Below are 288,358 nucleotides of genomic sequence, written 5' to 3'. Positions count from 1 at the left end.
CAAAATAGCCTAAGTGCTAACGCACCGCAAAATTTTAATTTCAAATAAAAATAATTCAAGAGTACACCAAAGGAGACCTTAAAACTGATGCAGCGTCATGATTTTGCACCAAATATGAGTGTTCCACTTCGAATTTTATTAACTTTGCCGGTAACCGTGGCAAGTAGCGAACGCAGGTTTTTTTTTTAAACTAAAGCTAATAAAAAAAACTGTCTTCGGTCAACCATACGTGAATCACTCTTTCACGTTACGTGGAATTCGCTCGTGCCAAAACAAGAAAAGTTTCCTTCAAATAATTAAGTTATGCGTAACAACTATAGTTATTTATTGTATAAATTGGAAGAGTGTACGTATATTGTTACGCTTTAGTTACACTTAAAACCTATGTTTTGTAGTTTTATTACTTTAAGGACTGTATTAACAATCAACATTGTTTCCATTTTATGCCAGATAGCATTATACGAAAATGAACATTGCATGCAAATTTTTAAAAATAAGATATATCATACACCTACAACGGTAAAATTATGAAGTCAAATCTTCAAAGCATTTATTTCCTAATACTTGTTATATTCAAGATAGGGCAGTGGCGTCGATTAGGGGGGCATGGGGCAATTGAGATACTAAGCGCCAGGGGCAAGAACTGCCAAAAAGGGAACTACCCTCCATAATCGCCTCCACTGTCCCAGCACTATAGCCTCTTAATCCTAAGCCGTGTCTACAAGGGGTGTAAGGGGTGCTGCTTCCACGTAGTACACCCAAATGTCAACCTCACTTCCACGTAGTGCACCCTGGACAAGAGACTAACGAGGCTCTGGCGACTGGCGCTATGGCCAGTATAATTTTGTGTGTGTTGTCCTGTTTTATGTCCTTGTGTGTGCTGAGTGCGCGTTTACAGCCTCAGCTTTTAACAGAAGTCAGAACATTTTAAGGTTTTAAAGTTTTTAGTTATGCAACGTTTGAGTTGTAATTTGTAATGGTAAGGGGCTAGACCCCGTATAATGTGACGGGAGCAAATTAGCCTAAGTGCTGACGCTCCCAAAATTTTAAATTCAAATTCAAATTCAAATTCAAGCCGTGTCTACAAGAGAAATTAAACTGTAGGGGTGTGAGGGGTTATCTTCCACGTAGTACACCCAACTGTCAACCTCACTTCCACGTAGTACACCCTGGACTGCATTTTGCAGACGAACGAGGCTCTGGCGACTGGCCCTGGCCAGTATAATTCTGTGTCTTGTTCTTATGTGTGATGAGTACCTCTTTACAGCCTCAGCTTTTAACCGAAGTCAGAATATTTTAATATTTTTAGTTACAACACGACATTACAGTTATGTTATTTTAGTTCTGGTGGCTGGACCCCGTATCATGTGACGGGTGAAAATAGCGTAAGTGCTCACACACCCAGAATTTTGAAAGATTAAAATGGAATAAAATAAAAATTAAACTGTACTTCCCCTGTACTTTGCCGCTACATTTTAATGTTATAAAATGTAATTTAGTGTCTAATTTTTTAGAGCTTTGCTGTGGTCGAGACAACAATTTGTTCTTAATAATATTGCAATAGCGTGACAGGTCCCATTATTTAATTTATAGTTTGATGTTTTACTTGGGAATATATTGATATTCAATTTCCCGTTGCTGCGTAATGCCGAGGATAAGAGGGGGGCCGTTCGAATGGGAGCGTCATCTGCCACAATTGCCAAGAGCTGCAAAATGGCTAGCGCCGGCCCTGGATTCGTCCGAGAGTTGAGCATGTGACATTTTTCTATTATTGCTCCGCCGGCTCGTAATCAGTGCTCCGACATAAGCGAAAGTAAGGGTGTAAGGGGTGATCTTCCACTTAGAACACCCAATTATCAACCTCACTTCCACATTGTGGGGTGTAAGGGGTACCTTCCACGTAGCACACCCTGGACTGAAGACTAATGAGACTCTGGCGACTGGCACTATGGCCAGTATAATTTTGTTTGTGTTGTCCTATGTTTTGTCCTTATTTGTGCTGAGTGCTCCTTTACAGCCTCAGCTTTTAACGAAAGTCAGAAGATTTTAATATTTTATGCTTTTAGTTATGCAACGTTAGAGTTGTTATTTTTAATGATAAGGGGCTGGCCCCCGTATAATGTGACGGGATGAAAATAGCCTAAGTGCTGACGCTCCCACAATTTTAAATTCAAATTCAAATTCAAAAGTTGTTATGTGTAACGATAAGGGGCTGGACCCCGTCTAATGTGACGGGTGCAAAATAGCCTTAGTGCTGACGCACTCAACATTTTAAATTCAAATCAAATCAAACCAGTATAATTTTGTTCGTGTTCTGTGTTTTGTCCTTATTTACGCTGAGTGCTCCTTTACAGCCTCAGATTTTAACGAAAGTTAGAAAATTTTATTATTTTATGCTTTTAGTTATGCAACGTTAGAGTTGTTATTTTTAATGATAAGGGGCTGGACCCCGTCTAATGTGACGGGTGCAAAATAGCCTTAGTGCTGATGCACCCAAAGTTTTAAATTCAAGTATTAAAAAAAGACTTCCACATTGTATACCCTGCACTGCATTTTGCAGTCTAACGAGGCTCTGGCGACTGTGTTTTGTCATGTGTGCTGAGTGCCTTTTTACAGCCTCAACTTTTAACCGGTCAAATTGTTTCAATATTTCAATTAACGACATTACAGTTATTTTAGTTATGGCAAGGGGCTAGACGTCGTATACGTGTGTAAAATAACCTTTAAGTGCTGACGCACCCAAAATTTCAAATTCAAATTCAACAAGCGAAGAGTAGTGGTATGCACTGTGTTGATCAGCACTATCATGTTGAAGTTCTGCATTAGCTGGGGCAAGTCCAATTTTATTTTGACTGCCGATTAAAAGAAAACGGGACGCCTAAAAGTCATTTTTTTCGACGACTTTTCGGCATGGTATTGTATTACTGCACCTTCCATACAATATTACTATGAACATTGTAATGGTGAGGTCCTGGCCCCCGTATATTGTGACGGGTGCAAAATAGCCAAAGTACTGACGCACCCAAAATGTTAAATTCGATCAAATCAAATTAATTAGTTTTTTTAAAAAGACAATGTCCCTGACGTCGTCAGAAAAATAAGTCCGCACTTCAAAGAATAACTCCTAACGCACTAGCGAAACACAATAATACTAATGATGTTCATACTAAAAATAATTGACATTAGCCCTTGCAGTTAGCGGAAATGAGCTGCGTTGATTCAATGTTGAACAAATTTAAATACCAATGTTCTGTAAGATAACGAATAAAGATACATATTGTATAACACACATAAAATAAATTACGTGACCCCTCACACTCATAGTGCAGGGGTTATAATACCTCATGTTAAATACATTAGAAAGGGGTGTAAAGGGCGATCCTTCCACGTAGTACGCCCAATTGTCAACCTCACTTCCACGTAGTACACTCTGGACTACATTTTGCAGAGGAACGAGGCTCTGGCGACTGGCCCTATGGGTAGTAGTATAAAACTGTGTGTTGGGGTGTAAGGGGTGACCTTCCACGTACTACACCCAAATGTCAACCTCACTTCCACGTTAGTACACCCTGGACTGAAGATTAACGAGGCTCTGGCGACTGGCCCCATTGCCAGTATAATTTTGTTTGTATTGTCCTGTTCTTTTGTCCGGGGTGTAAGGGGTGACCTTCCACGTACTACACCCAAATGTCAACCTCACTTCCACGTTAGTGCACCCTGGACTGAAGACTAACGAGGCTCTGGCGACTGGCCCCATGGCCAGTATAATTTTGTTTGTATTGTCCTGTTCTTTTGTCCTTATGTGTGCTGAGTGCCCGTTTACAGCCTCAGCTTTTAACAGAAGTCAGAACATTTTAATTTTTTAGTTATGCAACGCTAGAGTTGTTCTTTGTAACGATAAGGGGCTGGCCCCCGTATAATGTGACGGGAGCAAAATAGCCTAAGTGCTGACGCTCCCAAAATTTTAAATTCAAATCAAATGTTCTTTTGTCCTTATGTGTGCTGAGTTCCCCTTTACAGCCTCAGCTTTTAACGAAAGTCAGACCATTTTAATATTTAATGATTTTAGTTCTGCAACGTTAGAGTTGTGATTTGTAACGATAAGGGGCTGGACCCCGTATAATGTAACGGGTGGAAAATAGCCTTAGTGCTGACGCACCCAAAATTTTAAATTCAAATTCAATACTGTGTGTTGCCCTGTGTCTTGTCCTTATGTGTGCAGAGTGCCTCTTTACAGCCTCAGCTTTTGACCGAAGTCAGAATATTTTAGTTACAACACGATATTACAGTTATGTTTATTTTAGTTCTATTAACCTAGGTCAGAATATTTTAGTCTTCCCACGTTGGTTATGTTATTAGTTACATTTTAGTTCAGGTAAGGGGCTGGACCCCGTGTAAAGTGACGGGTGCAAAATAGCTGACGGACCCAAAGTTTTTTTTTAAAAAACAAAATACTGAATTACAGTTATGCTACTTTTGTTATGGAAAGGGGCTGGACCCCGTATAGTGTGACGGGTGCAAAATAGCCTAAGTGCTGAGGCACCCAAAATTTTAAAATCAAATTCAATAATTCAACATAAACCAAATCCCACAATCAAAATAAGGCACATAAGACACTATTGTGACGTATTCCACACACGTAAATTAACAAGTCTTATCTTCTTATCCATCGAGCAGTTGAACGCCATGCATGGCTCACAGCTCGGATTCTGATATCGGTTTTTCTCATCACACAACATGGTGATGTCTTCGTCCAGAGCGGCACATATGCCGTCAGATCGAAGGAAGCATATATTATTCGGTGGGCCCTCTTCCAAACCACGTTGCCTACCAGTATCTGCATGGCAACTCGTAAATTTGGCGACAGAGTCTCTATCCAGATATACCGGTCTAACGCCGGTTCGATATCTGCGATTCCACGAAGAATATGCAGCCACATTTCGATAGGTAACATAGAGACGCTCAAGGCTGAGAATGGATTAATAGTACTATAAACGGCACTTATACTTCCTTTATATATCTCAATAAGAACTGCCGAAGTTTCAGTTTTGAAGTTCAGTTATCTGCGGAGTTCGAAGAGCGAACAATGTTTATAAAACTTACAATCTTAGCGAATTCAGAATACAGAAAAATTATAAGGAATCCCTTTACTATTAAATTATGCTCACGCGCGTAATTTCTCCATTTATATATTATATTTCAGATTTAGTTTAAATCATTTATTCACGCTTGTTATTAATATCGACAGTACGTTGCAAAGAGTCACTCGCAAAAGGAATATAAAAGCAGTAATAAATTAGACTCAACCAATCGAATTAGGACACATATCATTGGCAGTTGAGAGGGATAAATGATATTAAAATCCGATTGCTTTATTGTTTCTTCCTTCTTCCCTTATTTTATTATTTTAGTATTTAATTACCGGGATCTAAGGATATGGTGAAGAAAAGAGACTAGCGAGAGGTTGTGTAAATAGGCTCAGACCTTTATAAGTTCGGAGTGACGCCTCCATCCTCCAGGTACATACCTGTGCTCTTTCTTCCACGATATAATTTTGTTTGTGTTTTTTGTCCTTATTTGTGCCCAGTGCTTCTTTACAGTCTCAGCTTTTAACGAAAGTTAGAAGATTTTAATATTTTATGATTTTAGTTATGCAACGTTAGAGTTATGTGTAACGATAAGGGGCTGGACCCCGTCTAAAGTGACGGGTGCAAAGTAGCCTTAGTGCTGACGCACCCAAAATTTTAAATTCAAATTCAAATTAGTTACGATTCCGGTTTCCTTGGTAACCATAACGTTAAGTCGTTTACCATTTGCACTCTGACTGGAGCCTGGATTCTCTCATGCCTCTGCAGTACCAATACGTGCACCTTCCTTGATAATTCCTTCATAAGAATTAGGGTTAGTATATCAAACTAATGATGACTTAGCATTTACAATGGCTCGGAGCACCATTAAGCCCATGTCCATTTGAAACTGTAAATCTGGTTCAAAATAATTCAACATTTGATTCTTAGAATTTGCCAATTTGATCGGAATACACAGATGAGATCTAGATTTAATTCTAATTCTTTTAGGCGCTACAAATTCTGGCACGAATAAGTCCCTGATCAGATTTGCAAATTTTACTGCCTCGTCGAAGGTTTTCCTGTTTTCCGTCCTAATCTGATATCTAGGGGGAGTCCTGAACCTCCTAAAAGGGAGTCTATTCTCTTCAAAATGTAAAATTGCTTTATGACCTGTTAAAAATCATTACCGAGGATTGTCCCATGTTCAAAATTGGGATTTACTTGAAAGGGGTGCTTAAAGTTTTGGCCGTTTACAGAAAAAGTTAAAAAGACAATCTGTTTAATTTCAATTTGGTCTTTTGATACCACTCTTATGGCCGTGTTAATTTTGAAACGTTTAGCAGTCGAGGGGATACCTCGATCGCTAGTTACTGACACTTGACTTCCGGAATCAACAAGAAACCTTTGACGTTGTCCCTCCATTGTTACATTAATATATGAGTTCCTCGTAGTGGAATGTAGAGACTGAAATTTACTTGCCTACAAAATCTGCACATACGTCTCTCTTATGTGCAGTTACCGCTCCTTTAAACCCCCTTGTTCTGAACAGAGGTGGCCGCTGAGTGGTTGCGAAAATCAAAAATTGTGCAGCGCGAACTTTCACGTTGGTCATCCATACCTTCCTGGCCTCGCCCTGCTGAGGATGAAAACCCCCCGCGAGATCTGTCCGCGAAAGTTTCCACGTCCTCGCCACTTTTGGGCGTTACCATATCGCCTATTGCGATCTGAGTTGCTAGGGCGTGAATTTCTGTAATCTCTATTGTACTGGGGTTTTCTGAAATTTCCCCTGTATGTGCCTCTATGATTCCCTGTCTGAGAATTATTTCTATAATAAGGTTCTCTATGTTGATTTTGTCCAGATAAGTCGGTGCTAGAGTTTGCTTTTTGATTGGGCATGTCATCTACTCTTAGAGCGAGGCTAGCCAATCTGTCTTCCAATGGAGTGTCCTGAAACTGGTTACTTTGATTATTTTTAGCCGACTTTAATTCTTCGACCTCTTTCTGTAAGGGGTGCTCCTTCCACGTAGTGCACCCAAATAGTCAACCTCACTTCCACGTAGTACACCCTGGACTGCAGACTAACGAGGCTCTGGCGACTGGCCCCATAGCCAGTATAATTTTGTTTGTGTTGTCCTGTGTTTTGTCCTTATTTGTACTGAGTGCTCCTTTACAGCCTCAGCTTTTAAGGAGCTGGACCCCGTATAATGTGACGGGTGCAAAATAGCCTTAGTGGTGACGCACTCAAAATTTTAAATTCAAATCAAATCAAACCAGTATAATTTTGTTCGTGTTCTGTGTTTTGTCCTTATTTATGCTGAGTGCTCCTTTACAGCCTCAGATTTTAACGAAAGTCAGAAAATTTTAATATTTTATGATTTTATTTATGCAACGTTAGAGTTATGTGTAACGATAAGGATCTGGACCCGGTATAATGTGACAGGTGCAAAATAGCCTTAGTGCTGACGCACCCAAAATTTTAAATTCAAATTCAAAAATTCAATTTCTTTCTGCAAGGCGTAAATCTTGCATCGATCTCTAGAGTGGGTCGAAGCTGTATCGACTCAGCAATACCCAGATTCTGATTATGTGATATATTTTCCTGTTGCGAGAGTGTAGTTGCTCCGTTCAAAGGGAGGAATAGTCTTTCCTTTTGAACTTCGCACCTTAGCTCTTACAATTTACGCTTCCTCATCAAAAACTGAAGTTCTTCAAATTACTTCAGATCCTTAAGCAACCCAATCACTGACTCAAAATGCTTATTGTAGATCTCTCTCATGTATTCTACCTGTGATCCCTGAATAATTTGCTTGATCTGTTGTTGTACCCCCATCTTTGGATCTGCTTTAATAAGTAACAATTGCTTATCCCTAACATAGTTTGAAACTGGCTCACTTTCCTGATGCAGTCGATATCGAATGTGTTCCTCGATCTCAAGTTGATCCAGTGACCCTGTGAATTCTTCCATGATTTTAGTTTTCAAGTTCTCCTAAGCCTGTCTCGATTTTCTGGTGTCCCTATCCAAGCTTCATACCAACGCAAGACTAAACCTCCTAAAAGAGCTGGCAGCATTGGGGTACTTTTTGATATTGTCCCAGTCATTCAGGATGGCTAAACTTTCTACTGTCCAAAAACTTTGTAACGTCTTCCCCGGCTATCCCTTGAAATGGGATACCCTCTAATATCGTAGGTGGGACAAACTGAGAGAGAGCCATAGTTTCAATCTGTGTTGGGCCTGAATCACTAAAACTTTGAGTTGTTCCTCTAATTGTTTTTTCCTGACGTTGTTTCTCTGATTGCTGCTGACGGAGGCTAGTTAGAATTGGGCTACGCTTGAACTTGGAGGTTGAACTTGCACTGGGACGGGTAACCTCTTAATACTTACAGACCCATGAACTAGTTCTAATAATTGATCAAGAGTTTCGTCAAGTTCATCTGAAAGGTCAAAGCTCTATATTTATTTTGGCTTATTAAAGAAATTTTTTCCCCCACAGAAATGAACATGAATACCGCGCTCAAAACCCTATGAATTCTCAAAATAATTACCTTAATGATATACTAGTAAAAAATAAGATAACGTAGCAAACTTTGGGGGTTGGGTTGTTAGTGTTTGATGATTAATTCAAAAAATATTTCATTTCATATTGAAATAAGTGAAAACTCCGCATCTCCATCACGTAACATTCCAGTGAATGATGGGATCGAACCTGCTACTCCAAATAGATTTATGGGTGATTTAGCTAATCATCATTCATCCGCATTAATGATGAGAGCACTTGTCATGACGACAAGTGGGGTGCTTGGCAGCAAGAGGCACAACGGAAATAGAATACCTTATTAAAAAACTAGGAATGGCAAATAGTCACTCGTTGGATTTTATAACTTTCGAACCTGAATCATACATAGTAAGGTTTAGGATAAATACCTGTCTAGACTTACAATAGATGATCAAATCAGTAGCGAGATGTAAAATGAAAATGTCCTTTTTCCAGGCTTCTTAGCTAGTTGACCTCACTCAGGGAGACTACACTCCTTCCCTACTCTCCAAAGTCCTTTTCCATGTATTGAATCAATTCGAAAAGTGAGTCCTCTCCCTGCCTGTCTGCTCCTCTAAAACCCCTGTCAATCGAGACCTCCTCCACGCTGATTCGTGAGTTTTAAACTTCCTATACTTGTAAACAGATTGCTACCTGTTTACTGGATGAAACTCTGTAACCTCAATACCTGCACACACTTGACTGTGCATAATTAAAATGCCTCAGAGGAGAAGACAGCTAGTGTAAACAAGTAAACGACCCTTTGGTGAATTGAAGCTTCTAGAGAAAGTTTAAATAAAATAAAGAATAATCCTATGGATTGATACGATATATCATTGTTTACTGCAATATTTCTCCCCCCAATGATACCTAAAATAAATTCGCGCAGAATTTTCCAGATTCTGTACTTCAAATGCATGATTTTTTTTTTGCCTCAAGCACACGATATCTGAATTCTTAATTTTCATTTGCTAAAGAGTGAAAGGAAACCGCATCTCGATGCACGTTACAATCTATTTTCTCATTGCATTTGCAAAAAATGGATGAGAAGCCCAAGCATTCAACCCGGTATCAGTGCTGTCCTTTTAATTTGCATTTACTTTGTAGTGAAATAAATGAAAATCCCTCATCATCACCACGTAATATACCCCTCTGTATGCGTGATCAAACTGGCTTGATGTAACTCACTGATCATTCATCCTTGATTAAAGAGCAACTCGCTGATCATGGTGAGCTTGATGGGAAGGCGCGAAGGGAAATAACTATACACTTGATGGCAAAACACAACACTTGAGTTTAAACCCCTTCAGACTGGATCAGCATGGTGAATGGAAATTCCTGTCTTTCACTGTGTGGAAGTTCTCCCTCGCGATGTCGAATCACGGACTGGATATAATAAGGAGCCCGTTTGTAGTGCCCCCCTCCATGTAGGACTGCCTTGACGGGGCGAGGGGGCTTAGTAGGGAGGCCAATTTCATCTAATCATTTCACCCATTCTTCACATCCATATCTCACGTTTTCACCATCCCATCACGTCATTCATCTCCATATCTTTGACCTCCCTCTAAGAAACTAAGATAGGGAGGTCATTTTCATCTCATCATTTCACTCATTCTTCACATCCCTATCTCAAGTTTTCACCATTTCATCACGTCATTCATCTCCATATCTTTGACCTCCCTATAACTAAGGGTCCTGCTAGAGGAGACAACCTCGATAAAAAACCGCTATCCCAAGGTGTGAGTTGCACGTGCCGATGGGACAGTGTTGGCTGCAGGGGTAGGTGCAGTCGCGAACGTGGCCTCGGGGATTTCGGTTTGGTCCTCGAGTAGCCTCCATTTTTGGGGGTAGGCCTTCCTCGGCATAGAGGGCATGTCGAGGCGACATTTTATGGACCCTCCACTTAAAATATTCTTTGTATATGGGTACAAAAAACAACTCAAACGGGGGGAAACCCCCAAAACGAGCGCGGCCTTCGAGCCCGCTTCAGGTAATGGAAAAGACAAGTAACGTGCCACGTTATCTTGTAATTAGTATAGTGCAGAAGACCGATAGTAACGATGAATCTGCAAGAACCAAGAAACATCCAGCAGCTACATTAAAGGACTTGTCACCATTTCTGATCAAGAAGCAGCTAGACTACGCCGCTGGTTCAGATGTACCAGAAATAAAAAAGCTGCGAAACGGGAGTCTACTGATTAAGACCAGCACAGATCGCCAGACAAACAACCTTTTAAAGCTAAGATCTTTGGGCGAATTCCCTGTTAATGTTGAACCTCACCGTCAACTTAACAGTAGTAGAGGTGTGATTCGCCACTGGGATCTGCTAAATGCTGAGGAGGAAGAGATTCTTGAAGCACTCTCAGACCAACATGTCACCGCAGTGCAGCGAATAAAGACGCGTAAGTCCGGAGAACTAGTACCAACTGCTTCACTCATAGTGACGTTTCAAACGACCACTCTCCCAGATATTGTACGGGCAGGATATTTGAGACTCAAAGTCCGTCCGTACATCCCTAACCCGATGCGGTGTTTCAAATGCCAGCACTTTGGGCACACTCAGCCTTCCTGCAAGGCCCCTACCGCCCTTTGTGGTAAGTGTAGTCTGCCTGATCATGGGACCGAACCTTGTTCTTCAGGTCCCAAATGCATTAACTGCCAAGGCGAACACCCAGTCTGGCATCGTGACTGCCCCTCTTTCCAACAAGAGAAGAAAATCAGAGAGTTGGTCGTCACAGAGAAAATCTCTGCTGGTGAAGCAAAACAACGTCTCCGTGACAGCATACGCACTAGTTTACCTGTGCCATTCGCTACAGTTGCTGCAGCTGCTCTTAGCCGTCGCAGTGTAGGTGTACAAACCAGCGACGTGTCCACTCAAACAACAACGCTTCCTGTAGTAGCTCGTCCTGCTTCGAGGAAATCAGCAACCACTCCTCGCTCCACGGAGAAAAAGTTCAAGCAGGTACATAGTAAAGAATACTTCCTCAAGACCAGTAGCTCTCCAGTCAGGGTGGCAGCCACCACCCTGAAACTTAAGGCGCAGCTCAAAGCTGCCCGGCGGGCGCTCAAAGCACCCGCCCCCACTCCCCCTTCTTCATTCCCTTCGCCCTCTGTGTCCTTACCTGAGGACATGATACAAGACGAAGCCGCGGATGAAGAATTTATCAAGGTGACAGGGCCTAGAAACAGAGTACGCCTCAAAAGGTAACTATAATACCTCCAGCTATGGCTTATTGTCTCCAATGGAACCTTAACGGTTTCCGTATGCATCTCGAGGAACTGCAAATCTTAATATCTGAATTTGACCCTGCCATCATATGTCTCCAAGAGACACATTTTCGTCCAAATGAATCAGTGATTCTCAACGGATACACACTTTACCGCACCGACAAGCTTCCTGAGGGTCGTCGTGCACACGGTGGTGTTGCAATCGGTGTTCGAGATAACATCCACTCAACGCCAATCTTTCTCACCACCCCCCTCCAAGAGGTCGCTGTGCGGCTCCATCTACCACAGCCAATATCTGTGTGCTGTGTCTACATCACAAGGGAGGAGCGATTCTCTCTTGACGACCTCCTTTCTATTTTCGACCAACTTCCGTCTCCTGTAGTTCTTTTGGGCGATTTTAATTCCTACAATCGTTTGTGGGGCTCCGTTCGTACAGAGCCCCGGGGTCAAATTGTAGATCAATTCCGTGAGGCATCAGCTTTAACGTTGCTGAATGATGGGACTCCCACATATTTCAGTCCTTCCTCAGGCACACACTCTGCGTTGGACTTGTCCTTCTGCAGTCCCAGCCTTGCTCCTACCACATCTTGGAGCGTTCACCCTGATCTCTGTGGGAGTGATCACTTCCCTCTCATTCTTACCTTCGAACATCTTCAGCACTCACGTGAACAACACCCTCACTGGCATCTCAGTCGGGCCGACTGGGATGCCTTCGAGCGTGCAGTGGACCTTGAAATCGATCTTGCGTCGACTCTACCACCAATCGACGCCTTAGATGTCTTTGTGTCACGAGTGCATGATGCTGCACGCGCCTCCATTCCACATCCCCCCCTCCATGTAGGACTGCCTTGACGGGGCGAGGGGGCTTAGTAGGGAGGTCAATTTCATCTCATCATTTCACCCATTCTTCATATCCATATCTCACGTTTTTCACCATTCCATCACGTCATTCATCTCCATATCTTTGACCTCCCTCTAAGAAACTAAGGTAGGGAGGTCATTTTCATCTCATCATTTCACTCATTCTTCACATCCATATCTCACGTTTTCACCATTTCATCACGTCATTCATCTCCATATCTTTGACCTCCCTATAACTAAGGGTCCTGCTAGAGGAGACAACCTCGATAAAAAACCCCTATCCCAAGGTGTGAGTTGCACGTGCCGATGGGACAGTGTTGGCTGCAGGGGTAGGTGCAGTCGCGAACGTGGCCTCGGGGATTTCGGTTTGGTCCTCGAGTAGCCTCCATTTTTGGGGGTAGGCCTTCCTCGGCATAGAGGGCATGTCGAGGCGACAATTTATGGACCCTCCACCATAAAATAATTTTGTATATGGGTACAAAAAACAACTCAAACGGGGGGAAACCCCCAAAAAGAGCGCGGCCTTCGAGCCCGCTCCAATTTGTGGAAAAGACAAGTAACGTGCCACGTTACCTTGTTATCAGTATTGTTGAGAAGACCGATAGTAACGATGTTTCTACAACACCAAAGAAACACGGAGCTGCTACATTGAAGGACTTGTCACCATTCCTTATCAAGAAACAGCTAGACTACGCCGCTGGTTCCGATGTTCCAGAAATAAAGAAGCTGAGAAACGGGAGTCTACTGATCCAGACCAGCACAGATCGCCAGACCAACAACCTTTTAAAGTTACGATCTTTGGGCCATTTCACTGTTAATGTTGAACCCCATCGTCAACTTAACAGTAGTAAAGGTGTAATTCGCCACTGGGATCTGCTAAATGCTGAGGAGGACGAGATTCTTGAAGCACTCTCAGACCAACATGTCACCGCAGTGCAGCGAATCAAGACGCGAAAATCCGGAGAACTTGTGCCAACTGCTTCTATTATATTAACGTTCCAAACGACCACTCTCCCAGATATTGTACGGGCTGGATATTTGAGACTAAAAGTCCGACCTTACATCCCTAACCCGATGCGATGTTTCAAATGCCAGCACTTTGGGCACACTCAGCCTTCCTGCAAGGCCACTACCGCCCTTTGTGGTAAGTGTAGTCTGCCTGATCATGGGACCGAACCTTGTTCTTCTGGTCCCAAATGCATTAATTGCCAAGGCGAGCACCCAGTCTGGCATCGTGACTGCCCCTCCTTCCAACAAGAGAAGAAAATCAGAGAGTTGGTCGTCACAGAGAAAATCTCTGCTGGCGAAGCAAAACAACGTCTCCGGGAAAGTATACGCACGACTTTACCTGTGCCATTCGCTACAGTTGCTGCAGCTGCTCTTACCCGCCGCAGTGTGGGTGTACAAACCAGCGACGTGTCAACTCAAACACCAACGATTCCCGTAGTAGCCCGCCCTGCTTCGAGGAAACCAGCAACCACTCCTCGCTCCACAGAGAGGAAGTTCAAACAGGTGCATACAAGGGAATATTTTCTGAAGTCTACTAGCTCTCCAGTCAGGGTGGCAGCCACCACCCTGAAACTTAAGGCGCAGCTGAAGGCTGCCCGGCGGGCGCTCAAAGCACCCGCCCCCACTCCCCCTTCTTCATCCCCTTCGCCCTCTGTGTCCTTACCCGAGGACATGATACAGGACGAAGCCGCGGATGAAGAATTTATCAAGGTGACAGGGCCTAGAAATAAAGTACGCCTTAAAAGGTAACACCCATACCTCCAGCTATGGCTTATTGTCTCCAATGGAACCTTAACGGTTTCCGTACACATCTCGAGGAACTGCAAATTCTAATATCTGAATTTGACCCTGCCATCATATGTCTCCAAGAGACACATTTTCGTCCAAATGAATCAGTGATTCTAAACGGATACACGCTTTACCGCACCGACAAGCTTCCTGAGGGTCGTCGTGCACACGGTGGTGTTGCAATCGGTGTTCGAGATACCATCCACTCAACACCAATCTTTCTCACCACCCCCCTCCAAGCTGTCGCCGTGCGGCTCCAGCTACCACAGCCAATATCTGTGTGCTGTATCTACATCACAAGGGAGGAGCGATTCTCTCTTGAGGACCTCCTTTCTATATTCGAGCAACTTCCGTCTCCTGTAGTTCTTTTGGGCGATTTTAATTCCTACCATAGTTTGTGGGGCTCCGTTCGTACAGAGCCCCGGGGTCAAATTATAGATCAATTCCGTGAGGCATCAGGTTTAACGTTGCTGAATGATGGGACTCCCACATATTTCAGTCCTTCCTCAGGCACACACTCTGCGTTGGACTTGTCCTTCTGCAGTCCCAGCCTTGCTCCTACCACATCTTGGAGCGTTCACCCTGATCTCTGTGGGAGTGATCACTTCCCACTGCTTCTAACTTTCGAACATCTTCAGCACTCACGTGACCAACACCCTCACTGGCATCTCAGTCGGGCCGACTGGGGTGCCTTCGAGCGTGCAGTGGACATTGAAGTCGATCTAGCGTCGACTTTGCCAGCCATCGACGCCTTAGATATATTTGTGTCAAGAGTGCATGATGCTGCACGCACCTCCATTCCACATCCCAGTGGACCTGCGAGGCGACGCCCAGTCCCCTGGTGGACTGCGGAGATCAGTGCAGCCATCAAGGACCGCAATCATGCCCTAGATCGATTCAATAGGAACCACACTGCCGAAAACCTCGAGCAGTTCCGCATTAAGCGTGCCCGTGCCCGTCGGCTTATTCGAGCCAGTAAGAAGGCGTGCTGGGTCCAATACGTGTCTTCTCTGACGAAGCAGGCTTCGTCGAAAGCCGTTTGGACCAAAGTACGTCGCATCCAGGGGGGTGCATCTACTCCTCTGAGCGCTCTGGAGCACGATGGGACGTTGTACACTGATTCCGGAGACATAGCTAATATCTTGGCCACGCAGTTTTCTGATGCGTCTAGCTCTGAAAATTATGAACCACGTTTCCGCCGTGAGAAGGACCGTCAGGAACGACGCCCTCTAATTTTTCGAAGTCATAACACCGAGCCATACAACTCTCCATTCACTGAACGGGAGTTCGATCAGGCGCTTCGAGATTCTAAGAATACAGCTCCTGGAGTGGACAAGATCCACTATGAGATGCTTCGTCATCTGCCCATTGGAGCCAAACATTTCCTTTTGGAGGTATTCAACAGACTTTGGTTGGAGGACTCTTTCCCCACTTCCTGGAAAGAAGCTATTATTGTTCCCATCCTGAAACCAGGTAAACAACGCACCGCAGCTTCGAGTTACAGGCCTATTGCCTTAACTAGCTGTGTGTGCAAGTTGATGGAACGCATGATCAACAAGCGTCTCACCTGGTTTTTGGAGGAAAACTGCTTGATAAGTAATTTTCAATGTGGTTTTCGCTCCAACCGTTCCACACTGGACCATCTGGTTCAGCTGGAAACACAGATTCAGGATGCATTCCTCAACAAGGAACATTTAGTTGCAGTTTTCTTTGACCTCCAAAAGGCATATGACACAACGTGGCGCTTTGGCATCATAAAACAGCTCCATTCTTGGGGCGTGCGTGGCCATATGGCGTACTTTATTGAAAATTTTTTATCAGATCGCTTTTTCCGCGTACGTGTTGGGAACTCCTTTTCGGATCTTCACGAACAAGAGAACGGTGTCCCGCAGGGCAGCGTACTTAGTGTGACCCTGTTTGCCATAGCAGTAAACAGTGTTATGGCAAACATTCTTTCCCCTGTACATGGCCTCCTCTATGTCGACGACCTCACGATCTTTTGTCGCTCACGGAATCTCGCGTCAGCTTCTCGTCAACTCCAACTGACGATAAACCGTTTGGTTGAGTGGTCCTCCCAAACAGGTTTCACCTTCTCATCCGAGAAATCCGTGTGTGTTCACTTTTGTCGTCAGCGTACATGTCATTTAGATCCTGACCTGTACATGGGGAAGTCTCCCCTGTGCTTCGTGAATGAGGTCCGCTTCCTGGGCCTCATTTTCGATAAGAAATTAACATGGCTACCTCACCTTCGCCAGTTAAAGTTCTCTTGTCTTCGAGTTCTCAACCTTTTACGCGTTTTATCTCATACTTCTTGGGGTGCTGATAGGACGGTATTGCTTCGCCTATACCGTGCACTCATCAGGTCGAAGCTAGATTATGGATGTGTTGTGTATTCTTCTGCTCGCCCATCTAGACTTCGCATCCTAGACACTGTCCACCATGCTGGTATACGTGTGTGCACTGGTGCCTTTCGGACCAGTCCAGTCGCAAGTTTGTATGTAGAGGCATCTGAGCCGTCGCTGTCTCTGCGAAGACAGCGGCTGGTAGTTAACTACTTCCTCCATCTTCGCTCGATGCCTTCACATCCTTCATTCCACACCATCTCAGACGAGGGTAGGCTGGCAAGGTATCGGCTCCACCCTAGTGTCACTAGACCATTTGGTGTTCGTGCAGACGAGATCCTGTCAGCACTTGGTGTTGACAGTGATCTTCCTGGCGTCTCTCCACTCATTTCGCCTCTCCCTACCTGGGAGTTTCCTGCACCTTCTATCGATTTTTCTCTGACTGCTCTTCCAAAGTCAGAGACACCAATGGTTGTATACCAGCAACGGTTTTTAGAACTTCGTGCGAAGCACCCCAATTTTAATGTGTTTTACACGGATGGGTCCAAGACATTGGAATCAGTTGGTTGCGCCTTCGTCCTAGACTCTCAAAGTTCCAGTTTCTCGCTACATCCTGCCTGTTCCATCTTTACGGCAGAGTTGTACGCCATTCTAAAGGCACTGGACTTTGCAGACGTCAATGGGCTGAAGAAAGTCCTTGTGTGCTGTGATTCGACCAGCGTGTTGCAGACCCTGAATTTGCCGTATTCCCGGCATCCAGTAGCGCAACGCATATTCAGACGGCTTGTGTCCTTATCTGCCAGCACAGATGTACACTTCTGTTGGGTCCCTAGCCACGTGGGCATCCAGGGGAACGAAGCAGCTGATGCTGCCGCCAAGTCTGCTGATGCAGATGGCGACGTTCTCGTCCACCTTTTGCCTGCTAGCGACCTGCAGAATGTGTTCCGTTCTCGCCTTCTTGACACTTGGCAGACCGAGTGGGATGTGGAAACGGGGAACAAGCTTCACTCTGTTAAGCCCACCATAGGTGTTTGGCGTTCCTCGTCTCGTCCCTCTCGGCGAGAAGACGTTATTCTTACCCGCCTGCGTATAGGACACAGCCGTCTCACGCATGGTCACCTACTGCAAGGGCTGGACCCTCCGTTGTGTCGTACTTGTAATGTTTTATTAAGCATTCGACACATTCTCGTTGAATGTGTCGATCTTGCTTACCTCCGGCAGACTTTTAACCTTTCCGGCTGTTTGTCATCCCTCTTGGGTGATGACAGCAGTATTTTATCACGTGTTTTTAGTTTTTTGCGAAGAGCTGGACTCTTCCACCGTCTGTAAGGAGGTTTTTAGTTTATTCTGACTTTTTAATGTGTCGTGTTTGTCTCGTGCTGGTCTCTCTAAAACCTTGCACTTTTAGTTTTTTTCCCAAGGGGCTCTCTACACCCCTTTTTTAAATCTGTCAGAATTTTAGATAAGGGGACATTTCCCCGTATATACAGAAGGGTGCGAAATGGCCTTAAGTGCCGACGCACCCATAAATTTTAACTCAATCAATCAATCAATCCATTCCACATCCCTGTGGACCTGCGAGGCGACGACCAGTCCCATGGTGGACTGCGGAGATCAGTGCAGCCATCAAGGACCGCAATCATGCTCTCGATCGATTTAATAGAAACCACACTGCCGCAAACCTAGAGCAGTTCCGCATTAAGCGTGCCCGTCGGCTCATTCGAGCCAGTAAGAAGGCGTGCTGGGTACAATACGTGTCTTCCCTGACGAAGCAGGCTTCGTCGAAAGCCGTTTGGACCAAAGTACGTCGCATCCAGGGGGGTGCATCTACTCCTCTGAGCGCTCTGGAGCACGACGGGACGTTGCACACCGATTCTGGAGACATAGCTAATATCTTGGCCACGCAGTTTTCTGATGCGTCTAGCTCTGAAAATTGTGAACCACGTTTCCGCCGTGAGAAGGACCGTAAAGAACGACGCCCTCTAGTTTTTCGAAGTCATAACAACGAGCCATACAACTCTCGATTCACTGAACGGGAGTTCGATCAGGCGCTTCGAGATTCAAAAAATACAGCTCCTGAAGTGGACAAGATCCACTATGAGATGCTTCGTCATCTGCCCATTGGAGCAAGAAATTTCCTTCTGGCGGTATTCAACAGGCTTTGGTTGGAGGACTCTTTCCCCACTTCCTGGAAAGAAGCTATTATTGTTCCCATCCTGAAACCAGGTAAACAACGCACCGCAGCCTCGAGTTACAGGCCTATTGCTTTAACTAGCTGTGTGTGCAAGTTGATGGAACGCATGATCAACAAGCGTCTCACCTGGTTTTTGGAGGAAAACTCATTGATAAGTACTTTTCAATGTGGTTTTCGCTCCAACCGTTCCACACTGGAACATCTGGTTCAGCTGGAAACACACATTCAGGATGCATTTCTCAACAAGGAACATTTAGTTGCAGTTTTCTTTGACCTCCAAAAAGCATATGATACAACGTGGCGCTTTGGCATCATAAAACAGCTCCATTCTTGGGGCGTGCGTGGCCATATGGCGTACTTTATTAAAAACTTTTTATCCGATCGTTTTTTCCGCGTACGTGTTGGGAACTCCTTTTCGGATCTTCACGAACAAGAGAACGGTGTTCCGCAGGGAAGCGTATTAAGTGTGACTCTGTTTGCCATAGCAGTGAACAGCGTTATGGCAAGCATTGTTGCCCCTGTACATGGTCTACTGTATGTAGATGACCTCACGATCTTTTGTCGCTCACGGAATCTCGCGTCAGCTTCTCGTCAACTCCAACTGACGATAAACCGTTTGGTTGAGTGGTCCTCCCAAACAGGTTTCACCTTCTCATCCGAGAAATCCGTGTGTGTTCACTTTTGTCGTCAGCGTACATGTCATTTCGATCCTGACCTGTACATGGGGAAATCTCCCCTGTGCTTCGTGAATGAGGTCCGCTTCCTGGGCCTCATTTTCGATAAGAAATTAACATGGCTCCCTCACCTTCGCCAGTTAAAATTCTCTTGTCTTCGAGTTCTCAACCTTCTACGCGTTTTATCTCATACTTCTTGGGGTGCTGATAGGACGCTATTGCTTCGCCTATACCGTGCACTCATCAGGTCGAAGCTAGATTATGGATGTGTTGTGTATTCTTCTGCCCGCCCATCTAGACTTCGCATCCTAGACACCGTCCACCATGCTGGTATACGTGTGTGCACTGGTGCCTTTCGGACCAGTCCAGTCGCCAGTTTGTATGTAGAGGCATCTGAGCCGTCGCTGTCTCTGCGAAGACAGCGGCTGGTAGTTAACTACTTCCTCCATCTTCGCTCGATGCCTTCAAATCCTTCATTCCACACCATCTCAGACGAGGGTAGGCTGGCAAGGTATCGGCTCCACCCTAGTGTCACTAGACCATTTGGTGTTCGTGCAGACGAGATCCTGTCAGCACTTGGTGTTGACAGTGATCTTCCTGGCGTCTCTCCACTCATTCCGCCTCTTCCTACCTGGGAGTTTCCTGCACCTTCTATCGATTTTTCCCTGACTGCCCTTCCAAAGGCAGAAACACCAATGGTTGTATACCAGCAACGGTTTTTAGAGCTTCGTGCGAAGCACCCCAATTTTAATGTGTTTTACACGGATGGGTCCAAGACAGTCGAATCAGTTGGTTGCGCTTTCGTCCTAGACTCTCAAAGTTTCAGTTTCTCGCTACATCCTGCCTGTTCCATCTTGACGGCAGAGTTGTACGCCATTCTAAAGGCACTGGACTTTGCAGACGTCAATGGGCTGAAGAAAGTCCTTGTGTGCTGCGATTCGACCAGCGTGTTGCAGTCTCTGGATTCGCCGTATTCCCGGCATCCGGTAGCGCAACGCATATTCAGACGGCTTGTGTCCTTATCTGCCAGTGCGGATGTACACTTCTGTTGGGTCCCTAGCCACGTGGGCATCCAGGGGAACGAAGCAGCTGATGCTGCCGCCAAGTTTGCTCATGCAGATGGCGACGTTCTCGTCCACCTTTTGCCAGCTAGCGACCTGCAGAACGTGTTCCGTTGTCGCCTTCTTGACACTTGGCAGGCCGAGTGGGATACGGAAACGGGGAACAAGCTTCACGCTGTTTGGCCCACCATAGGTGCTTGGCGTTCCTCGTCTCGTCCCTCTCGGCGAGAAGAAGTTATTCTTACCCGCATGCGTATAGGACACAGCCGTCTCACGCATGGTCACCTACTGCAAGGGCTGGACCCACCGTTGTGTCGTGCTTGTAATGTTTTATTAAGCATTCGACACATTCTCGTTGAATGTGTCGATCTTGCTTACCTCCGGCAGACTTTTAACCTTTCCGGCTGTTTGTCATCCCTCTTGGGTGATGACAGCAGTATTTTATCACGTGTTTGTAGTTTTTTGCGAAGAGCTGGACTCTTCCACCGTCTGTAAGGAGGTTTTTAGTTTGTTCTGACTTTTTAATGTGTCGTGTTTGTCTCGTGCAGGTCTCTTTACAACCTTGCACTTTTAGTTCTTTCCCAAGGGGCTATCTACACCCCCTTTTTTAAATCTCAGTCAGAATTTTAGATAAGGGGACATTTCCCCGTATATACAGAAGGGTGCGAAATGGCCTTAAGTGCCGACGCACCCATAAATTTTAACTCAATCAATCAATCAATCAATCTCAGACCAACATGTGACCGCAGTGCAGCGAATAAAGACTCGAAAATCCGGAGAACTTCTACCAACTGCTTCAATTATACTGACCTTTGGAACGACCACTCTCCCAGATAGGGTACGGGCTGGATATTTGAGACTCAAAGTCCGGCCATACATCCCTAACCCGATGCGATGTTTCAAATGCCAGCACTTTGGGCACACTCAACCTTCCTGCAAGGCCACTACCGCCCTTTGTGGTAAGTGTAGTCTGCCTGATCATGGGACTGAACCTTGTTCTTCTGGTCCCAAATGCATTAATTGCACAGGCGAGCACCCAGTCTGGCATCGTGACTGCCCCTCTTTCCAACAAGAGAAGAAAATCAGAGAGTTGGTCGTCACAGAGAAAATCTCTGCGGGTGAAGCCAAACAACGTCTCCGCGAAAGTCTGAATATGCTTTGCGCTACTGGATGCCGGGAGGGCCTCCCCGATGGCGCAGTGGTAGCTTCATCGCCTTATAATCAAGGGGTCCCGGGTTCGATACCCGGTGGAGGCGCAAGTGGTTCGGATCCCACTTTAAACTGTAGGTCCAGTCCCAATTAGCCTTACTGTGCATAAAGTGGACTTAAAACACCAAATCAACAACTGGATGCCGGGAATACGGCGAATCCAGAGACTGCAACACGCTGGTCGAATCACAGCACACAAGGACTTTCTTCAGCCCATTCACGTCTGCAAAGTCCAGTGCTTTTAGAATGGCGTACAACTCTGCCGTATAGATGGAACAGGCAGGATGTAGCAAGTAACTGGAACTTTGAGAGTCTAGGACGAAGGCGCAACCAACTGATTCGAATGTCTTGGACCCATCCGTGTAAAACACATTAAAATTGGGGTGCTTCGCACGAAGTTCTAAAAACCGTTGCTGGTATACAACTATTGGTGTCTCTGACTTTGGAAGAGCAGTCAGAGAAAAATCGATAGAAGGTGCAGGAATGAATGATGGAACTCCCACATATTTCAGTCCTTCCTCTGGCACATACCCTGCTTTGGACTTGTCCTTTTGCAGTCCCAGCCTTACTCCTACCACATCTTGGAGCGTTCATCCTGATCTCTGTGGGAGTGATCACTTCCCTCTCATTTTTACCTTCGAACATCTTCAGCAATCACGTGAACAACACCCTCACTGGAATCTCAGTCGGGCCGACTGGGAAGCCTTCTCGGAACTATCTATGCCAGATAGAGCCATAGACATTACATTGTTCATGACCTGACTACTTGTATTCAATCCCATTGGCAATACTTCATACTCGTAATTGCCACAATTACTAATTGCAAATGAGGTCATTTTCTTTGACCTTTCTGTTAGTTTTACCTGAAAAAAGCCGACTTAAGGTCAAGGGTTGTGTAATATTTCTTTCCTGCCATGTCTTCTAAAATGTTATCAATGTTAGGTGTGGGGAGAGAAGAGGGCTGAATAATTTTATTCAGCGCCCGAAGGTCAGACACCACGCGGAACGAATTGTCTCGCTTGCGGACTAAGAGAACTGGGTGTCGGAATGGACTACCTTCTGACCTGCGAATGATGCCATCTTGTAAGAGCTTGTTAGGCTCAATTTTCATTTGCTCTCTAAGATTCAAAGGGATGGCGTATTGTCTCATATAAGGAGGTTGATTGTTTCCAATGCCAATGTCATACTCATAAATTGGGGTTGTGGTGAGTTTATCGCCTTTCCAAGCTAAAACATCAGCATAATCAAATACTAACTTTATGATTTTTTGCTTGTCTGCCTCTGATAAGTCAGGGTTAATACTGATGCAAGATGAGTCAATTTTTTTCTGACTTTCCTTCAGTCTTGTGTTTTCTGTATTATCTTCCGTGCATGCGTATGTGGTGGTAGTCATATCAGTGTTGGATGCGTCTGTCATGTCTACTATTATGTCACAGGGGGTTGCTTGGCCAAGTGGGGCGTTGGATTTGAGAGTGACTGGTTTTTCGGAGGGGTTATGAATTAGTAACAGAGGGGAAAAAGTGTTAAGGAGAGCATGGGGTATGAGGATATTGTATGTAAGGAGTGTTTCCTGAGAAGGTGTGAGTAGGATATTGTGAGGGAGGGGGGAGTGATGGAAACTGAAACATGTTCGGGTTCTAGGTTTTAGGGTTACATTTTCTGGGATTGTTACTAAACTGTGTTGGTTGCTAGTAGGGTGTAGTTTAGAAAAAAATACATCAGGGATGGTGTAGGTGTGTGATTTTGTGGGAAGGTTATAGTTCGGAATATGGCCTAAGCGTCTAAGAGTTAACAGGTTAGTACTAAGTGAAATGTCACAATTTTGTGTCTTCAAGAAGTCATTGCCAAGGAGAGGAGGTAATTCTTTGGATTGCACAACTCTAAAAGGGTGGGAGTACCTATATCTTCCTATGTGAAGGGGGAGTATTACAATTTCTGAGATAGGAAGTCTGTTACCAGAGACGCCTTTAATAATGTTGTGCATTTGAATTTTCTTTGCATTGGATGAAATTAAATGCTGAGGACAAATACTAATCTGGCGTGCGTTGTCAATCATAATTTCTAGGGAGTTATTATTTACATGAGCTTGAATGAAGAATATATTGTTTTTTTTTCAAGGATAGGAACTGTGTCAAATTTTGTCTTGCGTGTGGATCCGTCCCATCGATTCACACGGTTTTTCAGTTTAAATCGTCCTTGTTTTCATTGTTTGGGTTATAAAAACAGTCCCTGGTAGAGTGATTTGAACGGAAACAAATCTGGCATTGCGAAAACTGTGAATTTTGTCGCCCCCCGACTGAATTATTATTTCCACCTCGAGATCTGAAATTACGTCTCATGCCGCGAGTAGAACCTCAGCGATTGCCATTCCCCTGGCCGTAAAAAGTAGGCCGGGTCTGAAATTGATTACTGTTATTTGATTGTATTTGGTCCGCCAGGTTCTGTACAGTGTGACACAACGCTTCAACTTTATTTTCTAATGTTAAGGTTTGCAATTGATTTGTGACTGAATCTAGTTGGTTCGCTGTTGAACCGCCAGATGGCAAAATTGCGTTGCAAGACTGGGAAACGGCAGCGCTGGGAGAACTAGCGATCTGCGTGTTTGGAGCTTGACTGGAGGGGAGGGAAGGAGGGGCTGTGGGCGTGGTTTGGACCTGCCATGAGTTGGTCGGGAGAGCTGGTGTTGCTTGATAAGATTGCTGCGGAAGAAAGTTGTATGGAGCTTGAGAGATTTGCGGGTGGGGTGAGGGGGGAATACGTCACGAATGACGAAGCAGGCTGAGGTGTGGGAAAAGGATGCGTGTTGTTGACCTGTGGTTGCGTACACCTGGGGAACTGAGGGGAGGCTGTTGCGTAAATGGAGTGCATGTACTTAGCGGCATCTATCAGTTTCATCGCTTCACTTTCTTCCTCATTGCGTCTAGCTTGAATCAGCATGTCTTGCCTTTCTTGATTCTGCAGATGTGCAATAAGAGAACTTGTGTCGGTGAACTCTTTGTCTCCTATCGCAGCGATGTGTTTAGATCGAAGTCCCGACACAACATAGGAAAGGATTTGAGGGTTCGTCGCTTGCGGGAAGAATTGAAGGACGAGATTTTTCTTACGAATTACGTAATCATGAATGGGTTGGATAATTTCCTGCTTTGTCTCTAATAAAATTTGGATAGGCATGCTGACTAAGTGACTGACTTTAAATAATGAAATTAGTTCTTTCTTGATTTGCGGAAAGGTGAGGGTGTTGAAGTTTGGCTGCTTCTTGAGATCGTTCAAAAATGTGAGCGCTATGTCTGCGAGGAACAATGGCAACATTTCGCGTTTTTTATTTTCCTCCCACGCCAAAGCGCCCGCAATACTATCGAACTTTACAAAAAACTGCTCAACTTCTTGAGGGTTTTTTTCCTGTGAAGGGGGCGGGGTATAAGCCATGGGGTATATTTACTGACATTCTTGACGGGGATGGATTGATGGTGGTAGGGGTAGGATTGATGGTGGTAGGGGTGTTAGTTTTGGGTGTACTGGTTTGGGGTTCTGGGTGTTTCTTTTTTCGTTTAGGTGTTTCTAGACCACCTAGAAACTGGGGATAATCGGGATGTTGAGCCTTGGATCTGGTTATTCGGGGGGAAGGAGCGGGGGAATTAATAGCAGAGGCTAAGGATTGAATCTGGTCAAGAGAACGGTCGAGCTCTTCGTGAAGAATAAGTTGGGATTCGTTCATGCGAATTTAGGGAGGGGGGAATTTTTATGCACTTATTCACAAGAAATGAAAGATAGTGAGCGGAATAGAGAATTTACGAGTGGGGAGTTTATAATACAAAGTGTATTATCGAAAAAGAAGAATTTCTAGGGTTGCTGCTATGTGCGGCGGGGATTTTAAATTATGGGGTTCTGAGTGACGTAAAAAAATAGAATTTTATGCAATTCCACGGAGTGGAGCCGGCTATCTCCACCATGTAGCGTGACGTCGGGTAAGGTACGGGATCGAGTCACGCCGGGACGTAGCTCAGATAAATATGATAGGTCTTAAGTTTGACTTGGCTAACCACCTCTACCCTTAAGGAGGCTGATGAAGGATTGTTGGGAACCTGTGTTGTTGAACGCTACTCACCCCTTGCTGTAGGTCTGGCCCTCGGCTTCTGGCGTCGGCGACGGTGACAGGTGCCCGCTGGAGAGATCGAAGATGACGATAAGAGACGGCAGGCAATTCGGCGACTTGTCTTATGGCTTGCAGATTCTTCGGCTGGCTTAATCCGGACTGCTTATGGACTTCTCGCTTGTTGCCGCCTCGTAGTGTCGCGATCTCTCAGCAGGCCGTCGTCCTCTTCTCGTCCATCAGTTTGGTGGTGATATTGGAGCGAAGTGAGAGATCGAGTTACCGTCTCCAGGGGTTTTATACATTGGATTTGAGTCATATCTTGGTGGACTTTACACCTCTAATGTGCACCTGGGGTATCCCTGGATGCAGATGGAAATTTACAGTGGAGGTGCACTCACCGCTGGCGAGGGCCGTTGCCTTGCTGACTGTGCAGAAACCAAGTGGAAAATTCTTGTTGCTCGGCTCTGCATCCGGTGGAATGTGGGGTGAATGAGCGTTCAACTTGCGAGCTTCAGAGCGATGTTTGAGGCAAATTAATGTTTCTACCTTTATGCTCCCAATTCCTTCATCAATATACATATATTACTTTTGATGAAGTCATATTTTCATTTTAATGGTGTTCCAGTGTTAAGGCGTCAAAGTACATTTTCCGCCTTTTATTTTATTTAGCCGTCGTTCCAATTTTGTTTTATACTTTATATCACTTATTGGGCAGTTTATTTTATTTTTCGTTTATTTATTTTTACTCATGATTTTCACTTGTCTATAAAATGACGATTATTTTCCACATTTTTATATATTTTAAATATTCACTGACTGAGGGCAATGTAGTCTTTCCCATGTCCTACCCGTTTCCTACCCTGTTCGGAAATTCCACGAGTTCAAGGAATTTAAAAAATAGTCCAGCGATTTTTTTGAGGACCGAAGAAGAACGCATTCCTGAAGGCTTTGGAGCTCCTCAGCCTCCTTTGGATTCCAGCAGTGTATGTCACCGGTGTGAGAGCTGAAATCGCCAGGGATGCTGCTGTTATGCATCTTCGATAATCACGGCAATCAGAACGACCTATCCCCTTTTGGTCGTCTCCGCCCCGGTTCCTATTATCTTCCAACAATTGGGACCAGCGTAGCTGCAACGAAAATCCTATCCCACGTGACATCCCAGGATCGGAACATCGTCAAAAACATCAGAAGACATTTCATCTTACAGAGCAACCCCCCCCCACGACTTTAACCCCCTTAAGAAGAAGCATGAGGGGTGTAAGGGGTACCTTCCACGTAGGCGCCCAAACGTCAACCTCACTTCCACGTAGTACACCCTGGACTAAAGACTAACGAGGCTCTGGCGACTGCCACTATGGCCAGTATAATTTTGTGTGTGTTGTCCTGTCTTTTGTCCTTGTATGTGTTGAGTGCCCGTATTGCCTCAGCTTTTAATAGAAGTCAGAACATTTTAAGATTTTTAGTACTGCAACGTTAGAGTTATTATTTGTAAAGGTAAGGGGCTGGTCCCCATATAGTTTGACGGGAGCAAAATAGCCTAAGTGCTGACGCTCCCAAAATTTTAAATTCAAATCAAATCAAGAAGAAGCATGAGCATCTTTCATGTACATCGTCCCTTTTGCTCTGTAAGGCCAGGCAGTGTACTTCACGAGCATATTATTTATTTCTGCATCTAGGCTCAATTTATCTGCTTAATTTATTTACCTGATGTAATTTATTTATTTTCTAAATTTTTAGGCACGGTTTATTATCCTATTTTATTTTAAAATACTTTAACAACTGATTCATTCTTGACTACCTGAACTAAAATAATAAATTATTATTTATGCGATATTTAAATGCATTTAAATACTAACATCACTAAAAATTGCCCACTCCATGTAGGACTGCCTTGACGGGGCGAGGGGGCTTAGTACGGAGGCCAATTTCATCTCATCATTTAACCCATTCTTCATATCTATATCTCACGTTTTTCACCATTCCATCACGTCATTCATCTCCTTATCTTTGACCTCCCTCTAAGAAACTAAGGTAGGGAGGTCATTTTCATCTCATCATTTCACTCATTCTTCACATCCATATCACGTTTTCACCATTCCATCACGTCATTCATCTCCATATCTTTGACCTCCCTATAACTAAGGGTCCTGCTAGAGGAGACAACCTCGATAAAAAAAAAAACTATCCCAAGGTGTGAGTTGCACGTGCCGATGGGACAGTGTTGGCTGCAGGGGTAGGTGCAGTCGCGAACGTGGCTTCGGGGATTTCGGTTTGGTCCTCGAGTAGCCTCCATTTTTGGGGGTAGGCCTTCCTCGGCATAGAGGGCATGTCGAGGCGACAATTTATGGACCCTCCACACTAAATATTATTTGTATATGGGTACAAAAAACAACTCAAACAGGGGGAAACCCCCAAAACGAGTGCGGCCTTCGAGCCCGCTTCAATTATTGGAAAAGACAAGTAACGTGCCACGTTATCTTGTGATTAGTATTGTGCAGAAGACCGACAGTAACGACGAATCTGCAACAACCAAGAAATATGGAGCTGCTACATTAAAGGACCTGTCACCATTTCTGATAAAGAAACAGCTAGACTACGCCGCTGGTTCAGACGTACCAGAAATAAAAAAGCTGAGAAACGGGAGTCTACTTATCCAGACCAGCACAGATCGCCAGACCAACAACCTTTTAAAGCTAAGATCTTTGGGCGACTTCCCTGTTAATGTTGAACCTCACCGTCAGCTTAACAGTAGTAGAGGTGTGATTCGCCACTGGGATATGTTAAATGCTGAGAAGGAAGAGATTCTTGAAGAACTCTCAGACCAACATGTGACTGCAGTGCAGCGAATAAAGACGCGTAAGTCCGGAGAATTAGTACCAACTGCTTCACTTATACTGACGTTTAAAGCGACCACTCTCCCAGACAGGGTACGGGCTGGTTATTTGAGACTCAAAGTCCGTCCGTACATCCCTAACCCGATGCGGTAAGTGTAGTCTGCCTGAGCATTGGACCGAACCTTGTTCTTCTGGTCCCAAATGCATTAACTGCCAAGGCGAGCACCCAGTCTGGGATCGTGACTGCCCCTCTTTCCAACAAGAGAAGAAAATCAGAGAGTTGGTCGTCACAGAGAAAATCTCTGCTGGTGAAGCAAAACAACGTCTCCGTGAAAGTATACGCACCAGTTTACCTGTGCCAATCGCTACAGTTGCTGCAGCTGCTCTTACCCGTCGCAGTGTAGGGGTACAAACCAGCGACGTGTCCACCCAAACGACAACGCTTCCCGTAATAGCTCGCCCTGCTTCGAGGAAACCAGCAACCACTCCTCGCTCCACAGAAAAAAGTTCAAGCAGGTACACACGAAAGAATACTTTCTGAAGTCCATTAGCTCTCCATTCAGGGTGGCAGCCACCACCCTGAAACTTAAAGCGCAGCTGAAAGCTGCCCGGCGGGCGCTCAAAGCACCCACCCCCACTCCCCCTTCTTCATCCCCTTCGCCCTCTGTGTCCTTACCCGAGGACATGATACAGGACGAAGCCGCGGATGAAGAATTTATCAAGGTGACAAGGCCTAGAAACAGAGTTCGCCTTAAAAGGTAACTATAATACCTCTATGGCTTATTGTCTGCAATGGAACCTTAACGGTTTCCGTACACATCTCGATGAACTGCAAATCTTAATATCTGAATTTGACCCTGCAATTATATGTCTCCAAGAGACACATTTTCGTCCAAATGAATCAGTGATTCTAAACGGATACACGCTTTACCGCAACGGCAAGCTTCCTGAGGGTCGTCGTGCACACGGTGGTGTTGCAATGGGTGTTCGAGATACCATCCACTCAACACCAATCTTTCTCACCACCCACCTCCAAGCTGTCGCCGTGCGGGTCCATCTACCACAGCCAATATCTGTGTGCTGTGTCTACATCACAAGGGAGGAGCGATTCTCTGTTGAGGAACTTCTTTCTATATTCGAACAACTTCCGTCTCCTGTAGTTCTTTTGGTCGATTTTAATTCCTACCATTGTTTGTGGTGCTCCGTTCGTACAGAGCCCCGGGGTCAAATTGTAGATCAATTCCGTGAGGCATCAGCTTTTACGTTGCTGAATGATGGAACTCCCACATATTTCAGTCCTTCCTCTGGCACATACTCTGCGTTAGACTTGTCCTTCTGCAGTCCCAGCCTTGCTCATACCCATCTTGGAGCGGGGTGTAAGGGGTACCTTCCACGTAGGCGCCCAAACGTCAACCTCACTTCCACGTAGTGCACCCTGGACAAGAGACTAACGAGGCTCTGGCGACTGGCACTATGACCAGTATAATTTTGTGTGTGTTGTCCTGTTTTATGTCCTTGTGTGTGCTGAGTGCGCATTTACAGCCTCAGGTTTTAACAGAAGTCAGAACATTTTAAGGTTTTAAAATTTTTAGTTATGCAACGTTAGAGTTGATATTTGTAATGGTAAGGGGCTGGACCCTGTATAATGTGACGGGAGCAAAATAGCCTAAGTGCTGACGCTCCCAAAATTTTAAATTCAAATTCAAATTCAAAACCCATCTTGGAGCGTTCACCCTGATCTCTGTGGGAGTGATCACTTCCCTCTCATTCTTACCATCGAACATCTTCAGCACTCACGTGAACAACACCCTCACTGGAATCTCAGTCGGGCCGACTGGGATGCCTTCGAGCGTGCAGTGGACCTTGAAGTCGATCTTGCGTCGACTTTACCACCAATCGACGCCTTAGATGTATTTGTGTCAGGAGTGCATGATGCTGCACGCACCTCCATTCCACATCCCAGTGGACCTGCGAGGCGACGCCCAGTCCCCTGGTGGAGATCAGTGCAGCCATCAAGGACCGCAATCATGCCCTAGATCGATTTAATAAGAACCACACTGCCGCAAACCTCGAGCAGTTCCGCATTAAGCGTGCCCGTGCCCGTCAACTCATTCGAGCCAGTAAGAAGGCGTGCTGGGTCCAATACGTGTCTTCTCTGACGAAGCAACCTTCGTCGAAAGCCGTTTGGACCAAAGTACGTCGCATCCAGGGGGGGTGCATCTACTCCTCTGAGCGCTCTGGAGCACGATGGGACGTTGTACACAGATTCCGGAGACATAGCTAATATCTTGGCCACGGAGTTTTCTGATGCGTCTAGCTCTGAAAATTATGAACAACGTTTCCGCCGTGAGAAGAACCGTCAGGAACGATGCCCTCTAGTTTTTCGAAGTCATAACACCGAGCCATACAACTCTCCATTCACTGAACGGGAGTTCGATCAGGTACTTCGAGATTCTAAGAATACATCTCCTGGAGTGGACAAGATCCTCTATGAGATGCTTCGTCATCTACCCATTGGAGCAAGAAATTTCCTTCTGGCGGTATTCAACAGGCTTTGGTTGGAGGACTCTTTCCCCACTTCCTGGAAAGAAGCTATTATTGTTCCCATCCTGAAACCAGGTAAACAACGCACCGCAGCCTCGAGTTATAGATCTATTGCCTTAACTAGCTGTGTGTGCAAGTTGATGGAACGCATGATCAATAAACGTCTCACCTGGTTTTTAGAGGAAAACTCATTGATAAGTAATTTTCAATGTGGTTTTCGCTCCAACCGTTCCACACTGAACCATCTGGTTCAGCTGGAAACACACATTCAGGATGCATTCCTTAACAAGGAACATTTAGTTGCAGTTTTCTTTGACCTCCAAAAGGCATATGACACAACGTGGCGCTTTGGCATCCTAAAGCAACTCCACTCTTGGGGCGTGCGTGGCCATATGGCGTACTTCATTAAGACCTTTTTATCTGATCGTTTTTTCCGCGTACGTGTTGGGAACTCCTTTTCGGATCTTCACGAACAAGAGAACGGTGTCCCGCAGGGCAGCGTATTAAGTGTGACTATGTTTGCCATAGCAGTGAACAGTGTTATGGGAAACATTCTTTCCCCTGTGCATGGCCTCCTCTATGTAGACGACCTCACGATCTTTTGTCGCTCACGGAATCTCGCGTCAGCTTCTCGTCAACTCCAACTGACGATAAACCGTTTGGTTGAGTGGTCCTCCCAAACAGGTTTCACCTCATCCGAGAAATCCGTGTGTGTGCACTTTTGTCGTCAGCGTGCATGTCATTTCGATCCTGACCTGTACATGGGGAAATCTCCCCTGTGCTTCGTGAATGAGGTCCGCTTCCTGGGCCTCATTTTCGATAAGAAATTAACATGGCTACCTCACCTTCGCCAGTTAAAGTTCTCTTGTCTTCGAGTTCTCAACCTTCTACGTGTTTTATCTCATACTTCCTGGGGTGCTGATAGGACGGTACTGCTTCGCTTGTATCGTGCACTCATCAGGTCGAAGCTTGATTATGGATGTGTTGTGTATTCTTCTGCCCGCACATCTAGACGTCGCATCCTAGACACCGTCCACCATGCTGGTATACATGTGTGCTCAGGTGCTTTTCGGACGAGCCCTATGGCCAGTTTGTACGTAGAGGCATCTGAGCCGTCGCTGTCTCTGCGAGGACAGCGGCTGGTAGTGAACTACTTCCTCCATCTTCGCTCGATGCCTTCACATCCCTCATTTCACACCATCTCAGACGAGAATAGGCTGGCAAGGTATCGGCTCCACCCTAGTGCCACTAGACCATTTGGTGTTCGTGCAGACGAGATCCTGTCAGCACTTTGTGTTGACAGTGATCTTCCTGGCGTCTCTCCACTCATTCCGCCTCTCCCTACCTGGGAGTTTCCTGCTCCTTCTATCGATTTTTCTCTAACTGCCCTTCCAAAGTCAGAGACACCAATGGTTGAATACCAGCAAGGGTTTTTAGAACTTCGTGCGAAGCACCCCAATTTTAATGTGTTTTACACGGATGGGTCCAAGACATTCGAATCAGTTGGTTGTGCCTTCGTCCTAGACTCTTAAAGTTCCAGTTTCTCGCTACTTCCTGCCTGTTCCATCTATACGACAGAGTTGTACGCCATTCTAAAGGCACTGGACTTTGCAGACGTGAATGGGCTGAAGAAAGTCCTTGTGTGCTGTGATTCGACCAGCGTGTTGCAGACTCTGGATTCGCCGTATTCCCGGCATCCGGTAGTGCAACGCATATTTACACGGCTTGTGTCCCTATCTGCCCGTGCCGATGTACACTTCTGTTGGGTCCCTAGCCACGTAGGCATTCAGGGGAACGAAGCAGCTGATGCTGCCGCCAAGTCTGCTGATGCGGATGGGGATGTTCTCGTCCACCTTTTGCCAGCTAGCGACCTGCAGAACATGTTCCGCTGTCGCCTTCTTGAAATTTGGCAGGCCGAGTGGGATACGGAAACGGGGAACAAGCTTCACCCCCCTCCATGTAGGACTGCCTTGACGGGGCGAGGGGGCTTAGTAGGGAGGCCAATTTCATCTAATCATTTCACCCATTCTTCACATCCATATCTCACGTTTTCACCATCCCATCACGTCATTCATCTCCATATCTTTGACCTCCCTCTAAGAAACTAAGATAGGGAGGTCATTTTCATCTCATCATTTCACTCATTCTTCACATCCATATCTCACGTTTTCACCATTTCATCACGTCATTCATCTCCATATCTTTGACCTCCCTATAACTAAGGGTCCTGCTAGAGGAGACAACCTCGATAAAAAACCCCTATCCCAAGGTGTGAGTTGCACGTGCCGATGGGACAGTGTTGGCTGCAGGGGTAGGTGCAGTCGCGAACGTGGCCTCGGGGATTTCGGTTTGGTCCTCGAGTAGCCTCCATTTTTGGGGGTAGGCCTTCCTCGGCATAGAGGGCATGTCGAGGCGACAATTTATGGACCCTCCACCATAAAATAATTTTGTATATGGGTACAAAAAACAACTCAAACGGGGGGAAACCCCCAAAAAGAGCGCGGCCTTCGAGCCCGCTCCAATTTGTGGAAAAGACAAGTAACGTGCCACGTTACCTTGTTATCAGTATTGTTGAGAAGACCGATAGTAACGATGTTTCTACAACACCAAAGAAACACGGAGCTGCTACATTGAAGGACTTGTCACCATTCCTTATCAAGAAACAGCTAGACTACGCCGCTGGTTCCGATGTTCCAGAAATAAAGAAGCTGAGAAACGGGAGTCTACTGATCCAGACCAGCACAGATCGCCAGACCAACAACCTTTTAAAGTTACGATCTTTGGGCCATTTCACTGTTAATGTTGAACCCCATCGTCAACTTAACAGTAGTAAAGGTGTAATTCGCCACTGGGATCTGCTAAATGCTGAGGAGGAAGAGATTCTTGAATCACTCTCAGACCAACATGTCACCGCAGTGCAGCGAATCAAGACGCGAAAATCCGGAGAACTTGTGCCAACTGCTTCTATTATATTAACGTTCCAAACGACCACTCTCCCAGATATTGTACGGGCTGGATATTTGAGACTAAAAGTCCGACCTTACATCCCTAACCCGATGCGATGTTTCAAATGCCAGCACTTTGGGCACACTCAGCCTTCCTGCAAGGCCACTACCGCCCTTTGTGGTAAGTGTAGTCTGCCTGATCATGGGACCGAACCTTGTTCTTCTGGTCCCAAATGCATTAATTGCCAAGGCGAGCACCCAGTCTGGCATCGTGACTGCCCCTCCTTCCAACAAGAGAAGAAAATCAGAGAGTTGGTCGTCACAGAGAAAATCTCTGCTGGCGAAGCAAAACAACGTCTCCGGGAAAGTATACGCACCACTTTACCTGTGCCATTCGCTACAGTTGCTGCAGCTGCTCTTACCCGCCGCAGTGTGGGTGTACAAACCAGCGACGTGTCAACTCAAACACCAACGATTCCCGTAGTAGCCCGCCCTGCTTCGAGGAAACCAGCAACCACTCCTCGCTCCACAGAGAGGAAGTTCAAGCAGGTGCATACAAGGGAATATTTTCTGAAGTCTACTAGCTCTCCAGTCAGGGTGGCAGCCACCACCCTGAAACTTAAGGCGCAGCTGAAGGCTGCCCGGCGGGCGCTCAAAGCACCCGCCCCCACTCCCCCTTCTTCATCCCCTTCGCCCTCTGTGTCCTTACCCGAGGACATGATACAGGACGAAGCCGCGGATGAAGAATTTATCAAGGTGACAGGGCCTAGAAATAAAGTACGCCTTAAAAGGTAACACCCATACCTCCAGCTATGGCTTATTGTCTCCAATGGAACCTTAACGGTTTCCGTACCCATCTCGAGGAACTGCAAATTCTAATATCTGAATTTGACCCTGCCATCATATGTCTCCAAGAGACACATTTTCGTCCAAATGAATCAGTGATTCTAAACGGATACACGCTTTACCGCACCGACAAGCTTCCTGAGGGTCGTCGTGCACACGGTGGTGTTGCAATCGGTGTTCGAGATACCATCCACTCAACACCAATCTTTCTCACCACCCCCCTCCAAGCTGTCGCCGTGCGGGTCCAGCTACCACAGCCAATATCTGTGTGCTGTATCTACATCACAAGGGAGGAGCGATTCTCTCTTGAGGACCTCCTTTCTATATTCGAGCAACTTCCGTCTCCTGTAGTTCTTTTGGGCGATTTTAATTCCTACCATAGTTTGTGGGGCTCCGTTCGTACAGAGCCCCGGGGTCAAATTATAGATCAATTCCGTGAGGCATCAGGTTTAACGTTGCTGAATGATGGGACTCCCACATATTTCAGTCCTTCCTCAGGCACACACTCTGCGTTGGACTTGTCCTTCTGCAGTCCCAGCCTTGCTCCTACCACATCTTGGAGCGTTCACCCTGATCTCTGTGGGAGTGATCACTTCCCACTGCTTCTAACTTTCGAACATCTTCAGCACTCACGTGAACAACACCCTCACTGGCATCTCAGTCGGGCCGACTGGGGTGCCTTCGAGCGTGCAGTGGACATTGAAGTCGATCTAGCGTCGACTTTGCCAGCCATCGACGCCTTAGATATATTTGTGTCAAGAGTGCATGATGCTGCACGCACCTCCATTCCACATCCCAGTGGACCTGCGAGGCGACGCCCAGTCCCCTGGTGGACTGCGGAGATCAGTGCAGCCATCAAGGACCGCAATCATGCCCTAGATCGATTCAATAGGAACCACACTGCCGAAAACCTCGAGCAGTTCCGCATTAAGCGTGCCCGTGCCCGTCGGCTTATTCGAGCCAGTAAGAAGGCGTGCTGGGTCCAATACGTGTCTTCTCTGACGAAGCAGGCTTCGTCGAAAGCCGTTTGGACCAAAGTACGTCGCATCCAGGGGGGTGCATCTACTCCTCTGAGCGCTCTGGAGCACGATGGGACGTTGTACACTGATTCCGGAGACATAGCTAATATCTTGGCCACGCAGTTTTCTGATGCGTCTAGCTCTGAAAATTATGAACCACGTTTCCGCCGTGAGAAGGACCGTCAGGAACGACGCCCTCTAATTTTTCGAAGTCATAACACCGAGCCATACAACTCTCCATTCACTGAACGGGAGTTCGATCAGGCGCTTCGAGATTCTAAGAATACAGCTCCTGGAGTGGACAAGATCCACTATGAGATGCTTCGTCATCTGCCCATTGGAGCCAAACATTTCCTTTTGGAGGTATTCAACAGGCTTTGGTTGGAGGACTCTTTCCCCACTTCCTGGAAAGAAGCTATTATTGTTCCCATCCTGAAACCAGGTAAACAACGCACCGCAGCCTCGAGTTACAGGCCTATTGCCTTAACTAGCTGTGTGTGCAAGTTGATGGAACGCATGATCAACAAGCGTCTCACCTGGTTTTTGGAGGAAAACTGCTTGATAAGTAATTTTCAATGTGGTTTTCGCTCCAACCGTTCCACACTGGACCATCTGGTTCAGCTGGAAACACAGATTCAGGATGCATTCCTCAACAAGGAACATTTAGTTGCAGTTTTCTTTGACCTAAAAAAGGCATATGACACAACGTGGCGCTTTGGCATCATAAAACAGCTCCATTCTTGGGGCGTGCGTGGCCATATGGCGTACTTTATTGAAAATTTTTTATCAGATCGCTTTTTCCGCGTACGTGTTGGGAACTCCTTTTCGGATCTTCACGAACAAGAGAACGGTGTCCCGCAGGGCAGCGTACTTAGTGTGACTCTGTTTGCCATAGCAGTAAACAGTGTTATGGCAAACATTCTTTCCCCTGTACATGGCCTCCTCTATGTCGACGACCTCACGATCTTTTGTCGCTCACGGAATCTCGCGTCAGCTTCTCGTCAACTCCAACTGACGATAAACCGTTTGGTTGAGTGGTCCTCCCAAACAGGTTTCACCTTCTCATCCGAGAAATCCGTGTGTGTTCACTTTTGTCGTCAGCGTACATGTCATTTAGATCCTGACCTGTACATGGGGAAGTCTCCCCTGTGCTTCGTGAATGAGGTCCGCTTCCTGGGCCTCATTTTCGATAAGAAATTAACATGGCTACCTCACCTTCGCCAGTTAAAGTTCTCTTGTCTTCGAGTTCTCAACCTTCTACGCGTTTTATCTCATACTTCTTGGGGTGCTGATAGGACGGTATTGCTTCGCCTATACCGTGCACTCATCAGGTCGAAGCTAGATTATGGATGTGTTGTGTATTCTTCTGCTCGCCCATCTAGACTTCGCATCCTAGACACTGTCCACCATGCTGGTATACGTGTGTGCACTGGTGCCTTTCGGACCAGTCCAGTCGCAAGTTTGTATGTAGAGGCATCTGAGCCGTCGCTGTCTCTGCGAAGACAGCGGCTGGTAGTTAACTACTTCCTCCATCTTCGCTCGATGCCTTCACATCCTTCATTCCACACCATCTCAGACGAGGGTAGGCTGGCAAGGTATCGGCTCCACCCTAGTGTCACTAGACCATTTGGTGTTCGTGCAGACGAGATCCTGTCAGCACTTGGTGTTGACAGTGATCTTCCTGGCGTCTCTCCACTCATTTCGCCTCTCCCTACCTGGGAGTTTCCTGCACCTTCTATCGATTTTTCTCTGACTGCTCTTCCAAAGTCAGAGACACCAATGGTTGTATACCAGCAACGGTTTTTAGAACTTCGTGCGAAGCACCCCAATTTTAATGTGTTTTACACGGATGGGTCCAAGACATTGGAATCAGTTGGTTGCGCCTTCGTCCTAGACTCTCAAAGTTCCAGTTACTTGCTACATCCTGCCTGTTCCATCTATACGGCAGAGTTGTACGCCATTCTAAAGGCACTGGACTTTGCAGACGTCAATGGTCTGAAGAAAGTCCTTGTGTGCTGTGATTCGACCAGCGTGTTGCAGTCTCTGGATTCGCCGTATTCCCGGCATCCAGTAGCGCAACGCATATTCAGACGGCTTGTGTCCTTATCTGCCAGCACAGATGTACACTTCTGTTGGGTCCCTAGCCACGTGGGCATCCAGGGGAACGAAGCAGCTGATGCTGCCGCCAAGTCTGCTGATGCAGATGGCGACGTTCTCGTCCACCTTTTGCCTGCTAGCGACCTGCAGAATGTGTTCCGTTCTCGCCTTCTTGACACTTGGCAGACCGAGTGGGATGTGGAAACGGGGAACAAGCTTAACTCTGTTAAGCCCACCATAGGTGTTTGGCGTTCCTCGTCTCGTCCCTCTCGGCGAGAAGACGTTATTCTTACCCGCCTGCGTATAGGACACAGCCGTCTCACGCATGGTCACCTACTGCAAGGGCTGGACCCTCCGTTGTGTCGTACTTGTAATGTTTTATTAAGCATTCGACACATTCTCGTTGAATGTGTCGATCTTGCTTACCTCCGGCAGACTTTTAACCTTTCCGGCTGTTTGTCATCCCTCTTGGGTGATGACAGCAGTATTTTATCACGTGTTTTTAGTTTTTTGCGAAGAGCTGGACTCTTCCACCGTCTGTAAGGAGGTTTTTAGTTTATTCTGACTTTTTAATGTGTCGTGTTTGTCTCGTGCTGGTCTCTTTACAACCTTGCACTTTTAGTTTTTTTCCCAAGGGGCTATCTACACCCCTTTTTTAAATCTGTCAGAATTTTAGATAAGGGGACATTTCCCCGTATATACAGAAGGGTGCGAAATGGCCTTAAGTGCCGACGCACCCATAAATTTTAACTCAATCAATCAATCAACAAGCTTCACGCTATTAAGCCCACCATAGGTGCTTGGCGTTCCTCGTCCCGTCCCTCTCGGCGAGAAGATGTCACTCTAACTCGCTTGCGTCTAGGACACAGCCGTCTTACGCATAGTCACTTGCTGCAAGGGCTGGACCCTCCGTTGTGTCGTGTTTGTAATGTTTTATTAAGCATTCGACACATTCTCGTTGAATGTGTCGATCTTGCTTACCTCCGGCAGACTTTTAACATTTCCGGCTGTTTGTCATCCCTCTTGGGTGATGACAGCAGCATTTTATCAAATGTTTTTAGTTTTTTACGAAGAGCTGGACTCTTCCACCCTCTGTAAGGAGGTTTTTAGTTTGGTTGTTCTGACTTTTTAATGTGTTTTGTTTGTCTCGTGCAGGTCTTTTTACAACCTTGCACTTTTAATGTTTTCCCAAGGGGCTATTTACACCCCTTTTTATGATTTTAGTCAGAATTTTAGATAAGGGGCTACTTCCCCGTATACATTGAAGGGTGCAAAATGTCCTTTAGTGCCGACGCACCCAAACAATTTTTTAAATCAATGAATCAATCAAACCTTCACCCTCTGTGTCCTTACCCGAGGACATGATACAGGCCGAAGGCGCGGATGAAGAATTTATCAAGGTGACAGGGCCTAGAAATAGAGTACGCCTCAAAAGGTAACTATAATACCTCCAGCTATGGCTTATTGTCTCCAATGGAACCTTAACGGTTTCCGTTCACATCTCGAGGAACTCCAAATTCTAATATCTGAATTTGACCCTGCCATCATATGTCTCCAAGAGACACATCTTCGTCCAAATGAATCAGTGATTCTAAACGGATACACGCTTTACCGCACCGACAAGCTTCCTGAGGGTCGTCGTGCACACGGTGGTGTTGCAATCGGTGTTCGACATAACATCCACTCAACGCCAATCTTTCTCACCACCCCCCTCCAAGCTGTCGCCGTGCGGGTCCATCTACCACAGCCAATATCTGTGTGCTGTGTCTACATCACAAGGGAGGAGCGATTCTCCCTTGAGGACCTCCTTTCTATATTCGAACAACTTCCGTCTCCTGTAGTTCTTTTGGGCGATTTTAATTCCTACCATTGTTTGTGGAGCTCCGTTCGTACAGTTGCAGTTTTCTTTGACCTCCAAAAAGCATATGACACATCGTGGCGTTTTGGCATCCTAAAGCAGCTCCATTCTTGGGGCGTCCGTGGCCATATGGCGTACTTTATTCAAAACTTTTTATCTGATCGTTTTTTCCGTGTACGTGTTGGGAACTACTTTTCGGATCTTCAAGAACAACAGAACGGTGTCCCGCAGGGCAGCGTATTAAGTGTGACTCTGTTTGCCATAGCAGTGAACAGTGTTATGGCGAGCATTGTTGCCCCCTGTACATGGTCTTCTGTATGTAGACGACCTCACGATCTTTTGTCGCTCACGGAATCTCGCGTCAGCTTCTCGTCAACTCCAACTGACGATAAACCGTTTGGTTGAGTGGTCCTCCCAAACAGGTTTCACCTTCTCATCCGAGAAATCCGTGTGTGTTCACTTTTGTCGTCAACGTACATGTCATTTCGATCCTGACCTGTACATGGGGAAATCTCCCCTGTGCTTCGTGAATGAGGTCCGCTTCCTGGGCCTCATTTTCGATAAGAAATTAACATGGCTACCTCACCTTAGCCAGTTAAAGTTATCTTGTCTTCGAGTTCTCAACCTTCTACGTGTTTTATCCCATACTTCCTGGGGTGCTGATAGGACGGTACTGCTTCGATTGTATCGTGCACTCATCAGGTCGAAGCTTGATTATGGATGTGTTGTTTATTCTTCTGCCCGCCCATCTAGACTTCGCATCCTAGACACCGTCCACCATGCTGGTATACGTGTGTGCTCTGGTGCTTTTCGGACCAGCCCTATCGCCAGTTTGTACGTAGAGGCATCTGAGCCGTCGCTGTCTCTGCGAAGACAGCGGCTGGTAGTTAACTACTTCCTCCATCTTCGCTCGATGCCTTCTCGTATAACTATAGTGATACGTGCTACGATTATATTTATGTGCGATAAACTCAGTTCGCAATATTCGGCATACGTGTTGGCCTTAGTAACCAAAAATTACTAGCAACACAGGTGCAAAGAATTATGTATTTATACAATTGCTTCGATTTTTTTCTTATTCAGTGTTCCACATTATTTACGGTGAAGGAAGACTATTAGCTATTCAATCTTAACACAAATTTAAAATTTTAAAATATCATTTCTATTATTTAAAATCAAAACAAACAATTTTATAAACACTTGTAAAACCTTTTAATTCTATATTATATCAACAATATTTTACAAAACTATAATACAATGTATATAGCAATACAAAAAAGAATTAAATATTATTTTGATTTTCTGCTTTACATACCAATAGCAGTTCAATATTACAATGCAAAATAATTTTTTGCATCAAATAAACCTCCGATTCACACAAATAAATAACAAAATAACCAATAATTAAAAATTTTATATACATAGTATACATATACCCTTCCCAATAAAAATTTACTTTCATTCATAATATAATTCCATAAACTTATTTGGCTTTTCAACAAAAAATAATTTAAACAATACATAACAACATCTTTCCTTTCGTCTTATAACAATTAAAGTAGCTATACAAATAATCACAACAAACAATACATCAATATAACCAACTTTCTCTACATATACACACAATAATACATATATTCGTATTTAATTTTACAATAAAATCTAATTACAATAATCATACAATCAATCCTATATGCTACATATATTTTTTATACAATGCATACTTTTATTTATATACTACTTACATATTTAAAAAAACACTATCGTAAACTTAATTATATACATTTTTGTTCGCAATATCTACTTAATAAATCCAACTCAAACTCAGTAATATAATAAACATTCGTAAACTTTTAAATCCACATCAACACAGCAGCCATTTCCATATATTACATTTATTTACATCCATGCTAAAATCGCTTTGCACTTAATCAACTCGAGCGCTGTGGCGAAGAAACATAAACCAAAAGAAACAGCAACCGCTCGCGGTTCAACTATTGTAATTATATATTCCATAAAATAAACAATAATACATAAAATACATACGTAAACAGCTTATTATTAACATTGACATCAAAAATTATATTCAACATTTTCATAACATAATAACATAAAGTTTTATAAATACAAATCATATAATAATGTACTTGATATTTTTTTATTTCACGTCTCACCCTTAGGTATGGGGGATCCTTTGGGAATGTAGCTCACTAATCATCATTCATCCTTTATGGTAAATCATTCTCTCCTTGTGGTGAGCTTGGTGGTAAGGCGCTAGAGGTACTAAATTTACACACTTGAATGGCAACACATGACACTTGAGCTTCACAGCCCTAAAGACTGGATCAGCATGGGTAATGTAATTATATACCTGTCTGTACTCCAACTGAAGATCTGCTGGGAAAGGTTATGCTTGTGACTGTACGTAGAGTCTGACTTGCGACTTGCGTTAACTCACACTCCCTAGAACCTCCTCCTCTCTCTCTCCATTCAATCGTAACTTGCTCCTCAACAACTGAATTAGAACTGACCGTAAGAGAAACAAATAACAAACTCGCATCTTTTCTGAGTAAGACACAAATATGTAGCACAGTTATTAACTTGCACTTTGATACTCGCTCATATAATTATGCATGAGATAAGAGTACCGCCCCTTTCGCAATGGCCGCTGATGAGTGACATACGAAAACACTGACTTAATTGACATAATATGTCAAGGGTGTGGCCAAGCAACAATGATGGCTGCTTAATACCTCAGTTCACTGATCATGTGTGTATTCCCTTTGTCAACATAAAATAGACTCATACGTTGTGCATGGTCACTTGAGTTATGTACAGTAATATCGTGGATGGGCTACGTAACATTGAAGTATGTGGATAATAAATATACTTCCACTATTGTTTTTCTTGTGTTATAGTAATGCACACACGTTCACTGAGTGATAAATATTAATCACTGGCGTAATTACAGAGAAGGTATTCGTTGAACAGGATAAATTTTGGAACACTGCGATGTTCAATACTGCATGTGAGTATTGTTTCTTTTCCAATATCTCTTTGTAAACACACACACATATTTATTTATTTTATTTATTAACGTCTTGTTTTAAATGGCGGAGTTAAGGCCGTACAAAGCCTTTTCTTCCACTCAACCATACACATAAAATTATACGTTATTATATTATACACAAAGTACATTAAGTCGTTTCGCTATAGTCCACACACACACATTATACTCATACACACAAGTCCTAACGCCCGGAATATAACACACAAAATACAAAATATATAATACACAAAATACCATATTGTAATGAAAAAAATTAAAATTGTATAGAAGTAATTACAAAGTATTTTAAGAATTAATGCACTTGCATATGCCCTTTGGTCTGCTTGACAGGGGAAGAACTAACGAGAATTCTGAAGAGAGTGGTGAACACGTCTGCTAAAGGAAGCGACGGAGCTTACTGTTCTAGTGCTTTCTTACAACTGATCCCATAGTCTTACAGCCGATACAGAGAAAGAGTTGGAGAAGAAGTTTGATCTGTGGACGGGGATAGAGAGAAAAGAGGAGCTGCGTGATCTGGTGTCGCGATCGTGAAATTCGTGAAGAAATTGGAAGCGAGAGAGGAGGTAGGAAGGTGACTTGAGGTTGAGAACTTTGTATAGTAAAATCAGTGTGTGCAGCGTTCGTCTTTCTTGCATACGTAGCCACCCCAATTTGTGGCTGTGGATGATAATTCCGGTGAAACACCTCGTGGTAGAAGTGCTGGGATTTTTATTTATTTCACTAGGGAGTCAATGAAAATTGAAAGGATAGCTTCAATGACCAATTTTAAATTAACCCCACCCCAAAATTTTTGCTAACTTGTCTAGTTCTTTTACAATGTCATTGCAACAATTATTTTGAGAATACAGAATGTTTAAAGGTTTTTTCTTTCTCTTTTAATATTAATGCGGGGAATTTATTTTACATGATCTTAAACAAGAGTTTTTCCAGATTCCTCTAGCGGAAGAAAAAAATATACACTGCATTCACTATACAAGCTAAGGGACAATTAGCTATGAATTTTACACCCATGGGACATGTGACATCTCCCGCGGCAATGATCCGGTGTGTCCAACTCCCTACAGCGTGCATGAACGCTAACAATTTTTCCTTCTATATTGACGACATGTTTGTATTTGCTAATACATTTATGGATATGCTAGTGAATTTAGAAAAAATGTTCCAACGTCTACGGTCTGCCGGGTTAAAATTAGCTGTGCCTAAATGTTCGTTTGGATACTACAAGACAATTGCTTTAGGACACAATGTGGGCAAGTGTGGCTATCGCATCAGCGACAGATTACTATAATCCATTAGGAATTATAAAATTCCTTCCACCACAAAAAAGGTTAGAATGTTTTAGGTCTTTGCAGCTATGTGAGGAGGTACGTGAAAACTTTTTCTGACATAGCATCCCCATTAATCCGTAAAGGTAAGAAATTTACATGGGGTCCTGAACACCAGTCAGCACTCGAGAAATAATAGAAGCTTTAATCACTGAACCTGTTTTGATACCTTATGATCCAGCGAAAAACACCAAGGTTTTTTTTACACGGATGGGTCCAAGACAGTGGAATCAGTTGGTTGCGCCTTCGTCCTAGACTCTCAAAGTTCCAGTTACTCGCTTCATCCTGCGTGTTCCATCTATACGGCAGAGTTGTACGCCATTCTAAAGCACTGGACTTTTCAGACGTCAATGGTCTGATTGGTTTTATTATATAATCGCACTCAGAAGGCAAATACGGCTAAGTGCTTTTCAGGTGTTTATTCTGGGCCCGCGGTAATAGTAATAGTAGTTTAAAGTGGGATCTGAACCGAGTGCATAAAATAACGTGAACCGTGGGGTGTAGGGGGATCGTTTGCTTATGGAATGGAAGGTCATGGGTTCAAACCTACTTCTTTGAAAAATCTTTTTCGGGAAGTAAACGGTTTTGGACGAGAATGCTTATCTACGTTTCTTGGATATTTCCGTTGATATTTATGTGATTTATGTCCTGCATTTCCGGATGGAGAAAGTTGACATGTAAGTTCTTAATATGTGTTAACGTATAGCAGCTGAATGAAAGGAAAAGTATTTCCTAAAATCCTGCCAATCACTGAAAGATTAAAAACATTTCCTAAAATCCTGCCAATCACTGAAAGATTAAAAACATTAGTAGAAGCATTATTTGAGGCATGCACAGTGGCGACGATTATGGAGTGTGGAGGGGCAGATGACCTAGCACTATGCTAAATATTATCTATCAAGGGAAAGAAACTGTCCTTGCCCTCCCCCACCTTGCCCCATCAGTTTTGAAACCCAATCGCCGCCACTGAGCATGCATCGCATAAATATTTACAGTAGTATCATATAATATTATATCACGTTATTAGAACACTTCGTACTCGGTAAATAAAAAGAAAAAATAATAAGGAAGGGTGGGATTTGAACCTACGATGTTTCGATCTTGACGAAAAGAGTAAAAAAACGAAATTCCTGTCATCTAACCAACTACTCCAGGAGATTGCTAACAGAAAGCTCAGTAAAGCACGTTAATCTCAGTTGAATCAGAGAGTAAGTAATTTTATTACTTACTCTGTGGTTGAAACAACATTGTGCCGGAGTTTCGAACCATTTTTCGCCAAAAACCAAGGAAAAGACACACTTTGCAGAATCGTTTGGTGTTGTGCAAGGTATCTTTACTAAACATTTCGCATAAAATCATCATAAATTTGCCTTCTTGCATTCAAATGTGACCGCAATTCTTTTCAGGTGGATGAGAACCTGTTCAGTGTTTCACAATGCACATAAATTTTCCTATTTTCAAATTGAGAACGAAGAATCTTGAAATATTTTCAACATTCGTATTTCTACTTAACATTTTTTTGTCTACTCATATATTTTATTACTGCTTTAGGGTATCTTTCTTTATGAAATGTGAAAGAATAAAAAGAAATCACGAGGGTTTTCATTCAGGAAGAAGAAATGTTGCAAAGTTGGCTACTCTTAGTTGGCTCTGAAGCGCTATGCTGCCAAATTTACGAATTCCGGACTTTGAAATTTTTCAGGGCGGTCAAATAGATGTTGCGAAGTGTACGTACCGAGGAGGCTAAAGAGAGTGATAACGGAGTGGAGTGTTAATATATGTTAGTGTATATGTTAGTGGGGGGTTTTATGGCACTTGTCGTAGCAGGCTTTGAGCCTAGAAGCCGTAATCGTGTCGGTTTTTTCTTTGTTCCCGCCGTCAATGAAAGTAACTTCATAAGAATTCTCGTTAACCTTTCGAAGAATAGTTCCTTTGTACTTATAGGAGGACGCAAAAGCTTTTGACACGCCGGGAATCGGAGTGGCATCTAGGATCCACACATGTTGGCCTGGTGAGTACTGTATTTGTCTAGAAGTGCGGTCTGTGTACTGTTTCTGTTGTTCGAAACGCTTGTGTAATTTGTCGTGAGCGGTCTTACGTATGGATATCAGGAGTTCAAGTGTTTGTGCGTTTGTCTGGGAAATATTGTCAGGGTTCGAAGGGAGGACTGCGTCTGCTAGGATCCTTGGGTTGTAGTCAAACAAAGTAAAATATGCACTTTGGAGTAACCCAGAATGGATTGTAATATTACGGTTAAACGTGGCACTAGCTAAATAGTCACACCACGAATCCTTTTTCTCCGACACAAAAACTCTCATCACTTTCTTTAAATAGCTAAATGAACTCTCAACTAGCCCGTTCGTGAAATGTGCACAAGTGTCTACATATTTGAGCTGTACGCCGGTAATATTGGCTAACTCCCGTAAAAGTAAGCTTGAATTGGGTGTTGAGCGATCTAAATAAATAGTTTCCGGGAGACCATGGACTAGAAAAACTTTCTCAACAAGAGCTGTTGCTATGTTTTGTGCATCATGATTAGCCAAAAGAGCTGTAATGACGTATCTAGTACAACTATTAACTATCGAAAGAAAATATTTGTATTTGTGCGTCTTAGTAGCGACTAGAGGTCCACAGACGTCAAGATGAATTCGTTGAAAAGGAAGGGGGCAGGAGGAAATGTCTGGAGGGTATGGGGGTAGAACCTTGTGGTTTCTTTGAGATTTGGCAAGGGATGCAATGTCGAACCTTATCATACACAAATGTCTTCATGTTACGGAAAAACTTGCGCATAAGCATTAATATATATGATTTTTGTGCGCCTTGGTGACTTCCATTCATTTTATGTGCATGAGTAAGATCGAAAATTTGATTTCTTAACGCGTGGGGGTCACAAAGTCTATCCCGACAACCTGTTGTGATTTTATTTGTCCTGTATAAGACGACATTTTTTAGTACATAAGAGTAGGAAAGTTTTTCTAGCTTACGATTACTAGCTCGATCTTTGTTTTCTAAAATGTCAATAATGTCTCTTAAATAGGGGTCTTTACGGGGTGTAAGGGGTGATTTTCCACGTAGTACACCCAACTGTCAACCTCACTTCCACGTTAGTACACCCTGGACTGCGTTTTGCAGACGAACGAGGCTCTGGCGACTGGCACTCTGGCCAGTATAATTTTGTGTGTTTTGTCCTGTTTTTTGTCCTTGTGTGTGCTGAGGGCCCTTTCCAGCCTCAGCTTTTAACGGAAGTCAGAACATTTTAAGCATTTAAGATTTTACTTATGCAACGTTAGAGTTGTTCTTTGGAAAGATAAGGGGCTGGACCCCGTGTAATGTGACGGGTGCAAAATAGCCTAAGTGCTGACGCACCCAAAATTAAAAAAAAAAATAGGGGTCTTTACGTTGTTCTGTGCTAATATCAAAATCTTCTGCTTGCGTATGAAATACTTGATGAAAGAACAGAGCATCATCATCATCGTCATTCTTCTTGTCAGGATTAGTCTCTTCAAGCGATAAGCTTGCACGGGAAAGTGCATCCGCAAGTTCATTTTTACTGGCGCTGACATGCCTTATTTCCAAATCAAAAATTTGAAAATAAAGTGCTCTTCTTCCCAAAATGGAACGAGGCTGTTTTGTTGAACGAAGATAGGATAATCCTTTGTTGTCTGTGAGGACCACAAATTGTTGATTCATAAGAAAGTTTTCAAAACATAATATGCACTTCCAATTTCATGGAAAATGTGTCAGCTTTTTTCTCTGTTGGTGTTAAGGTCCGCGAACAATAAGCACATGGATGTAAATTTCCTTCTTCGTCAGACTGTAACAGCGCTCCGCCAATGCCTTCTCCGCTCGCATCTATGAACACATATGAGGGGCGCTTAGGGTCATAAGGGCGGAGGATAGGGGCTGAAGTTGTCATTTACTTTAGTGTTTCGAAACTTTTCTGGTGTTCATCAGTCCATTCAAACTTGACATTCTTTTTGAGAAGCTTGAATAAACATTCTGTCGGTCCTGCAAATCCTTGCACATATCGCCGAATGAAATTTACAAGTCCTAGAAAACTACGAAGCTTGCGTTTAGTGTTAGGGGTGGGATATTCCAAAATAGCTTTAAGAATATGTTCAGAAATCTTAATTCCCTTTTGAGATACCAGGTTACCGAGGACTTTTACTTCAGTAAAGGCTAGCCTACACTTAGGTTGTGACAATTTAAATGATGCTTTTCTTAACTTTTGAAATACTCTGTCCAGTATGTTAATCATGTGTGGGAGATTTGAGCTGTAAATAATGATGTCGTCCATGTATATAGAAAGTTCTGAGCTGTCTATTCCACTAAGGGCGAGCTCGCTTACGCGGTTCATTACACCGGGGGATGTTTTCAATCCCTGGCATAACCGAGCATATCTAAAACTACCAAGATTGTTAATGGAGAAGGCGGTAATGTCCTTAGAACGCTCTGTTAATGAAACGTGAAAAATGCACTGGACATATCCAAAATGGAGTAGAATTTCTTACTAGCCATCTCTGCCATAATAGTGGGGATATCGGGTTTTGTAGAGGTATCGGAGCTATGATTTCATTTAGCGCGCGGAGGTCAGAAATAAAAACGATAAGCCCCATTGGGTTTCTTAATTAATAGGACTGGGTGTCGATAGGAACTCCCTTCACAGCGTTCTATAACACCTTGGTCTAATAATTTCTGAATTTCCTGTTTCATGGGTTCTCTGTAATGAAAGGGTATAGGGTAGGTCTTGGTATACACTGGGGTGTCATCTGTCAGCTTGATTTCATATTCCAAAACGTTAGTTTTAGTTCATTTATCTCCTAGCCAGAGAAATATATCTGCATACGTGTATGCGAGCTTTCGGATTTTTTCTCTTTCTTGGGGAATATCAGGGTTAACTTTGAGGAGGGAGGGGTCAAATTTATGTTGACTTTCACTGATATGTTGTTTTACTGTGTTATTTTCATTACAAGCGAATGCAAATGCGACATCTTCGCTTTTATTTTCCCAAATGGAAGTAACGTCACTTAAAATTTCACATGTCGATATTTCGCCTAATATCGTGTCAGTTTCCAAAGTGATTGTGCTTTCAGTAGGGTTGTGTATGTGAATGACAGGTGATTGAGGGTTTACTGTAGCATTGGGAAGGACTACTGCATGCTGAGTCATAAGGGAAGCATATGAGGTAAAAAGTACAGGCTTAGGAGTGTTAGCTGTCGTAGTGAGTAGTGCTATTGGGGCGCTTCAAAATAGTACTTAGTAGGTATCCTCTTTTTTTATCAATCGAATATCACTTTTTGACATATTTTGACAATTTTTTGTCGATGTTTTAGCGTTTAGCGATGTTTTAGTACAAATTTTCACCATACTCATTTTTTTTCCACTCGTACTTGGTAGGTATATCATGATGTTACGTGATACAACTTAACCTATCCTTTTTTTACGATTATTTAATTTTTTTACGATCCTAAGTGATATAACTTAACCTATCATTTTTTTTTATTTAGGTACTGTTTGAACGTCATTATTTGAGGATCATATTTTGTAGGTATTTTTCTTTTATCAATCGAATATAAGTTTTTGACATATTTTGACAATTTTTTGTCGATGTTATAGCGTTTAGCGATGTTTTAGTACAAATTTTCACTGCACTAATTTTTTCCCCACTCGTACTTGGTAGTTATATCACGATCTTACGTGATACAACTTAACCTATCTTTTTTTTTACGATTTTTTAATTTTTTTTACGATCCTAAGTGATATAACTTAACCTATCGTGGAACTCGCAAACACCCACTCTACAAAAATTCTACTATATGATCTTTCACTGGCTAAGCTAACCTACAAATAGGAATTGGCAGCACTGACTTATAAACCCACTGGGTCTTCTTGGCATGTTTTTTCATGATGTGTTGCCAGGCTATTGGACATCTTGGCGTATACAATGTATATATTTTTGAGGGGGAGGGGTTATAGCTTTTTATGCTGTACGAATACTAAAAACTTGACAGTGACAACCAACAGAGTAGGTAAACCTACATCCAGGAACTGGCAACACTAGTTTCTGACAGTGAATTTGAAATAAAATATTAAACAAAATACATGAGTAAGCACTGTGATTACAAATAGTACCAGTGTTATGCCCCCCCAACTCCAACTGGGCAACTGGGGGAAATAATTGTACAACAATTTGTACCTAATTGTACAACAACTTGTACCTAACATATATAAAAGAGAGAGCCTTCCCGTAACTTACTTCATGCACAATTTATATGATTTTACAACTGTGAAAAGAAAACATATGTGTTCTGTATGCACATATTTATTCTTATTTTTCGAAGTTGAATGAAAGCATATGTTTTTACGCTCTCGTAATACTGACCTTGCCCCAGTGATTTTAAATTGCTTCCATCCGGTTTTTTTTTCTGTGTTATTTCCGCATGCACGCAACATTCGCTTTCAATAGACAGAAGGAGTTTTAGTATAGCAGGCTCCGAGTTTTACAATTTATTAAATTAAACAATAATTTATGTAAGAATATACTTGTACTTACCGAACACAAAATAATAAAAAGCACATATGAATCTTTGCGTGCGTTCATGTTATATGACGGCTGAGTAAAAAATAATGTTGACTCCCCGAAAGATAAAAGTTCCTGGTTCGACATCAGATGCATGCAAATTTTATGTTTTGCTCTCCAAAATCTTGATTTTTATGTTTATGCTATTTGTCATACAGCAGAGGAGAAGAGGGGAGAGGGGAGGGGAGGGGGTACTATTAGCGCCATCTATTAGCAAACAATAGAAATAAAAAAGTAGGGTCAAACTTTTTCAACACCCAAAAATTTTAAACGTCCTCGTTTAGTAATACGATCAGCAGAAGACGTTTGAAAGAGTACTCTTAGTCGAGAAAGCTAATTGCTAGGGCCCATATATTGCTAAAATGTTCTTTGATTTGCATATTTCTCATACCGCCATATGTTGTTCTAGTTGACTTCTTCCAAAAAAATGCTAATTAGCGAGAGTTAATTAAGCCAGGCAAGTAAAAGAAGCAAATAGGGCAACATGTGGCGGCGTGGAAATATGTAAAAATTCGATGAAATTCGAATTAAAATTGGAGGATATTTTGCATTTTTTTCCTATAATGTACAAAACATTTACCGTACATAATCTTTTCTATTTACAACAGTATAAAATAAGAGGAATGTGCGACAATATCCATATTAATTAGGAAGGTGTGTTGTATGCTAGGTTAGCTAATTGTGTCTTCACTGTATAGAGGAAAGATGGAAAAAGAGAGCTCTACAAAAACTAACGCTCTTAACAATATTGAACGCCCCGTGAAAATTACATATAAATAAGGCATAAGCGTATTATCTGCTTTCATGTCAGATTTTGCCGACCGGTGAGCTGTAGTGTTTAGGCGACAAGCGACGCGCTTAAATATGATACCGTCGACAATATTGAACGCCCCGTGAAAATTATATATAAATAAGGCATAAGCGTATTATCTGCTTTCATGTCAGATTTTGCCGACCTGTGAGCTGTAGTGTTTAGGCGACAAGCGACGCGCTCAAATATAATACCGTCGACAATATTGAACGCCCCGTGAAAATTATATATAAATAAGGCATAAGCGTATTATCTGCTTTCATGTCAGATTTTCCCGACCTGTGAGCTGTAGTGTTTAGGCGACAAGCGGCCCACTCAAATATAATACCGTTGACAATATTGTACGCCCCGTGAAAATTATATATAAATAAGGCATAAGCGTATTATCTGCTTTCATGTCAGATTTTCCCGACCTGTGAGCTGTAGTGTTTAGACGACAAGCGGCCCGCTCAAATATAATACCGTTGACAATATTGTACGCCTCGTGAAAATTATATATAAATAAGGCATAAGCGTATTATCTGCTTTCATGTCAGATTTTCCCGACCTGTGAGCTGTAGTGTTTAGACGACAAGCGGCCCGCTCAAATATAATACCGTTGACAATATTGTACGCCTCGTGAAAATTATATATAAATAAGGCATAAGCGTATTATCTACTTTCATGTCAGATTTTCCCGACCTGTGAGCTGTAGTGTTTAGGCGACAAGCGGCTCGCTCAAATATAATACCGTTGACAATATTGTACGCCCCGTGAAAATTATATATAAATAAGGCATAAGCGTATTATCTACTTTCATGTCAGATTTTCCCGACCTGTGAGCTGTAGTGTTTAGACGACAAGCGGCTCGCTCAAATATAATACCGTTGACAATATTGTACGCCCCGTGAAAATTATATATAAATAAGGCATAAGCGTATTATCTACTTTCATGTCAGATTTTCCCGACCTGTGAGCTGTAGTGTTTAGACGACAAGCGGCTCGCTCAAATATAATACCGTTGACAATATTGAACGCCCCGTGAAAATTATATATAAATAAGGCATAAGCGTATTATCTACTTTCATGTCAGATTTTCCCGACCTGTGAGCTGTAGTGTTTAGGTGACAAGCGGCTCGCTCAAATATAATACCGTTGACAATATTGAACGCCCCGTGAAAATTATATATAAATAAGGCATAAGCGTATTATCTGCTTTCATGTCAGATTTTACCGACCTGTGAGCTGTAGTGTTTAGACGACAAGCGACGCACTCAAATATAATACCGTTGACAATATTGTACGCCCCGTGAAAATTATATATAAAATAACATACCTGAAAATTATATTCACAGTAGATTTATTTTTTGAGTTTTGTAATTACCCCAAGAAATTCTATATAAAATAACATACCTGAAAATTGTATTTACAGTAGATTGAATTCTTGAGTTTTTGTATTCGCACACAAGAAATTCTATATAAATAACATACCTGAAATTCTATTTACAGTAGATTGAATTTTTGAGTTTTGTAATCACTCCAAGAAATTCTATATAAAATAACATACCTGAAAATTGTGTCGCTATATACTAGACTTTTTGATTTCTGTGATTTTGGAGAAAGCAATGGCATCCACCACCAGTTTCAATCGTAAAAATGATAAAACTGAATGTGTTACTTGTGGGAAGCTAATCTCAAGGAACAATTTATCGGTACACAGGGCAAGATGTAGCGAAACAGGTTCGAGAATTAATCGTTCGTTACCTTCTAAGCCCTGTGCTCGATGCGGAAAAATAATCAGCATTACAAATTTAAGTAAACATCTCAAAATTTGCAAACCATCGACCGAACAAGGAACATCGAAAAGGAAAATTGATAATTCAGAAACGGAAGCTTCCACTTCCAAGCAAATTAAATTATCTAATGAACGCAAACCAATTAGATCTGCATTTAACGACCAACTCCAGGATTTTTCAATTAAGTCAGAACCAGGTCGTGACATCCTTAGTTTCTTGGATGAAACGAAAACATCTGTACTAAATATTTTAAAAGATAAACTTGAAAACAACTCTATAAAAGTATACGTTGTTCTGTTTTCTGAATACAAGAAAGTTGATGGCACAACAAGTATTTTTTATCATCGTACAAAAAACCAGACTCTTTATTTGGCGGACGTCGAAAATTTGGACAACTTCTATTATAAAGTTTCCAACGAGCTGGTTAAGAAACATGACGATTTCGAGGCTAAAGGGTCGGGATGGTCTCTATGTGGAAGTCCTCACACGTTAACTGTTTACGTGAATCAATTCTCGCCTCTTCGCGCCTCCAGCTACGTTCCTCTTCCACCGAACATTCAACACAAGAGGGCTGTGTTAAATATACAGAACAGCGATAACAAGTGTTTTCTCTGGTGTGTGTTGGCTGCACTGCATCCTGTTCATTGCAAAAATAATCCACAGTGGGTTGGACATTACAAACAATACGAGACCGACTTTCAAAGTGTAATGTCTGACATCGAATACCCGGTGACATTGTCGGATATAACAAAGTTCGAAAATTGTACAGGAAAACGCATCGCTATTAATGTGTATTCCTTCACGTCAGATAAATATCTCGTGCACCCTGTCAGGATAAGCGATATCGACGATGACGATGCCTGTGTAATAAATCTCCTTCTAATTTCAAACGAGGATGTTCATCACTACACGCTAATTCGTTCACTATCACGTTTGGTCAGAAGTCAATCAACCAAGCATAAACATTGCATCGAAGTTTGCCCGAGATGCCTAACCACGTTCGACGATCGTGACCGACGTGATCATCAAAATCTTCATAGTCGTCAAATTGCTATCGAGAAACTTGCTGAACATAAAATTTATTGCGGCGACAACAGACCGGCTAGAATGTTGATGCCCGAAACGAACGAAGTCGAAGAATTCAAAATGCACAAGGCATTGTTGGAACATCCCGCAATCATCGTCGCAGATTTCGAGGCGTTCCTCAAACCACTCTCCTACTGCGAACCGGATCCTGAAATTTCGTCCACAACGCCGTACCAGCTTCATCAACCTAATAGTTTCGGCTATGTTGTTGTGCGACGTGATAAAATAAATGAAGCATATATATACCGCGGGCCAAATGTAATCGAACACTTCCTGGAAAAAATGGTGGAGGAGGTTGAGGTAATTGGTAGCGTACTGCTTACATCAAAACCGATGGCACCTTTAACTGAAAATGAACTTCAAAATTACAATTCTACTGAGGTGTGTCCGGTATGTGATCAAAGTTTCACTGATGAGAACAAAAAAATATTCCACCACGATCATTTCAGCGGAAACTACATAGGTGGAATTTGCAACACATGCAATCTTAAAATCCAGAAACCTAAATTCATCCCCATATTCTTTCACAACGGAAGCGGATATGATTTTCACCACCTGGTGAGACATCTTGGCTACGATCCGAAACGTATAGGTGTCTTGGCCGAGAATGAAGAACGCTACATTAGTCTCAGCAAGCAAGTGTCGATTCCGGGAACGAAAAATACAATCGAGATGCGCTTCCTGGATTCGTATAGATTTCTCTCTGCAAGTCTGGATGCTTTAGCGAACAAACTCACCGACGATCAATTTAAAATAACTAGAGCTAGTTTTCCCAACGTAGACGTAGAACTCGTTAGACGTAAAGGGATTTATCCTTACGAATATGTCAGTGATGGTTCTAAATTTAACGACGATGCTCTTCCACTTCCAAGAGAATTTTACAGCAGACTCGGAGAGAAAGGAATCACGGACGAAGAATACCAACACGCGCAACTCATGTGGGAGAAATTAGAATGTAGGACACTCGGAGACTACCACGATGCCTACTTAAAATTAGACGTGACGATACTCGCGGATGTTTTTCAAGCGTTCAGGAAAACGGCAACGAATATTTATAAATTAGATCCAGCGTATTTCTACAGTCTACCGGGATTAGCGTGGTCGGCAATGTTATTCCAGACAAAGGTCAAGCTGGAACTGATATCGGACGTTGACATGTTGCTATTTATCGAAAGAGGGATACGAGGTGGAATGGTGCAATGCGTACAGAAACATGCAAAAGCTAATAACGTACACATGAAAGAAGATTACGATTCAAATCGAGCATCGAATTACATCTTCTACGCCGACGTTAATAATCTCTACGGACATGCCATGGTTCAGAAACTTCCTTACGGGGGATTCGAATGGTTAGATCCCACTTCGATAGACATTATTCATTTCGACGATAGCGAGTGTGGTTTCTTCGCAGAGGTAGATCTCCAATTCTCCGACCACCTGCACGACACGTTTTCGGATTTGCCTCCGACTCCCGAAATCAAATGTCCACCCGACTCGGTTCAAGACAAGCTTTTGTTAACATTGGACCCTAAACAGAGATACGTTGTCCACTACAAGAATCTCCGGTTTTTGATTGCGAAGGGTGTTCAGATAGTGAATGTTAGACGAATACTAAAGTTTAAACATTCCACGTGGTTAAGACCTTACATAGAAACTAACACACAACATAGAACAGCTGCCACTTCCGATTTAGACAAGGATTTTTTTAAATTAATGAACAATGCGGTGTACGGAAAGACCATGGAGAATGTTAGAAAGCACGTAGACGTGAAATTAATTTCCGATAAGAATAAATGTCGGAAGTGGATAGCCGATCCTAGATTCAAGTCGAGAAAAATTTACAACGAGAATTTAGCACTTTTCAATCTACATATAAAATTGATGAAATTCAGAAAACCAATTTACGTTGGCGCAACGGTTCTCGACTTGTCGAAACTTTACATGTTCGAATTTCATTACGACGTGATGAAACCCTTCTACAATGATAAAATATCACTTTTGTACACGGACACCGACAGCTTCATTTACAGCATACAAACACCTAACCTATACGTAGACATAAAAAATCCTTCCATGCTTGAGTATTTCGATACTTCTGCGTACCCTCAACCTAACAGATTTGGAATTCCATCCCTCAACAAAAAAGTCCTAGGTAAACTGAAAGATGAATGTAACGGTGACATTATTGTCGAGTTCGCGGGTTTGCGTTCGAAGATGTATGCCATAAAAACAGAGAGTAGCGTCACGAAGAAAGCAAAAGGTGTGGGCAAGAATACGGTGGAGAACAAACTCACCTTCCACAATTACATCGATTGCCTTTACTCACAATCGACGATACTAAGCATAGAACAAAGAATCCAGAGCATCAACCATATCATCACAACAAACAAAATTAGAAAAATTGCGCTGGATCCCGATGACGACAAGAGGTGTGTTCTCGAGTGTGGTATTCACACATTGCCGTGGGGACATCGTCGTTTAGAAATAAATAAGAATTGCGCACAATGCAAATAATTAACACTCACCACCACACACAACAATTTTCACTAACTCAAGAAAAAAAACATTTTGTTACTCAGTAAAAAAAACACTTTGACTGTCATTACAAAATAAAACTTTGACCGTATCCTTAAATAACCAGCATGCCTATGAACTTGTTCGGTTTCAAAAAACAGATCATCATGGAAAGCATACCAGATCATGAAGTCTTACCTTCCGTGTTACCTAAACTCAACGGTCTGTTGATCATTCACCTCAACAGCATTTGGACGAAACTGAATGACGATGTGGGCAAGATGTTTTACGTTTTTAATAACAATTTACATTTCTACGAAATTCCGATCGACGGGAAACTTCAAATCACCGTGAATCCGGAAAACGCAGGCGAAATCAAAATTTCTACCGGCAAGAACATTTTTCGAATCAAGCACGACAAGATGCTTTCTAACATTACGTACGATGTGTCTGCAGGAGATTATTTTTACATAGAACTCCTCGGAGATTACGACAAACTTATTCCTCTTTTTGTAGAATTACGAATCGCCTATCCTATTATAAATAACCGTTAACCAAAAATGCCTAACGACATTTTCGGCAACACCAAGCGTGTAGACCACGCAGAAGAGATTCTCATGTTGGACATTCGAGTTAAGAAGTTGAGGACCGATTTGATCGCTTTGCAGGAGACCTTAAACAAAAGTTTAGAGTCGGAAATCGCTACGCTCCAAACGCAATGTCTCGACCCCATTCTGAAAATCGATTCCGAACTGAAAACGCTCATAAAAAATTATGTCGACGTACCTTCTTACGACAACGTTCAAAATATACAGTTGAGCGTGGATTCGCTTCAAAATGATTTGGCCAAATTACAGCAATTTCAAGCGAAAAATGAAGATTTGGAAAAATTGAAACTCGAAATCGAAGAACGAACTTCCGCAATAGAAAAGAATTTCTCTGAACTTCAAACCGTCGTGAACGATATTGATGTAGAACGCTTGCATGTCGTCGTTTCCAAATTACAAGAAGAAAACACCAGCACGTTGGAAGAAATTAAATCCAAGTTGCAGATTTTGGAAGATACAATGACGAACCTACCATCGTCGGACGAACTGCAGGTCATCGGTAAAAGCGTCGCGAACATAAAAATTCAATTGGAGGCCTATCGAGATTTCGAACACATTCAAACCACCATCGCTACGCTTCAGGCGTCCTTGGAATTGATCAACGAAGAAATTAAAAATATTCACGCTGAAGCGAGAGCGTTGACGAGCATTCAAGACACGTTGGGCACGGTTCAGCAGAAGATCGAATATTTAGAAAATTTGAACGTCGAAACGAATCTCGCTCATTTTCATCACGTACTCGACAACATACAGGGTGACTTGGAATCGTTACGGACGAGCGTGCCTTCGAGCGAAGATTTGGAAAAATTGAAAACGGCGGTGACGGCACTATCTGATTCGAGCGACATCAAAAGTTCTTTGAGCGATCTCGAGAGTAGGGTGGCCAATCTCCCCACCTCCAAAGAATTGCACGCTTTGAAAAGAAACATATCTCGAATGCTGAAACGACTAGAAACGGAAACGGCGAACGTGGAAGAGATTCGAGACGAAATTACTTCGTTGGTGTCGACGCTGCCCACTTCGCAGAGCGTCGCCGACCTTCACACGCAGTTTACAGAGATGCGAAGCATCGTGAACGATCTTACCGAGAAGAGCTCGAAATTGAATCAAGTCGAGAACCTTCAGAACATTGTCGTCAACATCAGAGATCAAGTCGGAGTGCTGGAATCCACGCAGGAATCGACGCTGGCCTCTTTCGGTGCCAAGTTGCAAGAACTCAACGAAAACTACAAGCAGTTGAACGTGGAAGTGAAAATCAAACCGTCGTTTTCTGCCGTAACGGATACCATAGTCGAGCATTTGCTGCCCATCGAAAATAAACTCGGACAAGTTCACAGCAATCTGCTCGGCGTCGACACTAAATTCGCTAAACTGCATTCTCTGCAAGCCATCGAAATCAACAGCGTACCCAATCAACAGAGAATCTCCACGTTCGTTGAAGGTAACAAACTGTACATGTTGCATCCTTATCATCCGTACTACAAGTTTCTCCTCGATGGCACGATTCAGATAAACGAATTTTCGTACTGGTCTCACGGTAGAAAAGCTAGCGTTCCCACCATGACTTTGATATCGAATCGTGGTGTCCAGAAAGCAGGAAACATTCCTCTGGCACGTTGGAACGAAACGCGCAACATATATGAAATACACGAAGACGAAGATCTCACCGTTTTCGACGTGAGTGCCGGCGATAAGCTGATCATTCAAAACACGAGCGAAGTGCCACCTTCTTTGAATCCCATCACGCTTGTGCTTCTCTTGAAACGTAATCTCTAAGAAAATGTCTAGGCAAGCCATCGTCGAAGAATTGCATAAACCTGCACGCCGCAACTACGAACGTTTGGCTGTGGTAACCAAGAGCATCGACGACCTCTGGCAAAGCGACCTCGTGGAGATGAGTAGCGGCAATTTGAAAAACGTACATAAATTGAACAAGGGCAACAAGTACCTCCTCACCGTCATAGACACGTTTTCGAAATTCGCATGGGCTCTACCTTTGAAAGCCAAAACAGGAACGTGCGTCACGGAAGCATTCAAATTAATTTTTCGCGAAAGCGGCGGCAGACGACCACGGTTTCTGCAAACAGACAACGGTAAAGAATTTTACAACGCCGTATTCCAAAAGTTTATTCAAAAACATGGCATTCGACATTATTCGACCTTCAGTCACATCAAAGCCAGCATCGTGGAAAGATTCAATCGAACCTTGAAAACACACATGTGGAAACGATTCACGCTTCGGGGAAATTACAAATGGGTCGACATCCTGCCGGAACTCGTCGACACCTATAATAATACGGTACACAGAACGATAGGTATGAAGCCAGCCGACGTTACCAAGTCCGACGAGCAGCGTTTAATTTCTACTGTTTACTGCCCAAAGTACACGCCCACGACAAAAAAAGCTAAATACAAAATTGGAGACCGGGTGAGGATCAGCAAATTCAAACGCACCTTCGAGAAGGGATTCACAAAAAATTGGAGCACGGAACTCTTTACGGTGGTTCGAGTTTTACCTGGAAACCGACACACGTATATAATAAAAGATAGTAGCGACGAGATTTTGAAAGGAAGATTTTACGAAGAGGAACTCTCTAAAACAAAACACCCCGACACGTACCTCATCGAGAAAGTATTGCGTAGGAAAGGTGACAAACTGTTTGTCAAATGGTTGGGACTTCCGGAAAAGAGTTGGATCGACGCGGACGAAGTGATCTTGTGAGTACGTGGAACGTGGTGAAGCGTCTACCGGATCCGGAAAGTCAAACGAAGAAAAAGAACGGCAAGTTGCTTCCCGACAGCATCCGCTGTCTGATCGTAGGTCCATCGGGGTGTGGGAAAACGACACTGCTCGTGGACAATTTTCTCCTCGCACCGAATTGGTTAGATTGGAAGAACAGGCACCTGTACGTGTTCTCGAAAAGTTTAGAGCAATCCAAATACCAGCAACTGATGAAACTGTACGATGGTCTGGACATTGCAACGTTTGCCTCGGAAATAAAACCACTCGACGATTGTCGTGAAAATTCAGTCGTTGTGTTCGACGACGCCATCCTGGAAAATCAAAATGAAATTCGCAACTTTTTCACGCAAGGTCGTCACAAAGGAATGGATTGCTTCTACCTAGCTCAAACGTTTTCCAAAATTCCAAAACAGTTAGTACGAGACAACGCTAATTTCATATGTTTGTTTCGTTAAGATCACACCAACCTCAAGCATGCGTACGATGACTACGTAGGCGGAGACATGAACTACAATCAATTTTCGGAAGGCTGCTCTACTTGCTGGAACGGTGACGATTTCGGATTTGTGACGATCGACATGACGAGGAAACCCAACGACGGAAAATACAGAAACAAAATCAACGACTTTCTAAACGTTGCAACGTTGTGAGAAACGACGTATATAAATAACGTCATGACGAAACGAAAAATCGAAGACGAAAATCTCAAGCTTGGCGATTACCTCGCGAAACGCTTCAAAGGTTGGAAATCCGAGAATCGCGGATTCTACGAAGAGAAGAAACGTCAGGATCAACCCGTGATCGATGCCATCAGCGGTCTAGGTAAAGAAATTAAAAGTGTCACGGAACAAAATAAAAATTTGATTAATGAACTCGTACCGCTCGCAGCTAAAAGTTACACCGTACCCACGCCCATTTCGAGCATTCCTTCGACGCCGTTCGAACTGAAGGATGCACCTGCACGACGTCGAGCCATAGGCAGCACGTCGTCGTCTTCGGATAAGATCGAGTTGGGACCTTTGGCACGAGACTACCTGAGCACGGGGAAATTCGACAAGGATGAAGTGTTCGGATTGTATCCCAGCATGGAAACCAGCGAAGGCGGCGGTGTGGTGTGGAAGATTGGGAAATCGAAGGTGACCTTCGAAGGCAACGACATTAAAGTCAATTTAGGCGACAAGGATAGTTGGAACAGGTATCCGGGTACGGTTGGACTGTGGGAACTCGTCGCCAAAAAGCAGCCGAAAGATTACACCGACGAAGATTACCAGAGTTACAAGGAAATTCTGATCATGACAGATGCCTTGTACCAGAACAACGACGCCTCGCAGAATAGGGTGAAATCGAGCAGCGGCGAGAAGTACAGGAATCTCATCAAACCGATTTGGAACCAGGTCAAAACAGGCAGCGGCGTCAAACGCTACAACACGTTACCCAAAGAATTCGTTTGGGTGGACGACGTTAGGAAACTCGTGGACCGATTGTTGGTGATAGCCGGCGAAGAGAATGCAGGCAACCGTAATTTCTACAACGAGAAGGTTGGCATCGTGGACATGATCAGCACGAAACTTTCCAACTTCATCGTGAACGACGACAAGGGCATAGGTTACCTGATCAAAATCATCAACACGCTGCCTCCGAAATTCTGGAACGTTGCCGAAGGAAAGGGACTCGTGAACGACATCATCAACAAGTTACCTTTCGAGATGCATTTACCTGGCTACCAGTACTGCGGACCGGGTACCAAACTCGAGAAAAGATTGGAGAGAGGAGACAAGGGTGTGAATCCGTTGGACGCCGCATGCAAAGATCACGACATCGCCTACAACACCACGCAGACGGATCTGGATGCACGTCACGAAGCAGACAGAAAGTTAGAGCACGCAGCTTTCGAAAGATTCGTGAGTAGAGACGCATCGTTGGGTGAACGGGTCGCCGCACTAGGCACCACCATCGCCATGAACACGAAACAAAAATTGGGGTGGGGTATATAAATAACATACAGTAAAAAAACAACATGGATTGCATAACTAATTTGCCACCCGAGCTACTATCTAAAATATTCAAAAAGGTAGTTAACGGAGATGTTAATAAACTTGTAAACATAGCAAGAACAATGCCGGAATTTCGCATCCCTTGTGAAATGGTTCTCAAGGACCTTCTTCGGGAGATCAGCGGCCTGAGGTGCGGTGATCTCAACATTCTGCTTTTGGCTGCAGGGCAAAAATTGGACGATAGGTCGGACGAACTGTACGAGGCGATGCAGGGAAGAAGACAGTATACTGATGATTGGTACAAGTCTATGCAGGAGAGGAAAGATATCACTACGCACATCCTCGCGTTTTCCGAAGCACGAACTTTCTTCCTCTGTTAAAAAATAATAATGTATATACGTGTCAAAAAAAAACTTGATATATAAATAACACACATCGTGAAAAAAAATAATCTTCGGTATATATAAATAACACACATCGTGAAAAACAATTAAATTTCTCTCTAACACTTTGAAATTTTTCTTTGATATGACGACCGAAAAAATAAGTGATCTCCAAGCATTAAAACAAATGCTAAATTTGTCAGTCGAGTATGTAAAAATTCAGGAATTGGAAGTCGACAAACCTTACACGATAACTTCCGGTTCAATTGTTTCTACCCAGTATGGTCCCAAGGTACGCCTGTTGCTCAACGCACAATACAGTCTATTTTTACCAGATCGATACGCTAACATGTTATCCGACGAGAAGCTATCTATTTTAATCGAGAACAAAACTCGAATCGTGTACAAGGGGACAAAGGAACTTCTTGGCAAGAAAACAAAGCACGTAATAGAATTTGTGTAACGACAGCGAGGCCTTGAAAATATATAAATAACATACCGTAAAAAACTACACAAGAAAAAATCTCAGAATATATATATAAATAACATACCGTGAAAATAACACATAGAGCATCAACATGAAGCCCAAGGGTGTCGTGTACCAGATACCATACTCCAATCTAAAAAATCTAGGTGCTCTCGATGGGTTACTCACCAAGAAACAACGCGAGAAGAAACGTTCTTGCTTGTCGAAAGGACACGGAATGAAATTGCTGCTCAGCACACCTCAATTGAAAAGATTGCAGCGTTCGCGGAAACAGCAAAAGGTCGGAGGTTTCATATTCAGCATCCCGGCCATCCTGGCAGCATTGGGGGCCGTTGGAAGTTTAGCCGGCGGAAGTGCCGCCATCGCAAAAACCGTCATCGACTCGAAGAAGAACAAGGCGGAATTGGAAGAACAGAAACGTCACAATCTGGCCATGGAGAAGAAGGGGAAGGGCGTGATGAAAAAGTTTAAAAAAAAGAAACAGAAGCACTCACCAACCGAGACATTGAATCTCTGATCGAACCGTTACAAATCAAACACTTCAGAGGAGTTTTCATGTCCGACTCGTTACCTTCAACCGTGAAAAAAAAAGAATGCGGAGTAGTCAACTTGGACGGTCAAGAAAATCCAGGCACGCATTGGATATGTTACCGCAAAAACGACAATGATAAAGCAGTCGTTTTCGATTCTTTCGGAGGTGTTCCACCAGCAAATTTAATTCATTATCTGAAAACGAACAAAACCTCCATATACTACAACGACGAACGCATTCAAAATTTCGGAGACGTGAACTGCGGCCATCTCTGCCTCTCCGTGCTCGCGTTTCTCTCTAAAATAAATAACCCTACGATCGAGGATTTCCAGAAAGCATTGTGGAACCTCAAACAGCATCACTAGGATGGGCGTGTTCCATCTCACGAGCGAATCTTCAATCTTGAAACTCACGCTGCACGACGACATCGTCTATCCTAAATCCGTGGCTCTGCGTGCATTCTACAGCATGTACCTCATACCCAACGTCACGCAGCACAACAACAAAATTAGCGTCGGAAGCGAACACATCGTCGTCACGCCAGGACAATACAATCTTTCCACTTTGCAAGCTCAATTACCCAAAGGCACATACTTTTCTCAAAATTCGGTCACGCACAGAGTGGAAATCCTATCCGCGACGGAGACCGTGGACCTGGGCACCATGGGAGAACTTTTAGGTTTCGAGAACAACACCAAACTCGAAGCTGGCATCAAGCACGTAGCAACCAACATTCCTAAATTCTTGGCCATAGAGACTCTGAACGTACACTGTAACGTAGCCGAAGGTATGATCACGAAATCTTCGGACGGATTGTTAGGAAGTCACAAGCAGACGGGAATCATAGCCACGTTCAAACCAAGTTCCGAGTTCATGGAACCGATCATCTACACGCCCTCTTCGCCGATCTATTTTCCAGTATGTCGCAACCGCATAGACGACATAGAGTTGGTGGTGACGAACGAGAAAGGAGACGTGGTGGATTTCGCAGGTGCCACTACGACGGCCATCGTGGAGATCAACGTATAATAAATAACCATACATGTAAAATGGAGCAAATCGAAAGTTACGAATTGCAATCTTTCCCTCCCAACCGTCGCACGTTCGCCAATCTGAACGAGGCGAACAGGGAGATCGAATACGACGTGGACGTAGGCGACGGGTTCGTTCATCCTCACAGAGCAGACCTCTACCTTCAATTCGACGTGGTGAAGAAGGAAAGCGGAGACGCGTTTCCTGCAGCAGCAAACTTAATACTCGTGGACAACTTCGTGCCTCACCTGTTCTCGCAGGTGGAGGTGAGGAAACACAACACCGTCATCGACAGAATAGATTATCCAGGCATCACGTCGACGGCGGTGGGAACTTTGAAATTATCCAAAACGGACGCAGCGTACTACCAGGCCGGGGGATTCGAAGCCGGGGCCAAAATATCGACGAGAAGTCACACGGTGCTCTTTCCCATGCGTCTGCTGCCTGGTTTCTTCTCGGACTACAAGGAGATCATGTGGAAGGGGGGACTGAGGGTCACGTTTCGAAGAGCGGCCAACGACAACGACGCACTGATGCGATACGCTACTTTGGGTCCGGACGGCACCACGCCGATAGCCAATACTTTACCCGAAGCAGCAAAATGCATCATCCGGAGCATGGAATTGAGAATGCCGGTGGTGGAATACGAAACAAACTACGCCCTCAAGTACAAAGCGGAGATCTTAAAAAGTCCGCAGGTGTTGATTCACTTTCACGGTTACCAGTGCGTGCAGAAGATGGCGTCGGGAAGTCACATGGAATTCGACGTGACGACGCAGTTCAACAACATACAGTTCGACATGCCAGATTTCGTCGTAGTGCTTTTTCAGACCGGGCGCAATAACAATCAGGAAAAAGATTCCAGCAAGTTCGACGACTGCAAGATCAAGAACGTTTATCTGAAGAACGGACGCAACGAAGTGTTCCCGCGCGAGAATTACAACCTCGACGTGACCAAAAACGATTACCTCAAACTTTACGAAGCGTTCTCGGCTTACAAACGCGTGACCGAGGGAAGCGTGGACATGTACTACACGCCCAGCGAGTTCAAAGCACGGAGACCCATGACCGTCATCAACACATCTAAGAGAAAGAAGGTTGTGGTCAACGATCGAACCAACATCAAGGTCGTCTGCGAGTTCCACGATGCCTTGCCCGAGGATACCCTATGCAGTGTCATCCTGATTGCAGAGAAGTCCTTCGCCTACGACGTGAAGAACGAGAGGGTCACAGAGCAGTTTTAAATTCATAAAAAATTGCCACATACTAAAAATCAACATCCAACACATTTTAGGTTATATAAAATTTGTGAAAACCTTATAATACTGAAATATTAAAACAAACGGAGTCCCCCTTGTAGGTTAGTTCGGTGCGTAAATAAAAAAAATGATAGGTTAAGTTATATCACTTAGGATCGTAAGAAAATTAAATAATCGTAAAAAAAAAGATAGGTTAAGTTATATCACGTAACATCGTGATATACCTACCAAGTATAAATGGAAAAAATGAGTGCAGTGAAAATTTGTACTAAAACATCGCTAAACGCTATAACATCGACAAAAAATTGTCAAAATATGTCAAAAACTTATATTCGATTGATGAAAAAAATACCTACAAAATATGATCCTCAAATAATAACGTTCAAACAGTACCTAAATAAAAAAAATAATAGGTTAAGTTATATCACTTAGGATCGTAAAAAAATTAAATAATCGTAAAAAAAGGATAGGTTAAGTTGTATCACGTAACATCATGATATACCTACCAAGTACGAGTGGGGGAAAAATGAGTATAGTGAAAATTTGTACTAAAACATCGCTAAACGCTAAAACATCGACAAAAAATTGTCAAAGTATGTCAAAAAGTGATATTCAATTGGTAAAAAAAGACCATACCTACTAAGTACTATTTTGAAACAACCAATATACACTACTGTAGTGGTAATTTTCAAATTGATATAAGGTTTGGACCGTGGATTTAACTGAATTGTGTTTGAAAGGGTAGCTTTCCCCGTCTACACATTTGCATTTTCAATTTGGTTAAATATGTCATGCGACACCTGGTGAGTTTTGTACTTTGTCCTCCAAATACTGTAATTTGGAGTATGTCCGAAATGATGAAGAGGTATTGTATTTTCTTTTAACGACATCTCGCACCTCTGTGTTCGCAAAAAGTCATTTCCTAAAAGTGGAGGGACAGTTGTAGAATCTATAATTCTAAACGGATGGGAATATTTATACTTTCCAATTGTGATAGGAAGTACTACAATTTCAGACACACTCAGTTTTGTTCCAGACACACCTTGGATTGTGGACTTTATATTGTAGATTTTTCTTTCAGAAGGGAGGACGTGGGTGGGTAAATTGATATTTGGGAACCCACGTCAATAAGTAAGTCTATTTCTTTCCCTTGTATGCTACTGTTGATGTAACACAAACCATTTTTCTCAATGATAGGAACTTTGTCTATTCTACCGTTATATTCGATTTAGTTCCTGCAAGTCGAAGATGATTCTAGTTTAAACTATTATCTCTTTGTGGTTTGTAATAGCAGTTATCGCTCAAGTGATTATAGCGACCACAGAACGTACAGGCCGATGGATTTGTATCATCACGATTACCCATATTTCGATTCTGATCTCTACGTTGAAACCTATAATTTCCCCTAAATTGGCCTCGAGAGTTCGACCTATAGTTTCCTCTTTGATTAGCCCTATAAATACCTCTGTAGGAAGGGGAGTTATTGTTCTCCTTGTTTTGAACTCTATCACCTCTATGATGTGTGCTCTGATTAGCATTTTTCGCTAATTCCAGAACATTTGAGCAGAAAGTAAGCAGAGAGGACGAATTTAGTGCTTCTTCACGAGAATGCAACGATATATTTGCAAGCTGCTACGAAAGCTTATATACATCGTCACTAGAGGCAGTGTTATGAGTGGGTTCCGCGCTGGCCACAGCTGGTGGCGCCACCTAGTGGGGAATTTGGGAAATTGGTTGGGAAGCCGCACCAGGCTGTGGAGCGGATAACTGAGAGGAGAAATTGTGTCCTTGATAAACTGTCTGGGAGGGAATGACGGGAGTTGACTGCAGACTTTGGACCGGGGTGTGGGGGGAAAGGTTGGATTCTGGTTATATGATACAAATTGCTGAGGCGGATTCGGCGTATTACTTGGGAGGGGGAGTAAACCTGTGCATGAGAACAGCTGTGAAGTGGCGTCTGGGTCAATGTCTGATGCAAACTTGCTTGCGCTATAGCATGATCAATTTCATACTTCTCCTCCATCATGCGGGAATTAATCAATAACTGTTGGCGTTCGAAATTTTGTAGGTGGGCTATTAATTCATCTGTTTTGGCAAAGTGCTTATTAGTTAAACAACCAATGTATTTAGCTCGCAGTCCCGTGATTATATAGGATAGAGTCTGTTCTTCAGTGGTGTTCGGGAAATACTGCTGGACTAATGCCTTCTTAGCAATAACATAGGCGTGAATTGGTTCTGTAATTAATTGCTTCCTTGCTAAGACTATTTGAACGAGTTCAGCAGGGAGATAAGAGCCGTTGAACAAAGCACTTAGTTCGTTTTTGATGTGGGTATATGTCAGGTCTGTGAAGTTTGGTCTTTTCCGTATATCGTGAAAGTAAGTCATAGCTGTGTCAGTTAAAAATAAAGGCAACATCTCTTTTCTCTTTGCTTCCGTCCATCCCGCGGCGTGCGCTATATTTGCTATCTTCAGGAAAAAGGGTTCGACTTCTTTGGGGTCGTTTCCGCTGAAAGGCGTCGGATATCACGCGGTTAGGATTGGAGTGGCCATGTTAGTGGTGGTAATTTCTACAATAACGTTATCAGGGCTATTAGTATTGTTAGAGGTAGTAGGAACGTTAGTTGGGGTGCTTGCTAAGGGTTGGTGTCGGGTTCTGGTGGGTGTTTCTAATCCTAGTAAAAATTGAGGGTAGTTTCTGTTAGCAGATCTTAGCCGTGTTAATGGAGGGGAGGGGGCTGGTGATAAAGGTTGTGATTGTACTGGGTTCGTCCCAATTGCAGTAGCTAACTCTATGATTTGGTCGAGGGAGGCATCTAGGTGTTGGTGCAATGCTATCTGTGACGTATTCATAGACTAAAGTTCGTCGTGCTGACCAAAGAACAAATGAAAGTAGGGATATGCAGTTATTTATTTCATTAATATGTCGTTTTTCAAATAAATATAAGCAATTGTTCTCATTCCCGTGTGAATGATGCTTAAATACGTACAGACTGAATATTATGCAAATGAACTAGATTTTGTGTGGGGGGACTCGGCACAAAAGAAAAGATGGGTTGTATTCCATATGGTAATATACAAAATTGTCACTGGGCCTGACGCATCTTAAGCGTACTGTGGGAGTATTAAGTTGCAACTACTAAAAATTTATTTTCAAAAATGATCCCAAATTGGGAGGGGGAAGACTAATTTGCAATTGCAAAAAGGGCATATAGCACCTCCACCATGTTGTAATCCCGTCTTAGCTGGGATCTGAGGTCACAGGGATGCTTCAATAATATATTTTAGGTAGAGCTTAATTATACTTGTCAGTTGAACCTGCTCCGATTAAGAGGAATGAGATATGAAAGGTTGAATTTAAAGGTTATTTACGCTTGTTCATACCTGGTAGGCGAATGATGTTCTTGTCCAGATGCTTCTTGCAGACCGAATTGTGACTGATGCCAAGGTTCGATACGGTGACCCTTGGCTCACTGATCCGAGCAATCCCGCGCGACTGGCTGCATGCTTATGCAGCCGTAACTTCGTGTACCGTCGTCGTAGTTCAGTAAGTTCTAATGTGTCGTACAGTAATCCAAGAGTAATGAGAGACTAATGAGAGTTCGAAGAGACAATTGAGAGCGAGCTTCCTTTTATAATCTTTGGCTTCGAACACGCTAGATCATGTTAAATCCACGCATTTGCCTTTCAATCATTGCTTCACGGAAGTTACAAAGTTTGCGCATTCTTGGGTTCGCTCGTTGGTCGGACTATTCCAGGAAATAAACAAGCGTAAATATTCTCTTGACAAGGTTTTCTCATATTTGTAATCTCCATATCTCTACACTATATATATTAATGGCACCTTCTACTTCGCTTACGCTGATGTTGCGCAAAGTGAAAATACCAAGTTGTTCGTTAGAAATTGCTATTTTCAGATTATTTACGTCATATTTAGCACTTTCGGCTGCGTACACAGAATGAAAGTAATTTGCAAAGGCATTCGCGATATCATTTTCGTCTGCCAATATGTCTGCGCCGACTTTAATAGCTTAGCAGTTTTGATGGGACTTTTTACTTTTGATATAGGACCAGAATCGCAAGGGGTCGGCACTTATCTTATCTTCAGACTGTTTTATGTAATTAGTGTGAGCAAGAATTATGTCTTTCTTAACCTGTGCGCGGAGCAGAAGGAATTTTTCCCTATGGTATTCTCTGTTTGTAATACTTTTCTTCCATTTTAACCTGTGGTAAGATTTAGCATTAATTTTTTTCACTATAGCAGGCGTAAACCAGCAAGGATATGTTGAGGTCTATAATTTTTTAAGCGGAACGCACTCATGAAATATGTCATAAATTAATTCGTAGAAAATATCAACAGCTTCATTTACGTTAGGGGCGCTATTTATTAGCGTCCAATCCGTTTGAGATACCAAACTGTAGAGTTTTGAATAGTCGGCTTTCTTAAAGTTGTAGGTTTAAAAGTTTTGTTTTGACTTTTTATTTGATTTTACGGAAAGGCATTGGATCTCAGTTATTATTGAGGGTGATGTGTGTTTTCCGGTAGGAGAGGGTGCAACTCTCTACTTACATCTACATTACTAACATTCGTTAATATAAGGTCAAGTAACCTCTTCTTATATTTTGTATATTTTTGCGTTCCTGAGAGCATGGTAAAACATAAAAAGTTGTAGATTTTGACACACTGGCGTAAGACGTAATAAATCTGCGTCTACACTTGTAATCTCTGGTAAATTAAAGTCACCACAGAAGAGTATTTTGTCTCCTGGTTTAGTATGGGTTTCAACAAAGTCGTAAAATTTGTCATATAATGCCTTAGTTGATTTGGGGGTTTTTAAGCACACAACACCAATATAGATAAGCAATACTTAACTAAGATGGAGTCAGGCTGTTGCATCGGTTCTCCTACCAAAAAGGACGAATGGTCGCTTTTTACAGCCACAAGTGCACCACCTCCACTCACTTTGCCATTAAGGTCACGGCTTCGATCACATCTGTACACAGTGTACCGGGAATCAAAGTATTCGGAACTCAGGTGAGACGATGTTAACCACGTTTCATTAACACACACTACGTAAAGATTGCGGCTCAGTACGTTCTCATAAAAAGGTGGGGTGTAAGGGGTGACCTTCCACGTAGTACACCCAAATGTCAACCTCACTTCCACGTTAGTACACCCTGGACAGCAGACTAACGAGGCTCTGGCGACTGGCCTCATTGCCAGTATAATTTTGTTTGTGTTGTCCTGTTATTTTGTGCTTATGTGTGCTGAGTGCCCCTTTACAGCCTCAGCTTTTAACGAAAGTCAGAATATTTTATGATATTAGTTATACAACGTTAGAGTTGTTATTTGTAATTGTAAGGGGCTGGACCCCGTATAATGTGACGGGTGCAAAATAGCTTTAGTGCTGACGCACCCAAAATTTCAAATTCATAAAAAGGCCTACTCTTGTTTCTCAAACTGCGAACATTTTGATAATAGAACGTCAAATAGTTATGAGCATTACTTCCTTGGGAGTGTGTAGAGATGACGTCACTTTCGAATCTTACCTCACTACGTAGCTGCGCGACGTCTTCCTTCTCCGGATTCCACAGATCCTACCCGCTTTCCTGGTTCCTTGCAGTCGGGGTCGCTTGGGAGCGCTTCGGGGGTTGGTGACCGTTTAGATTTCTGGGAGGGGGCTTCGATGTGCTGCTCGTTGTCGCCGTCCTGGGCTTCGAACTTCCTTTCCGCATTGATGATCTTGTTTTGGGGTCGTTGGTCACCTCGCTGTAGGATTTTCTATTTCTGTACCCTGGTTCTTGAGGGAGTCGGGAGGAGAAGACTGGGAGTTCAGAGCCGGTCGGGGCCTTCGACGTCGACGGTTCCTTGGGCGATCGAGGGGTGTGGGTGGATGGATGATCGGAGCGTAGAGGTTCCTTCGCTCGACTCGAAGAAAAAGGCACTTCGCTACACTCCACAGTAGGTGAAGCGTTAGAATTCACTTCTGTGTTTTCGTGCACATCTTCCGTGGTCACAGGCGGCAGTCCGTTAGCATTCAGATCGCTCAACGTATATATTTTACCCTCGATGTGTAGTATGTTGTACCTCAGTGTTGCATGGAGATTGTTTTCTCTGGCTTCTTCCATGTATTTCCACAACTCGCTGCGGATATCGCGAACACGTCTCGAGTGGTCGCCGGAGACGCGGATACCAGTTCCACGAAAGAAGCGCGCACGAGCAAGAACAGTTTGTTTTAATTCGTAATTTGAAAATTTTACAATGATGGGTCTGTTATGTCCCGATCCCAGGGGTGTAAAGGGTACCTTCCACATAAGCGCCGAAACGTCAACCCCACTTCCACGTAGTGCACCCTGGGCTAAAGACTAGCGAGGCTCTGGCGACTGGCACTATGGTCAGTATAATTTTGTGAGTGTTTTTTTTGCTTTTTCCTTGTGTGTGCCGAGTGTCCGTTTACAGCCTCAGCTTTTAACAGAAGTAAGAAGATTTTAAGTTATACAACGTTAGAGTTTGCTCCTTCCACGTAGTGCACCCAATAGTCAACCTCACTTCCACGTAGTACATCCTGGACTGCAGACTAACGAGGCTCTGGCGACTGGCCCCATAGCCAGTATAATTTTGTTTGTGTTGTCCTGTATTTTGTGCTGTGCTCCTTTGCAGCCTCAGCTTTTAACGAAAGTCAGAAGATTTGAATATTTTATGATTTTAATTAAGCAATGTTAGAGTTGTTATGTATAACGATAAGTGGATGGACCCCGTATAATGTGACGGGTGCAAAATAGCCTTAGTGCTGACGCACCCAAATTTTTAAAATCAAACTCAAACAACGTTAGAGTTGTTATTTGTAATGGTAGGGAGCTGGCCCCCGTATAATGTGACGGGAGCAAAATAGCCTAGGTGCTGACGCTCCCAAAATTTTAAATTCAAATTCTAATGTCCCGATCCCAGTCTTTGCGCATTCGCTATGTCGTAGTCAGATGTGTCGATCTCCAGAATGTTCCACAAAGCGTATCTCACGAGTCGCTCAGTACGGTTCCAAGATTCTCCGGACGTTTCACTAAAACCGCGGAAAATTAAATTGTCCCTTCTTTACCGGTTTTCCAAGTCATCCAATTTAAGTTCGCAGAACTGGAGTTTAGATTTCAATTCCTTATTTTCATTTTTCAGGCCATTTATTTCTGTCATTAGCCGCTTAATATCGATGATGGCCATTGCTGTTGTTTCAGTCACCTTGTGAAGCTTGTTGTCAATACAATCCAATTTTTTCGCAATGTCCTCCATTCTGTAAGGTCCAGGATTTTGCTCGACACCAGAGATAATTAAGGCAATCGCAACGACAGTGCCCACGAAATACATGCTGGTTGCATTTGAGCTGTTCTGCACGTTCATCACTAACACCGACCACTTCTTACCTCCTACATTCCACAATCCTATGGCACAACGCCACTGCACAAGAGAATTCCCCATATTGTCTCGCTTCACTGCACTTCGGAGCTCGCTGACACACGTGTGCCTTCCCCCCTCCATGTAGAACTGCCTTGACGGGGCGAGGGGGCTTAGTAGGGAGGCCATTTTCATCTCATCATTTCACCCATTCTTCACATCCATATCTCATGTTTTCACCATTCCATCACGTCATTCATCTCCATATCTTTGACCTCCCTATAACTAAGGGTCCCGCTAGAGGAGACAAGCTCGATAAAAAAAAACCTATCCCAAGGTGTGAGTTGCACGTGCCGATGGGACAGTGTGGGCTGCAGGGGTAGGTCGCGAACGTGGCCTCGGGGATTTCTGTTTGGTCGTCGAGTAGCCTCCATTTTTGGGGGTAGGCCTTCCTCGGCATAGAGGGACAATAAATGATTTTTGTATATGGGTACAAAAAACAACTAAAACGGGGGGAAACCCCCAAAATGAGCGCGGCCTTCGAGCCCGCTTCAATTGTTGGAAAAGACAAGTAACGTGCCACGTTATCTTGTAATTAGTATTGTGCAGAATAGCGATAGTAACGATGAATCTGCAACAACCAAGAAACATGGAGCTGCTACATTAAAGGACCTGTCACCATTTCTGATAAAGAAACAGCTAGACTACGCCGCTGGTTCAGACGTACCAGAAATACAAAAGCTGAGAAACGGGAGTCTACTTATCCAGACCAGCACAGATTGCCAGACCAACAACCTTTTAAAGTTAAGATCTTTGGGCGACTTCCCTGTTAATGTTGAACCGCATCGTCAACTTAACAGTAGTAAAGGTGTGATTCGCCACTGGGATCTGTTAAATGCTGAGGAGGAAGAGATTCTTGAAGCACTCTCAGACCAACATGTGACCGCAGTGCAGCGAATCAAGACACGAAAGTCGGGAGAACTTGTTCCAACTGCTTCCTTTATTTTGACCTTCCAAACGACCACTCTCCCAGAAAGGGTACGGGCTGGAAATTTGAGACTGAAAGTCCGGCCGTACATCCCTAATCCGATGCGGTGTTTCAAATACCAGCACACCCCCTCCATGTAGGACTGCCTTGACGGGGCGAGGGGGCTTAGTAGGGAGGCCAATTTGATCTCATCATTTCACCCATTCTTGGCATCCATATCTCACGTTTTTCACCATTCCATCACGTCATTCATCTCCATATCTTTGACCTCCCTCTAAGAAACTAAGGTAGGGAGGTCAATTTCATCTCATCATTTCACTCATTCTTCACATCCATATCTCACGTTTTCACCATTCCATCACGTCATTCATCTCCATATCTTTGACCTCCCTATAACTAAGGGTCCTGCTAGAGGAGACAACCTCGATAAAAAAACCCCTATCCCAAGGTGTGAGTTGCACGTGCCGATGGGACAGTGTTGGCTGCAGGGGTAGGTGCAGTCGCGAACGTGGCCTCGGGGATTTCGGTTTGGTCGTCGAGTAGCCTCCATTTTTGGGGGTAGGCCTTCCTCGGCATAGAGGGCATGTCAAGGCGACAATTTATGGACCCTCCACAATAATAAAATTTTGTATATGGGTACAAAAAAAAACTCAAACGGGGGGAAACCCCCAAAACGAGCGCGGCCTTCGAGCCCGCTTCAATTATTGGAAAAGACAAGTAACGTGCCACGTTATCTTGTGATTAGTATAGTGCACAAGACCGAGAGTAACGATGAATCTGCAACAACCAAGAAACATGGAGCTGCTACATTAAAGGACTTGTCACCATTTCTGATCAAGAAACAGCTAGACTACGCCGCTGGTTCAGATGTACCAGAAATAAAAAAGCTGCGAAACGGGAGTCTACTCATCCAGACCAGCACAGATCGCCAGACCAACAACCTTTTAAAGCTAAGATCTCTGGGCAACTTCCCTGTTAATGTTGAACCTCACCGTTAACTTAACAGTAGTAAAGGTGTGATTCGCCACTGGGATCTGCTAAATGCTGAGGAGGAAGAGATTCTTGAAGCACTCTCAGACCAACATGTGACCGCAGTGCAGCGAATAAAGACTCGTAAGTCCGGAGAACTAGTACCAACTGCTTCACTCATAGTGACGTTTCAAACGACCACTCTCCCAGCTATTGTACGGGCTGGATATTTGAGACTCAAAGTCCGTCCGTACATCCCTAACCCGATGAGTTGTTTCAAATGCCAGCACTTTGGGCACACTCAGCCTTCCTGCAAGGCCACTACCGCCCTTTGTGGTAAGTGTAGTAAGCCTGATCATGGGACCGAACCTTTTTCTTCAGGTCCCAAATGCATTAACTGCCAAGGCGAGCACCCAGTCTGGCATCGTGACTGCCCCTCTTTCCAACAAGAGAAGAAAATCAGAGAGTTGGTCGTCACAGAGAAAATCTCTGCTGGTGAAGCAAAACAACGTCTCCGTGACAGCATACGCACCAGTTTACCTGTGCCATTCGCTACAGTTGCTGCAGCTGCTCTTAGCCGTCGCGGTGTAGGTGTACAAACCAGCGACGTGTCCACGCAAACAACAACGCTTCCCGTAGTAGCTCGTCCTGCTTCGAGGAAACCAGCAACCACTCCTCGCTCCACAGAGAAGAAGTTGAAGCAGGTTCACACAAAAGAATACTTCCTGAAGACCAGTAGCTCTCCAGTCAGGGTGGCAGCGACCACCCTGAAACTTAAGGCGCAGCTGAAAGCTGCGCGGCGGGTGCTCAAAGCACCCGCCCCCGCTCCTCCTCCTTCATCCCCTTCGCCCTCTGTGTCCTTACCCGAGGACATGATACAGGACGAAGCCGCTGATGAAGAATTTATCAAGGTGACAGGGCCTAGAAATAGAGTACGCCTTAAAAGGTAACTATACTACCTCCAGCTATGGCTTATTGTCTCCAATGGAACCTTAACGGTTTCCGTACACATCTCGGGGAACTGCAAATTCTAATATCTGAATTTGACCCTGCCATTATATGTCTCCAAGAGACACATTTTCGTCCAAATGAATCAGTGATTCTGAACAGATACACGCTTTACCGCACCGACAAGCTTCCTGAGGGTCGTCGTGCACACGGTGGTGTTGCAATCGGTGTTCGAGATAACATCCACTCAACGCCAATCTTTCTCGCCACCCCCCTCCAAGCTGTCGCCGTGCGGATCCATCTACCACAGCCAATATCTGTGTGCTGTGTCTACATCACAAGGGAGGAGCGATTCTCTCTTGAGGACCTCCTTTCTATATTCGAACAACTTCCGTCTCCTGTAGTTCTTTTGGGCGATTTTAATTCGTACCATTGCTTGTGGGGCTCCGTTCGTACAGAGCCCCGGGGTCAAATTGTAGATCAATTCCGTGAGGCATCAGGTTTAACGTTGCTGAATGATGGAACTCCCACATATTTCAGTCCTTCCTCTGGCACATATTCTGCGTTGGACTTGTCCTTTTGCAGTCCCAGCCTTGCTCCTACCACATCTTGGAGCGTTCATCCTGATCTCTGTGGGAGTGATCACTTCCCTCTCATTCTTACCTTCGAACATCTTCAGCAATCACGTGAACAACACCCTCACTGGAATCTCAGTCGGGCCGACTGGGAAGCCTTCGAGCGTGCAGTGGACCTTGAAGTCGACCTTGCGTGGACTTTACCACCAATCGACGCCTTAGATGTCTTTGTGTCAGGAGTGCATGATGCTGCACGCACCACCATTCCACATCCCAGTGGACCTGCGAGGCGACGCCCAGTCCCCTGGTGGACTGCGGAGATCGGTGCAGCCATCAAGGACCGCAATGATGCTCTCGATCGATTTAATAGGAACCACACTGCCGCAAACCTCGAGCAGTTCCGCATTAAACGTGCCCGTGCCCGTCAGCTCATTCGAGCCAGTAAGAAGGCGTGCTGGGTCCAATACGTGTCTTCTCTGACGAAGCAGGCTTCGTCGAATGCCGTTTGGACCAAAGTACGTCGCATCCAGGGGGTGCATCTACTCCTCTGAGCGCTCTGGAGCACGATGGGACGTTGTACACAGATTCCGGAGACATAGCTAATATCTTGGCCACGCAGTTTTCTGGTGCGTCTAGCTCTGTAAATTATGAACCACGTTTCCGCCGTGAGAAGGAACGTCAGGAACGACGCCCTCTCGTTTTTCGAAGTCATAACACCGAGCCATACAACTCTCCATTCACTGAACGGGAGTTCGATCAGGCACTTCGAGATTCTAAGAACACAGCTCCTGGAGTGGACAAGATCCACTATGAGATGCTTCGTCATCTGCCCATTGGAGCCAAAAATTTCCTTTTGGCGGTATTCAACAGGCTTTGGTTGGAGGACTCTTTCCCCACTTCCTGGAAAGAAGCTATTTTTGTTCCCATCCTGAAACCAGGTAAACAACGCACCGCAGCCTCGAGTTACAGGCCTATTGCCTTAACTAGCTGTGTGTGCAAGTTGATGGAACGCATGATCAACAAGCGTCTCACCTGGTTTTTGGAGGAAAACTGCTTGATAAGTAATTTTCAATGTGGTTTTCGCTCCAACCGTTCCACACTGGACCATCTGGTTCAGCTGGAAACACACATTCAGGATGCATTCCTCAACAAGGAACATTTAGTTGCAGTTTTCTTTGACCTCCAAAAAGCATATGACACAACGTGGCGTTTTGGCATCCTAAAGCAGCTCCATTCTTGGGGCGTGCGTGGCCATATGGCGTACTTTATTCAAAACTTTTTATCTGATCGTTTTTTCCGCGTACGTGTTGGGAACTTTTTTTCGGATCTTCACGAACAAGAGAACGGTGTCCCGCAGGGCAGCGTATTAAGTGTGACTCTGTTTGCCATAGCAGTGAACAGTGTTATGGCGAGCATTGTTGCCCCTGTACATGGTCTTCTGTATGTAGACGACCTCGCGATCTTTTGTCGCTAACGGAATCTCGCGTCAGCTTCTCGTCAACTCCAACTGACGATAAACCGTTTGGTTGAGTGGTCCTCCCAAACAGGTTTCACCTTCTCATCCGAGAAATCCGTGTGTGTTCACTTTTGTCGTCAACGTACATGTCATTTCGATCCTGACCTGTACATGGGGAAATCTCCCCTGTGCTTCGTGAATGAGGTCCGCTTCCTGGGCCTCATTTTCGATAAGAAATTAACATGGCTACCTCACCTTCGCCAGTTAAAGTTCTCTTGTCTTCGATTTCTCAACCTTTTACGTGTTTTATCCCATACTTCCTGGGGTGCTGATAGGACGGTACTTCTTCGATTGTATCGTGCACTCATCAGGTCGAAGCTTGATTATGGATGTGTTGTGTATTCTTTTGCCCGCCCATCTAGACTTCGCATCCTAGACACCGTCCACCATGCTGGTATACGTGTGTGCTCTGGTGCTTTTAAGACCAGCCCTATCGCCAGTTTGTACGTAGAGGCATCTGAGCTGTGGCTGTCTCTGCGAAGACAGCGGCTGATATTGAACTACTTCCTCCATCTTCGATCGATGCCTTCACATCCCTCATTTCACACCATCTCAGACGTGAATAGGCTGGCAAGGTATCGGCTCCGCCCTAGTGCCACAAGACCATTTGGTGTTCGTGCAGACGAGATCCTGTCAGCACTTGGTGTTGACAGTGATCTTCCTGGCGTCTATCCACTCATTCCTCCCCTCCCTATCTGGGAGTTTCGACCAGCGTGTTGCAGTCTCTGGATTCTCCGTATTCCCGGCATCCAGTAGCGCAACGCATATTCAGACGGCTTGTGTCCTTAACTGCCAGCACAGGTGTACACTTCGGTTGGGTCCCTAGCCACGTGGGCATCCAGGGGAACGAAGCAGTTGATGCTGCCGCCAAGTCTGCTGATGCAGATATCGACGTTCTCGTCCACCTTTTGCCAGCAAGCGACCTGCAGAATGTGTTCCGTTCTCGCCTTCTTGACAGTTGGCAGACCGAGTGGGATGTGGAAACGGGGAACAAGCTTCACGCTGTTAAGCCCACCATAGGTGTTTGGCGTTCCTCGTCTCGTCCCTCTCGGCGAGAAGACGTTATTCTTACCCGCCTGCGTATAGGACACAGCCGTCTCACGCATGGTCACCTACTGCAAGGGCTGGACCCTCCGTTGTGTCGTACTTGTAATGTTATTTTAAGCATCCGACACATTCTCGTTGAATGTGTCGATCTTGCTTACCTCCGGCAGACTTTTAACCTTTCCGGCTGTTTGTCATCCCTCTTGGGTGATGACAGCAGTATTTTAACACACGTTTTTAGTTTTTTGCGAAGAGCTGGACTCTTCCACCGTCTGTAAGGAGGTTTTTAGTTTATTCTGACTTTTAATGTGTTGTGTTTGTCTCGTGCAGGTCTTTTTACAACCTTGCACTTTTAGTTTTTCCCAAGGGGCTATCTACACCCCTTTTTTAAAATTAAGTCAGAATTTTAGATAAGGGGACATTTCCCCGTATACATAGAAGGGTGCGAAATGGCCTTAAGTGCCGACGCACCCAGAAATTTTAACTCAATTCAATTCATCCCCTTCGCCCTCTGTGTCCTTACCCGATGACATGATACAGGACGAAGCCACGGATGAAGAATTTATCAAGGTGAAAGGGCCTAGAAATAGAGTACGCCTTAAAATTTAACAATCTTACCTACAGATATGGCTTTTTGTCTCCAATGGAACCTTAACGGTTTCCGTACACATCTCGAGGAACTGCAAATTCTAATATCTGAATTTGACCCTGCCATTATATGTCTCCAAGAGACACATTTTCGTCCAAATGAATCAGTGATTCTGAACGGATACACGCTTTACCGCACCGACAAGCTTCCTGAGGGTCGTCGTGCACACGGTGGTGTTGCAATCGGTGTTCGACATAACATCCACTCAACGCCAATCTTTCTCACCACCCCCCTCCAAGCTGTCGCCGTGCGGATCCATCTACCACAGCCAATATCTGAGTGCTGTGTCTACATCACAAGGGAGGAGCGATTCTCTCTTGAGGATAATAACGTAAGAAATGTTAATTTCCCCGTGACATTTAGCCTTAAATAAAGAAAGATGTCTGCGTAAGACGACTAAAATGAAGCAGAGAACCAAGTTCTCATTTAAAACATGTAATTTGTGCTAGTAATAAACAAGGTGCGAAGTTTCATACATCTGACGAGATATTTTTTTTTATCTATTTTCACTATTTTCAGTTAAAATTATTCCTGGCTGACAGTTTGACTATTATCTTCTTGACCCCTCCTTGAATAATTCCTATTTGCATTGCACTATTTTCGTTGTTTCTAAAACTAACTAAAATTTCCGAGAAAATTTAAATTTAAATTTATTCTGTGTAAAAATGTGTGATTTATCAAATTGGGGTGTAAGGGGTGACCTTCCACATAGCACACCCAAATGTCAACCTCACTTCCACGTTAGTACACCCTGGACTGAAGACTAACGAGGCTCTGGCGACTGGTACCATGGCCAGTATAATTTTGTTTGTATTGTCCTGTTGTCCTTATGTGTGCTGAGTGCCCCTTTACTGCCTCAGCTTTTAACGAAAGTCAGAACATTTTAATATTTTATGATTTTAGTTCTGGAACGATAGAGTTGCTATTTGTACCGATAAGGGGCTGGACCCCGTATAATGTGACGGGTGCAATATAGCCTTAGTGCTGACGCACCTACAATTTTAAATTCAAATCAAATTCAAAATGATTTATCAAATTTATTGATTTGACATTTAGTGCCCGAAAAGAAATTCATTTTTTTTCAATAAGAACTAAGAATAACAGTTCTGATAATTTAAGCACGTTTAGGTTCAATAATTGCTACCTAATTACGCAAGCTGCAGTTCTTCCGATATTTATTACTTTTACTTGATGGGTCCAAAACAGTCGAATCTGTTGGTTGCGCCTTCGTCCTAGACTCTCAAAGTTCCAGTTACTCGCTACATCCTGCGTGTTCCATCTATACGGCAGAGTTGTACGCCATTCTAAAGGCACTGGACTTCGCAGACTTCAATGGTCTGTGAAAGTCCTTGTGTGCTGTGATTCGACCAGCGTGTTGCAGACCCTGGATTCGCCGTATTCCCGGCATCCGGTAGTGCAACGCATATTAAGACGGCTAGTGTCCTTATCTGCCAACGCGGATGTACACTTCTGTTGGGTGCCTAGCCACGTGGGCATTCACCAGAACGAAGCAGCTGATGCTGCCGCCAAGTCTGCTGATGCAGAAGTCGATGTTCTCGTCCACCTTTTGCCAGCTAGCGACCTGCAGAATGTGTTCCGTTGTTCCCTTCTGAACACTTGGCAGGCCGAATGGGATGCGGAAACGGGGAACAAGCTTCACGCTGTTAAGCCCACCATAGGTGCTTGGCGTTCCTCGTCCCGTCCCTCTCGGCGAGAATACTTTATTCTTACCCGCATGCGTCTAGGACACTGCCGTCCAACGCACGGTCACCTGCTCCAAGGGCTGGACCCTCCGTTGTATCGTGTTTGCAATGTTTTTTTAAGCATTCGACACATTCTCGTTGAATGTGTCGATCTTGCTTCCCTCCGGCAGACTTTTAACCTTTCCGGCTGTTTGTCATCCCTCTTGAGTGATGACAGCAGTATTTTAACAAATGTTTTTAGTTTTTTGCGATGAGCTGGACTCTTCCACCGTGTGTAAGGAGGTTTTTAGTTTGTTTCTTCTGACTTTTTAATGTGTCGTGTTTGTCTCGTGCAGGACTCTTTACGACCTTGGACTTTTAGTTTTTCCCAAGGGGCTATCTACAACCCCTTTTTTTAAATTTTCAGTCAGAATTTTAGATAAGGGGACGGTGCAAAATGGCCTTAAGTGCCGACGCACCCAAACAATTTTAAATCAATCAATCAATCGATTATGGTGAAATACTTTCCGATTCTCATCCGTGAAATATTGGTTACACACCGGACACGTTTCAATGTTATTGTAAGATTCAAGTTCATCACTGGATAATGGAAGCATTGATTTCGATTTGCATAAGAGACTGCCAATTTTCTCAACCTCCTCCACCATCTTTTTAAAAAAGAGTTCAATTCGGTCCGCGATATATATATGGTTTATCTATCCTATCCTGCCAAACAACAACATATCCAAAACTACTCGTGCGTATTAAGACACACTTTTACTAAGCGTGTGAACCTCGAAAGGTTCGGCGATCTAACCTGGAACTCTTTAGATGAATGTAATTCTCACCATTGGGGGTTAGCGGTAGCCCCTAAGCTCTCGCTTGTCTGCATCTGCTAACTGCGGGAGGTACCTAAATAAACTTAAATTTACAGAACCCTTTGGGGTGTAAGGGGTGCTCCTTCCACGTAGTGCACCCAGTAGTCAACCTCACTTCCACGTAGTACACCCTGGACTGCAGACTAACGAGGCTCTGGCGACTGGCCCCATGGCCAGTATAATTTTGTTTGTGTTGTCCTGTGTTTTGTCCTTATTTGTGCTGAGTGCTCCTTTACAGCCTCAGCTTTTAATGAGAGTCAGAATTTTTTATGATTTTATTTATGCGACGGTAGAGTTGTTATGTGTAACGATAAGGGGCTGGACCCCGTATAATGTGGCGGGTACAAAATAGCCTTAGTGCTGACGCACCCAAAATTTTAAATTCAATTCAATTAGAGAACCCTTTAAAGAATGGCAACTCTCTTGTATTTGGGCTATAATGACCTAAAGACTGCAAAGGCAAGGATGCAATTAGAAAAGCATATTACCTGTCTCGCTCTTGAAGCGTGGATCGAAGAGTTTCTAAATTAACTCTCACTCGCTTGCTGAAGTTCGTCTCTTAAATTGTCTCTGAGCTTCGCAGCACTCCACTCCCAAACAAGTTTCTAAAACTTTCGTTCACTGTTCATAAGCCAGCTGAATCTCCTTCAAAATCAAACTCTCTCTCCTCTCTCCAAAACTCAAAACCCCTTTTCTTACTCCCGAACCACTCTCCTGTTCTCTTCGTTTCCTAACCCCAAGCCCAACTGTCACGAGCAAGATTCAACTTGCATCCACTCTGATCAAACCCCTTACACCCCATAAGGAGATATTTCCCCGTATATATAGAAGGGTGCAAAATGGCCTTACGTGCCGACGCACTCAGAAATTTTAAATCAATCAATCAATCAATGATAACGTTTTTTAGGTTCATTTTTGTATACATTAATACCTCTCGCCACAAGTAACGCATAAACCAAACACCCTCTATCGGAATTCTTAAAAGTTAGTATTACCCCTTTTTTGTTTACAGAATTCTTCTCCACTCATTGCATTTTATGGTACATGTCCTATAATGGAGATATACCGGGTGAGTCTTTAGTCCCTGACCACCCCTTATAAAATGAAAGACAATGTAGAATGCAGCAATTGGTCATGGCAGTAATATGTTAGGCCTAGGGGGAAACCTTTTGGTGCATGTCATTACAACGTCCGCCATCTTGGTGACCGCCATCTTGGATTCAACTTCATTTCTTTAAATGGGAAGGGGGTCATGTTGGGTATGATTTTGGGCTAGAATCTCACCACGAATTCAGTGGTGAAGACAGATTTATGAAAACTTAAATGATAGGAAAGTTATGGGCATTTGAAAGTGATCATAACATATCATTTGCAGGTGCTGAACCATGCCATTGACCAAGGCCGAACGAATCCAGATCATCAAGTTGTGGTGAGTAGAAGTGTAGCTCGTGATTTCAACGAACGGAACACAGTGTCGCACGTTACAGTGTCCCAGTGACAGGGTTCGAAGAGAGCGGTGCAATCCCGAACAGACCACGATTTGGTAGGCTTAGTACTGCTACTGCCCAAAGGAACAGCTACGGCAGTGCTAGCTAGCATCATTTGCCAAGTCTCCGCAGCGCAACGGAGGGAAGTGAATAAACAGAACATGCAGTATTGGTTCTCCGAGAACCCGTTGTGAAGAGATCCGAGCAATTTGGTTGATGCTGGAAAGGTTATGGTGTCGGTCGGGATCTGGAGGCCACGTATCATTGGCCCATTCTTCATTTATAACAATTTAAATGCAGAAGGCTATATGCAGTTGTTACAAGAACACATTTTAACGTCAGTTTTGACTGAAGATGGCAGATTCCACTCATTTTCAGCAGGATGGGGCACCACCTCATTATGGGAGACAAGTTCGTCACTACCTGGACCTTCAGTTCCCTGGTGGATGGATTGGTCGATGTGGGCCAGTGGAATGGCCTTTCCGTTCGCTAGATTTGGGCACACACTTGACTTGGAGCAACGGATACTGGATGCCTGTGCACAAATCACACCTGAGATATTGGTCCGTGTCCACAGAGCATGGGAGAACCGTCGCAACATGTTCATAGCACAAGAAGGACAGCATATTGAACACGTTGTGTAACTTTCATATGCCGATAACTTCCTTGTCATTAAAGTTTTCATAAATCTGACTTTACCAGTGAATTCCTGGTGAAATTCTAGCCCAAAACCATACCTCCCTTCCCATTTAAAGAAATGAAGTTGAATCCAAGATGGCGGTCACCAAAATGGCGGTCAACAATATGGTGGACGTTGTCATGACATGCACCAAAATGTTTCCCCCTAGGCCTAATATTTTACTACCATGACCAATTACCGCAATCTACAATCTCTTTCATTTTATAAGGGGTGGTCACGAACTTTTAACTCACCCTGTATAGCTCTCGTCCCCAAAGAAACCTTACTTTACTTCAGAGAAAGTTCCGAAAGATCAGTTTTCCCCCTAACAACCACATGTCAGTTCCACGTGCAGTGCAATAAATCGTCCCCTGAAACATTTCCCACTAATAGCGTCCATCCAAGAAATGACAGCTCCCGTCAAGTCCACGTGGACTAAATGAGATGTTGCTAATTCAGTTTCTTTAGAGATTTCTAAAGGCGAGGTTGCGGTTCTCTATCTTTGCTAGGTTGTGTTTTTGTGTTTTGCTACTTTTTTATGCAATATAAAGACCTTGGGAGTAAAACGTCACAGTGAATAAATGAATGTCTGATCACTGCAGATAAAAGTGACAACAGCGCTTTGCCGAAAAACAGGTGGTGGCTCGAAACCAGATACGGGTCCTGTCGGCTTCCTCTGGGGTTGTGTCAAAGATGCCGAACTGGTGATACGTTCAGCACCAGCAGTATACATAGAAATTGTTGTCAGAATGAAATGTTGTATTTCTTTGCAATATTTTCTCCAATGCTGCCCACAATATGTCCATATTTATCGCCCGTGCTTCCCGAAAAGGTAACCAAAAAGGGCGATTAGGCTGATCCCCATTCCTGATAGTAAGACCAACTTGGTCATGCTCAGTCACATCGCGTATAAGATAGTGGATCAGTTCTTGCAATCCGTCCTGAACCCATATCATCGGATTCTCATCATGTTGTGTCTCCCGCAGCCAAGAGCGAACCATTCGCCCTTCAATATGGAATCTCTGGTAACGCCTTTTTGTCTCTTCTCTTAGTTCAACATGATGTAACTCTGCATCTTCATCACCGCCGACCTGTCCGCACACTTCCGTTTCCTTGATATCGTCCCGAACCAACATTTGGTGTAAAGCGGGTGAAATATGATTTGTGCACTGCTCCAATTCTCTAGTCTCTAAAACAGATTCTAAATTAGAAATATCGCCAGATTTCTCTTCGGTTATTCCAATATACACAAATATTACCGTATCGTGGTTGTTATAGTTGTTAGGAGAACTGTGAACATGTTGGTTGGTCTCACTAGAAATATATGCAGAGGGGGCACCTTGATTGCTGTCAATGGCAGTAGAGGTGGAGGGTGCAAATTGGTTGTAGTTATTATATCTATGAACATTGGGAGAAATGTTTTGTTTGTGATTATTATGCTTATGTGAATAATCAAACCCAGTTGATTCATTAGCAATATTTGCTCCCAATTCATTGGCAATATCAACAAAAATATTTTGAGTATCAATATTTACAAATTTGTCTATGTCGTCCATAACTTGTTCAATGTCACCAGTGGCAGTCGAATTTTTTCCTCCATCTGTACCAAAGTCCAAATCCAGGTCATTGAGCACACCCTGAGTGGATATGCTGCTACTCTGACAACATTCCCCGATCTCATACCTGACTTCATTCAACACCTCTTGGGTGCTAATTTCAAGAACCCTCTCAAGATTATCACTACTTGCACTTTCCATTTTTTTAAAAAAATATCTGAAAATTATAAACTTCAAAATTTCCGAACAATATTCTCAAATATCTGAAAATTATAAAATTCAAGATTACCTGACAACATGTGTATTACTTACTATAAATAGTACACAATAACTGCAGGGTTAACCCCGATTAGATTATCTTTAATTTTACGTGGACTTACAACAAAAACTCAAACTTTAGGGTTTACGGTAAAACATGAATGCGTTGAAAACTCCCATAAAGGCTACACGGTGTTGGTAACACTTAAAACTCGATAGATAGTGGTTCGAACTGAACCACCTCTACCCTGAATGGTGAGGATGAAGGATGTTGGGAGCCTAAGTCGTTGAAAGCTACTCACCGCCTTGCTTGTTATTCTGGCCCTCGGCTTCTGGCGTCGGCGACTGTCGGATGGAGACGAATGCCCGCTGGAGAGATTGTTGGCGGCGATAAGAGGCGGCTTAATTCGACGGAGCACTGATTCTCCGGACTGGGACTGGCTTTCGGCTTCTGGTTCTCCGTAGTCTGGACGGCTTCTCGTTCTGCTCGCTCGTTACCGCCTCGTGATGTCGCGATCTCTTAACTGACAGATGTCGTGGTCTCGTCGATTGAGTTGCTGATAATGTGAAGATTGATTGATTATCTCCAGGGCTCTTTTATACATGGAAATGTCGCCGTGAAGTGGTGGACTTTGCACCTCCAAATGTTCACCTGGGGTATCCCTTGGTGCAGGTGGAAATTTACAGTGGAGGTGCACTCACCGCTGGCGAGAGCCGTTGTCTTGCTGACTGTGCAGAGCCGAGTGGGAAATTCTTTTTGCTCGGCTCTGCATCCGGTGGAATTTGGGGTGAATGAGCGTTCAACTGGCGAGCTTCGGGACGATGTTCTAGTAAAATTGTTATTTTCCCTTTCATGCTCCCAATTCCTTCATCATTCCCCTGTCCAAGGTGTATCCACTGTGAGTGGTTACCAAGCAGAGAAGAGATGGTCATTGCGGGTATATAGTAATTAAAAGTTAAAGGAGTGACTAGAAATAAGAACCCTGTATATACAAAATGGAGAAAAAATAGAAAGTTGGAGCCGTCGGGATATCTGGTACTGCAGTGGTCTGGCAGCATGTTGAGCTGCGACATGAGGTCTGCTGGCTGCATGTTGAGCTGCGACATGAGTTCTGCTGGCTGTATGGTGAGCTGCGACATGAGTTCTGCTGCAGGATGTCTGCTGGCTGCATGTTGAGCTGCTGCATGTTGAGCTGCTGCATGATGTCTGCTGGCTGCATGTTGAGCTGCTGCATGATGTCTGCTGGCTGCATGTTGAGCTGCTGCATGATGTCTGCTGGCTTCATGTTGAACTGCTTCATGAGGACTGCCAGGTGACTAACTGCACGTTGAACTTCATCATGAGGACTGCCAGGTGACTGGCTGCATGTTAAACTGCATCATGAAGACTGCCAGCTGACTGCCTGCATGTTGAACTCTTCATGAGGACTGCTAGTTGACTGGTTGCATGTTGAACTGCTTCATGAAAACTGCTAGCTGACTGGCTGCTGTTAAACTGCATCATGAGGACTGCTAGCTGACTGGCTGTATGTTGAACTGTTTCATGATGACTGCTGGCTGACTGGTTGCATGTTGAACTACCGATGAGATGGCTGAGAAATAAACTGAATGTAGCATGGCCAGAGGGGACGTAGTGCAAGGGGAATCTGACAGGCGTAGGGAAAGATAACTTATAATAGAAGGTGGTCGCCTTACTGGGGAAGAGTAGAGGTCCGTAACGAAGGTGACATGTGTGGTGGTATATGTGGGAAGAGGAGGAGCTAGTCTAGTTGGAGTTTTAGCTTGACGAAGAGTGGGAGGGGGTGGTGGTGAATGTGCGGGACGTTGAGCTATAACAGGTAAGGAAATAGGAGGACTAATAATAGGGACGGAACATATTGTAGGGGGAGATGGGGATTGCGACATTTTAGATGTAACTAGGCGTATGTAAAGCAAATACAAAGAAGCGGGAAAGCAATGAAAATTAAGAAGAGATAGGAGGTAGTATTTGCAGGAGACTCGACAAGGTCATAAGGGGTAAGTGCACGAGCTTTAGTAAAACATAAGAAAAGGGGCATGTGGAGAATTTTAAATTGGTATATGACACCTAGAGTGAGTTATGTGAGCCAGATGAAAATTGTAATGATGGCAAAATCCGCATGTCTGTAAAGTAGAGTTGTCGGAGGGATGTCAAGAACTTTATATTGTGATAGGTTAAGGTGCGGGATATGAAATGTCCAATTGTTATGATAGATAGCTGTTGCATTCTCAATGGGCGGAATTTTATAATGGGTGTCAAGTAGAAAATTGGGATTTTTGGTGCAGGCGTGAAGGATATGAATTGATCGGTATATTGTTGAATGATAGAAACCGCAAGGAAAGCAGGAATATTGATGTCGGGGGTGATAAGTACCAGGCTGTCCCAGAAGTCCTGAACCATTAGCACACTGAGCTCTAAGAGGTGAAGTTTGCGAGGGTAGGTGGCGCCACCGGTGAAAGGCTGTTGGCAGGCATAGAGGACAGGTTCGTGGGATCAAGTGAAGGCACGCACAGCATATGTCACGAGTGTTCCCGTGAAGTTAAAGTGGGCACGATGAGTGAGGACCAAATTGCACTTCGTGCAGTGCTACGTTTTTTATGGAAAAAACGACTAACAGCAAAAGCGGCAGCGGAGGAAATTTGTCGTGTGGAGAACGAAGAAGTGGTGAATCGGTCGACAGCTTCCCCTTGGTTTAAAAAATTCGCTTCAGGTGATCTACGCCTCGCGGACAAGGCCCGCACGGGGTGACCTCCGATGGACATTAACGAGCCTGTGCAGGGTGCTGTGAATGCTACACCACAATCCAGCACACGTGGGTTAGCAAGAGTGATTGGGGCATCCAAATCGACAGTAACCGTTGCTTGCATGACATGGATTACACCAATAAACAGAGTCCGCATGAGCTGACAGAGGTGCAGGCCCAGCGCAGAGTTGCAATTTGCCAGACATTGCTACAAAACCTGCATGATCTTCGTTTTTGGAGGAGAATTGTGACAGGAGACGAGAAGTGGGTGTTTCTGAAAACCCTGATACACGTAAACAGTGGGTGAAAAGAAGACAGGAGGCCATCGCCCATGTGAAACAGGACAGATTTGGGGAAAAGCTCATGCTGAGTGTGTGGTGGAATATTGACGGGATTGTCCATTATGAGTTTGTTTCAGAAGGTCCTGCTGTAACAGGTGAACTGTATTCTGAACAATTATGCCAAGTGCATGCCATTCTGAACAGGAAATACCCGGCATTAACGAGGAGGAAGAGGTTACCGCTGCAAAATGACAATGCTCCCAGTCACCGGTCTCGAAGAGTGACCAACACCCTGGCTGAGCTTGACGGATTTGAGTTGTTACCTCATCCCGCCTATAGTCTGGAAATTGCAGCATCGGATTACGGTTTGTTTCGCTCTCTCTCACATTTCCTGTGTGGTCGGCACTTCAATTTATATGATGAGGTAAATTCTGCCTGTCGTGAGTTTTTCAATTCTAAACCTGCCACCTGGTATCGCCATCAGATTGAACTGTTGTCACAGAGATGGGTGAAGGTAATTGAACATGGAGGCCTGTACTTTGCTGAATAAAGTCTGTCTTTGTGTCTAATATTCTGTGTTTCATTTTTGCCCTTGTATGGTGCAGGACTTCTGGGACAGCCTGGTACATCAGTACCGCAACAATATTACAGCGGATTTGTTAAAAGTAGTAAGATTATAATATATGGCGGAGCCATTAGCGTAGAGAAAGGTGACGGTAGCGGGAGGATTAATTATTGCATACACATTTAAATCAAATTTGACCACATCAGTGAGGTGCGACTCGTGACACGTGTAGGTACACACATTCACTATATCAGCCACGGTTGTTGCTTGAAGCAATTTAGAAAAACAGAAATTGAGTCCGTCGTGTTTTCCTGTGTGAGAAGGCAGAAGACAAAATTTCTGTGTATGAACTTGACAACTTTCTAGGTCTCTACCACTGATAGTGACAACATTATGGGAATCATCGATGGCGATATACGATGGATTATGTGACACTACGCATGTTAAATTTTGATGCGAAACGAGGACAGGAATTGCTAATTAAAGTTTGTCTCTTCCTAGTGGCTGTGATAGGCACTTTCAACTCAGTATTGAAAGCATCAGCAGATATTCTGCTGCATTGGGACATTGCAATCTGATAATACCTAGGTACATGTCAATAAGGGTGAGAGGAATTACTATGTCAAATCCAATAGGAAGAATGGGAAGTGTTGGGGTTTAGGCATTTCTAATTTCAAGGTATAGTATATGTGAATGGTGTAATGATAAGGGATGTTCCAGGCAGTTCTTTCAAGTAAATTCCCGAAATATTTTTTACATATTCGTCAACGGACAGATCGCGCATGCGCATGTATTTGTGCGAGTTTTTTTGACAATCTGCTTGCTGCAGACAGTAAAAATCGAGTTGTTTCTAGCGTGCAGAAAATTACGTACTCAACCAGTAGTCAGTTGAGAAACTACGTTCCTGCTTGGCCGTTTTTATTTTCTTCTTCCTTTATATTATTTCATTGTAAAATATTAAGAAGTTTGTTTTAGTCTTCGAACTTAATTTCAAAGTTAATTCCTGAGTGTACTTTTCTTTTGTCGTTGGATTTATGACAATATGTGCAGCGTTGAGGAGAAGGAAGGGCCAGGAAGGAGAGAGTACTACGTGAATCGAAAATGGCGGAACTTCCGTTTTTCACATGTGGTCGTCTTTTGGAGCATCTGAAATGGAAATGGCGGATGTGCAAAAAATCGCGTCGCGAGAAAATAATAACGGTGATAAATATTATATTGACATATGTGTGCGAAAAAAATATTTGTAAAATGTGAACGAACTGTGCAGCGTTGTAAAAAGTAGAAAACTCGGAAGAGCTTAAGTGACAGACTCGTCCGAGTCGAGGTGCCTTGTTTTCAAACTGTGAATCGTTAATGCATCGGCTTTAAATTTGGCACGTCCATTTGTGTACTCCACCAAATAGTAGTTGTCCATATCTTTGACCTCCCTATTAAGTAAGGTAGGGAGGTCATTTTCATCTCATCATTTCACTCATTCTTCACATCCATATCTCACGTTTTCACCATTCCATCACGTCATTCATCTCCATATCTTTGACCTCCCTATAACTAAGGGTCCTGCTAGAGGAGACAACCTCGATAAAAACCCCTATCCCAAGGTGTGAGTTGCACGTGCCGATGGGACAGTGTTGGCTGCAGGGGTAGGTGCAGTCGCGAACGTGGCCTCGGGGATTTCGGTTTGGTCCTCGAGTAGCCTCCATTTTTGGGGGTAGACCTTCCTCGGCATAGAGGGCATGTCGAGGCGACAATTTATGGACCCTCCACAATAAAACAATTTTGTATGTGGGTACAAAAAACAACTCAAACGGTGGGGAAACCCCCAAAACAAGCGCGGCCTTCGAGCCCACTTCAATTAGTGGAAAAGACAAGTAACGTTCCACGCAGCGAATCAAGACACGAAAGTCCGGAGAACTTGTTCCAACTGCTTCCATTATTTTGACCTTCCAAACGACCACTCTCCCAGATATTGTACGGGCTGGATATTTGAGACTCAAAGTCCGGCCGTACATCCCTAACCCGATGCGGTGTTTCAAATGCCAGCACTTTGGGCACACTCAGCCTTCCTGCAAGGCCACTACCGCCCTTTGTGGTAAGTGTAGTCTGCCTGATCATGGGACCGAACCTTGTTCTTCAGGTCCCAAATGCATTAACTGCCAAGGCGAGCACCCAGTCTGGCATCGCGACTGCCCCTCTTTCCAACAAGAGAAGAAAATCAGAGAGTTGGTCGTCACAGAGAAAATCTCTGCTGGTGAAGCAAAACAACGTCTCCGTGAAAGCATACGCACCACTTTACCTGTACCATTCGCTACAGTTGCTGCAGCTGCTCTTACCCGTCGCAGTGTAGGTGTACAAACCAGCGACGTGTCAACCCAAACAACAACGCTTCCCGTAGTAGCTCGTCCTGCTTCGAGGAAACCAGCAACCACACCTCGCTCCACAGAGAAAAAGTTCAAGCAGGTTCATTCCAAAGAATACTTTCTGAAGTCCAGTAGCTCTCCAGTCAGGGTGACAGCCACCACTTGAAACTTAAGGCGCAGCTGAAAGCTGCCCGGCGGGCGCTCAAAGCACCCGCCCCCACTGCCCCTTCTTCATCCCCTTCGCCCTCTGTGTCCTTACCCGAGGACATGATACAGGACGAAGCCGCGGATGAGGAATTTATCAAGGTGACAGGGCCTAGAAATAGAGTACGCCTCAAAAGGTAACTATACTACCTCCAGCTATGGCTTATTGTCTCCAATGGAACCTTAACGGTTTCCGTACTCATCTCGAGGAACTGCAAATCTTAATATCTGAATTTGACCCTGCCTGTACCCTGAACGGATACACGCTTTACCGCACCGACAAGCTTCCTGAGGGTCGTCGTGCACACGGTGGTGTTGCAATCGGTGTTCGAGATACCATCCACTCAACACCATTCTTTCTCACCCCCCCCCCAAGCAGTCGCCGTGCAGGTCCATCTACCACAGCCAATATCTGTGTGCTGTATCTACATCACAAGGGAGGAGCGATTCTCTCTTGAGGACCTTCTTTGTATATTCGAACAACTTCCGTCTCCTGTAGTTCTTTTGGGCGATTTTAATTCCTACCATCGTTTATGGGGCTCCGTTCGTACAGAGCCCCGGGGTCAAATTGTAGATCAATTCCGTGAGGTATCAGGTTTAACGTTGCTGAATGATGGGACTTCCACATATTTCAGTCCTTCCTCAGGCACATACTCTGCGTTGGACTTGTCCTTCTGCAGTCCCAGCCTTGCTCCTACCACATCTTGGAGCGTTCACCCTGATCTCTGTGGGAGTGATCACTTCCCACTCCTTTTAACTTTCGAACACCTTCAGCACTCACGTGAACAACACCCTCACTGGCATCTCAGTCGGGCCGACTGGGTTGCCTTCGAGCGTGCAGTGGACCTTGAAGTCGATCTAGCGTCGACTTTACCACCAATTGACGCCTTAGATATATTTGTCTCAAGAGTGCATGATGCAGCACGCACCTCCATTCCACATCCCAGTGGACCTGCGAGGCGACGCCCAGTCCCATGGTGGACTGCGGAGATCGGTGCAGCCATTAAGGACCGCAATCATGCCCTAGATCGATTCAATAGGAACCACACTGCCGCAAACCTCGAGCAGTTCCGCATTCAGCGTGCCAGTGACCGTCGGCTTATTCGAGCCAGTAAGAAGGCGTGCTGGGTCCAATACGTGTCTTCTCTGACGAAGCAGGCTTCGTCGAAAGCCGTTTGGACCAAAGTACGTCGCATCCAGGGGGGTGCATCTACTCCTCTGAGCGCTCTAGAGCACGATGGGACGTTGTACACTGATTCCGGAGACATAGCTAATATCTTGGCCACGCAGTTTTCTGGTGCGTCTAGCTCTGAAAATTATGAACCACGTTTCTGCCGTGAGAAGGACCGTCAGGAACGACGCCCTCTAATTTTTCGAAGTAATAACACCGAGCCATACAACTCTCCATTCACTGAACGGGAGTTCGATCAGGTGGTATTCAACAGGCTTTGGTTGGAGGACTCTTTCCCCACTTCCTGGAAAGAAGCTATTATTGTTCCCATCCTGAAACCAGGTAAACAACGCACCGCAGCCTCGAGTTATAGGCCTATTGCCTATTGCCTTAACTTGATGGAACGCATGATAAACAAGCGTCTCACCTGGTTTTTGGAGGAAAACTCATTGATAAGTAATTTTCAATGTGGTTTTCGCTCCAACCGTTCCACACTGGACCATCTGGTTCAGCTGGAAACACATATTCAGGATGCATTCTTCAACAAGGAACATTTAGTTGCAGTTTTCTTTGACCTCCAAAAGGCATATGACTCAACGTGGCGCTTTGGCATCCTAAAGCAGCTCCATTCTTGGGGCGTGCGTGGCCATATGGCGTACTTTATTGAAATGTTTTTTATCAGATCTCTTTTTCCGCGTACGTGTTGGGAACTCCTTTTCGGATCTTCACGAACAAGAGAACGGTGTCCCGCAGGGCAGCGTACTTAGTGTGACTCTGTTTGCCATAGCAGTAAACAGTGTTATGGCAAACATTCTTTCCCCTGTACATGGCCTCCTCTATGTCGACGACCTCACGATCTTTTGTCGCTCACGGAATCTCGCGTCAGCTTCTCGTCAACTCCAACTGACGATAAACCGTTTGGTTGAGTGGTCCTCCTAAACAGGTTTCACCTTCTCATCCGAGAAATCCGTGTGTGTTCACTTTTGTCGTCAGGGTACATGTCATTTAGATCCTGACCTGTACATGGGGAAGTCTCCCCTGTTCTTCGTGAATGAGGTCCGCTTCCTGGGCCTCATTTTCGATAAGAAATTAACATGGCTACCTCACCTTCGCCAGTTAAAGTTCTCTTGTCTTCGAGTTCTCAACCTTTTACGCGTTTTATCTCATACTTCTTGGGGTGCTGATAGGACGGTATTGCTTCGCCTATACAGTGCACTCATCAGGTCGATGCTAGATTATGGATGTGTTGTGTATGCTTCTGCTCGCCCATCTAGACTTCGCATCCTAGACACCGTCCACCATGCTGGTATACGTGTGTGCACTGGTGCCTTTCGGACCAGTCCAGTCGCCAGTTTGTATGTAGAGGCATCTGAGCCGTCGCTGTCTCTGTCTCTGCGAAGACAGCGGCTGGTAGTTAACTACTTCCTCCATCTTCGCTCGATACCTTCACATCCTTCATTCCACACCATCTCAGACGAGGGTAGGCTGGCAAGGTATCGGCTCCACCCTAGTGTCACTAGACCATTTGGTGTTCGTGCAGACGAGATCCTGTCAGCACTTGGTGTTGACAGTGATCTTCCTGGCGTCTCTCCACTCATTCCGCCTCTCCCTATCTGGGAGTTTCCTGCACCTTCTATCGATTTTTCTCTGACTGCTCTTCCAAAGTCAGAGACACCAATGGTTGTATACCAGCAACGGTTTTTAGAACTTCGTGCGAAGCACCCCAATTTTAATGTGTTTTACACGGATGGGTTCAAGACATTCGAATCAGTTGGTTGCGCCTTCGTCCTAGACTCTCAAAGCTCCAGTTACTTGCTACATCCTGCCTGTTCCATCTATACGGCAGAGTTGTACGCCATTCTAAAGGCACTGGACTTTGCAGACGTCAATGGTCTGAATAAAGTCCTTGTGTGCTGTGATTCGACCAGCGTGTTGCAGTCTCTGCCGTATTCCCGGCATCCAGTAGCGCAACGCATATTCAGACGGCTTGTGTCCTTATCTGCCAGCACAGATGTACACTTCTGTTGGGTCCCTAGCCACGTGGGCATCCAGGGGAACGAAGCAGCTGATGCTGCCGCCAAGTCTGTTGATGCAGATGGCTACGTTCTCGTCCACCTTTTGCCAGCTAGCGACCTGCAGAATGTGTTCCGTTCTCGCCTTCTTGACACTTGGCAGACCGAGTGGGATGTGGAAACGGGGAACAAGCTTCACGCTGTTAAGCCCACCATAGGTGTTTGGCGTTCCTCGTCTCGTCCCTCTCGGCGAGAAGACGTTATTCTTACCCGCCTGCGTATAGGACACAGCCGTCTCACGCATGGTCACCTACTGCAAGGGCTGGACCCTCCGTTGTGTCGTACCTGTAATGTTATTTTAAGCATCCGACACATTCTCGTTGAATGTGTCGATCTTGCTTACCTCCGGCAGACTTTTAACCTTTCCGGATGTTTGTCATCCCTCTTGGGTGATGACAGCAGTATTTTATCACATGTTTTTAGTTTTTGGCGAAGAGCTGGACTCTTCCACCGTCTGTAAGGAGGTTTTTAGTTTATTCTAACTTTTTAATGTGTTGTGTTTGTCTCGTGCAGGTCTTTTTACAACCTTGCACTTTTGTTTTTCCCAAGGGGCTATCTACACCCCTTTTTTAAAATTAAGTCAGAATTTTAGATAAGGGGACATTTCCCCGTATACATAGAAGGGTGCGAAATGGCCTTAAGTGCCGACGCACGCAGAAATTTTAACTCAATTCAATTCCATTCTAAAGGCACTGGACTTTGCAGACGTGAATGGGCTGAAGAAAGTCCTTGTGTGCTGTGATTCGACCAGCGTGTTGCAGTCTCTGGATTCGCCGTATTCCCGGCATCCAGTAGCGCAACGCATATTCAGACGGCTTGTGTCCTTAACTGCCAGCACAGATGTACACTTCTGTTGGGTCCCTAGCCACGTGGGCATCCAGGGGAACGAAGCAGCTGATGCTGCCGCCAAGTCTGCTGATGCAGATATCGACGTTCTCGTCCACCTTTTGCCAGCTAGCGACCTGCAGAATGTGTTCCGTTCTCGCCTCTTGACAGTTGGCAGACCGAGTGGGATGTGGAAACGGGGAACAAGCTTCACGCTGTTAAGCCCACCATAGGTGTTTGGCGTTCCTCGTCTCGTCCCTCTCGGCGAGAAGACGTTATTCTTACCCGCCTGCGTATAGGACACAGCCGTCTCACGCATGGTCACCTACTGCAAGGGCTGGACCCTCCTTTGTGTCGTACTTGTAATGTTATTTTAAGCATCCGACACATTCTCGTTGAATGTGTCGATCTTGCTTACCTCCGGCAGACTTTTAACCTTTCCGACTGTTTGTCATCCCTCTTGGGTGATGACAGCAGTATTTTTTCACACGTTTTTAGTTTTTTGCGAAGAGCTGGACTCTTCCACCGTCTGAAAGGAGGTTTTTAGTTTATTCTGACTTTTTAATGTGTTGTGTTTGTCTCGTGCAGGTCTTTTTACAACCTTGCACTTTTAGTTTTTCCCAACGGGCTATCTACACCCCTTTTTTAAAATTAAGTCAGAATTTTAGATAAGGGGACATTTCCCCGTATACATAGAAGGGTGCGAAATGGCCTTAAGTGCCGACGCACCCAGAAATTTTAACTCAATATAATTCAATTCATCCCCTTCGCCCTCTGTGTCCTTACCCGAGGACATGATACAGGACGAAGCCACGGATGAAGAATTTATCAAGGTGAAAGGGCCTAGAAATAGAGTACGCCTTAAAATTTAACAATCTTACCTACAGATATGGCTTATTGTCTCCAATGGAACCTTAACGGTTTCCGTACACATCTCGAGGATCTGCAAATTCTTATATCTGAATTTGACCCTGCCATCATATGTCTCCAAGAGACACAAATTTTCGTCCAAATGAATCAGTGATTTTGAACGGATACACGCTTTACCGCACCGACAAGCTTCCTGAGGGTCGTTGTGCACACGGTGGTGTTGCAATTGGTGTTCGAGATAACATCCACTCAACGCCAATCTTTCTCACCACCCCCCTCCAAGCTGTCGCCGTGCGGGTCCATCTACCACAGCCAATATCCGTTTGCTGTGTCTACATCACAAGGGAGGAGCGATTCTCTCTTGAGGATAATAACGTAAGAAATGTTAATTTCCCCGTGACATTTAGCCTTAAATAAAGAAAGATGTCTGCGTAAGACGACTAAAATGAAGCAGAGAACCAAGATATCATTTAAAACATGTAATTTGTGCTAGTAATAAACAAGGTGTGAAGTTTCATACATCTGACGAGATATTTTTTTTTATCTATTTTCACTATTTTCAGTTAAAATTATTCCTGGCTGACAGTTTGACTATTATCTTCTTGACCCCTCCTTGAATAATTCCTATTTGCATTGCACTATTTTCGTTGTTTCTAAAACTAACTAAAATTTCCGAGAAAATTTAAATTTAAATTTATTCTGTGTAAAAATGTGTGATTTATCAAATTGGGGTGTAAGGGGTGACCTTCCACATAGCACACCCAAATGTCAACCTCACTTCCACGTTAGTACACCCTGGACTGAAGACTAACGAGGCTCTGGCGACTGGTACCATGGCCAGTATAATTTTGTTTGTATTGTCCTGTTGTCCTTATGTGTGCTGAGTGCCCCTTTACAGCCTCAGCTTTTAACGAAAGTCAGAACATTTTAATATTTTATGATTTTAGTTCTGGAACGATAGAGTTGCTATTTGTACCGATAAGGGGCTGGACCCCGTATCATGTGACGGGTGCAATATAGCCTTAGTGCTGACGCACCTACAATTTTAAATTCAAATCAAATTCAAAATGATTTATCAAATTTATTGATTTGACATTTAGTGCCCGAAAAGTAATTCATTTTTTTTCAATAAGAACTAAGAATAACAGTTCTGATAATTTAAGCACGTTTAGGTTCAATAATTGCTACCTAATTACGCAAGCTGCAGTTCTTCCGATATTTATTACTTTTACTTGATGGGTCCAAAACAGTCGAATCTGTTGGTTGCGCCTTCGTCCTAGACTCTCAAAGTTCCAGTTACTCGCTACATCCTGCGTGTTCCATCTATACGGCAGAGTTGTACGCCATTCTAAAGGCACTGGACTTCGCAGACTTCAATGGTCTGTGAAAGTCCTTGTGTGCTGTGATTCGACCAGCGTGTTGCAGACCCTGGATTCGCCGTATTCCCGGCATCCGGTAGTGCAACGCATATTAAGACGGCTAGTGTCCTTATCTGCCAACGCGGATGTACACTTCTGTTGGGTGCCTAGCCACGTGGGCATTCACCAGAACGAAGCAGCTGATGCTGCCGCCAAGTCTGCTGATGCAGAAGTCGACGTTCTCGTCCACCTTTTGCCAGCTAGCGACCTGCAGAATGTGTTCCGTTGTTCCCTTCTGAACACTTGGCAGGCCGAATGGGATGCGGAAACGGGGAACAAGCTTCACGCTGTTAAGCCCACCATAGGTGTTTGGCGTTCCTCGTCCCGTCCCTCTCGGCGAGAATACTTTATTCTTACCCGCATGCGTCTAGGACACTGCCGTCCAACGCACGGTCACCTGCTCCAAGGGCTGGACCCTCCGTTGTATCGTGTTTGCAATGTTTTTTTAAGCATTCGACACATTCTCGTTGAATGTGTCGATCTTGCTTCCCTCCGGCAGACTTTTAACCTTTCCGGCTGTTTGTCATCCCTCTTGAGTGATGACAGCAGTATTTTAACAAATGTTTTTAGTTTTTTGCGATGAGCTGGACTCTTCCACCGTGTGTAAGGAGGTTTTTAGTTTGTTTCTTCTGACTTTTTAATGTGTCGTGTTTGTCTCGTGCAGGACTCTTTACGACCTTGGACTTTTAGTTTTTCCCAAGGGGCTATCTACAACCCCTTTTTTTAAATTTTCAGTCAGAATTTTAGATAAGGGGACGGTGCAAAATGGCCTTAAGTGCCGACGCACCCAAACAATTTTAAATCAATCAATCAATCGATTATGGTGAAATACTTTCCGATTCTCATCCGTGAAATATTGGTTACACACCGGACACGTTTCAATGTTATTGTAAGATTCAAGTTCATCACTGGATAATGGAAGCATTGATTTCGATTTGCATAAGAGACTGCCAATTTTCTCAACCTCCTCCACCATCTTTTTAAAAAAGAGTTCAATTCGGTCCGCGATATATATATGGTTTATCTATCCTATCCTGCCAAACAACAACATATCCAAAACTACTCGTGCGTATTAAGACACACTTTTACTAAGCGTGTGAACCTCGAAAGGTTCGGCGATCTAACCTGGAACTCTTTAGATGAATGTAATTCTCACCATTGGGGGTTAGCGGTAGCCCCTAAGCTCTCGCTTGTCTGCATCTGCTAACTGCGGGAGGTACCTAAATAAACTTAAATTTACAGAACCCTTTGGGGTGTAAGGGGTGCTCCTTCCACGTAGTGCACCCAGTAGTCAACCTCACTTCCACGTAGTACACCCTGGACTGCAGACTAACGAGGCTCTGGCGACTGGCCCCATGGCCAGTATAATTTTGTTTGTGTTGTCCTGTGTTTTGTCCTTATTTGTGCTGAGTGCTCCTTTACAGCCTCAGCTTTTAATGAGAGTCAGAATTTTTTATGATTTTATTTATGCGACGGTAGAGTTGTTATGTGTAACGATAAGGGGCTGGACCCCGTATAATGTGGCGGGTACAAAATAGCCTTAGTGCTGACGCACCCAAAATTTTAAATTCAATTCAATTAGAGAACCCTTTAAAGAATGGCAACTCTCTTGTATTTGGGCTATAATGACCTAAAGACTGCAAAGGCAAGGATGCAATTAGAAAAGCATATTACCTGTCTCGCTCTTGAAGCGTGGATCGAAGAGTTTCTAAATTAACTCTCACTCGCTTGCTGAAGTTCGTCTCTTAAATTGTCTCTGAGCTTCGCAGCACTCCACTCCCAAACAAGTTTCTAAAACTTTCGTTCACTGTTCATAAGCCAGCTGAATCTCCTTCAAAATCAAACTCTCTCTCCTCTCTCCAAAACTCAAAACCCCTTTTCTTACTCCCGAACCACTCTCCTGTTCTCTTCGTTTCCTAACCCCAAGCCCAACTGTCACGAGCAAGATTCAACTTGCATCCACTCTGATCAAAACTCCTCCTCTTCCCCCCCCCCCATCCCATTTCCTCTGCAAATACTGGCGAATGCTTTTCGCTGAGCTGGTGCTGAAGTTAACACATTCCTTATATTTCCTGCCAGGCTACCTAGCTAAACGTAACTTGAGTAACAAAATGAGGGATATGTAACGGTATCCAACTGGGCGGAAAAAAATTTCTTTGAATTTTGAAAACGTTTGGATAAGTTTCAGGTATAGTGCCGGTTATGCCAATCCAGTCCCTTAGAAGGTCTATTTATTCAGTGAAGAAAAATAATAATACATTCCCGTCAGTGAAAATAAACACTACAGACTAACTCTAAGGGAAGGGGAAAAATGCAGTCGAAATTAGATTTGGTTGACAGGTGTCAAATCGTAATCTAATTTGGATTATCGAAGATCAAGACAAACGCTCTGTGGGAGCAAACTAAAATTAAAAGTCAAGATGGCAATCAAAAATGAGAAGTCTAATGCCATATTTCGTTCGTCTCTTGCATGAATGAAATGAAAGCGTGCGTACTACAATATTTATGCTGAGCACTCATACATTGGCTTCCAAGAACTGTTTATCAACATGAGCTAAGCTGTGACGTCAGCTCAGTTCAGAGAACCATGAGAAATATGTTGATACGTCAACCACACACACACCACTGAACTGGGCCAATCCTCCTCCCACGAGAGACGGCGCGAAGAGTCGCTCATCACTTGTCAGCTGAACTGACGTCAGAATGACCAAAGCCTTGAGCACCGGGATGGGGGGGGGGTGGAGGCTAGCGGCAAACACTCGGAATATGGGAGCGACAGGTCACACTACAATAAATTGCGAGGCAATTTGCACTAATTTAAGAGGATCCATGGGAATATATATTGTATCGAAGCACACGCACGTTCTCCGTCCATTGAATTTCGCACAGAGAATAATATATGCATATATAAAAGTACCATCATCCAAAAAATACAAGAAAAAATGTTGAAAAGATATCAGTAAGAAAAGTGAATAATGCTACTCTGCATTATATGACGCGGTGGCTCAGTCGGTAACGCGTCTGACTACCATGCTAAAGGTCCCGGGTTCGATCCCCGGCCGGTTCAAATCCGGGAACTTTTCTAACGATGGAAGCGGCCCCGGCGCCCACCCAGCGTCGAATAACATGGGTACCTGGGGGAAACCCTGGGGGTAAAGGCGGTCAGGGGCGTGATGCTGATCACATCACCGCCACTCACGACCGGATCAAGAAAGTGTGGGGCGTTACCCCCCACACCCCCTATACGCCTTCATGGCGTGGTGCTATGCACAGGGGAGCACTTTACCTTTTTTTTTACCTTTTTTGCATTATATGTTAAAATACACAAAAAAAGTCCAACACTGTCCATTAGATATGAGTAGATATTTGAATACACACGTGATAAGTAAATAAACCCAACTTAGTCCACTTCAAATACATAATGAGTGGAATATTAAAATCAAATGTCCTATATAAGGACATCTTCACTTCATTTCATTAATCTTCACTTTTTTCCAGACTCCCCACTGGATGACGGCTCATTGTCAACTTGTAATTTCTGAGGCAGTTTGCATGTGCCGTCGCACTCCTTATAATGATTATTAGCCTGCTTTAAAAAATCGAAAGTTTTTTGGCATTTCGAACACTGGAAGGCCATTGATACACCTGGGTGACATTTTTTAATATGTTTGTATAGGTCAGTGCGTGACTTGTATTCGCCAAACGTAGTCCTTCTTGCCCCTGAGCTATTAACCTTAAAATAGCACGTCGTACATTTGAACGTTTCAGGTAATTGAATGGCAAGTATGACTCTACTATCCTCCAATCCGTCAGGACCAAATGAGATATCCATCATATTTTCACACTGTACATTATCAAAAAGAGAATAAATATATTCTTACCTAATAATGATCCCAATATAAGATCAAGTTCCGTAAAAAGGGCTAAACTTCACTGCTCCCAACATATCACTGAAGACTCTTCAGAACGGAGGCTGATTCTCCACTGGAGGATGAGATCGCCCTTGCTACAACTGGAAGTACGCCTCTGAAGCTTCCACAGGACGAGCGATGACTCTCCGCTGAATGGCAGCCCACTACTCCTAGTCGAGGCTAGCACGCCTCTGGGACTTCGGAGAAACAGGGACTGGCTCACCGCTAGGTGGCAATCCACTTCTCCTGGTCAAGGCTAGCACGCCTCTGGAGCTTCGGTGAGGGAGGGGTTATATATGTATATATCTTGGTTAGTAAAAAATTAAAATGGTACAGTCCTTGCTGTACGGCATAAAAGTTCCTATGTAAGGTCCGGAATGTTCTGAAGACACGCGAAAGCACTTGCCACTGCCTGGGCTTTTTAAAATAAAAATGTGTTCGTTCTGATGCAGAAGTGCATTGCGTTCACGGGAAGTGAAGAGTGGAGAGAGGGCGGGGGGGGGGGGGGGGTATGCGTGGGAAAAATGCTGAAGCGTGGGATGTTAACTTGTGCAATGTACGTAGCGAAGAGGCTAGAGAGAGAACGGGAGTGGAATGTATTAATAGATGTTAGTGTATATGTGAGCGGGGTTTCATGTCACTAGTCGTAGCGAGCTTTTCGTCTTGAAATTGTGATCGTATCAGTTTTCTCTTTGTTTCTACCATCAATGAAAGTAACTTCATGTGAATTCTCGTTGACTTTTCGAAGAATAGTTCCTTTGTACTTATAGGAGGACGCAAAGGCTTTTGAAACTCCTGGAGTCGGACTGGAATCTAGAAGCCACACAAGTTGGCCTGGTGAGTACTGAATTTGTCTAGAAGTGCGGTCTGTGTACTGTTTCTGTTGTTCGAAACGCTTGTGTAAATTGTCATAAGCGGTCTGACGTATGGATGTCAGGAGTTCAAGTTTTTGTGCGTTTGTCTGGGAGATGTTGTCAGGGGTCGTAGGGAGGACTGCGTCTGCTAGGATCCTTGGGTTATAGCCAAACAAAGTAAAATATGGACTTCGACGTAATTCAAAATGGAGTGTAATATTATGACTATACGTGGCGCTAGCCAGGTAGTCACGCCATGCATCCCTTTTCTCCAATTCAAAAACACTCATAACTTTCTTTAAATAGCTGAATGAGTTCTCAACTAGCCCTTTTGTGAAATGTGTACAAGTGTCTACATATTTTAGCTGTACGCCGGTAATATTGGCTACCTCCCGTAAAAGTAAGCTTGAATTGGGTGTTGAGCGATCTAAATAAATAGTGTCCGGGAGACCATGGACTAGAAAAACTTTCTCAACAAGAGCTGTTGCTATGTTTTGTGCATCCTCAAAAGAGCTGTGATGACGTATCTAGTACAACTATCGACTATTGAAAGAAAATATTTGTATTTATGTGTCCTAGAAGAAACTAAGGGTCCACAGACGTCAAGATGAATTTGTTGGAAAGGCAGAGATGCAGGGAGGAATGTCTGGAGAGGTTTGACAGTAAGAACCTTGTGATTTCTTTGAGTTCTGGCAAGAGATGCAATGTCGAACCTGGTCATAGACATATTTCTTCATGTTAGGGAAACAGTAGCGCATGAGTATTAAGTTATATGATTTTTGCGCGCCTTGGTGACTTGTATTCATTTCATGTGTATGAATAAGGTCGAACACTTGATTTCTTAATGCGTGGGGAAGGCAAAGTCTATGTCGACATCCTGTTTTGAGTTTTGTTGTTCTGTATAAAATATTATTTTTGAGTACATAAGAATAGGAGAGTTTTTCTAGCCTAGGATTGCTAGCTTGATACTTGTTTTCTAAAATATCAATGATGTCTCTTAAATAAGGGTCTTTACGCTGTTCTGTGCTAATATCAAAATCTTCTGATTGTCTATGGAATACTTGATGAAAGAACAGAACATCAGCATCATTCTTTTTGTTTTGATTAGTCTTTTCAAGCGGTAGGCTTGCACGGGAAAGTGCATCCGCAAGTTCATTTCTAGTGGCGCTGATATGCCTGATTTCGAAGTCAAAAATTTTTTGAAAATAAAGTGCTCTTCTTCCCAAAATGGAACTAGGGTTTTTGGTTGAACGAAGATAGGATAATCCTTTGTTTTTTGTAAAATCCACAAATCGTTGATTCAAATTTTTTTTTTAAATAAAGTGCTCTTCTTCCCAAAATGGAACTAGGGTTTTTGGTTGAACGAAGATAGGATAATCCTTTGTTTTTTGTAAAAACCACAAATCGTTGATTCATAAGAAAAAACTTCAAAGTTGTCAGAACATAATAAGCACCTGCAATTTCAAGGGAAAATGTGTCAGCCTTTTTCTCTGTTGGTGTTAAGGATTTCGAGCAGTAAACGCAGGGATGTAAATTTCCATCTTCGTCAGACTGTAACAGCGCTCCACCAATGCCATCCGCGGATGCATCAATAAACGCAAATAAGGTGCGCTTAGGGTCATAAGGGCGCAGAATAGGGGCTGAAGTTATCATTTGTTTGAGTTTTGCGAAACTTGTCTGGTGTTCGTCAGTCCATTCAAACCTGACATTCTTTTTGAGAAGATTGAATAAACATTCTGTCGGTCCTGCAAACCCTTGAACAAATCGCCTAATAAAGTTTACCAGTCCCAAAACAACTACGAAGCTTGCGTTTGGTGTTAGGGGTGGGATATTCCAGAATGGCTTTTAAGAATATGTTCAGAAATTCTAACCTTTCTGACCCCCCCCCCCATGTAGGACTGCCTTGACGGCGAGGGAGCTTAGTAGGGAGGCCATTTTCATCTCATCATTTCATTCATTCTTCAGATCCATATCTCACGTTTTCAACATTCCATCACGTCATTCATCTCCATATCTTTCAACCTCACTTCCACGTCAGTACACCCTGGACATCAGACTAACGAGGCTCTGGCGACTGGCCCCATGGCCAGTATAATTTTGTTTGTATTGTCCTGTTCTTTTGTCCTTATGTGTACTAGTGCCCTTTTACAGCCTCAGTTTTAACGAAAGTCAGAACATTTTAATATTTTATGATTTTAGTTCTGCAACGATAGAGTTGTTATTTGTAACGATAAGGGTGCAAAATGGCCTTAGTGCCGACGCACCCACAATTTTAAATTCAAATTCAAATTCAAATCTCCATATCTTTGACCTCCCTATAACTAAGGGTTCTGCTAGAGGAGACAACGTCAATAAAAAAACAACCTATCACAAGGTGTGAGTTGCACCTGCCGATGGAACAGTGTTGGCTTAAGGGGTAGGTTCAGTTGGGAACGTGGCCTCGGAGATTTCGGTTTGGTCCTCGAGTAGCCTCCATTTTTGGGGGTAGGCCTTCCTCGGCATAGAGGACATGTCGAATTTATGGACCCACCACAATAATAAAATTTTGTATATGGGTACAAAAAACAACACAAAGGGGTGGAAACCCCCAAAACGAGCGCGGCCTTCGAGCCCGCTTCATTTGGTGGAAAAGACAAGTAACGTGCCACGTTACCTTGTTATCAGTATTGTTGAGAAGACCGATAGTAACGATGTTTCTGCAACAACAAAGAAACATGGAGCTGCTACATTGAAGGACTTGTCACCATTTGTTAACAAGGAACAGCTAGACTACGCCGCTGGTTCAGATGTACCAGAAATAAAGAAGCTGAGAAACGGGAGTCTACTTATCCAGACCAGCACGGATCACCAGACCAATAACCTTTTAAAGCTAAGATCTTTGGGCGACTTACCTGTTGATGTTGGGGTGTAAGGGATGCTGCTTCCACGTAGTGCACCCAAAAGTCAACCTCACTTCCACGTAGTGCACCCTGGACAAGAGACTAGCGAGGCTCTGGCGACTGGCGCTATTGCCAGTATAATTTTGTGTGTGTTGTCCTGTTTTATGTCCTTGTGTGTGCTGAGTGCGCGTTTACAGCCTCAGCTTTTAACAAGTCAGAACATTTTAAGGTTTTAAAGTTTTTAGTTATGCAACGTTTGAGTTGTAATTTGTAATGGTAAGGGGCTGGACCCCGTATAATGTGACGGGAGCAAATTAGCCTAAGTGCTGACGCTCCCAAAATTTTAAATTCAAATTCAAATTCAAACGTGTTGATGTTGAACCCCATCGTCAACTTAACAGGAGTAAAGGTGTGATTCGCCACTGGGATCTGATAAATGCTGAGGAGGAAGAGATTCTTGAAGCACTCTCAGACCAACATGTCACCGAAGTGCAGCGAATAAATACGCGAAAGTCCGGAGAACTTGTGCCAACTGTTTCACTTATACTGACGTTTAAAACTACCGCTCTCCCAGATAGGATACGTGGTGTTCGTGCAGACGACATCCTGTCAGCACTTGGTGTTGACAGTGATCTTCCTGGTGTGTCTCCACTCATTCCGCCTCTCCCTACCTGGGAGTTTCCTGCACCTTCTATCGATTTTTCTCTGACTTCCCTTCCAAAGGCAGAAACACCAATGGTTGTATACCAGCAACGGTTTTCAGAACTTCGTGCGAAGCACCCCAATTTTAATGTGTTTTACACGGATGGGTCCAAGACAGTTGAATCTGTTGGTTGCGCCTTCGTCCTAGACTCTCAAAGTTCCAGTTACTCGCTGCATCCTGCCTGTTCCATCTATACGGCAGAGTTGTACGCCATTCTAAAAGCACTGGACTTTGCAGACGTGACTGGGCTGAAGAAAGTCCTTGTGTGCTGCGATTCGACCAGCGTGTTGCAGTCTCGGGATTCGCCGTATTCCCGGCATCCAGTAGCGCAACGCATATTATGACGGCTTGTGTCCTTATCTGCCAGTGCGGATGTACACTTCTGTTGGGTCCCTAGCCACGTGGGCATTCTGGGGAACGAAGCAGCAGATGCTGGCGCCAAGTCTGCTGATGCAGATGGCGTCGTTCTCGTTCACCTTTTGCCAGCTAGCGACCTGCGGAATGTTTTCCGTTGTTGCCTTCTTGACACTTGGCAAGCCGAGTGGGATGCGGAAACGGGGAACAAGCTTCACGCTGTTAAGCCCACCATAGGTGCTTGGCGTTCCTCGTCCCGTCCCTCTCGGCGAGAAGAAGTTATTCTTACCCGCATGCGTCTAGGACACAGCCGTCTAACGCATAGTCACCTGCTCCAAGGGCTGGACCCTCCGTTGTGTCATGTTTGCAATGTTTTATTAAGCATTCGACACATTCTCGTTGAATGTGTCGTTCTTGCTTACCTCCGGCAGACTTTTAACCTTTCTGGCTGTTTGTCATCCCTCTTGGGTGATGACAGCAGTATTTTAACAATTTTTTTTTTTTTTAGTTTTTTGCGAAGAGCTGGACTCTTCCACCATCTGTAAGGTGGTTTTTAGTTTGTTCTGACTTTTTAATGTGTCGTGTTTGTCTCGTGCAGGTCTTTTTACAACCTTGCACTTTTAGTTTTTCCCAAGGGGCTATCTACACCCCTTTTTTTAAAATTAAGTCAGAATTTAAGATAAGGGGACATTTCCCCGTATACATAGAAGGGTGAGAAATGGCCTTAAGTGCCGACGCACACAGAAATTTTAATTCAATCAATCAACAGTGATCTTCCTGGCGTCTCTCCACTCATTCCGCCTCTCCCTACCTGGGAGTTTCCTGCACCTTCTATCGATTTTTCTCTGACTGCCCTTGCAAAAGCAGAAACACCAATGGTTGTATACCAGCAACGGTTTTTAGAACTTCGTGCGAGGCACCCCAATTTTAATGTGTTCTACACGGATGGGTCCAAGACAGTCGAATCAGTTGGTTGCGCCTTCGTCCTAGACTCTCAAGGTTCCAGTTACTCGTTATATCCTGCCTGTTCCATCTATACGGCAGAGTTGGACGCCATTCTAAAGGCACTAGACTTTGCAGACGTCAATAGGCTGAAGAAAGTCCTTGTGTGCTGTGATTCGACCAGCGTGTTGGAGACTCTGGATTCGCCGTATTCCCGTCATCCGGTAGCGCAACGCATATTAAGACGACTTGTGTCCTTATTTGCCAGTGCGGATGTACATTTCTGTTGGGTCCCTAGCCACGTGGGCATCCAGGGGAACGAAGCAGCTGATGCTGTCGCCAGGTCTGCCGATGCAGATCGCGACGTTCTCGTCCACCTATTGCCAGCTAGCGACCTGCGGAATGTGTTCCGTTGTTGCCTTCTTGACACTTGGCAGGCCGAGTGGGATACGGAAAAGCGGAACAAGGTTCACGCTGTTAAGCCCGCCATAGGTGCTTGGCGTTCCTTGTCCCGCCCCTCTCGGCGAGAAGACGTTATTCTTACCCACCTGCGTATAGGACACAACCGTCTCATGCATGTCACCTACTGCAAGGGCTGGACCCTCCGTTGTGTCGTACTTGTAATGTTATTTTAAGCATCCGACACATTCTCGTTGAATGTGTCGATCTTGTTTACCTCCGGCAGACTTTTAACCTTTCCGGCTCTTTGTCATCCATCTTGGGTGATGATAGCAGTATTTTATCAAATGTTTTTAGTTTTTTGCGAAGTGCTGGACTCTTGCACCGTCTGTAAGGAGGTTTTTAGTTTGTTTGTTCTGACTTTTTAATGTGTCGTGTTTGTCTCGTGCAGGTCTTTTTACAACCTGCACTTTTAGTTTTTCCCAAGGGGCTATTTACACCCCTTTTTCAGTTTTTAGTCAGAATTTTAGATAACGGGATATTTCCCAGTATACATAGAAGGGTGCAAAATGGCCTTAAGTGCCGACGCACCCATTAATTTTAAATCAATCAATCAATCAATTTCCCGAATGCGTCTAGGGCACAGCCGTGTCACGCATGGTCACTTGCTGCAAGGGCTGGACCCTCCGTTGTGTCGTGTTTGTAATGTTGTATTAAGCATTCGACACATTCTCGTTGAATGTGTCGATCTTGCTTACCTCCGGCAGACTTTTAACCTTTCCGGCTCTTTGTCATCCCTCTTGGGTGATGAAAGCAGTATTTTATCAAAGTTTTAATTTTTTTGCGAAGAGCTGGACTCTTCCACCGTCTGTAAGGAGGTTTTAAGTTTTTTTTTCTGACTTTTTAATGTGTTGTGTTTTTCTCGTGCAGACTATTTACAACCTTGCACTTTTAGTTTTTTTTCCCAAGAGGCTATTTGCACTTCTTTTTAAGATTTCAGTCAGAATTTTAGATAAGGGGATATTTTTTTAATTTGAATTTGAAATTAAAATTTTGGGTGCGTTAGCACTAAGGCTATTTTGCACCCGTCACATTATACGGGGTCCGACCCCTGATCGTTACTAATAACAACTCTAAAGTTGCATAACTAAAATCATAAAATCTTCTGACTTTCGTTAAAGGCTGAGGCTGTAAAGGATCACTCAGGACAAATAAGGCCAAAACCCAGGACAACACAAACAAAATTATCCTGGCCATGGGGCCAGTCGCCAGAGTCTCGTTAGTCTGCAGTCCAGGATGTACTACGTGGAAGTGAGGTTGAGTATTGGGTGCACTACGAGGAAGGAGCACCCCTTACACCCCATAAGGAGATATTTCCCCGTATATATAGAAGGGTGCAAAATGGCCTTACGTGCCGACGCACTCAGAAATTTTAAATCAATCAATCAATCAATGATAACGTTTTTTAGGTTCATTTTTGTATACATTAATACCTCTCGCCACAAGTAACGCATAAACCAAACACCCTCTATCGGAATTCTTAAAAGTTAGTATTACCCCTTTTTTGTTTACAGAATTCTTCTCCACTCATTGCATTTTATGGTACATGTCCTATAATGGAGATATACCGGGTGAGTCTTTAGTCCCTGACCACCCCTTATAAAATGAAAGACAATGTAGAATGCAGCAATTGGTCATGGCAGTAATATGTTAGGCCTAGGGGGAAACCTTTTGGTGCATGTCATTACAACGTCCGCCATCTTGGTGACCGCCATCTTGGATTCAACTTCATTTCTTTAAATGGGAAGGGGGTCATGTTGGGTATGATTTTGGGCTAGAATCTCACCACGAATTCAGTGGTGAAGACAGATTTATGAAAACTTAAATGATAGGAAAGTTATGGGCATTTGAAAGTGATCATAACATATCATTTGCAGGTGCTGAACCATGCCATTGACCAAGGCCGAACGAATCCAGATCATCAAGTTGTGGTGAGTAGAAGTGTAGCTCGTGATTTCAACGAACGGAACACAGTGTCGCACGTTACAGTGTCCCAGTGACAGGGTTCGAAGAGAGCGGTGCAATCCCGAACAGACCACGATTTGGTAGGCTTAGTACTGCTACTGCCCAAAGGAACAGCTACGGCAGTGCTAGCTAGCATCATTTGCCAAGTCTCCGCAGCGCAACGGAGGGAAGTGAATAAACAGAACATGCAGTATTGGTTCTCCGAGAACCCGTTGTGAAGAGATCCGAGCAATTTGGTTGATGCTGGAAAGGTTATGGTGTCGGTCGGGATCTGGAGGCCACGTATCATTGGCCCATTCTTCATTTATAACAATTTAAATGCAGAAGGCTATATGCAGTTGTTACAAGAACACATTTTAACGTCAGTTTTGACTGAAGATGGCAGATTCCACTCATTTTCAGCAGGATGGGGCACCACCTCATTATGGGAGACAAGTTCGTCACTACCTGGACCTTCAGTTCCCTGGTGGATGGATTGGTCGATGTGGGCCAGTGGAATGGCCTTTCCGTTCGCTAGATTTGGGCACACACTTGACTTGGAGCAACGGATACTGGATGCCTGTGCACAAATCACACCTGAGATATTGGTCCGTGTCCACAGAGCATGGGAGAACCGTCGCAACATGTTCATAGCACAAGAAGGACAGCATATTGAACACGTTGTGTAACTTTCATATGCCGATAACTTCCTTGTCATTAAAGTTTTCATAAATCTGACTTTACCAGTGAATTCCTGGTGAAATTCTAGCCCAAAACCATACCTCCCTTCCCATTTAAAGAAATGAAGTTGAATCCAAGATGGCGGTCACCAAAATGGCGGTCAACAATATGGTGGACGTTGTCATGACATGCACCAAAATGTTTCCCCCTAGGCCTAATATTTTACTACCATGACCAATTACCGCAATCTACAATCTCTTTCATTTTATAAGGGGTGGTCACGAACTTTTAACTCACCCTGTATAGCTCTCGTCCCCTATTTTCGTTGTTTCTAAAACTAACTAAAATTTCCGAGAAAATTTAAATTTAAATTTATTCTGTGTAAAAATGTGTGATTTATCAAATTGGGGTGTAAGGGGTGAACTTCCACATAGCACACCCAAATGTCAACCTCACTTCCACCTTAGTGCACCCTGGACTGAAGACTAACGAGGCTCTGGCGACTGGCCCCATGGCCAGTATAATTTTGTTTGTGTTGTCCTGTGTTTTGTCCTTATTTGTGCTGAGTGTTCATTGCAGCCTCGGCTTTTAACGAAAGTCAGAACATTTTAATATTTTATGATTTTATTTAAGCAACGTTAGAGTTGTTATGTGTAATGGTAAGGGGCTGGACCCCGTATAGTGTGACGGGTGCAAAATAGCCTTAGTGCTGACGCACCCAAAATTTTAAAATCAAATCAAATCAAGCACGTTTAGGTTCAATAATTGCTACCTAATTACGCAAGCTGCAGTTCTTCCGATATTTATTACTTTTACTTGATGGGTCCAAAACAGTCGAATCTGTTGGTTGCGCCTTCGTCCTAGACTCTCAAAGTTCCAGTTACTCGCTACATCCTGCGTGTTCCATCTATACGGCAGAGTTGTACGCCATTCTAAAGGCACTGGACTTCGCAGACTTCAATGGTCTGTGAAAGTCCTTGTGTGCTGTGATTCGACCAGCGTGTTGCAGACCCTGGATTCGCCGTATTCCCGGCATCCGGTAGTGCAACGCATATTAAGACGGCTAGTGTCCTTATCTGCCAACGCGGATGTACACTTCTGTTGGGTGCCTAGCCACGTGGGCATTCACCAGAACGAAGCAGCTGATGCTGCCGCCAAGTCTGCTGATGCAGAAGTCGACGTTCTCGTCCACCTTTTGCCAGCTAGCGACCTGCAGAATGTGTTCCGTTGTTCCCTTCTGAACACTTGGCAGGCCGAATGGGATGCGGAAACGGGGAACAAGCTTCACGCTGTTAAGCCCACCATAGGTGCTTGGCGTTCCTCGTCCCGTCCCTCTCGGCGAGAATACTTTATTCTTACCCGCATGCGTCTAGGACACTGCCGTCCAACGCACGGTCACCTGCTCCAAGGGCTGGACCCTCCGTTGTATCGTGTTTGCAATGTTTTTTTAAGCATTCGACACATTCTCGTTGAATGTGTCGATCTTGCTTCCCTCCGGCAGACTTTTAACCTTTCCGGCTGTTTGTCATCCCTCTTGAGTGATGACAGCAGTATTTTAACAAATGTTTTTAGTTTTTTGCGATGAGCTGGACTCTTCCACCGTGTGTAAGGAGGTTTTTAGTTTGTTTCTTCTGACTTTTTAATGTGTCGTGTTTGTCTCGTGCAGGACTCTTTACGACCTTGGACTTTTAGTTTTTCCCAAGGGGCTATCTACAACCCCTTTTTTTAAATTTTCAGTCAGAATTTTAGATAAGGGGACGGTGCAAAATGGCCTTAAGTGCCGACGCACCCAAACAATTTTAAATCAATCAATCAATCGATTATGGTGAAATACTTTCCGATTCTCATCCGTGAAATATTGGTTACACACCGGACACGTTTCAATGTTATTGTAAGATTCAAGTTCATCACTGGATAATGGAAGCATTGATTTCGATTTGCATAAGAGACTGCCAATTTTCTCAACCTCCTCCACCATCTTTTTAAAAAAGAGTTCAATTCGGTCCGCGATATATATATGGTTTATCTATCCTATCCTACCAAACAACAACATATCCAAAACTACTCGTGCGTATTAAGACACACTTTTACTAAGCGTGTGAACCTCGAAAGGTTCGGCGATCTAACCTGGAACTCTTTAGATGAATGTAATTCTCACCATTGGGGGTTAGCGGTAGCCCCTAAGCTCTCGCTTGTCTGCATCTGCTAACTGCGGGAGGTACCTAAATAAACTTAAATTTACAGAACCCTTTGGGTGTAAGGGGTGCTCCTTCCACGTAGTGCACCCAGTAGTCAACCTCACTTCCACGTAGTACACCCTGGACTGCAGACTAACGAGGCTCTGGCGACTGGCCCCATGGCCAGTATAATTTTGTTTGTGTTGTCCTGTGTTTTGTCCTTATTTGTGCTGAGTGCTCCTTTACAGCCTCAGCTTTTAATGAGAGTCAGAATTTTTTATGATTTTATTTATGCGACGGTAGAGTTGTTATGTGTAACGATAAGGGGCTGGACCCCGTATAATGTGGCGGGTACAAAATAGCCTTAGTGCTGACGCACCCAAAATTTTAAATTCAATTCAATTAGAGAACCCTTTAAAGAATGGCAACTCTCTTGTATTTGGGCTATAATGACCTAAAGACTGCAAAGGCAAGGATGCAATTAGAAAAGCATATTACCTGTCTCGCTCTTGAAGCGTGGATCGAAGAGTTTCTAAATTAACTCTCACTCGCTTGCTGAAGTTCGTCTCTTAAATTGTCTCTGAGCTTCGCAGCACTCCACTCCCAAACAAGTTTCTAAAACTTTCGTTCACTGTTCATAAGCCAGCTGAATCTCCTTCAAAATCAAACTCTCTCTCCTCTCTCCAAAACTCAAAACCCCTTTTCTTACTCCCGAACCACTCTCCTGTTCTCTTCGTTTCCTAACCCCAAGCCCAACTGTCACGAGCAAGATTCAACTTGCATCCACTCTGATCAAAACTCCTCCTCTTCCCCCCCCCCCCCCATCCCATTTCCTCTGCAAATACTGGCGAATGCTTTTCGCTGAGCTGGTGCTGAAGTTAACACATTCCTTATATTTCCTGCCAGGCTACCTAGCTAAACGTAACTTGAGTAACAAAATGAGGGATATGTAACGGTATCCAACTGGGCGGAAAAAAATTTCTTTGAATTTTGAAAACGTTTGGATAAGTTTCAGGTATAGTGCCGGTTATGCCAATCCAGTCCCTTAGAAGGTCTATTTATTCAGTGAAGAAAAATAATAATACATTCCCGTCAGTGAAAATAAACACTACAGACTAACTCTAAGGGAAGGGGAAAAATGCAGTCGAAATTAGATTTGGTTGACAGGTGTCAAATCGTAATCTAATTTGGATTATCGAAGATCAAGACAAACGCTCTGTGGGAGCAAACTAAAATTAAAAGTCAAGATGGCAATCAAAAATGAGAAGTCTAATGCCATATTTCGTTCGTCTCTTGCATGAATGAAATGAAAGCGTGCGTATTACAATATTTATGCTGAGCACTCATACATTGGCTTCCAAGAACTGTTTATCAACATGAGCTAAGCTGTGACGTCAGCTCAGTTCAGAGAACCATGAGAAATATGTTGATACGTCAACCACACACACACCACTGAACTGGGCCAATCCTCCTCCCACGAGAGACGGCGCGAAGAGTCGCTCATCACTTGTCAGCTGAACTGACGTCAGAATGACCAAAGCCTTGAGCACCGGGATGGGGGGGGGGGGGGTGGAGGCTAGCGGCAAACACTCGGAATATGGGAGCGACAGGTCACACTACAATAAATTGCGAGGCAATTTGCACTAATTTAAGAGGATCCATGGGAATATATATTGTATCGAAGCACACGCACGTTCTCCGTCCATTGAATTTCGCACAGAGAATAATATATGCATATATAAAAGTACCATCATCCAAAAAATACAAGAAAAAATGTTGAAAAGATATCAGTAAGAAAAGTGAATAATGCTACTCTGCATTATATGCCGCGGTGGCTCAGTCGGTAACGCGTCTGACTACCATGCTAAAGGTCCCGGGTTCGATCCCCGGCCGGTTCAAATCCGGGAACTTTTCTAACGATGGAAGCGGCCCCGGCGCCCACCCAGCGTCGAATAACATGGGTACCTGGGGGAAACCCTGGGGGTAAAGGCGGTCAGGGGCGTGATGCTGATCACATCACCGCCACTCACGACCGGATCAAGAAAGTGTGGGGCGTTACCCCCCACACCCCCTATACGCCTTCATGGCGTGGTGCTATGCACAGGGGAGCACTTTACCTTTTTTTTTACCTTTTTTGCATTATATGTTAAAATACACAAAAAAAGTCCAACACTGTCCATTAGATATGAGTAGATATTTGAATACACACGTGATAAGTAAATAAACCCAACTTAGTCCACTTCAAATACATAATGAGTGGAATATTAAAATCAAATGTCCTATATAAGGACATCTTCACTTCATTTCATTAATCTTCACTTTTTTCCAGACTCCCCACTGGATGACGGCTCATTGTCAACTTGTAATTTCTGAGGCAGTTTGCATGTGCCGTCGCACTCCTTATAATGATTATTAGCCTGCTTTAAAAAATCGAAAGTTTTTTGGCATTTCGAACACTGGAAGGCCATTGATACACCTGGGTGACATTTTTTAATATGTTTGTATAGGTCAGTGCGTGACTTGTATTCGCCAAACGTAGTCCTTCTTGCCCCTGAGCTATTAACCTTAAAATAGCACGTCGTACATTTGAACGTTTCAGGTAATTGAATGGCAAGTATGACTCTACTATCCTCCAATCCGTCAGGACCAAATGAGATATCCATCATATTTTCACACTGTACATTATCAAAAAAAGAATAAATATATTCTTACCTAATAATGATCCCAATATAAGATCAAGTTCCGTAAAAAGGGCTAAACTTCACTGCTCCCAACATATCACTGAAGACTCTTCAGAACGGAGGCTGATTCTCCACTGGAGGATGAGATCGCCCTTGCTACAACTGGAAGTACGCCTCTGAAGCTTCCACAGGACGAGCGATGACTCTCCGCTGAATGGCAGCCCACTACTCCTAGTCGAGGCTAGCACGCCTCTGGGACTTCGGAGAAACAGGGACTGGCTCACCGCTAGGTGGCAATCCACTTCTCCTGGTCAAGGCTAGCACGCCTCTGGAGCTTCGGTGAGGGAGGGGTTATATATGTATATATCTTGGTTAGTAAAAAATTAAAATGGTACAGTCCTTGCTGTACGGCATAAAAGTTCCTATGTAAGGTCCGGAATGTTCTGAAGACACGCGAAAGCACTTGCCACTGCCTGGGCTTTTTAAAATAAAAATGTGTTCGTTCTGATGCAGAAGTGCATTGCGTTCACGGGAAGTGAAGAGTGGAGAGAGGGCGGGGGGGGGGGGGGGTATGCGTGGGAAAAATGCTGAAGCGTGGGATGTTAACTTGTGCAATGTACGTAGCGAAGAGGCTAGAGAGAGAACGGGAGTGGAATGTATTAATAGATGTTAGTGTATATGTGAGCGGGGTTTCATGTCACTAGTCGTAGCGAGCTTTTCGTCTTGAAATTGTGATCGTATCAGTTTTCTCTTTGTTTCTACCATCAATGAAAGTAACTTCATGTGAATTCTCGTTGACTTTTCGAAGAATAGTTCCTTTGTACTTATAGGAGGACGCAAAGGCTTTTGAAACTCCTGGAGTCGGACTGGAATCTAGAAGCCACACAAGTTGGCCTGGTGAGTACTGAATTTGTCTAGAAGTGCGGTCTGTGTACTGTTTCTGTTGTTCGAAACGCTTGTGTAAATTGTCATAAGCGGTCTGACGTATGGATGTCAGGAGTTCAAGTTTTTGTGCGTTTGTCTGGGAGATGTTGTCAGGGGTCGTAGGGAGGACTGCGTCTGCTAGGATCCTTGGGTTATAGCCAAACAAAGTAAAATATGGACTTCGACGTAATTCAAAATGGAGTGTAATATTATGACTATACGTGGCGCTAGCCAGGTAGTCACGCCATGCATCCCTTTTCTCCAATTCAAAAACACTCATAACTTTCTTTAAATAGCTGAATGAGTTCTCAACTAGCCCTTTTGTGAAATGTGTACAAGTGTCTACATATTTTAGCTGTACGCCGGTAATATTGGCTACCTCCCGTAAAAGTAAGCTTGAATTGGGTGTTGAGCGATCTAAATAAATAGTGTCCGGGAGACCATGGACTAGAAAAACTTTCTCAACAAGAGCTGTTGCTATGTTTTGTGCATCCTCAAAAGAGCTGTGATGACGTATCTAGTGCAACTATCGACTATTGATAGAAAATATTTGTATTTATGTGTCCTAGAAGAAACTAAGGGTCCACAGACGTCAAGATGAATTTGTTGGAAAGGAAGAGATGCAGGGAGGAATGTCTGGAGAGGTTTGACAGTAAGAACCTTGTGATTTCTTTGAGTTCTGGCAAGAGATGCAATGTCGAACCTGGTCATAGACATATTTCTTCATGTTAGGGAAACAGTAGCGCATGAGTATTAAGTTATATGATTTTTGTGCGCCTTGGTGACTTGTATTCATTTCATGTGTATGAATAAGGTCGAACACTTGATTTCTTAATGCGTGGGGAAGGCAAAGTCTATGTCGACATCCTGTTTTGAGTTTTGTTGTTCTGTATAAAATATTATTTTTGAGTACATAAGAATAGGAGAGTTTTTCTAGCCTAGGATTGCTAGCTTGATACTTGTTTTCTAAAATATCAATGATGTCTCTTAAATAAGGGTCTTTACGCTGTTCTGTGCTAATATCAAAATCTTCTGATTGTCTATGGAATACTTGATGAAAGAACAGAACATCAGCATCATTCTTTTTGTTTTGATTAGTCTTTTCAAGCGGTAGGCTTGCACGGGAAAGTGCATCCGCAAGTTCATTTCTAGTGGCGCTGATATGCCTGATTTCGAAGTCAAAAATTTTTTGAAAATAAAGTGCTCTTCTTCCCAAAATGGAACTAGGGTTTTTGGTTGAACGAAGATAGGATAATCCTTTGTTTTTTGTAAAATCCACAAATCGTTGATTCAAATTTTTTTTTTAAATAAAGTGCTCTTCTTCCCAAAATGGAACTAGGGTTTTTGGTTGAACGAAGATAGGATAATCCTTTGTTTTTGTAAAAACCACAAATCGTTGATTCATAAGAAAAAACTTCAAAGTTGTCAGAACATAATAAGCACCTGCAATTTCAAGGGAAAATGTGTCAGCCTTTTTCTCTGTTGGTGTTAAGGATTTCGAGCAGTAAACGCAGGGATGTAAATTTCCATCTTCGTCAGACTGTAACAGCGCTCCACCAATGCCATCCGCGCATGCATCAATAAACGCAAATAAGGTGCGCTTAGGGTCATAAGGGCGCAGAATAGGGGCTGAAGTTATCATTTGTTTGAGTTTTGCGAAACTTGTCTGGTGTTCGTCAGTCCATTCAAACCTGACATTCTTTTTGAGAAGATTGAATAAACATTCTGTCGGTCCTGCAAACCCTTGAACAAATCGCCTAATAAAGTTTACCAGTCCCAAAACAACTACGAAGCTTGCGTTTGGTGTTAGGGGTGGGATATTCCAGAATGGCTTTTAAGAATATGTTCAGAAATTCTAACCTTTCTGACCCCCCCCCCCCCATGTAGGACTGCCTTGACGGCGAGGGAGCTTAGTAGGGAGGCCATTTTCATCTCATCATTTCATTCATTCTTCAGATCCATATCTCACGTTTTCAACATTCCATCACGTCATTCATCTCCATATCTTTCAACCTCACTTCCACGTCAGTACACCCTGGACTTCAGACTAACGAGGCTCTGGCGACTGGCCCCATGGCCAGTATAATTTTGTTTGTATTGTCCTGTTCTTTTGTCCTTATGTGTACTAGTGCCCTTTTACAGCCTCAGCTTTTAACGAAAGTCAGAACATTTTAATATTTTATGATTTTAGTTCTGCAACGATAGAGTTGTTATTTGTAACGATAAGGGTGCAAAATGGCCTTAGTGCCGACGCACCCACAATTTTAAATTCAAATTCAAATTCAAATCTCCATATCTTTGACCTCCCTATAACTAAGGGTCCTGCTAGAGGAGACAACGTCAATAAAAAAACAACCTATCACAAGGTGTGAGTTGCACCTGCCGATGGAACAGTGTTGGCTTAAGGGGTAGGTTCAGTTGGGAACGTGGCCTCGGAGATTTCGGTTTGGTCCTCGAGTAGCCTCCATTTTTGGGGGTAGGCCTTCCTCGGCATAGAGGACATGTCGAATTTATGGACCCACCACAATAATAAAATTTTGTATATGGGTACAATAAACAACACAAAGGGGTGGAAACCCCCAAAACGAGCGCGGCCTTCGAGCCCGCTTCATTTGGTGGAAAAGACAAGTAACGTGCCACGTTACCTTGTTATCAGTATTGTTGAGAAGACCGATAGTAACGATGTTTCTGCAACAACAAAGAAACATGGAGCTGCTACATTGAAGGACTTGTCACCATTTGTTAACAAGGAACAGCTAGACTACGCCGCTGGTTCAGATGTACCAGAAATAAAGAAGCTGAGAAACGGGAGTCTACTTATCCAGACCAGCACAGATCACCAGACCAATAACCTTTTAAAGCTAAGATCTTTGGGCGACTTACCTGTTGATGTTGGGGTGTAAGGGGTGCTGCTTCCACGTAGTGCACCCAAAAGTCAACCTCACTTCCACGTAGTGCACCCTGGACAAGAGACTAACGAGGCTCTGGCGACTGGCGCTATTGCAAGTATAATTTTGTGTGTGTTGTCCTGTTTTATGTCCTTGTGTGTGCTGAGTGCGCGTTTACAGCCTCAGCTTTTAACAAGTCAGAACATTTTAAGGTTTTAAAGTTTTTAGTTATGCAACGTTTGAGTATTAATTTGTAATGGTAAGGGGCTGGACCCCGTATAATGTGACGGGAGCAAATTAGCCTAAGTGCTGACGCTCCCAAAATTTTAAATTCAAATTCAAATTCAAACGTGTTGATGTTGAACCCCATCGTCAACTTAACAGGAGTAAAGGTGTGATTCGCCACTGGGATCTGATAAATGCTGAGGAGGAAGAGATTCTTGAAGCACTCTCAGACCAACATGTCACCGAAGTGCAGCGAATAAATACGCGAAAGTCCGGAGAACTTGTGCCAACTGTTTCACTTATACTGACGTTTAAAACTACCGCTCTCCCAGATAGGATACGTGGTGTTCGTGCAGACGACATCCTGTCAGCACTTGGTGTTGACAGTGATCTTCCTGGTGTGTCTCCACTCATTCCGCCTCTCCCTACCTGGGAGTTTCCTGCACCTTCTATCGATTTTTCTCTGACTTCCCTTCCAAAGGCAGAAACACCAATGGTTGTATACCAGCAACGGTTTTCATAACTTCGTGCGAAGCACCCCAATTTTAATGTGTTTTACACGGATGGGTCCAAGACAGTTGAATCTGTTGGTTGCGCCTTCGTCCTAGACTCTCAAAGTTCCAGTTACTCGCTGCATCCTGCCTGTTCCATCTATACGGCAGAGTTGTACGCCATTCTAAAAGCACTGGACTTTGCAGACGTGACTGGGCTGAAGAAAGTCCTTGTGTGCTGCGATTCGACCAGCGTGTTGCAGTCTCGGGATTCGCCGTATTCCCGGCATCCAGTAGCGCAACGCATATTATGACGGCTTGTGTCCTTATCTGCCAGTGCGGATGTACACTTCTGTTGGGTCCCTAGCCACGTGGGCATTCTGGGGAACGAAGCAGCAGATGCTGGCGCCAAGTCTGCTGATGCAGATGGCGTCGTTCTCGTTCACCATTTGCCAGCTAGCGACCTGCGGAATGTTTTCCGTTGTTGCCTTCTTGACACTTGGCAAGCCGAGTGGGATGCGGAAACGGGGAACAAGCTTCACGCTGTTAAGCCCACCATAGGTGCTTGGCGTTCCTCGTCCCGTCCCTCTCGGCGAGAAGAAGTTATTCTTACCCGCATGCGTCTAGGACACAGCCGTCTAACGCATAGTCACCTGCTCCAAGGGCTGGACCCTCCGTTGTGTCATGTTTGCAATGTTTTATTAAGCATTCGACACATTCTCGTTGAATGTGTCGTTCTTGCTTACCTCCGGCAGACTTTTAACCTTTCTGGCTGTTTGTCATCCCTCTTGGGTGATGACAGCAGTATTTTAACAATTTTTTTTTTTTTAGTTTTTTGCGAAGAGCTGGACTCTTCCACCATCTGTAAGGTGGTTTTTAGTTTGTTCTGACTTTTTAATGTGTCGTGTTTGTCTCGTGCAGGTCTTTTTACAACCTTGCACTTTTAGTTTTTCCCAAGGGGCTATCTACACCCCTTTTTTTAAAATTAAGTCAGAATTTAAGATAAGGGGACATTTCCCCGTATACATAGAAGGGTGAGAAATGGCCTTAAGTGCCGACGCACACAGAAATTTTAATTCAATCAATCAACAGTGATCTTCCTGGCGTCTCTCCACTCATTCCGCCTCTCCCTACCTGGGAGTTTCCTGCACCTTCTATCGATTTTTCTCTGACTGCCCTTGCAAAAGCAGAAACACCAATGGTTGTATACCAGCAACGGTTTTTAGAACTTCGTGCGAGGCACCCCAATTTTAATGTGTTCTACACGGATGGGTCCAAGACAGTCGAATCAGTTGGTTGCGCCTTCGTCCTAGACTCTCAAGGTTCCAGTTACTCGTTATATCCTGCCTGTTCCATCTATACGGCAGAGTTGGACGCCATTCTAAAGGCACTAGACTTTGCAGACGTCAATAGGCTGAAGAAAGTCCTTGTGTGCTGTGATTCGACCAGCGTGTTGGAGACTCTGGATTCGCCGTATTCCCGTCATCCGGTAGCGCAACGCATATTAAGACGACTTGTGTCCTTATTTGCCAGTGCGGATGTACATTTCTGTTGGGTCCCTAGCCACGTGGGCATCCAGGGGAACGAAGCAGCTGATGCTGTCGTCAAGTCTGCCGATGCAGATGGCGACGTTCTCGTCCACCTATTGCCAGCTAGCGACCTGCGGAATGTGTTCCGTTGTTGCCTTCTTGACACTTGGCAGGCCGAGTGGGATACGGAAACGGGGAACAAGGTTCACGCTGTTAAGCCCGCCATAGGTGCTTGGCGTTCCTTGTCCCGCCCCTCTCGGCGAGAAGACGTTATTCTTACCCACCTGCGTATAGGACACAGCCGTCTCATGCATGTCACCCACTGCAAGGGCTGGACCCTCCGTTGTGTCGTACTTGTAATGTTATTTTAAGCATCCGACACATTCTCGTTGAATGTGTCGATCTTGTTTACCTCCGGCAGACTTTTAACCTTTCCGGCTCTTTGTCATCCATCTTGGGTGATGATAGCAGTATTTTATCAAATGTTTTTAGTTTTTTGCGAAGAGCTGGACTCTTGCACCGTCTGTAAGGAGGTTTTTAGTTTGTTTGTTCTGACTTTTTAATGTGTCGTGTTTGTCTCGTGCAGGTCTTTTTACAACCTGCACTTTTAGTTTTTCCCAAGGGGCTATTTACACCCCTTTTTCAGTTTTCAGTCAGAATTTTAGATAACGGGATATTTCCCAGTATACATAGAAGGGTGCAAAATGGCCTTAAGTGCCGACGCACCCATTAATTTTAAATCAATCAATCAATCAATTTCCCGAATGCGTCTAGGGCACAGCCGTGTCACGCATGGTCACTTGCTGCAAGGGCTGGACCCTCCGTTGTGTTGTGTTTGTAATGTTGTATTAAGCATTCGACACATTCTCGTTGAATGTGTCGATCTTGCTTACCTCCGGCAGACTTTTAACCTTTCCGGCTCTTTGTCATCCCTCTTGGGTGATGAAAGCAGTATTTTATCAAAGTTTTAATTTTTTTGCGAAGAGCTGGACTCTTCCACCGTCTGTAAGGAGGTTTTAAGTTTTTTTTTTCTGACTTTTTAATGTGTTGTGTTTTTCTCGTGCAGACTATTTACAACCTTGCACTTTTAGTTTTTTTTCCCAAGAGGCTATTTGCACCTCTTTTTAAGATTTCAGTCAGAATTTTAGATAAGGGGATATTTTTTTAATTTGAATTTGAAATTAAAATTTTGGGTGCGTTAGCACTAAGGCTATTTTGCACCCGTCACATTATACGGGGTCCGACCCCTGATCGTTACTAATAACAACTCTAAAGTTGCATAACTAAAATCATAAAATCTTCTGACTTTCGTTAAATGCTGAGGCTGTAAAGGATCACTCAGGACAAATAAGGCCAAAACCCAGGACAACACAAACAAAATTATCCTGGCCATGGGGCCAGTCGCCAGAATCTCGTTAGTCTGCAGTCCAGGATGTACTACGTGGAAGTGAGGTTGAGTATTGGGTGCACTACGAGGAAGGAGCACCCCTTACACCCCATAAGGAGATATTTCCCCGTATATATAGAAGGGTGCAAAATGGCCTTACGTGCCGACGCACTCAGAAATTTTAAATCAATCAATCAATCAATGATAACGTTTTTTAGGTTCATTTTTGTATACATTAATACCTCTCGCCACAAGTAACGCATAAACCAAACACCCTCTATCGGAATTCTTAAAAGTTAGTATTACCCCTTTTTTGTTTACAGAATTCTTCTCCACTCATTGCATTTTATGGTACATGTCCTATAATGGAGATATACCGGGTGAGTCTTTAGTCCCTGACCACCCCTTATAAAATGAAAGACAATGTAGAATGCAGCAATTGGTCATGGCAGTAATATGTTAGGCCTAGGGGGAAACCTTTTGGTGCATGTCATTACAACGTCCGCCATTTTGGTGACCGCCATCTTGGTGACCGCCATCTTGGATTCAACTTCATTTCTTTAAATGGGAAGGGGGTCATGTTGAGTATGATTTTGGGCTAGAATCTCACCACGAATTCAGTGGTGAAGACAGATTTATGAAAACTATTCGTCAACGGACAGATCGCGCATGCGCATGTATTTGTGCGAGTTTTTTTGACAATCTGCTTGCTGCAGACAGTAAAAATCGAGTTGTTTCTAGCGTGCAGAAAATTACGTACTCAACCAGTAGTCAGTTGAGAAACTACGTTCCTGCTTGGCCGTTTTTATTTTCTTCTTCCTTTATATTATTTCATTGTAAAATATTAAGAAGTTTGTTTTAGTCTTCGAACTTAATTTCAAAGTTAATTCCTGAGTGTACTTTTCTTTTTTCGTTGGATTTATGACAATATGTGCAGCGTTGAGGAGAAGGAAGGGCCAGGAAGGAGAGAGTACTACGTGAATCGAAAATGGCGGAACTTCCGTTTTTCACATGTGGTCGTCTTTTGGAGCATCTGAAATGGAAATGGCGGATGTGCAAAAAATCGCGTCGCGAGAAAATAATAACGGTGGTAAATATTATATTGACATATGTGTGCGAAAAAAATATTTGTAAAATGTGAACGAACTGTGCAGCGTTGTAAAAAGTAGAAAACTCGGAAGAGTTTAAGTGACAGACTCGTCCGAGTCGAGGTGCCTTGTTTTCAAACTGTGAATCGTTAATGCATCGGTTTTAAATTTGGCACGTCCATTTGTGTACTCCACCAAATAGTAGTTGTCCATATCTTTGACCTCCCTATTAAGTAAGGTAGGGAGGTCATTTTCATCTCATCATTTCACTCATTCTTCACATCCATATCTCACGTTTTCACCATTCCATCACGTCATTCATCTCCATATCTTTGACCTCCCTATAACTAAGGGTCCTGCTAGAGGAGACAACCTCGATAAAAAACCCCTATCCCAAGATGTGAGTTGCACGTGCCGATGGGACAGTGTTGGCTGCAGGGGTAGGTGCAGTCGCGAACGTGGCCTCGGGGATTTCGGTTTGGTCCTCGAGTAGCCTCCATTTTTGGGGGTAGACCTTCCTCGGCATAGAGGGCATGTCGAGGCGACAATTTATGGACCCTCCACAATAAAACAATTTTGTATATGGGTACAAAAAACAACTCAAACGGTGGGGAAACCCCCAAAACAAGCGCGGCCTTCGAGCCCGCTTCAATTAGTGGAAAAGACAAGTAACGTTCCACGTTACCTTGTTATCAGTATTGTTGAGAAGACCGACGATGAATCTGGAACAACATCGAAGAAACATGGAGCTGCTACATTGAAGGACTTGTCACCATTTCTTATCAAGAAACAGCTAGACTACGCCCCTGGTTCAGATGTACCAGAAATAAAAAAGCTGCGAAACGGGAGTCTACTTATCCAGACCAGCACAGATCGCCAGACCAACAATCTTCTAAAGCTAAGATCTTTGGGTGACTTCCCTGTTAATGTTGAACCACATCGTCAACTTAACAGTAGTAAAGGTGTGATTCGCCACTGGGATCTGCTAAATGCTGAGGAGGAACAGATTCTTCAAGCACTTTCAGACCAACATGTCACCGCAGTGCAGCGAATCAAGACACGAAAGTCCGGAGAACTTGTTCCAACTGCTTCCATTATTTTGACCTTCCAAACGACCACTCTCCCAGATATTGTACGGGCTGGATATTTGAGACTCAAAGTCCGGCGGTACATCCCTAACCCGATGCGGTGTTTCAAATGCCAGCTCTTTGGGCACACTCAGCCTTCCTGCAAGGCCACTACCGCCCTTTGTGGTAAGTGTAGTCTGCCTGATCATGGGACCGAACCTTGTTCTTCAGGTCCCAAATGCATTAACTGCCAAGGCGAGCACCCAGTCTGGCATCGCGATTGCCCCTCTTTCCAACAAGAGAAGGACATAAGAGAGTTGGTCGTCACAGATAAAATCTCTGCTGGTGAAGCAAAACAACGTCTCCGTGAAAGCATACGCACCATATTACCTGTTCCATTCGCTACAGTTGCTGCAGCTGCTCTTACCCGTCGCAGTGTAGGTGTACAAACCAGCGACGTGTCAACCCAAACAACAACGCTTCCCGTAGTAGCTCGTCCTGCTTCGAGGAAACCAGCAACCACACCTCGCTCCACAGAGAAAAAGTTCAAGCAGGTTCATTCCAAAGAATACTTTCTGAAGTCCAGTAGCTCTCCAGTCAGGGTGACAGCCACCACCTGAAACTTAAGGCGCAGCTGAAAGCTGCCCGGCGGGCGCTCAAAGCACCCGCCCCCACTGCCCCTTCTTCATCCCCTTCGCCCTGTGTGTCCTTACCCGAGGACATGATACAGGACGAAGCTGCGGATGAGGAATTTATCAAGGTGACAGGGCCTAGAAATAGAGTACGCCTCAAAAGGTAACTATACTACCTCCAGCTATGGCTTATTGTCTCCAATGGAATCTTAACGGTTTCCGTACTCATCTCGAGGAACTGCAAATCTTAATATCTGAATTTGACCCTGCCTGTACCCTGAACGGATACACGCTTTACCGCACCGACAAGCTTCCTGAGGGTCGTCGTGCACACGGTGGTGTTGCAATCGGTGTTCGAGATACCATCCACTCAACACCATTCTTTCTCACCCCCCCCCCAAGCAGTCGCCATGCAGGTCCATCTACCACAGCCAATATTTGTGTGCTGTATCTACATCACAAGGGAGGAGCGATTCTCTCTTGAGGACCTTCTTTGTATATTCGAACAACTTCCGTCTCCTGTAGTTCTTTTGGGCGATTTTAATTCCTACCATCGTTTATGGGGCTCCGTTCGTACAGAGCCCCGGGGTCAAATTGTAGATCAATTCCGTGAGGTATCAGGTTTAACGTTGCTGAATGATGGGACTTCCACATATTTCAGTCCTTCCTCAGGCACATACTCTGCGTTGGACTTGTCCTTCTGCAGTCCCAGCCTTGCTCCTACCACATCTTGGAGCGTTCACCCTGATCTCTGTGGGAGTGATCACTTCCCACTCCTTTTAACTTTCGAACACCTTCAGCACTCACGTGAACAACACCGTCACTGGCATCTCAGACTGGGTTGCCTTCGAGCGTGCAGTGGACCTTGAAGTCGATCTAGCGTCGACTTTACCACCAATCGACGCCTTAGATATATTTGTCTCAAGAGTGCATGATGCAGCACGCACCTCCATTCCACATCCCAGTGGACCTGCGAGGCGACGCCCAGTCCCATGGTGGACTGCGGAGATCGGTGCAGCCATTAAGGACCGCAATCATGCCCTAGATCGATTCAATAGGAACCACACTGCTGCAAACCTCGAGCAGTTCCGCATTCAGCGTGCCAGTGACCGTCGGCTTATTCGAGCCAGTAAGAAGGCGTGCTGGGTCCAATACGTGTCTTCCCTGACGAAGCAGGCTTCGTCGAAAGCCGTTTGGACCAAAGTACGTCGCATCCAGGGGGGTGCATCTACTCCTCTGAGCGCTCTGGAGCACGACGGGACGTTGCACACCGATTCCGGAGACATAGCTAATATCTTGGCCACGCCGTTTTCTGATGCGTCTAGCTCTGAAAATTATGAACCACGTTTCCGCCGTGAGAAGGACCGTCAAGAACGACGCCCTCTAGTTTTTCGAAGTCATAACAACGAGCCATACAACTCTCGATTCACTGAACGGGAGTTCGTTCTGGCGCTTCGAGATTCAAAGAATACAGCTCCTGGAGTGGACAAGATCCACTATGAGATGCTTCGTCATCTGCCCATTGGAGCAAGAAATTTCCTTCTGGCGGTATTCAACAGGCTTTTTTGGAGGACTCTTTTCCCACTTCCTGGAAAGAAGCTATTATTGTTCCCATCCTGAAACCAGGTAAACAACGCACCGCAGCCTCGAGTTACAGGCCTATTGCCTTAACCAGCTGTGTGTGCAAGTTGATGGAACGCATGATCAACAAGCGTCTCACCTGGTTTTTGGAGGAAAACTCATTGATAAGTAATTTTCAATGTGGTTTTCGCTCCAACCGTTCCACACTGGACCATCTGGTTCAGCTGGAAACACACATTCAGGATGCATTTCTCAACAAGGAACATTTAGTTGCAGTTTTCTTTGACCTCCAAAAAGCATATGACACAACGTGGCGCTTTGGCATCATAAAACAGCTCCATTCTTGGGGCGTGCGTGGCCATATGGCGTACTTTATTAAAAACTTTTTATCCGATCGTTTTTTCCGCGTACGTGTTGGGAACTCCTTTTCGGATCTTCACGAACAAGAGAACGGTGTTCCGCAGGGAAGCGTATTAAGTGTGACTCTGTTTGCCATAGCAGTGAACAGCGTTATGGCAAGCATTGTTGCCCCTGTACATGGTCTACTGTATGTAGATGACCTCACGAACTTTTGTCGCTCACGGAATCTCGCGTCAGCTTCTCGTCAACTCCAACTGACGATAAACCGTTTGGTTGAGTGGTCCTCCCAAACAGGTTTCACCTTCTCATCCGAGAAATCCGTGTGTGTTCACTTTTGTCGTCAGCGTACATGTCATTTCGATCCTGACCTGTACATGGGGAAATCTCCCCTGTGCTTCGTGAATGAGGTCCGCTTCCTGGGCCTCATTTTCGATAAGAAATTAACATGGCTCCCTCACCTTCGCCAGTTAAAATTCTCTTGTCTTCGAGTTCTCAACCTTCTACGCGTTTTATCTCATACTTCTTGGGGTGCTGATAGGACGGTATTGCTTCGCCTATACCGTGCACTCATCAGGTCGAAGCTAGATTATGGATGTGTTGTGTATTCTTCTGCCCGCCCATCTAGACTTCGCATCCTAGACACCGTCCACCATGCTGGTATACGTGTGTGCAAGGTGCCTTTCGGACCAGTCCGGTCGCCATTTTGTATGTAGAGGCATCTGAGCCGTCGCTGTCTCTGCGATGACAGCGGCTGGTAGTTAACTACTTCCTCCATCTTCGCTCGATGCCTTCACAACCTTCATTCCACACCATCTCAGACGAGGGTAGGCTGGCAAGGTATCGGCTCCACCCTAGTGTCACTAGACCATTTGGTGTTCGTGCAGACGAGGATCCTGTCAGCACTTGGTGTTGACAGTGATCTTCCTGGCGTCTCTCCACTCATTCCGCCTCTTCCTACCTGGGAGTTTCCTGCACCTTCTATCGATTTTTCCCTGACTGCCCTTCCAAAGGCAGAAACACCAATGGTTGTATACCAGCAACGGTTTTTAGAGCTTCGTGCGAAGCACCCCAATTGTAATGTGTTTTACACGGATGGGTCCAAGACAGTCGAATCAGTTGGTTGCGCTTTCGTCCTAGACTCTCAAAGTTTCAGTTTCTCGCTACATCCTGCCTGTTCCATCTTTACGGCAGAGTTGTACGCCATTCTAAAGGCACTGGACTTTGCAGACGTGAATGGGCTGAAGAAAGTCCTTGTGTGCTGCGATTCGACCAGCGTGTTGCAGTCTCTGGATTCGCCGTATTCCCGGCATCCGGTAGCGCAACGCATATTCAGACGGCTTGTGTCCTTATCTGCCAGTGCGGATGTACACTTCTGTTGGGTCCCTAGCCACGTGGGCATCCAGGGGAACGAAGCAGCTGATGCTGCCGCCAAGTTTGCTCATGCAGATGGCGACGTTCTCGTCCACCTTTTGCCAGCTAGCGACCTGCAGAACGTGTTCCGTTGTCGCCTTCTTGACACTTGGCAGGCCGAGTGGGATACGGAAACGGGGAACAAGCTTCACGCTGTTTGGCCCACCATAGGTGCTTGGCGTTCCTCGTCTCGTCCCTCTCGGCGAGAAGAAGTTATTCTTACCCGCATGCGTATAGGACACAGCCGTCTCACGCATGGTCACCTACTTCAAGGGCTGGACCCACCGTTGTGTCGTGCTTGTAATGTTTTATTAAGCATTCGACACATTCTCGTTGAATGTGTCGATCTTGCTTACCTCCGGCAGACTTTTAACCTTTCCGGCTGTTTGTCATCCCTCTTGGGTGATGACAGCAGTATTTTATCACATGTTTTTAGTTTTTTGCGAAGAGCTGGACTCTTCCACCGTCTGTAAGGAGGTTTTTAGTTTGTTCTGACTTTTTAATGTGTCGTGTTTGTCTCGTGCAGGTCTCTTTACAACCTTGTACTTTTAGTTCTTTCCCAAGGGGCTATCTACACCCCCTTTTTTAAATCTCAGTCAGAATTTTAGATAAGGGGACATTTCCCCGTATATACAGAAGGGTGCAAAATGGCCTTAAGTGCCGACGCACCCATAAATTTTAACTCAATCAATCAATCAGTTCAACAAGGAACATTTAGTTGCAGTTTTCTTTGACCTCCAAAAGGCATATGACACAACGTGGCGCTTTGGCATCCTAAAGCAGCTCCATTCTTGGGGCGTGCGTGGCCATATGGCGTACTTTATTGAAATTTTTTTATCAGATCTCTTTTTCCGCGTACGTGTTGGGAACAAGAGAACGGTGTCCCGCAGGGCAGCGTACTTAGTGTGACTCTGTTTGCCATAGCAGTAAACAGTGTTATGGCAAACATTCTTTCCCCTGTACATGGCCTCCTCTATGTCGACGACCTCACGATCTTTTGTCGCTCACGGAATCTCGCGTCAGCTTCTCGTCAACTCCAACTGACGATAAACCGTTTGGTTGAGTGGTCCTCCCAAACAGGTTTCACCTTCTCATCCGAGAAATCCGTGTGTGTTCACTTTTGTCGTCAGCGTACATGTCATTTAGATCCTGACCTGTAAATGGGGAAGTCTCCCCTGTTCTTCGTGAATGAGGTCCGCTTCCTGGGCCTCATTTTCGATAAGAAATTAACATGGCTACCTCACCTTCGCCAGTTAAAGTTCTCTTGTCTTCGAGTTCTCAACCTTTTACGCGTTTTATCTCATACTTCTTGGGGTGCTGATAGGACGGTATTGCTTCGCCTATACAGTGCACTCATCAGGTCGAAGCTAGATTATGGATGTGTTGTGTATGCTTCTGCTCGCCCATCTAGACTTCGCATCCTAGACACCGTCCACCATGCTGGTATACGTGTGTGCACTGGTGCCTTTCGGACCAGTCCAGTCGCCAGTTTGTATGTAGAGGCATCTGAGCCGTCGCTGTCTCTGCGAAGACAGCGGCTGGAAGTTAACTACTTCCTACATCTTCGCTCGATACCTTCACATCCTTCATTCCACACCATCTCAGACGAGGGTAGGCTGGCAAGGTATCGGCTCCACCCTAGTGTCACTAGACCATTTGGTGTACGTGCAGACGAGATCCTGTCAGCACTTGGTGTTGACAGTGATCTTCCTGGCGTCTCTCCACTCATTCCGCCTCTCCCTACCTGGGAGTTTCCTGCACCTTCTATCGATTTTTCTCTGACTGCTCTTCCAAAGTCAGAAGTAGTACAATCAACCCGGTTGACAAACCTCTATTGGGGCTCGCCTTAATAGACTTGTCTCGTAAGGCATGAGCCCCCTGAAGCTGGCAGTGTTGCCAGCTGCTTACTCGAAAAAATCACCAAGGGGGTTTTTTGGGGGTAAACGTAGCCTCAAGCAAGGAGCTGGCAATTTTGCTTGAGGCTCGCTTTAATAGATTTTTCTTGTAAGGCATAACCCTTATTTTCTCGCAGTGTTGCTAATATTTTACTCGAAAAAAATCACCAAGGTTTTTTTTTGGGGGGGGGTAAACCTAGCCTAAAGCAAGAAGCTGGCAATCTTGCTTGAGGCTTGGTTTACAGTGCATAAAGCAAGGAGCTGGCAATCTTGCTTGAGGCTTGGTTTACAGTGCATAAAGCAAAGTTGGCAACCTACTGGTATTTTTACCATAGCTTTTTACAAAAAAAAAAAGAGAGAAGAGAGAGAGAGGGAAGAGTTAAACAACCGACAGTTTACCTACAGCTTTTTTTTTGGTCTAACCTAACCTCAAGCAAGAAGCTGGCAACTTTGCTTGAGGTTTGTTTTACAGTGCATAAAGCAATTTTTGCCAACCTACATATACTAAACAAGGAGAGTTGGTACTGTCGTAAAAGAAACAGAGGGATGGGTGGATGGCAACACAAGCGCGCGTGCGCGCGTGCGTGTGTGCGTGTGTGCGTATAATATGTAGCATTATTAACTAGAGTGTGTTGGCAATTTACTTACAACTAAAAAAAATAGAGATGCCATAATTTTGCTGTAAGATGAAGAGAGAGAGAGAGATTTATGGCCGGCAACAGTGGTGAGCGATGTCCTCCCTCTTCTGTGCAATATGACATTATGATGTTACTGTAGTTTTTGACGAGGATTACGAGTTAACTAAAAAAAACCTGCAACTAGAGAGAGTTGCCAGCACATACACGCTATTGTAAGAGAGATGGATGACTGGGAGGGGGGCAGCATTTCTGGCATTTCAGCAGGTCTGGCAACTGTTGAGAAATAGTGACGTCAGTTAACAGCATTGGTAGCAGTGATGCGATGCGATGCATTAACTTGTGAATTTTCGAACTTGTAAAATGATGTGGCTGAAATATAGGGGGGAAGAATGGCTATTCACAGTGGCGGATGTACTTCCTGTTTTTTCAAAAGCTAACAATAATGATGGAATTTCATGCTGACGCATTTATTTCGTTCAAAAATTCACGTTCAGCACAGATGATGCTATGTAATTTTCACATTAGCTCAGCCAACTGTTGAGAAATAATGACGTCAGGTAACAGTATTGGTGGGGGTGACGTGATGAATTTACGAAAGTAGGAAAATGACAGTGCTAAAAATTGAAGTATAGAACTATTTTCTAGAGCATACACATGATGCTTAGGTTACAACAGCTGTTAACATCAGGTTTGGCAACTGTTGAGAAATAGTGACGTCAGTTAACAGCATTGGTAGCAGTGATGTGATGCGATGCGATGCATTAACTTGTGAATTTTCGAACTCGTAAAATGATGTGGCTGAAATGTAGAGGGAGAGAATGTTCTAGACTGGATTTCTACTAGTCCACGTTGTTAACCTACATATTACTCCTCGACTAATAAACTAGAAGCTCGAGGGGCATCAGGTCTTATTTTTTATTGTGAGCTGCAAGAAGAACGATTGAAATTAACTAACGTGAGTAAATTTGTTTGTTAGCTTGCATGAGTTGGTTTTGTGTTATATAAATAGGGTAGTGTTGCTTCTGTGAGTTGATTCTGTAATAACCAAACAAATGTAAAGGAATTGTAGATAAAAGGTAAAACTCTCTACAAAAACCAAACAATTCTTAAGCATATTGTGGAAGGAATATATATACTCGCAAAGCAAGCAAAAAGAAGAGAGAGTATACGAGTTTTAAGTGTGTTGCATGTATTTTTTTTCTTGCTTTTTATATATATATTTATTACATATTACTATATACACCAAGCATATGCAAAATAGCAATATGCAGGGGTGTAAGAGGACGATTTTCTGGTAAGACGCCCAACAGTTAACCTCACTTCCACGTAGTACACCCTGGACTGTAGAGTAACGAGGCTCTGGCGTCTGGCAGACCAGTATAATTTTGCGTGTGTTAGCCTGTTTTTTTTTTGTGCGTTTGATATTTAGTGGAGGTACATAGTGTTTCGAATTTTATTATTATTTAGTTTTATACACAGAAAAGATATTAAACATAAAATTAAATAAAATAATATCTAATTATGTTTTTTTATCACAACAAGCATTCACAAAAAAATAGCAATAATGTGGTTTAAAGTTTTTTAACGTAATTGCTACGTAAACAAAACGGCCGACTTGCAATGAGTGTGTCAAAGTTTTTTTAAGCCTAATTGCTACGTAAACAAAATGGCCGACTTGCAATGACCGTGTCAAATATGAATAGATTGAGAAATGGAAAGAGAAGTTAAATATGCTTAAATAAAGTGCTCCTCCGTGCATAGCACCATACCATAAAAGCATATAGGAAAACTGCCATGTTTATGCATGAAACTTAAATATACATATAAAATTAAAATATTTGGTGCTGACCACATCACACATTGCTGATTTTGCATTGTATTTTCCTATATTTACATATGCGCAGTAAAACTAATAGGGACTAGGCTTTTAGTTTTTTAAAATAGGATCCGAACCACTATGTACTTTTATCAGGTTCGAACCTAGGACCTCTTGATTACAAGGCAACAACACAACTACCGCACTTTCGAACCCTAATGAATATGTAGGAAAAAACAACGGTATATACATAATCCAAAATTGCGTGGTTCTAGGCCCCATAGGAACCGAGAAAATCAATGTCTTGGGAAAACGTCTTAAGATATTTGTCTTAATCTTTAAGAAAGTCGACTTCCGGTCTGTCAAGAAAATTTTCTTAAGACAAAAATCTTAAGACGTTTTCCAAGACATTGATTTTCTCGGCTCCTAATTGAGCTAGGATGATGATTTTAGGTTTGTTGGATAGGATTTGACGAAAACTATTCGACTAGCAAATAAAATCGATTCCACCCCCTCAAGTTTCGAAAATATAGACAAATTTTTTATTTTTTGAGAAACTTGATTTGCTGGCTTAGTTTTTACTCTAATTTGAAAATTTTAATGACATTTGATAAAAAAATGAATGTACTCTACAACCTATTGGAAACATAATGATTAGTGCTTACTGTTTTCGAGTTATTTTAAATTTAAATTTCAAGATGTAATTTCTTAGTTGTTTTGTAACTCGTAAACTATGGGTCGTAGAAAACCCATTCTTGTTTTATCTGCTATTGCCCGACAAATACTATAAACACAAATAATGTTTATTGTTTGATTTAAAAAATCGAAAATAACTTTGTTTTCTGAAAATAAAAAAATGTGTGTATGGAAAAAAAAATACGATTATATCAGCCGAAACAATAGAATATATATAAACAAGTATATTTTCATAGTTTCATACCTCTACTAGATTGGTGGAAAAATATACTAATGGGCAATAAAATCTGAAGAAGATTCGTGTCTAGCAAAAAATAAACTAAATAGAATTACACATGCATACAATATTTATTGTGCTTTTTTTCTATCTACAATCATATTTTTCTTATATATTTTTTTTAAATTTTTTTACAGGGTTTATTAAAGCACACATTTGAGGAAAACAAAATTTTTCTCGTAAGGCATTTTTTCGTAAACACTCTACCACCAACAGATCACATATAAAAAAACATACCCCCCCAAAAAAATGCGCTCCATGAAAAGTTGTCCTGTGTGCAAAATAAGCATATCAAGCAAACATTTTGCAAGACATTGTCGTACCTGCGTGCCAGGCAAGCATTTGGGTGCCACCGAACCATGTCCCAGGTGCGGTATACATATTACCATTAATAATTTAAAAAGGCATATAACATCATGCAAAATTGGCGTCGGAACACCTGTTCCACAACCGTCGACCAGCTCGACCAAGAGGAAAGCGGAAGCAGCCTCCATCAATGCACCATCCGCCAAACGCGTCAAGCCTGTGGCGAAAGCGAACCGGACTGCTTTCGAGCGGTTGTTAGAGGACTTTGTCCTCACTTCGGAGGGCTTATGCGACGTGCGTAGCTTTTTAGAGGAGAAGCGAGCAGAGATAATTTCCATCCTCGGTGATGCGCTTGGAACGCACTCCACCAAATTCTACGCATCGCTACGTTGCCAGTACAAGAAGCCGTCCGATGAAATTTACAGCTTCTGCCACAACACCAAGGCGAAGACGCTGCATCTGGCGGATGTCGACAACCTCGAGGTCATCTACAACCAGTTTGCCGAGGAGCTGGTGGTTAAACAAGAAGAACATGAAGCTGAGGGCTCGGGGGGTTCGCTGTGTGGGGGGCCTCACGAACTGTGCGTCAAACTTTGCAAGTTTACGCCTCTCTCCGCCTCCAGCTACGTCCCCTTACCACCTTCCATCGCGGCAAAGAAGGCCGTCCTGAACATTCAGAACAGTGACGCCAAGTGCTTCGTATGGTGTGTGCTTGCAGCTTTGCACCCTGTCCACTGGAAAAACCAACCAAAACGCGTTAACCACTACCTACCCTACGAGTCAGAGCTGGAAGTTGCTATGGCTGGGATCGACTATCCCGTAGAGGTCCGGGACATTCAAAAGTTCGAGGCTCGTATGCGGTTGGCTATCAACGTTTATGGCCTCACTGACAAAAATGTGGTGTACCCTATCCGGGTGAGCGACGTAGACGACGATGGTGTGCAGGAAATTCACCTTCTGCTCATCAAGGACGAAACTCATCACCACTACACCCTTATTCGCTCCCTCTCTAGACTTGTTTCGAGCCAACGGAGCAGTGATAGTCACCACGTCGAGGTGTGTTGCAGGTGCTTGTCAATGTTCGACGGACAGGATCAACGCAATTACCAACATGTTCGAGGCTCCAACATCGCTGCCGAGAAGCTCGCTAACCACAAGTTCTACTGTAGTAACAACGAGCCTGGGGTGGCAGTCTTGCCCAAACCTGGCACCGTGGAGCGTTTCCGCATGCACGGTGCCATGGTGGAGCATCCCGCTATCATCATCGCGGATTTCGAGGCCTTCCTCAAACCCCTGTCCACTTGCGATCCAGATCCCGAAGTTTCCTCCACCACCCCTTACCAACTCCACGAGGCATCCAGTTTCGCATACGTTGTGGTGCGACGTGACCAGCACATCGCCCCCGAGCCCTACGTGTACCGTGGCCCCGACGCAGCCAAACACTTCCTCGAGAGGATGGTTGTCGAGGCCAACGAGATAGGGAAGATACTGTTGGCCCCTAAGTCTATGCTCCCACTGTCCCCCGACGATCAACGTAGACACGACGAGGCCATCGCTTGCCCTGTCTGCGTCAAGGAGTACACCGCCAACAACCGTAAAGTCCAACACCACGATCACTTTAACGGTAGGTATGTTGGTCCTTGGTGCAACAAATGCAACCTCATGGCCCGGGACCCGCGCTTCATCCCTGTGTTTTTTCACAATGGCTCGGGATACGACTTCCACCATCTGGTGCCTCACTTTGGGTACGACGACATGCGAATCAACGTCCTGGCGCAGAACGAGGAGCGTTACATTAGTGTGAGCAAGTGGGTGCGAATCTCAGGATCACACACTACCGTCGAGCTTCGCTTCCTCGACTCCCTGAGGTTCCTCCCGGCCAGCCTCGATGCTCTCGCAGGGAAGCTTAGCGACGAGCAAATGTTCATTACCTCAGCAAACTTTCCGAACTTGGACGCCGGCCTCTTCAAGCGTAAGGGGGTCTATCCCTACGAATACATCACAGACCCTTCCAAGTTCGCGGAGACGTCGCTACCTCCCCAGGCGAAGTTCTACAGTCAACTACGAGGCTCGAACATCACCGACGAAGAATATCACCATGCCCAGTCCATGTGGCGCGAGCTGGGCTGTCGAACTCTCGGGGACTACCACGACGCCTACCTCAGACTTGATGTGACGCTCCTCGCCGACGTGTTCCAGACGTTCCGTGCGACCGCAATGAAAATCTACCAGCTGGACCCCGCCTACTTCTACAGTCTCCCCGGACTGGCGTGGTCAGCCATGTTTCTGGTGACGAAGATCGAGCTGGAGCTTCTTTCGGACGTGGACATGGTGCTGTTTGTGGAACGTGCCGTGCGGGGTGGCATGGTCCAGGTGTCGCAACGGTACGCGCGCGCCAACAACCATCACATGGCTACTGGCTACGACCCCTCACAACCGTCCAGCTACATCATGCACACGGACGTGAATAACTTGTACGGACACTCCATGATGCAGCCACTCTCCTTTAGAGGGTTCGAGTGGACCGACCCCTCCAACTTCAACATCGAAAGCTTCGACGATTCAGAACATGGGTTCTTCGCCGAGGTGGACCTTGAGTTCTCCGAGAAGCTGCAGGATTTGTTCAACGATCTCTCCCCTGCACCCGAGTTCAAGTGTCCACCCGATTCCAACCAGAAGAAGCTCGTCATGGATTTCGAGCCCAAGAAGAATTACGTCCTACACTACCAGAATCTCCGGTGGTTAATGCAGCAAGGGGTCACGGTCCACGCAGTTCACCGCATCCTCAAGTTCGAGCATTCTCCATGGTTGCGTCCATATATTGAAGTCAACACGAAACACCGCACCGCAGCCACGTCCGAGCTTGATAAGGATTTCTTCAAGCTTATGAACAATGCGGTGTTCGGGAAAACCATGGAGAATGTACGGAATCGTGTAGATGTGAGGCTAATATCAAACAAAGCACAATGTCGCAGGCTCGTAGCAAACCCGTTATTCAAATCGGGGACCATTTATAACGAACAGCTTGCTCTGGTGCATATGAGGAAGAGCGAGGTGAAGCTTAACAAGCCAATTTATGTCGGCGCCTCAGTATTAGACCTGAGCAAGCTGCACATGTTTCATATATATTATGGGATACTACGCCAGCACTATAACGACAATATTAGCCTACTCTACATAGACACGGACAGTTTAATATACCACGTTCGCACAGCCGACGCGTACAAGGATATGGCCACGGTTCCATCTTTGGTTAACCTTTTCGACACCTCAAACTATCCCCAGCCGAACCGATTCGGCATCCGGGCTCTCAACAAAATGGTGGTCGGCAAACTCAAAGACGAGAAGAAAGGTGATTTGGTTCTCGAGGATGCCGGTCTTTGCTCCAAAACCTATGCCATCAAAGCCGAGGGCAGCGTTACCAAGAAGGCCAAGGGTGTCGGCAGACAGGTGGTTCGGGAGCATCTCACATTCGAGGACTTCGTCGATTGCCTCAAGACCAGGTCGCCGGTTCTAAGAGCAGAACAGCGCATCCAGAGCGTCGACCATGTGTTGACCACAAACAAAGTTAGAAAAATTGCGCTAAATCCTGATGACAATAAGAAGTGCATCCTCGAGTGCGGTATTCACGTATTGACGTGGGGGTACTATCGCTTAGCAGAAAGCAAAACCTGCAACATATGTCCATCTTCAACAGAAGATTCATAAAAACAAAACAAAAAAAAAACAAAAAAAACAAAAACATTTTGACTGTTATTACAAAAAACTTTGACCGTATTCTTAAATAACCAGCATGCCTATGAATTTGTTCGGTTTCAAAAAAGAAATCATTATGGAAACCATACCAGATCATGAAGTCTTACCTTCCGTGTTACCTAAACTCAACGGTCTGTTGATCATTCACCTCAACAGCATTTGGACGAAACTGAATGACGATGTGGGCAAGATGTTTTATGTTTTTAATAACAATTTACATTTCTACGAAATTCCGATCGACGGGAAACTTCGGATCACCGTGAATCCGGAAAACGCAGGCGAAATCAAAATTTCTACCGGCAAGAACATTTTTCGAATCAAGCACGACAAGATGCTTTCTAACATTACGTACGATGTGTCTGCCGGAGATTACCTGTACGTGGAACTCCTCGGAGACTACGACAAACTCATTCCTCTCTTTGTAGAATTACGAATCGTTTATCCTATTATAAATAACCGTTAACCGAAAATGCCTAACGACATTTTCGGCAACACCAAGCGTGTAGACCATGCAGAAGAGATTCTCATGTTGGACGTTCGTGTTAAGAAGTTGAGGAGCGATTTGATCGCTTTGCAGGAAACCTTAAACAAAAGTTTAGAGTCGGAAATCGCCACGCTCCAAACGCAATGTCTCGACCCCATTCTGAAAATCGATTCCGAACTGAAGACGCTGATAAAAAATTATGTCGACGTACCTTCTTACGACAGCGTTCAAAATATACAGTTGAGCGTGGATTCGCTTCAAAATGATTTGGCCAAATTACAGCAATTTCAATCGAAAAATGAAGATTTGGAAAAATTGAAACTCGAAATCGAAGAACGAACTTCCGCAATAGAAAAGAATTTCTCCGAACTTCAAACCGTCGTGAACGATATTGATGTAGAACGCTTGCACGTCGTCGTTTCCAAATTACAAGAAGAATTCACCGGCACGTTGGAAGAAATTAAATCCAAGTTGCAGACTTTGGAAGATACAATGACGAACCTACCATCGTCGGACGAACTGCAGGTCATCGGTAAAAGCGTCGCGAACATAAAAATTCAATTGGAGGCCTATCAAGATTTCGAACACATTCAAACCACCATCGCTACGCTTCAGGCGTCTCTGGAATTGATCAACGAAGAAATTAAAAATATTCACGCTGAAGCGAGAGCGTTGACGAGCATTCAAGACACGTTGAGCACGGTTCAGCAGAAGATCGAATATTTAGAAAATTTGAACGTCGAAACGAATCTCGCTCATTTTCATCACGTACTCGACAACATACAGGGTGACTTGGAATCGTTACGGACGAGCGTGCCTTCGAGCGAAGATTTGGAAAAATTGAAAACGGCGGTGACGGCACTATCCGAATCGAGCGACATCAAAAGTTCGTTGAGCGATCTCGAGAGTAAAGTGGCCAATCTCCCCACCTCCAAAGAATTACACGCTTTGAAAAGAAACATATCTCGAATGCTGAAACGACTGGAAACGGAAACGGCGAACGTGGAACAGATTCGAGACGAAATTAGTTCGCTGGTGTCGACGCTGCCCACTTCGCAGAGCGTCGCCGACCTTCACACGCAGTTTACAGAGATGCGAAGCATCGTGAACGATCTTACCGAGAAGAGCTCGAAATTGAATCAAGTCGAGAACCTTCAGAACATCGTCGTCAACATCAGAGATCAAGTTGGAGTGCTGGAATCCACGCAGGAATCGACGCTGGCCTCTTTCGGTGCCAAGTTGCAAGAACTCAACGAAAACTACAAGCAGTTGAACGTGGAAGTGAAAATCAAACCGCCCTTTTCTGCCGTAACGGATACCATAGTCGAGCATTTGGTGCCCGTACAAAACACACTGGGTCAGCTTCACAGCAACCTCGTTAGCATCGATACTAAATTCGCTAAACTACATTCTCTGCAAGCCATCGAAATCAACAGCGTTCCCAATCAACAGAGAATCTCCACGTTCGTCGAAGGTAACAAACTGTACATGTTACATCCTTATCATCCGTACAACAAGTTTCTCCTCGATGGCACGATTCAGATAAACGAATTTTCGTACTGGTCTCACGGTAGAAAAGCTAGCGTTCCTACCATGACCTTAATATCGAATCGTGGTGTCCAGAAAGCGGGAAACATTCCTCTGGCACGTTGGAACGAAACGCGCAACATATATGAAATACACGAAGACGAAGATCTCACCGTTTTCGACGTGAGTGCCGGCGATAAGCTGATCATTCAAAACACGAGCGAAGTGCCACCCTCTTTGAATCCCATCACGCTTGTGCTTCTCTTGAAACGTAATCTCTAAACAAAAAAATGTCTAGGCAGGCCATCGTCGAAGAATTGCATAAACCTGCACGCCGCAACTACGAACGTTTGGCTGTGGTAACCAAGGGCATCGACGACCTCTGGCAAAGCGACCTCGTGGAGATGAGTAGCGGCAATTTGAAAAACATACATAAATGGAACAAGGGCAACAAGTACCTCCTCACCGTCATAGACACGTTTTCGAAATTCGCATGGGCTCTGCCTTTGAAAGCCAAAACGGGGACATGCGTCACGGAAGCATTCAAGACAATTTTTCGCGAAAGCGGCGGCAGACGACCACGGTTTCTGCAAACGGACAAGGGTAAAGAATTTTACAACGCCGTATTCCAAAAGTTTATTCAAAAACACAAGATTCGACATTATTCGACTTTCAGTCACATCAAAGCCAGCATCGTGGAAAGATTCAATCGAACCTTGAAAACACACATGTGGAAACGATTCACGCTTCGGGGAAATTACAAATGGGTCGACATCCTGCCGGAACTCGTCGACACCTATAATGATACAGTACACAGAACGATAGGCATGAAGCCAGCCGACGTTACGAAATCCGACGAGCAGCGTTTAATTTCTACAGTTTACTGTCCAAAGTACACACCCACGACAAAAAAAGCTAAATACAAAATTGGAGACCAGGTGAGGATCAGCAAATTCAAACGTACCTTCGAGAAGGGATTCACAAAAAATTGGAGCACGGAACTTTTTACGGTGGTTCGAGTTCTACCCGGAAACCGACACACGTATATAATAAAAGATAGTAGCGGCGAGATTTTGAAAGGAAGATTTTACGAAGAGGAACTCTCTAAAACGAAACACCCCGACACGTACCTCATCGAGAAAGTATTGCGTAGGAAAGGTGACAAACTGTTTGTCAAATGGCTGGGACTTCCGGAAAAGAGTTGGATCGACGCGGACGAAGTGATCTTGTGAGTACGTGGAACGTGGTGAAGCGTCTACCGGATCCGGAAAGTCAAACGAAGAAAAAGAACGGCAAGTTGCTTCCCGACAGCATCCGCTGTCTGATCGTAGGTCCTTCGGGGTGTGGGAAAACGACACTGCTCGTGGACAATTTTCTCCTCGCACCGAATTGGTTAGATTGGAAGAACAGGCACCTGTACGTGTTCTCGAAAAGTTTGGAGCAATCCAAATACCAGCAACTGATGAAACTGTACGATGGTCTGGACATTGCAACGTTCGCCTCGGAAATAAAACCACTCGACGATTGTCGTGAAAATTCAGTTGTTGTGTTCGACGACGCCATCCTGGAAAATCAAAATGAAATTCGCAACTTTTTCACGCAAGGTCGTCACAAAGGAATGGATTGTTTTTACCTAGCTCAAACGTTTTCCAAAATTCCAAAACAGTTAGTACGCGACAACGCTAATTTCATATGTTTGTTTCGCCAAGATCACACCAACCTCAAGCACGCGTACGATGACTACGTAGGCGGAGACATGAACTACAATCAATTTTCGGAACGCTGCTGCTCTACTTGCTGGAACGGTGACGATTTCGGATTCGCTACGATCGACATGACGAGGAAACCCAACGACGGAAAATACAGAAACAAAATCAACGACTTTCTAAACGTTGCAACGTTGTGAGAAACGACGTATATAAATAACGTCATGACGAAACGAAAAATCGAAGACGAAAATCTCAAGTTGCGAAAATACCTCGCGAAACGCTTCAAAGGTTGGAAATCCGAGAATCGCGGATTCTACGAAGAGAAGAAACGTCAGGATCAACCCGTGATCGATGCCATCAGCAGTCTAGGTAAAGAAATTAAAAGTGTCACGGAACAAAATAAAAATTTGATCAACGAACTCGTACCGCTCGCAGCTAAAAGTTACGCCGTACCCACGCCCATTTCGAGCATTCCTTCGACACCGTTCGAACTGAAGGATGCACCGGCACGACGTCGAGCCATAGGTAGCACGTCTTCGGATAAAATCGAGTTGGGACCTTTGGCGCGAGACTACCTGAGCACGGGGAAATTCGACAAGGATGAAGTGTTCGGATTGTATCCCAGCATGGAAACCAGCGAAGGCGGCGGTGTGGTGTGGAAGATTGGGAAATCGAAGGTGACCTTCGAAGGCAACGACATTAAAGTCAATTTAGGCGACAAGGATAGTTGGAACAGGTATCCGGGTACGGTGGGACTGTGGGAACTCGTTGCCAAAAAGCAGCCGAAAGATTACACCGACGAAGATTACCAAAGTTACAAGGAAATTCTGATCATGACGGATGCCTTGTACCAGAACAACGACGCCTCGCAGAATAGGGTGAAATCGAGCAGCGACGAGAAGTACAGGAATCTCATCAAACCGATTTGGAACCAGGTGAAAACAGGCAGCGGTGTCAAACGCTACAACACGTTACCCAAAGAATTCGTTTGGGTGGACGACGTGAGGAAGCTCGTGGACCGATTGTTGGTGATAGCCGGCGAAGAGAATGCAGGCAACCGTAATTTCTACAACGAGAAGGTTGGCATCGTGGACATGATCAGCACGAAACTTTCCAACTTCATCGTGAACGACGACAAGGGCATAGGTTACCTGATCAAAATCATCAACACGCTGCCTCCGAAATTTTGGAACGTGGCCGAAGGAAAGGGGCTCGTGAACGACATCATCAACAAGTTACCTTTCGAGATGCATCTACCCGGCTACCAGTACTGCGGACCGGGTACCAAACTCGAGAAAAGATTGGAGAGAGGAGACAAGGGTGTGAATCCGTTGGACGCCGCATGCAAAAATCACGACATCGCCTACAACACCACGCAGACGGATCTGGATGCACGTCACGAAGCAGACAGAAAGTTAGAGCACTCAGCTTTCGAAAGGTTCGTCAGCAGAGACGCATCTCTGGGTGAACGGGTCGCCGCACTGGGTACCACCATCGCCATGAACACGAAACAAAAATTGGGGTGGGGTATATAAATAACATCCAGTAAAAAAAAAAACTTGATATATAAATAACACACATCGTAAAAAATAATCTTCGGTATATATAAATAACACACATAGTGAAAAACAATTAAATTTCTCTCTAACACTCTGAAATTTTTTTGATATGACGACTGAAAAAATGAGCGATCTCCAAGCATTAAAACAAATGCTAAATTTGTCAGTCGAGTATGTAAAAATTCAGGAATTGGAAGTCGACAAACCTTACACGATAACTTCCGGTTCAATCGTTTCTACCCAGTATGGTCCCAAGGTACGCCTGTTGCTCGACGCACAATACAGTCTATTTTTACCAGATCGATACGCTAACATGTTATCCGACGAGAAGCTATCTATTTTAATCGAGAACAAAACTCGAATCGTGTACAAGGGGACAAAGGAACTTCTTGGCAAGAAAACGAAGCACGTAATAGAATTTGTGTAACGACTGCGAGGCCGTGAAAAAAAAAATCTCAGAACATTTATATATAAATAACATACCGTAAAAAAACTACACAAGAAAAAAATCTCAGAATATATATATAAATAACATACCGTGAAAATAACACATAGAGCATCAACATGAAGCCCAAGGGTGTCGTGTACCAGATACCATACTCCAATCTAAAAAATCTAGGTGCCCTCGATGGGTTACTCACCAAGAAACAACGCGAGAAGAAACGTTCTTGCTTGTCGAAAGGACACGGAATGAAATTGCTGCTCAGCACACCTCAATTGAGACGGTTGCAGCGTTCGCGGAAACAGCAAAAGATCGGAGGTTTCATATTCAGCATCCCGGCCATCCTGGCAGCATTGGGGGCCGTTGGAAGTTTGGCCGGCGGAAGTGCCGCCATCGCGAAAACCGTCATCGACTCGAAGAAGAACAAGGCCGAGTTGGAAGAACAGAAACGTCACAACCTGGCCATGGAGAAGAAAGGAGGAAAAGGCGTGATGAAAAAGTTTAAAAAAAAGAAACAGAAGCACTCACCAACCGAGACATTGAATCTCTGATCGAACCGTTACAAATCAAACACTTCAGAGGAGTTTTCATGTCCGACTCGTTACCTTCAAGCGTGAAAAGAAGAGAATGCGGAGTAGTCAACTTGGACGGTCAAGAAAATCCAGGCACGCATTGGATATGTTACCACAAAAATAATGATAAAGCATTCGTTTTCGATTCTTTCGGAGGTGTTCCACCTACAAATTTAATTCATTATCTGAAAACGAACAAAACCTCTATATACTACAACGACGAACGCATTCAAGATTTCGGAGACGTGAACTGTGGTCATCTCTGCCTCTCCGTGCTCGCGTTTCTCTCTAAAATAAATAACCCTACGATCGAGGATTTCCAGAAAGCACTGTGGAACCTGAAACAGCATCACTAGGATGGGCGTGTTCCATCTCACGAGCGAATCTTCAATCTTGAAACTCACGCTGCACGACGACATCGTCTATCCTAAATCCGTGGCTCTGCGTGCATTCTACAGCATGTACCTCATACCTAACGTCACGCAGCACAACAACAAAATTAGCGTCGGAAGCGAACACATCGTCGTCACGCCAGGACAATACAATCTTTCCACTTTGCAAGCTCAGTTACCCAAAGGCACATACCTTTCTCAAAATTCGGTCACGCACAGAGTGGAAATCCTATCCGCGACGGAGACCGTGGACCTGGGCACCATGGGAGAACTTTTAGGTTTCGAGAACAACCACCCAAAACTCGAAGCTGGCATCAAGCACACAGCAACAAATATTCCTAAATTTTTGGCCATAGAGACTCTGAACGTACACTGCAACGTGGCGGAAGGTATGATCACGAAATCCTCGGACGGATTATTAGGAAGTCACAAGCAGACGGGAATCATAGCCACTTTCAAACCAAGTTCCGAGTTCATGGAACCGATCACCTACACGCCCTCTTCGCCGATCTATTTTCCAGTATGTCGCAACCGCATAGACGACATAGAGTTGGTGGTGACGAACGAGAAAGGAGACGTGGTGGATTTCGCAGGTGCCACTACGACGGCCATCGTGGAGATCAACGTATAATAAATAACCATACATGTAAAATGGAGCAAATCGAAAGTTACGAATTGCAATCTTTCCCTCCCAACCGTCGCACGTTCGCCAATCTGAACGAAGCGAACAGGGAGATTGAATACGACGTGGACGTAGGCGACGGGTTTATTCATCCTCACAGAGCGGACCTCTACCTTCAATTCGACGTGGTGAAGAAGGAAAGCGGAGACGCGTTTCCCGCAGCAGCAAACTTGATACTCGTGGACAACTTCGTGCCACACCTGTTCTCGCAGGTGGAGGTGAGGAAACACAACACCGTCATCGACAGAATAGATTATCCAGGCATCACGTCGACGGCAGTGGGAACGTTGAAATTATCCAAAACGGACGCAGCGTACTACCAGGCCGGGGGATTCGAAGCCGGGACCAAAATATCGACGAGAAGTCACACGGTGCTCTTTCCCATGCGTCTGCTGCCTGGTTTCTTCTCGGACTACAAGGAGATCATGTGGAAGGGAGGACTGAGGATCACGTTTCGAAGAGCGGCCAACGACAACGACGCACTGATGCGATACGCTACTTTGGGTCCGGACGGCACCACGCCGATAGCCAACACTTTACCCGAAGCAGCGAAATGCGTCATCCGGAGCATGGAATTGAGAATGCCGGTGGTGGAATACGAAACAAACTACGCCCTCAAGTACAAAGCGGAGATCTTGAAAAGTCCGCAGGTGCCGATTCACTTTCACGGTTACCAGTGCGTGCAGAAAATGGCGTCGGGAAGTGACGTGACGACGCAGTTCAACAACATACAGTTCGACATGCCAGATTTCGTCGTAGTGCTCTTTCAGACCGGGAGGGACAAGAATCAGGAGAAAGATTCCAGCAAATTCGACGACTGCAAAATCAAGAACGTTTATCTGAAGAATGGACGCAACGAAGTGTTCCCGCGCGAGAATTACAACCTCGACGTGACCAAAAACGATTACCTCAAACTTTACGAAGCGTTCTCGGCTTACAAACGCGTGACCGAGGGAAGCGTGGACATGTACTACACGCCCAGCGAGTTCAAAGCACGGAGACCCATGACCGTCATCAACACATCTAAGAGAAAAAAAGTTGTGGTCAACGATCGAACCAACATCAAGGTCGTCTGCGAGTTCCACGATGCCTTGCCCGAGGATACCCTATGCAGTGTCATCCTGATTGCAGAGAAGTCCTTCGCCTACGACGTGAAGAACGAGAGGGTCACAGAGCAGTTTTAACAAGTTTTTTAACATCTTTTCTTGCACAAATAAGAAATTTTTTGTACTAGCACAATCAGTTACAATGGCACAATACGAATTTCACTAGTTCAGATCAGTTACAAATATCAATTTCATTAGTTATCAGTTACAATATCTTTTTTGCACTATAGCACGAGAGACAATCAGAAAATTTGCACAAAAAAAATTTGTTGTTGTTTTTACACGTGAAAATTAACAATAAAATTTCTTTTTTATCGTTTCAGATGCTGTCGAAACATCAAAAACACATACACACACACTAGAAAAATAAGCATGCAACTTTATTTGTAACACACACACATATTCTCCATCTTCATCAAGAAAATATTATAATAAACATAATTATTTTTATCTATATCTCACAATAAAACTCTATATCCAAAAATATCACAACATCAAATAACACTAGAGTCGTTAGTACACGTTGCATGCATTACGGAGGTCCTCTGTAGGGTTTCATGGAAGTTTGGGGGAAAAAAAACACGTGAAACCCTACAGAGGTGCGGTTATCTAGAGCCGCAGCCGTTAGAACCTTTTTGGGTTGGGCACCACGCACCCTGGCGGGGTTAGGGGCCAGGTATCCTAAAAAACAACAATTATTATTTTGTTTGTTTGTTTGTATCACAATACATAAGCGCGCACGCGTGTGTGGCACATCGTTTCCCCGAGAGAGGTTTACAAAAATCACAATATATAAACATTGGCCTCTCTCTCTTTTTTTTTTTTTTTGGGACTTGGAAAAAATTTACAATAAGAGGACATCGCTCACCACTGTTGCCGGCCATAAATCTCTCTCTCTCTCTTCATCTTACAGCAAAATTATGGCATCTCTATTTTTTTTAGTTGTAAGTAAATTGCCAACACACTCTAGTTAATAATGCTACATATTATACGCACACACGCACGCGCGCACGCGCGCTTGTGTTGCCATCCACCCATCCCTCTTTTTCTTTTACGACAGTACCAACTCTCCTTGTTTAGTATATGTAGGTTCGCAAAAATTGCTTTATGCACTGTAAAACAAACCTCAAGCAAAGTTGCCAGCTTCTTGCTTGAGGTTAGGTTAGACCAAAAAAAAAGCTGTAGGTAAACTGTCGGTTGTTTAACTCTTCCCTCTCTCTCTCTTCTCTCTTTTTTTTTTTTTTGTAAAAAGCTATGGTAAAAATACCAGTAGGTTGCCAACTTTGCTTTATGCACTGTAAACCAAGCCTCAAGCAAGATTGCCAGCTCCTTGCTGTATGCACTGTAAACCAAGCCTCAAGCAAGATTGCCAGCTTCTTGCTTTAGGCTAGGTTTACCCCCCCCCCAAAAAAAAACCTTGGTGATTTTTTTCGAGTAAAATATTAGCAACACTGCGAGAAAATAAGGCTTATGCCTTACAAGAAAAATCTATTAAAGCGAGCCTCAAGCAAAATTGCCAGCTCCTTGCTTGAGGCTACGTTTACCCCCAAAAAAAACCCTTGGTGATTTTTTCGAGTAAGCAGCTGGCAACACTGCCAGCTTCAGGGGGCTCATGCCTTACGAGACAAGTCTATTAAGGCGAGCCCCAATAGAGGTTTGTCAACCGGGTTGATTGTACTACTGTCAGAGACACCAATGGTTGTATACCAGCAACGGTTTTTAGAACTTCGTGCGAAGCACCCCAATTGTAATGTGTTTTACACGGATGGGTTCAAGACATTGGAATCAGTTGGTTGCGCCTTCGTCCTAGACTCTCAAAGCTCCAGTTACTTGCTACATTCTGCCTGTTCCATCTATACGGCAGAGTTTTACGCCATTCTAAAGGCACTGGACTTTGCAGACGTCAATGGTCTGAATAAAGTCCTTGTGTGCTGTGATTCGACCAGCGTGTTGCAGTCTCGGGATTCGCCGTATTCCCGGCATCCAGTAGCGCAACGCATATTCAGACGGCTTGTGTCCTTACCTGCCAGCACAGATGTACACTTCTGTTGGGTCCCTAGCCACGTGGGCATCCAGGGGAACGAAGCAGCTGATGCTGCCGCAGATGCAGATGGCGACGTTCTCGTCCACCTTTTGCCAGCTAGCGACCTGCAGAATGTGTTCCGTTCTCGCCTTCTTGACAGTTGGCAGACCGAGTGGGATGTGGAAACGGGGAACAAGCTTCACGCTGTTAAGCCCACCATAGGTGTTTGGCGTTCCTCGTCTCGTCCCTCTCGGCGAGAAGACGTTATTCTTACCCGCCTACGTATAGGACACAGCCGTCTCACGCATGGTCACCTACTGCAAGGGCTGGACCCTCCGTTGTGTCGTACCTGTAATGTTATTTTAAGCATCCGACACATTCTCGTTGAATGTGTCGATCTTGCTTACCTCCGGCAGACTTTTAAGGTTTCCGGCTGTTTGTCATCCCTCTTGGGTGATGACAGCAGTATTTTATCACATGTTTTTAGTTTTTTGCGAAGAGCTGGACTCCTCCACCGTCTGTAAGGAGGTTTTTAGTTTATTCTAACTTTTTAATGTGTTGTGTTTGTTTCGTGCAGGTCTTTTTACAACCTTGCACTTTTGTTTTTCCCAAGGGGCTATCTACACCCCTTTTTTAAAATTAAGTCAGAATTTTAGATAAGGGGACATTTCCCCGTATACATAGAAGGGTGCGAAATGGCCTTAAGTGCCGACGCACGCAGAAATTTTAACTCAATTCAATTCCATTCTAAAGGCACTGGACTTTGCAGACGTGAATGGGCTGAAGAGAGTCCTTGTGTGCTGTGATTCGACCAGCGTGTTGCAGTCTCTGGATTCGCCGTATTCCCGGCATCCAGTAGCGCAACGCATATTCAGACGGCTTGTGTCCTTATCTGCCAGCACAGATGTACACTTCTGTTGGGTCCCTAGCCACGTGGGCATCCAGGGGAACGAAGCAGCTGATGCTGCCGCCAAGTCTGCTGATGCAGATGGCGACGTTCTCGTCCACCTTTTGCCAGCTAGCGACCTGCAGAATGTGTTCCGTTCTCGCCTTCTTGACAGTTGGCAGACCGAGTGGGATGTGGAAACGGGGAACAAGCTTCACGCTGTTAAGCCCACCATAGGTGTTTGGTGTTCCTCGTCTCGTCCCTCTCGGCGAGAAGACGTTATTCTTACCCGCCTGCGTATAGGACACAGCCGTCTCACGCATGGTCACCTACTGCAAGGGCTGGACCCTCCTTTGTGTCGTACTTGTAATGTTATTTTAAGCATCCGACACATTCTCGTTGAATGTGTCGATCTTGCTTACCTCCGGCAGACTTTTAATCTTTCCGGCTGTTTGTCATCCCTCTTGGGTGATGACAGCAGTATTTTATCACATGTTTTTAGTTTTTTTGCGAAGAGCTGGACTCTTCCACCGTCTGTAAGGAGGTTTTTAGTTTATTCTGACTTTTTAATGTGTTGTGTTTGACTCGTGCAGGTCTTTTTACAACCTTGCACTTTTAGTTTTTCCCAAGGGGCTCTTTACACCCCTTTTTTAAGTTCTCAGTCAGAATTTTAGATATTTTCCCGTATACATAGAAGGGTGCGAAATGGCCTTAAGTGCCGACGCACCCAGAAATTTTAACTCAATTCAATTCAATTCAGTAGTTGTCATCGAGCCGTGAAATTATTTTTCCTTGATATTTGTAGGCGGTAGAAAATGCCTTGGATACGTGGGGATGAGGGATGGTGTCCAAATTATACACTAATTGTCCTGGGGAGTTGGAGGATTCTAGGTAGAGAGCATGCAAGTTGAATCTTGAAAAGGCAGCCTGTTTTGGTTTGGAAAGAAAGGCAGTTGTGAGTTTGAAAGAGACTCAAGTGGGAGTCTGAAAGTAAGAAACAAATTTAGTTTGCAAGACAGTCGATCTTTATTATGGAAAGTTAACGTTGGTACGAAAAGTTGTTCGGGGAGAAGTACAGAATAGTTAAAAGGTAGTTTTAAGAGATTAACAACAGTGTGTGTGTGTGTGTGTGTGTGTGTGAGTTAACTTTCAAACTCTTATTGATTATCTCTTCGAGAACGAGACAGGTAATGTACTTTTCTTTCATTAGCCAACATTGCCAATGCAGTGTTTAGATCATTTTAACCTGAAAATGTGCGAGTTGCCATTCATTTAAAAGGTTGTGTAGATTAATTTTATCTAGGTACCTCGGCATAGTCACTATTTGAAAGGTTTGAAAGTAGTATTGAAATAGATAAGGAAAATGGCGAGTGTTTATGAGTAACATAACCCCTATGGTAAGATCCCCTAACCTGTAAGGTCCTTTACAGACTGTAGAGGCTGTAAGGTTCTTTACGTGGTTGTGAGCTTGCCCTTGTCATCCATTTTTTCGGAAATGCGATGAGAAAAGTGGTGCTGTACGTGGTGCAGTTGCAGAATCTTTTTTCCCGCAATGTCATGAAAATTAGTGTAAATTTTCCCCCACGATCTTGCTTTTCCTTTGACAAAAAAGGTATGTGATGAAAATGTGGAAAACTAGAAATAAACCCCTTTAACACCAGATAATTCATACCTTACTTCAAATTTAATTAATTAGTGTTTGCGCACTTCCAACGATAAGTCATGTCGTAGCGTATCCGCTCGGTTTAAGAAATATAGACCCTGCTCAAAAATGTGTAGCATAAGACTTTTACAGGAAATGATAGGAACACTGGCCTTTGGCGAGAGACGACGGGAGGCCAAGGGAGGGATTAAAAGGTTCGATGAAAGCAACACGGGGATCTTTTTGCTTCGAATCGTCGGGGAAGCAGGAGCTATTGGTCTATTTTCTAAACCGATCAGGGTAACCTATCCTTCACCCTTTTCTGCTATTCGCGTTGCTCAGTTCAGTGTAAAACCTAAATATGAGTTTGTATTAACGTTAATTTAGTTACTCGTACCTGACCCATTCAGGGCTGTCTCTACCATCAATAGATATAATTGGAAGGAACAAGTTACATCCCTTAATTAAGATCCACGCGTTCATGATGGAAGGCTACGTGGTGGATTGATGGAGGCCTTTTCATTTTTTGGGGAATGAGAAGCGTCATGGCTTGTTTTTTTAAACAGCAAATGGCATTGCGTCGGGCTTTCATCCATTTCTACGGAAATGAAGTGAAAAATAGGTCGCTACGCATTGATAAATGTGGAATTTTCAGTTATTTCACCTCGAAATAAATGAAAATTGAAATCTCTTAATGCCATGCTAAAATTGTTTCTCCGCGAATTTTTTACTAACGTGTTTTTTTGTTTTTTTTAGTAAGGTACGTTACCATTGTTAGAAATGCCTTATGTCATTTCTTGACTTATAGGACGAGCTTGATACCACCTTAGATAGGCTAATGAGTCTAGCCTAAAATGCAGTCGGTCCGACTTTTGACGTGGAGGGACTACCTTGTGCCCCTCCACCCCAATCAGGAAAAGGCCACCATTAACTAGAAATCGCGTACGCGCGCAGGCTAACATTCAAATTGATAACATTCCAACAGTTGGTATCGACCTACCCATTATGGCTCAAACATCTTTTGTTCACCCCATACTTTTCGAGAGGATTCAGATTCAGGGTGCCTCGGGGAAGGATGTTATTAAATTCATAGATCGTTTGAAAGTGCGGCAATTTTGAATAGTTGGGATGAGGCGAGAAAAACAACAAATCTTTCTAGCCTTGTTAAGTGGCCCGGCCCTGCGCTGGTTTAATGCAATTAGCCAGCAACAAGGCGTAAATTTAGTAAATTATGAGGATGTAAAGAAAAAGTTAATTGAAGACTTCACAGGTTCCCTTGATCAGCTGCAGATCGAGGAGTAGATTAGATATCGGTTCCACAGGGACGATGAACCGGTATCGTCTTACCTTAGGGATAAACAGACTCTCCTGTTTAAAATGGACCCTAACATGGCTGTAAACAAGCAGCTTAAGTATATCAATGCAGGTCTTCAACCGGAGTTTGAGGGAAATTTACAGCAAGCAATATAACTCAGTCCCGGAGCTGTTAAAAGATCTTAAAGAATATGAAAAAGCGAAGTTTCTCATGCGCCGTAGAACAGTGCAAGAGCTCTTGCATACGGCTCAGAAGAAAACTCTTTTTCCGTCTCCTGTTGAGTTACGCATTCCTCAACAAAACCTCGTAGTTAGCACTACGGCGGTTATGCCGCATCCCATGCCTAAAGCTAATCAGGAAATACATTCACAGCTGCATGCGTTGCAAGCGGAACTGGATAGTGTCAAAAGACAACAACAACCGTCTATCCCTGCTTCAGAATCGTCCACTGTCGAAGTGCTAGCTAAATAGGTCAGCAACCTAGCTCTCAAGGTGGAGGAAGTGATCCATTTAAATCGACATGATAATTCTCAAATTGTTGACCCGAACCATGATAGGCAAAGATATAATAGGGGTGTAAGGGGTGATTTTCCACGTAGTACACCCAACTGTCAACTTCACTTCCACGTTAGTACACCCTGGACTGCATTTTGCACACGAACGAGGCTCTGGCGACTGGCACTGGCCAGTATAATTTTGTGTGTGTTGTCCTGTTTTTTGTCCTTGTGTGTGCTGAGGGCCCTTTACAGCCTCGGCTTTTAACGAAAGTCAGAACATTTTAATATTTTATGATTTTAGTTCTGCAACAATAAAGTTGTTCTTTTTAAAGATAAGGGGCTGGACCCCGTATAATGTGATGGGTGCAAAATAGCCTTAGTGCTGACGCACCCACAATTTTAAATTCGAATTCCGACAAGCAAAGATATAATACTAACCTGGGCTTTAATAATGATAGACGAGGTTTTCAGAATAGGGGAAGTAGAGGATACCGTCAAAACAACGGCCAGTCACGGAACCGTTCGAATTTTCAGCGTGGCTGGGGAGAGAGGCACCCGCTCCCCGCGGCCGTCCCGATCAGTGTGACCGGCGTGGCCCACAGCTTTGTTATACGTGTTGTTTTCTTAACCACCACCAAGAATTTTGTTTGCAAAATCCAGCAGATGTAAACTCCAATTAGCCGCAAGTAATAGAGACATACCTGCGGCTAGTAAGAAGATTTTAGTCTTTACTTTCCCGTCTGAAGACCTCATTTATGCAAATGTCAATATAATTGGTGAAATTCAAAGGTTTATAGTCGATTGTGGGAGCCAAATCAGTGTAATCAGCGATAAGGGCATTCCTTCCCATGCTAAGAAGTGTAAATTAAAGATAGAGAAAACAACTCCACTCAGCTTTATGTGAACGTCATTTTACCAGTATTATTTTATGTCGTACATTTAAACAGATACGAGGCGCATCCAGAAAGTAAGTTTCCCTATTTTTTTCCCGTGAAAGTAAACATAATGAGCCGTGTAAATTGCGCATACGCAGCAGAGCTAAGACGTATCAATCATATGCCAGGCGGACAGATCCCGCCCGGCGCCAGTAGCGAGGCAGCAGTGGTCCGAAGTGGAAGCTCGTATTCCTTCTCCCGCCGCATGCGAGGTTCGGTCGGTGATAAAGTTCCTGAATGCACAAAGCATTGCGCCAATTGACATTCATCGTCAGCTCTGTGAGGTCTATCGGCCGAACATTATGAGTAAGCAGATGGTGCGTCGCTGGTGTCGGAAGTTTTCGGAAGGTCGTCAAAGTGTCCATGATGAAGAGCGCAGTGGGCGTCCGTCCCTCATCACTGATGATCTTTTTGAGCTGGTGCGGCAGCGCATCGTAGAGAACCGTCGCTTCACGATTACGGAGTTGAGTAGCCTTTTTCCGCAGATATCGCGATCCGTGTTGCATGAGATTGTCACGGAGCGCCTGCTGTTCAAAAAATTGTGTGCCAGGTGGGTGCCGAAAAACCTGACACCCGAACACAATATGAAACGTTCAGGAGCAGCACTGACATTCCTGCAACGGTACCATGATGACGGCGATGATGTCCTCGACAGGATCGTCACGGGCGATGAGACGTGGATTTCGCACTTCACCCCGGAAACCAAGCACCAGTCAATGCATTGGCGGCATAGTGGATCTCCGGTCAAGAAGAAATTCAAACAGACGCTGTCGGTACAGAAAGTGATGTGTTTTGGAACAGGAAGGGCATTTTGCTCATTGACTTCCTCCCCAGAGGTGAAACGGTGAACGCTGACCATTACTGTGAAACAATAAGGAAATTGCGACGTGCCATTCAAAACAAGAGGCGTGGCATGCTTACTGCAGGTGTTGTGCTCCTCCATGACAATGCTCGTCCACATACGGCTTGGCGCACAGCAGCTGTTTTGACGGAATTTGGCTGGGAGTTGTTTGGTCATCCACCTTACAGTCCTGATCTGGCTCCCAGCGATTTTCACGTTTTCTTGCACCTCAAGAAATTCCTGTCCTCCGGTGAGCGTTTTGGCAACGACGAAGAGCTGAAGACGTCTGTCACTCGCTGGTTCCATTCACAGGCGGCAGAGTTCTACGACAGTGGGATCCAAAAGTTGATACCACGATACCCCCCTCCATGTAGGACTGCCTTGACGGGGCGAGGGGGCTTAGTAGGGAGGCCATTTTCATCTCATCATTTCACCCATTCTTCACATCCATATCTCACGTTTTTCACCATACCATCACGTCATTCATCTCCATATCTTTGACCTCCCTCTAAGAAACTAATTTAGGGAGGTCATTTCCATCTCATCATTTCATTCATCTCCATATCTTTGACCTCCCTATAACTAAGGGTCCTGCTAGAGAAGACAACCTCGATAAAAAACCCTATCCCAAGGTGTGAGTTGCACGTGCCGATGGGACAGTGTTGGCTGCAGGGGTAGGTGCAGTCGCGAACGTGGCCTCGGGGATTTCGGTTTGGTCCTCGAGTAGCCTCCATTTTTGGGGGTAGGCCTTCCTCGGCATAGAGGGCATGTCGAAGCGACAATTTATGGACCCTCCACTTAAAAATCTTAGTTTATGGGAACTAAATTACCTTTTAACGGGCGGAAACCCTCAAAGCGTCGGAGCCCTTTGAGCCCGACGAGTTTATTGGAAAAGACAGGGAACGTCACGTCAGTGCCGCGTTACCTTGTCACAACGTGGCGTTTTGGCATCCTAAAGCAGCTCCATTCTTGGGGCGTCCGTGGCCATATGACGTACTTTATTAAAAACCTTTTATCTGATCGTTTTTTCCGCGTACGTGTTGGGAACTCCTTTTCGGATCTTCATGAACAAGAGAACGGTGTCCCGCAGGGCAGCGTATTAAGTGTGACTCTGTTTGCCATAGCAGTGAACAGTGTTTTGGCAAACATTCTTTCCCCTGTACATGGCCTCCTCTATGTAGACGACCTCACGATCTTTTGTCGCTCACGGAATCTCGCGTCAGCTTCTCGTCAACTCCAACTGACGATAAACCTTTTGGTTGAGTGGTCCTCCCAAACAGGTTTCACCTTCTCATCCGAGAAATCCGTGTGTGTTCACTTTTGTCGTCAACGTACATGTCATTTCGATCCTGACCTGTACATGGGGAAATCTCCCCTGTGCTTCGTGAATGAGGTCCGCTTCCTCGGCCTCATTTTCGATAAGAAATTAACATGGCTACCTCACCTTCGCCAGTTAAAGTTCTCTTGTCTTAGAGTTCTCACCCTTCTACGTGTTTTATCTCACACTCCCTGGGGTGCTGACAGGACGGTACTGCTTCGCCTGTACCGTGCACTGATCAGGTCGAAGCTTGATTATGGATGGGTTGTGTATTCTTCTGCCCGCCCATCTAGACTTCGCATCCTAGACACCGTCCACCATGCTGGTATACGTTTGTGCTCTGGTGCGTCTCGTACAAGTCCAGTCGCCAGTTTGTACGTAGAGGCATCTGAGCCGTCGCTGTCTCTGCGAAGACAGCGGCTGGTAGTGAACTACTTCCTCCATCTTCGCTCGATGCCTTCACATCCTTCATTTGACACCATCTCCGACGAGAGTAGGCTGGCAAGGTATCGGCTCCTCCCTAGTGCCACTAGACCATTTGGTGTTCGTGCAGACGAGATCCTGTCAGCACTTGGTGTTGACAGTGATCTTCCTGGCGTCTCTCCACTCATTCCGCCTCTCCCTACCTGGGAGTTTCCTGCACCTTCCATTGATTTTTGCCTGACTGCCCTTCCAAAGGCAGAAACACCAATGGTTGTATACCAGCAACGGTTTTTAGAACTTCGTGCCAATTTTAATGTATTTTACACGGATGGGTCCAAAACAGTCGAATCAGTTGGTTGCGCCTTCGTCCTAGACTCTCAAAGTTCCAGTTTCTCGCTACATCCTGCCTGTTCCATCTTTACGGCAGAGTTGTACGCCATTCTAAAGGCACTGGACTTTGCAGACGTGAATGGGCTGAAGAAAGTCCTTGTGTGCTGCGATTCGACCAGCGTGTTGCAGTCTCTGGATTCGCCGTATTCCCGGCATCCGGTAGCGCAACGCATATTCAGACGGCTTGTGTCCTTATCTGCCACCACAGATGTACACTTCTGTTGGGTCCCTAGCTACGTGGGCATCCTGGGGAACGAAGCAGCTGATGCTGCCGCCAAGTCTGCTGATGCAGATGGCGACGTTCTCGTCCACCTTTTGCCAGCTAGCGACCTGCAGAATGTGTTCCGTTCTCGCCTTCTTGACACTTGGCAGACCGAGTGGGATGTGGAAACGGGGAACAAGCTTCAGTCTGTTAAGCCCACCATAGGTGCTTGGCGTTCCTCGTCTCGTCCCTCTCGGCGCGAAGAAGTAATTCTTACCCGCATGCGTATAGGACACAGCCGTCTCACGCATGGTCACCTACTGCAAGGGCTGGACCCTCCGTTGTGTCGTACTTGTAATGTTATTTTAAACATCCGACACATTCTCGTTGAATGTGTCGATCTTGCTTACCTCCGGCAGACTTTTAACCTTTCCGGCTGTTTGTCATCCCTCTTGGGTGATGACAGCAGTATTTTATCACATGTTTTTAGTTTTTTGCGAAGAGCTGGACTCTTCCACCGTCTGTAAGGATTTTTTTAGTTTGTTCTGACTTTTTAATGTGTCGTGTTTGTCTCGTGCAGGTCTCTTTACAACCTTGCACTTTTAGTTTTTCCCAAGGGGCTATCTACACCCCTTTTTTAAATCTGTCAGAATTTTAGATAAGGGGACATTTCCCCGTATACACAGAAGGGTGCGAAATGGCCTTAAGTGCCGACGCACCCATAAATTTTAAGTCAGTCATACAATCAATCAATCTTCTGCCCGCCCATCTAGACTTCGCATTCTAGACACTGTCCACCATGCTGGTATACGTGTGCTCTGGTGCCTTTCGGACCAGTCCCGTCTCCAGTTTGTATGTAGAGGCATCTGAGCCGTCGCTGTCTCTACAAAGACAGCGGCTGGTAGTTAACTACTTCCTCCATCTTCGCTCGATGCCTTCACATCCTTCATTTCACACCATCTCAGACGAGGGTAGGCTGGCAAGGTATCGGCTCCACCCAAGTGTCACTAGACCATTTGGTGTTCGTGCAGACGAGATCCTGTCAGCACTTGGTGTTGGCAGTGATGTTTCTGGCGTCTCTCCACTCATTCCGCCTCTCCCTACCTGGGAGTTTCCTGCACCTTCTATCGACTTTTCACTGACTGCCCTTCCAAAAGCAGAAACACCAATGGTTGTATACCAGCAATGGATTTTAGAACTTCGTGCGAAGCACCCCAATTTGTGTTTTACACGGTTGGGTACAAGACATTCGAATCGGTTGGTTGCGCCTTCGTCCTAGACTCTCAAAGTTCCAGTTACTTGCTACATCCTGCCTGTTCCATCTATACGGCAGAGTTGTACGCCATTCTAAAGGCACTGGACTTTGCAGACGTCAATGGTCTGAAGAAAGTCCTTGTGTGCAGCGATTCGAACAGCGTGTTGCAGACCCTGGATTCGCCGTATTCCCGGCATCCAGTAGCGCAACGCATATTCAGACGGCTTGTGTCCTTATCAGCCAGTGCCGATGTACACTTCTGTTGGGTCCCTAGCCACGTGGGCATCCAGGGGAACGAAGCAGCTGATGCTGTCGCCAAGTCTGCTGAGGCAGACGGCAATGTTCTCGTCCACCTTTTGCCAGCTAGCGACCTGCAGAACGTGTTCCGTTCTCGCCTTCTTGACACTTGGCAGGCCGAGTGGGATACGGAAACGGGGAACAAGCTTCACGCTATTAAGCCCACCACAGGTGCTTGGCGTTCCTCGTCCCGTCCCTCTCGGCGAGAAGAAATCATTCTTACCCGCCTGCGTCTAGGACACAGCCGTCTAACGCATAGTCACTTGCTGCAAGGGCTGGACCCTCCGTTGTGTCGTGTTTGCAATGTTTTATTAAGCATTCGACACATTCTCGTTGAATGTGTCGATCTTGCTGACCTCCGGCAGACTTTTAACCTTTCCGGCTGTTTGTCATCCCTCTTGGGTGATGACAGCAGCATTTTATCAAATGTTTTTAGTTTTTTACGAAGAGCTGGACTCTTCCACCGTCTGTAAGGAGGTTTTTAGTTTGTTTGTTCTGACTTTTTAATGTGTTGTGTTTGTCTCGTGCAGGTCTTTATACAACCTTGCACTTTTAATTTTTTTCCCAAGGGGCTATTTACACCCCTTTTTAAGATTTGAGTCAGAATTTTAGATAAGTGGCTATTTCCCCGTATACATAGAAGGGTGCAAAATGGCCTTACGTGCCGACGCACCCAAATAATTTTTAAATCAATCAATCAATCAATTGATACCACGATACAAGTGTCTCAATTCTGGTGGTTGCTATGATGAAAAATAGCTGAACCTTTGCTGTACCTGTTGCCAATAAATGTTTTTTTTTTTAAAAAAAAATATAGGGAAACTTACTTTCTGGATGCGCCTCGTATATTGAGTGCAACGATGTTCGATGAGAGATCCATCCAGTCTTCTCTGTATACAATAATAACGCACCTGCTGTGTACAGCGATTTCATAAGCAAGGGAAACAGAGCGAGGTGCGTACTAGCGATAGCAACGCATAAACATTATATTTAGAAAAATCGCATTTGAAGCCTTCACGCCAACTAACATTTTAATATATATTTCAAGCAAAAACGCATGTAAATTGTATTCATCTCGCAAAATTCACTTACGCATTATATCGAGTAGTGGTGGTAGTTTCAACATTTAAAGTGTTGCTATACATTCCACCTGAAATATTGTTTTTATATTTTGGCATCTTACACAGATGCAACTGTTGTAAGAAGCAAGGAGTTGTAGGTTCATTTAGAGAGATAAAAGACAAAAAACTAATAAATTTTCAATAAATATAATGAGTGAAAAGTGAAAGTATAAAAATGCTGTTTATAATGGATTCTGTTGAACTGGATAATTAAAATTAAAGTCATGTATCTTTCTTTTCACCACATCTTGCAAAAACACACCCAATATAATATTGGTCTATTCAAATTTTTGTCCCCTTTTTCTTTACATACCTTTTTCACTATGCTGACGTAACCTCCAAACACTCTGCCGTGCACTTGACACCTTGGTTTATGTAATAAGATACGCCCATTCGTTTCTTCTCGTCGAAATATATCTTGGACCGATATCACTCAATACTGTACGTACGAACAAACACGCGAACTTGTGGGAGACTGACTGCCTGGACAGGATTCATGTAAAAATTATTATGGCTATGTGGGTGTTCAGGCAATATTCATGGCAGGAATATAAACACAACTTTCTGCATCTCTACAATGCTTTCCTTTGCGCAACATATTGTTTCGGCTCATTTCCCGTGTCAAAACTGCTTGGACGCGAAGTTTAAAGGACAAGTAGAAACGCTTGGCAACAATGCTCACTTGTTCTTAGCAACGATGTGAATCGCACGGGAACTGGTTGCCAAGAAAAACAACATCAAGCATCAGAATCTCATCACTGTGATCTTCATGCCTTGTATGGCCAAATATATCATTAGGCATTTTTGTTTTAGTGGTTATTTATTATTGAATATCTGATTCTTAATTCTATAAAAAAAAGGTATAAGCTTGTCATATCATCCCGGGACCTCAATATATAAGCAGTCACCAGCAGAAACAGTATATACAGTGCCAGAAATCATGTTTGAGTGCTTAATTCTATAAATATTTCTCCCTACTGAAATCTTGACATTACCCTCAGGGGTTGTGATAAATTGCAATTGACCACCTACAGGTAATTTGGTAATGATTTAAATTATTGTTAAATATGTACAATATTTTACCTGTTTCATCATCAACATCTGTAAGTATGCTGTTCAGATGAATAATTAACAAACCACTTAGTTTAGATATCATATCAGAAGAGGGTTGTGGTGTTGGCAGGTCCATAATAGCCTGTTTTTTGAACCCAAATAAGTTCATAGGCATGTTTATTTATATCAAATCATGCTCTGTAATTGGGCATTGTTTGCCACTTTTCAAATCACAATGACCCCATGGTAAAGTATGTATGCCACATGATAAAATGCATCTCTTATCATCATGTGGGTCCAGAGCCACTTTTCTTACAATATTTGTAGTCAACAAGTGATCCACACTCTGAATTCTGGATTCTGATGTTCTGATTGTGCTACATGATTTGAGGCAATTTTTGTAATCTTCAAATTCAAGCTCTTTGTCTACAGTCACTCTGCCAATGCCCTTGGCCTTTTTGACAACAGCGCCACTACATGTTTCAAAACTATACATCTTGGCCCTTAACCCAGCAAATGCCACAATAACATCACCAAGTGTCTCATCTTTTAACTTTCCAGGCACCTTTTTGTTGTGGTGTTGAATCTCTGTATGTTCAGTGGTATCAAAATATTTAAACAATTCAGGCTGTGCTATATCTTGATAAACATCTTCTGTTTGAATATCAAGAACAAAACTATCTGTGTCCATGTACATCAGTTTTACACGATCCTTATAAAAAGGCTTCAACACATCATAATACAATTTTAACATGTGTAATTTGGCCAATTCCAATATCACAGCCCCTTCATAAATAGGCTTATCAAACTTAATCTTTGTTTTTTTCATGTTGAAAAGTGCGATATTCTCATCATAAATTCTTCTGTAATTGAAGTTGGGCTTTGCAATCAATTTTTTGCTCCGGCTGGGGTCAGTAATTATTTTAACATCAATATGTTTTCTGACATTTTCAATTGTTTTGCCATACACAGAATTGACCATCAATTTAAACAAGGTCTTATCAAATTGGCTCATTGCAGATGTTCGAAGCTCTGTGTTTGTATCAATATATGGTTTCAACCATCTTGAGTGCCTGAACCTCAAAACTTTTCCAACTTTGGTCACTTGAACACCATGTTTCATCAGGAACTGGAGATTTTTGTAATATAAGACATAATCCTGTTTCGGCTCTAGAGTCATCATCAATTTCTTCTGTTTACAGCCAGGTGAACACTTAACCTCAGGAATTGGGGGCAGATCAGAAAATGTGTTGTGTAAATTATCTGGAATTGTCAGATGAACCTCTAAGAACAGGCCATAGTTACTGTCATCAAAGTCCTGAAGATCCTTAATGTTGAAATCTTCAACCCACTCAAGCCCTGCATATGGCAATTTATCCATCATAGCATAACCATACAGGCTATTGGCATCTACATACAGTATATAATTTGATGGCAGTGCTGGATCATAATCAGGAATATATTTGTTATTTGCTCTGGCATATCTCTGAGAACATTGCACCATGCCTCCTCTTATACATTGTTCCATAAACAGATACATATCTTGATCCTGGATCAGATCCAATTGCATTTTAGTGTTTAAAAACATTGCAGACCATGCTAGGCCCGGAGCACTGTAAAAATACATTGGATCCAGCTTATAATTTTGCATGGAAGATTTTCTGAATGCCTGCAGTATATCAGCTAAGAGGGTCACATCAAGTTTTAAATAAGCCTTGTGATAATCACCAAATGTCTGGCATTTTAAATTGTTCCACATCAACTGGGCATGGTGATAATCATCATCAGTGATTCCAGATCCTCTGATTTTGCTGTAAAACTCTTGTTGTGGTGGCAGAGAACACTCATCAAATTTAGAAAAATCTGTAACATAATCATATGGATATACACACTTCCGCCTAATTAATTTCAGGTCCTGATTTGGAAAGAAAGCACATGTGATTTTGAATTGATCATCAGATAATTGAGTGGCCAGTGTAGCCAGGCTAGCAGACAGAATTCTGTATGAATCAAGAAATCTTAAGTAAATAGGAACACCATTAACTTTAATTATTTTGCTAATGGCAATATATTTTTCATTATTTTCAGCTAAAATATTTAAATTCTGCTTGTCAAACCCCTCGTACCTGATCAGATGATGAAAATCATAATTGGATGCACCATGGCAAAATATGGGGACAAATTTTGGTCTCTGGATCTTAATATTACAGCTATTACACAGGGCCATTAAGAATTTGCCATCTGTATGGGAATGGTGATGTACCTTAATATTTATATCTGAAAATTCAGAATCACATACCGGGCATTTTTCTGCATTGTTGAAATCTTCAACCTCTTCCTCTGTTAAAGGCAACATGGGTTTTGATTTTAATAAGACATTAGATGCTATGTCATGGCACTCATTTTCTATTTTATCTGCAAATTTTTTGATGGCATCTGCTCCCATGTATATATCTTCTTTACTAACAACCCCATCCTGTACAACCACATAATAAAAACTAGAAGGTTCATGTAACTGGTATGATGTAATTGAAGGTTCATCAGGATCTGGGCTACAGAATGCAAGGGGTTTGAGGTTTGATTCAAAATCACAGACTATATATGCTGGGTGTTCCAACAAGGCTTCAAATTTTTTGAATTTGGCATTTTCACTTGGGTTAGGCATAAGCATATGAACAGGTTTATGATTCCCACAGTATTTCAGATGCTCAATTAACTTGTTTTTAGCAATTTCTGCATTCTTTTCCCGAACCCCATTTATTATTTTTTGACCATCAAATACAGTCAAACATCTTCTGCACAACTTGAATATTTTATGAGTTTTGTCTAGTTGTGTTCTGACTAAAGTTTCAAGATTATGTATCAGAGTGTAATGATATGTGCCATCCCCTTCAATTAAGAGCAGATCAATCGGAACAGCAGAATCATTATCAAATGTACTGATTCTGAGAGGATCTATCAAGCAATTGCCACGGCCAGTAGAACAAGTAAATACATTAATAGATAATTGTTTGCCATTGATATCCCGGGCCTTTTTTTTTCAAATTTATCAATATTCTGAACAGACATTGGATATTCTAAACCCTCCATTGCTTCATCAAAATCATTTTCATGCTGTTTATAATAACTTATTTGCTCAGGATGCCTTGAAACTGGATAAAAAACAGCTACTATACACCACAAAAAGCATTTCTCATCATTATTTTTTATATTAACCACGGCTTGTTTCTTTTTAATATTGGCAGGTAATGGCAAATATGTAGATCCTTGTAATGGGCTGAATTCAGAAATGTTAACATATAACTTGTGTGGAGATCCGCATAGGCTCCATCCAGACTCTTTTGCTGCAAATTCAGAGTGTTTAATATTCAATTGATCTATCAAACTGCTTATTATTTTGTCTGAATTTGCATTTGAATATATAGGTACAGTTTCTGTTATGTGGGGCTGTGTAAATTTTGTGCCATTTGGCTTCTTATATTGTGTAAACAATTTGAGGGACAGCTTATAAGAGCCATTTTGTGCATTTAGAATTGCCTGCACATCTGGATTTATACTGTTCAAAAAATTCTTAATGTCACATCTTGGCTCTGATACAAAACGGTGATCCCTTAATTGGCCGTTAAAACTGCTATGGATGTGTTCATAGCGTGGCTGCTTTGCTGGTCCAGCATTAACAGGTGTTTCATGCTTCCTTTTCAGACCAGATGTAGACTGTTGATGACTGTGCAGAAGAAGTACCTTTATGTTTATATGTGAAATATTCCAGATTATATTTTCTATGGCATTTAGGGCATATTTTTGTGGGAGTTCTGCATTTGTCTGGATTACAATTCCTTTGATGCCTGGCCCAGTTGGGGCTGGTTATATTCTTATTGCATTGATTACAATATTTTTGATTTGGCATTTTTGTTGTTGTTTATTATATAAGATTTCCTGGGGACCAAATCAAAATTCTATGCTTAATAAAAAATATCAGTTGGGTTCAGCAATGTGTTTTGTGTGTGTGTGTGTGTGTGTATTAATATTTTTGGCTTTGGTATTTATATAAAATTTCTTGGGGTTCAAATCAAAACTCTATACTTAATAAACCTATGACAGGTTGTCAAAAATTCTGTCTATTAAATCAAATAGATTTGTAATTCAATTTATATAAATTTGCAATATTTTTGTGTTTAAAAAAATATGAGCAGCACTGCAACAACACACCCTTACTCTTCAACAACTCTCACAATACTGGCTGATATGCAATGCAAAATCTCTTTATATAGCCTAAGCACAGACCGCATTGAAAACATCTGAAACAATAAGCCAATCAGAATATAACACATCATCACATTATGTTATAACCAACCAATCAGAAAACAACACATGTCTAATAATTTATTGCATAATATTGGGTAATAATTTGTTGCAAAACATGATGCAATATAAATAAACCAGAAATAGGCCACAAGTGGACCGGAAGTAGGCAAACCGGAAGTGGACCGGAAGTAGACCGGAAGTAAATATGTGTGGGTGTGGGTGGGTGTGGGTGTATGTGGGTGGGTGTGTGTGTGGGTTTTATGAGCATCTTGGATTAGTTTTAGGTGTGGGCAAAAAAAATATCAAGAGGGGCATATTTTTGACAGGATTATGGACAACAATCTGACAGAAGTGCCTTTTGTAAGTGTGGACAAATCAATCTGAGGGGGCTCATCATTTCACAGGAAATTCCCGAGGGCATTTTTACAAAAATCTTTGATTAGACGGGGTTCCACACTTGAGCAAAAAGCTCATATGGGCATGTTGAGATTGTTTTAAGTGTAGGCAAATCTGCCTGAGAGGGACTCATCTTTTCTCGTCCTGGTTGTAGTACAAAACACACTACTTTCACTCTTCACGTAGCCCCACAAACAAAAATCAGGCGAAGTAAGATCTGGCGATCTTCCAGGCCAAGACACTGGACCACCTCTTCCGATCCACCGACGGTTGTACACGCGATCTAATACTTCCCGTGCTGCAACGGAATAATGTGCTGGTCAACCGTCCTGTTGAAGCCACATTGTTTGTCGCACGTCTAAGGAAAGGTCTGCAAGCAATACTGGAAGTTCGTTCTGCAAGAAGTTTCGATATTTCTCACCATTAAATTCCCATCGATAAAATATGGACCAATAAGTTTATCGCCAATTATTCCACACCAAACATTTACATTTCAAGGGGGCTAATGTTCAACTTGGCGTAACCAATGCGGGTTTTCGTGACATATTCCGACTTGCGACCAAAAAACTACTAATTGTGAAAAAACTACTACACCCTGGGCACTTATTCGACATGTTGCTAACAGCTGACGAATGAGTGACTACTGGGGAAAAAATTCATACCCAAAATTCCCAATAACTAAGGGTCCTGCTAGAGGAGACAACCTCGATAAAAAAACCCTATCCCAAGGTGTGAGTTGCACGTGCCGATGGGACAGTGTTGGCTGCAGGGGTAGGTGCAGTCGCGAACGTGGCCTCGGGGATTTCGGTTTGGTCCTCGAGTAGCCTCCATTTTTGGGGGTAGGCCTTCCTCGGCATAGAGGGCATGTCGAGGCGACAATTTATGGACCCTCCACAATAATAACAATTTGTATATGGGTACAAAAAACAACTCAAACGGGGGGAAACCCCCAAAACGAGCGCGGCCTTCGAGCCCGCTTCAATTAGTGGAAAAGACAAGTAACGTGCCACGTTATCTTGTGATTAGTATAGTGCAGAAGACCGACAGTAACGATGAATCTGCAACAACCAAGAAACATGGAGCTGCTACATTAAAGGACTTGTCACCCTTTCTGATCAAGAAACAGCTAGACTACGCCGCTGGTTCAGATGTACCAGAAATAAAAAAGCTGCGAAACGGGAGTCTACTGATCCAGACCAGCACAGATCGCCAGACCAACAACCTTTTAAAGCTAAGATCTTTGGGCGACTTCCCTGTTAATGTTGAACCTCACCGTCAACTTAACAGTTGTAGAGGTGTGATTCGCCACTGGGATCTGCTAAATGCTGAGGAGGAAGAGATTCTTGAAGCACTCTCAGACCAACATGTGACCGCAGTGCAGCGAATAAAGACTCGTAAGTCCGGAGAACTAGTACCAACTGCTTCACTCATAGTGACGTTTCAAACGACCACTCTGCCAGATATTGTACGGGCCGGATATTTGAGACTCAAAGTCCGTCCGTACATTCCTAACCCGATGCGGTGTTTCAAATGCCAGCACTTTGGGCACACTCAGCCTTCCTGCAAGGCCACTACCGCCTTTGTGGTAAGTGTAGTCTGCCTGATCATGGGACCGAACCTTGTTCTTCAGGTTCCAAATGCATTAATTGCCAAGGCGAGCACCCAGTCTGGCATCGTGACTGCCCCTCTTTCCAACAAGAGAAGAAAATCAGAGAGTTGGTCGTCACAGAAAAAATCTCTGCGGGTGAAGCCAAACAACGTCTCCGCGAAAGTATACGCACCACTTTACCTGTGCCATTCGCTACAGTTGCTGCAGCTGCTCTTACCCGTCGCAGTGTAGGTTGTAAGCCCATAGTGTAATATTGCTCATGAATGACGGATGTAGACTCAACAGACAGGTGACTCTGGAAGGTTCTGCCATTGGCTGGGCTTCTGCGCTGGTCGAGCGAGAAGTTTAGCGTGGCAGATCCTTGCCGACTACGAGAGACTTCTGACGTACTGGACACTGGCTGGACAGGCTGAGTATATTGCATTACGGTCTATCGCCCTTTATAGGCCCTCATGGCCGGGTGTAATTTACCTAAAGTCTATTGATTTATTTTGAGTTCTTAAAAGTGCAAGAAAAGGAAATTGTTTTAGTTTAGATTTTTTTGGTGGATTGCTCCGGGTCATGTTGGCTGTGGGGGGTTTTGGGCTGGGTTGCGATTTGCTCTGACTCGTGTAGCCTTTACTTACCGACTGCTGACTATCAAATGGGACAAATTAAACTAGGTTAACTGGGAGATAATCCATAGACATTTCTGTTGAATTAATTGTATTTGGAAAGTATAAATACAAATATGTTTTGTTATAAATATTGGGTTAACGAATATTAAGTTCCAATTGTATACTTTAAGTATAATATATGATCATCCACTGCGCCGATAAGACAATCCTCGTCTCACTTCTTTGGTATTAAAGGGGAAACAAGAGACGTAGAGGATTATAAGAGCAGAGCATGGTTTCATGCTGGTTCTGTCTCTGGTACTTATGTACAATTGGCTATCAATATATCAATATTTCTAGTATGGTTAGACTGTAAAATGGTGCGGTAATATGGCTACCTCCCGGAATTATTATACTGTAGATATTACGGGAACAGTGGATGGGAGGAATTTTGTTCCGCCTTTTCCCCCACTTTCATCAAATCGTAGAGAACATTCTGCTTCGCAGTTGTTAAATGAATTTGTAGGACCCTTACCACACACCCCAGAAAATGCCCAAGGACGACAAAGGGAGGGGGAAGATGTAGAAACGTACGTAAAAATCCCTTGTAAACCCCGGTGGGTGAATAAACGCCCAAGTAAGCCTTTGGAAAGTTCGTCGTCGTCTGATGAAGACGAACGAGTATTATATAATGGGTCCGATTTGAGAAAGTTAAATATGGAAATGGCCAAAGAAAATTTGACTCAATTAATAGCTACTGTACCTATAGTTAAGGAAATTAATGCTGAAAGCCTGTATCGATTTCTGTATGTATTGCAGGGTATTAAAGACAAAAAAATGTTTCCTTCTCACGAGATTATGCTCGCAGTTTTACCAAAATTAAATACTGAAATGGGTAAATTATGGATGAAATGTATAATTGAAAATATCCCTTGGAATGATGTAGTTCAAATGATCTTAAATAAGTATGCAACTTCTATTGGGAGGCAGTATTTATGTAATAAATATGTACTGGGTAATCAAAGAGATAATGAAACTCCCTTAGAGTATTTAGAAAGTAGAGTTCGAGCTGCTAAGATTTTACAGTATGATATTGATGAAAGTACATTTGTAAGTTATCTTGTGGATAGACTTAAACCTCAGTATTCCCAAAAATTGTATCTAAAGGGGATACCTAATACTTTAAATGAATTGCAGAACGAGTTGAAAGTTTTAGAAAAACTTTCTTATTTGTCCAAGGATTTTTGGGGATTACATAATATCGAACGACAATTCAAGGCTAAAGGTCCTGCATTCAAAGAATATACGCCCAAATATTGTCGTAAATGTTCAGCAAGTGATCATTTTGAGCGATGGTGTCCGATGCAAGTGAGAGGTGCTCAATTTGCTTTGCAAGGATTGCGTAGTGACATAGGACCCAGACAAGGTGGTGAAACTAAAGTGACTGCTGTGTTTGTTGACTGTAAAATCAATAATCTGAATTTTTTGGCCTGTTTAGATTCTGCGTCAACATATAGTTTAATTAGTGAAAGTCTCTTAGATCGAATAAAGACTAGGGGAACTGTTCGAGAATGGGATCTTGATATGCAAGTGATAGTTGGTAACAACAACCTTATGAATATTAATAAAGGAATTATGTTAAATGTTGGTCTTGGAAATTTATCGTGGACCACAACTTTTCTTGTTTGCAAAAACATGCCTCTAGACTTAGTGCTTGGTGTGAGATTTCAGAAACAGTGCCACATGGTGATTAACTATTTAGAACAAATTGTTGGTTTTTCCGGAAGTGATGAGAAAATCCCTATTAAATGGACATCTGAAAGCTTATGCAAAAATTTTCGTGTTTTACAGAATATAGGTCAAAGACAAAGACAAGATCGTCCTTCATTTCCTGTATGTTCTCCTGCCCAGGGTTCAGCCAGCACAGGCCGAGGTGTCGGAGCTCGGTCTTATCAGCGCACGAGAACTGACCAAGGTCAACATGTAGCTTTCCAGCAGGCAGCAGGTGCGAACCAGGAAAACTTCGTCAGAAATGTAAACAATGGTGAGAACTCCTTTCGGAGCCAGTCCAGGACTTCGTGGAGGCCACGAGAGAGAAGGCGTGGACTCGAATCCAGAGCTTCTGATGTTTCTGGCGCATCTTTTGGACAGTTTGCATTAGAGGATACTGAACAACAGTTATGTAAGTTGAAAAGTGAATTTTCTGATGTTATTACTTCTAAGCTAGGACGCTTAAAGAACTTTTCGTATAAAATTAAATTATATGATAATGTTCCGGTACATCGGAGTCCATATTTTGTTCCACCATCTAAACAACAGGAACTAGATGGAGTGATTACTGAATTATTAGAACAAAACATTATTGAAACATCTTCGTCACCGTACGCAGCACCTTGCTTTGTAATTCCTTCTTCAGGGGGGACTAAAAGACTTATTTGTGATTATTCTGCAGTGAATAAGAAAATAATCTATGATGCGCACCCAGTGGCTAATATGGAAGAAACTATGGCTCAATTGAGTCAGGGGAGAGTATTTTCTGTTATTGATTTGAAAAGAGCGTTCAACCAGGTAAACTTGGATGAATCTAGTAGAGATGTAACAGCCTTTGTAACTCCCAATAATCAGTATAGATATAAGGTCATTCCTTTTGGCATTAGTATTGGGCCAAGTTGCATGTCACGAGTTATGAACCAAGTTTTTCATGATTATAAGGGAAGGTTTTTACATTTATTTTGTGATGACATAATTGTTCATAGTGCTAATGAGAAAGAACATCTGGAACATTTACGTTTAGTACTGCAGAGATTACGTGAATATGGATTAACTATTTCCCCCAATAAAAGTTGTTTTTTGAAAAGGAGAATAAAATTCTTGGGATTTATTGTTGGGCAAGGAAATTGTGAAATGGATCCAGACAGAATTGAAGCTATTCAAAATCTCCCTTCGCCGAGAAATTTAAAAGGATTATTAAGATTATTGGGTACCTTAAATTTTTATTCTAAATTTATTCCAGAGTATTCTACTGTAGTAGCTCCCTTAAATGAAATCCGAACACCCAAAATAAAGTTTCATTGGGGTTCTAGGCAACAAGAGGCACTAGAAAAAATTAAAACTCTATTTAGAGAACATGTAATTTTGAAATTGCCTGACTTAAATAAACCGTTTGTTATTCAATGTGATGGGTCTTTGAGAGGATTCGGCTCTTGTCTTTTGCAAGCTGATGAAAATAATAATCTGAGACCAGTGGCGTTCTTTTCTAAAAGATTAAAAGAAGTTGATAGAAAACGAACAATTTATGAGATTGAACTTATAAGTTTAATGCAAGCCATATCACGTTTTGAATACTGTTTGAAAATTCAGCCATTTATTATTCAATTAGATAATATGAGCCTTAGTTATATGGTTAAACAATCTAGGAAATATTCCAAATATGCGAGATGGATGGAGAAACTCTCTTGTTATAAGTTTGAAGTGGTGCACATACCCTCTAAGCAAAATGTGACTTCTGATTTATTATCTCGTATGTATGATTGGAGAGATTATCAAACTGAAGAATTGGATTCTGATTATGTTAGTAATGTTAATTTGGCCATGTTGGTAAACCCATTTCATGCCGATACCTTGAAAAAAGAAATGTTGAAAGATCAGGAATTGGCCAATATTATGAGACAAATGGAGCAAGGTATAAATTTCCCAAATTATAAATTGCATCGAGGTTTCTTATACAAAAGAACTAAAGCCAAGAATTTTCCTTATAGGATCTGTGTACCAGATAATTTGAAACATCCTTTAATATTATATTATCACACTAATATGCGAACAGGATCTCATGGTAATTGGTTGAAAACACTTAAGCGTCTACAGAGACACGTTACTTGGGAACATATGTCTCAGGATGTTAAGGATTTAGTTCAATCTTGTGATGTATGTCAACGAGCTAAGTGTAAAAACACAACCCCTGAAAATATATTAACGTCTGAAATTGTAACAATTCCTATGAAAAGGTTGTACATAGATATTTGTGGACCATTACCTGTATCTAATGGTTATAAATATATTTTTGTTCTGGTAGATGGAGCATCAAAATTTTGTATATTTGAGCCAATTAGGAAATTGAGTTCAAAGGTATTGATTGATAAATTAGATCATATTTTTATGACTTATGGCTATTGTTATGAGATTGTATCAGACAATGCGTCATATTTTGTATCAGATGCATTTACCAGTTATTTATTTAACCATGGAATTCAGCATATTAGATTATCTGTTGGCAATCCTCAGGCCAATTTAAGTGAAAGATACATACGTACTTTGAAAACTGCCTTGAGATGTTATTATTCAGCAGATCAAACTAAATGGCATGAAGGTTTGAAAAGGATACAGTATAGTTTAAATTGTTCATACCATCATACATTGAAGTATACTCCGTCGGAATTGTTTTTGGGACGACAATTGTGGGATCCATTGGAAGTCCAATGGCAATTATCTGATATGGATTTTAATGTAGCAGATGGTAATTTGCAAGATAAATGGAAAAATGCTATCAGAAATATGCAAAGGGAATGGGAAAAGAGAAAACAATTGTATAAGAAGCGATATGCACCCATAACGTTTCAAGTCAATGACAAAGTATTAGTTAGGACTAAGATTAAATCTTCCTTAGAGGACAAGATAACTAAAAGTCTTTCTAATATGTACGAGGGTCCATATTTCATAAGTAAATTTCTAACAGAGAATTCAGTTCTGGTTAAGAAAGTTGATGATGAGAAGGTATGTTCCAAAGTACATGTACATAAATTGAAAAGATATTTGGAGCCCAGGAGAGGCAATAATAGGTAATTTTATACATGGATCGACAAGATCTCTGACTATGTAAGGTTAATTAAGGATTCTCCCATTATATAAATGTAAATTATTGTAGATTTGGTGTAGGTTGCCTGTATTATAGTAAGAATGAATGGTTTATGTTTGTAAACTTGTACTGGTACCAGTTTGTTTTCTTTTTCTTTTTGAATATTTACAGGCGATGGAGTTGGAGGGATGACATGCGCAAACCCCTATAACTATTACGAAACCTCGCTCTAAAGCTTGAAACTTGGTTATGTAAGAAGAGTATGTTTGAAATGTGAATTCTGAAAAGATATGTGTAACTAGTAGTACACTATGTGCTAGAAAATTGTAATTTTTGGGGGAGAGGTTGTTTTGTAAGCCCATAGTGTAATATTGCTCATGAATGACGGATGTAGACTCAACAGACAGGTGACTCTGGAAGGTTCTGCCATTGGCTGGGCTTCTGCGCTGGTCGAGCGAGAAGTTTAGCGTGGCAGATCCTTGCCGACTACGAGAGACTTCTGACGTACTGGACACTGGCTGGACAGGCTGAGTATATTGCATTACGGTCTATCGCCCTTTATAGGCCCTCATGGCCGGGTGTAATTTACCTAAAGTCTATTGATTTATTTTGAGTTCTTAAAAGTGCAAGAAAAGGAAATTGTTTTAGTTTAGATTTTTTTGGTGGATTGCTCCGGGTCATGTTGGCTGTGGGGGGTTTTGGGCTGGGTTGCGATTTGCTCTGACTCGTGTAGCCTTTACTTACCGACTGCTGACTATCAAATGGGACAAATTAAACTAGGTTAACTGGGAGATAATCCATAGACATTTCTGTTGAATTAATTGTATTTGGAAAGTATAAGTACAAATATGTTTTGTTATAAATATTGGGTTAACGAATATTAAGTTCCAATTGTATACTTTAAGTACCTAATATATGATCATCCACTGCGCCGATAAGACAATCCTCGTCTCACTTCTTTGGTATTAAAGGGGAAACAAGAGACGTAGAGGATTATAAGGTGTACAAACCAGCGACGTGTCCACGCAAACAACAATGCTTCCCGTAATAGCTCGTCCTGCTTCGAGGAAACCAGCAACCACTCCTCGCTCCACAGAGAAGAAGTTGAAGCAGGTTCACACAAAAGAATACTTCCTGAAGACCAGTAGCTCATCAGTCAGGGTGGCAGCCACCACCCTGAAACTTAAGGCGCAGCTGAAAGCTGCCCGGCGGGCGCTCAAAGCACCCACCCCCACTCCTCCTCCTTCATCCCCTTCCCCCTCTGTGTCCTTACCCGAGGACATGATACAGGACGAAGCCGCGGATGAAGAATTTATCAAGGTGACAGGGCCTAGAAATAGAGTACGCCTTAAAAGGTAACAATCATACCTACAGCTATGGCTTATTGTCTCCAATGGAACCTTAACGGTTTCCGTACACATCTCGAGGAACTGCAAATTCTAATATCTGAATTTGACCCTGCCATTATATGTCTCCAAGAGACACATTTTCGTCCAAATGAATCAGTGATTCTAAACGGATACACGCTTTACCGCACCGACAAGCTTCCTGAGGCTCGTCGTGCACACGGTGGTGTTACAATCGGTGTTCGAGATAACATCCACTCAACGCCAATCTTTCTCACCACCCCCCTCCAAGCTGTCGCCGTGCGGATTCATCTACCACAGCCAATATCTGTGTGCTGTGTCTACATCACAAGGGAGGAGCGATTCTCTCTTGAGGACCTCCTTTCTATATTCGAACAACTTCCGTCTCCTGTAGTTCTTTTGGGCGATTTTAATTCCTACCATTGCTTGTGGGGCTCCGTTCGTACAGAGCCCCGGGGTCAAATTGTAGATCAATTCCGTGAGGCATCAGATTTAACGTTGCTGAATGATGGGACTCCCACATATTTCAGTCCTTCCTCTGGCACATATTCTGCGTTGGACTTGTCCTTTTGCAGTCCCAGCCTTGCTCCTACCACATCTTGGAGCGTTCATCCTGATCTCTGTGGGAGTGATCACTTCCCTCTCATTCTTACCTTCGAACATCTTCAGCAATCACGTGAACAACACCCTCCCTGGAATCTCAGTCGGGCGGACTGGGAAGCCTTCGAGCGTGCAGTGGGCCTTGAAGTCGATCTTGCGTCGACTTTACCACCAATCGACGCCTTAGATGTCTTTGTGTCAGGAGTGCATGATGCTGAACGCACCTCCATTCCACATCCCAGTGGACCTGCGAGGCGACGCCCAGTCCCCTGGTGGACTGCGGAGATCGGTGCAGCCATCAAGGACCGCAATCATGCTCTCGATCGATTTAATAGGAACCACACTGCCGCAAACTCGAGCAGTTTCGCATTAAACGTGCCCGTGCCCGTCAGCTCATTCGAGCCAGTAAGAAGGCGTGCTGGGTCCAATACGTGTCTTCTCTGACGAAGCAGGCTTCGTCGAAAGCCGTTTGGACCAAAGTACGTCGCATCCAGGGGGTGCATCTACTCCTCTGAGCGCTCTGGAGCACGATGGGACGTTGTACACAGATTCCGGAGACATAGCTAATATCTTGGCCACGCAGTTTTCTGATGCGTCTAGCTCTGTAAATTACGAACCACGTTTCCGCAGTGAGAAGGACCGTCAGGAACGACGGCCTCTCGTTTTTCGAAGTAATAACACCGAGCCATACAACTCTCCATTCATTGAACGGGAGTTCGATCAGGCACTTCGAGATTCTAAGAACACAGCTCCTGGAGTGGACAAGATCCACTATGAGATGCTTCGTCATCTGCCCATTGGAGCCAAAAATTTCCTTTTGGCGGTATTCAACAGGCTTTGGTTGGAGGACTCTTTCCCCACTTCCTGGAAAGAAGCTATTATTGTTCCCATCCTGAAACCATTCTAAAGGCACTGGATTTTGCAGATGTCAACGGTCTGAAGAAGGTCCTTGTGTGCTGTGATTCGACCAGCGTGTTGCAGTCTCTGGATTCGCCGTATTCCCGGCATCCAGTAGCGCAACGCATATTCAGACGGCTTGTGTCCTTATCTGCCAGCACGGATGTACACTTCTGTTGGGTCCCTAGCCACGTGGGCATCCAGGGGAACGAAGCAGCTGATGCTGCCGCCAAGTCTGCTGATGCAGATGGCGACGTTCTCGTCCATCTTTTGCCAGCTAGCGACCTGCAGAATGTGTTCCGTTCTCGCCTTCTTGACACTTGGCAGACCGAGTGGGATGTGGAAACGGGGAACAAGCTTCACGCTGTTAAGCCCACCATAGGTGTTTGGCGTTCCTCGTCTCGTCCCTCTCGGCGAGAAGACGTTATTCTTACCCGCCTGCGTATAGGACACAGCCGTCTCACGCATGGTCACCTACTGCAAGGGCTGGACCCTCCGTTGTGTCGTACTTGTAATGTTATTTTAAGCATTCGACACATTCTCGTTGAATGTGTCGATCTTGCTTACCTCCGGCAGACTTTTAACCTTTCCGGCTGTTTGTCATCCCTCTTGGGTGATGACAGCAGTATTTTATCACATTTTTTAGTTTTTTGCGAAGAGCTGGTCTCTTCCACCGTCTGTAAGGAGGTTTTTAGTTTATTCTGACTTTTTAATGTGTTGTGTTTGTCTCGTGCAGGCCTTTTTACAACCTTGCACTTTTAGTTTTTCCCAAAGGGCTCTTTACACCCCTTTTTTAAATCTCAGTCAGAATTTTAGATAAGGGGACATTTCCCCGTATACACAGAAGGGTGCGAAATGGCCTTCAGTGCCGACGCACCCATAAATTTTAACTCACTAACTCACTCACCAAAATTCCCATACCCACAGAAAAAAACAATCATTGGAGCACACGTCATGAAGAAATTTGGAAATTTTCGTTTAAATCGAAGAGGATTACTCAAAAAAATGCTAACACACTTAGCGTAAAAATTACGGAAGAAACTTCCTCGTTTCATAAGCTCTTCAAAACGATACAAATGTTGTCAACTGGCACACGGGTTGGGGAAAAACTCTGAATAAAAAGCGGAGAAGGTGCGTTGTAGGCCCTCATCATCTGACAAGAATTCTGTGGACGGACGAATCCAAATTCGACCGCGGTGGTATTACGAATTTTCATAATGCGTATTTTTGGTCATAACCCCAGAAAATCTAAAGAAAAGGCTCACCAGAGAAAATTCTCACTAACTGGGAATCATCCACAATCATGTGATCGGGCCTTTCTATCTGGTACAAAACCTAAACGGCATTACCTACGAAAACCAAGGGAAGAATTGACGACGCTGCTGGAGGATATGCCGCTCGCCACAAGAAGGGGTATGATTTACCAACATGATGGCTGCCCAGCTCACTATTTCCGGGGTGTGCGACAGTGGTTGGACGACAATTATCCCATGCGATCGATTGGTCGAGGCGGCCCGACCCCCTGGCCGGCGAGGAGTCTGGATTTGACGCCATGCGACTTTTACATTTGGGGTCACATGAAAGAGTTAGTCTACAGTCCACCAGTGGATTCCCAAGAAGAGTTGAGAGAGAGAATTGTGACAGCCGCCCAATACATAAGAGACTTGAGTGTCAACGCGAGTGAATGTGTCTGAAGTACACCGCAGGCTGCGTGCTTGCATACGTAACCGGGGAGGCAATTTGAACAGGATTTGTAGTTTTCGTAACAGTTAATTCTGACAAACTGGAATCATAAGAATGGTAAATAACATTATTTCACTCATTTTCGTTCCTTTATTTCTCACAACCGACAACTTCTTTTCACTTTACAAAGAGTGTAGACGCGCCTTCTCCGCTTTATATTCAGATTTTCCCCCCAACCCGTGTGCCAGTTGACAACATTTGTATCGTTTTGTAGAGCTTATGAAACGAGCAAGTTATTTCCGTAATTTTTACGCTAAAGGTGTTACCATTTTTTGAGTAATCCTCTTCGATTTAAACGAAAATTTCCAAATTTCTTCATGACGTGTGCTCCAATGACTGTTTTTTTCTGTGGGTATGGGAATTTTGGGTATGATTTTTTTCCCCAGTAGTCACTCATTCGTCAGCTGTTAGCAACATGTCGAATAAGTGCCCAGGGTGTAGTAGTTTTTTCACAATTAGTAGTTTTTTTGGTCGCAAGTCGGAATATGTCACGAAAATCTACAAACTGCAATAACTCGAAACCCATTGATTTATGACCCCCGGTGCATAGGGTCAAATTTGTTGCAAATGTGCTCTAGTATTACCCCTTTCCAGGAATAAGTCGAATTACCAATCAACCTGTGTACATACATACATACATACATACATACATACATACATACATACATACATGTATACATAATTGGGGCGTAAGGGGTGACCTTCCACGTAGTACACCCAAATGTCAACCTCACTTCCACATTAGTTCACCCTTGACTGAAGACTAACTAGGCTCTGGCGACTGGCCCCATGGCCAGTATAATTTTGTTTGTATTGTCCTGTTCTTTTGTCCTGATGTGTGCTGAGTGCCCCTTTACAGCCTCAGCTTTTAACGAAAGTCAGAACATTTTAATATTTTATGATTTTAGTTCTGCAACGTTTGAGTTGTTCTTTGTAATGGTAAGGGGCTGGCCCCCGTATAATGTGACGGGAGCAAAATAGCCTAAGTGCTGACGCCCCCAAAATTTTAAATTCAATAAAAAATCAAATGTATACATAATTGTCATGAAATATATGTCAATTATTAAATAATTAATTAATATCATTATTTATTTATTTATATATATTTATATTTATAAACATATATAAACAAATTTATTTGCTACATTTATAAACTAGCAAATTAATTCCTTGAATGACTGGTTCAAAATGTCAAGAAATTAGTAGATAGGTGAAATGTTTATAATAAGTGTTAGATATTATTTAATTATTGCTTTTTATTAAAAATTATAATTACATTTTCATACTTTTATTGTGTTATGTTTTTATAATGGTGTAAATCTACTAATGGTCTCTTGAAACGAAATATTTCCTTATCAGAGTTGTAGCTAGAGAATTCAGCGCCCAGGGCGAGAATGATTTTCGCACACCCTGCAGCGAATTTGCACCCCACTACCTAGATGTAGCTGACATACTTATATATTGTAGATATTTTATGTACTTACTCTTTTCCGTTGAATCCGATTAAAAGAAAACTTAGCATTCAAGAAATGTGGCTAATAAAAGGACAGTCGGTTGTGCATCCCACACCATCTTCATTGAAGCAGTGTGTGTTATTGTTCACATCTGCAAAATCGAATGCAAATTAAAGATAACTAGGTGGAGGAACAAAAAATGAGAAACTTTGAGAATACATTAGTTTCCTATTAAATTAACATGTAAGTGCTATGTTTTATTCCCGACCAAAGGATGTGAGAAATGGAGGACGTCGGTCTAATTTCTATGTTCCAGGGGCCTAGGGTGACAATGACAACCACCTTCGCAGCTACGGCTCCATTTCTTACTACTCTAATTTCATCTAATTTTGAAATTTTATCTATGACTGTAGAAGTACGTTTTTACCTCATGCTGTTACCAGCCCTAGAGAGAGAAAGAGAAAAAGAGATGTATGCAACATTCACTCACAGGCTGACATCGTACTATGTTATTGTTGTTGTGGTTGAGTTGGTGTTTTAAATCCACTTTATGCACAGTAAGGTTAATCGGGACTGGACCTACCTAAAGTGGGATCCGAACCACTATGTGCCTCCACCGGGTATCGAACCCGAGACTCCTTGATTACAAGGCGACGGCGCAACCACTCCGAAATCGGGGAGGCCCCATTCTTTGTAACCCCTTCTTGTATGGTTTACGATGTTATTCTTAGTAAAGTATTTTTCAAGTCCAAACTAATTGCTTATCTTTGTTGTTATAACACAAACTCTTACCCTCGGAAAATTTGAATGGGGGAAACATTTTAATAGAACAAGATCATTGGTGGGAAAGTGGGAGATCCCCCTTCCGCCATGGGAATTCGTACCCTGAATGTGACCACCAATGCTATGGAATTATCCTTATAATGAAGAACATATCTCAATGTGAATTAACCGCAAAAAGAGGACATTTTCTCATCAAGACTGAAGTTCGAAAAAAGTTAAAACAGGGAGTAAATATGGTGAACTGTCCCGACCAAATTGGAACATTTAGTAGCTTCGCATAAATGGTTATACAATTAAAATGAGTAAATATAGTAGACTGCAGAGTTCTGGAGTCTGCCTCTCTTCAGAGACAACCCATTCATTTATGCAAGAAGAAAATCTAAATTCTTGCAAAATCTTAAAAATTATCCATGCAATTTTTGTAGGTTTGCATCAAATTTCATGGCTCGGGGGCGAGGCATGGTCCCCTTGCCCCCCCCCCCCGGATACGGGCCTGGTAAAACTCCACCATTTGTCTGCGAGGATCATTTTACATGCTGAAAATTATCTTTCAACAGAAACATAGTCAGTGGTGCAAATTTGAATGCTGGAACGTTACTTCGCAGGGCGTGAATACCACAAAAGGACCGAACTGATGCGGAAGTGAGCAAGATCACACGGATCAGAAGTTTGCACTTTGGACTGGGCAGGCAGTAGAGGTGACTGAGTGTCAAAAATGGTCGGGGGGGGGGTAATAGTGGCGCCAGACATTTTCCTTTGTTTAGAGCTTTGGAAAAGCATTATTGATTTGTAGGGGGGGGGGGATCGACAGAAAACATGTTTCAAACATGCCAGTCATTTAATTGTTTCGTCACTAAACCGAATAAATACCTCTGTCAGACAAGAATCCTACAAAACCTAAAAAAATAAAAAAAGGTTTAATTTAGGCACATATAGCTAAAAGATATTCTAACAAGCAAAATAGGTTATTTTAGGCACCATAGAAGTTCATCAGTTGTTGCGTCTTTTAATGAAACACTGACATAACTTATCATTTCTTATTTACCTGCAAAGGAAAAAAATAGGTTAAAAACCTAAAATCCGAAATCTAGCCGCTCCCCCTCCAGATTACATCGCCATGCGTTAGAGATATCTTGCAATTACATATTACAAACCTATTACATACCTAGGTATGAACTACTTTCCTCTAATAATAACAACAATAACAATAAAATAATTCTTGGAGCTTTCCTGGCGGCGAATATTGAAGAGGTTTAAATAAGAATATAATATATTAACCAGTAATTTAATTTAAAATTTGGGGTGTAAGGGGTGACCTTTTACGTAGTACACCCAAATGTCAACCTCACTTCCACGTTAGTACACCCTGGACTGAAGACTAACGAGGCTCTGGCGACTGGTCCCATGGCCAGTATAATTTTGTTTGTGTTGTCCTGTGTTTTGTCCTTATTTGTGTTGAGTGTTCTTTGCAGGCTCGGCTTTTAACGAAAGTCAGAACATTTTAATATTTTATGATTTTAATTGAGCAACGTTAGAGTTGTTATGTGAAACGGTAAGGGGCTGGACCCCGTATAGTGTGACGGGTGCAAAATAGCCTTAGTGCTGACGCACCCAAAATTTTAATATCAATATCAATAACAATTTCATTTAAAATTTGTTTAATTTTTATTAATTAATAAGCAACTGGAGAGGGAGAGAGGCAATGATACTGCCTTCACCGGGCATCGAGTCAGGACTATTTTGATTAGAAAGCGACGAGGTTATTGTTATGCCATGGGGAAGACTTTAATTGACTGGTTGATTATTTAGGAGTATATTATATTTTGTTCATCGCCGCGATGAGGATGAGTGATAATAAAATGACTTTGCGTTTTCTTACAATGTAAATAGCAAAACTTAGGGTTTCAAAATTAAGTGGAAATGTTGTCACAAGGTACTTAGAACTGCAAGGCAATAGTTCAGTTTACTGATTTGTAATATCTTCACGTTTGCATATCCAAAAGCCTACCTCCCGAAATTAAAACCACAAATACGTGTCTCAGTGAGAACCCCCAAAGCGAAAAACTTAATTCGCACAGTAACTGTGGTATTTTATTATGTCTGTTGGGGCGGTCAGCTACAATGACATTTGTCTCGTCTAGTTTTTTTTTGCACATAAAAGTTCCGAGTGTTTTATTACCCTGTGTCCTTGATTTTTGGCCATGTCCTTGATCCCGGTTACGAAAACAACATAATCAGTAGATTTTAAATTTTAAGTTTGTTCCATTATATTTTCGTTCACATGTTCAGCAGAACCTCCGGGTTTCACTGTGGAGATGCATGCTACTTGTTAGTGAGTAATGGTCTTAGAGACTTCTTTCCTTCTGCGTGGGGGATGTAAGGATTGGCCCCTTCTCAAGACACGCAAATGTCAAAATGACTTCGACGTAGTACTCCATGGACTGCATTTTGCAGACTAGCGAGGCTCTGGCGTCTGAATCTAAGGCCAGTATAATCCTCTGTAAGGCTGTGTGTTGCCCCGTGTTTTGTCCTTGTATGTTCTGAGTGTATCTTTACAGCCTTAGCTTTTGACCCAGGTAAGAATATTTTTGTCCTCATACACGTTTATGGGGTGTAAGGGGTGCTTCTTCCACGTAGTGCACCCAATAGTCAACCCCACTTCCACGTAGTACACCCTGGACTGCAGACTAACGAGGCTCTGGCGACTGGCCCCATGGCCAGTATAATTTTATTTGTGCTGAGTGTTCTTTGCAGCCTCGGCTTTTAACGAAAGTCAGAACATTTTAATATTTTAACATTTTATGATTTTAATTAAGCAACGTTAGAGTTGTTATGTGAAACGGTAAGGGGTTGGACCCCGTATAGTGTGACGGGTGCAAAATAGCCTTAGTGCTGACGCACCCAAAATTTTAACATCAAAATCAAAAATCATACACGTTTATTTCACTTTAGTTATGTGAAGGGTACAAAATAGCCTATGAGCTAACGCACCCACAATTAGCGAAAACTGGTAGAGCGCAAAGTAAAATGAAGCAAACCAATCAAAACCTTTCACGTAGTACACCACGCTAACTGCAGCGTTGTAGCCAACGAGGCTCTGTAGGGTTATGAGTTGTGCTGTGTTTTGTCATTACATCTCCTTAGTGGCCCTTTACAGCCTCTCCTTTAATCCTAGATTAGGAGTTTTTAGTCCTCAGAGACATGTAATGTTTTTAGCTTTGGTGAGGCGCTGGGCCCCGTATAATGTGACGGGTACAAATAGCCTAAGTGCTGAGGCACCCAACATTTTTTATTTCAATGAATCAATTTAACTTGGGTAAAGAGATTTTTGTCCTCAGAGACACGTTTTGATCATAGTTTTTATAAGAAGCTAGTTCCCGTAGAACGTAAGGGATGCAAATAGCCGAAGTGCTGACGCTCCTAAAACTTCCATTTCAATCATTCCATCTCTTCCATGTAGTACAGCCTGGACTGCATTTTGCAAACCAACGAGACACTGGCGTCTGTACTCGCAGCCAGCATAATCCTCTGTGGGATTCCTTCGTTGTCAATGTGGCAGAAAGCGAAGTAAATTAATCGAAATCCAAAACCCAATCATTATCCGTTTTCGTCCTCGCAATTAGCCAGGAATTGAAAAGTGACGTAATTTTTTGTATTTTTTTTTATATGAATGGAAATGTGATGAATCAGGAGTGGTGCCAAGTCCACTCTATCTACAAAGCAGCGAGTCGTGACGAGTTAATGGTAGAGAAAAAAAAACTCGTTTTTGCGTCGGACAAGTTCGTCTTACTGTGACGTAATTGTTGATTCCCCGAGCTATTACGATTCTTCCGTGCGTGATGCGAATGGAAGTGTGTATACGGTGTTGGTTCTGTCGGAATTACGGACTGCGAACTTACATATATATTTTCAGGTATATACAGCATGATCTTCCACTTCTCTCAACTGCCTTAGTGTCCATAAAGGTTACAAGAAAGTTCTCCAGAATTTTCTTGGTGTGCTTGCTCTTGTTTTCTTGTGCATGCTTATTTTAAAGAAACATAAATGGCAAAGAATAAATGACTCCTAAGTTTAAGGAAGTTAGCATGCGTACAATTCCAATGACTTTGTTAAACCATTGAGATGTGATATTAATTTAATTTTTTTAAAATTACTGTTGCTTATTGAGTACATATTTGTGCCGCATTAAAGGGGAAGGGGCGTGTAAAGGGTGACCTGGTAAGGCACCAAAAAGTCAACATCGGTTCTTCTTGTAGGCCAACAAGGGTCTGGCGTTTGGACCTACATCCAGTATAATCTTCGTACGACTGTGTGTCTGTTGTCCTGCGTTTTCTGTTTATACAATGTATTTATTATATGTGCTGAGTGCGTTTTTACAGCCTCAGATTTTAAACTCAGAAATGTGTTTTATTATGGAACGGGGCTGGATGCCTATAATGTGACAGGTTCAAAATAGCATAATTGCTGACGTAACCAAAAGTTTAAATTCAATCAATCAATCACCTGGCGCCTGAATTTTTAAATTCAGTTCTAAAATATATTTTTTTTAATATTTCGACTTCGCTTAGGGAAATTTCCATTACCTTTTTCAAAAAAAAAATAACGAGTACCTTTTTTATGTTTGTGTGTTTTGTGCATCACGTGTCATTAAATTAGAATAATAAACATGCCAGTATAATTTCTTCAATAGTTACTAGCCTAATTTTAAAATTTGCAGAAATATTGGAGAGGCGGCCTTATATTAGAATGCATTATATAGTTATTCATGCTGTTACCGGCTGAGTCTTCATTAGGAAGGCCACACCGGCGCAACAATTAATGATTGTTAATCCGATATTGTGTAAATTAATAAATGCTTGAAGTTAATGTTTGATAGCTTATATTAGTTGCATTCCTGGCTTTGTTAGCCCGTATTTGCAAAGAAAAATGCTAGCTCCTGAACTTCTTTTAGTTTTTCTACTATACTGAGTAAGGAGTTTTGTCTTCAAAGACGTGTAGTGATTTTAACGATAAGGGACTGGGCCACGTATAATGTGACCTTGGCAAATAACCCAAGTGTTGACGAACCCAAAATATTTTAATTCAAATTGAAAGGGGTCGGGTGGACAATCGACCACTTAAATGCCGAAAAGTAGTTGCCAATTACCATAACAGTGGAGTGCCAACACCACGTATGAAAAGGGGTGTAGAGGGGTGACCTTCCACGTAGTACACCCAATTGTCAACCTCACTTCCACGTTAGTACACCCTGGACTGCATTTTGTAGACTAACGAGACTCTGGCCAGTATAATTCTGTGTTGTCCTGTTTTTTGTCCTTATGTGTGCTAGTTGCTTTTAACGAAGGTAATTTAGTCTCTCGTCCCCCCGAGATATAGTCGCTGGCTAAAGGCGTAGAGAATGTGTTCGCTTCTAGCCTCCAGCTTCGCTCACACCTATTATCGCGGGGTCATAGAGACGACACCGGGAGATTGGTAGATCCTCAATAAAATATCTTAGTCTCGTTCCACACATTTAATTCTAGGAAGGATATTCGAGGGGATTGTATTCGGTAAGGCAATTACCACTCACTCACCTTCCTCAGCCGTAAACTCCGTCGTGTCGACTCCAGGTCGATACAGTCTAGTAGCACACTTTAAGAATGACAGTCGATGGTAGCAATAAGAACAATGAAAGGGATGAGACGATGCGTCTCGCTCTTTTATACTCGGACGTGCATGAGCCCCGAGTTGACGCAATACTCCTGCCAAGTTGGAGCACACCTTGCCCTACTGTCTACAGTAAGAATATTTTAATCCTCAGAAACGTGTTTTATTTTTGTTATGATAAGGGGCTGGACCCTGTATAGTGTGACGGGTTCAAAATAGTCTAAGTGCTGACGCACCCAAAATTTTTAATTCAATTTCAACCACGCATGAAAGGACGATCAGCATGTTGTACTATCCATTTATCCCTTTCGTCGCGATTAGCCATAAGTGGCAGAAAATAAACTCAACCCATTTCAAACATTTTTGGGGTGCAAGGAGAGACCCTTTAAGTCACTCAAATGCCAACTTATCTTTCTTGTAGTACACCTTGGACTGCGTTTTGAAGACTTGCGAAACTGGAGTCTGGACTCACGGCCAGGATAATCCTTAGTGTGTGCTGTGTTTGTCCTTTCGTCAATTTCTTCTAACCACCTTTCAATCTTTCTTGGCGATTAGCCACAAGTGGCTGAAAAGCGAAGTAACATCAACAAATTACTCAATTATTCTTGATAAGAACGTGATTTACGCATAAGTTTTATCGAGACATTCACTTTTAAAATTTGAAACACTTGTTTCATTGTTGACAAGGGGTGACCCTTTAGCAAGACACCCAAATAACTTTAATTCCCTCTATCTTCCTGGAAACTATTCCAGGTAATTGTACGAAACACTTACATCAATCAGGTCCGAATTTATGTCTGTAGATACCCAGGGTTAACATCATGGTGAGGCCTGTTGTGTAAGGGGTGATCTTCCACGTAGTACACCCTGGACTGTATTTTGCAGACTAACAAGGCTCTGGCGTCTGGCCCTATAGCCAGTATAATTCTGTGTGTTGTCCTGTTTTTTGACCTTGTGTGTGCTGAGTGCCCCTTTACAGACTCAGCTTTTAACCGAAGTCAGAATATTTTAATATTTTTACACGAGATTACAGTTATGCTATTTTAGTTCTGATAAGAGACTGGACCCCGTATTGTACGATGCTAACTAGGACAGCCCTTGTTGAATAACCTTAATTAGCACCGCTTAAGAACAGTACGCCGAAATCCTTTATAATTAATTTATTGGATTATATTGTCTAATCCCTGGAAACACATACCTGGCTGGTGTAATGGCCTGCGGTGGTGTCCTGCCTAGGGCTTTTGGCGCTCACTCACACACACACACGTGTTTACTAAACTTCAATGTCTGCCTTGTTCATCCAATAAGCTGTCTATCGCAATCACAAAACTGTTCATCGCAACTATCACTAAACCTCTCGCAACTCTCTATCAACCGTTTATCATAACTGTTCCGCAAAACTGCCCTTTTCCTCTCCCCCGACCGCACTATATATTTCTTCCCAATATCCTGTTCGCGGAAGTTGGGGGACAAGTAACTTGTAGAATGCTGAGTTGTCCCTAGGCAGGAAACGACTCGACGGAACCTTGGCAGGCCATATACACCACACACCCCCTCTTGCCAAAAGCTTAAGCACACGAGTCCGAGCGGTAGTGTTTCCTGAAACAATATAACATACAAATATACAAAATAAATTTCAAGTAAAGTCGTAAAATGAATATCTCATTTCGTTTCTATTCTTATATACATGTCACTAAACGTAGATTGTATATACATTCGTCAATCACCATCACCACAAATATTCCCTAATGTAAAACTTAAAAACTCTGCATCGACACAATTGCACTGCACTGTAAGAAGTTGCTTTTAAGTTTGTACACACATATTATATTGTCGTGAAGAGAATATGGATTTAAAAATATAACTTATGTCCTATATAACGACTGTCATTTCCCGACACCAAATCCATCAATAAGTATAATAGAAGTAACATAATGCCATGTACTGGCTAAATTCATAAGTTTATTATTTATTTATTTATTATGATTGTATCCAGTACGGAGATCCTTCATGTAAAATTCATTATTGCACGTCATAAGAAAGATTTGTTTCTTTCGTTCTTCAACTCAAAACTGAAAGTTCAAAGACCGAGGAATACTTATTGTTGTGTGAAGTTTCAAGCTGGAACAGCGGCGTCTCAGGTGACAGTGAAGACACTCGTCGTCAGCATCTCTGAAGGCGTCAACAGCTGTAGTACAAGGGTCGTTGGACATCGAAGCTACTGTTGTACTCTGAAGCGTGATCTCTGGCAAGAAACTCAAGGCAGGGTAAACAAATAGGCACGTGACTTAAAGACATGTTTTTCCAAGAGAGTCCAATCGAGAAAGGGTGATTTGGGGGGGGGGAGGTGCGTATATAGAATACAAATTTGTAGATTTCATTGTTAATTGCAACAAATTAGACAACGGAATTAATGAGACTTGTATCATCTTCCATGTTGATTGAATGAAAATTACTTCATTTACTTGATAACACGAAATTATCATTTTTTTAAAATCATGTGATTGGTGCAAAATATCCTTTAAGTGCAGACACACCCAAAATTTTAAATTCAAATCCAAATCATGGTGAGGCCATCCTTAGTCACGGACACTTTTGGGTTGTTATAATCCCATTGAAAATCAATGGGGCTGTTACAACCTAGAAGTGTATATTGTACAATTCCAAATAAAAATTCCAAATCAAGTTATACCGTTTGCTCAGATATAATTTTTCCACACTGCAAAATCATATTTACCACATGTTATTAACGGTGACACCTCTCTTCCACGCAAATGCATCCCATACGTTCTGTAGACAAACGAGGCTCTGGCGTCTGGACTTTGACAGTATAATCCTATGTCCTCCTTTCATCCATTTAATGTTATCTTTCATTTTAATTTTCACCATCAGGGTGTAAGGTGTGACCCTTTCCGAAGACATCAAAATGTTAACCTCAATTCTCATAGTACAGTCGGATCCATGAGTATTACCATGCAAATTGTCCGTCACCATGTTCGTGCACTTTATTTGACCCAATAAGAGCTTCAAGATTTTAAAGAAAACTGAAAACAAGCTGCTGAAAATTTCTGCACCAGCATACATATGAATCCATCGCTTAAAAACACACAGGATGTAAGAGAAAAGATTGTGAAAATAGTCATAGACAATTTGCAAGGTAATACTCATGAATCTCACTGTACACCCTGCTAACTGCACAGTTGAAAGCCAACGAGGTTCTATCGCTTGGATTTGCAGCCGGTATAATTCTGTATGGGGCTCGTGCGGTGCCGTCCATATGTGTGCGATCCATACCATCTATCACAATTCATCCTCATTGTCGTAATTATCTAAAATTAGCAAAAAATGTAATGTAAAAGAACCTAATTCATTCGTCTTCGCGATTATCCAAAAATGGCAGAAAACGTAAGTAAAATCAATCACTCACTTTGTGAATCTTTCCTTAGCATCTTTTCGAGATGGAGGGCTGAGGATGCAGTCCGCCGCCAAAATCGGAAAGTGATTTTGTTTACAATATAGCGAAATGTTCGAAGGAATTGTTTGTCAGAGATAACTGTTGCGTCTTCTACGAAATACAGTCTGTAATCAAATGGACTTCGAGCCCTCACGAATGTTTATATGGGAAGTAAATGCAGATTTCAATTTGTTAATCGCGTATATAGTATATACATCACGACTGGTAAGGATATTTTAGTCCCCAGAGATAGTACAGTTTTAGTTCTTGTAAGTGGTAAATGAGTGAGTTAGTTTCAAAAATTGAGTAAGGAATTGATTTTTAGGGGTGCTTCCAGGTAGTACACCCAACGGTCATCTTCTCTTCCACGTAGTACACCCTGGACTACATTTAAGTTAACGAGGCTCTGGCGTCTGGATCTACGGCCAGTATAATCCTCTGTAGGGTTGTGTGGGTGTTGTTCTGTCCTCGTGTGTACATTCAGCCCCTTTACAGCCTACGAATAAAGGGCTGGAATCCTTATAGTGTTGACGCATTGCCCTCTCATTGTATCACAATTTTCATCTTCGCCATTACCCAAAAGTTACAGAAAATCCAAGCAAAAACTAAATTAAATTAATGTAAATCTAAGACATACGGGGTAATCGTAGAAGAATCATTTCTGTCAGCACTTCTCTTCACTCATACATCCATAGTAATTTTACTCCACTTGCGCTTTGTCTTGTAGTAATTTGAGACTAACGTGGTTCTGGCGTCTGGACGCACAACCAGTATAATCCTCTGAGGAGTTTGTGTTGTTTCCTGTCCATCTGTGTTTGGGTTTTCCTCTCATGAATATAATTTTATCACAATTCATGCTGATCTTTGTGAAGCAAATAGTCAATGAATCAAACAGAGTCAAGTTTTATCTTCTCCTGTCAGTGTTACTCTCCCTTCATCTGTATCATTTAATTATTCATCTGCGACAATTTAAAAAGAGAGAAAATAAATACAAGGAATGAATCAAACACAGAGCGCTCGCTATCGAGTGTTTTCGATAGGGGCTTAATTATGTGTGATAGCTGTAAAATGACCAACCGTACCGCAATCAGGAATGAAGGGGATCATTTCTCATTTCGAGTGGGGTACAAAATATAGCGTCCTCCGCTTAGAGGAATCGAGAAATAATTTAAAATTAATGTGTAAATAATAGTTTATTAACACACATTTTTATATACCTTGATGTAGAAACTCTTCGAGTTAATGGAAATGATCAATGCAACATAATGTGTTTACCATGAGTTACCCTGGAGACATCTAAACGGACAGTGTTGTAAGGGACAACCCTTCCACGTAATACACCCTAATGTCAACCTCACTTCCACGTACTACACCCTGGGCTGTATTTTGCAGCCTAACGAGGTCTGGCGTCTGGATCTACTGCAAGTACTACTACGTACAAAGAGTACCCGGAACTTGTGGATAAAACACAAAATACGTGGTTATTCATCAACATTTATTTTGTTGCCTTCAAAAAATAGGCCCCATCAGATGCAACACACATATGCCAACGCTTAACCCAGTCTTCCAAACACTTTTCAAACTCAGAAGACGGTATCGCCCTGATTGCCTTCTGCGAATTTCCTATAATGGATTCAATTGATTCAAAATGCCTTCCCCGAAGTGGTAACTTGAGTCGCGGAAAGAGAAAAAACCACACGGAGCCATATCTGGAGAATATGGGGCTTGGGCGACGACATGTGTTGAGTTTTTGGCCAAAAACTCGCGAACAAGAGTCGACGTGTGCGACGACGCATTATCGTGGTGCAAAATCTAAGAATTGTTTTTCCATAACTCTGGTCTTTTCCGGCGAACATTCTCACGCAGACGCCTCATAACGGTTACATAAAACTCTTTATTCACAATTTGTCCCGCTGAAAGGAATTCTGAGTGCACCACACCACAATAATCAAAGAAAACAATGAGCATTACCTTAAGTTTTGAGCGACTTTGGCGTGGTTTTTTGGGGGGGGGATTGGTTCATTTTCGAAGCGCCTTTTCGAAGATTGTTGACCTGTTTGCATGTCATACTCATACACCCATGTCTCATCATCAGTTATGATGCGTTTCATGAAGGTCGAGTCACTAGAGGCTCCCGAAATCATATCTTCAGCAACATCCCTACGATGTGCTTTTTTGCAGGAAATTCAGCTCCATCGGAACAAGTCGTGCCGCGACGCGTTTCATGCCTAACACATCAGTCAAAATGTTGTGAACGGACATGTGTGATATGCCAAGCTTACGAGCCACATCTCTCACACTCACACGCCGGTTTTCAAGCACCATTGTCCTGATTTTTCCGACGTTTTCGTCAGTCGTGGACATGGAAGGTCGACCAGAACGGGGCAAATCAGCAACAACTCCTCTACCTTCTTTGAGAACCTTGTACCATGCATACGCTTGTGTTTTTGACAGACAGGAATCACCAAAGGCCTTTTGTAGCATTTTCAACGATTCAGCACACGACAGTCCGTTGGCAATACAAAATTTCAAACAAATTCTTTGCTCGATATTTGTCTCCATTCTTCAAATCACCGGACACTCGTCAACACAACTAACGTAAACAGCTGCTGTGCACAAACTGATGGATAGATTACTCTACCTCTCTGCGTTGTCATTCAGTACAGTGCTGCCATCCTACGGACAAAATTAATTCTCGATACCTCCAATGTGGGACTTTTACCAGTCAAATTCCGGGTACTTTTTTAATGATCCTCTGTAGGGCTGAGTGTGTGTTGTCCAGTTCTTTGTCCTTATGAGTCATTCCATGTCAAATCAACACAGATATGTGCAATTTCTAACCTGACCATTCCGATTTTCATGAAATTTCGGGAGTTGAAACTATGCATGGACTTAGTAACTATGAAAATTTTTAGTTTCGTTTGTCTTGTAATTGTCAAATTATTCAAGGTCAAAGTTCGCATAAATTGCACTTTTTGAGCACGCTTAGCTATACTAAATCTGCTGTAACTCCGTCCCCTATTTCGCCTAGGAAGCTCAAATAAAGCTTATTGTACAGGGAATTGAACAAGCTTTCCAGTGATATATAACAAGCCTACCTTTGGACAAAAATATAATTTTGTCACGTGACCTTGACCTTTGACCCTGAATCTCTCAAAACACGTCATCACCAAACATCGTGAAAAACATATATTTGGTCCCTCATACCATACTCTATTTTTAAAACATATCAAGAAATCTTTGAGGGACTGCAATGAGATCAGAAGATACAAAATAGATGTGTAACTATGTGACTGATGAATACATGAACTATGACGAGTCAAAAGTCCTTTAACACCCTCTACAAAATGTAAAAAAGTTATCCTGGTCATGAAAGAAATAAGTTAGGCACAGGGAGATCCCTAGCTGTGTGTGTCAAGCGCAGGTCCGGCATATTGTTGACCGCCATATTGAATTCAACGCAAAATTTTCAAAGGAAAAGCGGTGATGTGATATATCAAATCAGGCTAGAATTTCACGAGAAATGAAGCGGTGAAGATTTTTCCAACATATCTTTAGCCAGCAAAAAGTTATTGCTGCATGCTTGTAACCATTTTCTCTTTTTTGAGGTGTTAAAAACAAGCATTACAATGCTCCTAACGTATTAGGAACTCATCGAGATCACGCTGACATCTCGGGAGAGAAGGAAGTATACGCACCATTGAATATGATTTTAATCAGCGACATTCACCAAATAGTTGAATAGTGAAGAATATTGGGAAAAATGTCTCAAACAATTACGTGCCTCTTGCTTTGGAATGAAAAATTCTTCAGGGGTGTAAGGGGTACCTTCCACGTAGGCGCCCAAAAGTCAACCTCACTTCCACGTAGTGCACCCTGGACTAAAGACTAACGAGGCTCTGGCGACTGGCACTATGGCCAGTATAATTTTGTGTGTGTTGTCCTGTTTTTTGTCCTTGAGTGTGCTGAGTGCCCATTTACAGCCTCAGCTTTTAACAGAAGTCAGAACATTTTAAGATTTTTAGTTATTCAACTTAAGAGTTGTTATTTGTAATGATAAGGGGCTGGCCCCCCTATAATGTGACGGGAGCAAAATAAGTGCTGACGCTCCCAAAATTTTAAATTCAAATTCAAATAAAAAATTCTTCAGTGAAGTTCATAAAAAGAATATGCAATAACTGTTATTTGATAATCTACAGTAGACAGATCTCAGCCGAATGGTTGTTGCTGGTAAGCTAATGATGTGGTATAGTGTATGGAGAACGGGAATGGTTGGTTTATATTCAACAACACAGCCTTTTCACACACCGTCCCTTGCTGCAAGGAATGGGCCCTTCGTTTATGCCTTACGTGCAACGTTCTTTGAAGTGTTCGACACATTCTTCTCGAGTGTGCTGATTTCAGTTACCTCGGACAGTTTTAACCTTCCCAACGATTTGTATTCTATGTTTGGAGACGATGTCAGTGTTTTAACCAATGTTTTTAGATTTTTCGACAAGAGCAGGTCCTTTCCACTGTTTTGAGGTAGTTTTTAAATTATCCTTATCTTTTTTTAAATTGTTGTGTTTTTCCAATGCAGGTCCATTTACAATCTGCATTTTTAAACCTTTCTTAAGGGGCATTTTACACCCCTTTCTTTATCTTTTTACATTTGAGGTAAGGGTTTTAGATAAGGCGAACTTCTCCTTAAACATTGAAGGGTACAAAATGGCCTGATGTGCCGACGCACCTAAACATTTTAATTCAATCAATTAATTAATATACAATTCACCCTCGTATATTGTACAGTAACACACTACATTAACTTCAAACTGTTGGCCATATTTGTGACTCACCCTGTATCTTTGATTCATTTTCAATTCTTTATTTGCTTTTTTCTGTTGTGCGCGAGTTTTCAACACAACAATAGTTATTTTAAATCGGTCCAGCTGTTCTACTTATTGTATTATGTTGAGTCCTTGATCCTGTATTAAACAACATAGACAATTCAGTGGAATATTCAGCACATGTTAAAACAGATAATGTGAATTTCTTCCTATTCCAGTGAACCAACATGTCGAATGCTGACGATGAGCTTTACGAGAACCTGATGGTCTCAATCGGACAGTATGGCCGGTTCCAGAAGCGGTTTATTTACATCTTCAACTTCCTTTACATTATCTTTGTAGCAATGCCCTTCATGAACATTGTGATCAGCCTGGACGTTCCTGATCACTGGTGCCGTGTACCTGGAAGGCAGAAGACCAACTTTACATTAGAAGAATGGAAGAACTTAACTTTACCCAGGTATGTAAGGATATTTTTTTGGCCTGGAGATTTGCATTACATGCTTTTGGATGTATCACAATTAAATTCGAGACATAAGTTTTGATTGTCCTTAGTTTTGTCTATATTTCTTTCACTTAGTAGGGTGTAAGGGCGATCTACTTATAGTAGTACACCCTGGCAACTCCTGCTTCCAAGCCAACGAGGCTCTTATTCTTGACTCACAGTCAGTATAATCCTTTGTGGGGTTGTGTTGTCCTGTGTTAGTTCTTCTGTGGGCTGAGTTCTCCCTTACAGTATATAGTGACGACATTGTCACAGTTGAAGCGAGTTTATTTACATAATGTGCAAGCACCACACGGTTGTATATGTTTTTAGATAAACTCGATGAAAGGTAAATATTGTGTCTTCTCAACATGCCAGTTTGATTCATATTCCTCCAACCGAACTAATAGTAAACTAAGGTATCTGGCCTTTAAAGATAACCACAAGATTTACTATTGAATCATATCTCCACGTAGTATGGAAGAGAGAAAGTTCAGGAACTAAATATAATTATCTAAATAGTGAGTGCAAGTTTGCACATAAACCAGTATAGAATGTAGAGCCTTCTTCTCCATAACGTGGTTGGTTGGACACCTTACCTTGAGGAAAACTAGTTCCTCTCCCTGTGTCAGAATCCAAAATGCGCACCCTGCTTGAAAAGCTGCCCTCAAATTGGCACAAATGAAACCGAGATATAATTACGACTCCGCTCGCACTACGGTCCTTGAGCCTCCTCTGCTTTTAACCTAGGCAAGGAGATTTTAGTCCTCAGAGACGGCATAAGTTTAGTTCTAGTCAAGTAATGAATGAATGAATTAGTTTTCAAAATTAAGAAAGGACATTTCTAACAGACATCTTTAATTTTATTTTTCCCGTACAAGGGGTGACCTTTTGAGGAGGCATTCAAAAGTCAACTTCTCTTCCACATAGTACACCCTCGGTAACTGCAATATGGCAGGCCAAAGAGGCTCTGGTGCCTGGACTTACGGCCAGTATAATCATTTGTAGGGCTGTTTGTTGGCCTGGGTTTTGTCCTTATGTGTGCTCAGTTCCCCTTTTCAGCCTCAGCTTTTAACCCAGGTAAGAATATTTTAGTCCTCAGACACATGTTTAATAATAGTCATGATAAGGAGCTGGGAACCGTATAATGTGACGGGTGCAAGAAGCCTAAGTGGTGATGCACCAATAATTTGCAATTGAATGAAACAACTTAATTTTCTTGTTGGGCCCAGTCCTCAATTTTGTGTTAGTTAAAGGGCTTACACCTGTATTGCTCTAATGTGCCCATACTATAAAAAACAATAAATCATCATTTATCTTCATCTTAGCGATTGGCAGAAAAGCAAAGTAAAATAAATAAAATCAAATTGACTGTTTCTTGCTTCAGGGAAGAAGACAACAGAAATCAGCTTAGCGTGAGCAAATGCAAGATGTTTGACATCAACACCACTTTTCTAAGCGGAAGTGACTTAGTGGATCTGGTTTCTAACACTTCAACAGAACGGAAAGTTGTTGGTAAGTATACATTATAAGTTAGCATAAGTAAATGTATATTATATAAATGTAACTTGCTATTTTCCATTGGTGTTTTTGTAAAATACAACGGACGACCTTTTCGGATACCATTGAAATTCCAACCATCCTTCCGCATAGTAAACAGGGGTGTAAGGGATAACAGTTTCTAATAATGCCCAAATTCAACCTCTTTTCCAAGTGGTCACCCTCTGGTAAGGTACCCAAGAGTGAACCTCACTTCCCTGTAATACACCCCGGTAACTGCTTTCTGCAGGCCAACGAGGCTCTGGTGTCTGGATCCATGGCCAGGACAATCCTTTGTGGAGTTTTGTTGCTCTGTGTTTGTCCCCTTTACAGCCTCAGCGTTTAATGGGTAAGGATATTTTAATCCTCACAGATATTATATTGTTAGATTTTAAGTAATTAATGAACGAATAGTTTAACATTGAATTAGATAATTTTTAACTGCCGCGTCTGGCATAGCGGCGCGTTGCCTTGGTTTGTCCTCCTATCGGTCGCGTCTCCTGGGCGACCCTGGTCCGTCCGTGATCTCACCTGACTGCCATTCAGCCCTTAGGATGTTTGCAGAAGAAATCCCACTACATACATCCCATGGACCTGGTGAAGAGAGTTGAGATCGTGATGTCTGGAACTTGTTCAGTCATGTTCCCTAGACAGCCGTTTCGTTGAGACAGTTGCCGTAGACAATTCGTACTTTCAATATGGAGCCGGGCTATCTGAAAAGACCGCCCGACTAGACATTTCGTTCTTCCTGGAAATAGGAAGCATGCGCAGACCCGACGGACGCTGCCACGAGTCCACCAGGTCCAATGAGCTCTGAATTTTTCTTGTGTGTCTGTCCAAGTATAGTGTATATTTACTTTAACTGGAATTGGTATTCATTTACAGTACAGTGAGCATAATTTTCTTTACATCATTTTTTTTTTACATTAACTTCCGTTACTGTCGCGTGAAGGTTGTGTTCTACAATGTGCTCTGAAACAAAAAAAATAAAAGTACACAATACAGTATCTTTACATCCTTAGAAGGTTCATTGACATGTCTCACTAGTTGAAAGCTTTCGTGCATTGACGAAGAACACAGTGTCATCAACATGTATCGCCACTATGCCCTCTGCAGAGAGTGGTACATCCGCAGTATACAATGCGTGTGGAATAGGTGAAAGAACCGATCCCTGTGGGACTTCGGCTTCCACACTTTCCACACTTTCCATTGACAGTAACTATACATTTTCTGTTTAATACAATAGATAGTCAGTCAGGAGTTTACAGAAGCACATCGAAAATTGTAACTGATGCAATTTGTGGCCCTGATGACAAACCAAATCAAAGGCCTTTTGTACTTCTAAGGAGAGTCCCAGAACCCGATGTTTTCTATTTACATGAACTGAGGCGTAGTCAATGACACGGACTTTGTAGAATTTTTAATAAAGGGCTATTTCCCGTGTATATTTAAGGGTGAAAAATGACCATACTTGCCGACGCACCCCAAAATTTTAAATTAATCAATCAAATGGTTGGTGTATATTGTAGCTGTAAGTTGCCTGCGGATCACTGCAGAGTTTGCTGACATGTGACAAAAAAGGGTGACACTGGGAACGAGGTAGTCCAATTGTAGGATATTTTGAAAATTAAACAATACGGCGGGTGAACGGTAGGCTGCCACAAATATGAGACCGTAATTAGGTGTGTGATTCTTGATTGGAAGCGCCTCTATTCTATTGAAATAAGTATTGGCAGGTCTGCATTGATCTCTTGTCGATTGAGGACTATAAGTTCTCACTTCCTTTGTCCTTGTCGATTCTGTCTGAAGATCCTGCAATGTGGTATGGTCCATATAACGTGTGATTTGAGTTGTTTCCTTTATAAGTACGATATCAACATTTCGTGCACATAATACGTAGATTATGAAATGCTGGTGTTTGTTTGCGAGTCCAACTGCACTGTAGATCATGATATTGATCTGTCCTAAGAGGTTGCAATGACTAAAAATAGTCATCATATTGTATTTCTATGAGTATTTCAATTATGGTGATAATTGACATTCTCTAGGTAACTTGCGACATTCTTTGGAGGTTCCTCGTCACATGTAGCCAAATCTTTGAGATTCCACGTATTGGCCAGTTCTACGAGGGGGTGTAAGGGGTGACCTTCCACGTAGTACAACCAATTATCAACCTCACTTCCACGTACTGGACTGCATTTTGCAGACAAACAAGGCTATGGCGATTTGCTCTATGAGCAGTATAATTCTGTGTGTTGTCCTGTTTTTTGTCCTTGTATGTGTTGAGTGCACTCTTACAGCCTCAGCTTTAAAAGGAAGCCAGAATATTTTAAGATTTTAGTTATGTAACGTTACAGTTGTTATTTGTAACGATAAGGGACTGGGCCCCGTATAATGTGACGGATGCAAAATAGCCCAACTGCTGATGCACCCAAAATTTTAAAATCAAATTTTAAAAAAATCAGTTCTAGGAGGGTGTGCAATCCTTGTCTTGATTAGGAGCACTTGTGAGGTACGCCCGTCTTGCCGTTCTTGTTCTGGGGTCCGTTGGATTAGCATATAAAGTTGGATGAGAAGAAGAAGATATCCAGAGGTGTTTGCAATATTCGTTCTGGGTGAAGGTCTGTTATTAGTAAGTGTTCGTTCTGTGAACGGCATCTGCTGTTGGCTAGCTCCTCTATGCGAATAATTCGCTGAATGGTCTCCTCCACAATTTGCACATACTGTCAGTGTTTGGTCGTCTTTCTTGAAGTGTTTTGTCACAGGGCCCTTTCTACATTTCACAGAGCGAGGAGTGGTGAAGCATTTCGCCTGTGTGTGTCCAAATCTTTGACATTGTAATACTGGTGATGGTTTATATGACTCCACCTTAACGCGATAGTAGGACAGGTATTCTAGCTGGTAGATTTCTGATGCGTTTGGAGTTCGTTCCAAGGTTAGGAAAAAAAGATGATTTCTTCTTGCGTTCTGTTCCTTGTTCTGTTAGAGCACCTTTGATTTCCATGTTGGTACATATATCGACAGTTATCGAATTAGAACTTTTATCTGACGATTTTGTCGTTCTGGAGCGATCGCATATTTAGCTTGAACTTCTTGAGATGTGTGACGTTGGCATCGGCCGAAAGACATTGGAAACTGATTCTATCGGAACATTATGGAGTGCATGGGGCTATTTTGATCTGCTGAGTGGTAGTTGTAGCAAATATGTACGGTGCAGATTGATTGCAGACATAAATTAATGTTTGTCTGGACGAATGTGATTGTACAGGATTGGACTGCTGACTGACTTCATCTTCAACTTGCATGTTTTTGTCCTCTTGATGCTCGGTAGTGCTTTCTGGGGCGATTGCGTCGTACCGGTTTGAGTGAATTACTGGTAGTTGTATAGATTAATTCGATAATCGCGGGTGGAAGTACCATGTGTGGATCTACCAGTTGGAAACCAGAGTTGTCGGGTGAGTTTGTATGATTTCCGGTACTTTTCCCTTCGTTCAACAGACTTTAGAGGTATGTTGTCCAGTTATCTGGTGACTAACCGTCGTATTGGTCTTCTTTTCATGCTGGATTCTTTTCGGATCGCGCCAGTAGAATTAGATTTTTTTAGTTCGGAGTTGGAAGTGGAATCTGCCTCGTATTCTTGGTCCTCAGGGTCCTGTCGGATAATCCGGATATCATTGGTGCACGTGGAGTCTCCGAGGCGATCCCGTTCGTTGATTAGTGGCGCAGGTCACCAATTCTTATTCTGATGTTCTGGAGTTGCGATGGTCTGGGTACTGATAGTCTGGAATGCTAAGGCATGATTAAATATTTCCTGACCTATCGGTAAGATGCAACGTCCTACCACGTAATCGCCACACTTCAATTAGGAGGACGTCAAAAGTCTACCCATACGTGCTAACTTGTTATCAGTCGTAGAACATGGACTGAGAATTATCTCAGGGCTTGCTGGGTGTAAAGAAAGGTGGTGTCTTTACCTGTAACCCTTACGTGCATTTACCTGTACCACGCACCTATATTTACGTGCACCACTTTTGGCCTCGAAGAGATAAAGAGGAGCAGGGATCTTTCAATTCATTCCTCGCAGTGAGGTGCCAGGGGAGTATGGGGACCTAATTTTATTTAGGGACTTGGTCGCCGCTGACGTCACGGGTTCCCCTGTAAGAGAGAGTAGGTTGCGCGTAGCACCCTCAACCACAGCCGGGAATTGGCCGAATAGCGGGCGCTGGGTAAAAGGATCAAAAGATTCCGCGACACCTCCCGGCGTTAGCGGGGAATTGGCAAACTTTTTTTTTTTTTTTTTTTTTTCAATTTTTATTACTCCATATAAACCATATACATTGGTATTTGGAGGGTTCAGTACAGTTCATATAAAAGAAAAATATGTAATTACAAATTTTCTATAATTTACAATCTAGATATTCACTAACACTATAATATTCCTTATTAACTAATAGTTTCTTTAATTTATTTTTGAAACTTGTCATACTTTCTGCTTTTATATCATTTGGTAAATGGTTGAATATTTTAATTGCCATCTGTTGGGGTCCTTCTTGAACTAATGTTAGCCTGGTGAAGTATGGCTTTAAGAGCTGTTTATTTCGGGTGTCATGTGTGTGTTCTATTGAACTTCGCAGCGCAATATTTTTTCTGGCATATAATGACATTTCATATATGTACAGAGAAGGGAGGGTTAATATTTTAAATTTCTTAAACAACGTTTTGCACGATTCCCTAGGCTTTATACCTGCTATAATTCTAATGGCTTGCTTTTGTTTTCTAAATGCTTCTAAACTTGCCGGTGAGTTCCCCCAAAATTCTATTGCATAATTTATTAGTGAATGAAACATTGCATAATATACCTGAATTAGTGAATTTGTTTGAAGTGTTTGTTTTAATAACCGCAGTGCAAATATTTTGGAATTTAGTTTTTTAACAAGTATTTTTACGTGGTTTGACCAATTTAGATTTTCATTTATAGTAACTCCTAAAAATTTTGTTTCTCTAACTAATATTACTGGAAGATGGCTATTCTTTACTACATCTTTAATTTTATTGTTTTGTTTTGTGTGAAATAGCACGTAATTTGTTTTTTGTTCATTCAATAGTAATTTATTACTGTCAAACCAAGATTTCATTTCTTCCATTGTTTTTTCAATGTTGGCTTCTAACTCGTTCACATCATTTCCCTTTATTATTACGCTAGTATCGTCTGCGTACAACAAAATCTTTGTATTCTGTATATTAAATGGTAAATCATTTATGTACAAAAGAAAAAGTACTGGGCCTAATATTGATCCTTGGGGAACTCCATATTTTAATGTCTTTAGAGTGGATTTGTATTTTCTTACGTTTCCTTCTCTTTCGTGACTAATTTCAACACATTGCATTCTGTTTGATAAGTATGATTTCATAATTTCAAGCGCGCTACCCCTTATCCCATAGTGTTCCATTTTAGAAATTAATATTTTGTGGTTTACTAAATCAAAGGCTTTTGTCAAGTCGTAAAATATTCCGAGAACTAATTTTTTATCGTTTATACCTTGCAAGATGTTTTCGATTAATGTATGTGTTGCACTTGCTGTGCTTTTATTTTCAATAAATCCATGTTGTTCTTTTGATAGTATGTTGTGTTTATTAAGGAACTGTAGAAGGCGGCGTTTTAGTAAGTTTTCTAGAATTTTGCTTAGCACAGGTAGTAATGAAATTGGTCTGTAATTTTGAACCATGTTTTTACTTCCATTTTTAAATACTGGGTTGACTTTTGCTATTTTTAGCTTAGTGGGAAAGATACCATTCGCGATACATTCATTAAACAGATATTCTAAAATGGGTGCTAACAACTCCTTGATTTCTTTTATTACTCTGATTGGAAATTCGTCTCCTACAGCCTTTGAGTCTTTTAAATTACATATCTCCTTCGATATTTCATTTGTTGTGGTTGGTGTTAAAAACATGCTTTCTAGAGTGCGCGGTTTAGAGTTACACAAAAGTTTCAATGGGTTTTTTGCATTATTTATATTTGTTACTAAGTTATCTCCTAATTCGGTGAAGTATTTTTTAAATGTTTCACACACTACAAATGGATCGTCTATTTCAATATCACTTGTGCATAATTTTATATTGTTATTTGTTTTTCTCTCTTTCATTACAGTATTTTCATTTACAACGTCCCACATTGCTTTGCTTTTGTTGTTTGAAGACACAATTTTGTTCGCATAATATCTTTGTTTGGCACCTCTTATTTGTTTTTTATAGTAATTTATGCAGGGACGTCGTTAGGGGGGGCCTGGGGGGGCTTTGGCCCCGGCAGTTGTAACTCTGGCCCCCGCAAACAAAATTTTGATCGATTAAAAATTATCCTAAATTAATACTACATATTATTTTCTGGTAAATTTGTAGCAGAGTTGGAAACACTGTTCCGAAGAAAATCTTCGGAAGCAAATGTAGGACAGCAAAATTCCACCCTTTCGTTGCTTACCAGTTTATAACCAAAGGCATAAAATGCTTTGAGGTTATTACCCTTGCCCTACCCTAAGTTTGTGAAAACCTTTTGCCTTTTTTTGCAAATGACCCTTCCGTTACAGATGGAATCAAAGACTCCGCCGAGGCCGAGCGGTCAACAGTAGGGGGTCGAGCGACATATGGAGAGAGTTCTCCAGTACTGACATTGTTCTGAGATTTAAAATTGCTCCTTGCTTCAGCTTCAGAGCCACAGATTAGCTTTGTGTTCTTGCTTGCGAGGAAGGTCTGCTATCGGGTTGCTACGGTCACTGTGTATTTGTTCGTGTGTGGGAAGAGTTCTAGCGTTGTTGTGCATTTCCATTTTGAATGGATAAATTTATCAAAACTGGATATTTTAAAACTATCTCAAAACATGTGGGACATGACGACAATGAAGATGATGTTGATCCAAGTTCTGACGTTCCAAAGTTATGCAAAACAAGTGAATGTGCTAATGTGAAAATAATTACTGATCTTGGGGTAGATAATCCTAGGCAACCACTTTTGCAAAACTATCCAAATACTACGTTCGGAAAGCGAAAGCGATTATTTCAAAAATACTGGTTTGCATCTGCGCCGTGGCTAGAATATAGTGTGAAACTTGACGCATGCTTTTGTTTTCCATGCCGTAAATTTGGCACAGATTCAGGATATGCAGAATCAAGTTTCAGGAAAATAGGGATTCGCAACTGGAAGAAACCATGTGAAAAAATTAAGGAAAACGGAGGAACGTACTATCATCTAAAATGCATGGAACTGTGGGCGAATTACAAAGTGAGTACCAATCAGTTTTGTAAAACAATTTATATGTGTGTGTGTGTTCGTAGTTTAACTTAAATAATGAAATATGTATATGTCTGTATATCGAGTGTTCAAATTGAAAAAATGCTGAGGAGAAAAGTCATATCAGCTTCCCTTTTCAAATTTTGAGATTTGTACCTAAAACATACGGACTGATGGTTCAAAGTAAATAACACAAATTTTCCAATTAATGTACAAGAGTTCAGTAATCACTGATCTCGTCTCAGTGGACTTTTAATTCATATCAGAATTATTTTTCTTAGAGGAAGGCAAATTAATCAGGAAATATTTTCTCATCAAATACATATTGTAATTTGCAAACCAACAACAGTATTAATTTTAATGTAAAATTCAGTACAGAAACTGACAATTTATATGCTGATATTAATGTAATATTTACTTGAAGTTGAAAGAAATGATTACGTCAAATTGTTAGCAATAGCAAAATATGATCGAGAATATTTAAGAGGAAAATTCTTTACCTGGTCAGGAGTTAAATTAAAAATTTCAATTTGAACACTGGATGTACTTTGATTTTCGTTTCCTGTTTTTACATTACTTTACTGACACTTCTGGCTAATGTCAAAGATATGCAACGGTGATACAAGAAATTAATGCATGGACAGTAACAAAAAAAGCGCCTGCCTCTCCAGGCGAGGACATCGCGTAGCGGTAATGTCGTCACCATATAATTAAGAGGTCCTGGCCTGGGTTCGATATCTAGTGGACGCACATAGTGGTTTGAATCCAACTTTAAACTGTACGTCCAGTCCCGATTAGATCAATTTGGGACAAAATCGTAATTCGGTAGCTAACGTGCTCAGCCACTGAGGCGGCTAGAATTCAATAGGTTTTCATTTTGGCTATTTTACCTTTTTTCCTACCTCGTAGGTTAATTTTTACAAGTCGATGTGGATGGATGAATGATGGACGGATGGAAAGGTGATGGGAGCATAGACAAACAGAATGAATCACCAATGGCTGGTGGAGGTTTGAACATGGGATCTCTGATTCCGTAGCCCTTTACGCTTACCACTCCGCCACGAACACTGGAATAAATGAAATAAGTAATGCCATTGTTTAGAATGGATGTCGGGGAGAGTGGAAGCCTAGCTAATAACAATGTACACTAATGCATTGTTGGCATTGCCAGCAGATGTTAACGGTCTACCGATACCTCACACAACGGAGAATAATCTTTACCTATATTTGCATTGTTTTAAAAAATATATATAGCACTGACGAACGAAGGAACAAAGCTAATCTCTATGGTCTAGAGCAGGAATTTCCAAACTTTTTCGTTTCGCCGCGCCATTAGTGTTTCAAGATTTTTCCACGGCGTCCAAATCAGAATGCAGGCATATCTAATACTTGCTTTGATTGATTGATTGATTGAATTGATGTTCCATTTCATGCACAATAAGGCTAATCGGAACTGGACCTACAGTTTAAAGTGGGATCCGAACCACTATGTGCCTGCACCGGGTAACGAACCCGTGACCCCTTTATTACAAGGTGGCAACTCTAACAGTACGCCACCGGGGAGGCCCTATCTAACACTTGTAACGCTCTGTTAGTGTGTATAGGTTGCTTTCCTTAAGTTAAAAAATAAACATATATTTCAAATTCAGAAACATTTTTTATGTAAAATGTTCTAAATAAGAACATGTATTTGGAACAATCATATCAATGACTGAATTTTAGTGAAAATATTGGAACATCTCGCGGCGGCCCCGTACGCCTACCAGGGCGCCCCAGGGCGCCGCGACGCACACTTTGGGAACCACTGGTCTAGAGATTACAATTTCTGTAAAACTGAGTCCGAGGTTTGAATCCTGAAGGAGATATTATTTTCTTTCACTATTACAATAACTGATCCCATTGTCGTCGTAATCAAAAATAGTTTAAAGTCCATTTTATGCTCAAATAGCTTAATTGGAACTGGATTTATAATTTAAATTTGACTCCGACCCATTGTGCTATGTGTCTCCATCTGGACTTGAACCTGGCACTCTTTGGTTACAAGGCAACGTGGTAAACCACACCGAGGAGGTCCGCCGTGGTAAACGTGACGTTATAATAAATATGCAATATAAAGCAAAAACATGAATTTATTCTTGAGAATGTTAAAAAACAACAACAACAAGAAACCGAACATTTGAGTCGCCAATAATATTCTGCATATTACATATTATAATTGTGATGGCGATTTGTGAGTTTTCCTTCATTAATTGCCATTCATGATCGTCAACATTGCGATTAACTAAAAGTAACAGAAAATCGGCACAATATTTAAAAAAATATAATATACGTAGAATAAAAAAATAGGTGTGAAACTGAAAAAGAAAGGTAATAACAAGTTGATATTTACTACCTATTTTTTGTGCTTTTTGAAGTCAAATTTTTTGTCATTTTTGGCGCCAATTTACCTGTCTATTTAGCATGCTTTGTGGCTATTATAAACCCGCTCCCTACTGATAACACGAACTCAAGACAGAAATAAACAAAGTGTGAAAACACCTACTTCAGTGTCTTTGTGCATGACACTTGCACAAACCATCAACGTCGTTTTGCGAGAATACAGGGTGCAAGTTAAGAGGTGCACAATTTTCGAAATTGCCGCAAAAAAAGTGGCACGCATCTATTTTTCCTGCTACATCTCGAGGCACTGGTGTACACATGGGGGAGCTGATGCGGCTATAACTCTCCCGAAATTTATGTCTTTGAACAACTTTCAAAAGGAAGCTTAAAAGTGGTTAATTATGAAATTTTGTCTCTCCCCCTCCCCTCTGAAAAAAACCCTGCACACGTTAGTGTCTAGAGGAGAGTTACAAATCAATCGCATAATTTAAAGTGCTGTTTGCGCTGGAATACTACTAAATGTGCTAGAATTTAAATTTGACAATAATTTCAATGTTAAAAGCGTCATTATTATTATTATTATTATTATTATTAATGTTTTTATAACGTCCTATTATTGTTATAATTACGTCCCTGCCTAAATTCACAGCCAGAAATAAGATTGATTGATTGAGTTGTTTTAAGACCACTTTGTGCACAGTAAGGTTAATCGGGACTGGACCTACAGTTTCAAGTGGGATCCGAACCACTATGTGCCTCCACCGGGTATCGAACCCGGGACCCCTTAATTACAAGGGAACGACGGTACCACTGCGCCATCGGGAAGGCCCAGAAATTAGAATAAAACGCGATCTTCTTTCTTCAGGAAAGCAACATCTTGACAGGCGGCCCTAAGACCAGCATAAAGCTTGAATGGAGACAATACAACAAGCTTGTTCAACATATGTTGGCGAGATGGTTGCGGACAACCAAAGGCGGCACTGCGTCCCAAATACTCTCTGAACTGCCCGTCATAAAATGTTCCTGCGAGACGTATTTCTAATCTGTGGTCGTCACTGTATGACTAGACCCCTTTGTGTCGAACCTGACAAATTGCAGGGAGCGGTCTTTCTTGCTTTAAGGGATTAAGGGAAGGAAATGGCATTCAAATGGCAGGGAAGACTTATCCCTGGGTTGAGTTATTGTACCCCTGCTGTTTCAGTGCACCGTTTCTGTAAGGAATACGCAAATACGGTTAAATTTTCCCTTCCCCAGTAAACCTTTGTTTTCGATTCATTTTGTTCATTCTGCTAGATTTTGCTTCTATCCAGGGTGCCAAGTACCAGAACAGTCCAATGACCTCGCTGCCTTCGAGCAAGCAATAACTTTAGTGAGGAGGTAGGAGGGCTTGGGGAGGGAGGAGGGGCGGATGCAAGAGGACGAAGAAAATGTAGCAGTTTACTTACATGATGACTCGTGAAAGTATTTGTTATTGCCTGTTTGAAAGAATGAAAGGTATGAAATTAGTAATATTTTTCTTGTTCGCTTCGCTTTCAATATAAGCGTTTCTCATAAGTAACAAGTTATAATGGTTACCCCAAAAAACTGTGTATATGTGTGCGTGTGCGTGTATGTAATATGATTTGTTAATGATGACGTACTGGATACCAAATAATGAAAAAAGTAAAGTAATGTACTCCCCTGTGCTTTTCGCTATGCCATGAAAGCGTATAGGGGTGTGTAGTTAGGGCTCCACACTTTCTTGATCACGGTCGAAGGTGGAGGTGATGTGATCAATCAGCACCACGTCCCTGGCCTCGTTTACCTGCCAGAGTTTCCTCCATGTACCCACTTTATACGTACGACGCTGGGTGGGTACCGGAGCCGCTCGAACAGGTGAAAAAAAAATCCCGGTATCCTCCAGAATGAATAGGAAAGATCCTACACAGAATAATTTATCAGTTTAGCACTTCCACAGGGGATATAGTTTTGATAAAAAAGAAGAGGTTGTCATTGAGACAAGCAGAAAGTAAAATACATTAAGGAAAACTGTAAAGTAATAGTTTAATAGTAATTACATAAATTGATTTGCTTCCTGAAAATTGTTGAACTCTAATTTTTATTTGACCTCCAGTATTCACATATACGTATATTATATACACTTCTTAGTAGTTTAATATACCAATGCACTATATATGTAGCAATATTATAATGTAATATAATATTATATATATATATATATATATATATATCTGTGTGTGTATGTGTGTGTGTGTGTGTGTGTGTGTGTACATTACACACACAGAGTTATTTACCTTTACTGTCTGGAAATATTTACATAGGAACAAATTTCAGATTTGGCCCCCCCGAACTGATCAACCTAGCTACGTCCCTGAATTTATGTAAAATTTATTTACTGATTTATTTATGGGAGTGCGTTGACTTTGACTTATTAGGGATCTTTTTATTTTGCTATATTGTTTTACCTCTCGTGTTATCCACTGTTTTCTCCTTCCAGTTTTGGCTTGTATTTTTCTTTTAGGGAAAGCTTTGTCAAAAATATTGTAGAGTGTATTTGTAAAAATTGTGAACTTTTCATCACTGTCTATTTGACTTACATATATTTGGCTCCAAGATTCTATTTCTATCAAAGATTTAAATTTGTACATATTTCTTTGACTATATATTCTATTTTCATGCATAACAGGTTGTTTGGTAACACGTGTAGTTTTTACGTGCATTATTTGGCACGTGTGATCAGAGAGACCGTTCTTAATGTCATATGAGATGTCACCGTGATCGAGATTTGTAAGAACATTGTCAATTGCAGTTTCGGAATTAGATGTTATTCTGGTAGGTTTTTTAATTAAATAGTTAATATTATACGATAAAGTTAGTGTCAACAAACGGTTTCGCTCAGGGCAGTCTTTTAGAAAATCAACATTGAAATCTCCACAAACTAATACTTTTTTCTTATGAATATTTGGTATGTTATTTAGTACATTTTCAAGACGTTCAAGAAATATTTCTAAAGACCCTAATTGGCTTCGGTAGACCGAAAGTATGACAAGGTTCAAATTATCTATTGTAACAGCAGCACATTCAAAATTTAATTCCGAGGACTCGTTACACAGTTTGTTAGTTAGTCTAGCATGTGGCAGCAGAGAGTTTTTTACTAAAATTAGAGAACCACCTCGTTGGTATGTCACTCTACAAAAACCGCTAATTATTTTATAATTACTAATTTTCAAAAGTTTTATATTTTCACTGTTGAGCCAATGTTCTGTTAAGCATATTACATCTGGTTCCGGGTCGATCGTGTTGATCAATACTTCGAGTTCTGCTATTTTGGGAGTTAAGCTTTGTATGTTGTGCATTAGGATGGTAAAAATATCACTCTGGGTGCTTACCTGCTGTCCCGTTGGGGTCACCGATCTCCCGCTCCCCCTCTCTCACTTGGAAACACCCACCACTGCCTCTAACGGGCTCACTTTCACTTTCTCCCCCCCAAATTTTTCACTCACTCGAGGGTCACGGAAATTTAATCTTCTTTCAGGAATGACACCCGGGGCACATTCCTTGGAATCCGGCGAAATCTGGAGTCCTGCTTTGTCCCTCTCGTAGTCAATGCACTGTTGCAACGTGTACGCCACTCCATTCACGACGAGTTTGTCGTATCGCAAGTGAGCGACGGATCCATCTTTTCTTGCTTGCACCAAATGAGGTTTCAGCTTTTCCCTCTTTTTTTGCACACCGTCCGAATAATGTTCAGATACCGCCACACCATTCGTTTTGAGTTGGTTCGATTTCCTAAGGATCTCCTGTCGCTTTTTATAAGAATTGAGACGCACGACAATCGGCCTCCTCCCACGCACTCTGCCCATTCTGTGAGCTCTCTCCACCATATCTGGAGAAATATTCACGTCCGTCTTGTTCTTGATGAGAGCAATCACTTTTTCTTCTGATTCTTCCCAGCTTTCATTTTTTTCCGTGTTTTCTTCCACGCCGTAAAATATGATGTTGTTTCTCTTTGACTGCCCTTCGAGGTAGTCTACCTTCTCGCTCAAAAACAGGTTGTCTTTCCTCAATTGCTCCACGTCTCTTTTCGCCTCCACCACTTGATTTTCGAGAGCACAGATTTTTTCAATCGCGCTTTTTAGCTCCATCCGGAAATGCCTTATCTCTCCCTTGAGGTCCGCCTGTCCATCCTTCAGGTCTCGCAGCATCTTCATAACGTCGTCCATCTCGGGGCCTGGATTTGCTTCAATCCCCTGTGCCAGGAGCAGCATAATGATAAGGAATGCACTTATGAAACAACACTTCCCACTGAAATGATATTCCGATCCATGTCCACTTGTCTTCGTCGATGTAACACAGAAACGTATGCAGAAGCAACCTATGGAGGCTCTCCATTGTTCCGTGCCGATACCCATTTGGCAACTTTGGGTTTGTGGGAGCGAATTTTTCTACGTCTGCTCGCTACGGTGAACTGATGGACCTCGGTGTTTCCTATACAGGGACGGCAGGTTAGGACGGAAAGGTCCTGGTACTCCCAGTCAAGCCAGGCAGGTAGATCCTGAGCACCTATCAGCCGAAGCGATCGGACCAGGTAGATAGGTTGCTGATAGGCTCATCTTCTTCTTCCTCCTTCCTTCGGTATGGCTTCTAGTCTTCAGGCTGGGAGGCCGATTAACCCTGGATGTTTGCCCGTTGACATCAGCGAGCCAACTGAGCTCCGGTCTTCCCCCCCCCCGTTGACAGGGCTTTTCTGCCCCAGCATCAATTTTATTTTTAGCTGGAATCTCGTTTACAAATACAAGTACATTAATATATAGACATTCAGGATTTCCCTTTCACCCCGCATTTAAATGGCGAAGATTGAGAGGGGAACAATTTTTTACGGAAATATCACAACCCCAACGAGCCCTCCCGCAACTGTGGCAAGGCTGGTTCATTGGGATTGTACAATGTAAGGAAACATTTATAACATTAAATATACTAGACAAAACAGGACAACACATGGTACCCTAAGGTACCAAAGCATCGACTAGCTGGGTAATTACCCTTCGTCGAGTCGAACGATCCGGCGCTTCCCGGATTGTTTGAATTCCCTGGAGTAGCTGTATTAGACCAGAGATGATGTCAGGCTGCACCAGTTGATGGAGCAATTCCAGCAGGGACGCTTGATCTGTAGTCGAAGGCGCTGCTTGGCGTGGCGTTGGTCGAGGTGCTTGCGGGCGGTTGTCTCTCCTGCGTGGTTCGGGCTTCTAGTTGGTCGAACTGGCAGTGGGTCTGGGACGATATTCCCGGGCGGGTGTCTTCACGGGAACGTCCTGTCGAATGGGCCTTGGTACAGCTGGGCGTTTTTGGTTGGATTGGGTCCGAACTTCTACTTTGATCTTCTTGAATAGGGATCAGCCCCTATAGCTGGCATAGTGGTTAAGGTTGCAATTAGCACATCTGGGTTGGGTGTCCAGGTCCTTCTCGGGACAGTCAGCGAATCTATGTGGCCCCGCACACTTGACGCAGCGGGGTGTAGCGAAGCAGTGCCGCTGGCCATTCCCGACCTACTGGCACGCGTGGCACTGAAGACTCATAGAAGAGCGATATTTCTCTACTTTTATCTGGTAACATTTGATACTTTCAAGTTTATAGATCCGATGCGATTCAGGAGTGTTAGGGAGGACAACCATTATGAGTGGTAATAGCTTCCTCGTCGAGGTGGGTCCCGTGACTCTGTAGTTGTGTTCGGGGTGTAAGGGGTGACCTTCCACGTAGTACACCCAAATGTCAACCTCACTTCCACGTTAGTACACCCTGGACTGAAGACTAACGAGGCTCTGGCGACTGGCCCCATGGCCAGTATAATTTTGTTTGTGTTGTCCTGTGTTTTGTCCTTACTTGCGCCGAGTGTTCTTTGCAGCCTCGGCTTTTAACGAAAGTCAGAACATTTTAATATTTTATGATTTTAATTACGCAACGTTAGAGTTGTTATGTGAAACGGTAAGGGGCTGGACCCCGTATAATGTGACGGGTGAAAAATAGCCTTAGTGCTGACGCACCCAAAATTTTAAAATCACAATCACAATCACAATCTGTAGTTGTGTTCTGCTGACGTCGAGCTGTGGTGTTTAATTGGTGGATACTATGGATTTGAAATCCATATATTTTTGTCAAAACTTCACGGAGTCCATCTAGGCTGATGTCTATCGGGAGGTAACGTATAATTACCTTTAGCAGCTGCAGATGAGCCGTAAGCGAAGCCAATTTTTTCCCTCTTGAGGTAATCACATACGGTCGTGAAGGCCTTCTGGTCTAATGTAGTAATGCGGCAACTTCCCTTTGTGTATCGAAAAAATATTCTGTGGCCAACAACAAGGTTACTTATCACTTCAGTCACCTTGTTGGTTTTAGTATTGTATATCGTTATGCAGGGGAGCCTGCGTGTCTTCGTGGGTGGTGAGGTAACTGGCGTGTTGCCTCGTGTCTGACTGCTGGGCTCACTGCTAGGCTGCGACGCGGCCTGGCGGTCGCTGTCGTACTCGCTGGTGGTATCTTCATCCCCCTCTGAGTCGGTCTTTGGTCGTTCGTCTTGGGCTCGGTTCTTCCGGCGCCCCTTTTCCATTGCTGGGGTTTTCGGAATCAAACAGTCCCGTTTTTCCACAGCGTGGCATAAGTTCCGAGGTGCTGACACCTCGGCATCTCGGTGAAGGATGGATCTCCGTTGCGTTGCGTTGCGTTAACTCTGATTATAGGTGAGTGTCGGGTCTGGCCCTTGTCTCTTTTTATATAATGAATTTTCCTTTTTTTTTCTTTTTTCAATGTTGTATTGTATTATTTTTGAAAGCGTTGATTACGCTTTTTTATTATTATTATTAAGGTCTGGGCCTATTATACATCGTCTTATGTGTCACTGTTTTCCCTATGTTTTTTATTATTTCATTCTTATGCTCTTTATTTCTCTCCCATCTCTTTTCCCAATTCTGTCTATATATTCTTCGAACATTTCGAGACCTAGTTGGGTATGTAAGGTCTTTATTCTTGTTTTCCTGCTCATTCCAGTGATAATTCTTGTTGCTTCGTTTTGTACTTTCTGTAGTTTATTTATGTGGTCTTTGGCTGCGTGCTTCCAGGATGTCGGATTATCATTTTGTATAAATGTAGTTTAGTTTCTTGCGATATCGCATTCGTCTTCAGCAGCCTGTACATTGCATGTAGTTTGGTCTTTGATCTAATTGCAGCGTCAGCTATTTGCCTCCCAAAAGTTAGTTTGTGATCCAAAATAAGACCTAAGTATTTGGCTTCATTTTTCCTTTCGATTTTTTCCTTGGATTTTTAGGGTTTCTTCTTTTCTATGGGAGTCTTTGGTGAATAGAATTGCACTCCTTTTATTTGCATTGACTCTAATTTTCCACTTGTTTGTCCATTCATCATGTTTTAAGAGAAGTCTTTCCATATATCTATAAGTAAATTTTTGATTTCTGCTTGAGGCAAAGAGTGCCGCGTCATCTGCATAAAAAACGATTGTGCAATGTTCCGAAGAAGGTATATCGCTGGTGTAGATGGAGTATAAAAGAGGTGAGATTACTGCACCTTGCGGAACTCCTGCCTTAATTGTCATAGTGGATGATAAAACTTTCTTATAATGAACTTGAAAAGTTCTGTCGTCCAGGTAGTCTGCTACAAGTTTTATGTAGGCGTCGTTAAATTTAAAATACTTCAGCTTCAGGAGGAGTCCTTGGTGCCAAACCCTATCGAATGCTTTTTCGATGTCCAGGAATATTCCCAGGGTATAATGTCTTCGATTAAAGTTGGTCGTGATGATATCTGTGGTTTTCAGTAGCAGATCTTCCGTACTATGTTTTTCCCTAAATCCAAATTGGGTGTTTGGTATTATCTTTTGTTCATTACAATGATCTTGCAGTCTTTTCATCAATATTCTCTCGAAAATTTTGCTGATCTGGGATAGAAGGCTTATAGGTCTATAGTTTTCCAAGTTTGTCGAATTTTTCTTTCCTTTCGGGATCATAGTTACTCTTGCCTTTCTCCAGCTTTTTGGGAAGTAGCTTAATATCATGATTGCATTAAAGATTTTTGTTAGAAATACTATTGTTCTTCTTGGTATATTCTTCAGCATGTCTGGTTTGATTTTGTCTTGTCCTACTGCTTTGTTACTTTTTAATTTTTTAAAAATTCTTGCGACTTCTTGTGGGGTTGTAAGAGTTGGTTTCTCCTTATACTTTTCTGTTTTTATTGTATTTAAATTTTCTTCTGCTTCCCTAGTTGTTTCAGTATTATCCAGATCTTCATTTATTTTAAATTGTTCTTCTAGTTTTTTCGCGAATTTTTCTGCAATTTCATCTTCTTCCATGATTTGACCATTCTTGTCTTTAATTGCACTAGTCAGTGCGTCCGTATTCTGGTATTCTTGTAAGATTTTCCAGAAATTGCTGTCTAGGGGAGCAACTCCTTTGAATTTCTCTTCCCATTGCTTTTCATTTGTTTCGATTATTCTCTCTTTCACTTTCTTCTTTAGAATATTCCATAAGGTTTTGTACTTTTTATTTCTGGAGTTATTCCATTTCTTCCTGTACCATTTTTTTATTTTAATCAACATACTTAGGACGTTATCCTCGTTTTCTGTGGATTTTTGACTTTTTTCTTCTCTGGAGTTGAGTTTCTAAGCTGTATTCATTTATTTTGTTAAAGATTCTATAGCATTCTCAATATCTTCTTTTGTTTCTAACTTTTTTTTAAATCTGTTCTTTCATGGAGTCTTTTTTGATATTGTTTCCAATCCGTATGGATTATTTTTGGGTGATTTATAGTATTACTTTCTAAGCTAGCTGGTATTTGAAATATGATAGGTAGGTGGCCAGAATCCAGTTCGTGCAGTACTCGTGGTTCATTGCAGAGATATTCGTTTTTTGACACTATTATGTCTATCACGTCTGGTTCTCCGCCACATTTTGGATATAGGGTAGGTTCTTTTGGTGCAGTTGCTATGACCGGTAATTCAGATATGGTATTGTAAAGCTTTCTGCCTGCTTCATTGGGGTTCTTAGAATTCCAATGCTTGTGTTTTGCATTAATATCTCCTACTAAAATTATATTTTTCCCCATATCGAAGATCTTTTTAATGTCTCCTTCTTCCATCGTTCTGCTTGGTGATCTGTATCCAGCTATAAGGATAATTTCTCTATCTTTTGTTTTTAAAGTTATGGCTGTTGCTTCTAAAGTTTGGAAAGTAGGGAGTTCTATTTTTGTAGCCTTTAATTCTTTCTTAATTAAGATCATTGTGCCTCCTTTTGCACTACTTATTCTGTCATCTCTGAAAATTGCGTAGTTCCTTATATTAAAGGTATTTTGGGTTTTAGGTGGGACTCATTTACTAATGCAATGTCTATCTTATTTTCTGTTAAGAATTTGGTAAAAATCTCTTTCTGCTCCTTCATTCCGTCTGAATTCCATGCAGTTATTTTTAATTGTCTTTTGATTGCTTTTTCAAAAACACCCATCATTTATCATTTCAGAGATTACTTCTATTGCTGCTGTTATTTTAGAAATATTGTCTTTTTTATCTTTAAGTTTTTTTCATTCCTCTCTTCAGGTGATTTAGTATCTTTTTGAATTGTTCACTTTTCAGAAAGTTTACGACTGACTTTATATCTTCCATGAAGTTTCCTTCCTCTTCATCATCATTCTTCTTATTTTTATTGGATGGATTTTCGTTTTTCTTGATTTTGTTGGCGTATGAAGGTCTCGTTCCTTTTTGTTTTTCCACTTTATCTTTTATTTGCTTGTTTTTTGTAGAGGGTTTATTATTTTTAGTAAGGTTTTCTTCAAATTCCTCTTCTTCTTCACTAGTACAACTGCTACTTCCTGTGGTGGAGACAGTATTTGATAATCTGTCTTGTACTTTATTTGTTATGTTCCGGACATCTCTCTTCTAATTTTCTTTCTTTTGATAGTTTTGAAAGTATACACATCCCCTGTAGTTGGCTGGGTGTTTTTCACTGCAATTGGCACATTTTGGTGATTCGTCTTCTTTTAACTGGCAATTTGCAGCAAATATGATATTCACCACATTTTACACATCTTGTGGCTGCATTACAGTTGTCCTGATTGTGTCCGATCCTCTTGCAGTTCCTGCATTGCATTGCACCAATTGAACGGTATGGTTCTATTTTGCATGGGAATTCATAAATATTTCTGACCTCGTATATTTTTGCCACATTTTCCGTTCTTTTTAGCCATACTTGAAATAATGGATGGTATATTTTATCTTGCGTTTCTTTGTTTTTTCTGTACATTTGATTTACTGCTTCTACAGTAAAACCCTCATCCTGTAAGGCTTCTATAATATCGTCTTTTATTGCGTCGATTGGTAGAAATCGTATAACAACTTTTAAAGGTCTGTTGTTCCTTTGTAGTAGTCCAAGCGCATATTCGTACGCAGTTTGGTCGCAAAAAGCTCTAATTTTGTTCAGATCTTCATTGCAGTTCGTTTGTAATCTCAAATATTCCTTGGTTTGGAAAACTTGCGGTCTATCTTTTAGTGTTCTTCCAATTAATTTTACGAAGTTGTATCTTTCAGTAATTCTGTATATGTATATTGGTTGAGGTTTTCTCTGGTTTCTCTCTTGATTGTATGACTGTTGGGTCTTTCTGCTGTTTTCCTTGACGTTGCTGGGTCCAGGAGGATTTGTTTGTCCATCGCCACAGTCGTCGTCCTGTAGGTTTTGATATCTATTACTAATGGGAATTCTGTTTTCATTGTTATTGCTTCGTTTTGCCATCTTATTCCTCTTGCTATTCTGCTCGTATATTGGAGTGCTTGTTCTTCTTTCCGGGTCTTCTTCTTCTTGGCTGTATTCACTCGTCGTTCTGTTCCTCTTCTTGTTTCCTCTTTCTTGTATCATTGATTCGTTTAAACTTCTGTGTAGCACGTCCATATTAGCCTCCTCTCTATTGATGAACAATTTTATCTGCTCCCTTTGAACATTGGTTGCTTCTTTCTTCTTTGTTGGTTCCTTTCTCATAATCCAATTTCCTGTATTAGCTATCTTTATGGAAGTCCTCTTTTTGTAGCCCTTGTAAGGCCCACAAATAATTCTTGAAGCAGTTTTCACTCTCAGTATGGCTCTCCAAAAACACTTCACTTAATAAGAAAATATACCAGCACTGTGTACTTACATGCCTTTTGCTCGCTTCTGGGGACGTTCGGGTTGCGTAGGTGGGTCGTCTCGTCTCTTCCTATTTGTTTCCCCTCCGCAGGCTCTCTTTGGTTCCCTTCTGCTGCAGCAAAGCTGTTGACACCGCTTCTATATTCTCCTCAATAGATTTACACTACTTCTGATGTAGCATTAAATCATAAGATGTCCTCTGTGGAGTATTCTCTAATCCCGCTGCCGAGGCCAACAACCGGCCACAGACACACACACACACACAACAATTGTGTGTGGATTTCCGTTGGTTTTTTTTGACCAAGGGTGGTCAGGACATCAGCAGTTGAGGGAACCTGCATCTTCTTTATTTATTCATTAACGGGTATCATTTATTCATTGAAATTACAATAATAAAAGATTAACAATCAACAATTACAAACCCTCTGCAACTGTCACAAGAGGGGACATTTTCTATTGTTCCCTAAAATACCCAATACATACAATAATAATAGACAAGACAAAGACAATACATACATACAAGGTGGTAAACTTTTACCACTTGGTTCTGAAAAGCCAACATCAGATTTGCTATTGTAGATAACGAAGTGCTATTCTATCATATTTGTTTTTAATGGTCCCAATTTGTTTAATCAGAGGATTTGAATGAGTGACCAGTTTGTCCCATAATTTGTACCTATGGTATCTAAGTACCTCAATAATGTATGGCATTTCTAAGTCATCGTGCAATTGCACAATTGTTGTTAAACATGGGTAACTACCTATTGCACGAAGCACGCTGTTTTGAATTCTTTGAATTTTGTTCAGGTGAGTATTTCCGGCCTGCATCCATACAGCACCTGCGTAGGTAAGAATGGGACGGACCATCATTGTATAGAGGTGTAATTTAGAAGGAATAGCCAAAACTGGAGATCGAAGCATTGGAGTTAAATATCCAATCCTTTTCTTTGCTCTTGTACACAGTATGTCTATGTGGGGGCCAAAAGTGAGAAGGGAATCAATTTGGACCCCCAGGTATCTTACAAATTTTGCAGCCGGTATAGCAGTACCGAATAACGTTAAACGTGCTTGGTTTTGATTTGGAGAACCCCCATAACCAAGTACCATGATGTTGCACTTTTCAGGATTTAATTTAATTTTCCACTTACTTGCCCATCGCTCTAATAGTGGCAGGTACTTCTTCATACGGTTTTCACAAGTGGATAGCTTCCTCCCATGAACGAAAAAGGTAGTATCATCAGCGTATGTGGCTGTCAATCCATCTGGAACATCCGGAATGTCGGCTGTATAGAGGGCGTATAACATAGGAGAAAGTGCAGAACCTTGCGGAACACCTGCTGCTATGGCATAAGCTCTTGATGTAGAACCTTGTACTGCGACCTGAAATTGTCTATTCGATAAGTATGAAAGAAAAACTTTTTGTAGCAGATTGGGATTGGTAGCTGTACCAGTTTATGTATAAGCTCTCTATGCCAGACTCGATCAAAGGCTTTGTGTACATCAATAAAAAGTCCTAGTGCTCGATGTTTTCTGTTGATATGCGAGGCTGAATAGTCAATGACCCGGAGAAGTTGCTCAGTAGTCCCATGTCCCTTACGAAAACCGAATTGATGATCGGGGAGTAGTTGGTTGGCGTCTACGATCTTAGTCAATCGATTCCTAAGAACTCGTTCCAGTAACTTACTAACGTGGGAAAGCAAACTAATGGGTCAATAATTAGTAGCCTCTCTTGGATTTTTGCCAGGTTTCGGAATTGCAATAACCTTGGCCGTCTTCCAGGTTGTCGGAAAGTAGCTGCTTTTCAGAATGACTGTAAACAATTTAGATAGAAACACAAAACCTTTTCTCGTCAGTTTTTGCAAGGCAGAAGTAGGAATACCATCTGAGCCAGGCGCAGAAGTTGGGTTTAATGTCTTTGTTATGCTGCCTATTTCTCTTGGAAAAATATGAGGAGCATCCAATCCAAACGGAAGTTTCCTAAGATGCATATAACTTTGAGTTACTGCTTGCTCAGTCTCCAAGTCCATTAGTTCTTCGTTCAATTGGAAATTATTGTGGAATTGACGAGCAAGAAGTTCCGTTTTTTCCTCTGGAGCCAGGACCGTTCGATTTTCCCCAGTAAGTGCTGTTAATGCTCCTGTATCTCTAGCATTTAATTTGCGAGCCAATTTCCAGAAGGAGGAGTCTTGTTCAGTAAGATTTTGAAGTCGTTCATCCCACTGGGATATGCGATCACGTTCAAGATATTTATGCAATTGATTCGCTATAAATTTCCACTCGTATCGATGATGGAGAGCCCGTGTTATTTTCCATCTTCTTCTAGCCCATCGGGTAAGTTGAAGAAGAATCGTTAATATGGGTGATGAGATGGTCTTACCCATATTCTGTAGTGTTGTGGTAGCTTGGCGATAAGCTTTAGATACCACTGATGTAAAATGCATGACGGGATTGTCTATATCTTCTGAAGTGTCCATACATTGATGTAGATTTAGCTTTAGATTGGTGCTTCTTTGAAATTGTTCCCAGTTTGTTATGAACGCTTGCGGAGGCTGAAAACGATAGCAATATACCCCCTGGGCCAAGGCTGTGAAGACTGGGAGATGATCTGAAGTTAGAGCGTCTACCACATATGGAGCTATGTTTACCCCAACTCCCTTACATAAGAGAATGTCTAGGACATCTGGAAGGCCTCTGCCCGTTGGATAGAAGGTAGGATCCTTCGGTGCAGATATCGAAAATGCAGTGTTTGGTAGTATGCGACGGAGTAAGTTGCCAGCCGTGTTAGAAACCCTTGAATGCCACGCTGGATGTTTTGCATTAAGATCTCCGGCAACCACTACATGTGTTCCTAGGGAGTTTAAAGTAAAAATGTCCTGGTCCTGTAAGGCGGAGCTCGGTGATCTATATGCTGCAACTACGATAAGTTCCTTATCGGCTGCATGCAAGCGTATACCTATTGCTTCTATAGATTGTAACTGAGGTATTGCTATTTGGGCCATATTCATTCCTTTCCGGGCTAATATGAGAAGGCCTCCTTTTTGTCTACCAATTCTATCTTCTCTAATGATTCGGTAGTCCGGCAGACTCCATTGAATATTTGGCTTCAGATGTGATTCGTTAATAAGAGCAATATCCACCCGATTTTCCCGTAACTGCTGATATAATTCTGGAGTCTGTTGTTTGATACCGTTAGCATTGTAAAACAGCAAATTCAGTTGGCGCAACAAGTTCCGTTTTCTAAAAGCAGCCATCAGATTGCATTTCTAGTAATAATTGAATGATAGTGCTGATGACTGCCATGCCAGTTGTGGCTTGAGATATTTGCTGGAGCCCTCTTGAAAGGTGTTGCCAAATTTTCGATAAGTTCCAGGTTTTCGCCATTTCTAAGAGTGCTATTATGCCATCTCCTGTAGTTTTAGGAGGTGGAATGTAAGATTTTCTTCTTTGTGTTTGTTGTGGATCCGCATATTGGGCATATGTAAGTGGTTGCGAAGCTATTGTAGCTCGATATGCTGGCTTCGGTACTGCTGTGGGTTGATCGTCTGGTGATGCACTTGAAGGCCCTGCGGAAGATGAAGGGATGCTTGCAGATCTTGGAGCTGACGAAGTCGCTGATCGATTGGTTATTTGACTTGGTCTCACTGCATTGGCTGAACGGTGTTGACTGTCGATAAACATGCGGCATCCTCTATGGTTCGCAGGGTGAGCACCCCCACAGTTAACACACTTCGGAAGTTGATCTTCTCTCAAGGAACAGTCTTTAGCCAGATGATCTTTCCCGCACTTCACACAACGAGGAGTTGTAAAGCAGTTCCGCTGGGTATGCCCTAGTCTCTGACAGCTAAAACATTGTAAGATCGGCGGTGGTTGATAGGGTTCCACTTGCACGCTGTAACGTCTGATGAATTCCAGTTGATAAATACTGGATACGTCCGGAGATTTCAGGAGAGTCACCAGAAAGAGCGGGATTTTCTTCCTATGAGTTGATGTAGTGGCTCGTTGAGTCATTTGTTGGACTGCCAGGGCTTGAAATGCCTCGTTAAGCAATGCTGAACAAATTTCCGAGATGGATAAGTCGATCGGAAGAAGGCGAAGAACGACTTTGACTTTATAATTTGTCCTCTCGGGAGCGATGGCATGTTTAATATTCTGATGTTTCAAAGATGCACAAAGTCGATCAAATTCGGACGGAGAGTTTAGATGGAATCTGATACTGTCTCTAGTTATCCTGATTTTCGGGTTAATTTTCAGCGTTGCCGTCAACACACTAACAAAATTGTGTGGCGCAGGCGGTTCGTATACATAAATCAATGGACAGCGACGAGAATTCGCAGGATTTGTACTAGTTAAGTCTTGTGGGACATCTGCCCCCTCCTCCCCACGGCCCCGTCTATTTGCATTTCAGTATTGTCAGCTACTTCATTTCGTTCATCTTGCTGCAAACTTGTGAAGATATTAGACGTTTCTATCGATGAAGGCGCAACATTGACCGATGTCTTCGAAAAGCTTGCTTTCCGGGGTGGAACCAGTTGAAATCCTTGCGCGTCAGCTGTGGGAGTTTGAGGTCCCGAAAATAGTAGTTTTTGTGCAGAGATAAAAGAAGTATCCGGTTCATCTGGTTGTGTTAACTTTCGTTGTTTTGATTTTTGTCCTTTTTCCGTTGGATGCTTACGGACAGCCCCTGCAGAATTAGATTTCTTCTCTCTGGATCGCGACTGATCTGATGCGTCTGGCGAGTCGTCGGAAATGTTGTGGCATTGGCTATTTATAGTCTGCTGCAATTGGTCAATTTGATCGTTCCAATCAGGACGAGGTGGATGCGGAATGGCTGTTGCAGTTAGCGAATCACCGAAGTGGTCCGTTGATCGTCCGCTATTGGCTCCGCGTAATTCGCGGGAAGAGCTGCGACTGGCTGGCTTCTCCATCACGGCGATGCTGGCAGCTGCTCGGCGCGATGTTCTTCTGTCGACACTGGAGCTTCGTTGTGCACCGTGAGGTCTCCACTCCAGGTCCCTTCGGACAGAGGTGGATCTCCGGTCTCGCTGCGCTGGGTTTTATACACGCAGTGGCGCATGGGCGGTGAAAATTCTAACTAAAAGTACGCGTTGCCAACTCATTTTTTTACATATTGCAAACTCCGTACTGGGAATTATCGTGATTTGATATTGAGAAAACACTAGTGGAAAAATCACTAGATACACGTGCTACCATAACTAAAACTGTGTGCATTCAGACAATACAATTAATAATGAGTCACGCAGGACTCTGCAATACTAAGCAAACAGTTGAACAGTGTAAATGATAATAATTTATAACGTTTACAGAATACAGCGATCACGCAGGGTCTAATAATAAGTAAAGCTAATAATCTTAGAGGTGGATCCGTTAACGTTTACAGAATACATTTAAACTAAAAGCGTACGCCTCGCAGGGACATTCCGCTTAACTCATTTATCCGATATTAAAAAGAATATAGCGACCACGCAGGCTCGTTACAAATATGGTTATGATTTATTGGTAGGTTTGATTTTCTTTCCCTTGACGAATCCCGGGTTAGTATTACGTTCTCACGACAATTCAGAGGTAAACGTATTAGCCCTAATATACGTATGTCTGTGTGTAGGAGCACCCTTCTCATAAGGAACACAAATGTCAACCACACTTTCACGTAGTACACACTGGACTGCATTTTGCAACTGGCGTCTAGACCCATGGCTAGTCTAAACCTTTATGGGACTTCTATTGTGTACTGTCGTTCTGTGTTTGTGATTGTCCTTTCACTCATTTCATCTTATCACAATTTTTGCGATTTGCCAAAAGTGGCAGAAAAGCGAACTGAAATAAATCAAATAATTCATTCATTCATTAATCTCGCATATTTTAAAATTAAAATTATAAGAGTACAAAAACGTCGGTTTTCAGGGACGATTTACAGAATATTGACATAGAACAACCAGTGGAATGTGACTTGCACTTAATCCATAATATCAAATATACAAATGCCAACTTTTTAGATTAAACCTGGTTACTTCTTTCACTCTGTCCCGGGGGCTGGGTTTGAAGCAAGATGCAGACATTTTTGGATCGCTCGAAACATGATTTCACCATGGTACTAAAATTATCCTTTCCAACAAATTACGTTTCTTCTTCAAACATTCCTTTTCCTATGCTAACACTAGATCAGCTTTTAGAATCATTATTTCGTCTATGTTGCAAAGTTCAGTTCATAGTTCTTCACTGTTTGTGGAGGTGTAAGGGGTAATCCTTCCACGTAGTACACCCAATGTCAACGCCACTTCCACGTAGTACACCCTGGATTGCATTTTGCCTCTGAAACTACAACCAATATAATCCTCTGTAAGGATGTGTGTGTATTGTCCTGTGTTTTATCCTTATGTGTGCTGAGTGCCTCTTTGCAGCCTCATCTTTTAACCGAGGTAAGAATATTTTAGTCCTCCGACATGACAGTTATGTTATTTTAGTTATGGTAAGGCCCCCTCCATGTAGGACTGCCTTGACGGGGCGAGGGGGCTTAGTAGGGAGGTCAATTTTCATCCTCGTCATTTCACCCATTCTTCATATCCATGTCTCACGTTTTTCACCATTCCATCACGTCATTCATCTCCATATCTTTGACCTCCCTCTAAGAAACTAAGGTAGGGAGGTCATTTTCATCTCATCATTTCACTCATTCTTCACATCCATATCTCACGTTCTCACCATTCCATCACGTCATTCATCTCCATATCTTTGACCTCCCTATAAGTAAGGGTCCTGCTAGAGGAGACAACCTCGATAAAAAAAACCCTATCCCAAGGTGTGAGTTGCACGTGCCGATGGGACAGTGTTGGCTGCAGGGGTAAGTAGTATAAAAACCCATAGGATTGGCGCACTTATAGCGTACAAAAGAAGAGCTCATATAATTAAACAGCCTGATTTGCCCACACTTAAAACAATGACAAGAGGGGCATATACCCCAAATTCTTCAAGTGTGATATGCTCTTAATCCTAAGAATTTTGAATCCTAGTGTACGAAAGAAGAGTTCATATGCCCCGATTTGCCCACACTTAAAACTATGTCAAAAAAGGGCATATAACCCAATCGGCCATGTGTGTACATATTTAAATCTAAAGAATTTTGAATTCTAGTGTAGAAAAGAAGAATCCCCCTCAGACAGATTTGCCCATGTGTGTAAAAGCTACATTTCTCAGTTTGTTGTCTATAAACTTGACAAAAATATGCCTCTTCTTGATATTGTTTTGGCTACACTTAAAAACTAAGGCAAAAATGCTTATATTCTCATCCTCTACAACTTACAAATCAATACAATACAACACGGGCAGCCAAGCTAATTGGTTTCATCTTGTTCTGATAATATTTACCCGAGAGAGACTTACAGAAATATTTATTCCACATTTCAAAGTCCAACTTTGAATTGTATTTAGCTGATATAGAGCTCAATAACTCCTGGGTTCTGACACCCAGTAGAGTGTAGTGCATAGTCCCATGGCTTTTATTGCCTTGTAATCAAGAGGCTTCTGGGTTTGAGTCCTGATAAAATGTGAGGCCTCCCCTGATTGCAAAGTGTTAATATTGTTGTCTTGTAAACAAGAGCTCTGGGTGTGAATCCTGGTAAAATGTGAGGCCTCCCCTGATGGCAAAGTGTTAATATTACTGCCTTGTAAACAAGAGCTCTGGATTTGAATCCTGGTAAAATGTGTAAGATTGAAATACATGTGGCAAAATAATATGACCACACGTGAGATTTTGAGAATAAACACTGCTAGTTGATATATAACTGATAGCTCCCAGATCTGAAACCTGGTAAAGTGTGTTGTACAACAGCATAAAAGAGCAAAACTATTTTATATTGGGATCACCAGAGCCTAGTTATTGCTGTTGTTTGGGTATAAAACCACCAGCTCAGCCACTAACTGCTGTTATAATTGTTTTGGCATATTGTCCATAGTTCTGTTTTTTTGGACCAAGAAATTTGATATAAACAAACAACAAAAAATGCCAAATCAAAAATATTGCAATCAATGCAATAAAAATATATCTAGTTCTAATTGGTCTAGGCATCGCCATATTTGTAACCCTAAGAAATGCAGAAAGGCCACAAAAATGTGCCCCCACAACCATCTACATCTGGTCTGAAAAGGAAGCATGAAACACCTGTTAATGCTGGATCGGCAAAGCAGCCACGCTATGCACCACCTATCCATAGCAGTTTTAATGGCCAACTTAGGGATTACCGGTTTGTATCAGAGCCAAAATGTGATATTAAGAATTTTTTGAACAGTATAAATCCAGATGTGCAGGCAATTCTAAATGCACAAAATGGCTCTTATAAGCTGTCCCTCAAATTGTTTACACAATATAAGAAGCCAAATGGCACAAAATTTACACAGCCCCACATAACAGAAACTGTACCTGTATATTCAAATGCAAATTCAGACAAAATAATAAGCAGTTTGATAGAACAATTGAATATTAAACACTCTGAATTTGCTGGAAAAGAGTCTGGATGGAGCCTATGTGGAACTTCACACAAGCTCTATGTTAATATTTCTGAATTCAGCCCATTACAAGGATCTACATATCTGCCATTACCTGCCAATATTAAAAACAAAAGAGCCGTGATTAACATAAAAAATAATGATGAGAAATGTTTTCTGTGGTGTATTTTAGCTGCTTTGTATCTAGTTTTAAAGGATCCTCAGAGAATAACTTATTATAAGCAATATGAGCATGATTTTGATGAAGCAATGGAGGGTTTAGAATATCCAATGTCTGTTCAGAATATTGATAAATTTGAAAAAAAAAGGCAGGAATATCAATGGTAAACAATTATCTATTAATGTATTTATTTGTTCTACTGGCCGTGGCAATTGCTTGATAGCACCTCTCAGAATCAGTACATTTGATGATGATTCTGCTGTTCCGATTGATCTGCTCTTAATTGAAGAGGATGGCACATATCATTACACTTTGATACATAATCTTGAAGCTTTAGTCAGAACACAACTAGACAAATCCAATACAATATTCAAGTTGTGTAGAAGATGTTTAACTGTATTTGATGGTGAAAAAATAATAAATGGGGTTCGTGAAAGGAATGCAGAAATTGCTAAAAACAAGTTAATTGAGCATCTGAAATACTGTGGCAACCATAAACCTGTTCATATGGTGATGCCAATGCCAAGTGAAAATGCAAAATTCAAAAAGTTTGAAGCCCTCTTGGAACACCCAGCATATATAGTCTGTGATTTTGAATCAAACCTCAAACCCCTTGCATTCTGCAGCCCAGATCCTGATGAATCTTCAATTACACCATACCAGTTACATGAACCTTCTAGTTTTTATTATGTGATTGTACAGGATGGTGTTGTTAGTAAAGAATATTTATACATGGGAGCAGATGCCATCAAAGAATTTGCACATAGAATAGAAAATGAGTGCCATGACATAGCATCTAATATCTTATTAAAATCAAAACCCATGTTGCCTTTAACAGAGGATCAGATTGAAGATTTCAACAATGCAGAAAAATGCCCGGTATGTGATTCTGAATTTTCAGATACAAATATCAAGATACATCACCATTCTCATACAGATGGTAAATTCTTAATGGCCCTGTGTAATAGCTGTAATATTAAGATCCAGAGACCAAAATTTGTCCCTATATTTTGCCATGGTGCATCCAATTATGATTTTCATTATTTGATCAGATACGAGGGGTTTGACAAGCAGAATTTAAATATTTTAGCTGAAAATAATGAGAAATATATTGCTATTAGCAAAATAATTAAAGTTAATGGTGTTCCTATTCACTTAAGATTTCTTGATTCATACAGAATTTTATCAGCTAGCCTGGCTACACTGGCCACTCAATTATCTGATGATCAATTCAAAATCACATGTGCTTTGTTTCCAAATCAGGACCTGAAATTAATTAGGCGGAAGGGTGTATATCCATATGACTATGTTACAGATTTTTCTAAATTTGATGAGTGTTCTCTGCCACCACAACAAGAGTTTTACAGCAAAATCAGAGGATCTGGAATCACTGATGAAGATTATCACCATGCCCAGTTGATGTGGAACAATTTAAAATGCCAGACATTTGGTGATTATCACAAGGCATATTTAAAACTTGATGTGACCCTCTTAGCTGATATACTGCAGGCATTCAGAAAATCTTCCATGCAAAATTATAAGCTGGATCCAATGTATTTTTACAGTGCGCCAGGCCTAGCATGGTCTGCAATGTTTTTGAACACTAAAATGCAATTGGATCTGATCCAAGATCAAGATATGTATCTGTTTATGGAGCAATGTATAAGAGGGGGCATGGTGCAATGCTCTCAGAGATATGCCAGAGCAAATAACAAATATATTCCTGATTATGATCCAGCATTGCCATCAAATTATATACTGTATGTAGATGCAAACAGCCTCTATGGTTATGCAATGATGAATAAATTGCCATATGCAGGGCTTGAGTGGGTTGAAAATTTCAATATTGAAGATCTTAAAGATTTTGATGACAGTAACTATGGCCTGTTCTTAGAGGTTGATCTGACAATTCCTGATAATTTACACAACACATTTTCTGATCTGCCCCCAATTCCTGAGGTTGAGTGTTCACCTGGCTCTAAACAGAAGAAATTGACGATGACTCTAGAGCCGAAACAGGATTATGTCATATATTACAAAAACCTCCAGTTCCTGATGAATCATGGTGTTCAAGTGACCAAAGTTGGAAAAGTTTTGAGGTTCAGGCACTCAAGATGGTTGAAGCCATATATTGATACAAACACAGAGCTTCGAACATCTGCATTGAGCCAATTTGATAAGACCTTGTTTAAATTGATGGTCAATTCAGTGTATGGCAAAACAATTGAAAATGTTAGAAAACATATTGATGTTAAAATAATTACTTACCCCAGCCGGAGCAAAAAATTGATAGCAAAGCCCAACTTCAATTACAGAAGAATTTATGATGAGAATATCGCACTTTTCAACATGAAAAAAACAAAGATTAAGTATGATAAGCCTATTTATGTAGGGGCTGTGATATAGGAATTGGCCAAATTACACATGTTAAAATTGTATTATAATGTGTTGAAGCCTTTTTATAAGGATCGTGTAAAACTGATGTACATGGACACAGATAGTTTTGTTCTTGATATTCAAACAGAAGATGTTTATCAAGATATAGCACAGCCTGAATTGTTTAAATATTTTGATACCACTGAACATTCAAAAATTAAACCCCACAACAAAAAGGTGCCTGGCAAGTTAAAAGATGAGACACTTGGTGATGTTATTGTGGCATTTGCTGGGTTAAGGGCCAAGATGTACAGTTTTGAAACATGTAGTGGCGCTGTTGCCAAAAAAGCCAAGGGCATTGGCAGAGTAATTGTTGACAAAGAGCTCCAATTTGAAGATTATGAAAATTGCCTCAAATCATGTAGCACAATCAGAACATCAGAATCCAGAATTCAGAGTGTGGATCACTTGTTGACTACAAATATTGTAAGAAAAGTGGCTCTGGACCCACATGATGATAAGAGATGCATTTTATCATGTGGCATACATACTCTACCATGGGGTCATTGTGATTTGAAAAGTGGCAAACAATGCCCAATTACAGAGCATGATTTGAAATAAATAAACATGCCTATGAACTTATTTGGGTTCAAAAAACAGGCTATTATGGACCTGCCAACACCACAACCCTCTTCTGATATGATATCTAAACTAAGTGCTTTGTTAATTATTCATCTGAACATCATACTTACAGATGTTGATGATGAAACGGGTAAAACATTGTACATATTTAACAATAATTTAAATCATTACCAATTACCTGTAGGTGCTCAATTGCAACTTATTACAACCCCTGAGGGTAATGTCAAGATTTCAATAGGGAGAAATATTTATAGAATTAAGCACTCAAACATGGTTTCTGGCACTGTGGGGTGTAAGGGGTGACCTTCCACGTAGTACACCCAAATGTCAACCTCACTTCCACGTTAGTGCACCCTGGACTGAAGACTAACGAGGCTCTGGCGACTGGCCTCATGGCCAGTATAATTTTGTTGGTATTGTCCCGTTCTTTTGTCCTTATGTGTGCTGAGGGCCCCTTTACAGCCTCAGCTTTTAACAGAAGTCAGAACATTTAAATTTTTTAGTTATGCAACGTTATAGTTGTTATTTGTAATGGTAAGGGGCTGGCCCCGTATAATGTGACGGGAGCAAAATAGCCTAAGTGCTGACGCTCCCAAAATTTTAAATTCAAATCAAATCAATCTGGCACTGTATATACTGTTTCTGCTGGTGACTGCTTATATATTGAGGTCCCTGGATCCTATGACAAGCTTATACCTTTTTTTATAGAATTAAGAATCAGATATTCAATAATAAATAACCGCTAAAACAAAAATGCCTAATGATATATTTGGCCATACAAGGCATGAAGATCACAGTGATGAGATTCTGATGCTTGATGTCAGAGTCAAGAAATTAAGAAGTGATTTGCAAGCTTTACAAACCACACTGAATGCCAGTCTTCAACTAGAAATTACAAATTTACAATCACAATGCATGGACCCTCTTCTTAAAATTGACTCAGAACTCAAATTATTGCTTCAGAAATAAACTGATTTGGCCACATTGGATAATTTTCAAAGTTTAGAAGAAGCTGTAGCAGCTCTTCAAGCCAAATTTAAGACCCAGGCCACCAACTCTGAGCAATTGAAACAACAATTGGAAGAGCAGATAAATAATGTCCAGACACAGCTCCAAACAATTGTCAAAAGCATAAAATCACAAGAAGATTTTGATCTAGTGATTTCCACTCTAAAAGAACAGATTCAATCACTCCAAATACCTAATCTAGACCCCTTGAACAATGCCATAGCCGAGGTTAAAGAAAAAATTGAGACACTTGAAAATTTTATGAACAACTTGCCATCTTCTGATGCTTTGAGTGCAATAACTCGGAGTGTTGCCAACATTAAGCTGCAACTTGAAACATATGAAGATTTTGGAAAAATTCAAAGTACCATAACCCATCTTGAGGGTACAATAGCAGCAGTGCAAAGTGATTTGACAAATGTACAAGAATCCCGCCTGCCCGGTATTGTAGACACTCTTGTAAGTGTCCAGCAACAGATCACAAAGCTTGAAAACCTCAACACTGAATCTGAGCTATCTCATTTTCATCACTTGATCGATGATATCCAAACAAAACTTGAAATTTTACAACAATCAACACCCACTCAGGCAGATATAGCTCTGCTCCAAAATGATATGCGTGGTGTGGCTGATGCTTCTGAATTAAATGATGTGAAATTGGCACTTGAATCTTTGCAAAATACTGTAACAAATCTGCCTACATCACAGGAACTTAAAAATATTAAGAGAGCTGTGAATCGCATATTGAAATCAGAAGATATCAAGAATATCCAGACAGAGATCAAACAACTCACTCAGACAGTGGCCACTCTACCAACTAATCAACATATTAATGAACTGCATGCCCTGTTTGATTATATCAGAAGACAGGTCCATGATCTTACTGCTCAAAATTCAAAATTGGCAGTTATTGAAAATTTACAGCAAATTGTAGCCAATATCAAGCAACAGCTAGGGACCATGGAATCCAATCAAGCAAATGCTCTGTCTGTTTTTGCCACCCAGCTACAAGAAATTGTGCAACAATACAAGAAACTTGTTGTGGACATAAAAATCAAGCCAGGCCATGATGATGTTGTTAGGACTATCAATGAGCACCTTGAATCTGTAACAAGTAGATTGCTTACAGCAGAAAAAGAAATAACAGGCATAATTGAAAATCCAAAACATACAGTAATTCTTGAATTGTACAGCATCCCCAACAAAGAATATGATTCACCATTTACACCAGGTGGCAAAGTATACAGGGTGATTTCGAACTCCCATTACAAACTTAGGGGGGTGAATCTAGAAGGAAAAACAAACCGAAAGTGCCATGTGGCAAAATTACGAAAACGGCACCGTGTGGCTGCCAGAGCCGTGAGAAAATCGGTTCACACCTCTTTCAAAGAGCAATAACGTCTGAACCACGAAAGATACGAAGATCGGCTCTGGCGGAAGTGGAGGAAGTCGTATCCAAACAATATCAGGGCGTTGAAATTGCGGCGCTTTTCGTAATGCGCAAGGGGAATCCCCAAAAGAAATGGGGAATCCCCACTGCATGTGAGCGGAAACTCGCGCAAAATGGAGAAAGACGACGAGGGAACATGCTGTCACAGGACGGTCGAAAAGTGACAAATGGAGGGAGTCCCCAGAGGAGCGCATGAATTGCGACAAATGGAATATGCTTGGACAGTGACTGTCGCGCATCCCAGATGGTACGCAAAACGGAGTGATGGATGTACACGTGCATGATACGTGGAACGCAACGTCCAATTACAATTGCGATATGAACCACTACGTGCCCCCTCCCACCGGGAATTCGTTGAACCCGGGACCTCGGGAGTACAAGGTCAGTCGGAAGTCGGCTCTCTGAGGAGCAGCACCAAATATCCACGTGCCCCACGAATGCAGGGACACCTCCCTAAAAGGCACAGCCACAAAAAAAAAAAAAAAAAAAAAAAAATTGGCACGTACGTATGAAGGTTTTCACATTGGAATGTACAGTATCACTTTGGCGGAAGGAAAACGGAGAGTAGCACAAACAGATAAAAATCAGTAACACAGATATTGACCCTTTGTCCTGAAAAATAGGCAACTTGTGCTAAATCTTGAATCATTGCTGCTTGATGTTTCTGTTCATTACCGATGGTATGAAGGAACGACGATGAACTCGGAATGCAGCACGTAAGCACTGCGAAGGACAGTGTGAAAACATCCTTTGGCGTGTGCAGAACGGAAACTCACAACAGGGGCTCAATATGACGACCACCAACATCGATGCACACATTGTACCTTCGAAGAATGTTCTCATACAGACGATTGAAGACCAGTGGATTCTCTCGAATGAAGTCCGCTGCTGCCACAATCCTAGCAACCAGGTCATGCTCAGACTCGATGGGGGTTTCGTAAATGAGACTCTTCATGCGCCCCCATAGAAAAAAGTCCAGGGGCGTTAAGTCGGGAGATCGTCTCTTGTTTCCCCTTTAATACCAAAGAAGTGAGACGAGGATTGTCTTATCGGCGCAGTGGATGATCATATATTAGGTACTTAAAGTATACAATTGGAACTTAATATTCGTTAACCCAATATTTATTACAAAACATATTGGTACTTATACTTTCCAAATACAATTAATTCAACAGAAATGTCTATGGATTATCTCCCAGTTAACCTAGTTTAATTTGTCCCATTTGATAGTCAGCAGTCAGTAAGTAAAGGCTACACGAGTCAGAGCAAATCGCAACCCAGCCCAAAACCCCCCACAGCCAACATGACCCGGAGCAATCCACCAAAAAATCTAAACTAAAATAATTTCTTTTTCTTGCACTTTTAAGAACTCAAAATAAATCTATAGACTTTAGGTAAATTACATCCGGCCATGAGGGCCAATAAAGGACTATAGACTGTAATGCAATATACTCAGCCTGTCCAGCCAGTGTCCAGTACGTCAGAAGTCTCTCGTAGTCGGCAAGGATCTGCCACGCTAAACTTCTCGCTCGACCAGCGCAGAAGCCCAGCCAATGGCAGAACCTTCCAGAGTCACCTGTCTGTTGAGTCTCCATCCGTCATTCATGAGCAATATTACACTATGGGCTTACAGGGGCCACGGCACGGGCCCGGCACGCCCTATCCATTGCCTGTCATATCTGTGGGTCAGATGGTCCCGTACGTCCCGTGCAAAGTGGGGTGGCGCCCCATCATGCTGGAACCACATGTTTTGCCTAATGGCCAATGGCACATTTTCCAACATCTCGGGCAATGTCTCTTGGAGAAAAATCAGATAAGTACGACCTGTGAGATTTGTGGGAAGTACGTATGGGCCAATTAAACGACCGGCCAGTATTCCTGCCCAGACGTTGATGCCAATTCGCTGCTGGAACCCACGAGCTTTCGTTGCGAATGGGTTCTCTTCATCCCACACATGGCTGTTGCGGGAATTAAAAACACCCTCTCTGGTGAATTTCGCCTCATCCGTGAAGAGCACCAACTGTGGAAACTGAGGCGTATTCACGCAACGACGCACAAACCATGTGCAGAAGCGAACACGTGGTTCAAAATCTGTGGGACCCATGGCGTGCACCTTCTGGGGTGATATGGGTGCAGTTGTTGATCATGAAGGACATTCCACACTACAGACTGAGATACACCAACATCCCGCGCTACGATTCGGGTACTCGTACCAGGGTCTTCGTGCACAGCATGAAGAATTGCCTCCTCCACCGCAGGCGTGCGCCTCGTCCTTGGGGCACCTGTGTCCACTCTACTCACAACAAATGTTCCAGATTCACGAAGACGACGGTTCACTTTTTCGAATATGGTGTGTGATGGCAACACACGTTCCGTGAAACGTTCCTGGTACATCGCACGGGCAGCCCTTCCATTGCATCTCGCTTCCCCGTAAATGAGCATCATGTCTGCATACTCCTCGAAACTGTATTGCACCATCGTGGGAGTTTTCACGTCCACACACACCCACAACGTCGTAATGTTCCCAGAAGATACGTCGTGTGTACGTACTCAACCAATGTGTCACGTCCAGCGCTCTCTCCATACAGTCTTGCAATACCCAGAGGGCGCAAGGGTCAACTTCTACCAGGGATAGCGAGTGACTCCTAGTATGACGTCAGCGCACACCTTCATGCATCACAGAGGCTACGAACGGGAAGGAACGTCAGTAAGTACGGGTTGGTCGCTCCCGTTCCATGTCCTTCAAGTGAGAACGTTAATGACTAACGTCGGACTCGCATGGGATACCTCTACACGCTCTGCAGTAATGTAGTACAGAACAATACGAACGTGTCCCAGCATTCGTGGGGCACGTGGATACGTATTTGGTGCTGCTCCTCAGAGAGCCGACTTCCGGCTGACCTTGTACTCCCGAGGTCCCGGGTTCAACGAATTCCCGGTGGGAGGGGGCACGTAGTGGTTCATATCGCAATTGTAATTGCACGTTGCGTTCCACGTAGCATGCACGTGTACATCCATCACTCCGTTTTGCGTACCATCCGGGATGCGCGACAGTCACTGTCCAAGCATGTTCCATTTGTCCACTTTTCGACCGTCCTGTGACAGCATGTTCCGTCGTCGTCTTTCTCCATTTTGCGCGAGTTTTCGCTCACATGCAGTGGGGATTCCCCATTTCCTTTGGGAATTCCCCTTGCGCATTACGAAAAGCGCCGCAATTTCAACGCCCTGATATTGTTTGGATACGACTTTCTCCACTTCCGCCAGAGCCGATCTTCGTATCTTTCGTGGTTCAGAAGTTATTGCTCTTTGAAAAAGGTGTGAACCGATTTTCTCACGGCTCTGGCAGCCACACGGTGCCGTTTTCGTAATTTTGCCACATGGCACTTTCGGCTTGTTTTTCCTTCTAGATTCACCCCCCTAAGTTTGTAATGGGAGTTCGAAATCACCCTGTATATGCTGTCCCCTGCACAATTTTATTACCAGTTTTTTGTTGGGGGCACACTTAGACCAATCAAGATCAAATATTGGCTTCAACCACAGGCACACCACTACCCTACCTTATCAATAACAAATGCTGATAACAAAGCAAAAATCACCAGTGTAGAGTTAGAGGATTTTACAGACCCCAATACATTAGAAACAGCCTATGCTGAAGATGATGGCTCTCTGGAATTTAAAATACAAATAGGGGACAAATTATATTTAGAAAATCCTGTAGTATCAGCTGCTGAACACCCCATAGTTGCAATATTCTTGTCTACATATTATGTCTAGACAAATTATTGTTGATGAATTACACAGACAAGCCAGACATAATTATAAGAGACTGCCAGTAGTCACAAAAGGCATAGATGATTTATGGCAGAGCGACTTGATTGAGATGGCAAGTGGACAGCTGAAAAACTTAGACAAAATCAACAAGGGCTACAAGTATCTACTCACTGTAATAGACACATTTTCAAAATTTGCCTGGGCTGTGCCGCTCAAATCCAAGACTGGAAAATGTGTTACAGAAGCCATCAGGACAATCATCAATCAGAGTGGAAGATCACCGCGCTATTTGCAAACAGATAATGGCAAAGAATTTTATAATTCTGTGTTCCAACAATTTATTAAAAGCCAGTCAATACAACATTATTCGAGTTACAGTGATCTCAAAGCCTCAATTGTAGAGAGATTCAACAAAACCCTAAAAAATCTTATGTATAAACAATTTACACTTCAAGGTAATTATAAATGGCTTAATATTCTTCCAGAACTTCTACATAAATATAACAACTCGGTCCATTCCACAATCAACATGAAACCCTCTGAAGTAACTCCATCTGATGAGCAAAAATTGATCAGGACTGTTTATTATCCTAGATACCAGCCAACAACAAGAAAGGCCAAATACAAGGTGGGTGATCAAGTAAGAATCAGCAAATATAAGCACTTATTCAAAAGAGGCTTTACAAGAAACTGGAGCACTGAATTATTTACAGTGGTTCAAGTTAAACCTGGGACCCTTAACACATATATAATAAAAGACCACCGAGGAGAAATTCTCAAAGGCCGGTTCTGTGAAGAAGAACTCAGCAAAACTAAACAGCCTGACACATATCTCATAGAAAAAATCATCCGCAGAAAAGGCAACAAGTTATTTGTCAAATGGCTAGGACTTCCAGAACACAGCTGGATCGATGCAGACAAAGTGATAATATGAGCACCTGGGATGTTATAAAAAGGCTGCCAGAACCTGAACAGCAGATTAAGAGAAATGGCAAGTTGCTGCCTGAAAATATTAGATGTCTTATTGTTGGGCCATCGGCTTGTGGTAAAACTACACTAATGATTGATAATTTTTTATTGGCACCCAACTGGTTAGACTGGAAAAACAGCCACTTGTATGTCTTCTCTAAGAGCTTGGAACAATTAAAATATCAACAGCTGATGAAGCTATATGATGGATTGGATATAGCCACTTTTGAACCAGATGTTAAGCCACTCCATGAATGTCTCGATAATTCTGTTGTTGTGTTTGATGACATTATACTGGATAATCAAAACAAGGTTAGAAATTTCTTTACACAGGGGCGGCACAAAAACATTGATTGCTTCTACCTGGCACAGACTTTTTCTAAAATACCCAAGCAGCTGATCCGAGACAACAGCAATTTTATATGTGTGTTTCATCAAGATCATACCAACCTCAAACACATACATGATGAATATGTAGGTGGGGACTTGAGCTACAATGATTTTTCCAAGTTTTGCAGTAGGTGCTGGAACCAGGACAGTTATGGGTTTGTCACAATTGATATGACAAGAAAACCCAATAGTGGCAAATACAGAAATAAAATCAACAATTTTCTAGACATTGAAACATATATAAATAACCATGAAAAGGCCAATCATTGATGATCTTAAATTAAGAGATTATCTTGTAAAAAGATTTAAGGGATGGAAATCAGAGAACTGAGGAATTTATGAACAACACAAACAAACAGAACAGCCTATTATTGATGCTATTAGTGAATTAGGTCAAAATATCAAAACTGTTACAGAGCAAAATCAAAATTTGATCACAGAGCTTGTACCTGTAGCTGCAAGGAACATATTAGATTATCCAATCACCCCACTTTCCAGTATTCATACACCTAGTCCTGTTGCTCCTCGAAGAATTGAAGCTACTCTGGATCCTATTGAATTGGGTCTTCTTGCTCAAAAATATTTAAGCACACCTAAAGACAACAAAGATGAGGTCTTTGGCTTATATGCTGACACAGAGCGTTATGGTAGCATCATACATAGAATTGGCAATTTCAGAGTAACATTTATGGGAGATGATCTGATTGTATATTCAGAATCTCATCTTGGAGAAAAAGGTGGTTTTGTTAAGTATCTCGGAACACCTGGATTGTGGGAACTGATGACTAGGAAAAGGCCTGGTAGCTATACAGATCAAGATTATGAGCACTACAAAGAAATATTAATAAAATCAGATGCTCTATATCAGAACAATGATCCCACACAAAAAAGAGTCAAGTCTAGCAGTGGAGCAAAATACAACAATTTAATCAAACCCATATGGTCACAGATCAAGACTGGCAGTGGAATCAAACAATACAACACCCTGCCTAAAGAATTTGTGTGGGTTGATGATGTCAGGAAACTTGTAGATAGGTTATTGGTGATAGCTGGGGAGGAAAATGCTGGCAACCACAATTTTTACAATGAAAAGGTTGGAATTATGGACATGATAAGCACAAAATTGTCTAATTTTATAGTGAATGACACTAAGGGGATTGGATATCTTATAAAAATTATTAATACTCTACCACCTAAATTTTGGAATATTTCTGAGGGTCGGGGGTTGGTTAATGACATTATAAACAAGCTGCCATTTGAACTACATATTCCAGGCTATCAGTATTGTGGTCCAGGCACAAAATTGGACCATAGATTAAACAGAGGTGGTCCTGGTGTTAATCCCCTAGATGCTGCTTGTAGAGACCATGACATAGCATACAACACACATTCTGATCTTGACAAGAGACATGTTGCAGACAAGAAATTAGAAGAGGCTGCATTTGGTAGATTTGTAAGCAAAGATGCTTCTTTAAGTGAAAAAATATCAGCATTGGGGACCACCATAGCTATGAACACCAAACAAAAACTGGGGTGGGGGCTGTGAATATGTATATATAATAAACCTAGAATGAAGGCCAACGGTGTTATGTATCAAATACCATATGCAGGTCTTAAATCTCTTAAAACTATTGATAGTCTTTTAACCAAAAAGCAGCGCAAGAAAAAAAGCTCTTGTCTTGCAAAGGGCCATGGTATGAAATTGTTGCTTAGTACCCCCCAATTAAAAAAATTACAACAATCTAGAAAAAAATCACATGTGGGGGGTTTCATATTTACTATCCCGGCCATCTTAGCAGCACTTGGGGCTGTTGGGAGCTTGGCTGGGGGATCAGCTGCCATAGCAAAAACAGTAATAGATGCCAAGAAAAATAGGGCAGAATTAGATGAATTGAAGCGCCATAACCTGGCCATGGAGAAACAAGGCAAAGGTGTTAAGAGAGCCATGAATAAGTTTAAAAAAACAAGAGCCGCTTACAAACCAAGATATTGAAGCTTTAATCAAGCCACTGGGCATCAAAAATTTTAGAGGTGTGTACATGTCTGATTCTTTGCCAGAAAAACCACTCAACAAAGAGTGTGGCATTGTTAATTTGGATAAGTACAAAAATCAGGGCACTCACTGGATCTGTTATCTTAAATATTTAAACAATAATGCATTTGTGTTTGATTCATTTGGAGGTGTTCCACCTGAAAATTTAATATAATATCTAAAATCAGCTAATCTTTATTACAATAATGCCCGTGTTCAAAACTTCAAAGATGTTAATTGTGGACATTTGTGTTTATCTGTTCTTAGATATATGTCTCAAATAAATAAACCATCAATTGAAAATTTTCAAAAGGCCTTGTGGTATTTAAAACATCATGGGGGTATTCCATCTCACCAGTCAAAATTCAATATTGAAACTCAAATTACATGATGACATAGTGTATCCCAAAACAATAGCTCTCAGAGCATTTTATGGCATGTACTTGATCCCTAATATTACACACCACAACAACACAATTGCAGTAGGGGATCAAAAAATTGTCATCACTCCAGGGCAATATAATCTGTCCACTCTAAATGCTCAATTACCCAGAGGTGTAGTGTTAAGTCAAAATTCTGTCACTCACAGAGTAGAGATTGTATCTGCTACAGAAACAGTGGATCTGGGTACTATAGGAGAACTATTAGGATTTGAGAACAACACAAAACTTGAACCAGCCATCAAACACACTGCTATTAATATACCTAAATTCTTAGCCATAGAGACTCTGAATATTCACTGTAATGTGGCCGAGGGTATGACCACCAAATCAAATGGCATAGGCACTCACAAACAAACTGGCATCATTGCAACATTCAAACCTAACTCTGAATTTATGGAGCCCATCATCTACAATCCATCCCCAACATTATATTTTCCTGTGTGTCATAATAGAATAGATTATATTGAGTTGATGGTCACTAATGAAAAGGAACAATTAGTTGATTTTGCTGGAGCCACAACAACTGCTATCATAGAAATTAATATTTAAATAAAAATACATACAAGAAAAAAAATGGAAATTATTGAGAGTTATGAGCTACAATCATTCCCCCCAAACAGGAGGACATTTGCAAATTTAAATCAACCCAACACAGAGATTGAGGTTGATCTTGATGTAGGGGATGGCTTTATACACCCCCACAGAGCAGATCTATACATCAAGTTTGATGTTGTAAAGCTCGATGGTACAGATTATCCGGCAAATTCAAATATAAGATTGGTGGACAATTTTGTGCCACATCTGTTCTCTGAAATTGAGATCAGAAAGCATGGTGTTGTTATAAACAGAGTAGATTATCCCGGCATTACCTCCACAGCTTTGGCCACACTAAAATTATCCAAAACCGAGGCTTCTTACAACAAAATAGGTGGATTTGAGGCTGGTGATAAGATATTATCTAAAAACCACACAGTGCTGTTCCCCATGCGCCTGTTGCCAGGATTCTTCTCTGATTACAAAGATATTATGTGGAAGGGTGGTTTAAGAATCACATTTAGAAGAGCTGCAAATGATAATAATGCTTTGATGAGGTACAGTACATTAAACTCTACAGGGGAAGCTATGCCTAATACCCTACCTGATGAGGGCAAGTGCATTATTCAGACTATGGAGCTAAGAATCCCAGTTGTTGAGTATGAAGCCAGTTATGCTCTTAAATACAAAGCAGATATCCTAAAAAATCCACAAATTCCTTTACAATTTTATACATATCAATGTGTACAGAAACCCGCCACTGGTACCTATTATGAGTTTGATGCTACAAATTCATTCTCCAGTATACAATATGACATGCCGGATTTTGTGGTGGTACTGTTTCAGACTGGAAGACACAATAATCAAGAAAAAAATTCAAGTAAATTTGATAGCTTCAACATCAAGAACATATATCTTAAAAATGGCAGAAATGAGGTATTTCCTAGAGAAAATTATAATTTAGACATGTCCAAGGATGATTTCCTCAAATTATATGAAGCATTTACAGCATACAAAAGGGTCACTACTGGCAATACTGACATGTATTACACACCAGATGAATTCAAAGCACAGAGACCCATGTTTGTAATCAACACTTCAAAAAGGAAACAAGTTGTGGTTAATGACAGGACAAACATTAAAATTATCTGTGAATTCCACGATACACTCCCCGATGACACCATATGTAGTGTTATTCTCATAGGTGAAAAATCATATGTTTATGATGTAAGAAATGAGAGAGTCACAGAGCAATTCTAGAAGAGCTCTGCTTATTACCGGACCGGAAGTAAATATAAATGGGTGTGGGTGGGTGAGAGTGACTTTTTGCCTTAGTTTTTAAGTGTAGCCAAAACAATATCATGGGGGGGGGGCATATTTTTGACAAGTTTATGTACAACAAACTGAGAAATGTAGCTTTTACACACATGGGCAAATCTGTCTGAGGGGGATTCTTCTTTTCTACACTAGAATTCAAAATTCTTTAGATTTAAATATGTACACACATGGCCGATTGGGTTATATGCCCTTTTTTGACATAGTTTTAAGTGTGGGCAAATCGGGGCATATGAACTCTTCTTTTGTACACTAGGATTCAAAATTCTTAGGATTAAGAGCATATCACACTTGAAGAATTTGGGGTATATGCCCCTCTTGTCATTGTTTTAAGTGTGGGCAAATCAGGCTGTTTAATTATATGAGCTCTTCTTTTGTACGCTATAAGTGCGCCAATCCTATGGGTTTTTATACTACTGGGGTAGGTGCAGTCGCGAACGTGGCCTCGGGGATTTCGGTTTGGTCCTCGAGTAGCCTCCATTCTTGGGGGTAGGCCTTCCTCGGCATAGAGGGCATGTCGAGGCGACAATTTATGGACCCTCCACAATAAACACATTTTGTATATGGGTACAAAAAACAACTCAAACGGGGGGAAACCCCCAAAACGAGCGCGGCCTTCGAGCCCGCTTCAATTAGTGGAAAAGACAAGTAACGTGCCACGTTATCTTGTTATTAGTATTGTGCAGAAGACCGACGATGAATCTGGAACAACAACGAAGAAACATGGAGCTGCTACATTGAAGGACTTGTCACCGTTTCTTATCAAGAAACAGCTAGACTACGCCGCTGGTTCAGATGTACCAGAAATAAAAAAGCTGCGAAACGGGAGTCTACTTATCCAGACCAGCACAGATCGCCAGACCAACAACCTTTTAAAGTTAAGATCTTTGGGCAACTTCCCTGTTAATGTTGAACCACATCGTCAACTTAACAGTAGTAAAGGTGTGATTCGCCACTGGGATCTGCTAAATGCTGAGGAGGAAGAGATTCTTCAAGCACTCTCAGACCAACATGTCACCGCAGTGCAGCGAATCAAGACACGAAAGTCCGGAGAACTTGTTCCAACTGCTTCCATTATTTTGACGTTCCAAACGACCACTCTCCCAGATATTGTGCGGGCTGGATATTTGAGACTAAAAGTCCGGCCATACATCTTTAACCCGATGCGATGTTTCAAATGCCAGCACTTTGGGCACACTCAGCCTTCCTGCAAGGCCACTACCGCCCTTTGTGGTAAGTGTAGTCTGCCTGATCATGGGACCGAACCTTGTTCTTCAGGTCCCAAATGCATTAACTGCCAAGGCGAGCACCCAGTCTGGCATCGTGACTGCCCCTCTTTCCAACAAGAGAAGAAAATCAGAGAGTTGGTCGTCACAGAGAAAATCTCTGCTGGTGAAGCAAAACAACGTCTCCGTGACAGCATACGAACCAGTTTACCTGTGCCATTCGCTACAGTTGCTGCAGCTGCTCTTAGCCGTCGCAGTGTAGGTGTACAAACCAGCGACGTGTCCACCCAAACAACAACGCTTCCTGTAGTAGCTCGTCCTGCTTCGAGGAAACCAGCAACCACTCCTCGCTCCACAGAGAAAACGTTCAAGCAGGTAGACAGCAAAGAATACTTTCTCAAGTCCAGTAGCTCTCCAGTCAGAGTGGCAGCCACCACACTGAAACTTAAGGCGCAGCTGAAAGCTGCCCGGCGGGCGCTCAAAGCACCCGCCCCCACTCCCCCTTCTTCATCCCCTTCGCCCTCTGTGTCCTTACCCCAGGACATGATACAGGACGAAGCCGCGGATGAAGAATTTATCAAGGTGACAGGGCCTAGAAATAAAGTACGCCTTAAAAGGTAACAACCATACCTCCAGCTATGGCTTATTGTCTCCAATGGAACCTTAACGGTTTCCGTACACATCTCGAGGAACTGCAAATTCTAATATCTGAATTTGACCCTGCCATCATATGTCTCCAAGAGACACATTTTGGTCCAAATGAATCAGTGATTCTGAACGGATACACGCTTTACCGTACCGACAAGCTTCATGAGGGTTGTCGTGCACACGGTGGTGTTTCAATCGGTGTTCGAGATAACATCCACTCAACGCCAATCTTTCTCACCACCCCCCTCCAAGCTGTCGCCGTGCGGGTCCATCTACCGCAGCCAATATCTGTGTGCTGTGTTTACATCACAAGGGAGGAGCGATTCTCTATTGAGGACCTCCTTTCTATATTCGAACAACTTCCGTCTCCTGTAGTTCTTTTGGGCGATTTTAATTCCTACCATTGTTTGTGGGGCTCCGTTCGTACAGAGCCCCGGGGTCAAAGTGTAGATCAATTCCGTGAGGCATCAGGTTTAACGTTGCTGAATGATGGGACTCCCACATATTTCAGTCCTTCCTCAGGCACACACTCTGCGTTGGACTTGTCCTTCTGCAGTCCCAGCCTTGCTCCTACCACATCTTGGAGCGTTCACCCTGATCTCTGTGGGAGTGATCACTTCCCTCTCATTCTTTCCTTCGAACATCTTCGGCAATCACGTGAACAACACCCTCACTGGAATCTCAGTCGGGCTGACTGGGATGCCTTCGAGCGTGCAGTGGACCTTGAAGTCGATCTTGCGTCGACTTTACCACCAATCGACGCCTTAGATGTCTTTGTGTCAAGAGTGCATGATGCTGCACGCACCTCCATCCCACATCCCAGTGGACCTGCGAGGCGTCGCCCAGTCCCCTGGTGGACTGCGGAGATCAGTGCAGCCATCAAGGACCGTAATCATGCCCTAGATCGATTTAATAAGAACCACACTGCCGCAAACCTCGAGCAGTTCCGCATTAAGCGTGCCCGTGCCCGTCGGCTCATCCGAGCCAGTAAGAAGGCGTGCTGGGTCCAATACGTGTCTTCTCTGACGAAGCAGGCTTCGTCGAAAACCGTTTGGACCAAAGTACGTCGCATCCAGGGGGGTGCATCTACTCCTCTGAGCGCTCTGGAGCACGATGGGACGTTGTACACCGATTCCGGAGACATAGCAAATATCTTGGCCACGCAGTTTTCTGATGACTCTAGCTCGGAAAATTATGAACCACGTTTCCGCCGTGAGAAGGACCGTCAGGAGAGACGCCCTCTAGTTTTTCGAAGTCATAACACCGAGCCATACAACTCTCCATTCACTGAACGGGAGTTCGATCAGGCGCTTCGAGATTCTAAGAATACAGCTCCTGGAGTGGACAAGATCCACTATGAGATGCTTCGTCATCTGCCCATTGGAGCAAAATATTTCCTTTTGACGGTATTCAACAGGCTTTGGTTGGAGGACTCTTTCCCTTCGTCCTGGAAAAAAGCAATTATCGTTCCCATCCTGAAACCAGGTAAACAACGCACCGCAGCCTCGAGTTATAGGCCTATTGCCTTAACTAGCTGTGTGTGCAAGTTGATGGAACGCATGATCAACAAGCGTCACACCTGGTTTTGGAATGAAAACTGCTTGATAAGTAATTTTCAATGTGGTTTTCGCTCCAACCGTTCCACACTGGACCATCTGGTTCAGCTGGAAACACATATTCAGGATGCATTCCTCAACAAGGAACATTTAATTGCAGTTTTCTTTGACCTCCAAGAGGCATATGACATAACGTGGCGCTTTGGCATCCTAAAGCAGCTCCATTCTTGGGGCGTCCGTGGCCATATGGCGTACTTTATTCAAAACTTTTTATCTGATCGTTTTTTCCGCGTACGTGTTGGGAACTCCTTTTCGGATCTTCACGAACAAGAGAACGGTGTCCCACAGGGCAGCGTTTTAAGTGTGACTCTGTTTGCCATAGCAGTGAACAGTGTTATGGCAAACATTCTTTCCCCTGTACATGGCCTCCTCTATGTAGACGACCTCACGATCTTTTGTCGCTCACGGAATCTCGCGTCAGCTTCTCGTCAACTCCAACTGACGATAAACCGTTTGGTTGAGTGGTCCTCCCAAACAGGTTTCACCTTCTCATCCGAGAAATCCGTGTGTGTTCACTTTTGTCGTCAGCGTACATGTCATTTAGATCCTGACCTGTACATGGGGAAGTCTCCCCTTTGCTTCGTGAATGAGGTCCGCTTCCTGGGCCTCATTTTCGATAAGAAATTAACATGGCTACCTCACCTTCGCCAGTTGAAGTTCTCTTGTCTTCGAGTTCTCAACTTTTACGTGTTTTATCCCATACTTCCTGGGGTGCTGATAGGACGGTACTGCTTCGATTGTATCGTGCACTCATCAGGTCGAAGCTTGAATATGGATGTGTTGTGTATTCTTCTGCCCGCCCATCTAGACTTCGCATCCTAGACACCGTCCACCATGCTGGTATACGTGTGTGCTCTGGTGCTTTTCGGACCAGCCCTATCGCCAGTTTGTACGTAGAGGCATCTGAGCCGTCGCTGTCTCTGCGAAGACAGCGGCTGGTAGTGAACTACTACCTCCATCTTCGCTCGATGCCTTCACATCCCTCATTTCACACCATCTCAGACGAGAATAGGCTGGCAAGGTATCGGCTCCCCCTAGTTCCCCAAGACCATTTGGTGTTCGTTCAGACGAGATCCTGTCAGCACTTGGTGTTGACAGTGATCTTCCTGGCGTCTCTCCACTAATTCCGCCTCTCCCTACCTGGGAGTTTCCTGCACCTTCTATCGATTTTTCTCTGACTGCCCTTCCAAAGTCAGAGACACCAGTGGTTGTATACCAGTAAAGGCTTTTAGAACTTCGTGCGAAGCACCATAATTTTAATGTGTTTTACACGGATGGGTCCAAGACAGTCGAATCAGTTGGTTGCGCCTTCGTCCTAGACTCTCAAAGCTCCAGTTACTCACTACATCCTGCCTGTTCCATCTATACGGCAGAGTTGTACGCCATTCTAAAGACACTGGATTTTGCAGATGTCAACGGTCTGAAGAAGGTCCTTGTGTGCTGTGATTCGACCAGCGTGTTGCAGTCTCTGGATTCGCCGTATTCCCGGCATCCAGTAGCGCAACGCATATTCAGACGACTTGTGTCCTTATCTGCCAGCACGGATGTACACTTCTGTTGGGTCCCTAGCCACGTGGGCATCCAGGGGAACGAAGCAGCTGATGCTGCCGCCAAGTCTGCTGATGCGGACGGCGATGTTCTCGTCCACCTTTTGCCAGCTAGCGACCTGCAGAACATGTTCCGCTGTCGTCTTCTTGAAACTTGGCAGGCCGAGTGGGATACGGAAACGGGGAACAAGCTTCACGCTATTAAGCCCACCATAGGTGCTTGGCGTTCCTCGTCCCGTCCCTCTCGGCGAGAAGAAGTCACTCTAACTCGCATGCGTCTAGGACACAGCCGTCTTACGCATAGTCACTTGCTGCAAGGGCTGGACCCTCCGTTGTGTCGTGTTTGCAATGTTTTATTAAGCATTCGACACATTCTCGTTGAATGTGTCGATCTTGCTTACCTCCGGCAGACTTTTAACATTTCCGGCTGTTTGTCATCCCTCTTGGGTGATGACAGCAGCATTTTATCAAATGTTTTTAGTTTTTTACGAAGAGCTGGACTCTTCCACCGTCTGTAAGGAGATTTTTAGTTTGGTTGTTCTGACTTTTTAATATGTTTTGTTTGTCTCGTGCAGGTCTTTTTACAACCTTGCACTTTTAATGTTTTCCCAAGGGGCTATTTACACCCCTTTTTATGATTTTAGTCAGAATTTTAGATAAGGGGCTACTTCCCCGTATACATTGAAGGGTGCAAAATTGCCTTTAGTGCCGACGCACCCAAAAAAGTTTTAAATCAATCAATCAATCGATTCTCTTCAATTCACAGTTTGTGCACAGTAAGATTTTGACTTTTAGCGTCTTAGTTAATATTTATAATATTGTTTTTATGTTTCGATATGCTTTGTATATATATCTTAAGAATTTAATACTCCGTTTCCTCACGCACCGTATAAAAATATTGCGAAATCTACGAGCTCACTTGCTATCCTTGCTGCAGACGCTATGTTGCTAAAAATACTCAGTTGCTGACCAAGGCAGATTTATTAAGAAATATAAACACTTAACAAGTAACGTTTCAACCCTGTATCAGGGTCTTCCTCAAACGAAGAACTAAAGAGTCATTCCATGCGAAATCAACACAGCCTTTGACCTGACCATCTCCGATTTTCATGAAATTTTGGGAGTTGAAACAATGCATGGAACTTAGTAACTATGAAAATTTTTAGTCTCGTGCGTCTTGTAATTGTTAAATTATTCAAGGTCAAAGTTAGCATAAATTGCCCTTTTTGAGCCCGCTTAGCTATACTAAATCTGCTGTAACTCCGCCACTATTTTGCCTAGGAAGCTCAAATAAAGCTTATTGTACAGGGAATTGAATAAGCTTTCCAGTGATATATAACAAGCTTACCTTTGGATAAAAATATAATTTTGTCACTTGACCTTGACATTTGACCTTGAATAAACATGTCATCACCAAAAATCGTGAAAAAAATATATTTGGTCCCTCATTCCATACTATAAAACATATCAAAAAATCATTCTGGGACTGCAATGGGATCAGAAGATACAAAATAATATGTGTAACTATGTGACTGATAAAAGCCCCATTACATGAACTATGAAGAGTCAAAAGTCCCTTAACACTCCCTACAAAATGTGAAGGAGTTATCTTGGGTATAATTGGTCATAAAAGAAATAGGTTAGGCACAGGGAGATCCCTAGCCGTGTGTGTCAAGTGCAGGTCCGGCATATTGTTGACCGCCATATTGAATTCAACCCAAAAATTTCAAAGGAAAGGGGGTGATGTGATATATCAAATGAGGCTAGAATTTCACAAGAAATGAAGTGACGAAGGATTTTCCAACGTATCTTACGCCAGCAAAAAGTTATACACATATCTTTCACTTACGATATATGCACATTATAATGTCAATGTTCCTGTCAGCACACTCGTTGACGTCTCTCACACTCGCATAGAACATTTGGCAATGTAGCATGTGCAACATCGGAAGCAGCAACTATGCCTTCTCTCAGATGGTCAATATCAGGGACTTTTAGACATTCTCTTCAAATGTTTCTGAAGGTAAAAGTCCTCCTAAGATGTTAGATCTGTAAATGTGCAGGCCTTTTAATAGATCCCCGTGTGCCCATCAATCTGCCTAGAAAATTACCATGAAGAAATTGCAAAAAGTGGTCACACTCTGTCCTGTTTCAAAACTCTGGAAAAGTGCCATATCCCGTAAGCAAGGGTGAAAAAACCTGTTCACTTAACAAATCCAAGAAGCCCTCACCATTTAAGGTTCCGTTGTTGAATATGGACCAACCATTTCCGTTCGCCATACATTATACCACATAATTAGCTTACCAGCAACAACCATTCGACTGAGCAAATCACAGGTATTGCATATTATTTTTATTAACTTCACCGTGAACATAAAAATTAGCCTCGTCACTGAAGATTTTTTCATTCCAAAGGAAGTGTCACGTAATTGTTTGAGATACTTTTCCCAATATTCTTCACTATTCAACTATTTGGTGAATGTAGCTGATTAAAATCATATGCAATGGTACGTATACTTCTTTCTCTCCCAAGATGTCAGCGTGATCTCGATGAGTTCCTAACACGTTAGGAGCATTCCAATGCTTTGTTTTTAACACCTCGAAAAGGAGAAAATGGTTACAAGCATGCAGTAATAAATTTTTTCTGGTTAAATATATGTTGGATAAACCTTCGTCACTTCATTTCTTGTGAAATTCTAGCCTCATTTGATATATCACATCACCCCCTTTCCTTTGAAATTTTTGCGTTGAATTCAATATGGCGGTCAACAATATGCCGGACCTGGGCTTGACACACACGGCTAGGGATCTCCCTGTGCCTAACCTATTTCTTTTATGATCAATTATACCCAGGATAACTCCTTCATATTTTGTAGGGGGTGTTAAGGGACATTTGACTCTTCATAGTTCATGTAATGGGGCTTTTATCAGTCACATAGTTACACATATTATTTTGTATCTTCTGATCCCATTGCAGTCCCAGAATGATTTTTTGGTATGTTTTAGAGTATGGTATGAGGGACCAAATATATTTTTTTCACGACTTTTGGTGATGACATGTTTAGAGATATTCAAGGTCAAATGTCAAGGTCAAGTGACAAAATTATATTTTTATCCAAAGGTAAGCTTGTTATATATCACTGGAAAGCTTGTTCAATTCCCTGTACAATAAGCTTTATTTGAGCTTCCTAGGCAAAATAGTGGCGGAGTTACAGCACATTTAGTATAGCTAAGCGGGCTCAAAAAAGGCAATTTCTGCAAACTTTGACCTTGAATAATTTAACAATTACAAGACGCACGAGACTAAAAATTTTAATAGTTACTAAGTTCTATGCATAGTTTCAACTCCCCAAATTTCATGAAAATCGGAGATGGTCAGGTTAAAAATTGCACATATCTGTGTTGATTTGGCATGGAATGACTCTAAACTAATATGACGAAATACAGATACAGAAAGATTACATAAACATAGCAGGGTGACTAACCACACAAAAACAAATCATCTTGAAGGTCCTTATCTTGGACAATTTCTCCAAAGGAAATAAATACACATCACCTCTTGACAGTTGACTAATGGGTCTACCACACTGACAGGTGATTGACAGGTCAAGATTAGCCAGAGTCTAGAACTACCTGTTTATCATTCTCCCACCCGTCCTGCCTTTTTGGATATGCATGAATACCGCCTCCCATGGACTTCTTCTCTTCTATTTCTTCCTTGTTCGTTGTTCTACTTTTTCCTTCCTTCCTTCTTCTCATCCTTTCAATTTTCTCTAATACATTCTTCCATTCCTTGTTTATCTTGAGTCAGCCATTCCAATTCATGATGTCTTATCCTTTCTTCTCTATTTCTTTGGCCTCCTTCCATTTTCTCACTAGTTCTCTCTTCTCTTTTCCTATTCGCCTAGCCGAATACCATTCTACTTCCTGTCCCGTTTCTCAAGTGTGTTTGAATATGGCATTCCTGTATCTCTTCAATCTCACTTAATCCATATGTTGCTTTAACCTGTCTTTCAGCCTCTTCTTCGTTTCCCCTATATATACACTTTCGCATCCTCTGCACTTCACCTCTTAGATAACCCCTTCCTCTTCTTCCTCTCTCTTTTCTTCCTTCTTCTTGCTGGCTATACTTAACACAGTGTGTCCTCCCTTCCTGTAACTTCTTATACCCTCTTTCCCCAGCACTTGCATATCTTCTCTGTGGCCTCTCCCATACTTCTTATACCAAACCATATCTCTTTTTCTTCCTTCTCTTCCGGTCCTCTCTCTTTTATTTCTTTCCTTCTTCTGTTGATGTTGTGTGTGTCTTTCTTTTCACAGCCATTCTCTTCCAGTTGTTCCCAGGCTATTAATCTTGATTTCGTATTCCCCTTTCTCTGTGCATATCTTCTTTATTCGGTCTTACATGCTCCTTATAAAATTACGTTTTGTTGCATCACCCACATCACTTCTTTTGTGGCAGAACACTCCTTCCGAAACACTTCTTTAGTCAACTGTCAAGAGATGATGTGTATTTATTTCCTTTGGAGAAATCGTCCAAGATGATTTGTTTTTGTGTGGTTAATCTGCTATGTGTATGTAATCTTTCTGCATCTGTATTTCGTCATTTTAGTTTAGTTCTTCGTCTGAGGAAGACCCTGATACAGGGTTGAAACGTTACTTGTTAAGTGTTTATATTTCTTAATAAATCTGCCTTGGTCAGCAACTGAGTGTTTTTAATATGGAAACAAGGCTTAATTATATTGCTATGTTGCTGTACATAAACTAGAAATACAACAAATTTTCCTCGCCAATCAGCAACATTTCACGCAGCAGTTCCCATTTGTATTGTCCAACTATGATCTTACATTTAGCAAGTCACATTTAATGAATTCATAAAATCGAGCACACCTTCTAACCATTGTAGAATATGCTAGATTTGCGTGTTGGTTAAGATACAATGTTGACAAATGTTATTTTGTTACATTCTTCTGCAGCGTGCCGCTATGGATGGGAGTTCGACACCACCTGGTACAGCAGGACGGCTCCAACGGATGAAAGCTGGGTGTGTGACAAGAATCTGTATGTTCCCAACACTATTATGTGGGGTAAAATAGGTGCTATTGTTGGAACTTCTATTTTCGGACATTTGGGAGACATGTAAGTTTACAGTTAAATAGCCTGTAGACCTTAGAATTTAGCAGGGGCGTGCCGTGACCTTTTGTGATAAGCAAGCGATGGGATAATTTTTCGTTTCGGTTAATTAAACAATTTCAAATATAATATAGGCCTACACACATTCCCATTTTCAATAATGTGCATAATGATGACATATCGGGCTTGAGTGTGTAAAGTGCATACATACCGTAAAATCAAATCTTTGCTACACGGTTTTTAAAGAAGAAAACAGCCTCTCGATTTAAACTTTTAAATTCCAACCATGAAGAAAATAATGATTTACGTGATATTTGAGGGCAACTGTAAATTAAATTACGTTCTTTTTTAACCATGAAAATAATAACATCCTATTAGCATCAAGTTTCGATCTTAAATAAGCGGACGGGTTTCGGTTTCTTACTTGGCTGGAATTATGAATCATGACTAACAGGACGAAAGAGTGTTTATGTGATTATTGATTGATTGATTGAGTTGGTGTTTTAAGTCCACGTTATGCACAGTAAGGCTAATCAGGACTGGAGCTACAGTTTAAAGTGGGATCCGAACCACTTTGTGCCTCCACCGGATATCGAACCCGGGACCCCTTGATTACAAGGCGACGACGCTACCACTGCACCACCGGGGAGGCGTTTATGTAATTATCATTCACTCAATCGAATCCTAGAGTTTAAATAAATAATACAGAAAAATATTAAACAATCAAATTATAAATTGAAAAAAAAATATCTTACTTAAGTTGGAATTCCTGCCGTCTGTTCTTCTTGGTGAATTCATCTATCACGTCTCCCTAAAAATTTTCGCCCCTATTTCACAGCTCCCTTAATAACGTCTTTCGATTGAAAGCTGTGTCAAATTTGATAATCCCTCTTGCCTTTGATTACTGCGACAGTAAGTTTTGATTATCTTCAAGGCAGAAAATTACCTTTCCACAGATGCTGTTACAGGAATAATCATAACCAGTAAACACAGTTTACGTAGTTCAGCCATACAATCATTGAGTTGCATGTGGTTCAGGTACGTGTACAAATCACAAAAATTTTATCACGAAAATCTTCTGATTTATACATTACAGTTAGTTCAGTTTTCAGGCGGAGGCAATCAAAATGACGGCCATATGTAGCCTGCAAAGATTGTAAGGTACAGTCAGGAAAATGTTGAGAATTCTCTGTGAATTTACCACTATGTAGCAACTCGAGAAATGAAAGTGTGTCAAGGTTTGCATATCTTGTCCATATTTGCATAATTATTGTATCCAGAATTTCAACGAATACTCGTCTGTAGTACCGAACAGCTTCCTCGTCGGATGTAACACCTCTTTGATGAAATTTTGACAGATTCTTATAATATGAATTTGCATTCGCTTCCAGAACGCGTTGAAAGTGTTCCTCTTGTCTTCCATTACCCTCAAACACTCCATTACTTTTTTCTGGCAGTATGATATGTCATTACATTTAGCTTGGAGAATATCGAACAGAACATCAATGTATTGAAATATTTCATCAAATAACTGCAAGCGAAAGACAAATGGAAAGCTACCTAGTCTTCCACAAAACCCACTAGCTTCGTTGTAAGTGTTGGTGTCCCAGTCCTCGGGGTTGTCTGTAATTTCTTCGAACAACTCAATTAAAGATTCCCTGTAATTATTAACAGTTTGGATAAGTCTAGAATTGAAGTTCCACCTTGTAGTTGCAACACGTGGCAACTACTTTCTTTAACGCTGTTTGCAGATTGCAGCAGCTTTAATTTAAGACATGCGCATAGCAGTGAACAAACATAGGTTCTGGATAATTTTCTCGTACTTTTGATTGTAAACCATTCAGTATACTTGCATCAGTAGTAGACCTAGTGGCCGGGTACCCAGTCATCATTTGGAGCTCGAACCATCATTTGGAGCTCGATCGCCTTAATGGATTTCTCTCGTAAGGCATGTGTTGCCAACTCCTTACCCGAAAAAATCACCAAGATTATGACGCTCGTCGTAGCTTTTTATGATGTACATTTTGAGAGCAGAGTTGACAACACTGTGGGTTTACTGTAGCCTTTTATGAGGGGGGGGGGTCTATTGCCCTCTGTTTGCATCTGGCAACACTACCGTAGATTGACAGTGTTGTTAACCTACTGGTTTTTTCACTGTAAATTTTCATCAAAGGGCCTGAGGGGGTCCATGTATTTTTTATGTCTGGCAACACTGTTGGGGGCCTAGTGTTGGCGACACTGTGGGTTTACTGTAGCCTTTTATGAGGGGGGTTTATTGCCCCCTTTTTATATTTGGCAATTTTATTGGATGTTCCTTTTATTTAAGGCTCGAAATTATTATTTGAGGCTTGAAATCATCATTTGATGCTCGTCGGTGTTGCCTACCCACTCTACAAAAATTCTACTATATCGTAACAATATGATTTTTCACTGGCTAAGCTAACCTACAAATAGGAATTGGCGGCACTGACTTATAAACCAACTGGGTCCTCTTGGCATGTTTTTTCATGATGTGTTGCTAGGCTATTGAGCATCTTGGCGTATACAATGTATATATTTTTGAGGGGGAGGGGTTATAGCTTTTTACGCTGTACGAATACTGGAAGCTTGACAGTGACAACCAACAGAGTAGGTAACACTAGTTTCTGACAGTGAATTTAAAATAAAATATTAAACAAAATACATGAGTAAGCACTGTGATTACAAATAGTACCAGTGTTATGCCCCCCCCCCCAACTCCAACTGGACAACTGGGGAAAATAATTGTACAACAATTTGTACCTAATTGTACAATACTTGTACCTAATTGAGAGAGCCTTCCCGCAACTTACTTCATGCACAATTTATATGATTTTACAACTGTGAAAAGAAAGCATATGTGTTCTGTATGCACACATTCATTCTTATTTTTCGAAGTTGAATGGAAGCACATGTTTTTTTACGCTCTCGTAATACTGACCTTGCCCCAGTGATTTTAAATTGCTTCCATCCGGTTTTTTTTTCTGTGTTATTTCCGCATGCACGCAACATTCGCTTTCAATAGTTTAATGAAATACAGAAGGAGTGTTAGTTTAGCAGGTTCCGAGTTTACAATTTATTAAATTAAACAATAATTTATGTAAGATTATACTTGTACTTACCGAACACAAAATAATAAAAGCACATGTGAATCTTTGCGTGTGTTCAATGTTATATGACGACTGAGTAAAAAAATAATGTTGACTCCCCGAAAGATAAAAGTTCCCGGTTCGATATCAGATGCATGCAAATTTTATGTTTTGCTCTCCAAAATCTTGATTTTTATGTTTGTGCTATTTGTCATACAGCAGAGGAGAAGAGGGGAGAGGGCAGGGGAGGGGGTACTATTAGCGCCATCTATTAGCAAACAATAGAAATAAAAAGTAGCGTCAAACTTTTTCAACACCCAAAAATTTTAAACATCCTCGCGTAGTAATACGATCTAGCTGAAGATGTTTGAAGGAGTACTCTTAGTCGACGAAGCTAATTGCTAGGGCCCATATATTGCTAAAATGTTCTTTGATTTGCATATTTCTCATACCGCCATATGTTGTTCTAGTTGACTTCTTCCAAAAAAAATGCTAATTAGCGAGAGTTAATTAAGCAAGGCAAGTAAAAGAAGCAAATAGGACAATATGTGGTGGCGTGAGAATATGTAAAAATTCGATTCAGAGGTGGATCGAATTAAAATTGGGGGATATTTTGCATTTTTTCCCTATAATGTACAAAACATTTACCGTACATAATCTTTTCCATTTACAACAGTATAAAATAAGAGGAATGTGTGACAATATCTATATTAATTAGGAAGGTATGTTGTATGCTAGGTTAGCTAATTGTGTCTTCTACAACTTTACTGTATAGAGGAAAGATGGAAAAAGAGAGCTCTACAAAAACTAACGCTCTTAACAATATTGTACGCCCCGTGAAAATTATATATAAATAAGGCATAAACGTATTATCTGCTTTCATGTCAGATTTTCCCGACCTGTGAGCTGTAGTGTTTAGGTGACAAGCGACGCGCTCAAATATAATACCGTTGACAATATTGAACGCCCCGTGAAAATTATATATAAATAAGGCATAAACGTATTATCTGCTTTCATGTCAGATTTTCCCGACCTGTGAGCTGTAGTGTTTAGGTGACAAGCGACGCGCTCAAATATAATACCGTTGACAATATTGAACGCCCCGTGAAAATTACATATAAATAAGGCATAAGCGTATTATCTGCTTTCATGTCAGATTTTCCCGACCTGTGAGCTGTAGTGTTTAGGTGACAAGCGACGCGCTCAAATATAATACCGTTGACAATATTGAACGCCCCGTGAAAATTATATATAAATAAGGTATAAGCGTATTATCTGCTTTCACGTCAGATTTTCCCGACCTGTGAGCTGTAGTGTTTAGGTGACAAGCGGCCCGCTCAAATATAATACCGTTGACAATATTGAACGCCCCGTGAAAATTATATATAAATAAGGCATAAGCGTATTATCTGCTTTCATGTCAGATTTTCCCAACCTGTGAGCTGTAGTGTTTAGGTGACAAGCGACGCGCTCAAATATAATACCGTTGACAATATTGAACGCCCCGTGAAAATTATATATAAATAAGGTATAAGCGTATTATCTGCTTTCATGTCAGATTTTCCCAACCTGTGAGCTGTAGTGTTTAGGTGACAAGCGGCCCGCTCAAATATAATACCGTTGACAATATTGTACGCCCCGTGAAAATTATATATAAATAAGGCATAAGCGTATTATCTGCTTTCATGTCAGATTTTCCCGACCTGTGAGCTGTAGTGTTTAGGGGACAAGCGGCCCGCTCAAATATAATACTGTTGACAATATTGTACGCCCCGTGAAAATTATATATAAATAAGGCATAAGCGTATTATCTGCTTTCATGTCAGATTTTCCCGACCTGTGAGCTGTAGTGTTTAGGGGACAAGCGACCTGCTGAAATATAATACTGTTGACAATATTGTACGTATATTGTATTGTATAGGAGACTAGAAGCATATAATTTGGCGAAAAAAAACCCAAATAAGATCATAGAAAATAGTTAAAAAAAAGTGAGCAATTATATTTTGCATTGCACAGCATTTGGTATTAAATAACATACCCCCAAAAAATCTCTGCATTATGCGTTCTGTAAAAAATTGCCCTACGTGCCAAATTGGTGTGTCAAGTCAACATTTTCAAAGGCACTGTCGTACTTGTGTGCCGGGAAAGCGAATATGTGCAACCAAACTGTGCTCTAAGTGTGGAAAAAATATTTCTATTGACAACTTCAAGCGACACCAGCTTACTTGCAAGAGCACTGGAACATCTCTACCGCAACCTTCCAAGCGAAAGGTAGAAGTAACCTCCCTCAATGCATCGCCACCTGCCAAACGCGTCAAGCTGGCGAAGAAAGCAGACCGATTTGCGTTTGAGCATTTATTAGAAGACTTTAACATAACATCAGACAGCTCATGCGATGTGCGTAGTTTTCTGGAGAGCAAGCGAGCTAAGATATTATCCATCCTCAACGATGCATTGGCTACATACTCCACTAAATTCTATGCTGTGCTATGCTGCAAGTATAAGAAACCATCTGATGAAATATATAAATTCTTCCATGCGACAAAAGCAAAAACACTGCATCAGGCAGATATCACTGACCTCGACAGCATCTACGACAAGTTTGTCGAGGAGTTTGTGGCAAAGCACGAGGAGCATCAGGCTAAAGGCTCGGGCGGTTCGCTGTGTGGCGACCCTCACGAACTTTGTCTGACGCTTAGCAAGTTCCTGCCACTGGCAGGGTCTAGCTATATTGCCCTGCCACCCGAGGTTGAAGCAAGGAAAGCTGTTCTCAATATTCAGAACAAAGACACCAAATGCTTCCTCTGGTCGGTGCTGGCAGCATTGCACCCTGTTCACTGGAAAAACAGTCCACGCCGTGTTAACCACTACACGCAGTATGAGTCGGAACTGGAGGATGCAATGGCCGGGATTGCCTACCCTGTAGAAGTCTCGCATATTCGCAAGTTTGAGGTTCGTGCTCGTGACTTGTTGGGCCTACAATTAGCCATTAATGTTTACGGTCTCACCGAGAACGAAAATGAGGTCCACCCCATCCGGGTGAGCAACGTGAGCAACAACAACGAGGTACGAGAAATCAACCTCCTGCTCATCAAGGACGAGACCCATCACCATTACACCCTTATCCGTTCCCTCTCTCGGCTTGTTTCGACCCAACGGAGCAAAGACAAAACCCACGTCGAGGTGTGTCGCAGGTGCTTGGCTACATTTAATAATCGAGAACAGCAGGGTTACCGGCGCATCAGAGGTCCCAACATTGCTGCTGAGAAGCTAGCTCGCCACATGTTCTACTGTGGTACCAACGAGCCTGCACGAATTATCCTGCCCGAACCTGGTGCAGTAGAGTGCTTTCGCATGCACAGTGCTATGGTGAAGCATCCTGCCTATATTGTAGCAGACTTCGAGGCCTTTCTTCAACCTCTGTCTAACTGCGAGCCCAACCCCGAAACATCCTCTACCATTCCTTTCCAAATCCACGAGGCCTCGAGTTACTCCTATGTTGTGGTGTGGCGAGACCAACATATTGCCTCCGAGCCCTATGTGTATCGCGGTCCCGACCCGGCCAAACACTTCCTGGAGAGAATGCAACAGGAAGCCATCAAGATAGGGAAGGTGCTGTTGGCCCCCAAGCCCATGCTGCCTCTGTCTCCCAAAAACAAGCATCAGCACGAAATGGCTCTAAATTGTCCTGTTTGCAACTCGGTCTTCACTGACGATAACAAAAAGGTCCACCACCATGACCATTATGGGACCGGAAGCTACATTGGCCCGTGGTGCAACAGATGTAACTTGAGAGCCAGGGACCCGCGCTTCATACCGGTCTTTTTTCACAATGGCTCGGGATATGATTTCCATCACTTGGTTACACATCTAGGGTACGACAATGCGAGAATCAATGTCCTGGCGCAGAACGAGGAGCGTTATATTAGCATCAGCAAGTGGGTGCCGATCCCCAACTCAAGCAAGAGCATCGAGCTTCGGTTCCTCGACTCTCTGAGGTTCCTCCAGGCAAGCCTCGATGCTCTTGCTGGGAAGCTCAGAGACGACCAACTAGCCATTACCACATCAAGTTTCCCGAACTTAGATGTCGCACTCATCAGACGTAAAGGGGTCTACCCCTACGAATACGTCACAGACCCTTCCAAGTTCGAAGAAGAGTTGCTGCCTCCCCAGGATAAGTTCTACAGCCAGCTGAGAGGTTCTGGTATTACCGACGAGGAGTACAAGCATGCTCAGTCTATGTGGGTCGAGTTGGGTTGCCGAACTTTCGGTGATTACCACGATGCATACCTGAAGCTTGATGTGACGCTTCTTGCCGATGTGTTCCAGGCGTTTCGGGCGACTGCGATAAACATTTACAACCTGGACCCTGTATATTTTTACAGCCTTCCTGGACTGGCATGGTCGGCCATGCTCCTGCTGACTAAAGTTAAACTTTCACTTATCACCGATAATGATATCATGCTTTTCATCGAGAGAGCTATCCGGGGCGGCATGGTCCAAGTGTCGCAACGCTTCGCACACGCCAACAATCCCCACATGGCCACTGGTTACGACCCCTCCCAACCATCAAGCTACATCATGTACACTGACGTGAATAATCTTTACGGGCACTCCATGATGCAGCCACTCCCAACAGGACAGTTTGAGTGGGCTGACCCCTCCAACTTCGACATCGAAAAAGAGTGCGACGAGTTTGGGTTTTTTGCCGAGGTGGACCTCGACTTCCCCGAGAAGCTGCAGGATACATTCTGTGACCTTTCGCCTGCTCCGGAATTGAAGTGCCCACCTGGCTCGGATCAACCGAAGCTCGTCATGGACTTGGAGCCCAAAAAGCGTTATGTGCTACACTACCGGAACCTCCAGTGGTTAATGCAGCAAGGGGTCTCGGTCAAAGCAGTTTACGGCGTGCTCTTGTTCAGGCAGTCTCCATGGTTGAAGCCGTACATCGAACTGAACACCAAACATCGCACTGATGCCACTTCGGAACTTGATCGCGATTTTTTCAAATTAATGAACAATGCGGTATTTGGGAAGACCATGGAGAATGTGCGAAATCGCGTTGATGTGAGGTTGGTGACGAAGAAAACACAGTGTCGTCGACTTGTTGCAAGCCCGCTGTTTAGGTCTCGAACAATTTACAACGAACAGATGTCTCTGATTCACATGAACCGGGGCAAGGTGCTACTCAACAAGCCCATCTATGTGGGAGCTGCAGTTTTGGATCTGAGCAAGTTGTGCATGTTCGAGACATATTACGGCATACTACGTGCACACTACAACCACAATATCTCGCTCCTCTACACAGACACGGACAGCTTGGTGTACCATGTTCGCACGGCCGATGCGTATGGTGATATGGCCAAAGTTCCAGCTCTTGTCAAGCTCTTCGACACATCGGGCTATCCCCAGCTAAACCGGTATGGAATTCTGCCCCGGAACAAAAAAATACCCGGCAAACTCAAGGACGAGAAAGACGGGGATGTGATTGTGGAGTTTGCTGGACTTCGTGCCAAAGCCTATGCGATCCGGGCTGAGGGTTCAGTAACAAAAAAGGCAAAGGGTGTAAGCAGGCAAGTGGTTCGGGAGCACCTCAAGTTTGAGGATTACCTCGAGTGCCTCAGAACAAAATCGCCCATTCTACAAAAAGAGCATCGTATCCAAAGCGTCGATCATGTGCTTACAACTAATATTGTCAGGAAAGTTGCTCTGGATGCACACGACGACAAGAGGTGTATTCTTGAATGTGGGGTCCACACACTTCCGTGGGGCCACTATCGCCTCCAAACTAGTAAGGCCTGCCCAGAGTGCAACAAAAAGTAATAGGCAATGCGAAAAAAAAACAATTTTAATTTACTTCCACTTCCTCGATTACATCCATGCATGGCACAGCAAAATTAAACTTCTGGAAACTGCTAATTGCAATTTGTACTTATATATATAAAATTCCACATTTCTTATTGTGTGCTATTTTTTTTTATTTATTTAAAACTGTTCAGTCACTCTTTCATTCTTGACGTCATACACAAATGTTTTCTCTGCAATAAGAATGACACTGCACAGAGTATCTGCAGGCAAGGCATCGTGGAACTCGCATACAATCTTGATGTTGGTACGATCGTTGACCACAACCTTCTTCCTCTTAGATGTGTTGATGACGGTCATGGGTCTCCGTGCTTTGAATTCGCTGGGCGCGTAGTACACGTCCACGCTTCCCTCGGTCACGCGTTTGTAAGCCGTGTAAGCTTCGTAAAGTTTGAGGTAATCGTTTTTGGTCACGTCAAGGTTGTAATTCTCGCGCGGGAACACTTCGTTGCGTCCATTTTTGAGGTAAACGTTCTTGATCTTGCAGTCGTCGAACTTGCTGGAATCTTTTTCCTGATCGTTATCGCGTCCGGTCTGAAAAAGCACTACGACGAAATCTGGCATGTCGAACTGTATGTTGTTGAACTGCGTCGTCACGTCGAATTCCATGTGACTTCCCGACGCCATCTTCTGCACGCACTGGTAACCGTGAAAGTGAATCGGCACCTGCGGACTTTTCAAGATCTCCGCTTTGTACTTGAGGGCGTAGTTCGTTTCGTATTCCACCACCGGCATTCTCAATTCCATGCTCCGGATGACGCATTTCGCTGCTTCGGGTAAAGTGTTGGCTATCGGCGTGGTGCCGTCCGGACCCAAAGTAGCGTATCGCATCAGTGCGTCGTTGTCGTTGGCCGCTCTTCGAAACGTGATCCTCAGTCCTCCCTTCCACATGATCTCCTTGTAGTCCGAGAAGAAACCAGGCAGCAGACGCATGGGAAAGAGCACCGTGTGACTTTTCGTCGATATTTTGGTCCCGGCTTCGAATCCCCCGGCCTGGTAGTACGCTGCGTCCGTTTTGGATAATTTCAACGTTCCCACTGCCGTCGACGTGATGCCTGGATAATCTATTCTGTCGATGACGGTGTTGTGTTTCCTCACCTCCACCTGCGAGAACAGGTGAGGCACGAAGTTGTCCACGAGTATCAAGTTTGCTGCTGCGGGAAACGCGTCTCCGCTTTCTTTCTTCACCACGTCGAATTGAAGGTAGAGGTCCGCTCTGTGAGGATGAATAAACCCGTCGCCTACGTCCACGTCGTATTCGATCTCCCTGTTTGCCTCGTTGAGATTGGCGAACGTGCGACGGTTGGGAGGGAAAGATTGCAATTCGTAACTTTCGATTTGCTCCATTTTACATGTATGGTTATTTATTATACGTTGATCTCCACGATGGCCGTCGTAGTGGCACCTGCGAAATCCACCACGTCTCCTTTCTCGTTCGTCACCACCAACTCTATGTCGTCTATGCGGTTGCGACATACTGGAAAATAGATCGGCGAAGAGGGCGTGTAGATGATCGGTTCCATGAACTCGGAACTTGGTTTGAAAGTGGCTATGATTCCCGTCTGCTTGTGACTTCCTAACAATCCGTCCGAAGATTTCGTGATCATGCCTTCCGCCACGTTGCAGTGTACGTTCAGAGTCTCTATGGCCAAGAATTTAGGAATGTTGGTTGCTACGTGCTTGATGCCAGCTTCGAGTTTGGTGTTGTTCTCGAAACCTAAAAGTTCTCCCATGGTGCCCAGGTCCACGGTCTCCGTCGCGGATAGGATTTCCACTCTGTGCGTGACCGAATTTTGAGAAAGGTATGTGCCTTTGGGTAATTGAGCTTGCAAAGTGGAAAGATTGTATTGTCCTGGCGTGACGACGATGTGTTCGCTTCCGACGCTAATTTTGTTGTTGTGCTGCGTAACATTAGGTATGAGGTACATGCTGTAGAATGCACGCAGAGCCACGGATTTAGGATAGACGATGTCGTCGTGCAGCGTGAGTTTCAAGATTGAAGATTCGCTCGTGAGATGGAACACGCCCATCCTAGTGATGCTGTTTGAGGTTCCACAATGCTTTCTGGAAATCCTCGATCGTAGGGTTATTTATTTTAGAGAGAAACGCGAGCACGGATAGGCAGAGATGGCCGCAGTTCACGTCTCCGAAATTTTGAATGCGTTCGTCGTTGTAGTATATAGAGGTTTTGTTCGTTTTCAGATAATGAATTAAATTTGTAGGTGGAACACCTCCGAAAGAATCGAAAACGAATGCTTTATCATCATTTTTGTGGTAACATATCCAATGCGTGCCTGGATTTTCTTGACCGTCCAAGTTGACTACTCCGCATTCTCTTCTTTTAACGCTTGAAGGTAACGAGTCGGACATGAAAACTCCTCTGAAGTGTTTGATTTGTAACGGTTCGATCAGAGATTCAATGTCTCGGTTGGTGAGTGCTTCTGTTTCTTTTTCTTAAACTTTTTCATCACGCCCTTCCCCTTTTTCTTCTCCATGGCCAGGTTGTGACGTTTCTGTTCTTCCAACTCGGCCTTGTTCTTCTTCGAGTCGATGACGGTTTTCGCGATGGCGGCGCTACCGCCGGCTAAACTTCCAACAGCCCCCAATGCTGCTAGGATGGCCGGGATGCTGAATATGAAACCTCCGACCTTTTGCTGTTTCCGCGAACGCTGCAATCTTTTCAATTGAGGTGTGCTGAGCAGCAATTTCATTCCGTGTCCTTTCGACAAGCAAGAACGTTTCTTCTCGCGTTGTTTCTTGGTGAGTAACCCATCGAGGGCACCTAGATTTTTCAGATTGGAGTATGGTATCTGGTACACGACACCCTTGGGCTTCATGTTGATGCTCTATGTGTTATTTTCACGGTATGTTATTTATATATATATTCTGAGATTTTTTTCTTGTGTAGTTTTTTTTACGGTATGTTATTTATATATAAATATTCTGAGATTTTTTTTTCACGGCCCCGCAGTCGCTACACAAATTCTATTACGTGCTTCGTTTTCTTGCCAAGAAGTTCCTTTGCCCCCTTGTACACGATTCGAGTTTTGTTCTCGATTAAAATAGATAGCTTCTCGTCCGATAACATGTTAGCGTATCGATCTGGTAAAAATAGACTGTATTGTGCGTTGAGCAACAGGCGTACCTTGGGACCATACTGGGTAGAAACGATTGAACCGGAAGTTATCGTGTAAGATTTGCCGACTTCCAATTCCCGAATTTTTACATACTCGAATGACAAATTTAGCATTTGTTTTAATGCTTGGAGCTCACTCATTTTTTCAGTTGTCATATCGAAGAAGAGAAATTTTCAGTGTATGTGTTAGAGAAATTTAATTTTTTTTCACGATGTGTGTTATTTATATATACCGAAGATTATTTTTTTTCACGATGTGTGTTATTTATATATTTTTTTTTTCATGATTTGTATCGAAGATTTTTTTAACAGAGGAAGAAAGTTCGTGCTTCGGAGAACGCGATGATTTGCGTGATGATTTCTTCAGTTTCCTGTTTGGACTTACGCCAATCATCAGTATATCGTCTTCTTCCCTGCCTCGCCTCGTGCAGTTCATTCAACCTCTCGTTCAATTTCTCCCCCGCGGCCGACAGAAGAGTGTCGAGATCACCGCACCTCATTCCACTGATCTCCCGAAGACGGTCCTTGAGAACTATTTCGCATCCCATGTGAAATGCCGGCGTCGTTTTAGCTATGATCACAAGTTTATTAACATCTCCGTTAACTACCTTTTTGAATATTTTAGATAGTAGTTCGTGCGGCAAATCAGTTATGCAAGCCATGTTTATTTTTTACTGTATGTTATTTATATACCCCACCCCAATTTTTGTTTCGTGTTCATGGCGATGGTGGTACCCAGTGCGGCGACCCGTTCACCCAGCGATGCGTCTCTGCTCACGAATCTTTCGAAAGCTGCGTGCTCTAACTTTCTGTCTGCTTCGTGACGTGCATCCAGATCCGTCTGCGTGGTGTTGTAGGCGATGTCGTGATCTTTGCATGCGGCGTCCAACAGATTCACACCCTTGTCTCCTCTCTCCAATCTTTTCTCGAGTTTGGTACCCGGTCCGCAGTACTGGTAGCCAGGTAGATGCATCTCGAAAGGTAACTTGTTGATGATGTCGTTCACGAGTCCCTTTCCTTCGGCCACGTTCCAAAATTTCGGAGGCAGCGTGTTGATGATTTTGATCAGGTAACCTATGCCCTTGTCGTCGTTCACGATGAAGTTGGAAAGTTTCGTGCTGATCATGTCCACGATGCCAACCTTCTCGTTGTAGAAATTACGATTGCCTGCATTCTCTTCGCCGGCTATCACCAACAATCGGTCCACGAGTTTCCTAACGTCGTCCACCCAAACGAATTCTTTGGGTAACGCGTTGTAGCGTTTGACGCCGCTGCCTGTTTTGACCTGGTTCCAAATCGGTTTGATGAGATTCCTGTACTTCTCGCCGCTGCTCGATTTCACCCTATTCTGCGAGGCGTCGTTGTTCTGGTACAAGGCATCCGTCATGATCAGAATTTCCTTGTAACTTTGGTAATCTTCGTCGGTGTAATCTTTCGGCTGCTTTTTGGCAACGAGTTCCCACAGTCCCACCGTACCCGGATACCTGTTCCAACTATCCTTGTCGCCTAAATTGACTTTAATGTCGTTGCCTTCGAAGGTCACCTTCGATTTCCCAATCTTCCACACCACACCGCCGCCTTCGCTGGTTTCCATGCTGGGATACAATCCGAACACTTCATCCTTGTCGAATTTCCCCGTGCTCAGGTAGTCTCGTGCCAAAGGCCCCAACTCGATTTTATCCGAAGACGACGACGTGCTGCCTATGGCTCGACGTCGTGCCGGTGCATCCTTCAGTTCGAACGGCGTCGAAGGAATGCTCGAAATAGGCGTGGGTACGGCGTAACTTTTAGCTGCGAGCGGTACGAGTTCATTAATCAAATTTTTATTTTGCTCCGTGACACTTTCAATTTCTTTACCTAGACTGCTGATGGCATCGATCACAGGTTGATCCTGACGTTTCTTCTCTTCGTAGAATCCGCGATTCTCGGATTTCCAACCTTTGAAGCGTTTCGCGAGGTAATCGCGAAGCTTGAGATTTTCGTCTTCGATTTTTCGTTTCGTCATGACGTTATTTATATACGTCGTTTCTCACAACGTTGCAACGTTTAGAAAGTCGTTGATTTTGTTTCTGTATTTTCCATCGTTGGGTTTTCTCGTCATGTCGATCGTCACAAATCCGAAATCGTCACCGTTCCAGCAAGTAGAGCAGCCTTCCGAAAATTGATTGTAGTTCATGTCTCCGCCTACGTAGTCATCGTACGCGTGCTTGAGGTTGGTGTGATCTTGACGAAACAAACATATGAAATTGGCGTTGTCGCGCACTAACTGTTTTGGAATTTTGGAAAACGTTTGAGCTAGGTAAAAACAATCCATTCCTTTGTGACGACCTTGCGTGAAAAAGTTGCGAATTTCATTTTGATTTTCCAGGATGGCGTCGTCGAACACAACGACTGAATTTTCACGACAATCGTCGAGCGGTTTTATTTCCGAGGCGAATGTTGCAATGTCCAGACCATCGTACAGTTTTATCAGTTGCTGGTATTTGGATTGCTCCAAACTTTTCGAGAACACGTACAGGTGCCTGTTCTTCCAATTTAACCAATTCGGTGCGAGGAGAAAATTGTCCACGAGCAGTGTCGTTTTCCCACACCCCGAAGGACCTACGATCAGACAGCGGATGCTGTCGGGAAGCAACTCGCCGTTCTTTTTCTTCGTTTGACTTTCCGGATCCGGTAGACGCTTCACCACGTTCCACGTACTCACAAGATCACTTCGTCCGCGTCGATCCAACTTTTTTCTGGAAGTCCCAGCCATTTGACAAACAGTTTGTCACCTTTCCTACGCAATACTTTCTCGATGAGGTACGTGTCGGGGTGTTTTGTTTTAGAAAGTTCCTTTTCGTAAAATCTTCCTTTCAAAATCTCGCCGCTACTATCTTTTATTATATACGTGTGTTGGTTTCCAGGTAGAACTCGAACCACCGTAAAAAGTTCCGTGCTCCAATTTTTTGTGAATCCCTTCTCGAAGGTGCGTTTGAATTTGCTGATCCTCACCTGGTCTCCAATTTTGTATTTAGCTTTTTTTGTCGTGGGAGTGTACTTTGGACAGTAAACGGTAGAAATTAAACGCTGCTCGTCAGATTTGGTAACGTCAACTGGCTTCATGCCTATTGTTCTGTGTACTGTATCATTATAGGTGTCGACGAGTTCCGGCAGGATGTCGACCCATTTGTAATTTCCCCGAATCGTGAATCGTTTCCACATGTGTGTTTTCAAGGTTCGATTAAATCTTTCCACGATGCTGGCTTTGATGTGACTGAAGCTCGAATAATGTCGAATGCCATGTTTTTGAATAAATTTTTGGAATACGGCGTTGTAAAATTCTTTACCGTTGTCCGTTTGCAGAAACCGTGGTCGTCTGCCACCGCTTTCGCGAAAAATTAATTTGAATGCTTCCGTGACGCACGTTCCTGTTTTCGCCTTCAAAGGTAGAGCCCATGCGAATTTCGAAAACGTGTCTATGACGGTGAGGAGGTACTTGTTGCCCTTGTTCAATTTATGCACGTTTTTCAAATTGCCGCTACTCATCTCCACGAGGTCACTTTGCCAGAGGTCGTCGATGCCCTTGGTTACCACAGCCAAACGTTCGTAGTTGCGGCGTGCAGGTTTATGCAATTCTTCGACGATGGCCTGCCTAGACATTTTTTTGTTTAGAGATTACGTTTCAAGAGAAGCACCAGCGTGATGGGATTCAAAGAGGGTGGTACTTCACTCGTGTTTTGAATGATCAGCTTATCGCCGGCACTCACGTCGAAAACGGTGAGATCTTCGTCTTCGTGTATTTCATATATGTTGCGCGTTTCGTTCCAACGTGCCAGAGGAATGTTTCCTGCTTTCTGGACACCACGATTCGATATCAAGGTCATGGTGGGAACGCTAGCTTTTCTACCGTGAGACCAGTACGAAAATTCGTTTATCTGAATCGTGCCATCGAGGAGAAACTTGTAGTACGGATGATAAGGATGCAACATGTACAGTTTGTTACCTTCGACGAACGTGGAGATTCTCTGTTGATTGGGTATGCTGTTGATTTCGATGGCTTGCAGAAAATGCAGTTTAGCGAATTTAGTGTCGACGCCGAGCAGATTACTGTGAACTTGTCCGAGTTTATTTTCGATGGGCAGCAAATGCTCGACTATGGTATCCGTTACGGTAGAAAACGACGGTTTGATTTTCACTTCCACGTTCAACTGCTTGTAGTTTTCGTTGAGTTCTTGCAACTTGGCACCGAAAGAGGCCAGCGTCGATTCCTGCGTGGATTCCAGCACTCCAACTTGATCTCTGATGTTGACGACGATGTTCTGAAGGTTCTCGACTTGATTCAATTTCGAGCTCTTCTCGGTAAGATCGTTCACGATGCTTCGCATCTCTGTAAACTGCGTGTGAAGGTCGGCGACGCTCTGGGAAGTGGGCAGCGTCGACACCAGCGAACTAATTTCGTCTCGAATCTGTTCCACGTTCGCCGTTTCCGTTTCTAGTCGTTTCAGCATTCGAGATATGTTTCTTTTCAAAGCGTGCAATTCTTTGGAGGTGGGGAGATTGGCCACTTTACTCTCGAGATCGCTCAATGAACTTTTGATGTCGTTCGAATCGGATAGTGCCGTCACCGCCGTTTTCAATTTTTCCAAATCTTCGCTCGAAGGCACGCTCGTCCGTAACGATTCCAAGTCACCCTGTATGTTGTCGAGTACGTGATGAAAATGAGCGAGATTCGTTTCGACGTTCAAATTTTCTAAATATTCGATCTTCTGCTGAACCGTGCTCAACGTGTCTTGAATGCTCGTCAACGCTCTCGCTTCAGCGTGAATATTTTTAATTTCTTCGTTGATCAATTCCAAGGACGCCTGAAGCGTAGCGATGGTGGTTTGAATGTGTTCGAAATCTCGATAGGCCTCCAATTGAATTTTTATGTTCGCGACGCTTTTACCGATGACCTGCAGTTCGTCCGACGATGGTAGGTTCGTCATTGTATCTTCCAAAGTCTGCAACTTGGATTTAATTTCTTCCAACGTGCTGGTGAATTCTTCTTGTAATTTGGAAACAACAACATGCAAGCGTTCTGCGTCTATATCGTTCACCACGGTTTGAAGTTCGGAGAAATTCTTTTCTATTGCGGAAGTTCGTTCTTCGATTTCGAGTTTCAGTTTTTCCAAATCTTCATTTTTCGATTGAAATTGCTGCAATTTGGCCAAATCATTTTGAAGCGAATCCACGCTCAACTGTATATTTTGAACGCTGTCGTAAGAAGGTACGTCTACATAATTTTTTATGAGCGTTTTCAGTTCGGAATCGATTTTCAGAATGGGGTCGAGACATTGCGTTTGGAGCGTGGCAATTTCCGACTCTAAACTTTTGTTTAAGGTCTCCTGCAAAGCGATCAAATCGGTCCTCAACTTCTTAACTCGAATGTCCAACATGAGAATCTCTTCTGCGTGGTCTACACGCTTGGTGTTGCCGAAAATGTCGTTAGGCATTTTTGGTTAACGGTTATTTATAATAGGATAGACGATTCGTAATTCTACGAAAAGAGGAATGAGTTTGTCGTAATCTCCGAGGAGTTCCACGTATAGGTAATCTCCTGCAGACACATCGTACGTAATGTTAGAAAGCATCTTGTCGTGCTTGATTCGAAAAATATTCTTGCCGGTAGAAATTTTGATTTCGCCTGCGTTTTCCGGATTCACGGTGATTCGAAGTTTCCCGTCGATCGGAATTTCGTAGAAATGTAAATTGTTATTAAAAACATAAAACATCTTGCCCACATCGTCATTCAGTTTCGTCCAAATGCTGTTGAGATGAACAATCAGTAAACCATTGAGTTTAGATAATACGGAAGGTAAGAGGTTATTGGAATTTGGCGGTGCAGTCTCCATGTTGATCTGTTTGCGGAAGCCAAAAAGATTCATTGTCTTTGTTAGTTATTTAAGAATACGGTCAAAGTTTTTTTTTGTAATAACACGCAAAGTTTTTTTTTGTTTGCTTGCGTCACAATACAGGCACGCGCGCGCACGTGTGTGTGTGCGACACATTGTTCCCGAAAAAGATTTACAAAGGTCACGATATATAAACATTTGGTCCCACAGTTGGAAAATTACGATAAGTTGCATTCAAAAGTTTCAAAATATCATATAGTAGAATTTTTGTAGAGTGGGTAGGCAACACCGACGAGCCTCAAATAATAATTCAAGACTCGTCAGTGTTGCCAATTCCTATTTGTAGGTTAGCTTAGCCAGTGAAATATCATATAGTGGAATTTTCTTCGGATGGGTAGGTAACACCAACGAGCCTAAAAAAAAAAACATCCAATAAAATTGCCAGATGTAAACAGAGGGCAATAGACCCCCCTCATAAAAGGGTACAGTAAACCCGCAGTGTCGCCAACACTAGGCCCCCAACAGTGTTGCCAGACATAAAAAATACATGGACCCCCTCAGGCCCTTTGATGAAAATTTACAGTGAAAAACCCAGTAGGTTAACAACACTGTCAATCTACGGTAGTGTTGCCAGATGTAAACAGAGGGCAATAGACCCCCCTCATAAAAGGCTACAGTAAACCCACAGTGTTGTCAACTCTGCTCTCAAAATGTACATCATAAAAAGCTACGACGAGCGTCATAATCTTGGTGATTTTTTCGGGTAAGGAGTTGGCAACACATGCCTTACGAGAGAAATCCATTAAGGCGATCGAGCTCCAAATGATGGTTCGAGCTCCAAATGATGACTGGGTACCCGGCCACTAGGTCTACTATCAGTGCTGCACTATCATAAGCCTGCGAGACGATCTTGTTGCCCAAGTTAAATTCTTCAATTACTTTGAAAACGTGTTGGCCTAATGCTGTTGCTGTTCTGTCTTTACTGACGTCATCAAAGCAAATGAATCTCTCGCAAACCAAACTATCTGATCTTACGTATTGTAAGTTGAAAGTTTTGACTTATTACTGACATCTGACGCTTCATCAAGCAGTATGGAAACAAAAAATGCTTGCTGAGACTTCTGTTTTAATTTATTTCATTATTGCAGAACTGATACTTTCAATAAGATAGTTTTGAATTCTGTTTGAGAGCTCAGTAAACACTGTTGCAGTTTCCAAATGATTGCAAAGGAGAGGATCATATTTACTTATCAATTTGCTTAATTCTACGTAACTTCCTCTATTAATTGAACATTGTATTTCGTTATGACCTCTAAATGCAAGTTCTTGTTTACCAAGGAAACATGGTATGTCTATAAATCTTTTCAAAATTTCTCTGTTTTTCTTCACAGTTTCATTGTGTTTTAAAACTGCAGCTTTTCTTTGCAGATCTAACTATATATCAATTCTTGATTTTCCGAAAGTCTTCAGTTGGATGCAAGCGTAGATGTGATTCTGGGAACGTTCATGTCGTTGCACTGCATTATAATAATTGCTCAAGTCACTGTAGCCTGTATAGTTCCATTGTCCTAATTTTGTACTGAACAAAACACATGGCCATCATTGCTGACACATAATATTGTTGTACTGAGATGTTTTAAAATGCCCAATGAAAACTTTCCAATCTTTCTTAGTTGGTTTGGTTATGCTCAGTTCAGGACATGGTCGCTCATGGTTCACAAGCTCCAACTTTTCACAATATGTTCTCGAACTGAATGGTTTCGATAGAAGGTCCCTAATCAAGTCCTTACCTGCAACACTGCAAATCGATGGCTCGTCTGGTATGTCAACAATGGAAATTTTCAATGTAGAATCATGCTTTTACACCAGGTACAAAAACACGATACAAATAACAGAAAAACACAGCACAATATCACAGTAAAAAACAACACTCATCCGCAGCACCCACGCTTCCTTTTCACCCTATCTGCAGTGTTACATACCCTCCATATTCCCGAGTAACTGACCACATGACGAATATGTTCAAGTACCGGCTGTGATTTTATTTCTTATAAATAGCATACGACTGGTGATCACTGGCTAACTTCATAATGTAATTTGTTCATTACTATAGAGTTTCAAACATGAAAATCGTACCGCGTTAGGTGGTGCTACGGATGAACACAGGGTGCGATATCATTCTAGACTGGTGGGGGGGGAGAAATATATTAATCTACAAACTCCCTCCCCTTCCCCCATATACGATACACATATTTATAATATTATTAAAAGTACAAATACATTACTAAATTTAAAATATATTACTATTATTATTAATTACACAAAAATGTCACTTTTATATATATCAGATATTATAAAGTAGCAAACTACTTCCTTTACTAACTGGTTAAAGATGTTAATAAATTATGAAATAGTTGAATGTTTTATTATGTGCAAGTTTTTATTTAGTTTTTGCTTTATGTTAATATAAATCAATCAGATTTCATAGTTATTATTGTTTTGCATTCTTGTTTTATTGTGCGTATTGATGTAGATTTGTTAACGATCTCTTGAGAGAGAAAAAGCATTGAACCCTCACAACTACACTAATCTGTGCATGTTTTCGATATTATTCTTAGCACAGTATATTTGAAATTAAAGGTAATTGCTTATCTTTTGTTTGTTGTAACAAAATCTCTCCCCCCCCAGAAATTTTTGGTGGGGAGGATTTTTGAGGCCAAGATTGTTGGTGGGTGGGAAATCCCCCCAGGATTTCGCACCCTGGATGAACAAAAAATTCTGGAAGTTAGCAACATTTGTGGCCAGTGTGGACGAATTCTTGTTGGATGTAAGGGGATGTAGCAAGACACCCAAATGTCAATCCTCTTTTACCTAGTGGGGTGACCTTTTGAGAAAGCTCCCAAAAGTCAACCACACTTCCACGCGGTACAACCTAGTTACTGCAGTCTTACAGACTGTAATGTTATAAATTGTGTTTTGGGGGGGATTCACAGCTCGCGTCTTCAACATACACACCCATACATTTTAAAACCTTGTCCCTAGGTTCAAAACATGCAGTATCTGAAGTTCTGTGAATATAACTATTGGCAATAGACAGGTATATCTTCGAATCATTACATAACGCCCATTTCCCTTTTGATATATGCAGGTTTTTTCATATCATCTTATTTACATAACTTAAATCTTGTCCGTTATTCACAAAATCCCCATTTCAGTGTGTCCTATTCCCCCTTCCCGAAGAGAGTGTATAGACTCGTGTAGTCACTGACTTCACGAGTAAAAAATAACCATTCAGTAGCAAAAAAGGTGGCTGAAGGTATGTGTACGTGTGTACCCGGCTTCCCACATGAAATGTACTATTGAAATAATGTAAAAAGAGCAAGTGTGGGTATTAAAAGAAAGAAAGTAAGTAAGTTCGAGTCCCCGCCGGTTCATTGTATCAAGAAAATTTTCCCATTCGTCCCGTAGAGAATAGACACCTCTTCACCTCGCCGTACTACGCCAAACATCTGAGAGTCACTGCTCCCTTCCCTTCCTATTTATAGGCCCCGCTAATGATCTAACCCGTTACTGGAAACTTTGGGCTGTCCAGTGACACACCTACCTACCCCAACAGCCAAGAATTCAAACGTATAGGAATACATAGACATACACAAGAGTTGCACACTAACATTACCAAAACACATGGAACTAAAAACCGACCGACTCAATTAAATTAATTAATAAACATATGAAAATTAAAAGGATCAAGTAATGATCGCATCATTACAAGACCAACAAGGCTCTGATGTCTGGACCTAGGGCCAGTAAAATCCTCCGTAAGGTTTTGTGCTTTCTTATGTTTTGTCCTTGTGTTCTTTATAGCCTCGGTTTTTAACCTAAGTAAAGAGATTATGGTCATCAGAGACATTGTTAATTTTAGTCTTGGCAAAGGGGCTTGACCCCGTTTAATATGACGAGTTCAAATGGCATAAATGCTGACGTACCCACAGTTTTCACCTCAGCCTATCTTGTTGTCGTGTGATGCCATGTCCATGTGTTTGTGATTGTCTTTTCACCTTTCATTCTCGTGTTGTTTCTTCCATATGCAGTGTAGTTGTCCCTTCATCCATTTCATTTAGTCACCATCCATATTAATCTTCGCGATTAGTCAAAAGTGACAGAGAAGCAAAGTAAAATAAAACAAGTCAATCAAATCAAACCAATTCATGATCCACATTTCTCCTGTAACAAATGTTTCAAGAACCTAAGGATTTGTTACTAACGAGACTAGAGTGTACTCATACTAAATCTCATTGTTTACTTTCTCCACAGTTTCGGGAGGAAACCGATCATCTTCACCTCTCTTACAATCCTGGTCATTGGCAGATTGCTTTCAACAGTCACCGCGGCCACCTACCCCCTCTTCGCCCTGGCCGCTGCGATGGGAGGAACCGCTGCATTGGTCGCTTACCAGACGCCTTTGACAATTGGTGAGGGACAGAATTAATTGTAAATCACTTATTCATGGCTGCAGCAACACAGGCCTTCCATCTGTCCCTATCTTGAGCAAGATCTATATACTCTTTTCCATCCATACTGATTTCCTTTAGGTCCATCTCAACATTGTCCCTCCATCTTCGTCTTGGCCTTCCTACAGATCTCTTACCATCAGGTTTCCAAACAGGAATCCTGTAAACTCCTCTTTCCTCTCCCATTCGTGCCACGTGGCCTGCCCACCTAAGTCTTCATGATTTAATTATTCTAATAATATCTGGACATGAATACAAATTATGTAGTTCTAAATTATGTAACCTTCTCCACTCACCTGTCTTCTCATCCCTTTTATGTCCGAATATTTTTTCCTAAGGATCTTATTTTCAAATACTCTCAATTTATGTTCCTCTCTCAATGTAAAGGACCAAGTTTCACATCCATATAATACTACAGGCAAAATTACTGTTTTGTATATTTTAACTTTTAGTTTCTTAGATATTAAACGAGAACACAAAAGTTTAGGAAGAGAGACGTAACATGTATTTCCTGAATTAAGCGTAGTTGTTATTTCCTCTTTAATATAATTTTCACTTGTTAATATTACTCCTAAGTATTTGAATTTGGAAACTGGTTCAAACGAGTTATCAATAATTAGATTTTGATTATTACCTAACACTTGGTTTCGGCCTGTAAGCATATATTTAGTAACTTCCAAACCTATCTCTTTAGCAGTTTTGAAAAATATTTTAGCATTATTCTTAATTGTATTTATATCATCCCTTAATAAGTCTACATCATCTGCATATGCTAACAACTGAGTCACACCATTTAATTTTAGTCCTTCTTTAGTTTCTTTTACCTTCCTAACAGCATATTCTAAGGCAAAATTAAAGAGAAATTGAGATAATGCATCTCCTTGTTTTAACCCATCATGAATTGTAAATTTGTCACACATCAATACCCACACGAATTTTACTTTCTGTTTCACTGGTGCATATCAGACTAGCGCCCATATTAATAACAATCATCCAACTAATAACCAGAAATGATTTTTCTTTCTAGAATTAATGTGGCTGAGCAGGTTGAAAGTATTCATGATCTCGCATCCTAAGCCTCGAAGATACCAAAATCTCCTTTGGCCATAACCATGGAATGCATTTTACAGACAATCGTCTGGAGTCTGGACCCATTGCCAATATTTTCGTTTATGGATCCCGTGCTGTCCTTATGTGTTTGTGATTGTCCCTTCGTCTATTTCATCTTATCACCATGGTCCTTTCACGTAGTACACCGAATTCTTAACCCCACTTCCATGTAGTACACCCTGGACTGCATTTTTGAGACTAACAAGGCTCTGGCGTCGGGACCTACGGCCAGTACAATCTTCGTAGGACTGTGTGTGGATTGTCCTTATGAGGGCTGAGTGCCCCTTTACAGCCTCGGGTTTTAACTGAAGTCAGAATATTTTAGTCTCCGACGTTACAGTTATGTTATTAGTTATATTTTAAATAAGGACTCCATGTCATGTAATGGGTGCAAAATACCAGAAGTGGCATAATAAGCAAAGTAAACTAAATCAAATAAAACTAAGACTCCGGGTTCGAATTCCGACCAGGCCGTATGGTTCTATTTTACTCCTTTAATTATTCCATCATCGTCACAATTAGCCAAAGTTATAGAGGAGAAATAATTTAAATGGCCGGAAGTTACAACCTGGAATGTAATGTTGCAGGGTAGTTGCAGGTAGTTGGGCCCATGGCCAGTCTAATACTCTGTGGGGTCCTGTTGTTCTAACGCATCGTTTCTCAACTTATGTTGCGGACCCACTGCTGGGTCCCAAGGGAGTGTTTGGTGGGTCGCAAAGTCGGGCTCGAAAATTGTTTTACTGTGTCTTAGAAACCTATTACATTCAAATTACTAAGAAATATTGTTTTAACAATACATGGTCTAAACTCTAAATTTCTGTTATTCTCGCTCTACCATTGCTTCTTACCGGCTTCTCTGTGATTACACTCAAGAGAATCGGATGTTGTCGTTTTCGTTTCGGTCGCAGAAAAGAATTTTTTTTATTATCTGTGTATCACATGCATGTCAACTTAAGGTGTCGCTTGATATTTCCGACCGCCATTCGGAAGAGGCATTAAAGTTGCTCATGCCCTTCTCCACCTCATATTTATGTGAAAAGAGATTTTCATCTCCGATTCAAGTGAAAAGCGAGTACAGAAATAGACTTGACGCGCACTCAGATTTACGAATTAAGTTAACCACGATCGATCCCAACATACCCCAGCTTGTGGGGTGACCTTCCACGTAGTACACCCAAATGTCAACCTCACTTCCACATTAGTGCACCCTGGACTGAAGACTAACGAGGCTCTGGCGACTGGCCTCATGGCCAGTATAATTTTGTTTGTATTGTCCTGTTCTTTTGTCCTTATGTGTGCTGAGTGCCCCTTTACAGCCTCAGCTTTTAACGAAAGTCAGAACATTTTAATATTTTATGATTTTAGTTCTGCAACGATAGAGTTGCTATTTGTAACGATAAGGGGCTGGACCCCATATAATGTGACGGGTGCAAAATAGCCTTAGTGCTGACGCACCCACAATTTTAAATTCAAATTCAAATACCCCAGCTTATACAGAAAAGGCAGCCCCAACCGTCACATTAGTTCGATGAGTAAAAAAAAAAGATCAATTTCAGAATGTTCGCTTAATTAGAATAGAATAAATCACTGGAATCACTAAATAAATTAGTATTTTAAATTACATATTTACTTTTCTAGAATGAAGTATGTATAATTTATTTAAGCAAGCGTAAAAGAAGTAATTTTAAAGTACTGAATGTTGGCAAAAATATGATTATAAACTGGGTGTACACCCCTACAAGTAATTCTGCCGGCGTCAATGCTTATGGGTCCAATGAAGTGTGATATTCTTCAAGGTGGTCCCGAACTAAAAATGGTTGAGAACCATTGCTCTAACGTGTTCTCAGCGCCCCTTTACAGCCTCAGCTTTAAACCAAGATAAGGTGATTTTAGTCTTCAGAGACACGTGTTGATTTAAGTTGTGACGGGCTTCGTCCCATGTAATGTGACGCACCCAAAATTTTAATTTCGATCAATCAAGCAGTCTTATAACCATTCGACCTCTTCTATGTAAATTAGCCAAAACAAGCAGAAATGAAAAAATAACCCAATTTATAATATATTTTTTGTGCACCAGATGAGTATTTACTTGTTACAGGGATGGAAATGACGCAGAGCGACTTCAGGGCAAAATTCTGCATGATCCAGTGCATAGGGTATACTGCGGGGCTGTGCCTGCTTCCGCTTGCAGCTTGGTTGTCGAGGGACTGGGTCATCTTCCAGTTGGTCACGACTCTTCCGAGTACTATTTTCTACCTCCTTTACAAGTAAGAATTGGCTAGAAAAAGCAGGGAACATTATATGTAGACCAAAAATATCAAACCTCACTTCCATGTAGTACATCCCGATAAATGCAGTCTTGCTGGCCAACGAGGCTTCGGCGCCTGGACCTACGGCCAGTATAATCCTCTGTAGGGCTGTGTGTGTGTGTTGTCCTGTGTTTTGTCCATGTATGTACTGAGTGCCCATTTACAGCCATTAATCTAGATAAGAAGATTTTTAGTACTAAGAGACATGTATTGGCTTTAGTTAAAACGTAAGAACTGCCACGCACTGTTTTAATTTCAGTTCAATAGTTTACGCCTTCCAAAGGACATATTAAGAAAACTGAGCATGTGCTTGTGACTACGTTCTGCATTCTTTCAGGTCGACGAAGCTCGGTTAAAATCTTTCTTGGAGTTGTGTTGTCCCATATTTGTCTCTTTGATGTGAGCGCGTTTAATGGTCAATTCACGCTCCCAAACTATCGAATATTTCGGTTCGAGTTTCCTTTGTTTATGGATTTTATCTCAACATCGTGATTAGTTGAGTTGGTGTTTAAATCCACTTTATGCACAGTAAGGCTAATCGGGACTGGACCTACAGTTTAAAGTGGGATCCGAACCACTTGTGCCTCCACCGGGCATCGAACCCGGGACCCCTTAACATCGTTTAGCCTAGAGGTATAAATTCTCCGTAAAATAAGTCAATTAAACATATATCTACAGTGGGAAGTAGAAGCCATTTGCAATTGGAAGATTTATTATGAGAAGTGGCCACAGGTAATTTTCAAAATTTCTTTTTGTTAATATTTTCTTGTCGTGGTATTTAGAGGTTCTTGGGGCATAAGTACACCCAATTGTCAGCCTCACTTCCGCGTAGTACACCCTAGACTACATTTTGCACTACTTATTGATCATAACAATAAAAATCTAATAAATAATATTATTAGCCCACTATTATAATTTAATTAGACAAGCGAGGCTCTGGTGTCTGGGCCTCCAGCCAGTATACTCCTCTGTAGGGCTGTGTGTGTGTTGTCCTGTGTTTTGCCCTTATGTGTGCTAAGTGCTCCTTTACAGCCTCAGCTTTTATATGAAATCAGAATGTTTTAATATTTTAGTTGTACGACATTGCATTTACGTTATTTTAGTTATGGTAAGGAGCTGGACCCCATATAACGTGGCGGGTGAAAAATAGCCTAAGTGCTGGCGCACCTAAAATTTCAACTTCAATCAATCAATCTACCTTCTTCCAGGCTAGTTCCAGAATCGCCCCTTTGGCTGGCATCTCAGAAGCGAGTGGAGGACGCGGCTAAAGTTATCCAAGAGATAGCCAGAACCAACGGAACCACGCTGCCTCCCGACTACAAGAACGTTCTGGAAAAAGTTGGAGAAAATCACGAGAAGACGTACGGAGTTGCGAGTCTCTTCAAAACGAAGCGATTGGCCATCAGGACAATGATAATAGCATTCGTGTGGTAAGGATTTGATTTAATTGATTTTCATGTCGTCACTGACGTTTGCTCTCCGTATTTGGAGAATGAGCCAAACAGCCTTAGTGTTCATGTACCCATTATGATTTTTGATAAACAAATCAATCTGCCTCCTCGGAAAGGATCCAAATGCATCTCTCTTCCACGCAGTATACTCTGGTAAAGTAATCTTCCAGACTAAGATATTTCTGAGACCTAGACCTGCAGTCAGTATAATCATCAGTGGGGCTTGCGTCCTGTCCATGTGTGTTTGTCCTTTTAGCAGTATTATCGAATCACCATTCGAGATGAAAGGTGTGACCTTTAGAGAAAGGTACCCAAAAATCACTTCCACCCTGAGCTGTAATTTTGGAGAATAACAAGGCTCTGGCGCCAGTATAATCGTCTGTAGGAATAATGTTGTGCTGTCCATATGGGTTTGCAATTGTCCATTTATCCATCACCATCGCCTCGATTAGCCAAGTAATGTGACGCTAAATAAAATAAATTAATCACTCATCTTAACACCATTCACCCTAATCTTCGCAATTAGCCTAAAGTGGCATCAAAGCAAAGTTAAATGAATCAATCAATTTATTAATTTCTACTGTGGTGACAAGTCAAAGGCAGTACGGTATCATAATTTCGTCTCAAAGGTTTCTCAATAAGATACTTTTTGTTGTTGTTACAGAACAAAAGGAGCCATTGTGGAAGTTCAGTTTCGTTAAATGAAATAAGTTAAAAATAATTTTAAAAAACCTTGTGAATTTGTGAGGCAGGGAGCTCCTTGATTGTGGCTCGACTACGCCACTGAGTGTAATCCTTTGTAGGTTCTCAGAAAAGTATGTTGATTTTTCCTCATGGTAAGGAGCTTGGCGCCGTACAATGTAACACATGAAGATACCTGCTGAAATATCCCACACCTTAACTAAATGTTTTGAATTTATTTCAGGTCTGTGAATGGCTTGAGCTACTGGGTGATGATACTGAATGTGTTCAGCGTGGGCGACAACCCTTTCCTCACTTTCTTCTTGTCTTCGTTCTCTGAGCTGCCGGCATACATAGGTGGGATGTACGTCGCGGACAAATTTGGGCGACGATGGACACAATCTGCTTTCTGTTTCTTAGTAGCTGTGGCATCCATCGGTGCAGCTCTCGTTTGCCTACGTAAGCATTCAAGTAACATCAACCTTCAAACGTTCCTGTGACAAGCATGAGATATACACATGCACATGTGGACAAAATCTTGCAGACTAACGAATCTCTGATATCTGATTTGTTGAAAAATGGGTTTCTCGCAAGTAGAAAAGTGCCTCGACTGGATTACCAGGGGTCCAGAAGCACAAACGCTTCAATTCCGGCAAACTTATTTCCCATTAACAAGGTCTGTCTGTCGATTTTCAATGGGAATCTTTGTGCATGTGAGGTGCAGAGGTAAAGTTTCAACGTCAGATCTTCACTCACTCTACGGTGGGGAAGAGAAACTCACTCCAAACAAAGCTATCTTTTTCAGTGTGGACCCACAGCCAGTGTACTCCTCTCTTGATTTTGTGTTGAATCCTGTCCATGTGCGTTTGTGATTATCTTCTCATCTTATTACCATTCATCTCCCATCGTTGCATTTATCCAAACGTGGCACAAAAGCGACGCAAAATAACCAAATCAATCAATTTATTTGGAAAGTCCATCTTATTACCATGACATCAGGAAAAATAATACTTCCGGATTTCACAGTATTGAGGGAAGTTCATAATGTTTAGACACACAAATTACAGTAGGCCAATACACCTTAACGTCATCACAAAACTTGACAAATAAACTTTAACATGTATACCAAATGGTCCTTGAGAGAGAGGGGACATGTTAATATTTTGAAACTAATGTTAATATATTGTATAATCATGTTAGTTTCTTTTAGTAATTTAGGAGATTCAGTGTGACACGAAATGATCATTGCAGTGTTTATTTATGAAAACTTTTTATTGTGTTCTTGTTTACGTTTTTGCATGTTAGTATACAGAGTAGTAATATTGTATGCCAGAGGAGTTTGGTAACCATGGCAATGGTCAAGTCTGTAATGAGTTCACCCCTTATCTTGTTCAAGATTAGGTAAGAAACAGTAGTGCTGAAACGAAAAGAGAGAACTTCACTAATCGCACGGCCATGAAAATAGGCGGCTGGGAAGAATTGCGCTGGTGCCACATATGGGAAAAGCAACGCGAGAGCGGGACAAAAGTAGTTGGTTCCTGCGCACTGTGTGGCAACGTCAACAGGGCTGCGTTGACTAGTTCGAGCGACAGACCGACCTCTCTTCGGGGCACTTTCGAGTCCCATTCGATACAGACTTGGCGATCATGTGAATTGAAAGTTCGTTACAGGCCCCCTGAAATGGAGTCCCATATATACACGTCGGACTGCTCTTGAACCTCCGAACACACGGGTTGTGCTCCGACGTGGCAACAGCGCGAACTTCTGCCACCCGCCTAATTTCATGGCCGTCCGTTTAGAATATACATATATTGTTGGTCTTTATGAATAGCCATAATGCTGACACACCTATAATGGGGGTGTAAGGGGTGACCTTCCACGTAGTACACCCAACTGTCAACCTCACTTCCACGTTAGTACACCCTGGACTGAAGACAAACGAGGCTCTGGCGACTGGCCCCATGGCCAGTATAATTTTGTTGGTATTGTCCTGTTCTTTTGTCCTTATGTGTGCTGAGTGCCCCTTTGCAGCCTCAGCTTTTAAAGAAATATTTTATGATTTTAGTTCTGCAACGATAGAGTTTGTTATTTGTACCGATAAGGGGCTGGACCCGATATAATGAGACGGGTGCAAAATAGCCTTAGTGCTGACGCACCCACAATTTTAAATTCAAATCAAATTAAATCAAACACCCATAATGGTTTTAATCAATCATTCAATATGCCAAAATGCATGGCCAGTGTTTGAATTGAAGAGAAGGAAGCCAGGGAATTTCCCCCCCAGGCTCTACAGTTATATTTTCATTCTCAACCAGGGAAAGAAACCCCCCCCCTCTTTGTATTCTTATTTGGGATTGCTGTTCACGACGTTGTGAAAAAAGATAGTCATTGCACTCTATATCTTTTATGGGCGCACTTTATTTGTATGTTTAGAAGCAGCAAATTCAATGTACACAAAATTTAAGTTAGTTATGTGAATGGGTATACATTATGTAGATATATATAATAAGCGTACTGAAATATAATGATAACAGAAAAAACGTCCATTTAAAAAACCCCGTCTCTTTTGCAATTCAATGTCGAAAGTTGTATTTTAAATTTAGAAATGAGAGTTTTGTTGCACTAGAAAGATAAATGAAAGACTTCGAACAAAAAAAAATCTGCCAACCAATGTACTTTCATTGATTTGAAACACTTTGGCAAAAGAGTCGAAAAAAGAAAACAACCAAAAAGCTGCGGCGTTTTTTTACCGACAACTTCCAAAAGTGGTCGAATTTCTTGTGACAAAATTGTCTGGAAAAGGAGACCATGCTGCAACGCATCGTTTATACACCCAAATGTAATGGTAGCATAATCGTACTGGCACTGTTACACTCAAATCTGAAAATGTAAAAAAATGAATATTCTGCATTTTCTTCAATTCGAACACTGTGCATGACTATATACGTTGAAGAGAGGAGTATTCTCATAGTATGTTCTTATTGGAGCACCATGTGTTTATATTTATATTTTGTATTTTTCAGACCCACACCTCACAGCTGTTCACACTGTGCTGGCCGTGTTCATCAGATTTGGAGTGTCTCTCACCTTCTACGCCATCTACCTGCATGGAATGGAGTTGTACCCAACGTGTTTGAGACAAACTGGATTGGCGTTTTGTTCAGTGTACACGTCAATTTTTGAAATACTTGGGCCTTACGTTGTATATCTGGTAAGTAAAAGTTATTTGTTCCGGTAACCAATGCCTTAACAAGTAACATCGAATGTTGTTTTTGCCTAAGTTTTTAATCTCACGTTTTGTAGCCTTCTGTGGTGCAAGGATCACAATGCATCAATACAGACGCGATTAGTCAGAAGTGGAAGAAATGCGATGTTAAATTCACTTAATTGATGAATCAATCAATTGCCCTTACGTGTGCTAGGTGTCCCTTTGCAAGCTCAGCTTCTAACGTAGGTAAGGAGATTCCAGTCCTCATGGACACGTTTTGATCTTTGTTATGGTAAATGTCCTCCCGTATTGCGTAGTGGTAACGTCGTCGCCTTGTAATCAAGGGGTCCCGGGTTCGATACCCTATGGTGGCACATAGTGGTTCGGGTCCCACTTTAAACTACAGGTCCATTCCCGATTAGCCTTTCTGTGCATAAAGTGTACTTGAAACTTCAAATCAGTCAATCATGTTATGGTAAATGGCTGTGCCTCGTATAGTGTGAAGTGTAGAAATAGCCTAAGTGTTGACGCAACCAAAATTTTAATTTTAATCAGCCTAACTTTGATGTAGTTTAAAAAGAAAACCACATTGTTATAAAAATAAAGTACCCGTGGGGTAGCAGCCGGTGATAGCCAGAGTCTGGCTACCGACTGCGTTCTCACTAGAGGTAGGCGATTATCTAATCAATTGTGGCCTGTGTATGGGAGATCCGAATGAATAGCGTAACACGATCATAGAAAACCTACAACAAGGAGAGAGGGTTCATCGTTTCGACCACACGGCACAATATTGTTAGTGTTAATATAATTTTTGTAGGTCTATATCAAGGTAATATTTACATATAAATTGTTTAGCAAGCTTAAAACTTAATTTTTTGTTATTAATATGTTATAGTAACAACATTTAAATCTGTAACATCCTTCGTTGCAATAAGTTGAACCCCCGCATTATTTCTGTATATACATGACCATGATAAAGGTTTATCCTTTTTATTATTATTGTCCCCGTATATGTTGATGGGTGCAAATAGCCTTAGTGCTGAGGCACCCAATCATTCAATCAATTACGATTGTTCTTGGATACTATAAGTTCTGTACGCCAAGCAATATGTATAGAAATGGGGGTTTTCATATATTTTTTTTTATAGAGAGTGTAAGGGGTTACCTTTCTATAAGACACCCAAATGTCAACCTCACCTCCATGTAGTACACCCGGGACTGCATTTTAAGACTAACGAGCCTCTGCCGACTGGCACTATGGCCAGTATAATTCTGTGTGTTGTCCTGTGTTTTGTGGGGTGTAAGGGGTACCTTCCACGTAGGCGCCCAAAAGTCAACCTCACTTCCACGTAGTACACCCTGGACTAATGACTAACGAGGCTCTGGCGACTGGCCCGATGGCCAGTATAATTTTGTTTGTATTGTCCTGTTCTTTTGTCCTTATGTGTGCTGAGTGCCCCTTTACAGCCTCAGCTTTTAACGAAAGTCAGAACATTTTAATATTTTATGATTTTAGTTCTGCAACGATAGAGTTGTTATTTGTAACGATAAGGGGCTGATCCCCGTATATTGTGACGGGAGCAAAATAGCTTAAGTGCTGACGCTCCCAAAATTTTAAATTCAAATTCAAATTCAAATCCTGTGTTTTGTGCTTATATGTGCTGAGTCCCCCTTTACAGCCTCAGCTTTTAACTTAAGTCAGAATATACAGGGTGGCTCAAAAAGTCACTTAACGCCCTCGGTACAAGGCCACTGCAGCGTGCAACATGGAAATGGTGATGACCAATCGTTATCAGGCCAAGGACGAACCACGTTGATGCCACCCGCACTGTCGGCGGTCATCTTGATGTCCGCCATCTTGAATTCAACTTCAGAATTTTAAATGGGAAGGGGGTGATATGATTATCAAATCAGGCTAGAATTTCACTAGAAATGCAATGGTGAAGGTTTCTTCGATGTATCGTTAACCAGTAAAAAGTTATGACCGAATTCTTGTACCAATTTGCTCCTTTTCGAGGTGTTAAAAAAATGCCTTAAAATTTGTTTAGCGCATCGGTAACGCATCGAGATCAAAGTGATGTCTAGGGAGAGAAGTTCGCATGTCATTGCACGTGATTTTAATCGGATACATCCATGAAGATCTGCACATTATGAATGGTTGTCGCGAGCAATGTACAATGTGACGCTTCCATTGAATTAAAAGTCCTTCACAGTGACAAGGCTAATGTTTATGTTCATAAGAAAGTTTATAAACAGAATATGCGACCCTTGTCATCTGATAACTAACTTTGGACAGAAACTGCTTACAACGTACCCACAGTGTTCTGGTGTTCCTCCCTATTGAAAAGAACTCTGTAAAAAGTACCTTCTTCCATAAGCAAGGATGAAAAAACCTGTTTATTTAACAAATCCAAGTAGCCCTAAGTATTTAAGGTTCCGTTGATTGAAAATTGACTAACCAATCGTGTTCCACACAGCACGCCACACCATTAACTTACCAGCACTAACCATTTAGTTTTGATCTGTCGAAAATGGGTTATCAGATAAAAAACATCGAATATTCTGTTTATGAACTTCCTTATGAACATAAACATTAGCCTTGTCACTGTGAAGGACTTTTCATTTAATGGATGCATTTCTCGTAAAATTCTAGCCTGATTTGATATATCATATCACCCCCTTCCCATTTAAAATTCTAAAGTTGAATTCAAGATGGCGAACATCAAGATGGCTGCCGACCATGCGAGTGACGTCAATGTGGTTCCACCTTGGCTAGGCAACGATTGGTCATGGCCACTTCCACGTTGCGCGCTGCAGTGGCCTTGTACCGAGGGTGTTAAGTGACTTTTTGAGCCACCCTGTATTAGTATTTCAGCTATACGACATTACAGTTATGCTATTTTAGTTATGGTAAGGGGCTGGACCCCGTATAACGTGACGGGTGCAAAATAGCCGATTCAATCTATCAATCAAGTTACCAACGTTACAACTTAAAATTTTATATTATTAATAGATACATAGTAATAATTAAATTATTAAAAGTGTATCATCCGTCACTGCAGTAAGTTAAACCCCATCCATTATTTCTGTATATATGCCGCCATGGTATGTTGATGGGGCAAACGTTTTTGAAACCTTTAAGTTCTGTAAGCCAAGGAATATGTATTGAAATGAGGTGTCTCATATATTTTACAGGGAACAGCTTACGACCTCCGCTACCCATATGTAGTGATAATTCTCATGAATGCACTGGCGTCAGTGTTGATTCTCTTCGTGCCAGAGACACTGCATCATGTTCTCCCCATCTCTGTGACGGAGGCGGACGCCTACGGGAAGGAACAGAAGTTCTGGAGTATGCCTTGGAGAAAACCTTCCGCCTCTGGCAGTGTGACAACATGTCAAACGGAAATGGATGATAAGGAAACGATCACATAAACGTGCAATCAAGCATTCAAAACGTTCTTTTGTATAACAAAGTACCTGTATTGTCTTAATGATGAATTTGTGAGCTTTATCTGCACTTTTCTCAATTACAAATCAATATTTTTCCAGTATATTATTTGCATATTTCTTCTTTCTACACATCAGTGTCCTGTCCATGTGCGTTTCTGATTGTCTTGTTATTACGGACTTTGATTTTTTTTTGAAAATGCGATAACATGATGTTAGCTGCATAAATGCGTTTATGTAGAACAGCGGCATATTCTAAATACATTTTTCATGTATTCAAAATCGCGAAATAACGCGATTTTTGCATAAAATGCGAATCGTGACCTTTTTCACGAATTACAACAAATTTCCTGCTGAGAAAGCGGAAAATAACGCGAAAATTCAACATTTCTTGTGTTTTGAGCTTACGAAACCACATGCAAATGAAAGTTTCTCACAAGTTTTCAATTTCTATCGGAACGTTTTGTATCACCGAGCAAAGCGGTAGGATTCTGGCGGGACATCGCGTGTTAACCTACCATCACACGGATGCCGTTACATCGGTATTTTGCGTGAGAGAAATGAAGAAAAAGAAAATGACTTCAAAAATCATTTCCAACGCATGAATCACGAACAGGGGAAGGCCATGTGACTTATAAATTAAAATACTACTTTAAAAGGACAAATAAATGTATAATTTTAAATTTGGCAAGAAAAATTGTGCTGAAATAAAGACGCGAATTTTGGGGAAAATGACACCGAAAAGAAATAAAGTAACATGATTTTGGAAAAAAAAAAATATCACGGAAAAATGAAGGTCGCTACGTAATATAAACCATTCACCCTGTCGTCATGATTGACCAAATTGGCTAATGATGACCATTCCAAACAATTTTATTTTCACCAGCAGTCTTGTTTTTAGCTTCCTAATGTTGTATGAAGAATGGGCGTCAGGAGGGGGCCGAACCCATCCACCCCCCGTTAAAGTTACAAAACGGCAGAAGGCTTGGAATCTTTATACTTCATAACGTAAAGAATGTTTAGTTAGTTTCTATTCGAAGAGAATAACCGAACTAGAAAAAGGTTATGAAGATGGAAATATACTAGTATAATTAACTGTGCCAGTGACCATTATTTAGTAATTGCTAAATTAAGAGAAAGACTCGCAGTGATAAATCATAAGCAACAAAATCTAAAAGTTCTAAAATTTAATACAGCAAAATTTGCTGATGAAAGAATTAAGAAAGATTACCAAATTAAAATGTCAAATAGATTTGATGTTTTGCAGGATTTAAATGATGATGAAAATATAAATGAAACAGACGTAAATAAGAATTGGGAGCACATACGTAATGCAATAGAATCAGCAGCTAAAGAAAGTATAGGATACCATAAACCAAGAAAAAGTAAGCCATGGTTTGATAATTGAATGTCATAATCTAATAGAAATAAGAAATCAGGCCAGACTTAGGTGGTTAAATAACTCTGATGATACAAATCTAAGAAATTATAATGGAATAAAGTGAGAAGTTAAAAAGTAAAAAAAGAGATTACTTGAAAAGCAAAATTAACAAAATTGAAACAAACAGCAAAAACAAAAATATTAGAGATTTATATAAAGGTGTAAATGAATTTAGAAAGGGGTGGCAACCTAAAGTAAACTTGATAAAAGATAAAGACGGTGATTTTCTAGCTGACCCAAGCGATATTCTAAATAGATGGAAGAACTACTTTAATG

General features: G+C 42.6%; 1 protein-coding gene across 4 annotated transcripts; it reads left to right on the top strand.

Annotated features, from left to right (window-relative positions):
• The first annotated feature begins 117,952 nt into the window (after nt 1-117,952).
• LOC145996391 (carcinine transporter-like) lies at nt 117,953-286,745 on the top strand. Of its 4 annotated transcripts, none has more exons than XM_083132826.1 (10): nt 117,953-118,021; nt 195,508-195,749; nt 197,161-197,288; nt 251,784-251,946; nt 274,236-274,393; nt 277,641-277,809; nt 279,060-279,281; nt 280,228-280,442; nt 283,007-283,194; nt 286,387-286,745. In XM_083132826.1, the coding sequence occupies exons 2-10, from the start codon at nt 195,517-195,519 to the stop codon at nt 286,624-286,626; spliced, it is 1,716 nt and encodes a 571-aa protein (XP_082988952.1). In that variant the 5' UTR covers nt 117,953-118,021; nt 195,508-195,516; the 3' UTR covers nt 286,627-286,745. The 4 variants fall into 4 exon arrangements, with proteins under 4 accessions (XP_082988952.1, XP_082988951.1, XP_082988955.1 ...); XM_083132825.1 differs by lacking the exon at nt 117,953-118,021 and adding an exon at nt 185,197-185,276; XM_083132828.1 differs by lacking the exon at nt 117,953-118,021 and adding an exon at nt 190,671-190,688.
• Nucleotides 286,746-288,358: the final 1,613 nt, after the last annotated feature.

The sequence above is a fragment of the Lepisma saccharinum genome, chromosome 12, assembly GCF_977018435.1.
Source record: "Lepisma saccharinum chromosome 12, izLepSacc3.1, whole genome shotgun sequence".
Lineage (NCBI taxonomy): Eukaryota > Metazoa > Arthropoda > Insecta > Zygentoma > Lepismatidae > Lepisma > Lepisma saccharinum.
Note: the sequence above shows the minus strand (reverse complement) of the source record. Positions and strands in the feature narration are given on the sequence as shown.

Coding starts and splice junctions, on each gene's coding strand:
- LOC145996391 (XM_083132826.1), top strand. CDS start 195,517: ATGTCGAATGCTGACGATGAGCTTTACGAGAACCTGATGGTCTCAATC. Junction 274,394..277,640: donor CCAGACGCCTTTGACAATTG/GTGAGGGACAGA, acceptor TACTTGTTACAG/GGATGGAAATGACGCAGAGC. Junction 280,443..283,006: donor TGCAGCTCTCGTTTGCCTAC/GTAAGCATTCAA, acceptor TGTATTTTTCAG/ACCCACACCTCACAGCTGTT.